The sequence below is a fragment of the Leptosomus discolor genome, chromosome 6, assembly GCF_034619465.1.
Source record: "Leptosomus discolor isolate bLepDis1 chromosome 6, bLepDis1.hap2, whole genome shotgun sequence".
Lineage (NCBI taxonomy): Eukaryota > Metazoa > Chordata > Aves > Leptosomiformes > Leptosomidae > Leptosomus > Leptosomus discolor.
Genome location: NC_141396.1, coordinates 5,122,975 through 5,405,372, shown reverse-complemented (window position 1 = coordinate 5,405,372; position 282,398 = coordinate 5,122,975). Strand labels below are relative to the sequence as shown.

Here is a 282,398-nt window from a genome sequence, read left to right as displayed (position 1 = left end):
CACCTCCAGGCACTAACCAAGCGGTTAAAGAAGCTCTGTGCATTTGTGGTTTTGCGGTCACAGTTTGATAAGATTTTATAGGAACGATTAGGTTTGAATTCCGACACCCAGGGTGCTGCTTCCACCTGCCCAGGTTGTTGAAGATTATCCCGCTTTTTGTAGGAGAAAAGACTTTGTATTCTGTATTAATGTAGTTGCTGGCATCCTCAGTGCCTTAGTTGCAGCTTATCTACCAGTTAACAGCATTTCATCTTGCCTCATGGTTTGTAAAGTTCACTAGGTCCTTCGTTATCGGGTGCCCGATAAAGACACAAATAATGACAGATGCGTAGTCTGTTCAAAAGTTTAATCGGCTTGTAATTAAAAAATTGGCTGCGCTCACTTTCCAGCTATTAGTTCTTGTTTATACCTTGCCCTAGCAGCTTTGGAAGTGAAGCCTTTTCCCTCGGAAGGCACCTGCGTGCCATCAAACTGCCTTACAAACCACCCCGTCCGCGCTAGCAGAGATCTCTGTCCTCCGCTTCTGGCGGTTCAGCTGCCAGATACATCGGATCAATCCTGCCGTGATGGAAAAATACTTTAATTTTTTTTTTTTTTTTTTTTTTTTTTTTCCCGCTTTCAGTTGATTAACCTTCTGCTACTTGCCAGCCCCCACCTCGCCCCGAGGCTCCGCCAACCAGCCCTCCCGCTGCCGGCGGGTCCCAGCGCCGCCCTCAGCCCCGGCATCCCGCCGGTCCCCGTAGGCGGGAAGAGCTTTTCATTTGCATACATTTGCATGCATTTGCATGTACCGCTTTGCTCCTTCGACCGGGGGCCGGGCTGGCGGCCCTGCCCTCCGCCCCTGCGCCTCCACCCATCTTCTCAGCAGACGGACGTGCCATCGACGCTCGCTTTAGATTCCCTTTCCCGTAATTCCTTCGGAGCCTTCAACCCCCCCATACACCACCCACCCCCCCCCCACCCCCCCCCCGCGCTGGCAGGAGCGTGTTTATCAGCCTTCCCGCCCTTCTTAAGCCCTCGATCGGGGTTTTTGGTGCTTTGGTCCTTTCAACGCCAAACTGACCGGCTCCGCGCCGTGACGGGACGTTTCGGTTCGCCTCAAAAACAGCCAAGGCGGCGGCAGCGGCCCCGGGGGAGGCGAGGAGAGGGGTGTTACAGCCCGGGGAAGGGGGTGTTACGGCCCGGAGCGGGGGGGGCCATTCCCGCCGCCCCGCCCCGCCGCCCTCCCCGGCCGCGCCGCCCCCCCGCCGCCGCTTAAAGCCGCCCGCCCGGCCGCCCTCCCTCAGCGCCCCACGCCTCCCCTCGCCTTTCCCGCCGCGATGCCGCTGTGGGGCTGGAGCCGCCGCCTGCTGCTGCTGCTGCTGCCGGCGGCGCTGCTGCTGCTGTCGCTGCCCCCCGCCGCCACCGCCGCGCCGTCGCCCGCCTGCCCGGAGCGCTGCGAGCGGTCTCGGTGCCCGCCGCTGCCCGCCTCCTGCTCCGGCGGGGCCGTGCTGGACGCCTGCGGCTGCTGCCGCGTCTGCGGGGCGGAGGAGGGCGAGGTCTGCGGAGAGCCCGGCGGCGGCGGCGGCGGCGGCCCGCCCTGCGGTGAGGGGCTCCAGTGCGTCGTGCCGCCCGGTGGCGGGGTTCCCGCCTCGGCCACCGTCCGCAAGCGGGCGGCCGCCGGGCGCTGCGTGTGCTCCAGCAGCGAGCCCGTCTGCGGCAGCGACGCCGTCACCTACGCCAGCCCCTGCCAGCTGCGGGCCGCCAGCCGCCGCGCCGAGCGCCTCCGCCAGCCGCCCATCATCGCCATCCAGCGCGGGGCCTGCGGGCAGGGTAAGGGCCGGCCCCGGCGGGGAGCGGGGCGGGGGTGAGGCCCGGCGGGGCGCAGCCCGGTGGGTGCTGCGGGGATGGGGGGGGGGTGGTGGGGTGAGGCGCGATCGGCCTCGACTCGCCGCCTTCGGGCTGCTGGGTGACAGGGGGTGGGCAGCCCTGAGGGAGAGGGAGAGGGTGGGCATCCCGCCCCGGCGGCGGGGCTGACACGGCGAGGAGAGGACCGCGGAGAAGGGCCGGCCTTGGCTCCAGTTCGGTATTCCAGCTCAGTGAGAAACTAGAGCAAGAATGCAGCGTTTGGCTTCGTCTGCCAAGCGTCGGGGGGGGGGGGGGGGGGGGGGAAGAGCCCTATATCCAACGTTGAAACCAAGCGTCTCCTCCCTCCCCCTTCCCTCCACCGCCAGGGAAGGGATGCTGGGCTCAAAACTGGGAGGGGGGGGACTGGTTGCAAAACTCCAGTAGCCGGCACGGATGCGGACCCGAGTCCGACTGCGCGGCTTCAACAAAGTTTGGAGGAATACTTGGGCGCGCTCCCATCCAGGCGCTTGTCACAAAGAAATGCCCTGGGAAATGCAGCCAAGAATGTCGAAGCTGTTCAAATCCGATCGCAGCAAAGGAGCGCGGCGTGTCCGTGTGGGCAGAGCAGGCAGCTGCCCGCCTTTGCCCAGTTTAGCAGTTGCGCTCTGATTATTAATAATAGATTCGCTAAAGAGGGGGATGCTTGTAACTAAACAGCGTGTTAAGTTGGCTTTAGGGGGGTTTGGGATTTCTTTTTTTATGGGAGGATGGGAGTAGCCATCGAGAAGTAACAATATGGTGCTATAGTAGTATTTTTCCTTCAGTATTATTGTTATTTAGTTGTTGTTCCAGTTGAATTGGATGTGACTGGAGTACTCGGAGCTGCAGGACGGATGCTAATTAATTGTAACCCGTATAAAGACACGGTGCTGGGTTATGAAACTGTGGCTCTGCAGATGGAGTTGCCAGGCTGAACAGCCCGGTGAAGTGTTCAGTTTCGTAGGAGTGAGGAGTGCAGGGTGGGAGACAGCGAGGCAAACCCATGCTGGGGGATAAACGGGGTGAGCTTTACAAGATGCAACCCCTAATACAGGCTGGCTTAGACCTTGTAAATTAAGGCTGGGTATGGCTCCCAAGCCATTCGGCACATTTAGTATGTGAAAACTAGCATGGATTAAGCCTTTATTTCTGAAGGGGTAGTCGCCTTTTAGTAAGTCAGTGCTGCTTCACTGAGAGTTGATTCTTTTGGTGGAGGTCGTACCATTTCTGCACTTCTTTCTTTACATCAAATAGTTTTCTAGATTTAGCCATCATCGCTCCAGCAGAAGAGTACTCTGATGTATAGCAACTGTATGGTCAGCTTGGGCACAATACCGATCCTGCATTACAGATCAAATGTGCAACTTTCGTATCAATACAATCGATTTTTTTGTACCATTGGTTTTTCCCTTGGTTTCAAAGCTGCCTTGTGCTCTGTGGAACGTTGCTGGCATTCGCTGACTTTGGACACAATTAAAGCTTTCACGCTACGGTTTCCTGATCTCCAGTATAATATAATGCCTTGCGATTTTTTTTTTTTTATTATTATTATTCTCAATTCATGAAACCAATATCGTTTTCTTGGTCTTTTCTGCTGAACATTTGCAGAATTCAGGCTGTGTTTGAGCTGGAGAGTAGCACATCCCTCTGGCAGGTTGTACAGAAAATGCATAGGCTGCGTATTGACCTTGTATAGAAAAACTCCGCTGCAATAGATGCAGCACGTGTAGGTCCACACAATCGTTTTGCCCTGTTGCACCTCTGGTTGGAGCGGTGCTTGTTTTCTGTGTCGCCAGAGACAAAAGGAAGGTGCTAGAGAAGCTGACCAGTAGCACATGTTTATCCCTAGACCAAAGCAAACACTGCTGCAAACAAAGCTTTTTTCATCGGTAAAGAACCCAAAATAAAAAGAAATGGAGAGTAGGCTGTAACGCGCTGTTCCCTGGAGGCAGATTCAGCCACCGTTTTGAAAAGCCGTTGCCTAATATGTGACTCCTTAGACTTGTTTTTAGTTTTGAGTTCATTTCCAGGAGTGCTTTTGCTACCTAGAGATGGCGTTATCTTTGGTAAAATGTTTTTATGCTTTCGTAGTAACACATCTGCATAAATGATTGGGTGAATATGGTGCAATGACCCAGGGAAACGAGGGAATGGGGATGTAGAGAAAGTGTTTGGAAAGCACTTTTTGTTGTTGGTTTTAGGTTTCACATCACTTCAGTAGCTGGTCAAGTACGGTATTGAGTATATTGCATAAAATAAAATGAAAATTTGCCTTTTTCAATTTTTATCTACTACCGTCCACTCACGGTGCTGCTTTTGTCCTTCAGTGTTTTTCTGTTTGAGAGGAGGGAGAGGCAGAGAAGGGTTGCTCTGGGTCCCTGTGTGCAAGGGAGAGGTTTTCCTCTGCAAAATGGGAATTGTGAGTCTTTAAAAAAACCTCAAGAAAAGTTTCACAAGCCTCAGCGCTTGCTCTAGCCTCGTCCCTGAATGCTGCTGAGAGGACCAGGGTGCTGAGCCTCCCTCCCGCCCCGTGGCGACGTGCCAGACACTCAGAAAGGGCGCAACGGGCTCTAGAGAAACCCCAGGAGCAGCGAGGGGAGCAGGGAGAGCCCGGCTGTGGCTTTTAGCCATCGGTTAAGCTGATATGATGAGTGCCCAGGACGGGAGCGGGGCTGAAGCGTGCCCTGCCCGGGCTCGTTGAAGTCCGTCGAGGCAGGCGCTGAGCAGGGTGACGCACTGTGCGGTGGCTGATCGACCCCTTTCATTAGTGCTGTGTCCCTGTCTGCGGCTCTTCCCGGCTCTCTCCTCCCGTGGCGTGGCCACGGGCAGCGTAACTGGCAGCACCCATCCCGCCCTGGGCGGATCTTCCCTCTGGCAGGTGAGGTAGCCCTGATTTTCCTATCAAAACCGCTGGCAGACGAGCGCTCGCAGCACCAGCAAGCAATTCCTGCACCGGTCTGGGCAGGGCTGCCGAGCTGCAGCTTTCACAGAGAAACCTTCACTTTCCAAAAAGACGTGAGAGATGTTGGTAGAGGGTGTTCAGGCCTCCGTGCAGGTGCCGCGGTTGGTACCGATGAAGACACGAAGGCGCAGGAAGAAGGTGGAGGTCCTGTGAGCAGAAACCGTGGCTCTGTAAAGACCATCCCACAGCCAGGAGTGAGGTCAGCGCAACGGCACCTCGGTATTCTGTGTGAGGAGGTTCAGCCTGCTGGGAGGATGTTTTCTTTTTCTTCTGCAAATATGGTTTTGGTGCTCTTCAGTCCCTCCTGCTGACCAAGGGAAGAAGGCTCGGGATGTTCAACACGCGGCTTAAACCAGTCTTCCTTCCCCTCATCGCTTCTCCCAGCAAATGCTGGCAGGCATTGTAGGACAGCGTGCCCTTCTCTCCGTGTTGTGCTCTTCACACTGTAGAATACAAACTAACCTGGATTTGTCCTTTTACCTCTAACCAGAGTAAGAAGACGACAGTTTTCCTCTTGGTTGCTCTCAGTTCCTAACTTTCCTCTGCCCCTTTTTGAACCGGATTTTTATGTTTTCGTATTTCTATTAGGCTTACTGTGTCTAATGTGGTATCCCAGTAACCTCAGCAGTCCTCAGCACGCTGGCATCTGTCACAAGTGGTTCACACTTCTCTGTCACAGGCGTGCTCGTGCCATGATATCTTATCTGGAGTTTGGTGTGAGCTCTTCTGGTTTAGATTAAGCAGGTCATTACTGCTTGCTTTGGGGGGAAGCGGAGGTGAGTTTAGGGGTAACTCTCAGTTCCAGAAAGGTGTGTATCGCTAACAGATACAGGCTTTGCTCTTTCTCTTCATCACATTATCACTCCATAGTTCTGGAGACAGGAGGAAGAAAAAAATCCTTCACTCAAACTCCATTTCTTGCAAAGTGGCTGACTCTGTATTTTGAAATGCACCAGGAGAAATTGCATCCAAGTGGCTCTGTGTAATGATCTGGCAGAAGAAAAGGACCGCTGCGGTCGATAAACCATTTGTCATTAATTGAGTCCTTTAAAAGCAGCGTAAGGATGAGATCCATGCAGCAGAGGATGGGAAAGAGCAGTAGATGGACCTGCCTGAGTTCCTTTGCCCATAGCACGGATAGGGCTAACGGGCTGGCAGCGCTAAGCCTGGCAGGAATGAATAGTCAGGGCAGGAAGAGAAACTCAGCTGAGAAATCTGGGAAGGTCGGGAACCAAGCCAGGTATTTATCAAGAGGAAAGTTGATATTGTTGTTATGAACTGGGCTTTCGGCTGTTTCCTGAAAGATAAAAACAGGCACACGGTGGTTAGTGCACTGGAGAAGTGCTGGGAGACCTTGGCAGGTTACTTGGCACGTGTTGAGTCTATTAAAAATGACCTGGGAGGACTGGGTGTTGAGGAACTGGGTGCACGCATGAGCGCTGCAGTGCCGTCAAATTTTTTTTTAAGCTGCCTTCATCTCCCTCAGTTGCTGTGTTTGGGTGGTCTGAAAGTCATTATCTTCTGACTTTCCTCAGCCTCTTTTTGCAGCAGCAGAAGGGGAGGAAGGGAGGGAAGAGGCAGCTGAAGGCAATGGAAATAAATAGCAACATATTTCCAGAAGAGAACAAATTCCCAACTGTGGGATTAAAAAATTTTTCCAAAGCCAAGTATTCAGCTCTGAGAGGAGGGAACTGTAAGAAGTGGTTTGTCTGAAGAAGCTCACCTTTTCCTCTCCCTGCATCTAGCTTTCCTTCCCGGGGAGCCGGCAGTAATTCTGTAGTCTCTAGACATCAAACAGTCAGGTCAGTAAATACAGATTTGGAACAAGGAAAGATTCAATCCTTTCATCTTCTGGCCTTTGAAATTTAAAGGTACCTGTGGGCTGGACAGGAATACTTAAAGCCATGAGTAAGCAGCAGGAGTCTTATTAAGTGGAGTTTGGATGTGATGGAGGCAGCGTATCCTGAGCAGTTGAAGGAAAGACTCTGCCGTCCAAGAAATAGGAGAAGCTGGAAAATATTTTTCAAATGTGAATTTACGTGTGCTTGGAGTGAAAGAAAGCAACGTTAGAAATAGAAACTGGGGTACTGTGGAACTTAACTTTTTGTCATAAATAAAGTCATTCCTCACTCCCATAAACTGCTGGGGCCTCTAGGATCCCTGGCTGGACTTGGCAGTAAGTCTCACAGCGTTTGTAACTGGGCCCAAGTGAATATCTAGTATTATTTTGGAGGCTGTGTTCAGGATGTAGAAAAAAAGAAAGATGTTATTTTGCCTTCTGGATACAGGTCATTGTGATTCCCAAGTTGGTTTGCCTGCCTCAAAGAGCGGCATATCACTAAAAAATAAGTCTCAACTCCCCTGTATCGAAGGGCTATAAAAAAAGCATTGATCTTATTTTAACTGATGGTGTTGACCTCATCTCTGCAGGTAACAGGACTTACAATATCTTAAACTTGTGAGACAGGACACGTGTGACTAGTTATTTTATTTTAAAGTTCAGTGAATTGAGAAGATCTTGGCTACCATATTTTAGTGAGCGGAGCAGAATTAGGCAGCCAGACAGAGTAGCTCTTGAATTTCTGGGTTAATATCAGATACCCTGGTGCACTGATAAGACGAAGCACAAGGCTGGAAGCCAGCTGGGTTGTGCAACTCGTTGCGAGTGCTCTGCCAGGAGCTTGTTTCTGGAGACAGAAATGTCTGCCTGTGTATGCACACGCACTGCAAAAAAAATACACGCGCGTGTGTGTAACGTGCAAGTAGATCCCCGAGCCTCTGCCCTTATCGCACACTAACTCTGCAGGCTGGCACCGGGACGGTGGCTGCTCCCGCCGGTGGCAGCGGTGGCGAGTTAATGGCACCAGTGCTGGGGCTATGCTGAGCGTCGTGGCATAGCTGTGCTATAGGCACCCCGTTAAAATTTTCTGGGTTACTGGTTAACCAAACCTTGTTCTTGCGTCCATCGTTTTTCCCCATCAGATTCCATGAGGGTTTCTCAGTCTTTGCATTTCCCTGCTCTTGTAAAGCTGCCTTTTTGGTGAGGTGGGAGAGATGGATATGCAGTGGATAGTTCCTATATCCAATTTTACAGGCTCGTTAGCAGAAGTATTGATGAGATGGGGCTCATCAAATTAAAAAACTCATTTGTGTTTCTGATAGCAATTGGATTTGCACGTATTTTTTCCTGACAAACAGCTGACAGATAAAATTAGGCATATTAAATCTAGTAACTATGCATAGAAGTTACCCAATGGTCTAAAATTTGAAACAGTTTATGTATCAGAGTATTAGGAGAAGTTCACCACAGTTTTCCAGAGGCCGGTGCTGTTACGCCATTTTACAGATACCGAATCTAGGGCAGGGGAAGATAAAGAGCTTTGCTCAAGGTCAGCCAGTACGCCAGTAGCAGAGCTGAGAGCAAACGGACGTTTTATGAGTCCCTGCTCATTTTTCTGCCCCTTGCCAGCATTGCTGCTCCATTTTCCATTACTTTTATTTTCCATTACTCTATTTCTTTAACTTGCAGACTGCAGTTTTGGCTGTGTTCTGCCAACAGCATCGATGATCTGTCAATCTGCATCTGCAGAAAGTAATTTTGGAGAAGGAAAGAGGGTGGACCAAGCACTAATAAGGGAGAGAAACCCAAACAACTCTCTCCCCTCCCACTGTCCCACCCCTGAAATAAACACAACCCCTCAGGAATCTCATACTTCAACATTTGTAGTGGTAAAGGGATGATTCATTCCTTTTTCCAGGACAACATACGCACTGTTTGGCCTGTCTGCCCATTCTGTACATATCAGAGACCTGTAGACTTATCTGTAAAGGTAAAGCTTGGCTAACCCTTGTTTTCTTTTGTATTCAGACAATGAAAGTGGGTGAGCAGAGACCACTTATAAATAAAACAGGAAAAATATTCAGAGGATGCATAAAATAAAGCAGAATAGATGTGTGGATAAAAAAGCCACTATGTATATAGTTAATGTTGATAGGGGGGAGCAGTAAATGTAATAATTAGAACTCTAAATAATTGTAAAAATATGCATATTTGAGAGAGTGAAATAGAAACCTGCTCTTCTTTTAACCTCTCAGGAGAAACTATACGTGCAGTGGAGCAGGGTGCTGTGTGACAGTGGCTGTCTGGCGAGTGGCAGTGCCACCTCCTTTCTGTAGTTCTCAAGGGAGGATGGCAGAAATACCGTCTGCGTGACTCCAGGTTCATTTCCCAAACACTCGTTGATTTCTGATATCCACGTTAAAATAAATCTGGGCGGTCTCAGAGTGATTCTTAAGACACGTGTAGCAAACACTGCCAGAGGCTGAGGGACTTGTTCAGTGCGTAGATATTGTGGCTTTTGCAATATAGTTGTGCTGGGTTTCTGTACTGTACAACTACGAAGCCCCAGAGTAGGAGAGGTGTGTGGTTTATTAGTGTTTTGAGGTTTCTTCCAAAGATTTGATGTTTCTGTGTATCATCTCTGTGTCGCTGCAAGGAGAGTCCTGCCACAGCCAAGTGCTGAAGTCCAGCTGCAGAGAAGCAGCATCTTAGGAGGCTTTTTTTAGGCTTGCATCTTAAGAGGCTTTTTTTAGATTTCTCGTTAGAGAAAAAAAAATGTTGAAAAAGCATGAAAACAAGAACTTGTTTTTATTCCCTGGTATCTTCATACCAGGGTTCCTGGAAGTTGAAACTAAGTCTCTCTTAAGCAGGGATTTCTTCTAAAGATGCAGTGCAAAAGTTTCTCGCATACTTAAAATGAGGCCTTAATGGTTTTATAATGTTAAGAGGAATTTTCAAGATTAGACAGCTGTTGGTTACACGTAGGGTATAGGAATTACCACGTCGTTGTTACTTAATAGGCGTTTTGAGGTTGTTTTGCTGGTTCTCTGCCCATGATGAGTGGAGCTGGGAGGCAGAGCAGGGTGATGACCCGGGTTGGAAGGGACTTAAAGCGAGCAGGAGTGGAAAAAGGAGAGGAGAAATTATTCCTGACTCATCCGTTATATTTTCAGCCTTCTTCAGAGAAGAGAATACGTCTGCTTTAACCTGTGGACTGAAATATTCTTTTCATCTGTCTGCAGGAAATCGGGCAGACTCTTTTCCATAACTACCTGACTTACGTTTCATAGTGTTTCCAGTTCGGGCAGGGCTGCCGTTAATGATATTTCCAAGCTCAGCGCTCTTTGTCCTTCTCCTGAATTGCTCTTCACCTTTTTTTTTCTTGCATCTGAGCATCCACCTGCACCCTGCCCTCCCTCCTCATCCCCTGGACGGACGGGTGCGAGCGAGCGCCAGCAGCGCTGCTGGCGTGGCCACCCGGAGCCGTGCGTCTTGGTCAGCGGGCTGCTGACTTGCCATCGATTTGTCATCTCCTCCAACGAGCCCGGGCTCGGCGTTGTATTAATATGGCAATGCTGCTGCGGGAACAGCGTGTTCCTCCTCGCAGGGCTGCGTTCCTTCGGCCCAGGGCTCCAGCCTGGCTGTTTATGCAGAAGTTGGGTTTCCTCCCACCTCACCGCTGGTGTTTACAGAAGGAATTGCAGTTTCCTGTTGTGTTAGATGGAGCTGTCGCTCGGCTCTGGACTCCTGCCCTCCCTGCTTACGCCGGATTGCTTTTGAGCCTCATCAGCTTGAAAGTCTATTGCTTTTGCTCGCTAATACTGTAATTGTGAGGTTGGTTTTGTTGGGTTTTTTTGCAGGGGCAGCCGGTGCACTTGGTTTATAGAAGAATTTCTGGCATTTCTGAGCGTTTTTATATAGATCTTTTTCTCCCTGTGAAGTTCTGCAAGGGTTGCTAAAGCTCGAGACTGTTCTCCTGAGATAAAATAGGGGTTATGCCCATTTCAAAGATAAATCTAAGGCACTGAGGATTCAAGTTACTGTTCACAAGTGGCTTAGAGATGAGTTAACACAGTTTAACCGAGATGCACGCATCGTGGGTGTTCCTCCTTCTGCGCAACGCTCCAACCATTTGTCTAGCAGTTCGGTGGTTGAGTTGCAACAGAAGGTACTCTGCATCGGGTTCATTTACTACTTATTCTGCCTTGTAGGCAAGTGGTAGAATAGCTCCTGTTGGGCTAAAATTTTTAGGTTTGTAGCTGAAGTTATGTAGGAACTTCCTACAAGAAAGCTGCAGGCACATTGCCCAAGGACATTGCCCATTGACTGTTGTTTTCAGTGGCGCGAAAATCTTGAAATACATTGGGTCTGGATGCCAAAGAGGTCTGCTTTATACTAGGAAAGAACCTGGATGAAAGAGGCTGGACCAGAGTTCTCCGAGCTTTACAATTTAATTATCTTCAAACAATTTCAGTTTCTTTTCTTGTTTTGTAAGTGCAGAAGAGCTCTACGTGTGTCATTCTCTTCATGTAGCCCGGTCATTCGTGCGTTACCAATATCTGCTTTTACTTACTCATGCATTTGTGTTTTCAATAACTTACCCTCTTAAACTCTGATCAAGGTAAGGATTAATTTGGGGCCAGCAGCTGGGAACAGGGTGCAAGCAGAGACCGAGCTATCCAGTGCATCGCAGCGGCCTCTGCACCACCAGCAGGAACATCCTGCTGCTTGTGGGGTTTTGTCTACTTTTTCACACACAGAAAAAGCAATAAAGTCGGCTTTTATTCTTGAGAATATCAGTTGAAACATGCAATTTTTTCACCTTCATTTTTGCACTCAAACATGCTGTTATATGAGTGACCGCACACTGGTCTGAAAACTTGTCTGTTGTCATTAATTTGAGAGCTGTTTTGTTCTACCAGCTTTGTATATAGATTCCCTATTTTGTTTCGCTTGGCAGCTTTTTTTGCTTGGTTTAAAATCAGTCATCAAGATTAATGGTTTCAGGCTTTTGGATTAGCAGGGTGCTTCTCTGGTGCATGTGACGGAGTCCTTGTTAAAGGTTGCCGAGAATGAATTGATCATCTAAATATTATGATGATGAAAATGGAATTTATTTTCCCTTTGCAAGTTTGCATTCCTGCCAAAAAGCAATTTTACTTTAAGTCCTCGCTTTAATCTGCAGTGGTTCTTGCTGCAGGAAATATTTTAAGTGAATGCCAGATTTGCGCTGTTTACTCTTTGGTGGAATAAAATGCTTGAAATCTCTCCGTTATTTAGTGCTATGAAAATATTTTTGGTTTTAGGGGTGTCGCAGTAATACAGATTTTCTTCTCTGAAATCTGTGGAGTGTCTTTAGTTTCTCCTTGGATTACACAGGGAAGAAATAAGTGATGTAATAGTAGATTTATTAGCAAGGTGCTGTGCTTTAGACCTCTCAAGATTCCCTCCATTGATCTAAAAGTTATTCTTAAGTCGTCTACGATACATAGAGTGTTGTTTCTTATTTTATCAGTGTTTTCATTGCGTAATATCCTTTTTCGTCATGTTACACAATTTATCCTTGAATAGGAAGCGGAATATTTAGGCTTGCAGTTTTAGGTAATTTAAAAAAAAAAAAAAAGGCATGGCAGCAGATTCCCATACGTCACTTTTTCCTCGTGTCTCTCCAGCGGAGCTTGCTGATTCCGCCATTCTCGGTGTCAGCGAAGCTGGAGTGCTTGTTTCCATAGGAGCATCAGAGGTTTTAAGGTTTTCCTATATGACATGAATGGGAGTTTGTACAAACACCAGCGGTTGGAGTTTTATTTGGGAGGGTGGAAGTTCTCCAAGTAAAACTGTACAGTCTTGTGGTTTGTGTTAGTAGTCACCGGTTCTGCCAGGGCAGAGGTTTCGTGAGTGCTCGAGCTCTTCTGGTTTCGCTCTGCAGAGGAACCCAAACCCAAGCTGTTCTGTCAGACCCTCGAGTGCGTGTGCAGCTGGGATCGTGTATCTGAATGTGACCTGAAGCAAGCAGCGAGTACAGGAGGAAGTAATCATTTATTTTCAGCAGGCTGAGCAGCTTCGTACATTTAGTTAGCCCATGAACTTCAGCGGGTTGTGGTGGCCCTGCTCATGATCAGCCATGGATCCCTGGATCCAAGCCCCTTTTTCTTCCACTGGCACCAGCCTGGTGTTAACAGACCATGGGACCCCACCAGTGGAGATGGTGACACTGGGTCTGATGAAGGGGGCGGGGGTCAAACAGCCCTCCTGGCCGAGTGTGCCGCTGCTCAGGTGCAAGCATGAAGCAAACCCAAAGGGTATTTTAATTGGGTTCCCCTGGAAGGACAGGGGAATTGCGTTTTTCCAGTATGAAGCATCTTTAATGATGAGCCTGGAGGTGGTACTCCATCCTCCCTGCAATTTGCATATGAGCATCCTCTTTAACAGTTAGAAAATGACAGATAGTGATAATTGCAGCTGTCTGGGATGATGGATGTTTCATGGGAAGTCGTTTTGGTTTCTTTTTTAATCTTAATGGGAAGGAAAGTTTCTTGCTGTTTTTAAAGAAATCGAAGTCTCAATTCCAAAGGGAATCTGAGCTTTTTGACTGAGGACGTGAGGATACCTGGTATGGTCAAACCAAGTGAGGGTGGAAGGGAGAGTCTTCCTGGGGTGTGCCTTTTTTTCCCCTTCCCTGTATGTAAGATAAGTTGTCCCACTGAATGAGACAGTTACATTGGTTTTAACGTCAGGCAGTGGAAAGGAGACATGGGAGTGCTGGGGATGCCTTAGCGCAGGCTAACTGCACTGGGCGCCATCGGGGGGCAGCGAGCTGGTCCTGGTGGATGGCAGCGGAACCCACTTGTTTGAAAAGGAGAAACCACATGAAAATTGGATGGGAAAAAGATCCATTTCTGACTGAGATGTGCCTAAAGCTTTGGGTGAAGATCTGTTCTCATGAGAGGTGGACCTATGCTGAGAGAAGACCTTCCAGAACAGCAGATACTGAAGAGGAGAGGTGATTTTTATGAGATTTCTATCTCCAAAGCACCTTTTCAGTTTAGCTCAAAGTATTACCAGAAGCAGCGTGTGTGAGTTGTAAGCATTAAAGCATCAATGCCACCTTGAGTAATGACCTAATCAGAACCTAGATCTTAATACACTTTTTGGCTCATCTTTAGGGAACCAAATTTTTTCAGTTGTTTACAGCCAGGAGTGCTTTTTTCTATGGCTTGGTAGTCTGTCTTGCCTCCTAGCAGTTTATTTGCTGATATTAGCCCTATTCGTGTCAGTTGGCAGAGATTTTTTCCTTTTCATTCGAGGGCTGACAGCCAGCACACCTTTGAAGTCCTTGAAGAACTAGTCATCTTGGGAATTTTTCATGCCGTAACCTATTTATGTTTTTTTAAGTCAGTTTTTGATCATCAACTGAATTCACAACATTCATCTTTATAATCTCATTAATAGAGGTTTCTTAACGGTGCTCATGGGCACTTAGGACACTGTGCAATAGTTAAATAAAACATTACAAAACACGATAGTCACAGCATATCACTAGAAAGAGGAACAGTCTGCAAAGACTTGAACATCAAAGCCTGAAGGTATTTAGGAACTAGAGTTTTATTCAAGCCCACCCCTTAAAAACAAAACAAACACAACCCCCCCAAAAAATAAAAAAAAAAACCAACTCCAACCCCAAACACAAAACCAAAGAAATAATTAAAAGATTCTACTAAGAACAAAAGGCTGGAAGGGTGTGGTTTAAAGAAAACAGAAGGCCAGAAAATTGGGAAACTTTATTCTCATTAATTCAACACTGGTTATATCAGAAGCAGTTTTTAACTGAGAAAACTACATTTTTGGGACCAGTTTAAGCATGGAATTAAACAGCTGGCCACCTGCTTTTGGGGTACGTGTTAGGGTGAACATTGTGGTTAGATAGGAGAATACACAGGCAGTGGGGATTCAATAGTCCAAACCATATCGTCAATCAAAACTTGGAGCTGTTGCTTTTTTTGTTGTTGTTGTGGCTTGATAGTCAAGTCACTAAACCTCTGCAGAGTCTCCAGCTCTTTAAACCTGGAAACTTGGAGGATGTTGCATGATACTCATCTGACTCTTAAAACTGTTATTTTCTACTAAGACCCTGAGCTATCAGTACAGCTGGAAAACCCGTGTTTTAGAGAGAAGAGGAAAGTATCTCCTGAGAAGCTCTGAATTTCACCACTGTCTTCTACAGTGGCTGGTGACAGCTGGAAACTACCATATGGTGGTTGAGGAATGAGCATCTGCTCGTATTAGGTTTGTATTATTGGCATTTTGATGGCAGTTTAGGCTTCCACGTAGTAGCCTGTGCCTACTGGTGATTCAAATCTAAGACGTAATTTTTCATGGTGGTGGTTGCTTATAGGAAAGATAAGTGCACCTCTCGGCTCCCACGTGCATTGCTCAGCAATCCCAAAGAGCAGTTAGCTAGGGTGAGCATGAAGTGTGTAGCTAATGGGTAAATAGTATGCATGCACACATGTCTAGTTTGGTCTCAGTTTTTTTCCCCTGTTACACTTTTTCTCAGTGATAGAAGAAATTGTCGACATCTTGGTACTTTTACTATAGCCTTCAGATTCAATGTTGTCACATGATGGTAAAGATCAGTTGATAGGAATTTATTTTCTTAGCATTCATCAATGAATTCATCTGAATGGTACTTTGACTTTTGTTTATTTGCTTTGAAAAGGTATGTTTTCCATTTAAATGGGCAGTTGTTCAAGAGCTGTTGCGAAACTGTGTTACACAATGCAAGAATTCCTAATACATAAGCAATAGGCAGGCGTGGCAAGCTGTTGTAAGCTTTTTAGGTCAGTATGCCATGAATCAGTATTTATTATCTAACTTTTTCAGAGTATGAAATTTGACCTTTTAACTGCGCAGCTTTGTTTGGGACTGCACAAGACGGCGGAATATACGCAAAATATCATCGCTTCTGACATCTTGGTGCTTGTAGCCTCCAACCCAGAGTGAAAGCAGCTCTCTCAGATGAAGTATTAGTAGTCTCACCATGTACAGCTTAGGCATCCTTTCTCTTCTTGAATAGCTAAATGCAAAAAAGATTGAAGGCATAAAAAAAAGCTGAGTGTTCCCTGTGCGGTTCCCTCATCCGTGGGAGCGCCTTTTCAAGGGCAGGATGTGACCTTGGAATGTCTACAGCATTGTAACTGAGACAAAATGATTTTATAAGCAGTGATCAAAAAGCTTATTGATGGATACAGTGGTGCCCTGTGGCGTTTTATCCCCACGTCGCGTTAATCCAATCCGATAATCTGTCCAAGCTCCTGTTTAATGCGAGTGAATCACAGGATGGTTTGGGTTGGAAGGGACCTTAAAGACCATCCAGTTCCAACCCCCCTGCTATGGGCAGGGACACCTCCCACCAGACCAGCTTGCTCCAAGCCCCATCCAGCCTGGCCTTGAACACTTCTGCGGTTCTCATTCTCCTACCAGTTCTCCAAAGCGCTCCTGTTGTAGTTGCCAGCTTTATAGCGATGACAGGGTTCATTTGATACCAAGTATTTCTGATGAAGAGAACATAAATCCTTTGGTAAATTGATGTTTGTCAGTCCAAGGACAACAGCTTATGTGTGAATCAGAGAAGGCACAGAATACTTTTGCGGGAAACAGTAGGTGAGGACGCAAGTCTCCTGATCAACGTTCCTGCTTCATAAAGCAGATTAACGTCTCCGAACTGTGATCTGAAACTGTGTAGTGGATTATGTGGTTACCGCTGTGGCTGCTGTTCATGACTGATTGCATTTAAAAGCCCTCGAGATTCTTCACAGGGTATAAATGGGGAAAAAACATGCTCTTGAGTGATCAGATAGTGTGTGGCTTGAGCATCCACCCCTCTCATGAGGGCAGTGTGTCCTAGTAGGCATTGGTAAGTCATCTGAAACCCCTGAATCAAACCAGTATCTGGTTAGTATTAAAAGCAGCAGTGTTTTGTCCCCAGATCATTCCTCTGAATCTCCTGCAGTGGGTTTTTGCCTCCAGTATGTACAATTTGCATAGTTTTGCAGTCTCGTGTTTTAGGTAATGAAGGTCATTCAGGTGTTGGTATTGGGATGATTTTATAGGATAGTCCTGTGTCTCCTTCTACAATTCTGCAAATAAACCGTCCTGTTACACCATCACAGGCACTTACAGCATCCACAAGCTGCTTAGTGCTTTAATCTCTGAGGGGATTTAGAAGCCAAATGACAAGGATGGATGGGAGCAGCACAGCACATTAATACACATCTGAAAGTCAGTTGCAGATTTGGCTTGTGCCTTTATAATGTGAGATGGATGCATCAGATAAAACGGGAAGACTAGTGAAAACAGAGGGTGTTTCTTGCCTTGGGAAATACAGAATAACTCTTTGGGGTGTTCCAAATGCTTAGTTGCTCCCAGTTTTAAAAAAAAAAAAAAGTTTTGCCTTCAGGCTGCTTGAGAAGGGGAAGCGGTGTCAGAACTGTGAGTTTTTTCCAGAAATTTTTAGACACCTGACGGTGCAGACAGGTTTTCTGATGGCCACAATAGGAGTTTGGTATCCAGTTGCTTTTGAAAATCCCCCTGACCTCTGTTGAATACTCAGTGACCACGAGCTTTTGTGTTACAGCACTGCCCAGGAATGCAGAGCTTTGCGGTCCCATTGTTTTCGTGTGCGTATCTATTTTATAGCCTTGAGGGTGGTTCAGTGACTCCAGAGTACGTGGGATCAACGCCTCTATGGAGCTGATGGACCACAGGCGGGTGCGGTGGAAAGGGTGACTCTGGGGGCGCGGAGCGTACGCAACGTGCGTCCCCCTGGAGGTGCCAGGCGGAGGCTGGTGGTTCGAGCCGTGTGGGGACGCTGGTGGGTGAGGCGGTGCAAACCTCATACCCCAGCTGAACTTTCCCAGCAGCTGCTGTAGGCTTACACTGGGGTTAGGACCTTGTTGTCCTCGGCATTTTACAAATGCAGCAGCATGAGACTTCAAAAGCCACTAAGCAGGCGTATTTTGGCAGAGGAACAGAGCCCGTCTGTTTAATCTGCGAAGACCATACAAGCGAAATAGACCATCCAGAAAAGAGGTGAAAGCAGGAACGGAGGCATCTGGGTCCAAAATCCCTTTCACAAAGGAAGAGCGGGGCAGTGAAGACAGGGACTAAGCCCCGCGCCCCTCCAGTGCCTCGTCCCCGGGAGCTGCAAGCGCTGGGGCGTGCGGGACCGGGGGCTGCGGCTGCCCCACGGCCCCGCTACGCGCGCTTGAAACGAGAAGGTTTCATGGATCTGTTTGTCCTAACGATAAAGCAAAGAGGCAGAAGGGATATCTGGGGGCAAGGGTTATGCTGCAGCTGACTTTTAAGGAGGGGAAGGACATCCACTGGGAGCTTTTTTTAATTCAGGTGTTTTGCAATGACCCTTCTCCTGTCGCTTGAAAAACTCATGACATGTTTTCTGCTTCCATTTTCAGGCCAAGAACATCCTAATAGCCTGCGGCACAAATACAACTTTATCGCAGATGTGGTAGAGAAGATAGCTCCTGCTGTGGTTCACATCGAATTATTTCGCAAGTAAACAAGATGCCCAGTTTTGATTTTTTTTGTATTCTTGAAAACAGCTGCCAGTGTGCCAGAAATGTCGATTGATGCTGCGTGATAGCGAAGAGTTTTTTGAGATGATAAAGTCATGCTTAAGAATTAAAGATAATTTAAGTGTTCTGGCAAAAAAGAAAAAAGAAGTTAAACTAACGCATGTGCGTTATCTCGTTAACGCTAGTAGGTAACAGCAAATATCCTAAAGCATTAAAACCCACCAAACTCTTTTTGAGTGTGTTTTATTTGGTGTCATTTGTGATCTTTCAACATTTTGCAGCGATAAATGTTTCTTTCCCATGTCTTTTAGGCTTCCTTATTCAAAGAGGGAGATTCCTGTTGCCAGTGGTTCAGGGTTCATTGTCTCGGAAGACGGACTGATAGTGACAAACGCCCATGTCGTCACCAACAAAAACCGGGTGAAGGTGGAGCTGAAGAACGGTGAAACATATGAAGCTAAAATTAAAGATGTTGATGAAAAAGCTGACATTGCACTAATTAAAATAGATTCTCAGGTGAGTCGTTAAAAGCAAGGCACATTTTATTCCTCTTAATTTAGTGTCCTCCTTCTCAAAAGCTATTGCTGATTTTCATGTTTGGAGGAAAGGCCAGTAGTTTAGTGGTCTGGTTATACAGGATATTTGAGCTAGGTGGATACACATTTTTAAAAGCCAAGTTTGTGGTTGGTAGTGGTTAATTTTATCACCTCTCGGTGTAGCGCAAGCAGATGCATAGCACTCTTGTCTGCACCCTCAAAATGTAAAACAACAACGTAGTTTTCTGGCTGGCCTACACACACATTGGCTAATATAACACTCCCTCTGAAAAGAAATGGGGGTTGTTCCCTTGTGGTTGGTGGAGGGATGTATTAGGCTTTCTTGTGTGCCTATACTGAAGTGTCACAGGTTGCTTTTAGAGGATGTGTTTGTCCCTCTGAAGGGCTGTACCACACTGATGTAGGTCCTAAAATGGAAAATATCTTAGGAAGCATCGTGAACACACAAATTAAAGCCAGCTTGGAAAGATGCTCTTACACTGCAAGTGGTTTTCTGAACAAACGGGAGTGCAGCTTCCCATGCATAGTCTTCCTCCCTGTCAAACATACACCCTGTCAGCATTATTCTGCCTCCTGCAACAGCAGAAAAGCTGTCATGCAGTTCTGCAGATGTCAACAGCACAGCACAAGTGGAATATTGTGTCGAAATACTGTGTAATGAAGATGCAATTAGATGCATGTGATTGCTTGGGGTGCTGCTCATATTGGTTTCCCCTTTTGTGGACTGTTAGTTAATGACCTCCAAATTCAACGGGCAGGAATGTTTCATTTGAAACACATGACTCAAAAATGTGTAGATCTGGCAGTGTTGTTTTAGTTCAAACCTATTCTCCAGCGAGGTCAAAAGTGTTTGTGCCAGAGTTCATGACTAAATCAGACGTCTAATGCAGAACTCTTGGATGACCCAAGATATGAAGTGCTCCTGCTGCACCCTTGCCACCTTTGTCATTTAAAAGCTCTTTCTTTTTTCTTATTTAAAAGCTTCTTAACAGCAACATGGAAGAAAACCTTAACAATACCAATAATGTTTTTTGACATGTTGCTTTTTTCCTCTGTTTCCCTGAGGTAGCCTATTTAGATATTTTCCAATCTCTTATTTTCCCATTTTTATATTAAAATAAGCAAAAGCAGATCTGCAGTTACAAAGCAAAGGAAAAGATCCTCAGGATGAGAACTGGCAGCATTAGGCTGAGTGGGCTATGGTAGGAGTGAAGGGCAGCTGGAAGAGTGATTTAAAATTGGAAGCACAACGTGGTGGGGAAAATAGACCAGAAAATGGTGGTGAGAAGGAGAGGACTTCAAGCAATGGGAAGGTGAACTTCAGAGAAGGGAGAAGCTGGTGAGTCAGAGAGGACACATCGAACTGATACGACAGATGGTTTTGAGGATTTCGGAAGAGAGCAGACATAGATTTTTATGTTATTTGATACCCTAAAGAAATGGCTCCAAAATTTCCCTGGTAAGCTGCTTGCGGGAAGGGAGAACCTGGAAGACTGGAAGCAGCTTGGAAAAAAGAAAATGCAGCCAGATGAGTTGTCTGTAGTGGAAACCGCTGCTAGGCAGGCCTGGAATTGGCAATTCTAGTTATGACTTGCAAGATGGCAGGTCCTCTTCTTTTTTAAAAAATATTGCTGTGTAATTAAACGATAGCCATCTTCTTCCATCACTGTAATTTTTGAACATAGCTGTTTTGCAAACAGCACGTCAGCATTGCAGCTTAATTCGTTTGTATGTATTTGCAAATTCTTTAAGGCAGGAAACTTTTTCTTTCTTAGAACGATCTAGAGCCAAATCAGGTACAATTTTATTTTTGGAAGTGGAGGCGGGAGGTCTTGACCCATTAATATTCAGTTGTCGGAGAGAAAAAGGGTTGGTTTTAACGAAACTTTGGGAAGTGTCTCGGTGCCTGGAAGGCTGAGCTCTTGCAGAACGATGCGAGCAGGGCCCTGCTGTCTTCGTCGTGTAATGTCAGCTTAGCACATCCATCTGGGTAGCAGGAGATCAATTTCCATGTCTCTGCTCTAAATCAGGTAGAATATGGATATAAACTTGGTTCTGACATACCCCTGGTATGGGTCCTGCAGTACCTTGTACAAGCCAGTACCTTGTGTGTTGCTCCTCCCTGGCCCCTGCCTCTTGCATCTCAGGATAATTTTGAGGAGACTTGGGGAAAACTTCTTGTATCGCTTGGGTTTTTTTTTTCTGGAATTGGAGACCAATTTTCCAGCTAGCTCTAGTGACCTGGCACTGGGAAATCCCCATCCAAGGTGAGGCCTGAGGCACCGCTGCTTGCAGGACAGATGATGCTTTGCACTTGGAAACACAAAATTTTAAGTGTCTGCAAAAAAGTTAAAATGGAAACATGGTCGTCTGAGAAGTTGATTTTCAGACTGAACTTTCATGGGACATTTTTGTATATCCATTGAGTGTTTGAGCTTTCCTTTTTGTACCGAAATGCCTTGCAATCATCCAGCTTCATAAAAGGCTTTTTAAAATCACAGAGGTAGTAATTTGTTGAAGCTGAAATGTATTTGATGACTAAAGAAGTCAACATGATGGTACAAAGAACCCTTTAAAAATCTGGATATAGCATGAAAACCATCCCTAAGAGTTTTTCTGAAGTAAGAGGTGGAGTTCTTCCTTTTGAATAAATTATTTGAAGGTGACATCAAAGATGCAGAAATACTTTTTTTTTTTTTTTTCCTTCTGTTTTTCTGTGTCAGGATCTGAAGGGTGAAGAATGCCTCTGCGGTTAGGAGCAGAGATGGGCTTGAAGTATGAGTTTAGGCTGTCAGCTGGTATTCCTAAAACTGTTCAGATTTTGCAGCAGCCTGCATGCTGTTTTTCTTTAAGCTGTGGACATCTGGCCAAAGGCATTACTAGAACTAATTTGGCTTTGCTGAGTGCAATAGGAAATGAAAGAGGGGGGTAAAATCCGGGCACCAGTAGGGATAAACCATTTCCCTGATTAAATTCTTCTCCATGGAGAAACATATTGCAGTCAATGAGGAACAGGAATCTTGGGGTTGTTCTTCTAATCCTAAAATGTGCTTATTTTTAGCATCTGTAAAAGAGAGCAACTGTATTTCTTGTGACCGTCGTGACGCACAGCAGTTCGCTGAAGTGTTGAAAGTAGGAAGTGAGATTGGGGTCAAGTGTGGTAAACATGAATGCACTATAACCGTCCTTCCAAATGCAAACAGCTTTGAGGAGAGAACAATACTAGAAAAAAAAAAAACCAAACAGTGCAGTGGCAGACAATTTGGATGTGAACATGCAAAATTTATAAAACTTCCCTGGAAAAAATTGGACTTTGGCAGCATAGACAGAGGCTGGTGGAATAATCCTTCCTGTGTGGCACGTGTGATACTGCAGTGAGCGTGGAGCCCATCAAAAATAGTGCAGAGCTAGCAGATGCTTTTTTTGCTGGCAGACCTTGATTATGAAATTCATCTCAAGAGAAATAACTACCTTGTTAAATGAGAATGTGTGATAAGCTGCTGAAAACTAAACACCAGAATGAGGAAAGAAAATTTTAGGGTGGTTTAACGGACAGCATCAGGGTTAATGGAGGGCAGAATTATAAAAACGCCCTGTGCCCTCACCCAAATCGAAGCTGGAAGCCAAAAGTAGTGGGAGGTGGAGGTGGCTTTTGCCTGGAGACCCCTTTCACCTGGAAATTGGACTCTGCCCAAAAGAAACGATCTCTGCGGTGGGTGCCTGTGGTTTGGCAGTGAGTGCAGAAGGGGGGAGCGTGGTGAATGGCTTTATTTTGAGGTGTGTCTTCGTCCTACATGTTTAAAAACCAGCCATGAGACGCTTGTCACTGACTCTGAAATAGCACCTTTGTCATGGAAAACACGCCAGGGTCTGAAGATTTTTGTTCCTCAGTGTGACCAGTTGCTGGCTTCTGTATCCCAGGCAGGATTTGGCATCTACACGGTACAGCAGTGGTGGGTTTGTGACCGATCTCTAATTTGTGGTGGTATTGCAGCCCTTTTTCTTAAGTTTTTTCCTGCATCTTACTAATAACCACTTAGTTTGACACTTTTAAATCAACAAGACCTTCTGCCCTCGTTCCTTCGGTGGTTTCGTGAGTCAATGCAGCGTCTGTATCTTTGCGGTCAGAGGGGATTTGCTGTTTTTTCCCCTGTGTGTACAAACGGGAGGAAGCAGGAAAGCAAACTTTCCTGTTTGTGTATCAATATTTTAATAGCCTGCATTTTGAAAAACCCAAACTACTGGAATACCAGATGTGTCTTTTCTAAAACGCGATTTTTACTTTGAAATCCGTCTCTGGATATTACACTGCTTCCTCTCGAGAGCCTGAGGAAGCCCACATATTGCTTCCAGAAGTCTTTGGGACCCATAGAAATGAAATAGCTTGTAAAAAGCTTGGATGTTAACTCCTCTTTACTCATCAGTTTAGGCAGCAGTGGTTTCCTGCCACCTTCAGCTCCTAGTAGCCCTCGCTGCGGGGACGATGCGCTGGTCCAGCTCCCCACACAGCAAAATCCTCACACACCTCTGGGATGGGCCTGCCAGCACCAGGGTATTTTAGTTTAAGGGAGAACAGCAATATCTTACCAAGTAATTGAAGTCCTGGTGATGTAGCAAAACAAAGCTTCATGCTTTTTTCTTTTTTTCTGCAAGCTTCCCATGCTCCATATTTAGATAAGGAGACTCAGTTTTGTTGTTTTAACTATCGATGAAATACTTTCAGAGGCTTGTAATGCATTCAGCTAGGGATTTTCATTTTCTTTGGCATTTTGTCAAGCAGTTTCTAGATTGTAGATGATACTCTGCATTTTTATATGCTCATGGACTGTGTTTTTATTTTGCCATAACGTATTCTGAAAGTTAGTTTCATTAATGAGAAAAGAAATGCAATTCCCAGGGAAGTTACATGTTTTGCCAGAGTTACTTGCAGCTGAGTTAGTGTCCCATACAAGCATCTGTTTCTTTTCCACCTAAAAATAAAAAGCATGAAGGACAAACCGAACTCTGAACATTTGTCTCCTCTTGATCAGTTTATTGAACTGCAAACTGCTTCCTGCAAATCCGTGATCTTTCCCCAAACGAAGGGGATTACAGAGCAGAGAATGGATTTCCTTGCTTTCTGTGCCAACATAGAGACAGATTCGCTTATTTCATGGAAGAAAAAGTTCCAGCCGAAACACCTACTGGTTATGGCCGTCCGTCTCTTGGTTCTTATTTCTCTACAGCACTGGCCCAGTGCCCAGTGGTGGTGATGTGCTGCCTCTTCTTTTAGTTGCAGAGCTGATTTGTGAAGGCTGCACGTATTTTACCTGACTCGAGCTACGTTGCTAATGCACATCGGGTGAACATCTTGCTCCTGGCGGATGATGCTGGTCTTCTATACTTGTCCTAATCTCTCGTGCCACGATAGCTGCGTCTTATTGTTGGATGAAGCCTTTTCTTGTGGTGGTGTGCAGCTCTCCGTTTCGTGGGAGTTATGTTTATCCAGAGTTTGAGTCAAATCCATATATAAAAATGCCTGAAGCCCTTTGGGATGAGAAAGGCTTAAAATATTAACACTAATTAATGGCTCCTTCTCTGGCTGGGCATAAACAGTGAGTCATGTGCCACTTACGGTTTTGCATGTTTAGTCCTATTTCTGTGTACTTGCAGAATGCCTGCTTGCAGATTTGTTTTATTGAGTAAACACAGATCCCAGCAGAGCCCCGAGGCTTCATCAAATGAAAAACGGAGGGAGGAGGGAGCGAAAAGATGTTATGTGTTGCCCAAGGTCATGCGGTGAGTCACTGGGAAAGCTGGGCTTAGGTGCTGGGTGTTTCTGGCTGCCTGTTCATTGTGCTGCGAGGCATGCTCGTTTGCCTGGGATTTTAATTAATTAAATAGTTAATTAAACTGTTGCGGCAGATCTATAGTAACCGAAGAGAACCATGAGTTGTTGTCACAGTAGTGACGTCATCCTGATGACCATCAGACGTTATGTAAAAATGGAAAAGTGCCCATTTATTAGTTACGAAAGGCCCCAGACCCGAGCGCTTTAAAGTTGGTGTCCAAGGACTGCCTTAACAGCCTAGGCCAGAGCTTGCCAGTGGAAGGGCGTGCGGGCACAGGCGGGGTGTTGTGATGCCGTTCTGGTTACGATGCTGCTGTAAGCGTTTCATGTATGTATTTCCAGCGCTGCTCCTGCAGGCTGCAGAAGGACATACTTTCCTGGACATAGTTCCCACTTGATCGCTTGATGCCCAGGGATTTTGGTTGGGTTTAGACTGATTTCACTTCAAAACCACCTCTACAATTTGAATAAAATACTTGGGGGTTGTTGGTAATGGAGAGTTTAGTTCTGAATGTGGCAATGTTATTTTTATACATTTTTAGAGAGGAAACCCCCAAATTTAAAGCCGCTACGATGCATGTATTCATCATAACCAATTCTTCACGGCATTTACTTGTAGAGGCGCTAATGAGAGTCTTTACATGCCGTGCTGTTAGCGCGCTCTGCACCACGCTGCGAAATCACAGGGAGGAGGGAACGCGTTCTCCAAAGCCACGTTTCATAATATGTGCAGAACAAAGCGATTTTTGCAATGGATTTGTGTTCCTAGCAAAGGAAAGGTTAGCCAGACTCTTTCCAGAAGGCATGTTGGATCCCACGGATGACCCCCAGCCAATCCATCCAGCGTTAGACTCTGAATCGAAGCCCGGCTAGTATAGGCACAGGCTTGAAAACTCAGCGCAATCAAAAGTAATTGTATTAGTCAGAGATTGTTCATGTATTTTCTTTCTGCTGCCAGATGCGATTTTGGCTTTGTGACTGTTTTTATAACTGGGGAACATTGTATAAATCTTTTAACTTTGTACATGACCAGTCTTTTTCTTTCTATTACTGAAAAGAAAAAAAAAAAGATTCTGTTTTCTTTTGCTTGTCTATGTTTCATTTGCTGATAAATGTCCTCTTTCTCTATCAAGTACACATTTTCAGTGCACTGGGGTACAAACAAAAGCCACTTTTTGTGTTGTCTTTTTTTTTTAAAAAAAAAAACCTAAGGAAAAGCAGTGCCAAGAAGAGATGCACTCCTTGACCAACGACATCTTGCAAACACGTGCTACGTCAGCTGAATAGCATCTGGCGGGAGGAGGAAGAGCCAGGGTGCTCCCTCTGTCCCAACAATACCCATATGGGGCTGTTTGTGTTGCGTAGACTGCGTGCTTCCCAGCACAGCTAATCGTAGCTGCCTCTTTTCTGCTGGACTGGAGAGGTCCCTTGGAGTCAGGGCTGTGGTCCGAGATGATGAGCTGCTCAGCAGCGTTGCCTTGGCGTGTTGCTGCTCGTCTGGCGCCCTGCAAACGCGACCCAGAAACTATCACCCTTGAATCCTTCCCAGAATTAAGCCGCGACCGTGGTGGGGTTTATCTATGGCTGTTGGCACTGATAGGGACCATGGATAATGATTATTTAATAGTAGGGCATTGCTGGTTGTGAAAACCTCCCTCTGAAAGATAATTAGAAAGGGAGATGTTTTTCTGCCCACTGTGTTGCCTATTCTGTTGCTCTTCCAACTGATTCTGTTTGACAAGCAGTTGGTTAATTGTTTTCTTGCTGTCTGGAGACTGAAGGGGAAGTTTCCATTGAGCATCTTGCCCTGTCTGGGATTTGGCAGTAAGTTTTATTGAAACAATCTGTTCATCTGAGTAAAATTTTGCTGGTGAAATTGTAACAAAGTTGGATAAAGGATACACAGGACCAGGCTTGTTCGACATTAAAACCATAACTTCTGTATTTGCAGCAGCATATAGTGATGACTGATGCCTTTATTTTTTATTTTCTACTTCACAGACATTGTGTATGTGCTAGGGCATTTGAAATAAAACTGTAGGTGAAAAATGCAAAGTGACAAGCATTTGGGTTAGTTTATATTAGTGGATTTTTGTCCCTAAGGGCGACTTACCGATACAGGCTTCAAACTGCAGAGGACAAAGGACCCCTGAAGAGCTAGCTCTTGATTTCCAATTTAAACACGTAATATTTTCCCTTTTCTTGGACAAAATTTAATAATGATTCAGCTCTTATTAACTTCTGAAGCAAAATTATCACCAACTTGGGCATATGTGCAAATAATCTGGGCTTGCTAAATGTTACCTCGTTTCTTTGCTACGTGAGCTCGTGGTATGTAGCTTTCGGACCCCATCAGGTATAGGTGTGTAAATCCGTGGGCTTTGGAACAGATATGGGGTGAAAAAGGCACCTTTACAAGTTTTCCAGAAGGAATGAATTACAAGAAGGGATAATAAGCGGATTTGTACCTCTGTTTGAGGTACGCAGCTCAAGGAGACGTTGAAGGTACCCTGAGTTTTAATAAAGTGACTGTGTTACCCACTCCTTGGAAACTGGTTTAGGTAAAGCTCTAGGTGGGGCTTCCGCTGCATCTAGAATCATGGGCCTGTTCTGAAAGTTTGTACTAAAGCGTTTTTTCCTTTTGGGTCTGGGTTTGTGGAGCAAAGGAAAGAATTTTGAAGTGGGGCAAGCTTGGAGGAGAGCTCTGTTACAAGTTAGGTTTGCCAGGCAAAAGATATGTCCCTTGAGACTTCTTCTGTTTTGATTTAGGGTTCAATAACCTCCTAATCCTCCAAATCCTTAAGTCGAAACCTGAATTTATGCATGTTGAGGTTCACTGATGCTAGTGGTAATAGTCTAGTGACGTGACTAAATACCTGGAGAGGCTCAGGAGCATTTGGACAACAGGTTAAACATAAAAGGATTAAAAAACTTGTAACATCACTGAAAGGATAAAGGCTGATTTTTAAAAATACGAAGCAAAGAAGAAATGGAGCTCAATGTGTATTTTGCAGGCAGGTGGTAAATAAAGGCCGGGTATTTATTTGCAATACTATCTGTTTCAGAATGCCCTTCTGAATTACTTGGTGAATAGGAGGCCTTAAGATCTTCCCAGCTGTTTTCTGCTTGCGGGGGGGGGTGGGGGGTGGGGGGTGTGTTATTGGTCCATCCTGAATCATCTGTTATCCAGCCAGTTCAGTTCCTGTGCAGATACGACATGCCTTGGAGAAACCGTACTCGGTTCCCTTGATCCATTGCATTGGCAAGGGTGTGTGGATGCAACCTGCCCTCCCCCCCTTTTTGTTTTTAATTGCTGTAAATTGCAGTGATCTCTATTGATGCTGGATTTTGAGAATGTTTTGTGTCTTAGAGGCAATGTCTTCAATAACGTGATAGTTAATGTATTTAGAGATAAGATCTTGAAAGGAAAATGCAGTGGTATTCCCTACTGTCGTAACAGAAAAATGCCATGACATCTTTAAATCCTAACCTCTTCAGCAGACATCAGTGTGTGTAGGAGGCAATATAATTGTTCAGAAGAGACACTCCATTGAAAAAAAAGTGAGATGAAACATTAGCTGGTGTCTTACGAGAATATAAAATGCTTTTAACTATACATATGAATGTTTGATACGCTTCGGCTGTTGCTTTCATGGCTCTTTAGTGTTCACTCTGAAACAATATGGTATTTTTACTTCAGCAGCTGTTGGCTAATTATTTCAAGAAGTTGTTGGAAACAACTCATTCCTAATATCATCAGATGTTTGCTTTGTACAGCAGAGCATAACTATTCCTTTGGTCTTATAATTGTTTTTGATTTAATGACTACCTGTTGTGGAAAAAGCACTCCTACAGTCTAAAGAGCCCACTCTAGAGCAGAAGTTCATTGAGATGTTTCTGTACAGACCCACCTGAAATATTCAAAGAAAACAGAGTGAGCAAAACGCCCAAGGGATAAAAGCCTCTTTTTTCCCTCTGCTCTGTTAATGCATTCATGTTCCTGTAGAATTTGCTCTACTGGTGTAGTACTGTCTTAACAACGCTTTCTTTTTTTTTTTTTTTAAATTTTTTTTTTTTAATTTGTAGGGTAAATTGCCAGTTCTTCTGCTTGGTCAGTCTGCAGACTTGAGGCCAGGAGAATTTGTGGTTGCGATTGGAAGCCCGTTTTCCCTTCAGAACACAGTGACTACGGGGATCGTTAGTACCACTCAGCGTGGGGGGAAGGAGCTGGGGCTCCGCAACTCCGATATGGACTATATTCAGACCGACGCCATCATCAACGTACGTCCCGCTCTGAGCCTCGTCCCCTTCAGCTCTTAAATTTCTTGAATAGTTGCTCTGAAATTTTCACCAGTGGTACAGTTGTTAAGAGCAGGGAGCGTCGCTGGCTTTTCTTTTGTCCGTGGCAATAGGGACATCTGCGCTGCAGCAGCACTGGGTTGTTGTTTGAGAGTCCCCCAAGGAACCACACCAAGTACAATATCTGCCTCCGCTTCAATATTCTTGCACAGTACAAGGGAGGAGGCCATATTCTCTGGCAAATAAGTATCTTTTTGAAATCCATCATGTTTTCTAAAAAAGAAGCCAAGCTTAGTTTAAGGGTTCAAGTTCATTCCTGCGTTAAGGCAAAACAATAGTTTTTGTGCTTCTGCTGCTGGCCTTGTAAGAAATCTTCACTAACAGCTCCCAGAGCTGTCCTAAAATCTGAGATGCTAGTGTGGCACTATTAAAACAAAAGAAAAACCTTGGCTTTCTTCACTTACTCTGGCAAGAGAAGAAGCACTAAGCACTTGCAAAGCTCAGCTGAAAGGGGTGACGTTAAGCAGTTAATGGGTTTGGATGTTAAGACTCTTCTATTGCACATATTTAATAGACAATGAAAAAATGACTACGGAAATATTTCAAAAATTTCTTTTATGTTTTGCTTGCCGCTAGTTAAGGGGTAGATGTTAAAACATCTTCTTGCCGTATGTTTATTTTCAGTATGGAAACTCCGGAGGACCCCTAGTAAATCTGGTAAGAGTTTCTTTAAGTTTGCTTAGTGTTGAGCTTACTACTTGTTACTTTTTCGTTTAAAAACACAAGAAACCCCACCCAAACCAACAAACAAAACCCCACACCAGAAATGTGATTCAGAGCTTTCGATACCTGGCTGACTACACGAAATTCGCGTGGTTCTTACTAGTCGCTTGTCTGTGTTTGTGTTGGCAAATCACAAGATACGCTTGGATTTCAGTATTTAAGGTGTTTATGGTTTGCATAGCTTCGAGCAAGTGTAATGCCCGTTTGTTTTTTTTTTTTTCCCTCGTGCCTTGCAAAAACTAAAAAGGCACATTTCGCAGTTGAGGCGTGTGCCCTCACTGTGTTCCGTGCAGCTGGCAGAGTTTTGTTTTGCATACTGAAACATGGCTTAATGGTTCCGACCCCTGTCTGCCCCTTTGTTTTGAATCCCACTGAGGGGATGTTTATCGGGATGTTAGGGTTTGTTTGCTGCTATTGTGGAACGTAGGCAGGGCCGACCTTGCAGCAGCCGTGGATCAGCCCAAGGGAGAGCAACTGAAGCAGGTTGCAAAACCCACCTGCTGTGTGCAGGCTCTCGCGTGGGGTCAAGTGGAGGGAGGGCAGTGGTCCTCAGGGAGGGATGGCACAAGTTGGAAGCTAGTCGGAGTTTCTGCCTTGGAGATTTGGCAATTTTTTTTTTTTCCACCTGACTCTCAGTACAATTTCAGCACCAGTAACCTCCGTTTAAAAAAAAAATCATTGGATGGTTTTTATCTGGGATAGATCAGGGAAGGAAGCTGCTGAGATTTCAGAAACGTTTCAGTCATCATTTGACAGCAGAGGTGTTTTATCTGAAACTCTTTTGGAGTCATATGACTGGGAAAGGCTTTTGCTTTTGGTGAAATGTCGGTTTTCTTTACATTATTATGCAATATTGACTCAGGACTGGTTGGCGCCGTGCTTCGTGAGGAGCCTGCTGGAATAAACAGACCAAAATTGGCTGTTGAATATGCTGCTCGTCTGCAAGCAGGAGGGATGCCCGGTTCTGATCTCTCTTCTGCTAGTGGCAAGATGAATATCCACATCAGTTCTCTGAAACTGTAGAATAGCTTTTATCAGTCGACTCAAAGAAACCGTTTAGAAAAGTGAAAACCAGCTACAGAGTGTGTTGTGTGAATTTTGCCTTTGTGATTGCGTGGAAGAAGTCATCCATTTCTCTGAGACGTTTCACATTTGCTAATAACAGTTTCTTATTTCTCCAGGATGGTGAAGTCATTGGAATCAACACGTTAAAAGTTACAGCAGGGATCTCGTTTGCTATCCCGTCAGATAAAATAAAGAAGTTCCTAACTGAATCCCATGACAGACAAGCTAAAGGTACTGTGCTTCACCGCTTTGAAAGAGAAAAACATGAAAATAGTAATAAACTAGAAAGTCAACAGCCTTTGAGGCTCTGTTGGTAAGAGCACTTGATCAAGGCCTGTTTTCCTTTTTGTAGGAAAAGCTATAACCAAAAAGAAATACATTGGCATACGAATGATGTCCCTAACTCCTAGGTGAGTAAAAGTGGTGGTTCCTCACCTTTCCAACGTGGGGTCACTGCGTGCGTTTGGATCCAGCTTGTGATCTGCAGAAACAGCCAGGAGGTTTGAACCAGCAGCCTGTGCCTCCGTCGGCAGCCGGTATTTGCTGCCTTTTTCTCCGCGTCTGCTGCAGGTTGAACTCTCCCGTAGACTCCTGTATGAGCTCGTTTTTAAACAGCTCCCTGGCTTTTTCTTCTCCTGAATGCTTCAGAAGAGAACAGCTAGCGATTGTTAATTCGTCCTGGGGCTCTATCGCTGTTGTTGCCATCTGTCCCGTGCTGTCACGTGGGTCAAGGAGAAAACAGGACAGTATGTTTTCAAGAATTAAAGCAGCTGTGTGCATATTTCCGTCTCTATAGAGTTATTTTCATTAAACAATTCACTTAATGTAAAATGAAGCGTTTGCATGGACTTGTTTATTCATACTCAGATCAGAAAAGACCCGTGAGCAGGTGATACTACGTCCTGTAGAAATAACCAGAAGTTTTCCCGTGTGCAGGATCAGAGGTTAACAAAGCATTGAAACCTGAAGGGTTTTTTTTTTTTTAAGTGTCTAAGATCTGCTAGTTCTAAAGTAACGACCATGTTTTGAAATGTTTTAACACAGATCCTCTGTATCTGCTGAAATTACTGTCTTTACCAGAAATAGGCATTGAAAAGCAGTATGCATGCAAAAACTAATAATTTTAAAGGTTAAAACGACTTGTGTCACGTCAACATATGTAAAATGCCTCAGCTAGTGAATGTTAAGTGACTTAACTGAGTAAAAATGTGTGATTTTTTTTTTTTTTTTTTTTTCCCCCCCCCATCTTGTCAAAATATTTTTGTTGCTGTTTCTTTATTTTTCCAGCAAAGCTAGAGAGCTGAAGGATCGCCATAAAGACTTTCCTGATGTTGTCTCTGGGGCCTATGTTATTGAAGTAATTCCAGAAACACCAGCTGAAGCGTAAGTTGAAGTACTTTTTTCTCAAAACCACTGCCACTGACTTAAGGGGGTAATGATAGCCAGTTAAGCAGAGAACATTTTCTATCTTGATTATGCTAAATTAACGAAATTACGACCATCTGATAGCTATTAGGTTGTCTGCTGGAAATTGGTTTGTGGTTTCAGTCCGGTCCCCGATGGGCCATACTGCGGACGTATCAGGGTATTGCAGCGAAGCCCTGTCAGCCTTCCCGGCCAAAAGGGCAAGGATTCAGTGGGCGTGAAAACTCAATTTCCATTTTTCTCAGCGATTGCTTCCAAGACATCTGTTGTACTGGTGCCAGTGCTGAATAAAGCCGTTTGCTTGTGCGTGCTCCCCGTGGCCCTGCTGGTCGTTCCTGGAGGAGCGCGAGGGAGGCGGTTTGTGTCCACCTTGTGAAGATACCTCAGCCCAAGCACCACCTCAGTGTTGGGCAAACCCACCAGCTCTCCTGGCGTGCCTCCGTTGGGGGTGAAATCTTCTCTTGGCAGGAGGCACTACTTCATGTGAGAACTTTGTCAGGAGTCACGTTACTGGGAAGAGCTTTTGGGTTTGGCCAAATGGTCTTTTTCTTCGTGTTATTCAATATTTGCTTAGAAGCTCGCCTGCTGGTCGGTAGCACGCTTCGCGAGGTGCCTGGTTGAAGTACGGCACCTGGTCTGTGGTCACTGGCACGGGCTCTTGCTGGAGACCTTTTCCCTTCAGAGTTTGGTTAATACAAAACAACTCCGTAATACAGGGTAGGAAATGGGGAACTTTATTCATTTTCGAAAACTAGAGATCATTTAAGAGAAGAGCAAATCTTTCTGGCAACGGGGGTGTATGTAGCACCAAAGGCACGTAGGCAGAAAGCGGCTTGCATCAGGCACGTGTTATTTCCTAGGAGGACTGCGAGGATGGCTGGATGATGTCTTTTTGTTGCAGTTCGGATGCCAGGGGTGCTGTCTAGCGTGCTCCCTAAATTACTGCTGCGTTTTGTAGCTAATCCTCGTTGGCAGCGCTGTTCATGCGGAATGCTGCCGTGCGTCTGTAGTGCGGAATTAAACGGCAGGTACCGTAGGGATAGCGTGGCTGCTCCAGCGCGGGACTGAGCTTACTGCCCCGACGTGCAGGTGCAATGCAAAGGTGCAGAAGAGTCACTACAGGAGTCTGGGTAATAGTGCAAGGGCGTTAGTGAGGTGGAAGAAATGTGGGGCCGTGCAGCCTCGTAACTTGAAGGCAAACTCAAATCCGGATGCTTCACCCGAAGGCTGGCCGCGCGATTAGAACGCAGCCCGTGTTTTCCCTGTCTCCCCCGCTCCCAGTCCCTTTGCCAATGGGTTTCCCCGTTCTGCTGCTCTCCTCTCCCGTGGGTGGTGTGCAGACCTGCTGGGTAGGGGCTCAGAGCAGCCCTGCAGCGACCTGTCCTGGGTATGAGTCGAGTGGAGGAGGCTGCCTGAGAGACCGAGATAATCTGGGATGGTTTCTCCCGTAAAAATGTTTCCAGCCGTGCCTTCGGTAGGCAACCAGATTTATTGCAGACGTTGGCCAAGGCACCCAGCTTGCAGGAGACACTCATGGAAGGCATTTTCTGCGGGCAGAAGGGGCCGATGACTGCTCTGTGGTTTTGTGAGGAAGGATGATGCTGACGGGCTGAATCATGTCTGATCTGGTTACTTGGTTAATATTTCCATGACTTGGAGCCAGATCATTGTGCAAGACCAGGCAAGATGTGGTGGTGGATGGTATCCCTCACCACCCCGTTTCTCCATCCCGGCAGCAGTCTCAGCCAGCTCAGGGAGAGACCCGTGGCCCCAGGCAGGGGAACCTTGCGGTGCCAGCTCCTATTCTGCCCCGTCTTGCTTTGAGTCCGGAGGGTTCTGGTTTCGGCTTGCGTATGGTGCTGGGGTCAGGAGGAGGGATTCTGGGGGCTGTGGGCAGGCAGGTGAGAGAAAGGACACGCGTGGATTTTTGGCGACTGGGCGGCTAGACCGCTGTGTGTGTTACTCTGCTCAGGTTTGCAACATGAAGGTACGGTGGAGTGGCTGCCAGTGAGCTGTGTGGGGCGAGCAGCGTGGATGTGGGACCGAAATTCCTCAAGCGTTAGCACACAGTGCCACTCAAATCGCTTTACTGCCTATACCTGAACAAAAGCTTGGAAAATTTCCCCTTTAAAATGAGCGCCTTGTGGCAATTGCTTGAAAAGGAAAAACATGCCCCTGTCTTTTTTGACCGAATCAACATCCAGGATCCGTATTGCGGAATTACTGCGCTATTTGCAATAGCGAAGTCCTTTGAAATATGGGATTCATCAGACTTGTGCCTCCATCTGATTTCTGAGGTTTCTGCATTGGATTGTAATCCTCACCGCTTCATAAATTCTGATTGCTTTCTGCATGCCCGCTGTGTCTCTGTGCAGCTGCCGTTGGGTGCGAAATAGGAGAAATCCAGCAATCTTCTTCTTTTTTTTTCCTTTTTTTTTTTTTAACAGTGTTGTAAAGACAATAAAATGGCAATTATAATAATACATTGCTGCTTTGTATTTTCAGGGGTGGCCTGAAGGACAACGATGTGATTATAAGCATCAATGGACAGTCGATAAGTTCAGCCAGTGATGTCAGTGACATCATTAAAAAGGACAGTACGTTGAACATGGTTGTACGCAGGGGCAACGAAGATGTCATGTTAACAGTAGTTCCTGAAGAAATCGATCCCTAACCAGAAACATGAGCTGGATTTCATGTTTTCTTTTAACAGCATTGGACTGCTTATATTCAATCTGTGCTGGTACAGGAAACGTTAGACTTCTGACCAACATTCTGCTTGTTCAGTGGAGTAGTATTGGCCAACAGAGTAACTTCTAATAGGTTTAAGGTGCAAAATCAGTGTAATTTCACATAGTCCAGACGATAATTTTTTTTTTCCTTCTGTATTATGTATGCAATGTATTCTTTACTGGCTGTTACGTTCCCCGCTTAACAGATCGACGTTTGCTTCCCTGTGTTGAATAGATTTACCATTATTTCTGCTAAGATTTAAACAAAACCCACGCACACAATGTGTGTTGTGGTATTCAGGTATTTATAGGTTAGCTGTGTTTTAACTGGAAATACCATTGTAAAGGAGTAGTTGGTTTAAAAGAAAACAGAACTGGGAAAAAAAAAGTTTGGTTTATAAACACAAAGAAATCCCAACCACAATAACCTTTCCAGGATCCCGCGCAGGATTTTAATACTATGATATTTTCCTAGTGTTATTAAAAGAATTCAACAGTACTTCTTGTGAGTGATTCATTTTACTTCCCCATGTGGAGTGTTTCTCTTTGAACAGCACATCTACCTGAAGGGATGTCCTGATGGTCTCCTTTTTCTCATCATAAACCGAAACACTTGTTTCTCAGCGTGTGCTTCTATTTGTGCTCTTGTGCGTCTGCACGGCGGGCTGGAATTTTGTCATGTTGGTTCCAGATGTTAATGCATTTTCCTCATTGTTTTAATTACAGCTTCACCAATGCCTCAAATCCATTTGCCCACTCTGGATATTGTCATGCTGTGGGTCGCACACCCTGTACCCTTCTGGTTCGGATATTAGGATGTCTGTGACTGTTGCAGATCTGGCCTTCAGCTCTTTGAAACAGGCTGTTTTATTCACAGCCTCGAGTGCTGGCGTGTGTGTGATAGGACCTGGTTTTGACTAGGGTATTGGGCATTCCTCTAACATAGAAACTAATCTTTACACGTGTATTTATGGATGCCTTGAAGCTTGGGTAGTGAATGGGATTGTCTTGCTGTGAAGGAGAACTAAATTTAATTACAGTGTAATTATTGGGTAACAATAGGCCAAGCAGCCTTTCCTTTCCTCTGTATCTCTGAGAATAAATCCAAGGCCTATAGACAAGTTTTGGGGACTGTCCTTCCTAAACATGTTCTTTTGGAAGCTGCTTCTTAGTAAAACTCTTCAACCGCCTAGCTGGCAAGTTATGGTTTTTAAAGAAAGGGCTGTATGTAATCCACGCAGTTACGGCAAGAAATCCTCTACACCCTGGTCCCTGGCGGTGCTCCTTCTCCCACCAGCTGTATTTCAGTTCTATCGCAGCCAGCTTAGCCCAATTTGAGCCAGCTTAGCCCAATTTGGGGAGCTTCTGTATCCCCGAGCGCCAATGCCTGCCCTTCCTCACCTGGATCGCCGTGAATTTGCACAGTCACGCTGTGTGCGGACACTTGACGTGACCAAACACCTCATTGCTGCTTTACTTGTTCCGCTGCTGCGGTCAGTCACACGTGTCTGAAAATCTGCTGAGATACTACGGTGCCAAGCGCTGGAGGTCTGTGATACTTTCTGCCGTGAATGATGCAAAGTAGAACGATCTGGCAGGGTTGCTTTGTAGCGTATTTGCACTGCAAGTTCATCTTAACGGCTGTTGATTGATGTTTCGGCTCCCGTTTGAAGTGGAGTTGTGTTTTGCAGGCCATCCGTGCCCTGTGTAGTGCATGGCGCGGTGGCGTACAGCTCTCAGCAAAAATGGATTAAAAAATGACCTACTTTCCCTGCTGCTGCACCTCACCCAACTAGCAAAAATTAAGCTAAAGCCCCAAAGCCAGGAAATTGTGTTTAAAGCAGAAGTTATTTTCCATCTGCCTTTGTATTTCAAAACAAGTGGTTGCATAATTTACAGAGCGGGTTGATTCTCTTTGTTCCTGTTGTTTGTTGTTGTGGTCTTTTAATATGTAAAACCATTCTTTTCTTTTTTTTTTTTTTTTTTTTTGCCTGGTTTCCAGCTAGCTGCTTTGGGCGAGCTGCTGCTGTCCTTGCAGTGACAGCTAGGGCAGCACATCGTTACTCCTGGGCTTTGCACAGACACTACGGTGAGGCATCAGCGCCTCGGGACACTGGCTCGGGTTTTGCCTGTGCATTAGGAAAGAGGCAAATGAACTTGACTTCTGTAAATGGTTTTCCTGAGCCACTGGGATTAGTGAAATATTTGACCAGCTTTCTAGCCCGTAGCTCCATCTAGTGGGATGTGAGATGGTCTCTTATTGCAGCCAGTTGTTTTCCATCATGTATTTGAAAGGGGTTTTCTGATTTCTCTTTTTTTTTTATTATTTTTAATTAATTTCTTTGCATCAGGTAGCCATAATCACATGCATATCCTCTTAAACGTTTAGAATTGACTCTTCTAGTATCCAACCATGTTTGCACCTACCCAGATGGTTTCTTACAAACAAAATTGTCTCTAAATGTTTTTTAAGTATTTAAGATTACTGTTAAGCAGAGACACAGAAGCAAATTTTGACTTGAATACAATTAATTGTCGTGTATTTGATGTATTATTGGGTTATAGATTTGGAATGGTTTTTATTCTTAATTGCTTCCACACAGTTCTTTCCAAAGTGCAACTGAAAATACTTTGTACAGAATAGCTTTGGCACAGCTCTTACAAATATCAGTTTCCTGGAAATTTTAGCAAGTGTTGGACACGAAATCAGGATAATTAGACATCCTGGCTTGATTTTCAGTATTTTGGAATGTCTGAAACAGAAACTGGAGTTGCTGCGTGTGTGATGCCGAGTAGATGGCTACGTGTGGCTACACTCAGAGGTAGTTTTGAAGAGCTAGTTCACTTATTCCATGAGGGAGATGTCTCAAGCCGTAGAAGAAATGATCATGACTAACAATTGTCTGGTTTCTGTGGCTTCTATGCCAAGCAGTAAGGTCCTGTGGTTTCAATACCACAGGACGTTTTTTTCTCTCTCTTCCCCGTCCCCATAACTATTTTGTAATATTTATGTTAAGGAAGCTGAGGAGGTTTTAAAACTAAATCTTCCTAAATTACGGTGAGAGATACATCTAGTAGGGCATTAGATTATCTACATGTCCTTTTTGTATATCGGAAAAATACTGTAAAGGTGATTAAAACTGCAGTCCAGGAGGAGTAGTGGTGATCAAGAAGTCGGTAGTCGCCGACCCAGAGCAGCGATGATGAGTGCTTATTTGCTTGCGATGGTAGGTCACCGCAGGAGTCCTTTTCATCCTTAGAGTGAGAATAAAATGTTCATTTGAGATTCTGGGGATCTCCTTAGATGTGAGATTATTCCTGTTGTTCCTAAATTCCCATTTTCTTTCCCACTATTTCTTCTTCCACCCAGAAGATGTGGGCATGACTTGGTGTCCTTTACTCAGTTCCCCCCTCCCTTTGCTCTAACTCCCCCCCCTTTAGTACTGCTGAGAGCCATCAGTGAAAGGAAACCAAAACTGCACCTCGGGCTGGCGTTAAGTCAGACTTTGAAGTTAAATGTCAGCGAGCTGTCACGAGGCTTCCTTCACACGGAGAGGCAGAAACATCCCTGAGGGACAGGAAGGAGCCAGGCAGGGAAGTGATGGCTGAAGGTCTGCCTCACCTTGCTGTACCCTTGACTTTAAGACGCAAACCTCAGCTGGGCAACCTCCCATCCAGACCCCAAAATTTGACCAGCATCTCATAACGTTATCTGAGGGCGAGGGAAGTGGTGGCATCGCTCATAATGTGAAAGGCCGGTGTCATCCTTGACTGTATAGGAACGCGTAGCAGGAGGCTTTGCTGATTTTACATCCTTAGTGCACGTACGCTGTACCTCCTGCAGTGTGTGTCCAGCTGGGCTGTACAGATGTCTCACACACACGCCGTCTATTTTGTTCCCCTCAACCACCAAACTCTATTCTCTTGTGCAAGATGCTGGGAATTCAAGGCTGGACCTGCTGGGCCCCAGGATTTCAGCCAGTTTAGCCTCTTTGTCCTGTTACTGTGTGAATATGCAGTAACTCGATTTGTTAAGTCTTATTTGTCACACAAAATTACTGCTAAAACCAGTGCAAATAGTTTGACTAATTGGACAGGGAAAGTGAGGAAAGAAGGTACCAGAGCAGCTCATCAATTTAATCTATCTGCATTTTCTGGAAAGTTATCCAATTTTCATGGTTTTGTTTAGTAGTCATGGTACTGCAGTATCTGTCCCCATAAACTCCCTGAGGAAGTGGGTAATAATTAGGAATTGGTCAGAAAGAAAATGAGTCAGAGCTAAAGCATGGGAGTCAAATTGACTGCATTTGGTAAAGAATTAACTTCAGTATCTTGGAAATGCTGCATAACATGCTGGAGAGGAAAATTAAATATTTTTGCTGTTCCTTCCTTTTCTGCTCAGTGTTTATGCAGAGAGCCCAGCGATTTCCCGCAAGTTTGCAATGTGAATGTCTGAGGGAGATGGGCTGTGCTGCAGCAGCGTGCTGCTGCTGGAACGTGCTCCCTCGGGTTGCCCTGGCTGTTGCTCTAAGCAGTTGCAATTAACTGAGGTCCGGAACCTGCTCGAAAACTGCTGCTTTGGTGAATTACCAGCTTACCGCACGTACGGGTACAGGGCTGTCGATGCAGCCAGGAGGGGAAGTCTGTGGGACCCCAACCCATGAGAGTAGAGCCCCCATGCAACGGCAAGCGCTTGGTTTCTCCGTACCTGTGGTTGCTGGGCTCATTGCGCAGGCATGGCTCCAACAGTCTAACCTTTCCATGCAGCAGCTTCCCATGAATGACTCCAATAAAAAGAAAGTTTTTCAAAGGTTATGGAAACTGATGTCAGGTAATTTTCAGTTTTTTAAAGGACAGAAAGGATTTTCTATTCAAAGACTCGTGCAAAAATCACGAAACCGCCTTCCCTGAATAATTAAAGCGCTTGGTCCATCTTAGATATAAAACCAGACCAGCCTCCCTTCTCTTCCTCCATTCCATTCCTTTCATCATTTTAACTCGCATTCACAGGGGTTTTTTCTTAGGTTTATGTTTTTAACTGCTCGTGAACCAAACAGGCTTATCAGAGCGTTGAATCTGATCCCGCACTTTGCGTTTTTATGTGCTCCCTTGCTTTCATGTGAAGCCCCGGAGCATGCAGAGTTAAGAACCATTAGTTAGGACTAATTCACCCCGTCATCTTCTGAACTCCAAGGTAACCTTGCAGACCTATAGCTTTTCCAGCCTCTGACTGTCTTGCAGCACTCGCATGAGAAGTGAAGTTCTGCATCGTCCTGCTTGCCCCTGTTGGGTTCTTGGGGCAGATGGCACGCACGGGACTGCCACGTTTCTTCCATCCCTGTTCATGGGCTGCGGCTCCTTTCAGTGGCAGCATAACCTTCCTTTCCTCCCTAGAATGGAGCTAATGGTGCAGGTAAGTCCACGAGGAGGCGAATTGAAGCTAAAAACTCAACCCCATCCTCTGTGGAAGCTGCAGGCGCTGTGTCTGGACGTTGCATTCTGATTACCAAGCGCTTGCTGCTGGTGCTATGTACGGTGGTGCTGAGCGGGGGTGACCTCTCGCAGGAGGAGGGTGATGCAGGGGGAGAAGCAGATGTCCATGGAAGCCCTGAACTGAGTGTCCAGAAGGAAGAGCTGCAACTTGTTCTCATAACAGAGTCGATTCCAACCTTCTGAGGAGCAGGGCAGGTCTGGCAAGGAAAGAGTAGATTTTGGCTGCAACTCGGGTGAGTTCACGTGTCTGGCAAGGAAGGAGAGCTGACAGTCTGGATTGGAAAACTGGGACATTTCGGGCTGCTGTGACCAGTTTAAAATCCTGTACAGCTTTGCTCTTACAAACAAACCTGTAAGTTGACCAGAAGCAGGCAAATAGAACAGAAAAGAAGCTCTAGCTGTCACTCTCCGGTGCAAATAAACCTGTAATAAAACACGCCTGTAATTAACTGGCGAATAAGGGTACCTGTCCTCGCATCTGAATCAGAAAGCATGGCCAGAGACAGCATCTTGCTTGAAAAGAAGGGTACCACTGAGACTGCGGGAGGCGGAGCGCCCCAGTGCAGTTTGAATCGCTGGGTGCGGTTGTGGCAGCGCAATCGCAGCGTTGTTCTTCTCGCTGACGAGACGGGGCTCGTGAAAGTTAGCAGCGGGGTTAGTCGTCATCTGTGGATGAGAAGAGTGTGTCTCGTTTGAATCGGAGGCTGGAAAATTTCTTTTGAAATCTCCCTTTTGAGGAGAAGTTGTGCTGCACTTCACCAGCACGGTTAGTGGGAGATGAATGTTGATGTAAAAGAAAAGGCTTTACAACCAAGTAAATGTTGCCATTACAAATACAGACTGTAAAGGATAATACTATACTGAAGCTATGAAATGCATCTTGTTTATTTCTCACAATCTATTAGTTTTGCTTTTGTGCATCGTCAGCTAAGTGTTTAACAAGAAAGCACTTCCCAAGAGAAGGCAGGAGCGCTGTGCAGAAGGAAGAGCTCTATTTGGATCGGTTCCCGAGCACTGAGGGCCATTGAACGCTTTGCCACCACGGGCAAGGGCTTCCTCTGCTCAAATTGTTTTATTGCCTGAAGAACAGAGTAATTTTTTTTTTAATATATAATTTTATTAAATGCTAGTTTGCCAAAGCTCTCTGCTCGGCGCTGTTTCTGTCCTGGAGGAACAGAGTAAGACCAAATCAAATCCCATGCCACGGATGTCCATGGTGTCACTGGAATGGTTACTAGAAATCCTAGATGCCACAGCTCCCCTCTTGCTGCAGCTCAGGATAGGAAGTGGGAGCAGCTTTAACTACCTTGCCATTCCGTCCCCATTGGAGCCTCATGTCACCAGCTCAGTCCTCGGTGTACGGTAGAACAACCTCAGGACTGTTGCCTGAGAAGTTCACTAGGGCTGTTCCTCCAACCACACGTCCTGTCTCCACGGCGTACATGGCTGGGGAGGCGATGCATTGCCTGTGCGCAGTCCAGTCATTTCCGCTTGATCATTCCTGTCTGAGATTTCCATAAATTTCCTGACTCCCAGGTGATTTCTTTTCCTGACTTGGACTAGCCTTTCAGGCTGTTACTGAACACCTTTACTACTTACCCCGTCTGCTGTCAGCATGGACATCGCATGTTGTCTGCTTCCTCTTTTCAGCAACTCACTGTGTATTTGGAGACTCCTATCACGTCCACCCTTTTTTCCCTCTGAAGACAGAAGGCAATTGTCCTCAGCAATTATTTTAATCTCTTTTTATCTCAAGTCACAATTTCTATACCTGTCCTCATTACTGGGCTCTTTTCAGTTGGTTCAAATCCTTCTTGAAGTGCCCAGCCTGGCCAAAGGGCATAGGGATAAAGTAAAACCACACACAGTGATCCAAGTGCACCTTGTAGTGACTCAGGAGAGACAATTCTCTGCGGCTAGTGGTGGAGTGATTTTATATAGGATAATATTTATTCTTTAACTCTGGCTTCGGTCTGTGAGGGTTTGAAATTCCAGCCCAGTTTTGGCTCCTGGTTCCCCTCTCCAGGAGCTGCTGTGCTGGCTCACAGCGCCCGTGTACCCCCTGTACCTGTGGCACCGTGTCCACTGATTGTTAGCACCATCCAACTAGGCTTGTCTCATTTATGGTAAATATTTAGTGGTATTGTTTTCATGCAATGTGGATGTATAGCAGTCAGCTGATGAATGCAAAATAGAATTTACATTTTTAAAAAATAAATTATTAATCCATTTTCAGGAAGAGATATTGCACACTATTTTTTGTGTGATTTCGTGAGAACAGGCAGGCCTTTGTGTCTCAGTGTTCACATCATCTCAGCAGTAAAATGTTATCGATGAATCTTACATCTACTGCTCAGTTCTACACGGCTTCCATATTAAATGACATGCAGTATACTAAGATAGATATGTATATAAACATACTATCCATGTTATTGCAAATAACGTGTTTTCTGGTGGGATAGTTTTCTTTCTTGGTGGTCTCTCTGCTCTTAAGTACTTCTGCAGGCTGGTTGAACTGGTCTCTTGTAGCTCTGACTCACCTCAGCCCTTTCCCTCACAAGTCAGGGCACCCCACGCAATCTCCCGTATTAGAAAATCTTTGTACGTAACGGGCTTTCCCCTGCAGCTGCAGCTTCACCGCGCGGTTGTGGGCCAACAGATAAACTCAAGATTGGACAAGGCAACGTGTACTTTCTCGTCTTTGTCACAGAAGTGCTAGGCTTGCTTGGACAGAAATCAAGCAGTAGAAGCTTTGTTGCTAAAAGCGAAAGTGTTATTTATCTATTTATTTATCTGCCTGGGTCTAGGTGTCATGATATCCAGACGTCACTGTAGGGAAATCTTTGTGTAACTTCCATACAACCACCAGATAAGTAGAACATCCTGTTAACCACTGGTTTCATATAACTGTAAATGCTGTTATTTAGAATCAACCATTAGTTAGTACTTTCAAATATGGTAATTGCTTGCACAACCCCCTTTGGTCAAAATTACATCCACACGTTATACTATGTTAACTGCTGCTACTACTGAAACTTGAAATTTTCACTCATTACAGGAAAGCAATTCAAGCCACCTACCGACCATGAGGTAAGCTTCTGGATATCAGGGTGCCTACATTAAAAACTGGTTTATGGCAATTTGTTTTTTTGAAGTCTGTTTTCTTTGCTTGCATTTCTCCCAGGCAACAAGAACTCAGAAGGGTTAACACACTCTTTCTAAGGTGAACTGACGTCCAAGTCAAGTGCGTATAGGTTCTTCTGCGGACGTGGGTGTTGCTCAGAAAGGCAACAAGGTGTACAGCCTGGGGTGGGCTTTGCAAGGGTTGGACAGCCTTGTATTTACAAAAATGTGTTGTATTACAACTTCTTTTTTTTTTTTTCTTTTTATGTTTCTGAGCTTTTCTGTGGTAGATCTTGAATGGGAACTTGGCGAAGGTGCCCTGTTGTTGCAGGTGTCATCGCAAGTGAAGTAGATCAGCGTGACACTGGGCAGATGGCTGGTGCAACGAGTGGGGTGGCACCACCCTCGAGTTCCCCTGGGACTCAAAGTCCTATTTGAAGGGTCGGGCAGGGCTGGGTGTTGGTAAGAAACATGGTTTTCTAGGGGATTTTGCCTCTGAGTTTTGCCTGGCACCTCATTGTTGTGATAGGCTGCCTGTATGGTTTTTTTAATAAAATGGCATTTGCAATTCTCATAGCTGCTGCCCTGCAGGGAATCAGGTTGGGATCTGCTTTAGGGGATTTTCTGTTTCTGAATCAGACCTTTGCCAAACCTCAGCCACAGCAGGGAAATTCAGTCTGCTTCCAGGACAGTCTGCTTCAGCAAAAAATGTAATCCATTTCTTTAAAACAATGACCACAGAAAATTGTTTCCAGACACTGTGCAGTGACTCTGAAGGACGAGGAGTAGGAAGCGGCGCAGAAACCCAAGGCAGAGAAAAGTGCCTTAATCTGATCCCCAGCCTCCTGTAGAAGGGCAGTGCAGGGGTAAGGAGAGCTGGGGCTGCCTCCACTGAGAGCACCAGCACCAGGCTGGAGCTGTGGCCGGTGGCTTGTCCCTCAGAGCAGGGACCTGCATGCGGGTGTTGCTGGTCACTCATGGCTTTGGTAAGCGCTTGGGCCTCTCTGAGTGGGAGGGCTACAGGGTAGAGCCTTAAATGTCTGAATTGCTGGCATTTGGTGTTGGAAGGCAGCTTTGCCTCTGACTATTGCTCCGAGTGCTCACTAGGCTGGAGGGCACTCGGCAAGCACTACGCAGTGTTTTGGAAAACACGTTACAATAACAGAGAACGACACGGCTGCAGAATTCAGTCGTGTGTTTGTGCTGGTCCAGCTGTTGTTCCCCCCGTGAAGCGTATTTTTGTGGTTTCCTTCCTTTTTGTAAATGTCTTTATGGGCATAGTCTCCTTTTTGATAGAAATGCCCTTGGCTCTGACTTTTCGTCTGGCTGTGGGCTTATTTATTTTGTCAGGATGGCAGAAGTAGTTGATGCAATTACCAGTCATATAGGGAAAAGGAAGCATAACTGCTAAGGTTAGAACTAGCAATGACCAGCCCAGCCCAGCTGAATTCGTGAAACTGTTGCCCTAACTTCAACACTAGGTGAGCTGGATTGTTTAGGAAGTTGGCCAAGCTGTATAGGCAAAAGTATGTGTTAATAATATATGGCACTGTTAGTTTCTCTCTCACAGCATGAATGATGTAGGAACATTGTCAATATTTGTGTAAAAGCAGTGTTGAACTTTATCTAATGACAAAACAAAATGTTTCATCTTTTTGGGGGGTGAAGCTGTTCCTGACAGGTTGTGAACTTTAGCACCAGCTTTGGGTTCAGAGTTCTTGGTTGCAAGGAAATGTAAATTTTTAAGCTTTGGTATCTTTCAAACACTTCTGGTTAAGTTTATGGTAACATTTTTACTTTTCAGTGAGATTTTATGGGCTTGTGGTTTAATGGATCATTCTACTAATTATTTTCCTTTCTATGTTCAGCAAACGATAAGATTGTTTCACACCCACCCTCCTTCTGCAAACCACTGCTCACCTTTTTCAGCTTCTGCTGTTTTGTCAGGTATTAGATCCAGGTTGTTCAACAAGCTTAAGGCAAGATTCAAGGGATGTCTTGCATAGGATGGAAGCTAAACTGCCCTTGCCCATCAGTTGTCACCAGCTTTGGAGGTGCTTAAATTTGATTATTGGGACTCAGACATGCAGTACCTGCCTAAAAGGTCTGAAATGGTGGGTGATCTCAGCGAGTGCCTTGTGCTCTATGACTGGATGAGGCTACTTGCAGATAGGAAAGTAGGAGCCATTTTCTTCTGAGCATGGGTGGTTCCCACCTTGAAATGGTCTAACAGTTTGTCTATTCAGCAAGAAAATGCCCAAGGTGAGAAGGGATCAAATCTGTCTGTCTCAGAAAAGCAATCCAAACACTTGACTACCAGTTGGCCAGGGTAGGAGAGGTCTCCATGGTGCCACCTGCATGGTGCCTGACACAAAGGATTGCCGGGTGAGGAGCGCCTGTTTAGCAGTCGCTAAAGGCTGCTTAAAAGCATGCAAGCCTCTGTCCTAGCCCTTGCTCTAGATCTCGTTATTGTCTCTGTTCCAATAACCATTTGTGTAAACCTTAGGTATTGAGACTTCATAATGACAAGGATATTTTCCAGTATTATATGTTTCATTTCTTTTTCCTTTGCTATTGAGCCTTTATCTTTACCAGCTGCAGGTCCGAGTGTGTTGATTTAAGGAGTGAAGAGTTTATGTTCATACAAGGAGTAACGTGTGCTGTGACACATTATATAATACATTGGAGTGTTTGTTATCAGAAAGCAAACAGCGATCAAACACTCCCAGCTCTGCAAGATGTCCCCTCATTGCAGGGTAAAAGTGTTTGATTTCCCTTATCTCATACAGAGACGGTAAACAGATCTTGTGGCATTCAAGTGTGGTAATGAGCATGTGCACCTCATCTGGGTGTGAAGAAGAGGTTGGTGCTCGTTAGCTGGCGTGGGTTGGAGTCAGGGGAGGTCTGGGAGAGGGAGAGGAGCTGGAAGCAGATGAGGGGCAACCAACAGGAACACAAAATGGAGACTAGGCACAAGTTTCATGGCTTTAATCACCATCTGCCTCACACCTTTCCCAGATAATCCCAAGTGTCCCCCTCTTCCTCAGCAGCTCAACATCTCTTCCAGGCATGGGCAAGCAGTTCAGTAATAGCAGAGCTGGTGAATAACGAATTTTTCAATTGCAATCTTGCACTGCCTCAAAGGAACAGTGTTGTTTTGCTCTCGGGTTCTTTAAGCTTTAAAAAATAGATTGGGTCAATTTGCAACAACTTTATTTGAAACATTTCATTATGACAGGTACAGAACAGAAATTTTTTATACTTTGGATTTTGCTTAAATGAAAACGTTTGCTGAATTTGACCTGAGTCTGTGATAAGACTTTTTTCTCCCCGTTTTCCAAAAGTATTCGCTCCAGCCAGGCGTACAGTTACTGTTCGGGAATGTGTCATAGATCCTGAGTATCATAAGTTCAATACAATTATTTCCTTATGCAGCTCTTGACTCTCACAAAGAGCTGTCCTCACCTGCTTACCTGCATACTCTCACCTCTAACACACAGGTCTTGGCCAAACACACTCTGCTCTTCTGCACTGTGCCCTCCTACGAGCTACTAATCTGGATCTAAACACCATTCCCTTTGGGGAAGAAGGAGCCAGCAATGGGGCCGGGAGGAAAGGTCTGGGAAAGGAACAGCAAGCCAAGAGGAAGAAGGTGAGTAAGATGGGTGAACAAAGGAGACCCTCGTGTATCCGTGTGGTGGGGACTGCAGTGTCTATGTGGTTGTCCACAGCTGTGACTTCTCTGTTGGTGGTACACTGCTATCCAGTAAGATCTTTAACCAGTTCTGTTCTCGCTGTGCGTGGGCTCTCAGACATCCATGGTGAGCACAGCCAGAGCTGTGTAACACGAAAACAAGGGGGTGAACTGAAGAGCAAGCTTGCAGAAGTGGTGCTGAGGGAAGCTGTGGAGTGTGAGCTAAAGGGCTGTGTGGCCGAACAAAGCAGCTGGAGAGGACAGGGACCGAGGAGTGCAAGCAAGTCTTCTCCAAGGAAAGTCAATTTGACACTGTTTTCTCTTTAATCATAAATCTGGATTTTGTTACACAAAGAAACAATTCCAGCCTTGCAATTTGCTTTGGTAACACTTGTGTAAACAGAGCTTTGGACAGAGGTGCAAGGAAAGTGAAGAAATGGGGAGAGAGGACAGGGACCAGGGAAGGGTGTGTGCCATGGAAGCTACCTCAGCTTGGGCTGAATGATTGGTACGTGCTTTCTGCCCCTTGCTCTGTCCCGTGGGAGGGAAGCACTACTTGATGCTGCAATAGAAATTGTAGTATCAGTTGAATTTAGAGGAGTTAGTGGGAACTGATCAATAATAATAATTAATAAAAATTGTGAACAACTTGCATCCTTTCTCCTACTCAAAAGACAAATGTTTCATCCCGTAGTTGACTTTTAAAGCAAGTACGGATCCAAACTGAAGCTAATGTTTGTATATACCTTCATGGAGTCCCAGTTCTGGTGAAATGAGCCAAGAGTCAACAACCAACCCCCCCACCCCATCAGCCATCCTACCTGGTGGGAAGAAAGTTTGTTTTGTGCAAAAAACGGGTCAATACCAGACCATTATTTTGCTACCAGCTCTTTGGATTTTTTTTCTGCGGTGTCAGGGACCACGTAGTGACCACTGCAAATGAAACAAATGCAATCCTGTACAGTAAATGGAAGGGGTGGTTTCATCACGTGCCAACTAGCGTCTTGACCTCTGAGTGGTGTCTCTGCTGCTTTGGTGTGTTCCAGCCGGCTCTGCAACAGCCCCACCTCAGGGTACAGCTGGTGGCACCTCTGTGAAAATGCATTTTTAAAAAGAGCAAAATGCCATGCAGGGAATGAGGAATCGGAGGGGGAAAAGTGTGAGGAACCACCCAGTGAACACCAAGGTTAAAGAAGATGGAGGTGGGAGGAGGTGCTCCAGGTGCCAGAGCTGAGATTGCCCCGCAGGCTGTGGCGGGTCCTATGCTGGAGCAAGGGGACACTTCCTGAAGGAGCTAGGGCCATGGAGAGCTCACGTTGGAGCAGGTTTATCCTGAAGGACCACAGTCCACAGGAAGGACCCACGCTGGAGCAGGGGAAAAGAGTGAGGAGGACAGAGCAGCAGTGACAAACTACTATGGACTGCCTGCAGTGTCCCATTTCTCTTATCCCCCCTGTGCTGCTCGGGAAGAGGACAGGTACAGGAGTCAGGAATGCAGGAGTGAAGTTGAGCCCGGGGAGATGGGGAGTGGGGTAGGTGTTTTAATTTGTCTGTGTTTCTCGCAAGCCAAATCTATTTTAATTGGCAATAAGTTTTTGGTTTTTTTTTCTCCAAGTTGAGTCTGTTTTCCCTGCGACAACAAGCGATTTCCCTGTCCTTATCTCGACACACGAGCTCTTTCACCTTTTTTTCTCCTGCCCTGGTGAGGAGGAGGAATGAGAGAGGGTCTGGGTGGGCATCTTGCAGCCAGCCAAGGTCAATCCACTACACTTGTTTTCTTTTTATCCACGGACAGAAGAAGTGAGATGCTGGGCTCCATGCAGTGAATGCCAGTCCTCGCATGGGTTGGCCATGCAGTGGTGCTTGCCATTGCAACCTCTTGGGGCCTGTGTGGACCAGCAACACTGAGCTTGCCTCAGAATTAATCTTTGGAGCTGTTTCACATGTTCTCCTTTACCATTCAAATATTAACAGCCTTTGTCGAGTTTTCAATGTTTTAATCTGGTTGTGCTTTTCTTTCATCTTTCCGGGTATGCAACAACAGCTGTCCCAACCTGTTTACCCAGCCACCACCCTTCCTTCAATCCCTCTGAACAACCACTTCTTCCATCTGGGTTGCAAAACCGTGATAAGAGAAGATTTACAAAGGCAATGACTGTTTGCATATCTAACAAAGGAATCCTTTCTTTTTTTCCCTTCCCACTACGGAGTTTGTGCTTCCTTTCTCCTTTTGATCTTCTTTCAACTCTCTTCTGCTGTATCAGGTTGAGTTTGGGTGCTGGCTGTTCCGAGCCAGAACAGTTGCATTGCATGGTTCACGAGGCAAAAGAAACATATTTCCGAGTTCCTGAGAAGTAGTATGTTTACCAATAGGTGATTAATCCAAAACCATCTAAAACCAGCAGCAGGTACAACCAGAATGTCAATTTTTTACCTACTAGAAGTTTTGGCATAGTTTGTCTAAAAAAAAAAAATGCAGAATTCTGCATTATGAGAATGACTAAGACCCTGAGCCACTTGGTCAAACATGGAAGGTAACCCTGCTCTGAATTGGAGGTTGGACCAGAGGGTCTCCAGAGGCCCCTTCCAGGCTAAATATTTCTGTGATCCTGTGGTTTTATATACTGTTCAAACATTGCCAAATTTAGCAGTGTTGTGCAAATGCAGGTTCTTTGATGGGCACTTGGCTCCACTGAAACTCAATCATGACCTGAGATTGTTTCTCTCTGTAAAAATCCATTATAGGGTTCCATTGGATCCCATTATTTACCTGTTATCTTAAATATGTTGTAAATCCTAGTGGGAGGACTGTGTCAAGGGATCTGTAAAGATCTTAAGAGCTTCAGAAATAGAGAATTTAGGGTGAATTTTGACTTATTTTCAGCATCCTAGTTCCAAACGCTTCTACCTCCAGAAAGTTAACTAACGTGTAACTCATATTTGAGAAATACGTGACGTTATGTGTGATATTTGACTCAAACCCAGAAACTGTACCCTCACAACAGCTTTAAAGGACTGGAGACATGATGGTTGCCTCTGAGTGGTGTCCTCCCAGTAGCTGGTGGGTGTGTCTCCTCAAGGGAGTCCAGGCCAGTTCAGAAGGGTCTCCTTAAGCCCCTTGGTTGTATCCCACCATGCTCTGACTCTTCCACATCTGCAGTCACAAGAAGGAAGGCTCTGCTACACAGACTTTAAAAGCAGCTTTGGCTCAGATGCAACTCAAACCCAAGAAAGGGACATGCCACATTAGTGACAGCAACTGAACTTCACAGCTGAAAGAGGGTTGGGATGGAAAACCAGCAGCTATTGCAACCACTTTTGATCTCTGCCTTTCCTGAGGAAGATCATAGAGTCATAGATTGAAAGGGACATCAAGGATCATCTGGTCCAGCCTTTCCTGGGAAAGGCATGGTCTAGATGAGATGGCCCAGCACCCTGTCCACCTGAATCTCAAAAGTGTCCAATGTTGGGGACTCCACCACTTCCCTGGGGCAATTATTCCAACAGCTGATTGTTCTCGTTGTGAAAACTTTTCCTCTTGTGTCTAATTGGAATCTCCCCAGGAGTAACTTATACCCATTACCCCTTGTCTTTTCCATGTGACTCCTACTCCTACTTTGTAGCCACCCTTTAAATACTGGAACATGGTGACAAAGTCTCCCCTAAGCCTTCTTTGTTGTCATCTGGTAGACAATAAGTTGACCATGAGCCATCAATGTGCTCTCGTGGCCAAGGTCAGTGGTATCCTGGGGTGCCTTAAGAAGAGTGTGGCCAGCGGGTCGAGGGAGGTTGTCCTCCCATTCTACTCTGCCCTGGGGAGGCCACATCTGGAGTGCTGTGTCCAGTATGGGATCCCCGGTTCAAGAGAAACAAGGAGCTACTGGAGAGAGTCCAGCGGAGGGCTACAAAGATGATGAGTGGACTGGAGCATCTCTGTTATGAGGAAAGGCTGAGAGACCTGGGGATCTTTAGCCTGGAGAAGAGAAGACTGAGAGGGGACCTTATCAATACTTATCAATATCTAAAGGGCAGGTGTCAAGAGGATGGGGCCAGGCTCTTCTCAGTGAAGCCCAGTGACAGGACAAGGGGCAACGGGCACAAACTGGAGCACATATTCCTTCTGAATATGAGGAAAATCTTCTTTATGTTAAGGGTGACAGAGCACAGGAACAGGCTGCCCAGGGAGTTTGTGGAGTGTCCTTCCCTGGAGATACTCAAAACCTGCCTGGATGCATTCCTGTGTGACCTACTGCAGGTGACCCTGCTTTAGCAGGGGAGTTGGACTAGATGATCTCCAGAGGTCCCTTCCAACCCTGACCATTCTGTGACTCTGTGATTCTTTTCTCAAGGCTGAACAAACCCACTTCTCTCAGCCTTTCCCTACATGGCAGGCTTCCCAGTCCTTTGGTCATCTTTGTGACCCCTCTCCAGCCTGTTCACATCTTTTTCATATAGCAGGGACCAAAACTGAACACAGTATTCCAGGTGTGGTCTGACAAGCACTGAGTAGAGTGGGATAATGACTTCTTTATCTCTGCTGGTTATGCCTTTGTTGACCCAACAAAGCATCCTGTTGGCTTTGGCTAACCTTGCCACTGAACATCAGATGTCAGGTGTTTTCTTCTTGTAGAATGAGGAAGCTTTAAATGTTGGGTAACAAATCAAGCATACAGTCATGGAAGTTAGGGAAGTAAGAGCAGTCAGGGAATGTGTTTGGTATTGACTTACTGAAGGGACAGATTGGGCCGCTGAGCTACACCCTTTAGCGTCTCTACCTATAAATTCTGGTGCTCCCCTGCATCAGAATCCCCAAGGAGATGGCTGCCACCATGATCTTGGCTTGGATGGTAATGATAAGTCTTCAAATTCAGGTGGATGCAGGTAAAGAGTCTCACTTCTGATCACCTTCATTGCTGTATTTCACAACAGATTAGTGTTGAGATCTAAGGATAAAAGAGGGTTTACCAGCATGGCTTAGCTCTTTAGAAAACCATGAGCAGGTCACACCTATGAGCTGAGCAAATCAATCGTTCTACCCATCAACTCAAAAGCTTTTACTGAGAATGTTTAATGAATTTAAGTTGTTGTTCTCACCATTTTTTGTAATTGGGCTAGTAAATAAAATTCAAAATAATATACTGTAAAGCAAATGATACAATCTTCTGAATATTTGTATTGGGTAATATTAAAGAGCAATATGTATTTTCTGGATGAAATGCACGTTTTTTTTAAATGAGTGTGAGGTGCTCTTTGAACTATGTGTTTTGTATTTGATTAAGTATATTGTTACAACTAATACATTGGTGTTTAACAGCAGTCCCCTAGATAAAAAAATTATGGCACATGTCCCTGTTCCTATTTGTAATTATTAGAATATAATAGGAATTACTGTAATCTTATATTATTCTCATTTCCCATAGCCTTATTCCTGTTAGGAATGTAATTTGATTTGGTTGCAGAGGCAGTGATCTGCCCAGCCATTTTCATCTCTTTAGGGAATGATACAAATGTCAGTAGGTCTGATGGGAGGGAGGGTGCTTCCAACAGAGTAAAAAGGTCTTCCTGTGTTCAAAAACCACTTTCCCCTTTTTCAGGTGAGGCTTCCCTGGCTGAGCAGAGGTGCCAGCATGGTGGTGTGAGAAACAAGGCATTTCTTTCTAAGCAGCTGCTGGCGCATTCTTTGTGTGGGAGAGGGAAAAGGGAAAAAGATCAAAAGTGTTTCCCATAGCTGCTGTCTTTCCATCCCCTTCCTCTTTCAGATGGAAAGTTCTGAAATGAATTGACTTGGACTAATGAACCTGCTTTCCCTTTCTGTGCCCGCCCCCCCCATGGACACAGTGGAAAGAAATAACCATTCAGGGCTGTTTCTGGGCTCAGGTTTTTAATGCTCTTATTATTTACCCCCTCCATAAATATTTGAGGTGCAATTAGTGATATCGAAAACTAAGCTGGAATGTTGATATTGAGCTGGAAGATACTGAGTTACTGTTTAATGCTTTCACTACCATCTAATTAATTGAGCTTTAAAGCCTCGCATGCATGAGGAGCAGTGTGGTGGGAGGTGTTGGAAAGTTCCCTGCTCACTGGATAAATGACACATCTCCCTGTTAGGATCTTCTTCTACATCCAGAAATCACTGTAAATCCATAAACTGTGCATTTAAGGGCCAATGTTACAGGTCTTGTCATACATATTAGTCAGTGAAGGCACATTCCCACCTCTCAGGCTGTCCCTGGAGCAGGATTTCTATCTCCAACAGTAGCTGGATCTAATCCACTCCCTTGTAAATCAGCAGCCATCCCTTTGTCAGTGTCACCAGGGGATCCCATGTATGCAAACTTTCCATCCATATTACTTAATTCATGCAATGTTCTTTCAATTTTTTTTTTTTATTTTTGGTTTCTTGTGATGACAATATTTGCAGTTTGGACACCAGTAACTTCTACAGCAACAACAACGCTTTCAACAACAGGTAACTTAAAAGTTATATAAAAATGTACATTATTTATAGAGTTAGCATTGCTAAACATTCTCTTTAAGCTGTTGCTTGCATTTGAAAACTAGTCCAGTCGTAGGCAATGTAGCCAACCTACTGATATAATCAGGGGTTCAGTGTCCTTCAGACTGGGCTCCCAGCTGCTGAAATGTACCTATATAGAAACTATATGGTAGTGTATGCATGCACTTAAAATGTAGCATAGAATTGAATACATGTTCACACCTCTCCAAGAAAGGATGCAAGTCATTGCTGCAATGAAAAGCTTCAATAAATTAGGGCTTGGTCCAAAACCTTTGGATAATACTGCCATCTAAAAAAAAGGAGGCTGTATAAATGCAGCAGTTTCTGAGTATCTGAAAGCCCAGAGGAAAGTTATCCATGGTTTGAACAGACAAATTTTAGCTGAATACAGGTTTGTAGACTGTTTTCCAGTGACTTATACAGAGACAGAGCAGGTCCTCACGAAATGCCCTTATTCATTTTGATCATGGATTTGGTGCTGTCACCTGACCCTGGGGCTTAGTTTTTCCATGCTCTACCGTGATCGCTCTCATCTTACCAGACCCATCAGCTCATCTTTTTCAAAACTGCAATTCTTACAAAGTAACAGTGACGCTGTGATTAAGGCAGTATGGAAACCAGTTTTCTTTCAGTAACTTCAATTATTAATTATACTTTGAAACCAGTTTTTAAACAGCCAAATGTACTTATTTTAAATCCTTTCAAACATTTTTCTGAGAGGCCGTTTGGAGACCCATCAGCACTGATGCAGAAGGGTAATGGTGCTCTATGTGCTGTCCTTCTCCCGGGGTCTGAATAACCCCATAAAGCCCTGTATCAGAAAACCCAGCTCTCTAGGTTAGATGAAAGGAAACACCAGGAAGATCACCTTTCTCAGCCTGCCAGAGCCCTGTCCCATGGGACACCTTCGATCTGTTGGTGCCACCTGGAGGGCTTTCCATCAAGTGTCCTGTACAGGAGCCTTAGCAGGGCAGACTTCTCTGACCCAGAGTTCATGCCACCAGCTGGGCTTGGCAGCGACGTATGGATGAAATCTCAAAGGGAATGAGAGTAGCTTAAATATGGTGGAAATGTGAACAAAACCTGTCACAGGTAGCTTTTGGAGGCCCCCTTTTTGTCTGTAGCTGTGCAAAATGAGGGAAGATAATAGGATCTGCAGCTTCTATGAGTCTCTGATTCTCTTCCTCACTGTCTTTGCTCTGACCAGCTCCCCAGACAGTTTTCTGTCATCTTCATTTCTGTTAAGATTTTTGGGGTAACTGGGCTACATTAAAAGATGTGTGGCCAGCAGGTTGAGGGAGGTGATTCTGCCCCTCTACTCTGCCTTCATGAGACCCCACCTCGAATACTGCATCCAGCTCTGGAGCCCCCAACACAAGAAAGACGTGGAGCTGCTGGAGTGAGTCCAGAGGAGGGCTACCAAGATGGTCAGAGGGTTGGAACACCTTTCCTACGAGGACAGGCTGAGAGAGTTGGGCTTGTTCAGCCTGGAAAAGAGAAGGCTCTAGGGAGACCTTATAGCAGCCTTCCAGTACCTGAAAGGGACCTACAAGAAGGCTGGGGAGGGACTTTTTACAAGGGCCTGCAGTGACAGGATGAGGGGTAATGGTTGGAAGTCAGGAAAAGGCAAGTTTAGACTAGATAAAAGGAAGAAGTTCTTCAGCCTAAGGTTGGTGAGACGCTGGCACAGGTTGCCTAAGGAAGCTGGGGATGCTCCATCCCTGGCAGTGTTCAGGACGAGGTTGGATGGAGCCTTGAGCAACCTGGCCTAGTGGGAGGTGTCCCTGCCATGGCAGGGGGGTTGGAACTAGGTGATCTTTGAGGTCCCTTCCAACTCAAACCATTCTGTGATTCTATGGTTCTATGAGTTGTTGTTCTTGGTATGGAAAAAGGGAGAAGGACACAGTTATTCACATGCTGTTCTCATGCAAGAAGTAGAGCTACCAACTTCTGATAAGACCAGGTGAATCCAGCAGATACCTTGTTAAAAGCAAACAGAGAGACTCTTCTCACTTTGAGGGCACCTGGTGCGCTGTGGGCCAGCTGCAGGTTTTGGTGGGTTCACAAAGAGTTTTGGTAATTAATGGAGGAAAAAAATGCTGAGATCTACTAAAATAGAAAGAAACTTCTTAGATCTAGTTTGTCAGCCACAAAATGCTAGAGGCTGGAACGGTGTTTGGGGAGTTTCAATTTGTATTTCCCTTGTTGACCTCCTCATTTGGTACAACGTATATTCTTCTCTTCTCTAGAAGAAACAACAAGTACAGCTCCACCAACAACAACCAAGACCACTACTTGTGAGTAGAATTTATCAGATTTTTACTTTATATGATAATGATAGCTTTATATTTTTGTCGTCATATTTAGTCTTGGGGGGAAATTAGTATAGGTCACGTGTTTGCTTTATGTAGGGACCAGGGGTATGTGAGAGAACAAAATTATTTGGGAGACAGGATTTTGTTTAGATTGTTTCTCTTCTCTGCTAGGCTCATCTTTCTTTTCAGCCTCAGCCTTTCAAAGGCTTTGGCTTTCTTCCCTGCCCCCCCCCCCCCCCCCCAAGGTTGAAGTCTGTTCTTGTGAGATCTTGGGCATGGCAATCTCTTTCGCTGTGTTTCAGGGCTGTCTTCTTAAAATGGGATTTCACTGTGGGTATTTATTTTCTTCTTGCAGCCATAGCTACAACACACACAACAACAGAGCCCATGACCTCTAAGTTGTAATTCTTCCCCCACCCCGTTACATGACAGTCATGATGTTGGCATGAAACATGGCTTTCTAAGTTTACCAACCCTTGCTGTTGGGGTGTCCCTTGTATGATCCTGGTGAGAAATATTTGTATGATGTCATTCAGAGCATAAACCATGAGCTGTGTAACGGTTAATCGTATGAGTTAACAGAGAAGGTTTCACGGAATAAAAAACATTGCTGGCTGTGATGAGTAAGTGAGTGCATAAAGTGTAACGAAACCTGTGACACTGATATGACATGTAAGGATGGGAATGCCCAGATGGAAAGGCTCCTGTGTTTACTTTACACTGGGCCCAGGCTGTGTGCAAGAACGTAGTTATTTGGCAGCAGGATTTTGGGGATGGCTCTGCTCCCCAGCTGCCTGCATCCTTGCTAGGAAGAAAGCAAACTTTTGTGACTTGTGCCCTTCACTGGGGACTTGACTTGACTCACTGGGGAAAGGGTAAAGCATGCTGATGGTTCCCAAAGTGTTTGTCCTAATTTGCTTGCTCTCCGTGTGTTTTTTTCCTGCTTGTTCTCCTCCACAGTTGAAGTCATATTTGATGGTGAGTTTGTCTGCCAGAGCATCGGGTTCTCCGGGATGTAAGTGCCCACTGCTGCCCCAGCCTCTCCTTTCCCCAGTGTGGAAGCCCAAGAAGAGGCTGCCAGCCCTGAGCTGTGCTGTGGGTGGATGCTGCTGGGTGTCAAGGGGCAGCCGTGGCTGGGGAGGATGTGGGAGCCTGCTCTGTCCTGTCAAACGTCATTGCCTGAAAGCAGAGCACTGCTGGCCTGACCAAATGTTTTGTGTCTCTCAAAGAGCTGTTGCTGCAGCTGACCGGTGCGCCGAACAGATGTGCAGGCAACGTGGAAATCTTCTATTTTGGAGGCTGGGTTAAAGTGTGTGGGTACCTGTGGGACATGCAAGATGCCGAGGTTGTGTGCAGGCAGCTTGGCTGCGGCTCGCCTCTTGCTGTGATGCACTATTTCCCTTCGAGCACCTTGGACTATCACCTGATGACGGCAGTGGATTGTGCAGGCTCTGAAAAGTATTTGTGGGACTGCCCCTACGAGTACATAAACTCTGACTGTTATCATGGGGATGCTTCTGTCATATGCTCAGGTGGGTTTTTGCGTTTTGGTGGTGCTTTGCTGAAGAAAACCCATCTGGAGTCTGTGTGAGGGCTGGGCGAAGCCTGGCCAACCCTTGCTCTGTGTTCTGCAGGGCAACAGCAGGTCACGGGTCCGTGTCCCTGATGCAGGGGCCCATGTTTCAGAAGGAGCATTGTAGCTGCTCTTGCAGACTGTGTCTGGAAGATCCGGGGTTTGGGCAACTGCTAGCACACAGAGCAGGGTGCGAGGAGGGGGGTTAGTTTTGAGCCAGGCCATCCTCTCCACGGGTCCCTCCGTAGCTCTCCATGAGCTTATAGCACATGTTCCAAGGGGAGCCAAGGCATCTGAGTGCCTCACAGCCTCTGTTTTTCTCCTTTTCCAGACTCGGGACTGACAGTGCCTCCACCAACAGGTAACCAGAGATTTCTGTTTACATCCTGCTTCTCCTTGGGGTGCTTTGCCTCTGGCATGCTCTGTCTCTGTCAGAGCACAAAACGCAAACATGGGCTGCACTTACAGACCCTGGGTAACATCCCTGACATCAGGGAGATGTGGGATTACTTGGAATCCTTTGGGACTGAGCAATCTGTTCTTCTGTGGAAGAGATTTGGCACTGGTCTTCAGGGTGCTGGAGTGGTGTGCCCCTGAGCAAGTCCTGGCGTGGTTGGTACTGGAGCCATCTTGATCAGTCCTGCCACGTTACAGGGCTGACTGCGTGTTTTGGGTTTCATCGTCCTGGGATTCCCTTTGGAGAGCGGTGACTCCCAGCAGGATGTTCCTCTTAGGCAAAACACTGCTCGCTTCCCAGCCTGGCAGCCTACAGCATGTACTGGTGTCCGGGGTTGTTCTTCCCCAGGAGCAGGACTTGGCGCTTCTCCGTCTTGAACTGCATGAGGTTCCTGTTGGCCCAGTTCTCCAGCCTGTCAAGGTCCCTCTGGATGGCAGCAGGACCCACTGGTGGATCAGCCACTCCTCCCAGTTTGATGTCATCAGCAAACATGCTGAGGGTCCACTCTGTCCCATCATCCCAATCATTAAGAAAGACATTGCAGGCCCTGCTGATGGGAGCTATTTCACGTGCAGCACGTGAACTGCACTCTGGGATGGAGGGGGAAGGCTTTGAGATGCAGCCACACAGGGACCTGCCAGTCATCCACTGCAGGTCTTGGGTTTCAGTGTCCCAGGAGCCCTTTTGGGGAGAGTGGACTCCCAGCGGGTTGTTTCGCTCAGGAAAAATGCTGCGTGTTCACCTTCTGCTCTCTCCTTGCGTCACCAGGGAGCTCCAGCTTGACGCCCCCTGTGTCATCGACCTCAGGTAGGTTCAGAGGTGTTAAGGGGTCTGGCTAGCTCCTGCATCACTAGTTAAAGATCACAGAATCACAGGATAGCTGAGGTTGGAAGGGAGCTCTGGAGGACATCTGATCCTATCCCCTGGCTAAAGCTGGGTCACCTAGAACTGGCTGCCCAAGACCATGTCCAGATGGCTCTTGGCTATCTCCAAGGATGGAGAGTCCACCACCTCTGTTGGGAACTTGTGCCATCGGTCAGTCACCCTCACAGTGTTTCCTGATGTTCAGAGGGAACCTCCTGCGTTTCAGTTTGTGCCCATGGCCACTTGTCCCATCACTGGGCACAACTGGAAAAAGCCTGACTTTTGGAGAGGGTTGACTCCCAGCAGATTGCTTGTCTTAGCAAAATGCTCCTCACTCACCTGCCGACTTCTCCCTGCAGCACCAGGTAGCTCCAGCACAACTCCCCCCATGTCACTGAGGACATTTAGGTCAGAGAGGTTAAGGGCTATGGTTATCTCCTGCCCCAGGTGTCCCACTGGATGGCCAGGCTCTGCCGATGAGCGTTACAGCCCATGCTTAGCTCAACCTGGGCTCTGGGCTGGGGGGACACAGGGATGAGGCTTTGGGGTGCAGCCTCATGCCCAGGAGGGAGGGTCTCTGTGGGGCAGTGGCAGAGCCTACCTGTGGGGGTGCCGTGCCCTTCTCTGATGGCTTCTGGCAATGGGATTTCAAGAGCTTTCTGCCCATCTCTGGGCTCTGCTCCTTTCTGCAGGTGCTGGTGCCTGTGGTGGCTTGCTTCATGGTTTGTCCGGCTCGGTCCAGAGCCCAGGCTACCCCAACTCCTACCCCAACAACGCCTTCTGCATGTGGCACATATGGCTGTTGGAGCTGGATCGCAGAGTCGAGCTCCAGTTTTTGGATGTCGAGTGAGTCCAGTGAGGTGGCAGCTGTGGTGTGAGCAGGGGGCCCAGTGCTGGCTGTGGGCTCGGGAGCAGCTCTGTCCCCATCACAGAGTCTTGGCTGTCTCTGCCTGACCACCTGGGCTAGGTCGGGAACGGGGTCCTGCCGGTACTTGTGCTTGGAGGTGGCACAGCCTACGGTGCAGACAGACTCTTCTCTCTCTACACAGGCTGGAAGGCAGCAGCTGCCACTACGATGCCATCAAGGTGTACGATGGCGAGTCCGCTCAGGCCCCGCTCCTCGGGACTGTTTGCAGGAATGACCATCGCGTCTTCAGGTCATCTGGGCACCAGCTGAGCATCCTGTTTCACAGTGATGGCAGCATCACCAAAAGAGGTTTCCAGGCCTACTACTACTCATTTCCCGCCTTCGGCAGCACCACAGGTAAGACCAGACCCATCCTTTACTCTTTGCTAGGGCAGAAACACAAACTCTTCCTTCAGGGCCTTCTGATGGCTCCTGTCACCTATGGACATCCAGACTCTCTGCCCCCACTGAAGGCATTTCAGCCTGGAGGCATCTTTTTGGACAGGACTGCCACCAGACTGCTGCCAGAATGCTGTTTCTTTGCCTGATGGGCAGGGGACAGGGTTTTCTCCACCTCCGCCCGTGCTGCCGCTGAAACATCATTAATTTTTCTGGCCTTTACTGCAGGCAGAGGAGTTGCTTGTTCGTGGCAAGCTCATTGCTGCGGCTGCAGAGGTCATGGTTACTACTTGTTTTCCTAAAACAAAGAGAGCTGTTGCATTCACACGCAGTGCAGTAAACTCCTTTTTGCAGCTGAGGAGGTGTTGAGGAGTGAGTGTGGCTGCTGCTCTCTTCATGCAGTGCCAGGTCGCTCCAGCCTGACTATCCCTGTGTTGCTGACCTCAGGTAGGGCCTGGAGGGCTTGAGGGGTCTGGTTATCTCCTTCCCCTGCTCAGGATCAGAGAATCATAGGATGGTTGAGGTTGGTCTTGCCAGGTTACAGTGCTGAATGGGGGTCTCAGGTTTACGTATCCCTTACCTTTGGGGAGAGGTGACTCCCACTGGGCTCTTCATCTTAGGTAAAATGCTGCTCTCTCACTTGCTCTTCTCTCCCTGCAGTGCCAGGTAGCTCAAGCTTGACTCCCACAGTGACCACAGGTAGGTCTGGAGGGGTTGAGGGGATCTGTCTCTCTCTTGCCCTTGCTCAGGGTCACAGAATTACAGGAGATTGTAAGGGACGTCTGGAGGTCATCTAGTCCAACAGCCACTGCTAAACCATTGCTGGCTCATGTTGAACTTGGTGTCCACCAGGACTCCCAGGACCTTTTCAGGCAAGCTTCTTCCCAGCCTGGCAGCCAACAGCATGTACTGGGGTCTGGGGTTGTTCTTCCCCAGGAGCAGGACTTGGCGCTTCTCCGTCTTGAACTGCATGAGGTTCCTGTTGGCCCAGTTCTCCAGCCTGTCAAGGTCCCTCTGGATGGCAGCAGGAGCCGCTGGTGGATCAGCCACTTCTCTCAGTTTGATGTCATCAGCAAACATGCTGAGGGTCCACTCTGTCCCATCATCCCAATCATTAACAAAGACATTGCAGGCCCTGCTGATGGGAGCTATTTCACGTGCAGCACGTGAACTGCACTCTGGGATGGAGGGGGAAGGCTTTGAGATGCAGCCACACAGGGACCTGCCAGTCATCCACTGCAGGTCTTGGGTTTCAGTGTCCCAGGAGCCCTTTTGGGGAGAGTGGACTCCCAGCGGGTTGTTTCGCTCAGGAAAAATGCTGCGTGTTCACCTTCTGCTCTCTCCTTGCATCACCAGGGAGCTCCAGCTTGACGCCCCCTGTGTCATTGACCTCAGGTAGGTTCGGAGGTGTTAAGGGGTCTGGCTAGCTCCTGCATCACTAGTTAAGGATCACAGAATCACAGGATAGCTGAGGTTGGAAGGGAGCTCTGGAGGACATCTGATCCTATCCCCTGGCTAAAGCTGGGTCACCTAGAACTGGCTGCCCAAGACCACGTCCAGATGGCTCTTGGCTATCTCCAAGGATGGAGAGAGTCCACCACCTCTGTGGGGAACTTGTACCATTGGTCAGTCACCCTCACAGTAAAACAGTGTTTCCTGATCTTCAGGCAGAACATACATGGAGCATCTGAGATGGGGTCCACAGACAGAAAGTCTTGTGTGTTTGTGTTGAGGCTGTGTGTGTACAAGTGCAGGCAGAGGAATTGCTTGGTCCTGGTTGTGGTCAATGAGACGAATGTTACTGCTCATAATTTTGGGGCATACTCCTCTTCATTTAATACCAAAAGAACAATGCCCCAAATAATTCCAAAATAGCAGTGCAGGTGATTTCACACCCAGTGTAGTCACTTATTTCTTTGCAGTTGAGCAGCAAATTCACAAGTGCTTAGGAAGCATTTGACCACTTCTTAAGTATTGTTATTCCACTAATTCCTATTTTAGCTGTTTGCTCAAGCACATCATTTGAGGATAGTGTGTATTTTGAAAGTTCAGTTGTTTGCATAATAAATGTTAAGTCCGTGAGAGAAAGGGGTTTTTAATGTTTGCTAGAAGTTGGAAATTAAAAGTGAAAATCTCTTGGACCTCAGTAGGTCTCTTGTTCATTCTTTAGGTCAAAAGAAGTAAATGTGTATTTTTTTTCTATTTTGGAATATAATTCAAAGGTGGTGTACATTTACACATTTCTCTTTTTTTGGAGTAGTTTGAGCTTGTACTGAAATGTATCCTAGAAATCCATGACTTTATTTTACTTCTAAATTTGCTTAGATCTTGATTCCCCTGTTATTTGATTAGGCTGCAACTGACCTATGTAAACATTTCATACAATTTTTTGGCCGTGACATAAGGTCTTCATGGTTTTGAATTGAATATTCGTCAGCGTTCTTATTCGGAAACAAAATAATTTTGATATTTTTTTTTCTTCCCTTTGGTCACCTGCAATTGTAATAGCAGCATGTCAGGCTCAGCTGTGACATTTTCAAGGAACAGCTGACCTCCTGAGGTCCAACCTCAATAATTGTGCAGTTCTGTGACAAATACTCATATCCCGCTAATGCAGACACCAAACATAAAGTATAAAAGCTATTTAGTGTTCTCATCATCTCCTAATCTGCAATCAGAAGGTATATGAACCTAACAGAAAGACCATTGAAGCTGGTAGAAGTCACCGCCTCTAAATTTTATACTTAAATTCTACATAGACATATTCCAAAAACAATCTTAAATGGTGTAGATGTATATTTTTCTTCTCATATTTTTCTCTACAGAAGATTATTCTTGTGGCGGCTTGCTTTCCTCTCCCTCTGGTACATTAGAGAGTCCGTTTTACCCCAGAAATTATCCAAATAATGCCAACTGTGTCTGGGAAATAGAAGTAAAGAGCAACTTCCGTGTCAGACTCACATTTAGAGATGTTCAGTAAGTAGAAATTTATTACTTGGGAGGATGAATGTATGGGATTGACATCTTGGACTTTCTAAGCAGATAGCTGCCTGATTTCAAGGATCTTTCTCAAAGCTTTTAGTGCATTTGGGATGAAAAATGTATTAATTTTTGTTTATTTAGTCAATAATGTGGCTGGCATCTAATGAGACAGAAATTGGAGGCTGTAATTTCTGTTCCAAAGATCTGGTAGTTGTATCAGTAAACAGTACTCTTTTGCTATAAGCAGCTAATCTGAGTTTAAAAAAAAAAAAAAAGGGCAAAAATAAATAATAAACTAAACTCGAAACATTTAACTAAATAATGATGTTTGCTCCCAGGATGGAAGGTGGCAGATGCCTGTCTGACTACGTGGAAGTCTATGATGGGCCACTCCGTACCTCTCCTCTCCTTGGGAAATTTTGTTCTGGTTCTTTTCGCACGTACACCTCTTCCGCAAACCTGCTGACTGTCCGATTTTACAGTAACTCTCGGCACACCTACAGAGGGTTTCGGGCTGGCTACTACTCCACTCCAGCAGATCAGAGCACTAGTAAGTTCTTGTTTAAAGCAGAAACCTGCTTCTCGATTATCGTCCAATTCACTGATTGTTAATAATGTTGTACCACTTCAATGAATCACCATTTCATGTTATTTTAAATTAGATCTGCAGTGTTTCATAGAGATGCAAGTATATGTTTTGGGCTCTGACCTCCTCCTGCAATATCAGCTGCTTCTGCAAAAGATACTGTTCAGTCAAGTACAACTTTTTCCAGGCACTTCAACGAGTTTGTAACATATTTTCTTTGCCGTCTGCTAGCCCTGTTGTGTTTGCCGGACTACATGCATGCAGTTGTGAGCAGATACTACCTTCAGTCACAAGGCTATTCTGCTTGGAATCTCTCCTTGAACGACCCCTATTGCAAACCCAACGTTACAGCAGAGTATGTTATATTCGACATACCATACACTCGCTGCGGCACAGTGAGAGAGGTATGACCTTAAATGTTCCCACAATATGTGCAAGTATTGTGCGTGGGTAAAAATTCAAACTGAAGAGTTCATTTTGAGCACCGGCACGAATTGAAAGCTGTACCAGGGTCTGCAGGGACTGGAAGTGTCCTGGTGATTGTGGGCTGCCTCTTCCTTTCCAGGGCATTCACTTATTGATCTCCTAAGGAATAAAGGGTACAAGGAAGCAAATACTTGGCATTTTCAAGGTCCCAAGCTCAGTGTGGTGGTTAAAAATGTCTCAAAGCTTTACTAAATATGAGCAATCGTGTTTTAAGCCAGATTTCAGCTTAAGTACTGTGCTGGACCCAAACCTCCAGGCATTTAATGCTCAAGGCATTGTACAGGTTGTATTTAATTCAGTTGTCTCTGCATTTAGTATGAGTAGATATCTAGGCCCACATTGTAGGCACTGAATATTACACGTAGATTAAAGATTCTTACCTTGAGAGCAGAAAGTACTGGGTTCAGACTTCTCCACAGCAGACTTTCTAGAAAATACTGCATTTACTGTGCACATTGCTGTAAGGATACAGCAAAGTTTAGACTGCAGAACAGGAAACTTCACTATATGAATTCATTTTTCATCTTGTTTTATATGCCATACAGGGAAACAACAATACAATAATCTATTCCAACCTTATTAGAGGATCCTCTTCTGGTACTGCAATCACAAGAAATAAAAATCTTCACTTGCATGTCAAGTGCAAAATGCTCCAGAACACATGGACACAAACAACGTATCTTGCGGACGACAATTTTGAAGTCAATGAAACTCAGTATGCCAGATATGATGTGAACCTTACATTTTATCACTCTGCATACTTCTCACGGCCAGTGTATGAGTCACCATACTATGTTGATATCAACCAGGATTTGTTCCTTGAAGCTTATCTGCACAGCTCTGATCCAAACCTGGTGTTATTTGCAGACACATGTGTTGCATCGCCCACTCCCAACAATTTTACAAGTGTCATCTATGATATAATCAGGAATGGGTAAGCTCTTATACAATACAACTACAAATAGAACAGCCTTTGAACTCGTATATCTCTTTTTTTTTTTTTTTTAATAGAATAGTGTGAATATACATTAATGTCACCTTCTAACTAACAAACATGGACGTTTGGGGTTTACTGGGGGATAGGGAATGGATTGACCCAAAATACAACACACACACAGCCCCCCCCAGCTTCAAATGACAAATAGAATAAATGGCTATGGCAAGTTCACCATGGATGGTTATTGTCAAAGAGGTAATGGGTAAGGAGAATTCACCTTCAGAACAACATGCAAACACTAGGCACCTAGACACACGGCAGGCTGCAGGGAGGTAACATGGCTCAGTGCTGCCAAAGAAGGGCATCTTGCTTTTCCTAATCACTGGTTTCTGAACAATTTTCATCATGTTTAAAAGAGCCCTTTTTCACGTTGTGTCTTATATTGCATGTAAATGACTAATTGCAGTGTGTATTCATGAGAGGTTTTTTTGTTTATTTTTAGGTGTGCTCGAGATTCTACCTATGCTACATATTATTCACCCTACAGACATGTGGTCAGGTTTAAATTCAATGCCTTCCAGTTTATTCATAACAATCCATTGGTTTACCTGCAGTGTGAACTGGTGGTGTGCAGGGCCTATGACTATTCGTCCAGATGCTACCAAGGCTGTATTGCTACGTCCAAGAAAGAGGCAAGCTCTGGCCAGGAAAGTGTGACTGTTGTTGCTGGCCCAGTACAGCTTCAGGAAGCTGGTGCTGAGAATAGCAACACACGTGATTTTAAATAAAGCTGTCTCCTTTGACAGACAGTATCTTGAAATGCCAGTTTAATTCTGAAAGAAATTCTGCTGTCTTACCAGCAGCTCTACAATAAATATTAGAAATGTGCTTACTGATTCATGCCTGTTAATCCCATGTCACATCCGCTGTCTTCAGCTGCATATAGCAAAAGTGCTACTTTAGCTGTTCTGTGGGGGGTCTGATGAGACAGGGCACAGGCAGCTCTGCAGAACTCACCCGTTCCCAAACCTTATGATGTAAACCTTACATTTTATCACTCTGCATACTTCTCACGGCCAGTGTATGAATCACCATCAACTGCGACTTGCAGCTGTCCTGTTCGAAAAGCGAGTCTGAAAGCTTCCCTGACAAATTTGTGATCTGTAAGGTCTTTGGTTGTTGTTGGTTTTCTTAATGGTAATCCTGAAATGTTTGAGTTGCAGTTTGAGTTCTATAAACAAGCTCTACTAATATAAACCTGAACCTGGACGTATCAGACTGCAAGAAATTGATTAATCTTTAAATCTGATCTAGAGTGACATTTTTTATATTTTGGAGGTAACAGGATGAGGGATCCAATGTAACTGGGTCCTCCCACCTTTCCCAGAGCTAGACTTTTTTGTCATCCAGGAGAACATGAATTCAGCTTCTGCTCCAACCAATGTTTCTCATGCACCATTTATTACTGCTGTCGGGCCCCTAGCAGCTGCTGTTTTCACTCTTGTTGGGTTTATTTTGAAACATAAAGTGAAGAAACTAATTCCATACCAGACCATGTAAGCCTTGGTAAACACCTGAAGCTGATCACATTGGTTGAGTAATTTGATGGACTGAGTCATTTCCTTGCATTGAATAATTTCATTAACAATTCAGAATTAAAATCCAGCATGAAAGGCTTTCTGTGGTGATGACTCACTTCGTGAGAAGACGTGGGCTTGACATAACAACTCAGCATCACAGGAAGCCAGAAGACTAGCATATATTTACAACCCAGTAAGGACCCTCAAATTAGTGGCCATCTGCAATATTAGGCTCTCAGATCTTACCACAGTACCTGAATCATCAGCTTCCTCCTCTCAAGCTGGATATCTTGACTCTGCTAGTGAAAAACACAGCCTGGGTTGTGGGGAATGCAGATGGCCAGCTCCTGCTCCGCACCAAACATGAGTTTGTCTCCCTCTTCCTCAGATGTAAATTAAGATCAAGAGTCCTTCCTTCCCATGGGGCAGTTGTGAGTGCATCACATGTTGTGTGCTGTGTGGTAGCCAGTAACAGAGACTATCTTCATACCTTTGACAGATACTGCAATACATCTCAGTGTGATGCAATGTATGTGTTTCAATTTACCCCTCAGGCAAGGCTAGCACTGTTGAAACTGCCCTGTAATCTTTTCTGATTCCACTGCAGTCAGTGCTAGAAGGTAAAATACTTGAATGCAAGTATTACTGTTGTACTCTGCTAAGCCTTATTTTAAATCCTGTTTTCTATCACCTCCAATTTTCTGAGACGGAGATCACATTTTGCATAAAAATTGCATGGAATAATTAAAAGTTTTGAATGAGAAGGTCTTATGTAGCTAAAAATACCTAGACAATCACACACGACTAAAGAAAAAAAAATATTCTCCCAATTGCATGTGGAACCTCATACATAATGACTGAATATTTTGTGATTAGTTTTTTAGGGAGGTCCTTCTTGTTGAGAAAATGAGCTATTTGAGTTATTTCCAATGATGGTTGGTTTCCAATACAAATTATGTAACTACAAAGTCAGGAAGACAATGATTCTAGTGTGATATTACTCTCTCGGTTTGTGGAAGTGTCTCTGCATTTGAATTCAAAGTTTTGCTGTCTTGAAGAGTATCATCTGTACTAAAGAATTTTTCCAAGCAGTATGTTGTTCATATATGGGGTGCTCCTGCAAGAACACAGGAACGTCACATAGCTCGGTTCTGGAAAAATCCAGGAAGGTCTTATTTGTGGTCCAGATCTGCTGTGAGATCAGCCCTGCGTAACAACTTGTGTCTATGACTTAACTGCCTGAGCCAGGCAACTCCACAAAATTCATACAAATCCTTATTATACTATTATCATGATGGTATAATTATTGCCACAGCCTAGCCTCACACTTCAACCAAAAGAAATTCTGGAAAACGACTTAAAAGTCCCATGTCCAGGTTATTGGGGTTTGGGGTTTTTTTTGCCAATAAATAAGGTGAAATGCAGCCGGTATAACTTTTTTTAGGCCATACCATAGCTCTGCTTCATATAGACAAAGGTGTCAATTTATCTGCTTGCATTTCTGCAGGGAAAAAAGACAACCAGCAGGAACAACCAGTGAATATTGCTGGGGCTAAGAGCGCCTTCCTGGAGTGCTGTGTGGCACAAACATATTGGTGGTTGCAGGGTGGCAAAAGGGCTGTTACTCCAACAGTGCCTGGCTGAAACCCTCCTGCTCCAGGCTGCAACAACCCTGACTGCTCCTCAGGGCATCTGCAGCTCTGCTCAGTCAGTGCCATAGGGGTTGCAGAGGCTGCCTAGCAAAATTTGCCCCTTCAGGTAGCCATTGCACACAACAGCTGGTCATCACTGGGCTCTGAGAAGAACAAACCTCTGTGTAAACTGGCACAGCACCCGTCTTGACTAACTGCGTCTTCCAGAAGCCAAATCCCATCACAACCATCAGCCAACTGCAAGTCATCTCCTCCTCTTTTCCCAAATAACAATAAATACTGTGGATGTTACCTGCTGGACTGAGATACTGGGAGATCCTCATCTGCTGAGCCATCACTAGGCAGCTTCTAGAAAGATATTTGAAGAAGTTGGTGCCTTGAAGAAGTGCTGTGCTTCCTTGTCCCATGCCTGTGGCTGTCTGCATGAGCTGGTCTGCACTCCTGCTGCACCTCTGCTGACCATGGCGCAAGATGGGGCACATCAGGGGCAGAACACAACGGTGCTGGCAATGGAGTACACCTCATTTGAGCCCTTATTGCAGAAAAGCTTTGCTTTGATGTCTCTGGAAAGTGTGTTTTCATCCTTAGTGCTGTATTGTGTATGATCAAGACTGGCCATGGACTGTGGCCAAGGCAGGAGGAAACAGAATTCAATGACTGCTCTGAGGTCAGCTCCACCTGTCACACCTTTCGTACTGTTATTACAACATTTATGACCTTTGGAAGAAGGTGCAGGTAACTCAGGAGGACTACAAGGACGTCATGATGCTATTCAGGAAGAAAATTAGAAGGGCCAAAGCCCAACTAGAACTTAAAGCGGCTACTGCTGTAATAAAAAATGTTTCTATAAATACATTTGCAACAAAAGGAGGGCTAAGGAGAACCTCCACTCTTTATTGGATGTGGGAGGAAACATAGTGACAAAGGATGAGGAAAAGGCTGAGGTACTTAATGCCTTCTTTATCTCAATCTGTAATAGTAAGATCAGTTGTTCTCCAGGTACTCAGCCCCCTGAGCAGGAAGACAGGGATGGGGAGTGGAATGAAGCCCCCATAGTCCAAGGAGAAATGTTTAGCAACCTGCTACACCACTCAGACACACAAAAACCTGTTGTAGGATCCACCCCAGGGTACTGAGGGAGCTGGCAGAAGTGCTCACCAAGCCACTTTCAATCATTTACCAGCAGTCCTGGCTAACTGGGGAGGTCTCAGTTGACTGGAAGTTAGCAAATGTGATGCCCATCTGCAAGAAAAGCCAGAAGGAGAATCTGAGGAGCTACAGGCCTGTCAGTCTGACCTTGGTGCCAGTGAAGGTTATGGAGCAGATCATCTTGAGTGTCATCACATGGCATGTACAGGACAACCAGGTGATCAGGGCCAGTCTGTGTAGGTTTATGAAAGGCAGGTCCTGCTTGACTAACCTGATCTCCTTCTGTGACAAGGTGACCTGCTTAGTGGATGAAGCAAAGGCTGTGGATGTTATCTACCTAGATGGTGAAAGGCCTAGAGGATAAGTCTTATGAAGAGTGGCTGAGGGAACTGGGGCTATTTAGTCTTAAGGACGTTGAGGGGAGACATTATTGCTCTTTACCACTGACCTGAGAGGACATTGTAGAAAGGTAGGTGCTGATCTCTTCTCACAGGTAATTAATGATAGGACAAGATGGAAAGGACCCAAACTGCATCAGAGTAGGTTTAGGCTAGACATTAGGAAAAATTTTTTCACTGACAGTTGTCAGACATTGGAATAGGCTGCCCAGGGAGGTGGTGGAATCACCATCCCTTAATATGTTCAAAAGTTGTTTAGATGTGGTGCTTGCAGATATGGTTTAGAGGTGTACTTGGTAGAGCAGGGTTGATGGTTGGACTCACAACCCTCTGAGCTCTGTCCTTCAGCCAGTTCTCAATCCACCTCACTGGCCAGTCATCTAGCCCACACTTCCTAAGCTTACCTATGAGGATTTGATGGGAGACAGTTGCCGAAGTTGAGGTAGACAACATGCGCCGCTCTCCCCTTATCCACTCAGCCAGTCATGCCATCATAGAAGGCTATCAGATTGGTCAAGCATGATTTCCTCTTGGTGAATTCATGCAGACTACTCCTGATAGCCTTCTTTTCCTCCACATGCTTACAGTGGCTGGAAAGCTGCCTGGCAGAAAAGGACATGGGAGTGCTGGTCAACAGCCGACTGAACATGAGCCGGCAGTGTGCCCAGGTGGGCAAGAAGGCCAACAGCCTCCTGGCCTGTGTCAGCTATGGTGTGGCCAGCAGGAGCAGGGAGGTGACCGTGCCTCTGTACTGGGCACTGGTGAGGCCACACCTCGAACACTGGGTGCAGTTTTGGGCCCCTCACGGCAAGAAGGACACTGAGGTGCTGGAGCGTGTCCAGAGAAGGGCAACGAAGCTGGTGAAGGGTCTGGAGAACAGGTCTGTGAGGAGCAGCTGAGGGAACTGGGGGTGTTCAGCCTGGAGAAGAGGAGGCTGAGGGGAGACCTTATCGCTCCCTGCAACTGCCTGAAAGGAGGGTGTAGTGAGGTGGGGTCGGTCTGTTCTCCTAATAACAAGTGATAGGACAAGAGGAAATGGCCTCAAATTGCACCAGGGGAGGTTTAGATTGGACATTAGGAAAAATTTCTTTACTTAAAGGGTTGTCAAGCATTGGAACAGGCTGCCCAGGGAAGTGATGGAGTCACCATCCCTGGAGGTATTTAAAAGACGTGTAGATGGGGTGTTTCAGGACATGGTTTAGTGGTGAACTTGACAGTGTTACGTTGACAGTTGGACTCAATGATCTTAAAGGTCTTTTCCAACCTAAATATTCTATGACTTAAAAGCTTAGGGTACTGGAAAAAGCCAAATCAGGCTACTGTTACAGCCTCTTGTTTTGGAATATGTTCGAAACTTCCCAAGGAAAAAAACCTAGATCAGACTTCAATACCTTTTGACTTACCACATTATCACTGTGATAATGTAATTGCATACAGCCAGAGGAAATTTTTCTGTAGAATGTTTCTGAAAAAGAAGAGGGCTAGAAGATAACATAGATTGAGGACCGAACTGGATGAACGTTTAATGATTCACAATCACTTCAAAGTATCTGGAGTAGCTAAAGGGCTATAATAATTTTCTGTTATCATGGAAGTACAACCTACATAATTGCAGCAAAACCCCAGATTTCCCCCTCTCCATAATTTCCCCCTCTATTAAATACTGGTGAATGAATAGAAAAGATAAGAGCATCCCTACAGCAATGTTTACACTGTCGTATTTGCGCTAAGGTCCAAGAGTCTCCCCACCTTTCCTTGGTTATGTATGGTGAGTCTTCTCCACCTATATGTTAAATTTCAAATTTTAGGTCAAATGGTGTAGTCACTGAAGTGCTGTTAGTAAACACAAATAATGACTGTTAATAATGAACACTTATTCTTACATTTTCTTGTTTTAATCATTCTTTCCTTAAGTGCTCTGCTAATTCTCATTTGAAAAGGCTTGTGGTAGTATTTATTTCTCTTTCAAGGCTTCTTGTCAGTTCAGTAAAAGCTGATGTTATTACTATTCTTAGCTCAGGTTCTTGGTTCAAAGCTACATCAATCTTCCTACACTGTAGGGTGGCAGCTACAAAGGGCACAATGGAACAAGTCAATGGCTATTGTTCTTTTCTTTTTTAAGAGATGACTCACGCATCCTTATGACAACACAGAGTAGATTCATTGTGTTATTGTATTCACGTGAACCAAAGAATGCCAAAGCCAAAGGCAGTTGCAGCACAGTGAAATCCTCAGGAATAAAATACATGTCATACAGGAGATGAGATGTATGAGATTCTTATAACAGGTAACTTGCAATCACAGTGCAGAATCTTCTTAGGGTATTTTAAACATTTCTATAGATCCCCACTGTTCTTGGGCTGTATTTGTTGAGCTTACAATCAATGTAATAAAACTGAATGTCAATGAAAGTCATAAGGAGGTATTTGATGTCACCTCACTTCAAGGTGTCTCCATCACCTTTCCCCCTTTTTTTCTTTCTGTGGTTGTTTTTTAGACGAATAGGTCAACACAAAGGAACTCTTGTCTAACTAAGATATGCTTGCAAGGTCTGAAGTGACTGGGTTAGGCAGCTAAGCCTTGCCTAGCCTTTTCAGCAGGCTGTGAGCACCTGGGCAGTGGGTTAATGTGGCCAGTGTCTGCCCATGCACCATGCTACGGCCGACTTCTAGGCTTTCTCGTTTATATTAATTCTTGGTTATTTATACAACGGCAAACACAGCCTGGAGTCCACTGAACAGACCCTATCACTTGCTCAGGCTACCTGAGAACATTGCTGTGTTTTCTTTTCATGCTAAAGAACAAAACCTGCTGCTTGGCAGCGGTATGGTCATGCCCTTGTCATACCAGGTTTGTAGAAAGGCATAGCACGGTCTGGTTTAACCTTTGCGAGTTTTCCAGTGTGGAGGTTGAAGTACATTGCCCTCAATATGCACCCTCGTGAAATCTATGAACTAAGTGCATCAGCTGAGCAGTAAGCATTTCAGCAAATATCTGTGGAATGGGTTTTGAGAAGTGTATTGGAGGCCTGATCTTACAGAGGTTAAGGCAAACATTTCACTACCTCAAGAATTTGCAAAGATTTTGGGATACTATTCGTAGCAGGAGAGTTATGCGGATAGCTTAAACTTTTGCAAAGTTTTGTTGCTAATTCACATATTTAATTTCAACGACCTATCTTGGCTCCTGGTTAAATGTCAATACATAGTGGAATATCTAATACATCTATATGTAAAACTGACTTCATCTAGTGTGCCAAAATCACTGACTACTTTTCCCTGTGTACAAATTGTTCTATAATGCCCGGTAATAGGGGGTAAGGGAGGAACAGGTGAGGTATATTTATATTTGTCATTGCTCACCCATTAGTAAACACCGCGTTCCTGTTTCCTCAGATTATCACATGTAGGGCATCCCTCACATTATAAAAAACACACTGGCAGAAGCGATCTGCCTGGTTAGGTGGGGAAAAAAAGTAAAAGGAAATGACACATACTGCACTTTGCGTTCTATCTTGCTACATTTGTGATTCGGAGAAGATAAAACATACAGCTCAGAAAACTACCCTGACTGGGTATTAGACTGGAGATATGAAAAAATTATTTTTTTAATTGAGAATTTTTTCTTTCACATAGATTTTAACTATTAAAACTACACATTCCTAAGTCAAGCTGCTCAATCCTTTCAGATCTTCCATTAGTGCAAGGAAGAAATGCAATTAAAAGTATTAAGAAGTGTTAAGAAATATGATAGATGCAAACAAGCATCTGGTTTACTTTAAATGACAAATCAAGGCACACAACCTCTGTATGAAAGGTACAAATCTAAAAGCAGTAATCCTGACTTTTCCGTTATGGCCCTTTGTTTCTTCTGTTTTTTAACCTCTGAAAGAAGATACTATACCTGAAAGAGACACAGCACCGAGCAGCACAATGTAGACATCTTCTGTCCAGGCTACCAGTTTGGGAATCTTTGGGAAGACCTTGCACGAGCTGGACTGAGTGGGGAAACCATCAAAACCAGCATTGGCTAGCACTGTACGCTTATGTCTTTGGGAATTGAGACCTTTAGTTTGTTTGGCTTCTTTAGGATTAAAAGCATTAACTTTGATATGTTTTTCCTCTCCCTTAGAATCACGGATGTTTCTCTGCACATGCATATACTTGAAACACAAATATGATGAGACACGGGACTGGAATCCAGTACCAGAGTTTTGTCACAAAAAGGAATTCTACTCTATTGTCTTTTGAATTTCCTTAAGTATCATACATACCAAAGGTTTAGTGACTTTTTTCTTTATTCAATCACATTCCAAGTAAATAAAATGTATTTAATTTTAAAGTAGCTTAATTCAGTTTTTTCTTTGCTTTTCTATGTTTAACCAGAAGATAAATGGCTTTAAGATAATTTTTTGGATGATGACAAGTTCTGGCCAGTATACAGGGTGAACAAAAGGTCCTTCATAAAGTTATCGTATTATGGCCAGAGAATTAAATTCTAATTTTATTAAATTTTAATTAAATTAAATTTTAAATAAATTTTCAAAGTTCACAGGGTCATTAAAAGACTTGAGAAATATGCTATTATTGTCAAGTTGTGAGAACTAAGGGAAAAATATGGAGGCTAGCTAAAACCAGGCATGGAAACACGTTCTTGAAAGGAGCTGGAATAGTTAAAAGCATTTAGACAAAATGTTATACACAGGTTACTGTTAGCTTTCTGTAGGATCACTTTGCTGCTTATCAGTTTGTATGAGCTGTAAAGTAGCATAAAAGTTGAGCAACACATTATAAATGGATTGGTGCTGAGAAGCTATCACCATGAAACTGATAAATGACTTTTTTTCCGGGTCTTGAAATAATCTTTCACACAGAAAGAAATGCATATTACTTCCCTGTATACTCTTTTTGGGTTATATGTAAATCACATAGCATACACCTGCAGCACAACGCCTCTGATGGACTCTCTTTGTTTTAAGCATATGTGGCTTTTCATCTAGGTATTTTTGCACGTAAAGCAATGACTTTCCTTGAGCAATTCCCTTTGGCAACCTGCAGCATTGTTTCTTTCCTCTGATCCTTCTCCTGGTTTGAAGGCAAGGTCAGGGCATGAAGGTGAACAGATAGTAACAATGAAGAGAGTTGGAAGTCTTGGAGCCAAGTTGTCTTCTTGGTTGACACCTTCTCTTTCAGTACCTAACTGCCTCAGGCTCCTCCACATGTGGTATGTTTTATCTCAGCAAAGCTTAGAAAGGAAACTGGTGTTACTTGAAGACTAAAAATCAGTCAACTAAAAATGCTTCAGAGAACTAAGGATGGTTTGAATAGAGGACTATGAAAAGAAGCTGGGAGGGTAAAGCCAGGCTTGAGGATCAGATATAAAGCAGTAGGAAAGAATGCAGCTGCAGGGTAGTGTAAGACAGGAGCAGATATGGCCCATAAGAAGCATTCACCGAGGCTGTACTCACGGTCTTTTCCAGAAACCCTTCAAATGCAGGCTGCTCTGACTGTTGAGGACCCTCAGCCATTACGTGACCAAAAGGCACACATGTCATGACAGAAGTGCAGGTCTGGTCATATGATGGGAAAGTGGCTTGCAGATTGGCTTGCATCCCTGAAGAGTACTTATACATCCCACATCCCAGGCGTATCACTGGAAGGCAGCCATGCAACATGTTCCCAAGTCATCTCTGGCAGGCCCTGGCTGTCCAGGGTCTGCAAATGTAGGAAGTTCCTTGAAACTGGCAGATAGTGCAGTGAAGCTCACAGAACATGAGTGTCCAAAAATGTATGAATTACGTACCAGTAATTAAATACAAGCACTGTGAAATTCTGCTCAGCTGTTGGCTAGGTGTTGCCAGTCATCTCTTCCATGCTTTATCCTGCTTTTGCCAGAGGTCTTGCAAACTTGCCAGACACCACCAGACCCAATGTGAGAGGTGCAAGATGAGCAGTGCAGAGAAATTGGAGATGAGCAGACTAGAGATCTACAGAAGAATTTAAATCAAATAGGGGAGTGGGCAATGAGAAAGCAAATGCAATAAAACTGTAAAGGAGGTGAAAACAGCATGAAATGGGTGACTATTAAAACAAGGAGGTAATTGCTAGGGACAGTAAAAGAGGGAAGATTGGACTGTTGTTTTAAGCATGACCAAATCAAATGGTTTGGTCTGCCACTGGAGTTGGCAAGGCATTGCTTGAAGTCTTTATAGACAGGTACTTAGGAATTTAGCAAAATATATGTTCATCTTTTGGTACATATACTATTTAGTAAGAAGTGTAAACAGCTCTACAAAAGGATTAAGTGTATATGTTCAACTCTACATACCAGGTAGGGACAGTCAGCCACCCAGCTGAACAGCAGCTGCCACATAGGCATATGCAGAATAACATAGGTGCCTGAAATGTCCAGCCTCAAGAAAACCATCAAAATAGACTGTATACAGTCTCTATATTTCTGCCAAATTAAGTCGGAACAAGAGAAGAAAAATCACTCTACATTATTCAATATGGCTGTACCCAGACTTCAAATGCAAATGTGCTGACAAGCAAAGGCGGCAGTGAGGTTACACACAAGCTAAAACTTGGCTATTGACTTTCCTGCTACAGGCAGAAAGAACTGGTTCAAAATGGAGCAGAGTATTCAAGAAATGGGATGTTGCTGCAAAGTCTCGATTTGAAATTTCTTGAGTTTTCCCGGGTTGTTTTGTGGGTATGAGACCCTACCCAACAAGAACATTATCCAGATGTTAGACTCGGGTATGGATGGCATACAGATTTGTTTCACATGTATACAGCTCTTCATAACGTTTCTGATATTTATTTTTGCCACTTTCTTAGACATACTGCCGAACTCCTGTTGTAGGGACAAAGCAAAGCAGACCAAGAGTAAAAGTCTGAGAAATACTGGGTGCTCTTCTGATGAGGTATTACCCATCTGTGTACAACATGAAGTAGATGGAAACATATCTAAGAACTTAAGTCCTGCAAAGCATTCCTGAGCAGATACAAAGGATCAATGTGAAGAATATTCAAGCTCCCTCTTGCAAGAAGCGCACAGCAGAACATTTGTCCATGGATCTAGAACACAGTGTTATATTAAGTAAAATCTTTTGCTTTTTTCTTTTTCAAACTGAAAGAAAATGGTTGAGCAAGGGAGACGGCAGAGCTTTCTATAGCCTTTAATGGCTCTAAGTGCCGCTATAAATGACAACTATGTTTGAAAAATTCAATCTTTGGTAGTTTGGACATGTATTTTTTATTGAAATTGCATGAAGAAAAGGTAACATTTGTTTCTTTAATCCAAGTATAACAATGTAATTTAGTGAACACTTGTTCCAATGAACAGCTGACCTCTAATAGAATATATCAGGAGTTAACTGAGGCTATTTTTCTCAGACAAACTTCTTTAGGTTTTGTGTGCCTGACAGCTTTTGTAGTATGGTAAAACAAACTCAATCCCATGTATTCTATCTCAGAGACATGTGGTCAAGAGCCAAGGCAATAGTTTCCATTTCCTACTGATGTGAGAACAGAGATGGATTGCTGATATGCTACTGGGAATGCAGCCTCATACATTACGTTTAGAGTTTTTTATGGTAATTCATTCTGCAGCAAACTTCCTGCTGCTCTGATGTCTGTATGTGCAATAGAAAGGAGAGGTAATCTAAGGTGTACAGAGGACACTGGCATTTTGACAGCTGCAAATCAAAGGTGCCTGTTATCAAATCTGGACATAGGTCCTCAGGTAATTTAAAGAACTTTTACTGGAAACAGCAGAAATGCACCAGGAAGCTGGAATTGTTGAGGCCTGGCAAGAACTCTGACAGCCAAGTTTGTGCTGAAGAACCATGCTAGCAGATTTAATTGCTGAGGATAAATTTAACCATAGCACATTTAGTCCTCCTCTGTTCTTGAATCTTGACATCATCCGTAAATTTTCTATTCATGTTGTCATCGACCAGCTAAGGCTGGATGATCTGGAGATCTCTAGTCCTTCCCCTTGCTCAAAGGAGGGTCAGAGAAAGCAGGATGCTCAGGACTGTGTCCAGTCGGGTTTGAGGACCTTGAAGAACGGACGAATTCATAATCTCACTGGGAAACCTATTCCAGTTCTTGATCACCCTCGCAGTGAAATTCTTTTTTCTTACGTCTAAATGGAATTTACTGGACTTCAATTCACACCTATTGCTTCTCATCCTGCCACTAGGCACCACTGAGGAGAGTCTGGCTCTGTCTTTACTCCATCCCATCTTATATTTGTACACATTGATGAGACCCCTCTGAGCCTTCCCTTCTCTGGGTCTCTCCTCATATGCTCCAGTCCCTTAATCATCCTAGTGGTCCTTTGTTAGACTTGCTCCAGGATGTCCATGTGTCTCTTGTACTGGGGAGCTCAGAACCGGAACCTGCACCCCACGTGTGCCTCAGCAGTGCTGAGTGGAGGTGGAGGATGACCTCCCTTGAGCTGATGGCGATGCTCGTCTGAACACCAGGATGCCACTGGCCACCTTCGTTGCAAGGGCACATTGCTCGCTCACGGTCAATTCATTCACCAGGATCCCAAGGTCCTTTTCTGCAAAACTGCTTTCCAGCTGCTTGGGCTCCTCAGGCTGTACAAAGGTCTTATTTTTCAACAATTTAGAGGCAGGTCAGTGATCCCATAGCCCCTTCCCAATGACAGTGTGTGATCACTCCACTGAGCGCATGGTATTGTTTCTGCTTTTGTCAGGAAGTCAGGAACAGTAGAGCTGTGAATAGTGATGTTCAGGCTTACATTTCTTAATTAACATATGAATACAATCAGTTGTATTTACCATTGTCCTTCAGTTTGCTCTTCTCAGCGACTGCTTTGACAGCTTCTGATTCTGTTTCTGGACTCTGGCCTTTTGTCTTTCCTTCCTCTATTCTAGCACTGTGAACCTTTGCAGAAAGAGGACTCTTTATTCCCTTTGTCTCTAGACTCAAGCTGTGCTTTTCTGCAGGAGGAAGGTTGGAATATACCAGCAGAAACCACGAGTTATGTCAACTATTGCAGCTTGGTTGCCATTTGTGTCATAGCCAAAATGAACAGATAGGTACAGCCTGGATGAAGTGTAATGAATAGAATCTTAGACCAACAACTGGCCTCTTTCTAGCTGGCCTGTATTCGTCGTCCTTGGATGAGGAGAAACAGCAGAATTGCAATATAGAAACTTCAGCAAATGGATTAACAGGACAGGATTATGGGTTACTCCATTAACACTTCACATAGACCAACCAAGGTAACCAGCTCAACAGGACTTGTGATTTTACTTCAAGCCATACTTCTTTCACTTTTCATAAACTTTGTGGTTCGAAGGATTGAAGGAAGTCTTGTTGGCAAATTCAGCTAAGGATTATAGCAGTAGGTTGACGGAAGATACTGGTAAAGCAGAGCAAGCTCAACAGGGCCCCGCAGATGAAGTCCACTTAGGATATGTTACAAATAGCTGGCGTTAATTTACTTTTGATACCTGACATAATGCCATTTATGATGTGCTATTTGTGTACAAGCAGCAGGGAAACAAGCCTGTAATTCCAAGTGGAAACCGTCAGAAACTCAAACATTTATGAGACCAGGGCTCTCTGCTGAAGGATTTATCAGAAATCCTGCTGCGAATTTCCTGCCTCACCTTGCAATGTGTAACAGTCTGCTTAATTAGATCGCTATCTACAAGCAATAAATAAATAAAATTGGGATGGTGGGAGCAAAAAACTACATAGATTCACAAGTGTGGTTCCAAAGGTAATGCTGAGCCTGCATGTACAGTTAAGATAGTTTATAATAAGGGCAATAGTACAAATTATCCAGGAAATGGAAACTTTACCAGGCATACATAATCTTTCTGTAAATATCAGGTAGTCATAAAATTATTGCATAAGCAATCAGACATATCATTGGCCAGACTGCCCTTGGGACATTCACTCTTTAACAGGTGCAGAGTATAAATTCTGATGCTCTACTTCATCGGCATATCTTGACAAGATGGGTACTAACAAGAACTTGCTGTGGTTTTTCCTCTTAAATACAGCACTCCTGGATGCCACGTCAGGTAAACCACTTAAAATCATTAGAGGACATTCTACCAAAAAAGTTAGGAAAAAGGGGATGTCTTACTCCTCTACACTGGTTCCGTACATGTAACTCCCATGCTAGTATAATCAACTTTGTGCAAACATTAGAAGTAAGACAGGATTACATTAGATAGCATCATGTTGTCTTATTAAAAACATGAAACAATATTGTGATTAACTATTTTTCATGTTGAAGTAAATTTAGTGCAATGAAATTAATATTGCTATAATTGTTTTTCAGTAGTATCTTGTAGCATAGTTTAAACCAATAAAAGAAAAATACTGCCATGAAACTACTTCTGAAAGTCCTGTTCCTGTAAAATTGTGGTTTACAGTTTGGAATTAAGAGGGAATATAGTTTCTGTGGCTTTAAAGCATATTTGTTTCAAAAGACTACAAATTCAATCTTGGAGATAAACATAGAAACACCCAATAATTATTTAACTTTATAAGATTTAATGGAAGAACAACAGTAAGACACAGTTGCCATCATATACGGTACCATGAAGTCGCAGAGGCGTGCATTTTGCACACAATGGCACTGTTGAGACTTTCGTGCACGCAGAACAAAAACCTGGAGACTGTAACAATCGAGTTTTCTTTATTTTGATGCAAAGATCATAAATATGTTTTTCATAATGCGTATGGAAATAATACATTCTGCAAGTTTGCTTTACACTTCTTTTACATGACCAAAGCTGGGAGTCTCACTCTGCCCTTGTACTAGTCAGCACGTGGAACAAAGACGTTTCCTCAGAAACAAGATTCCTCACCACCATTTTGGTTTCAATTTGCAAAACGGTTGCCTCAAGTGAAATTTGTGGATCTGGGAGAGGGCATCTTTGTAGTTTTATTAAGAGAAAAAGTTCCTCACTTGCTTATTTCTCTTCTTCCCTCAACAGTGACATACACCAAGACCCAAGGTGCCACCAGGACAAGGACTTCAGGTGTGACTGCATTTTCCGTGTTTTCCGTCTATGAGTGACTTTGGGGCTGTACTAGTTAATATCCCATCTCGGGAGTCTGAAGCTGCCTGGTGGCAGGTGGGACAGGTAGGAGCATGGTGCTCTGAAGCAGACACCCAGGGACAGGGCATTGGTCACCCAGCAATGCCCTTGGAGCTCTCGGGCATGTGGCAGGTAAACATGGGCAAAGCAAAGCTCCAAGGTGGATTTGCACCACGTCAAAAAAGATGCACGTCTCTAGGGAAAAAACTACCTCATCTGAACTTGTCTCTCACTTGAATTGTCAAACATAGTCACTAAAGAAAAGCATGCATTTGCAACAGAATCATGGAAGAATAGACTCATAGAAGCATAGCATGGTTTGGGTTGGAAGGGACCTTCCAAGGTCATCTAGTCCAACACTCCTGCAATGAGCAAAGACATACTCCACTAGAAGACGGCTCAGAGCACTCTCCAGTCTGACCTTGAATGCTTCCAGGGATAGGATATCTACAAACACTGTGGGCAACCAAAAAATTAGCACTTGTTTACCTAAAGAGAATGTGTTTGGAGACCTGTTCAAAGATCATGTAATTCTTTGTTACCCCATGGAAGACCACCCTGCTACACCCTGAAGATCTACATTGCCCACGTGACAGGCTGGCACCAACAACCCCAGCGGCTGGGAGAAAAACTGGCCGAGCTCCTTTGCCCGCAAGCTCCTCACGTGCTTTTCTCTTCCTCCCCTAACAGATGCCACAGCCAACATGAGAGGCAGCTTACCCCCACTCGTTCCTACAGGTAGGTCTGAATTTCTGATGGCTTTTCTAGCAAATCGTTTGGGCGGTACCACTGAGTGGCTCAAAGGGCCAGTTGAGGTCTTCTCGATGGGAGAGCAGAGCCAGGGAAACGCGCAGCCTCGTTAAGCCGAGCGTGGCCGTCCTGATGGCCTGCAACCCGTCGAGCGTGGGCAATGCCCCGGCGAGAGAAGGTACCTGCGTGCTCGAGGGTTTTGCCATGCTTCCCCCCTCTCCTCCTTTCCAAGGTGCCTCCCTGAGCCTGGTGAACGGCAGGAACCGCTGCGAGGGGCGCGTAGAGATTTACTACTCCGGGGGCCGGGGCACCGTCTGCGATGACAACTGGGACCTGAACGATGCCACCGTCGTGTGCAGGCAGCTGGGATGCGGCTTTGCTGTTTCGGCACCACAAAATGCCTACTTTGGACAAGGCACCGGCAATATCTACCTGGACGATGTGCACTGCTCAGGGAATGAGTTCTCCCTCTTCAGCTGCAGCCACAATGGCTGGGGCATCCACAACTGCGGCCACCAAGAAGATGCTGCTGTTGTGTGTTCAGGTACCGTTGCTTGTCCTTCCTAAATACCGGGAGGCTTTCCAAAGGTGGCCCTTCTTGGCCGCAATTTGGCGCGTCTTGGCGACGTCTCCAAGGGTTGGGGTTTGCGTTGCTCCCACCGTGGAAGACCACCCTGCTGAATCCCCCAGCTCTCCATCACCCACGTGACAGGCTGGCACCAACAGCCCCAGCGGCTGGGAGAAAAACTGGCCGAGCTCCTTTGCCCGCAAGCTCCTCACCTGCTTCTTTCTCTTCCTGCCCTAACAGATGCCACGGCCAACACCACAGGCAGCTTGCCCCCGTTCGTTCCTCCAGGTAGGTCTGAATTTCTCCTGGCTTTTCTGGCCACTCCTTTGGGCGGTACCACTGAGTGGCTCACAGGGACGGGGTGACACTTTTGACACTGTCCCCACCACGTCCTCATAGGTAAGCTTAGGAAGTGTGGGTTAGATGAGTGGCCAGTGAGGTGGGTTGAGAACTGGCTGAAGGAGAGAGCTCAGAGGGGTGTGATCAGCGGTGCTGAGTCCAGCTGGAGGCCTGTAAGTAGCGGTGATCCCCAGGGGTCAGTGTTAGGGCCCGTGCGATTCAATGTCTTCATCAGCCACCTGGGTGAAGGGACGGAGGGTATCCTCAGCAAATTTGCTGACGATACAAAGCTGGGAGGAGTGGCAGATCCAGCGGAAGGCTGTGCTGCCGTTCAGCGGGATCTGGACAGGCTGGAGAGCTGGGTGGAGAGGAACCAGCTGAAGTTTAAGAGGGGCAAGGGGAGGGTCCTGCCCCTGGGGAGGAAGAACCCCGTACCCCAGTACAGGCTGTGGGTCGACCTGCTTGAGAGTAGCTCTGCAGAGGTTGACCTGGGAGTTTTGGTGGATAACGGGATGATCACGAGCCAGCAATGTGCCCTTGTGGCCAAGAAGGACAACGGCCTCCTGGGTTGCGTTAAGAAGAGCATGGCCAGCAAGTCAAGGGTGCTAATCCTCCCAATATGCTCCACCCTGGTAAGGTAACAGCTGGAGTACTGTGTCCAGTTCTGGGCCCCCCAATTCAAGAGGGACAGGGAGCTACTGCAGAGACTCCGGCAGAGGGCTGGTAAGACGATTAAGGGACTGGAGCATCTCCCATACGAAGAAAAGCCGAGAGCCCTGGGGCTCTTTAGGCTGGAGAAGACAAGACTGAGAGGGGACCTTCTCAACGCTTATCAGTGTCTAAAGGGCGGGTGTCAAGAGGACGGGGCCAGGCTCCTCTCCGTGGTGGCCAGCGACAGGAGGAGGGGCAAGGGGCACAAGCTGGAGCACAGGAAGTTCCTCTTGAACGTGAGGAGGAGGAACTTCTTCACTCAGAGGGTGGCAGAGCACTGGAACAGGCTGCCCAGGGGGGTTGTGGAGTCTCCTTCCCTGGAGATACTCAAAACCCGTCTGGATGCCTTCCTGGGTGACCTGCTCTAGGCTAACCTGCTTTAGCAGGGGAGTCGGACTAGATGGTCTCCAGAGGTCCCTTCCGACTCCTACCATTCAGTGATTCTGTGACACTGTGGGTTTGGTCTTCCCCTTGGGAGAGCAGAGCCAGGGAAACGCGCAGCCTCGTTAAGCCGAGCGTGGCCGTCCTGATGGCCTGCAACCCGTCGAGCGTGGGCAATGCCCCGGCGAGAGAAGGTACCTGCGTGCTCGAGGGTTTTGCCATGCTTCCCCCCTCTCCTCCTTTCCAAGGTGCCTCCCTGAGCCTGGTGAACGGCAGGAACCGCTGCGAGGGGCGCGTAGAGATTTACTACTCCGGGGGCCGGGGCACCGTCTGCGATGACAACTGGGACCTGAACGATGCCACCGTCGTGTGCAGGCAGCTGGGATGCGGCTTTGCTGTTTCGGCACCACAAAACGCCTACTTTGGACAAGGCACCGGCAATATCTACCTGGACGATGTGCACTGCTCAGGGAATGAGTTCTCCCTCTTCAGCTGCAGCCACAATGGCTGGGGCATCCACAACTGCGGCCACCAAGAAGATGCTGCTGTTGTGTGTTCAGGTACCGTTGCTTGTCCTTCCTAAATACCGGGAGGCTTTCCAAAGGTGGCCCTTCTTGGCCGCAATTTGGCGCGTCTTGGCGACGTCTCCAAGGGTTGGGGTTTGCGTTGCTCCCACCGTGGAAGACCACCCTGCTGAATCCCCCAGCTCTCCATCACCCACGTGACAGGCTGGCACCAACAGCCCCAGCGGCTGGGAGAAAAACTGGCCGAGCTCCTTTGCCCGCAAGCTCCTCACCTGCTTCTTTCTCTTCCTGCCCTAACAGATGCCACGGCCAACACCACAGGCAGCTTGCCCCCGTTCGTTCCTCCAGGTAGGTCTGAATTTCTCCTGGCTTTTCTGGCCACTCCTTTGGGCGGTACCACTGAGTGGCTCACAGGGACGGGGTGACACTTTTGACACTGTCCCCACCACGTCCTCATAGGTAAGCTTAGGAAGTGTGGGTTAGATGAGTGGCCAGTGAGGTGGGTTGAGAACTGGCTGAAGGACAGAGCTCAGAGGGGTGTGATCAGCGGTGCTGAGTCCAGCTGGAGGCCTGTAAGTAGCGGTGATCCCCAGGGGTCAGTGTTAGGGCCCGTGCGATTCAATGTCTTCATCAGCCACCTGGGTGAAGGGACGGAGGGTATCCTCAGCAAATTTGCTGACGATACAAAGCTGGGAGGAGTGGCAGATCCAGCGGAAGGCTGTGCTGCCGTTCAGCGGGATCTGGACAGGCTGGAGAGCTGGGTGGAGAGGAACCAGCTGAAGTTTAAGAGGGGCAAGGGGAGGGTCCTGCCCCTGGGGAGGAAGAACCCCGTACCCCAGTACAGGCTGTGGGTCGACCTGCTTGAGAGTAGCTCTGCAGAGGTTGACCTGGGAGTTTTGGTGGATAACGGGATGATCACGAGCCAGCAATGTGCCCTTGTGGCCAAGAAGGACAACGGCCTCCTGGGTTGCGTTAAGAAGAGCATGGCCAGCAAGTCAAGGGTGCTAATCCTCCCAATATGCTCCACCCTGGTAAGGTAACAGCTGGAGTACTGTGTCCAGTTCTGGGCCCCCCAATTCAAGAGGGACAGGGAGCTACTGCAGAGACTCCGGCAGAGGGCTGGTAAGACGATTAAGGGACTGGAGCATCTCCCATACGAAGAAAAGCCGAGAGCCCTGGGGCTCTTTAGGCTGGAGAAGACAAGACTGAGAGGGGACCTTCTCAACGCTTATCAGTGTCTAAAGGGCGGGTGTCAAGAGGACGGGGCCAGGCTCCTCTCCGTGGTGGCCAGCGACAGGAGGAGGGGCAAGGGGCACAAGCTGGAGCACAGGAAGTTCCTCTTGAACGTGAGGAGGAGGAACTTCTTCACTCAGAGGGTGGCAGAGCACTGGAACAGGCTGCCCAGGGGGGTTGTGGAGTCTCCTTCCCTGGAGATACTCAAAACCCGTCTGGATGCCTTCCTGGGTGACCTGCTCTAGGCTAACCTGCTTTAGCAGGGGAGTCGGACTAGATGATCTCCAGAGGTCCCTTCCGACTCCTACCATTCAGTGATTCTGTGACACTGTGGGTTTGGTCTTCCCCTTGGGAGAGCAGAGCCAGGGAAACGCGCAGCCTCGTTAAGCCGAGCGTGGCCGTCCTGATGGCCTGCAACCCGTCGAGCGTGGGCAATGCCCCGGCGAGAGAAGGTACCTGCGTGCTCGAGGGTTTTGCCATGCTTCCCCCCTCTCCTCCTTTCCAAGGTGCCTCCCTGAGCCTGGTGAACGGCAGGAACCGCTGCGAGGGGCGCGTAGAGATTTACTACTCCGGGGGCCGGGGCACCGTCTGCGATGACAACTGGGACCTGAACGATGCCACCGTCGTGTGCAGGCAGCTGGGATGCGGCTTTGCTGTTTCGGCACCACAAAACGCCTACTTTGGACAAGGCACCGGCAATATCTACCTGGACGATGTGCACTGCTCAGGGAATGAGTTCTCCCTCTTCAGCTGCAGCCACAATGGCTGGGGCATCCACAACTGCGGCCACCAAGAAGATGCTGCTGTTGTGTGTTCAGGTACCGTTGCTTGTCCTTCCTAAATACCGGGAGGCTTTCCAAAGGTGGCCCTTCTTGGCCGCAATTTGGCGCGTCCTGGAGACGTCTCCAAGGGTTGGGGTTTGCGTTGCTCCCACCGTGGAAGACCACCCTGCTGAATCCCCCAGCTCTCCATCGCCCACGTGACAGGCTGGCACCAACAGCCCCAGCGGCTGGGAGAAAAACTGGCCGAGCTCCTTTGCCCGCAAGCTCCTCACCTGCTTCTTTCTCTTCCTGCCCTAACAGATGCCACGGCCAACACCACAGGCAGCTTGCCCCCGTTCGTTCCTCCAGGTAGGTCTGAATTTCTCCTGGCTTTTCTGGCCACTCCTTTGGGCGGTACCACTGAGTGGCTCACAGGGACGGGGTGACACTTTTGACACTGTCCCCACCACGTCCTCATAGGTAAGCTTAGGAAGTGTGGGTTAGATGAGTGGCCAGTGAGGTGGGTTGAGAACTGGCTGAAGGACAGAGCTCAGAGGGGTGTGATCAGCGGTGCTGAGTCCAGCTGGAGGCCTGTAAGTAGCGGTGATCCCCAGGGGTCAGTGTTAGGGCCCGTGCGATTCAATGTCTTCATCAGCCACCTGGGTGAAGGGACGGAGGGTATCCTCAGCAAATTTGCTGACGATACAAAGCTGGGAGGAGTGGCAGATCCAGCGGAAGGCTGTGCTGCCGTTCAGCGGGATCTGGACAGGCTGGAGAGCTGGGTGGAGAGGAACCAGCTGAAGTTTAAGAGGGGCAAGGGGAGGGTCCTGCCCCTGGGGAGGAAGAACCCCGTACCCCAGTACAGGCTGTGGGTCGACCTGCTTGAGAGTAGCTCTGCAGAGGTTGACCTGGGAGTTTTGGTGGATAACGGGATGATCACGAGCCAGCAATGTGCCCTTGTGGCCAAGAAGGACAACGGCCTCCTGGGTTGCGTTAAGAAGAGCATGGCCAGCAAGTCAAGGGTGCTAATCCTCCCAATATGCTCCACCCTGGTAAGGTAACAGCTGGAGTACTGTGTCCAGTTCTGGGCCCCCCAATTCAAGAGGGACAGGGAGCTACTGCAGAGACTCCGGCAGAGGGCTGGTAAGACGATTAAGGGACTGGAGCATCTCCCATACGAAGAAAAGCCGAGAGCCCTGGGGCTCTTTAGGCTGGAGAAGACAAGACTGAGAGGGGACCTTCTCAACGCTTATCAGTGTCTAAAGGGCGGGTGTCAAGAGGACGGGGCCAGGCTCCTCTCCGTGGTGGCCAGCGACAGGAGGAGGGGCAAGGGGCACAAGCTGGAGCACAGGAAGTTCCTCTTGAACGTGAGGAGGAGGAACTTCTTCACTCAGAGGGTGGCAGAGCACTGGAACAGGCTGCCCAGGGGGGTTGTGGAGTCTCCTTCCCTGGAGATACTCAAAACCCGTCTGGATGCCTTCCTGGGTGACCTGCTCTAGGCTAACCTGCTTTAGCAGGGGAGTCGGACTAGATGGTCTCCAGAGGTCCCTTCCGACTCCTACCATTCAGTGATTCTGTGACACTGTGGGTTTGGTCTTCCCCTTGGGAGAGCAGAGCCAGGGAAACGCGCAGCCTCGTTAAGCCGAGCGTGGCCGTCCTGATGGCCTGCAACCCGTCGAGCGTGGGCAATGCCCCGGCGAGAGAAGGTACCTGCGTGCTCGAGGGTTTTGCCATGCTTCCCCCCTCTCCTCCTTTCCAAGGTGCCTCCCTGAGCCTGGTGAACGGCAGGAACCGCTGCGAGGGGCGCGTAGAGATTTACTACTCCGGGGGCCGGGGCACCGTCTGCGATGACAACTGGGACCTGAACGATGCCACCGTCGTGTGCAGGCAGCTGGGATGCGGCTTTGCTGTTTCGGCACCACAAAACGCCTACTTTGGACAAGGCACCGGCAATATCTACCTGGACGATGTGCACTGCTCAGGGAATGAGTTCTCCCTCTTCAGCTGCAGCCACAATGGCTGGGGCATCCACAACTGCGGCCACCAAGAAGATGCTGCTGTTGTGTGTTCAGGTACCGTTGCTTGTCCTTCCTAAATACCGGGAGGCTTTCCAAAGGTGGCCCTCCTTGGCCGCAATTTGGCGCGTCCTGGAGACGTCTCCAAGGGTTGGGGTTTGCGTTGCTCCCACCGTGGAAGACCACCCTGCTGACCCCCCCAGCTCTCCATCGCCCACGTGACAGGCTGGCACCAACAGCCCCAGCGGCTGGGAGAAAAACTGGCCGAGCTCCTTTGCCCGCAAGCTCCTCACCTGCTTCTTTCTCTTCCTGCCCTAACAGATGCCACGGCCAACACCACAGGCAGCTTGCCCCCGTTCGTTCCTCCAGGTAGGTCTGAATTTCTCCTGGCTTTTCTGGCCACTCCTTTGGGCGGTACCACTGAGTGGCTCACAGGGACGGGGTGACACTTTTGACACTGTCCCCACCACGTCCTCATAGGTAAGCTTAGGAAGTGTGGGTTAGATGAGTGGCCAGTGAGGTGGGTTGAGAACTGGCTGAAGGACAGAGCTCAGAGGGGTGTGATCAGCGGTGCTGAGTCCAGCTGGAGGCCTGTAAGTAGCGGTGATCCCCAGGGGTCAGTGTTAGGGCCCGTGCGATTCAATGTCTTCATCAGCCACCTGGGTGAAGGGACGGAGGGTATCCTCAGCAAATTTGCTGACGATACAAAGCTGGGAGGAGTGGCAGATCCAGCGGAAGGCTGTGCTGCCGTTCAGCGGGATCTGGACAGGCTGGAGAGCTGGGTGGAGAGGAACCAGCTGAAGTTTAACAGGGGCAAGGGGAGGGTCCTGCCCCTGGGGAGGAAGAACCCCGTACCCCAGTACAGGCTGTGGGTCGACCTGCTTGAGAGTAGCTCTGCAGAGGTTGACCTGGGAGTTTTGGTGGATAACGGGATGATCACGAGCCAGCAATGTGCCCTTGTGGCCAAGAAGGACAACGGCCTCCTGGGTTGCGTTAAGAAGAGCATGGCCAGCAAGTCAAGGGTGCTCATCCTCCCAATATGCTCCACCCTGGTAAGGTAACAGCTGGAGTACTGTGTCCAGTTCTGGGCCCCCCAATTCAAGAGGGACAGGGAGCTACTGCAGAGACTCCGGCAGAGGGCTGGTAAGACGATTAAGGGACTGGAGCATCTCCCATACGAAGAAAAGCCGAGAGCCCTGGGGCTCTTTAGGCTGGAGAAGACAAGACTGAGAGGGGACCTTCTCAATGCTTATCAGTGTCTAAAGGGCGGGTGTCAAGAGGACGGGGCCAGGCTCCTCTCCGTGGTGGCCAGCGACAGGACGAGGGGCAAGGGGCACAAGCTGGAGCACAGGAAGTTCCTCTTGAACGTGAGGAGGAGGAACTTCTTCACTCAGAGGGTGGCAGAGCACTGGAACAGGCTGCCCAGGGGGGTTGTGGAGTCTCCTTCCCTGGAGATACTCAAAACCCGTCTGGATGCCTTCCTGGGTGACCTGCTCTAGGCTAACCTGCTTTAGCAGGGGAGTCGGACTAGATGGTCTCCAGAGGTCCCTTCCGACTCCTACCATTCAGTGATTCTGTGACACTGTGGGTTTGGTCTTCCCCTTGGGAGAGCAGAGCCAGGGAAACGCGCAGCCTCGTTAAGCCGAGCGTGGCCGTCCTGATGGCCTGCAACCCGTCGAGCGTGGGCAATGCCCCGGCGAGAGAAGGTACCTGCGTGCTCGAGGGTTTTGCCATGCTTCCCCCCTCTCCTCCTTTCCAAGGTGCTTCCCTGAGCCTGGTGAACGGCAGGAACCGCTGCGAGGGGCGCGTAGAGATTTACTACTCCGGGGGCCGGGGCACCGTCTGCGATGACAACTGGGACCTGAGCGATGCCACCGTCGTGTGCAGGCAGCTGGGATGCGGCTTTGCTGTTTCGGCACCACAAAACGCCTACTTTGGACAAGGCACCGGCAATATCTACCTGGACGATGTGCACTGCTCAGGGAATGAGTTCTCCCTCTTCAGCTGCAGCCACAATGGCTGGGGCATCCACAACTGCGGCCACCAAGAAGATGCTGCTGTTGTGTGTTCAGGTACCGTTGCTTGTCCTTCCTAAATACCGGGAGGCTTTCCAAAGGTGGCCCTTCTTGGCCGCAATTTGGCGCGTCCTGGAGACGTCTCCAAGGGTTGGGGTTTGCGTTGCTCCCACCGTGGAAGACCACCCTGCTGACCCCCCCAGCTCTCCATCGCCCACGTGACAGGCTGGCACCAACAGCCCCAGCGGCTGGGAGAAAAACTGGCCGAGCTCCTTTGCCCGCAAGCTCCTCACCTGCTTCTTTCTCTTCCTGCCCTAACAGATGCCACGGCCAACACCACAGGCAGCTTGCCCCCGTTCGTTCCTCCAGGTAGGTCTGAATTTCTCCTGGCTTTTCTGGCCACTCCTTTGGGCGGTACCACTGAGTGGCTCACAGGGACGGGGTGACACTTTTGACACTGTCCCCACCACGTCCTCATAGGTAAGCTTAGGAAGTGTGGGTTAGATGAGTGGCCAGTGAGGTGGGTTGAGAACTGGCTGAAGGACAGAGCTCAGAGGGGTGTGATCAGCGGTGCTGAGTCCAGCTGGAGGCCTGTAAGTAGCGGTGATCCCCAGGGGTCAGTGTTAGGGCCCGTGCGATTCAATGACTTCATCAGCCACCTGGGTGAAGGGACGGAGGGTATCCTCAGCAAATTTGCTGACGATACAAAGCTGGGAGGAGTGGCAGATCCAGCGGAAGGCTGTGCTGCCGTTCAGCGGGATCTGGACAGGCTGGAGAGCTGGGTGGAGAGGAACCAGCTGAAGTTTAAGAGGGGCAAGGGGAGGGTCCTGCCCCTGGGGAGGAAGAACCCCGTACCCCAGTACAGGCTGTGGGTCGACCTGCTTGAGAGTAGCTCTGCAGAGGTTGACCTGGGAGTTTTGGTGGATAACGGGATGATCACGAGCCAGCAATGTGCCCTTGTGGCCAAGAAGGACAACGGCCTCCTGGGTTGCGTTAAGAAGAGCATGGCCAGCAAGTCAAGGGTGCTCATCCTCCCAATATGCTCCACCCTGGTAAGGTAACAGCTGGAGTACTGTGTCCAGTTCTGGGCCCCCCAATTCAAGAGGGACAGGGAGCTACTGCAGAGACTCCGGCAGAGGGCTGGTAAGACGATTAAGGGACTGGAGCATCTCCCATACGAAGAAAAGCCGAGAGACCTGGGGCTCTTTAGGCTGGAGAAGACAAGACTGAGAGGGGACCTTCTCAACGCTTATCAGTGTCTAAAGGGCGGGTGTCAAGAGGACGGGGCCAGGCTCCTCTCCGTGGTGGCCAGCGACAGGACGAGGGGCAAGGGGCACAAGCTGGAGCACAGGAAGTTCCTCTTGAACGTGAGGAGGAGGAACTTCTTCACTCAGAGGGTGGCAGAGCACTGGAACAGGCTGCCCAGGGGGGTTGTGGAGTCTCCTTCCCTGGAGATACTCAAAACCCGTCTGGATGCCTTCCTGGGTGACCTGCTCTAGGCTAACCTGCTTTAGCAGGGGAGTCGGACTAGATGGTCTCCAGAGGTCCCTTCCGACTCCTACCATTCAGTGATTCTGTGACACTGTGGGTTTGGTCTTCCCCTTGGGAGAGCAGAGCCAGGGAAACGCGCAGCCTCGTTAAGCCGAGCGTGGCCGTCCTGATGGCCTGCAACCCGTCGAGCGTGGGCAATGCCCCGGCGAGAGAAGGTACCTGCGTGCTCGAGGGTTTTGCCATGCTTCCCCCCTCTCCTCCTTTCCAAGGTGCCTCCCTGAGCCTGGTGAACGGCAGGAACCGCTGCGAGGGGCGCGTAGAGATTTACTACTCCGGGGGCCGGGGCACCGTCTGCGATGACAACTGGGACCTGAGCGATGCCACCGTCGTGTGCAGGCAGCTGGGATGCGGCTTTGCTGTTTCGGCACCACAAAACGCCTACTTTGGACAAGGCACCGGCAATATCTACCTGGACGATGTGCACTGCTCAGGGAATGAGTTCTCCCTCTTCAGCTGCAGCCACAATGGCTGGGGCATCCACAACTGCGGCCACCAAGAAGATGCTGCTGTTGTGTGTTCAGGTACCGTTGCTTGTCCTTCCTAAATACCGGGAGGCTTTCCAAAGGTGGCCCTTCTTGGCCGCAATTTGGCGCGTCCTGGAGACGTCTCCAAGGGTTGGGGTTTGCGTTGCTCCCACCGTGGAAGACCACCCTGCTGACCCCCCCAGCTCTCCATCGCCCACGTGACAGGCTGGCACCAACAGCCCCAGCGGCTGGGAGAAAAACTGGCCGAGCTCCTTTGCCCGCAAGCTCCTCACCTGCTTCTTTCTCTTCCTGCCCTAACAGATGCCACGGCCAACACCACAGGCAGCTTGCCCCCGTTCGTTCCTCCAGGTAGGTCTGAATTTCTCCTGGCTTTTCTGGCCACTCCTTTGGGCGGTACCACTGAGTGGCTCACAGGGACGGGGTGACACTTTTGACACTGTCCCCACCACGTCCTCATAGGTAAGCTTAGGAAGTGTGGGTTAGATGAGTGGCCAGTGAGGTGGGTTGAGAACTGGCTGAAGGACAGAGCTCAGAGGGGTGTGATCAGCGGTGCTGAGTCCAGCTGGAGGCCTGTAAGTAGCGGTGATCCCCAGGGGTCAGTGTTAGGGCCCGTGCGATTCAATGTCTTCATCAGCCACCTGGGTGAAGGGACGGAGGGTATCCTCAGCAAATTTGCTGACGATACAAAGCTGGGAGGAGTGGCAGATCCAGCGGAAGGCTGTGCTGCCGTTCAGCGGGATCTGGACAGGCTGGAGAGCTGGGTGGAGAGGAACCAGCTGAAGTTTAACAGGGGCAAGGGGAGGGTCCTGCCCCTGGGGAGGAAGAACCCCGTACCCCAGTACAGGCTGTGGGTCGACCTGCTTGAGAGTAGCTCTGCAGAGGTTGACCTGGGAGTTTTGGTGGATAACGGGATGATCACGAGCCAGCAATGTGCCCTTGTGGCCAAGAAGGACAACGGCCTCCTGGGTTGCGTTAAGAAGAGCATGGCCAGCAAGTCAAGGGTGCTCATCCTCCCAATATGCTCCACCCTGGTAAGGTAACAGCTGGAGTACTGTGTCCAGTTCTGGGCCCCCCAATTCAAGAGGGACAGGGAGCTACTGCAGAGACTCCGGCAGAGGGCTGGTAAGACGATTAAGGGACTGGAGCATCTCCCATACGAAGAAAAGCCGAGAGACCTGGGGCTCTTTAGGCTGGAGAAGACAAGACTGAGAGGGGACCTTCTCAACGCTTATCAGTGTCTAAAGGGCGGGTGTCAAGAGGACGGGGCCAGGCTCCTCTCCGTGGTGGCCAGCGACAGGACGAGGGGCAAGGGGCACAAGCTGGAGCACAGGAAGTTCCTCTTGAACGTGAGGAGGAGGAACTTCTTCACTCAGAGGGTGGCAGAGCACTGGAACAGGCTGCCCAGGGGGGTTGTGGAGTCTCCTTCCCTGGAGATACTCAAAACCCGTCTGGATGCCTTCCTGGGTGACCTGCTCTAGGCTAACCTGCTTTAGCAGGGGAGTCGGACTAGATGGTCTCCAGAGGTCCCTTCCGACTCCTACCATTCAGTGATTCTGTGACACTGTGGGTTTGGTCTTCCCCTTGGGAGAGCAGAGCCAGGGAAACGCGCAGCCTCGTTAAGCCGAGCGTGGCCGTCCTGATGGCCTGCAACCCGTCGAGCGTGGGCAATGCCCCGGCGAGAGAAGGTACCTGCGTGCTCGAGGGTTTTGCCATGCTTCCCCCCTCTCCTCCTTTCCAAGGTGCCTCCCTGAGCCTGGTGAACGGCAGGAACCGCTGCGAGGGGCGCGTAGAGATTTACTACTCCGGGGGCCGGGGCACCGTCTGCGATGACAACTGGGACCTGAGCGATGCCACCGTCGTGTGCAGGCAGCTGGGATGCGGCTTTGCTGTTTCGGCACCACAAAACGCCTACTTTGGACAAGGCACCGGCAATATCTACCTGGACGATGTGCACTGCTCAGGGAATGAGTTCTCCCTCTTCAACTGCAGCCACAATGGCTGGGGCATCCACAACTGCGGCCACCAAGAAGATGCTGCTGTTGTGTGTTCAGGTACCGTTGCTTGTCCTTCCTAAATACCGGGAGGCTTTCCAAAGGTGGCCCTTCTTGGCCGCAATTTGGCGCGTCCTGGAGACGTCTCCAAGGGTTGGGGTTTGCGTTGCTCCCACCGTGGAAGACCACCCTGCTGACCCCCCCAGCTCTCCATCGCCCACGTGACAGGCTGGCACCAACAGCCCCAGCGGCTGGGAGAAAAACTGGCCGAGCTCCTTTGCCCGCAAGCTCCTCACCTGCTTCTTTCTCTTCCTGCCCTAACAGATGCCACGGCCAACACCACAGGCAGCTTGCCCCCGTTCGTTCCTCCAGGTAGGTCTGAATTTCTCCTGGCTTTTCTGGCCACTCCTTTGGGCGGTACCACTGAGTGGCTCACAGGGACGGGGTGACACTTTTGACACTGTCCCCACCACGTCCTCATAGGTAAGCTTAGGAAGTGTGGGTTAGATGAGTGGCCAGTGAGGTGGGTTGAGAACTGGCTGAAGGACAGAGCTCAGAGGGGTGTGATCAGCGGTGCTGAGTCCAGCTGGAGGCCTGTAAGTAGCGGTGATCCCCAGGGGTCAGTGTTAGGGCCCGTGCGATTCAATGTCTTCATCAGCCACCTGGGTGAAGGGACGGAGGGTATCCTCAGCAAATTTGCTGACGATACAAAGCTGGGAGGAGTGGCAGATCCAGCGGAAGGCTGTGCTGCCGTTCAGCGGGATCTGGACAGGCTGGAGAGCTGGGTGGAGAGGAACCAGCTGAAGTTTAACAGGGGCAAGGGGAGGGTCCTGCCCCTGGGGAGGAAGAACCCCGTACCCCAGTACAGGCTGTGGGTCGACCTGCTTGAGAGTAGCTCTGCAGAGGTTGACCTGGGAGTTTTGGTGGATAACGGGATGATCACGAGCCAGCAATGTGCCCTTGTGGCCAAGAAGGACAACGGCCTCCTGGGTTGCGTTAAGAAGAGCATGGCCAGCAAGTCAAGGGTGCTCATCCTCCCAATATGCTCCACCCTGGTAAGGTAACAGCTGGAGTACTGTGTCCAGTTCTGGGCCCCCCAATTCAAGAGGGACAGGGAGCTACTGCAGAGACTCCGGCAGAGGGCTGGTAAGACGATTAAGGGACTGGAGCATCTCCCATACGAAGAAAAGCCGAGAGACCTGGGGCTCTTTAGGCTGGAGAAGACAAGACTGAGAGGGGACCTTCTCAACACTTATCAGTGTCTAAAGGGCGGGTGTCAAGAGGACGGGGCCAGGCTCCTCTCCGTGGTGGCCAGCGACAGGAGGAGGGGCAAGGGGCACAAGCTGGAGCACAGGAAGTTCCTCTTGAACGTGAGGAGGAGGAACTTCTTCACTCAGAGGGTGGCAGAGCACTGGAACAGGCTGCCCAGGGGGGTTGTGGAGTCTCCTTCCCTGGAGATACTCAAAACCCGTCTGGATGCCTTCCTGGGTGACCTGCTCTAGGCTAACCTGCTTTAGCAGGGGAGTCGGACTAGATGGTCTCCAGAGGTCCCTTCCGACTCCTACCATTCAGTGATTCTGTGACACTGTGGGTTTGGTCTTCCCCTTGGGAGAGCAGAGCCAGGGAAACGCGCAGCCTCGTTAAGCCGAGCGTGGCCGTCCTGATGGCCTGCAACCCGTCGAGCGTGGGCAATGCCCCGGCGAGAGAAGGTACCTGCGTGCTCGAGGGTTTTGCCATGCTTCCCCCCTCTCCTCCTTTCCAAGGTGCCTCCCTGAGCCTGGTGAACGGCAGGAACCGCTGCGAGGGGCGCGTAGAGATTTACTACTCCGGGGGCCGGGGCACTGTCTGCGATGACAACTGGGACCTGAACGATGCCACCGTCGTGTGCAGGCAGCTGGGATGCGGCTTTGCTGTTTCGGCACCACAAAACGCCTACTTTGGACAAGGCACCGGCAATATCTACCTGGACGATGTGCACTGCTCAGGGAATGAGTTCTCCCTCTTCAACTGCAGCCACAATGGCTGGGGCATCCACAACTGCGGCCACCAAGAAGATGCTGCTGTTGTGTGTTCAGGTACCGTTGCTTGTCCTTCCTAAATACCGGGAGGCTTTCCAAAGGTGGCCCTTCTTGGCCGCAATTTGGCGCGTCCTGGAGACGTCTCCAAGGGTTGGGGTTTGCGTTGCTCCCACCGTGGAAGACCACCCTGCTGACCCCCCCAGCTCTCCATCGCCCACGTGACAGGCTGGCACCAACAGCCCCAGCGGCTGGGAGAAAAACTGGCCGAGCTCCTTTGCCCGCAAGCTCCTCACCTGCTTCTTTCTCTTCCTGCCCTAACAGATGCCACGGCCAACACCACAGGCAGCTTGCCCCCGTTCGTTCCTCCAGGTAGGTCTGAATTTCTCCTGGCTTTTCTGGCCACTCCTTTGGGCGGTACCACTGAGTGGCTCACAGGGACGGGGTGACACTTTTGACACTGTCCCCACCACGTCCTCATAGGTAAGCTTAGGAAGTGTGGGTTAGATGAGTTGCCAGTGAGGTGGGTTGAGAACTGGCTGAAGGACAGAGCTCAGAGGGGTGTGATCAGCGGTGCTGAGTCCAGCTGGAGGCCTGTAAGTAGCGGTGATCCCCAGGGGTCAGTGTTAGGGCCCGTGCGATTCAATGTCTTCATCAGCCACCTGGGTGAAGGGACGGAGGGTATCCTCAGCAAATTTGCTGACGATACAAAGCTGGGAGGAGTGGCAGATCCAGCGGAAGGCTGTGCTGCCGTTCAGCGGGATCTGGACAGGCTGGAGAGCTGGGTGGAGAGGAACCAGCTGAAGTTTAACAGGGGCAAGGGGAGGGTCCTGCCCCTGGGGAGGAAGAACCCCGTACCCCAGTACAGGCTGTGGGTCGACCTGCTTGAGAGTAGCTCTGCAGAGGTTGACCTGGGAGTTTTGGTGGATAACGGGATGACCACGAGCCAGCAATGTGCCCTTGTGGCCAAGAAGGACAACGGCCTCCTGGGTTGCGTTAAGAAGAGCATGGCCAGGAAGTCAAGGGTGCTCATCCTCCCAATATGCTCCACCCTGGTAAGGTAACAGCTGGAGTACTGTGTCCAGTTCTGGGCCCCCCAATTCAAGAGGGACAGGGAGCTACTGCAGAGACTCCGGCAGAGGGCTGGTAAGACGATTAAGGGACTGGAGCATCTCCCATACGAAGAAAAGCCGAGAGACCTGGGGCTCTTTAGGCTGGAGAAGACAAGACTGAGAGGGGACCTTCTCAACGCTTATCAGTGTCTAAAGGGCGGGTGTCAAGAGGACGGGGCCAGGCTCCTCTCCGTGGTGGCCAGCGACAGGACGAGGGGCAAGGGGCACAAGCTGGAGCACAGGAAGTTCCTCTTGAACGTGAGGAGGAGGAACTTCTTCACTCAGAGGGTGGCAGAGCACTGGAACAGGCTGCCCAGGGGGGTTGTGGAGTCTCCTTCCCTGGAGATACTCAAAACCCGTCTGGATGCCTTCCTGGGTGACCTGCTCTAGGCTAACCTGCTTTAGCAGGGGAGTCGGACTAGATGGTCTCCAGAGGTCCCTTCCGACTCCTACCATTCAGTGATTCTGTGACACTGTGGGTTTGGTCTTCCCCTTGGGAGAGCAGAGCCAGGGAAACGCGCAGCCTCGTTAAGCCGAGCGTGGCCGTCCTGATGGCCTGCAACCCGTCGAGCGTGGGCAATGCCCCGGCGAGAGAAGGTACCTGCGTGCTCGAGGGTTTTGCCATGCTTCCCCCCTCTCCTCCTTTCCAAGGTGCCTCCCTGAGCCTGGTGAACGGCAGGAACCGCTGCGAGGGGCGCGTAGAGATTTACTACTCCGGGGGCCGGGGCACCGTCTGCGATGACAACTGGGACCTGAGCGATGCCACCGTCGTGTGCAGGCAGCTGGGATGCGGCTTTGCTGTTTCGGCACCACAAAACGCCTACTTTGGACAAGGCACCGGCAATATCTACCTGGACGATGTGCACTGCTCAGGGAATGAGTTCTCCCTCTTCAACTGCAGCCACAATGGCTGGGGCATCCACAACTGCGGCCACCAAGAAGATGCTGCTGTTGTGTGTTCAGGTACCGTTGCTTGTCCTTCCTAAATACCGGGAGGCTTTCCAAAGGTGGCCCTTCTTGGCCGCAATTTGGCGCGTCCTGGAGACGTCTCCAAGGGTTGGGGTTTGCGTTGCTCCCACCGTGGAAGACCACCCTGCTGACCCCCCCAGCTCTCCATCGCCCACGTGACAGGCTGGCACCAACAGCCCCAGCGGCTGGGAGAAAAACTGGCCGAGCTCCTTTGCCCGCAAGCTCCTCACCTGCTTCTTTCTCTTCCTGCCCTAACAGATGCCACGGCCAACACCACAGGCAGCTTGCCCCCGTTCGTTCCTCCAGGTAGGTCTGAATTTCTCCTGGCTTTTCTGGCCACTCCTTTGGGCGGTACCACTGAGTGGCTCACAGGGACGGGGTGACACTTTTGACACTGTCCCCACCACGTCCTCATAGGTAAGCTTAGGAAGTGTGGGTTAGATGAGTGGCCAGTGAGGTGGGTTGAGAACTGGCTGAAGGACAGAGCTCAGAGGGGTGTGATCAGCGGTGCTGAGTCCAGCTGGAGGCCTGTAAGTAGCGGTGATCCCCAGGGGTCAGTGTTAGGGCCCGTGCGATTCAATGTCTTCATCAGCCACCTGGGTGAAGGGACGGAGGGTATCCTCAGCAAATTTGCTGACGATACAAAGCTGGGAGGAGTGGCAGATCCAGCGGAAGGCTGTGCTGCCGTTCAGCGGGATCTGGACAGGCTGGAGAGCTGGGTGGAGAGGAACCAGCTGAAGTTTAACAGGGGCAAGGGGAGGGTCCTGCCCCTGGGGAGGAAGAACCCCGTACCCCAGTACAGGCTGTGGGTCGACCTGCTTGAGAGTAGCTCTGCAAAGGTTGACCTGGGAGTTTTGGTGGATAACGGGATGACCACGAGCCAGCAATGTGCCCTTGTGGCCAAGAAGGACAACGGCCTCCTGGGTTGCGTTAAGAAGAGCATGGCCAGCAAGTCAAGGGTGCTCATCCTCCCAATATGCTCCACCCTGGTAAGGTAACAGCTGGAGTACTGTGTCCAGTTCTGGGCCCCCCAATTCAAGAGGGACAGGGAGCTACAGCAGAGACTCTGGCAGAGGGCTGGTAAGACGATTAAGGGACTGGAGCATCTCCCATACGAAGAAAAGCCGAGAGCCCTGGGGCTCTTTAGGCTGGAGAAGACAAGACTGAGAGGGGACCTTCTCAACGCTTATCAGTGTCTAAAGGGCGGGTGTCAAGAGGACGGGGCCAGGCTCCTCTCCGTGGTGGCCAGCGACAGGACGAGGGGCAAGGGGCACAAGCTGGAGCACAGGAAGTTCCTCTTGAACGTGAGGAGGAGGAACTTCTTCACTCTGAGGGTGGCAGAGCACTGGAACAGGCTGCCCAGGGGGGTTGTGGAGTCTCCTTCCCTGGAGATACTCAAAACCCGTCTGGATGCCTTCCTGGGTGACCTGCTCTAGGCTAACCTGCTTTAGCAGGGGAGTCGGACTAGATGGTCTCCAGAGGTCCCTTCCGACTCCTACCATTCAGTGATTCTGTGACACTGTGGGTTTGGTCTTCCCCTTGGGAGAGCAGAGCCAGGGAAACGCGCAGCCTCGTTAAGCCGAGCGTGGCCGTCCTGATGGCCTGCAACCCGTCGAGCGTGGGCAATGCCCCGGCGAGAGAAGGTACCTGCGTGCTCGAGGGTTTTGCCATGCTTCCCCCCTCTCCTCCTTTCCAAGGTGCCTCCCTGAGCCTGGTGAACGGCAGGAACCGCTGCGAGGGGCGCGTAGAGATTTACTACTCCGGGGGCCGGGGCACCGTCTGCGATGACAACTGGGACCTGAACGATGCCACCGTCGTGTGCAGGCAGCTGGGATGCGGCTTTGCTGTTTCGGCACCACAAAACGCCTACTTTGGACAAGGCACCGGCAATATCTACCTGGACGATGTGCACTGCTCAGGGAATGAGTTCTCCCTCTTCAACTGCAGCCACAATGGCTGGGGCATCCACAACTGCGGCCACCAAGAAGATGCTGCTGTTGTGTGTTCAGGTACCGTTGCTTGTCCTTCCTAAATACCGGGAGGCTTTCCAAAGGTGGCCCTTCTTGGCCGCAATTTGGCGCGTCTTGGAGACGTCTCCAAGGGTTGGGGTTTGCGTTGCTCCCACCGTGGAAGACCACCCTGCTGACCCCTCCAGCTCTCCATCGCCCACGTGACAGGCTGGCACCAACAGCCCCAGCGGCTGGGAGAAAAACTGGCCGAGCTCCTTTGCCCGCAAGCTCCTCACCTGCTTCTTTCTCTTCCTGCCCTAACAGATGCCACGGCCAACACCACAGGCAGCTTGCCCCCGTTCGTTCCTCCAGGTAGGTCTGAATTTCTCCTGGCTTTTCTGGCCACTCCTTTGGGCGGTACCACTGAGTGGCTCACAGGGACGGGGTGACACTTTTGACACTGTCCCCACCACGTCCTCATAGGTAAGCTTAGGAAGTGTGGGTTAGATGAGTGGCCAGTGAGGTGGGTTGAGAACTGGCTGAAGGACAGAGCTCAGAGGGGTGTGATCAGCGGTGCTGAGTCCAGCTGGAGGCCTCTAAGTAGCGGTGATCCCCAGGGGTCAGTGTTAGGGCCCGTGCGATTCAATGTCTTCATCAGCCACCTGGGTGAAGGGACGGAGGGTATCCTCAGCAAATTTGCTGACGATACAAAGCTGGGAGGAGTGGCAGATCCAGCGGAAGGCTGTGCTGCCGTTCAGCGGGATCTGGACAGGCTGGAGAGCTGGGTGGAGAGGAACCAGCTGAAGTTTAACAGGGGCAAGGGGAGGGTCCTGCCCCTGGGGAGGAAGAACCCCGTACCCCAGTACAGGCTGTGGGTCGACCTGCTTGAGAGTAGCTCTGCAGAGGTTGACCTGGGAGTTTTGGTGCATAACGGGATGATCACGAGCCAGCAATGTGCCCTTGTGGCCAAGAAGGACAACGGCCTCCTGGGTTGCGTTAAGAAGAGCATGGCCAGCAAGTCAAGGGTGCTAATCCTCCCAATATGCTCCACCCTGGTAAGGTAACAGCTGGAGTACTGTGTCCAGTTCTGGGCCCCCCAATTCAAGAGGGACAGGGAGCTACTGCAGAGACTCCGGCAGAGGGCTGGTAAGACGATTAAGGGACTGGAGCATCTCCCATACGAAGAAAAGCCGAGAGCCCTGGGGCTCTTTAGGCTGGAGAAGACAAGACTGAGAGGGGACCTTCTCAACGCTTATCAGTGTCTAAAGGGCGGGTGTCAAGAGGACGGGGCCAGGCTCCTCTCCGTGGTGGCCAGCGACAGGAGGAGGGGCAAGGGGCACAAGCTGGAGCACAGGAAGTTCCTCTTGAACGTGAGGAGGAGGAACTTCTTCACTCAGAGGGTGGCAGAGCACTGGAACAGGCTGCCCAGGGGGGTTGTGGAGTCTCCTTCCCTGGAGATACTCAAAACCCGTCTGGATGCCTTCCTGGGTGACCTGCTCTAGGCTAACCTGCTTTAGCAGGGGAGTCGGACTAGATGATCTCCAGAGGTCCCTTCCGACTCCTACCATTCAGTGATTCTGTGACACTGTGGGTTTGGTCTTCCCCTTGGGAGAGCAGAGCCAGGGAAACGCGCAGCCTCGTTAAGCCGAGCGTGGCCGTCCTGATGGCCTGCAACCCGTCGAGCGTGGGCAATGCCCCGGCGAGAGAAGGTACCTGCGTGCTCGAGGGTTTTGCCATGCTTCCCCCCTCTCCTCCTTTCCAAGGTGCCTCCCTGAGCCTGGTGAACGGCAGGAACCACTGCGAGGGGCGCGTAGAGATTTACTACTCCGGGGGCCGGGGCACCGTCTGCGATGACAACTGGGACCTGAGCGATGCCACCGTCGTGTGCAGGCAGCTGGGATGCGGCTTTGCTGTTTCGGCACCACAAAACGCCTACTTTGGACAAGGCACCGGCAATATCTACCTGGACGATGTGCACTGCTCAGGGAATGAGTTCTCCCTCTTCAGCTGCAGCCACAATGGCTGGGGCATCCACAACTGCGGCCACCAAGAAGATGCTGCTGTTGTGTGTTCAGGTACCGTTGCTTGTCCTTCCTAAATACCGGGAGGCTTTCCAAAGGTGGCCCTTCTTGGCCGCAATTTGGCGCGTCCTGGAGACGTCTCCAAGGGTTGGGGTTTGCGTTGCTCCCACCGTGGAAGACCACCCTGCTGAATCCTCCAGCTCTCCATCGCCCACGTGACAGGCTGGCACCAACAGCCCCAGCGGCTGGGAGAAAAACTGGCCGAGCTCCTTTGCCCGCAAGCTCCTCACCTGCTTCTTTCTCTTCCTGCCCTAACAGATGCCACGGCCAACACCACAGGCAGCTTGCCCCCGTTCGTTCCTCCAGGTAGGTCTGAATTTCTCCTGGCTTTTCTGGCCACTCCTTTGGGCGGTACCACTGAGTGGCTCACAGGGACGGGGTGACACTTTTGACACTGTCCCCACCACGTCCTCATAGGTAAGCTTAGGAAGTGTGGGTTAGATGAGTGGCCAGTGAGGTGGGTTGAGAACTGGCTGAAGGACAGAGCTCAGAGGGGTGTGATCAGCGGTGCTGAGTCCAGCTGGAGGCCTGTAAGTAGCGGTGATCCCCAGGGGTCAGTGTTAGGGCCCGTGCGATTCAATGTCTTCATCAGCCACCTGGGTGAAGGGATGGAGGGTATCCTCAGCAAATTTGCTGACGATACAAAGCTGGGAGGAGTGGCAGATCCAGCGGAAGGCTGTGCTGCCGTTCAGCGGGATCTGGACAGGCTGGAGAGCTGGGTGGAGAGGAACCAGCTGAAGTTTAACAGGGGCAAGGGGAGGGTCCTGCCCCTGGGGAGGAAGAACCCCGTACCCCAGTACAGGCTGTGGGTCGACCTGCTTGAGAGTAGCTCTGCAGAGGTTGACCTGGGAGTTTTGGTGGATAACGGGATGATCACGAGCCAGCAATGTGCCCTTGTGGCCAAGAAGGACAACGGCCTCCTGGGTTGCGTTAAGAAGAGCATGGCCAGCAAGTCAAGGGTGCTAATCCTCCCAATATGCTCCACCCTGGTAAGGTAACAGCTGGAGTACTGTGTCCAGTTCTGGGCCCCCCAATTCAAGAGGGACAGGGAGCTACTGCAGAGACTCCGGCAGAGGGCTGGTAAGACGATTAAGGGACTGGAGCATCTCCCATACGAAGAAAAGCCGAGAGCCCTGGGGCTCTTTAGGCTGGAGAAGACAAGGCTGAGAGGGGACCTTCTCAACGCTTATCAGTGTCTAAAGGGCGGGTGTCAAGAGGACGGGGCCAGGCTCCTCTCCGTGGTGGCCAGCGACAGGAGGAGGGGCAAGGGGCACAAGCTGGAGCACAGGAAGTTCCTCTTGAACGTGAGGAGGAGGAACTTCTTCACTCAGAGGGTGGCAGAGCACTGGAACAGGCTGCCCAGGGGGGTTGTGGAGTCTCCTTCCCTGGAGATACTCAAAACCCGTCTGGATGCCTTCCTGGGTGACCTGCTCTAGGCTAACCTGCTTTAGCAGGGGAGTCGGACTAGATGATCTCCAGAGGTCCCTTCCGACTCCTACCATTCAGTGATTCTGTGACACTGTGGGTTTGGTCTTCCCCTTGGGAGAGCAGAGCCAGGGAAACGCGCAGCCTCGTTAAGCCGAGCGTGGCCGTCCTGGTGGCCTGCAACCCGTCGAGCGTGGGCAATGCCCCGGCGAGAGAAGGTACCTGCGTGCTCGAGGGTTTTGCCATTCTTCTCCCCTCTCCTCCTTTCCAAGGTGCCTCCCTGAGCCTGGTGAACGGCAGGAACCGCTGCGAGGGGCGCGTAGAGATTTACTACTCCGGGGGCCGGGGCACCGTCTGCGATGACAACTGGGACCTGAACGATGCCACCGTCGTGTGCAGGCAGCTGGGATGCGGCTTTGCTGTTTCGGCACCACAAAACGCCTACTTTGGACAAGGCACCGGCAATATCTACCTGGACGATGTGCACTGCTCAGGGAATGAGTTCTCCCTCTTCAGCTGCAGCCACAATGGCTGGGGCATCCACAACTGCGGCCACCAAGAAGATGCTGCTGTTGTGTGTTCAGGTACCGTTGCTTGTCCTTCCTAAATACCGGGAGGCTTTCCAAAGGTGGCCCTTCTTGGCCGCAATTTGGCGCGTCCTGGAGACGTCTCCAAGGGTTGGGGTTTGCGTTGCTCCCACCGTGGAAGACCACCCTGCTGACCCCCCCAGCTCTCCATCGCCCACGTGACAGGCTGGCACCAACAGCCCCAGCGGCTGGGAGAAAAACTGGCCGAGCTCCTTTGCCCGCAAGCTCCTCACCTGCTTCTTTCTCTTCCTGTCCTAACAGATGCCACGGCCAACACCACAGGCAGCTCTCCCCCGCTCGTTCCTCCAGGTAGGTCTGAATTTCTCCTGGCTTTTCTGGCCACTCCTTTGGGCGGTACCACTGAGTGGCTCACAGGGACGGGGTGACACTTTTGACACTGTCCCCACCACGTCCTCATAGGTAAGCTTAGGAAGTGTGGGTTAGATGAGTGGCCAGTGAGGTGGGTTGAGAACTGGCTGAAGGACAGAGCTCAGAGGGGTGTGATCAGCGGTGCTGAGTCCAGCTGGAGGCCTGTAAGTAGCGGTGATCCCCAGGGGTCAGTGTTAGGGCCCGTGCGATTCAATGTCTTCATCAGCCACCTGGGTGAAGGGACGGAGGGTATCCTCAGCAAATTTGCTGACGATACAAAGCTGGGAGGAGTGGCAGATCCAGCGGAAGGCTGTGCTGCCGTTCAGCGGGATCTGGACAGGCTGGAGAGCTGGGTGGAGAGGAACCAGCTGAAGTTTAACAGGGGCAAGGGGAGGGTCCTGCCCCTGGGGAGGAAGAACCCCGTACCCCAGTACAGGCTGTGGGCCGACCTGCTTGAGAGTAGCTCTGCAGAGGTTGACCTGGGAGTTTTGGTGCATAACGGGATGATCACGAGCCAGCAATGTGCCCTTGTGGCCAAGAAGGACAACGGCCTCCTGGGTTGCGTTAAGAAGAGCATGGCCAGCAAGTCAAGGGTGCTAATCCTCCCAATATGCTCCACCCTGGTAAGGTAACAGCTGGAGTACTGTGTCCAGTTCTGGGCCCCCCAATTCAAGAGGGACAGGGAGCTACTGCAGAGACTCCGGCAGAGGGCTGGTAAGACGATTAAGGGACTGGAGCATCTCCCATACGAAGAAAAGCCGAGAGACCTGGGGCTCTTTAGGCTGGAGAAGACAAGACTGAGAGGGGACCTTCTCAACGCTTATCAGTGTCTAAAGGGCGGGTGTCAAGAGGACGGGGCCAGGCTCCTCTCCGTGGTGGCCAGCGACAGGAGGAGGGGCAAGGGGCACAAGCTGGAGCACAGGAAGTTCCTCTTGAACGTGAGGAGGAGGAACTTCTTTACTCTGAGGGTGGCAGAGCACTGGAACAGGCTGCCCAGGGGGGTTGTGGAGTCTCCTTCCCTGGAGATACTCAAAACCCGTCTGGATGCCTTCCTGGGTGACCTGCTCTAGGCTAACCTGCTTTAGCAGGGGAGTCGGACTAGATGATCTCCAGAGGTCCCTTCCGACTCCTACCATTCAGTGATTCTGTGACACTGTGGGTTTGGTCTTCCCCTTGGGAGAGCAGAGCCAGGGAAACGCGCAGCCTCGTTAAGCCGAGCGTGGCCGTCCTGGTGGCCTGCAACCCGTCGAGCGTGGGCAATGCCCCGGCGAGAGAAGGTACCTGCGTGCTCGAGGGTTTTGCCATGCTTCCCCCCTCTCCTCCTTTCCAAGGTGCCTCCCTGAGCCTGGTGAACGGCAGGAACCGCTGCGAGGGGCGCGTAGAGATTTACTACTCCGGGGGCCGGGGCACCGTCTGCGAAGACAACTGGGACCTGAACGATGCCACCGTCGTGTGCAGGCAGCTGGGATGCGGCTTTGCTGTTTCGGCACCACAAAACGCCTACTTTGGACAAGGCACCGGCAATATCTACCTGGACGATGTGCACTGCTCAGGGAATGAGTTCTCCCTCTTCAGCTGCAGCCACAATGGCTGGGGCATCCACAACTGCGGCCACCAAGAAGATGCTGCTGTTGTGTGTTCAGGTACCGTTGCTTGTCCTTCCTAAATACCGGGAGGCTTTCCAAAGGTGGCCCTTCTTGGCCGCAATTTGGCGCGTCTTGGCGACGTCTCCAAGGGTTGGGGTTTGCGTTGCTCCCACCGTGGAAGACCACCCTACTGACCCCCCCAGCTCTCCATCGCCCACGTGACAGGCTGGCACCAACAGCCCCAGCGGCTGGGAGAAAAACTGGCCGAGCTCCTTTGCCCGCAAGCTCCTCACCTGCTTCTTTCTCTTCCTGCCCTAACAGATGCCACGGCCAACACCACAGGCAGCTTGCCCCCGTTCGTTCCTCCAGGTAGGTCTGAATTTCTCCTGGCTTTTCTGGCCACTCCTTTGGGCGGTACCACTGAGTGGCTCACAGGGACGGGGTGACACTTTTGACACTGTCCCCACCACGTCCTCATAGGTAAGCTTAGGAAGTGTGGGTTAGATGAGTGGCCAGTGAGGTGGGTTGAGAACTGGCTGAAGGACAGAGCTCAGAGGGGTGTGATCAGCGGTGCTGAGTCCAGCTGGAGGCCTGTAAGTAGCGGTGATCCCCAGGGGTCAGTGTTAGGGCCCGTGCGATTCAATGTCTTCATCAGCCACCTGGGTGAAGGGACGGAGGGTATCCTCAGCAAATTTGCTGACGATACAAAGCTGGGAGGAGTGGCAGATCCAGCGGAAGGCTGTGCTGCCGTTCAGCGGGATCTGGACAGGCTGGAGAGCTGGGTGGAGAGGAACCAGCTGAAGTTTAACAGGGGCAAGGGGAGGGTCCTGCCCCTGGGGAGGAAGAACCCCGTACCCCAGTACAGGCTGTGGGTCGACCTGCTTGAGAGTAGCTCTGCAGAGGTTGACCTGGGAGTTTTGGTGGATAACGGGATGATCACGAGCCAGCAATGTGCCCTTGTGGCCAAGAAGGACAACGGCCTCCTGGGTTGCGTTAAGAAGAGCATGGCCAGCAAGTCAAGGGTGCTAATCCTCCCAATATGCTCCACCCTGGTAAGGTAACAGCTGGAGTACTGTGTCCAGTTCTGGGCCCCCCAATTCAAGAGGGACAGGGAGCTACTGCAGAGACTCCGGCAGAGGGCTGGTAAGACGATTAAGGGACTGGAGCATCTCCCATACGAAGAAAAGCCGAGAGCCCTGGGGCTCTTTAGGCTGGAGAAGACAAGACTGAGAGGGGACCTTCTCAACGCTTATCAGTGTCTAAAGGGCGGGTGTCAAGAGGACGGGGCCAGGCTCCTCTCCGTGGTGGCCAGCGACAGGAGGAGGGGCAAGGGGCACAAGCTGCAGCACAGGAAGTTCCTCTTGAACGTGAGGAGGAGGAACTTCTTCACTCTGAGGGTGGCAGAGCACTGGAACAGGCTGCCCAGGGGGGTTGTGGAGTCTCCTTCCCTGGAGATACTCAAAACCCGTCTGGATGCCTTCCTGGGTGACCTGCTCTAGGCTAACCTGCTTTAGCAGGGGAGTCGGACTAGATGATCTCCAGAGGTCCCTTCCGACTCCTACCATTCAGTGATTCTGTGACGCTGTGGGTTTGGTCTTCCCCTTGGGAGAGCAGAGCCAGGGAAATGCGCAGCCTCGTTAAGCCGAGCGTGGCCGTCCTGACGGCCTGCAACCCGTCGAGCGTGGGCAATGCCCCGGCGAGAGAAGGTACCTGCGTGCTCGAGGGTTTTGCCATGCTTCCCCCCTCTCCTCCTTTCCAAGGTGCCTCCCTGAGCCTGGTGAACGGCAGGAACCGCTGCGAGGGGCGCGTAGAGATTTACTACTCCGGGGGCCGGGGCACCGTCTGCGATGACAACTGGGACCTGAGCGATGCCACCGTCGTGTGCAGGCAGCTGGGATGCGGCTTTGCTGTTTCGGCACCACAAAACGCCTACTTTGGACAAGGCACCGGCAATATCTACCTGGACGATGTGCACTGCTCAGGGAATGAGTTCTCCCTCTTCAACTGCAGCCACAATGGCTGGGGCATCCACAACTGCGGCCACCAAGAAGATGCTGCTGTTGTGTGTTCAGGTACCGTTGCTTGTCCTTCCTAAATACCGGGAGGCTTTCCAAAGGTGGCCCTTCTTGGCCGCAATTTGGCGCTTCTTGGCGACGTCTCCAAGGGTTGGGGTTTGCGTTGCTCCCACCGTGGAAGACCACCCTGCTGACCCCCCCAGCTCTCCATCGCCCACGTGACAGGCTGGCACCAACAGCCCCAGCGGCTGGGAGAAAAACTGGCCGAGCTCCTTTGCCCGCAAGCTCCTCACCTGCTTCTTTCTCTTCCTGCCCTAACAGATGCCACGGCCAACACCACAGGCAGCTTGCCCCCGTTCGTTCCTCCAGGTAGGTCTGAATTTCTCCTGGCTTTTCTGGCCACTCCTTTGGGCGGTACCACTGAGTGGCTCACAGGGACGGGGTGACACTTTTGACACTGTCCCCACCACGTCCTCATAGGTAAGCTTAGGAAGTGTGGGTTAGATGAGTGGCCAGTGAGGTGGGTTGAGAACTGGCTGAAGGACAGAGCTCAGAGGGGTGTGATCAGCGGTGCTGAGTCCAGCTGGAGGCCTGTAAGTAGCGGTGATCCCCAGGGGTCAGTGTTAGGGCCCGTGCGATTCAATGTCTTCATCAGCCACCTGGGTGAAGGGACGGAGGGTATCCTCAGCAAATTTGCTGACGATACAAAGCTGGGAGGAGTGGCAGATCCAGCGGAAGGCTGTGCTGCCGTTCAGCGGGATCTGGACAGGCTGGAGAGCTGGGTGGAGAGGAACCAGCTGAAGTTTAAGAGGGGCAAGGGGAGGGTCCTGCCCCTGGGGAGGAAGAACCCCGTACCCCAGTACAGGCTGTGGGTCGACCTGCTTGAGAGTAGCTCTGCAGAGGTTGACCTGGGAGTTTTGGTGCATAACGGGATGATCACGAGCCAGCAATGTGCCCTTGTGGCCAAGAAGGACAACGGCCTCCTGGGTTGCGTTAAGAAGAGCATGGCCAGCAAGTCAAGGGTGCTAATCCTCCCAATATGCTCCACCCTGGTAAGGTAACAGCTGGAGTACTGTGTCCAGTTCTGGGCCCCCCAATTCAAGAGGGACAGGGAGCTACTGCAGAGACTCCGGCAGAGGGCTGGTAAGACGATTAAGGGACTGGAGCATCTCCCATACGAAGAAAAGCCGAGAGCCCTGGGGCTCTTTAGGCTGGAGAAGACAAGACTGAGAGGGGACCTTCTCAACGCTTATCAGTGTCTAAAGGGCGGGTGTCAAGAGGACGGGGCCAGGCTCCTCTCCGTGGTGGCCAGCGACAGGAGGAGGGGCAAGGGGCACAAGCTGGAGCACAGGAAGTTCCTCTTGAACGTGAGGAGGAGGAACTTCTTCACTCAGAGGGTGGCAGAGCACTGGAACAGGCTGCCCAGGGGGGTTGTGGAGTCTCCTTCCCTGGAGATACTCAAAACCCGTCTGGATGCCTTCCTGGGTGACCTGCTCTAGGCTAACCTGCTTTAGCAGGGGAGTCGGACTAGATGATCTCCAGAGGTCCCTTCCGACTCCTACCATTCAGTGATTCTGTGACACTGTGGGTTTGGTCTTCCCCTTGGGAGAGCAGAGCCAGGGAAACGCGCAGCCTCGTTAAGCCGAGCGTGGCCGTCCTGATGGCCTGCAACCCGTCGAGCGTGGGCAATGCCCCGGCGAGAGAAGGTACCTGCGTGCTCGAGGGTTTTGCCATGCTTCCCCCCTCTCCTCCTTTCCAAGGTGCCTCCCTGAGCCTGGTGAACGGCAGGAACCGCTGCGAGGGGCGCGTAGAGATTTACTACTCCGGGGGCCGGGGCACCGTCTGCGATGACAACTGGGACCTGAACGATGCCACCGTCGTGTGCAGGCAGCTGGGATGCGGCTTTGCTGTTTCGGCACCACAAAACGCCTACTTTGGACAAGGCACCGGCAATATCTACCTGGACGATGTGCACTGCTCAGGGAATGAGTTCTCCCTCTTCAACTGCAGCCACAATGGCTGGGGCATCCACAACTGCGGCCACCAAGAAGATGCTGCTGTTGTGTGTTCAGGTACCGTTGCTTGTCCTTCCTAAATACCGGGAGGCTTTCCAAAGGTGGCCCTTCTTGGCCGCAATTTGGCGCGTCTTGGCGACGTCTCCAAGGGTTGGGGTTTGCGTTGCTCCCACCGTGGAAGACCACCCTGCTGACCCCCCCAGCTCTCCATCGCCCACGTGACAGGCTGGCACCAACAGCCCCAGCGGCTGGGAGAAAAACTGGCCGAGCTCCTTTGCCCGCAAGCTCCTCACCTGCTTCTTTCTCTTCCTGCCCTAACAGATGCCACGGCCAACACCACAGGCAGCTTGCCCCCGTTCGTTCCTCCAGGTAGGTCTGAATTTCTCCTGGCTTTTCTGGCCACTCCTTTGGGCGGTACCACTGAGTGGCTCACAGGGACGGGGTGACACTTTTGACACTGTCCCCACCACGTCCTCATAGGTAAGCTTAGGAAGTGTGGGTTAGATGAGTGGCCAGTGAGGTGGGTTGAGAACTGGCTGAAGGACAGAGCTCAGAGGGGTGTGATCAGCGGTGCTGAGTCCAGCTGGAGGCCTGTAAGTAGCGGTGATCCCCAGGGGTCAGTGTTAGGGCCCATGCGATTCAATGTCTTCATCAGCCACCTGGGTGAAGGGACGGAGGGTATCCTCAGCAAATTTGCTGACGATACAAAGCTGGGAGGAGTGGCAGATCCAGCGGAAGGCTGTGCTGCCGTTCAGCGGGATCTGGACAGGCTGGAGAGCTGGGTGGAGAGGAACCAGCTGAAGTTTAACAGGGGCAAGGGGAGGGTCCTGCCCCTGGGGAGGAAGAACCCCGTACCCCAGTACAGGCTGTGGGTCGACCTGCTTGAGAGTAGCTCTGCAGAGGTTGACCTGGGAGTTTTGGTGCATAACGGGATGAAAAACTGGCCGAGCTCCTTTGCTCGCAAGCTCCTCACTTGCTTCTTTCTCTTTCTGCCCTAACAGATTCCACAGCCAACACCACTCTTCCTACTCCGCCATCGTCTACTCCAGGTATGTCTTCTTTTTTCATCTGTGTATTTTTTTTCATCTGTGGCATGACTTCGAAGATTTTTTTTTTACTAGTTTATAGGTTGCACATTGTATTACTCTTCAGATAAAGATATTATTGGTACTAACTTGTTAAATCTTACATACAGTCCTCTAAGTCTTTTTGATTGTGTTTATAGGAGTTGACTTCAGAGTCTGTTGAATTTGTGGGAAATCTTTTCTTTTTTCTCTATTTTTAATTTTTGCCAGCACCTTTTGCTTTCTGTCATGCGCATGTATGCTTTAATCCTGCTGTCTTGGTTTGAAAGACAGGTGTCTGCGGAGGAAGGCAGGAGCCTCCCTTGAAATGGAAAATGCAACCCCCTTCCCTCCAAATTATTATAATTTTGAAATTAAGGGGCCTACAGGCAAAGATATGGGGAATAGGAATAAAAGTTCTTTACTAATATATATATATAACACAATGCAGGGAAAAAAAAACATCCCATTGGTTTACACTGACAGAGTCAGGAATACAACCTGACACCCTGTTAGGGTGGCAGTAGCAGTCCGATAAGATGATGGCTGCAGTCCTCCTGAAGCGATGGATGTAGTTCTGTTGAAGCAGCGATCTTGTAAAAGGGTCTGGTCTTCCTCCGAAGGTCCAGTGGTAGGTAGGCAGCTCTTGTCCTCTGGAACTCCAGTGGGGGGAAAAACTCCTCTGGGAATCCAGTGGAAGAAGGCTGCTACGTGTCCGAGATCTCATGGGTTTTTTAGCATGGACTGCTTGGCTCCTTCCCCCCGGGCGGAGCATCTCACAACGGGATGGGGAGTTCCTTGAGGGGCCATTAACAGGAGATAGTCCAGAAGCGAGTTACCAATGGGTCAGGCGATAAGGCATTGTTGTGCCCATTGACAGGAGATAGTCCAGAGAGGGGGAGGCAGCGAGCACCGCCCCACCTGGTCTCAACAGCTCCTGAAGATGGTCATAGAATACTTTTTTTTTTATTGGCACATTTTACACTGTAACGTAGGACACTTGCCCAATGCAAAACAACACGGGTGATTTAGAGGTCTCTGAAGCAATCATCAGACTTGTAGCCTGAATGTGAAGAGCACAACCTTCCATTTTCTCTGGAGTTTTAACCTCCTGTTGCTAAGAATTTGATTCTTAAAATGTATTTTCTTTTCATATGAAGTAAATCTGAATTACTCATATCTATATCTTATTTTCTTTCTTTTTTTTTCCAGGGATAAAATACATTTGTGGTGGTTTACTTTTTAATTCCTCTGGAACACTTCAGAGTCCTTCTTATCCTTTGAATTATCCAGATAATGCAGATTGTTTGTGGCAAATAGAAGTAGTGAATAATCTCCGCATTATGCTCACATTTGGAAGTATTCAGTAAGTAAACCACTTCCTGCTTGGGCAATAAATGGGTCTCAAGTCTCTACTACAACCACAGTTCCCAAGCACATTTCTTACGCTCCTAAGTGAATTAGAAATATTATGTGGCAATCGTGTGAATGCAGTATCTCAGTTTATTGTTTGCTCAGCACTAAAAAAACATAGTTTACTAAATGCATTTTATTATATATTCACTTTTCTTCCTCAGGTTGCAAGGTGGGTGCCAGAATGATTATATCGAGATCTACGATGGGCCACCCAAAACTTCCCCTCTGCTTGGAAGAATATGTTCTGGTTCTGATCTCACATACACATCCTCCTCAAACTTTATGACTGTCAGATTTCACAGTGACTCCAGATATTCCAATAAAGGGTTTCATGCTAAGTATCAGTCCTTTCCAGCAGACCAGACCACCAGTAAGTTTTCATTCTGTTCATAATGTTTTCTTCGCTCAGAAGTTTTTATACCCTGCTTTTATTTGCTAAATAAGTATTTTGTTAATGCTGTTGAAGAAATCCCACATAGATGACATTCCTACTTGAATTTCTTAACTGGTTATTCACCAATCACTTTCAGACAGTTAATATTTTTCCATTTAAAAAAAATCTTCAAGTTTTAAATTATTTGCCTTCAGATATTTTCTACAATGTCCAGTCTACATTCATATTTCTTCTTATCACATCATTATTCATACAGGTTTTTTCCACCTTTGTGGACAGATTTTCATAGAATCATAGAAATACTAGTTAGAAAGAACATTTGGAGGCTTCCTAGTCCAACTATTCCAAGAATGGCTATTGCCAACACCATGTCAAGTCCATTATGAATTTGTCTAGCTGAACCTCTAGAAACATTCAAAGGATTAAATCTTCAAAGCCACTTCTCTGGGTGACCTGTTCCAGGACTATCCTGGAGTCCCAGTGGGAAAGTTTATCTAACATGCACTTAACAACCTCCCCAGGCACAAACAATAGCACATTTGGCTCTGTTGTCTTTGTAACTGCCTTTCAAGAGGCTGTGTGTTGCCAGTAGGTCCCTGCCATCAGATACCTCTCTCTACCAAAGACCAAACTCTCCCATGGGATCATTGTTTTTCATGTCATGGACTCAGTGAACCATCATGGAGATGGCTCCCACCCAAACAGTGTTTCTGAAAACCAGTGTGCACTTTTAGCTCCACACCTCCCACAATAGCTTTTGGATTCTTATCCAGAAAAAAAAATCCACTTCTTAGCATTTTTGTTTGAGCAGTGATACAGGCTTAAGGTCTCAGCAAAAGCTTATTTTAAGCTACCTGTTTTTGTCAGGAGAGTAACTGAAGGTCAGCTGAAGTTTGTCAGAGACTATTGGTTGTTCGTATTTATTTCTAAGACGTAAAAATAAGTGGTTTGTCTTATTAATTCTCTCCCCTAAATGGTAGCAGCTATTGCATTTGTTGAAGTTGTAGCACGCAATAGCTGCTACCATTTAAGGAAATTGCAAACTTCAGTTTAAGTATGTGAAATCACTAATAATTCATGTTTTCTTCCCTAGCCCTTACCTGCTTGCCAACCTACATGCACGCAGTTGTAGACAGACGCTATCTCCAGTCACAGGGCTACTCAGTGTGGAACATCAGCTTGTCTGACTCTTATTGTAGACCAAGAATTACGTCAACTGAGATTATATTCAACGTTCCCTACAACGGCTGTGGTACACATAGACAGGTTGGTGAAAATACATTTTGGCGAGCTCTTCGAGTCTGGGCATGGAAATTTAATAGACATTTGGGAATTATCATGAATCACAAAGGGTATTGTAGCCCACGTGTTCAAAACACAGCAAAGAAGCATGTGCTTCTGGAGGCTAAGGTTTGTTAAACATTCCTACTTATCCTTCCCAGGGTTTAGGTAATCTCTGTATCTATTTCAAAGTGATGTTATAGAGAACAGAGTATAGGAGACAGTTAAGTGAACAATCTCATCCAGGATGCTTAGGTGTTTTGAGTATGACATGTTCTTTCTGACTAATACTAGGACCTGGCACATACAGAAGTTCAGAGTACACACTGTGAACATGACAACATGTGATCATTTTGTTACTATCTAATGTGTCAAATAGGGCGACAACGAAACGATCACCTACTCCAATGTGATTAAAGTGCCTGCTTCTGGTCACATCATCAAGAGGCGAAAGGATCTTCTCTTGCACATCAACTGCAAAATGCTCCAGAACACCTGGATGCAAGTAACGTACATTGCCAATGACATCATTGATGTCAGTGAAACCCAGTATGGAAGATACAATGTGGACTTGACATTCTACAATTCCTCATCTTTTCTGTGGCCAGTGCATGACTTTCCATACCTTGTTGACCTGAATCAGAATTTGTTCCTTCAAGCTTCTCTTCACAGCTCTGACCCAAATCTGATCGTGTTTGTGGACACATGTGTGGTATCACATGATCCTAGCAATGTTAGAACACCGACATACGAATTGATCAGAAATGGGTAAGAACTTTCTAAAGAACTGCTTTAAAAATATCTGTATGGATGGTTCTGAAAGAGCTTCATCTATGAAAGAGATGATTTAAGGACAGTGTACCTTGGTTGCAATTCTCAATACAAATATACTTCTGAGAAAGACTCTTTGTCAAAGTCTGAATAAAATACGATATGACACAGAAATGCCATTCAGAAGTTGCAGCCAAATGCTGAGATTTCACTCAAGGAGGCAGTGTAGAAAGTGAGGTCTGTATTTTTTTTCTGAAATTGGTGCATGACATGTGGGCATGTCAATGTCTCTGCATTTCCATACAGCAGAATTAAGAGGTTTGCAGCATCATAACTAGAATACAAAACAGTCTGTTCGAAAAGAAGGGAAATTCCTTAGCCTTTTTTGCTATTTAAAAATCTAAAACATTTTGCTTAATTTGATACAAGATGTGCCTTTTGATTTGAAATAGAAAAGTTGAGGGCTCTTGTAAAGAATGCAAAACCGGCAGGTAGCTAGAAGCACAAAAGTGCAGCTCTCAGTTTCCCATTTTGTTCCAGGAATTGGACACTCATGCTAGTTTATTTCTCTTCTGTGCTTGGTGGGATTTGAATTTCTCTGCCTCCTGGGAGGGTGTTCACATCAGTAACCCTAGCAGTGTAGTAACTACTGCTAAGCTGGAAGTCTGGCTTGTGACGAGCTAATGAAGAGACACAGTGCCTCCTGCCTGTTGGGAGAATGCCCTCCCTGTTAGAGTTTACGTGAATCTTAGGAAGGTTTTTTTCCTCTTGTTGGGGTTTCTTTTGTTTTATCTATAAAAAACACATATTCATTAAGCAGGACACAAGAGGACTGTCTACCTTTGTGAGCAGGACACTCATCAGGAGACGGGGCAAATAGACTCTGATAATTTTCCAGTTAATTTTTATTCATTTGACATGGAACTGTGCCAAAAGCAAATGTATTTACTGAATGTAAAATCAATAATAACCACCTATAAATATCAGGTGTGTTGGGATATCACTGCAGTATAAAACAAATTGAGAATGAGAGGATTTAAAATCCTTGGTGTATTTATCAGGGAAATGAGCACAAATGTAATTAAAGACAACTTTGAAATATTCTGGGGTAACAGTTGTGGGTCAGCTTTTCGGTTCTGTTTTCATGGTGGTTAAGTTAAACCAGAACAGCTAGGATCCAAGTTAGGTAATTGTTAAGGCTAGTCATTGCCAAGAAGTGAAACTCATTGACAGGAAAATTAATCTAGTAACTTGCTCTGTGAAATATCTGGAGATCGGTGTAAGGTATCAAGATTCCTCAAATTAGGTACTCTCCAAACATTGAAAGACTAATCAGCATGTTTATTTCTCAAAAAAAAAAAAAAAAAAAAAAAAAAAAAAAAAAAAAGATGTGTATTAGGATTGGTTTTGTCCTTCCAGGGTAGAAAGGGGCCCTTTCTCTTTCTGCAACAACCTGCAGGGGCCTTCTTGTAAACAGGTAATCCTGCTTGCAAATGCAAAACAGGTCCTCACCTGAAACACAGAAGCCAGCAGAACCACGAGTTATTTTTCAGCTATTCGTGTTTACACGTACTTTGTTGAGCTATGAAATTTCTGCACTGTATACATTATTGTGGTAGAAATCACTGTCCCTCTTACTTATTTTTATCTCTTAATTTCTCCCCTTTTTTTTCTCTTAATTTCTTTCCTTGCTAAAAGCACACTCTTTTAAATCCTTTTGAGTCTCTCATACTCTTACCTTCCGGTTTTACATTCAAACTCGAAACGTATTTCACAGAGATAGTGTAATAGTGTTTCTATTCACAATAGCTAATCTTTTAATTCTGTATCATTCCAGGTGTGTTAAGGATCCTACCTACTCTTCCTACTATTCACCATACAGCCATGTCGCTCGGTTTGCATTTAGTGCTTTTTCGTTCGTTAATCGATACACGTCAGTTTACCTGCGGTGTGAGCTGGTGGTGTGCAGGTACAACGACTACTCTTCCCGCTGCTACCAAGGCTGTGGCAGCAGGTTGAAGAGGAATGCAGGTTCTTCCCAGGCAAAAGTGAATGTTGTTATCGGACCTGTCCAGCTTCGGGAGGCTCACGCTGGGAACAGGAACACTGGTAAGTTTAAATAACTTAAATAACATCAGACTCTGTGTATCGCTGTAGGTCTGCGTGTCAGTTCAGACGTGAAATCCAGCTCTGAAATATACCTTTGCTGGTTTATTCACAACTCTGCTGTAATTCTTATGGGGAATGATTTTTTTTATTATTATTATTTATAAAATTGTTTTATAAGGTTAACAAGCTATTTCCTTTCTGTCATAGTTTAGATTCATTATTTGTTCTGCACATATCAAATAGCAATTGATTCAGTTCTGTGGGAAGAGGGATGAGATATAACTTGTCTCCATGCAGTTTTTATATTAATTTTTCAAAGCAGTCTGTGCCTGATTGGCGTGTCCCTCATTTATTAACAACCAGTCTGTAAGCCCCCGTTGAAATGTTGTTTCTCAGTGTCCTGTGGCTGCTGTTTCCACTATCAGAAAACAGCATCTTACAGTCTTAGAGTGCAATTGGTACAAGCTCTTAGTTGCTCTTTCATGTCTTGCTATAATCTTTACTTGTTTGGCATGGCCACAGACTCATTTGTGAAACAACGTGCAATAAAACAATTTGGTTTCTGATCCAGATTGCAACATTTTAATTCAAATTCTCTTTGCCTAATTACCTTTGAGATTAACTGGCTCAGGAAAACAAATATAAGCCTCTCTCTTTCTCTTTTATGCACAGACCTGGCCTCCAACATCCAGGCAAAAGGGGAGTCTCAGAACTCAGCGCCTGCTGCCAGCTACCATGTTCCTCTGACTGTGACCACAGTGGTGCTGGTAGCTGCTGTTCTTACAGTGGGAGGATTTCTTTTGAAGCGTAAACTGCAGGAACCCATCCCGTACCAGATAATGTGAGAGGAAACCCAAGACTTGCATGTGGAAGGACCATTTCACCAGCCATCTGCTTCACTTTTTCATTTTGCAATCTGTGTTGAGGGTAACCTACCTGACTATTCCACCGCCCAGATCTTGTTTGAAGAACATGCTGTATCAAGATAACACCTAGCGTTACCATGAGCTGAACTGAGAAAGGAACCTGACTTTAAAATCCTCAAGTCCAAACACACCTAAGGTCTAGAGAAAGGTTAATTCTTCCATCCCAGCATCCAAATAAGGTACTGTCTTCAATGCCAGACATTTCAGAGCATCTCAGTTGAGCTTCTGACTGAGCGTCTGTCTGAGAAGACTAATTTAGGTGACTTGAGAAAGAAAAATTGACTTGTTTTGCCATTGCTGATATGCAGATAAAACACCTGCGTAGCACCATGAGATACTCTGGAAAGCAGTCCAAGAAAAAAGTTTCTTTGTGGAAAAATACCTCAATAATGAGCCATAAGTGGAAATGCACAGGGGCTGCATGTAAGGAATTGCTCCTGTACAGCATTCCTTATTTTGGGGGGTATGGTTCTTCACAATTACATGTTTTTCTGAGAAAATAGAGGCCATTTATAAGATTTTGTATGAAGGATGACTATAATAAAATCTGTTAGACAAATGTGTGATTAAAAAAGCAGGAAAGAAAAGTTTTATTGAGCAATTTCAATATTTTTTTCTGTACTTGCAAACTTACCGCCTATGTATCTGAACTTCCATCTAACACATGATCAAGTCGGAGAATGTGCCTTCTGACACGTTTCTGCTCTTGTTCTTATGCATTTCTACACCTGTAAGAGGTGAGGGAGAAGAGAATGTACGTAAGTTGCCATACGGATGTGTGACCTGTCTCCTATCCCCATGTGAAAACAAAAAAAAATAAAGGAAGAATCTGTTTGGAAGAAGCTACTTACTACAGATGGAAAGGTCATTGGTCATTGGCATTTGATCGAGAGATTACCTTCTTTAGACTTTCCTGTTTTCTAGCCAGCTATGAAAGAGGAAAGTTCATTGGGAACAGTATAATGTACTATGTGTGAGGTGAGCCAGAGACAAAATAGTGACGTGTAAGGCAGGTCAGCTGTACTGTAGGGTGACATGCTAACCTGACGAGGAGGATGTGGGCAGCTCTGACAGAAATCAACATTACATCCTGTACCATGTCTTCCTTCAAGCTACCTTTTCCTAGTGACTCCAGGTGAGCCTCTCATCACCTCTCCATGCTGTGAAGAAGGTACCATACAAGCAGGGACTGGCATTGACCACAGAAAATGGAAGTGAATTTTCTTGTCCACACATGAGGAACAAAGGTTGAGAAGGGTCCTCCCCTCCTCTCTGTCTACAGCCACCTTTGAAGGGCAGAGAAATCCAGGAGGTTGACTTGCCTCTCATCTAGTTCTCTTGTGTGGACCAGAGATTGTCCAGGCTTAGAGGAATCCAGCCACCTGCTCAGCACAGTAAAGACTTTCCTGAAACGGGGCTTTCCTACCTCTCTAGAAGAGGATCTTTCCCCCTCTGCTCTTCCCAGACCTGCTGTTTTCTCTCCTGCCCCTGCTCCTCCTGCGGCCTTGCTGCTGTGGTGTTGCTACCCCACCATTTTTCAGGGCATAATTTGATGGCGCTTTTTGAACTTCTCCTGGTCTCTGAATATTATTGTGATCAGAGAAGCAGAAAGATCCTAGACCTAGGATGTTGGTGCCTCCAATTTGCAATGTGTTTGTGCCGTTCAGTGCTGAGTCTTCCCATACTATGCCTGTGCCAGGGGTCACAGATGGAGATATAGCAAGGTTGTATCAGAATGCAATGTAGAAGTACCAAGTTCGAGTGGTTTCCATACTAAATGTTTCTGCAGAAAACAATGCCAAACTGTAGAACTAATTGGTGTCTCAGACTTATCTTCCTTATTTCCTGCTGCCTTCCTTGATCCACAAGTACTATAGAAATTCAGAATTCAAGAAAACTGGATTTGATAATGAAAGGGTCATGCTCTATATAGTACAAGTACCTGGTGAATGATCTCTGCCAAGAACCTTCCTTCTCACCTCCTTTTCCACCCCCTACATTCAGAAATCTTTTACTGGTAAATCCAGTGGATTTGGCTCTAAGTGGTAGATAGTTCTGATCCACTTGCATCCTCATCTTTGAACAAATGCAAGTCAACTTGCAATGACATGCTCCACATGACACAGTCAATGGAGCCCAAGAAGCCATCAAGGAATCCAACAAGTTAAACTAATCTGCCCCATTGTATCATAGCACATGGGTTCAGACTATCATTCCTTCGTGCAGAAGTCTGTGGATACCCTTATTCCAGTGTAGGTACTTTCTTATAGTCATGGGTGAAAGCTGATTAATCTTGTTTGTCCTTTCAATGGTTTTCATTTGGACCTCACAAAAGCAAGTACGTCTGCAGAAGTGTCCTAACAATAGTCAGTAGAAGAGAAAGTGTTTTTAAAACTCAGTGGATTTTCTTTCACAAAGTGATATGCTGAGAAACGCTTGAAGCTGCCAGAAGAAGTCCTAGAGAACAAAAATCTGTTACTGCAAGAGACTTACCTAGCCAATGGGAAGGAGGAAAACGTGTCCTCTATAGTATTTACATTAATTAATTAATTCAAATTAATCAGAACACAACATTTATCTATTCCTACTGTCTGATAATCAAGATCTCTAGAAATATCTAGGTCTTTGAAGTTTGTAGTAAAGAATTAATTAGTGAAGAATGTAGTGCAGAATTAATTAATCAGTGTTGTTCATTTACCCGGACAGTTTGACGTGTTCTTTTTTCACTTGAACCACCTGGGAATCACTTTCGTGTTCCACTTCCTCCTCACCCTTTTCAGTTATTACAAGAGTTTGGAGAAGAATTGCTGTCCATCACTTACTTTTGCTTCATTGATTGTGGTGTTTGATTGGTCAGTCAAATATACTGCTGTCAAAATCAGAATGAATAGTGAATACCAAGTGTTGTGTACACTTCCTCATTCGTGTGTGAATGTGGTTGTTTGTATAAAGAAGAAACATATTTACCTTTCTCAATGTTCACTCTCAAGGCTTCCAACATTATCTTTGGCCTCTTGTGTTTTACACTCCCTTCTTCCATTCCAATAACTCTGACCTTTGTGGAAAGACCTTCTAAGTCATTCCCTTGGTTTTCCCTTGGGCTCCCAGACTTTAGTCTTCATCCTTGATGACCACCCCTGGAGGCAATGAATTTGTATATGGCAACAATCGTGCCACAAATTTTGACTCCTGATAATGCCATCCAAGGCATGATGGCTGTAGAAGTAGGAATCGGATGAAGAACAATATTCTGGCTCTTCAGTGTTAAGATGGTGATCAACTTTTTCTCATTAAACAGCTGAAACGCAGAAACAGACCACTCTGGCAAGAGTGACGAATGAGAATTAAGCATTATTTCATGTTGTGGAAAAGCTTTGCATCAATTGTTTGGAAATAACACAGCTGTAATTGTCACTATGCAAAAGTAAACAAGGAATATATTAAGAAAGGTTCTTGGGGGTGCTGGTAGATGAAAAACTGAGTATGGGCCAGCAATGTGCACTCACAGCCCACAAAGCCAATCGCATCCTGGGCTGCATCCAGAGCAGCGTGGCCAGCAGGTGGAGGGAGGGGATTCTGCCCCTCTGTTCCGCTCTGGTGAGACCCCCCCTGCAGTGCTGCCTCCAGCTCTGGGGTCCCAGCACAAGAAAGACACGGACCTACTCGAATGGGTCCAGAGGAGGGACACGAAGATGCTCAGGGGCTGGAGCAGCTCCCCTGTGAGGACAGGCTGAGAGAGTTGGGGATGTTCAGCCTGGAGAAGAGAAGGCTCCAGGGAGACCTTCTAGCGGCCTTCACTGCTGAAAGGGGCTGCAGGAAAGGTGGGGAGGGACTCTTGGTCAGGGAGGGCAGGGATAGGACAAGGGGTAATAAGACAGGAGATTTGGATTAGATATTGGGGAGACATTGTCTACTGTGAGGGTGGTGAGGCACTGGCACAGGTTGCCCAGGGAAGCTGTGGCTGCCCCCTCCCTGGCAGTGCTCAAGGCCAGGCTGGATGGGGCTGGGAGCAACCTGGTCTGGTGGGAGGTGTCCCTGTCCATGGCAGGGGCGTAGAACTGGATGGTCTTTAAGGTCCCTCCCATTCCAAACTATTCTGCGATTCTATGATGTTTAATAGAAATCTGAACTTTTTTCCCCCATTTGACAGTTCAAAATATCAAAGGAAATTTTAGAATAAAGTTAACTCGCAACCCATGGAATTTCATTCACTATGCATAAAATTCACTCATTTTTCTGCACAGTTGTCACACAAAGTTATCAGCTGACCCTGATTACCTTAACATCGTCTTGCAAGCTAACAGTCTCTCAGTGAATAGAGCTTTGACTTGAACTTAAAAGTGCCAAAAAGGAATGTGTTTATATTGGGGCTGGAGGTGTTTACTTCAACTGCAAGGTTCTTCAGAGACTCCCCAGTCATACTTAAAGGGGGTCACCAGATCTTATTTTATTTAAAGGATGCTGAAGCTTTAAGACACTCAGAGCTCCCCAGGGAGACTTGCCACTCTAGTTGGTGCCTAGTTATGAAGCTTTTTTATTACTTTGCTGGAGAAAGCCCATTTAAGTTTCAAGATTCCACTACCTTCCCCAGACCTGTCAAGGAATCTCCCCATAAAAGAATACTGGGATTCATCAGCCAGAATTGCAAGGTACCTTTGGACAGGATCTCATTTCCTTTGTACAATTAGATGATTGTGAAACCTATGGTAGCATAAATATTTCCATCCAGGCAGTGGAAAATATTACTCTTCAGATATTATCTTTCTGCAAACCCCAGGAAGTTACAAAATGTTAAATAACAAATCAAACATATTTTTGTTTCAGATCAGAGGACTGTGTTGTTTTATTGTTCTCCTGTAGAAAGAGAAACCTATAGAGCCACTCCCCTTCAGAAATAGAGACTATATATTCTGATGGTCCTTCCTGTCAACACCACTTGATGAGATGGGTACCACTATGATTTTGACATGGCTCCTCTTGTTAGGTCCAGCACTTCTGGAGGCCAACTCAGGTAAAGTACTTAGACTTGTTCCAGGACGCATAAAAAAACTATAAAGACAGCTTGGGGTCCTCTCTGTTGATTTCACAAATAGAAATCACATTCATGTTGGTGTTGGTTTGAGTTAAAGATTAAAGGGGAAATTGGATGAAAGAGATAGCACAGTTTTGTTCTACTAAAATTAGGAAGAAATCATCACAGTGAATGACAAGAATTATTTAAACAATTTAGTGGAGTTCGTTTTGCTGCCACAGGATTGTACTTGTCTTAGTGCCTTGTATTATTGTGAGAATTGTGTCTGTGAGTATGTTGTGAATGAGTCATTCTTCCAGCTCCAGAAATCTGCTCTAAGAATTATGGAAGAATTTATTTATTTTTTTAAAATGTGTACTTATTCCAGAGTATAAGCACACACAGATATGCTGTATATTTAATATCGCTTATATTATTTGATTCTTCTTGATCTTATGTACAATTTAATGAGATATAACAAGCACTGAGTTTTCATAATCCAGCTCTGCTGATAAATGAGGGACATGTAAAAATAATGAAAGACATGAAACGCTTTTTGTTCAACATTTTTTTGGTCTTTGACTTTTTCCTTACATGATCAGTTTCTATCACCTAAGTGACTTCGGTGACTTTGAGCCGAATAGTTTTATGTATATCCTAGAATAATTGCAGATGATTTTTCTAACTGGTTATTTAAGCATCATTATGATAATTTATGTTACCATCGTCCACCTCATTCATTTTTCTTCATCTGTCCTCTGCTTGCCTGGTGATAAGCCGTATCACTCTGGCTGCTTCAGTTCTCTCTGCTCTTGCATCATTCCCCAGCCCTTGCCTCTGTCTCCTGAGTCAGAGTAAGTGCTGTATTTGTATAATCACAGGCTTTTGTCCTTTTGACATCTTTACAGTGTGAGGAAGGACGCAACCTATCTAATTACATGCCCAGCTGATGGTTATGCTCTCACAGTGATGATAGACCCTGAATGAAAGCAAATAAAACTGGTTTAGATCATCTTTAAACTCCTAATCCCACTCTGACTTTTTGCCGGGTTTGCTGTTTCACTTCTCAAAAATCCTATGAGTGTGGTTCAAAAGTGTGCAAAGAAATAAATCAGATATAAATCAAGGGGCACTTCTGTAGCTTCTCCCTTTGAACTGTCAGTTACACTCATACAAATAGGGACAAGATAAATTTGGGCACTGTCTTGACTCTTCTAGTCCAACAACAAAGAATTAGATGAAGTGAAGAAATTTTGAAGCTGTTAACTTCTCAGATTTGTTTTGCTTTGGATGACTTATACAGTGTTTAATAACAAGCTAAATGTGTATCTAGCAGAAATGCAAAGTGTAACAAGTGTAAATACTGCAAAACTTGAGTTACAACATCTATTTGCTCACTTACACTTAGTGGTAAAGTCTTTAACAACTTTAATAATCTTCTGCACTGAAAGTAGATCTCCAAAATCAGAATTTTCATAATGTTCACTGCAGAATGTCTAAACAAGCTGACTCAAACTGGACTTTACCTGAATGAATGCAGTAATCAGATGTATACATGATAGGTTATTAGGCATAGCTTTATTTCAAACTCTAATGACATTTTATGGGCATATAAAAATAAAGCCACTGGATTCCTATTGGAATTTTTATAATCCCATTGAGACCATTGTCCATTCTATTGAACACTTAGAGGAATTATTCCACTGAAGTTACTCTTAAAAACTATAGGATTTGGTTGTGATGTGTGGACTCTAAGTCCTTAAAATTCTCCTAAAAATTTTGGAGGAAAAAGAGAAATTCTAGTTTAATTGCATGAATCAGGGGGAAAAATAAAGAACGGCTGTCGATTCTGTAGTTTTTCTGCAGGATACAATTGGCCTAATTCTGACACCATTTTAAGTAAAGTAGTGCACCACTCGTTGTCCTTCAGTAGTGCATATCTCCTGAATCGCAGCTTATCTGCCTGGTAATTTTTGTATGGCAGCACTGTAGCAGCCCCATGAGGAAAATTTCAAGAAAAAGCCACAGTCTTGGCTGTTCGAGCTGCATCTTGCTGTGTCCCCGAAGCCTTGGTGATCTGCTTGAGCCACGGCTCTGCTTTCCCTCCGACACCCAGGTCAGCAGAGGCTTTGTACACCACGTAGAAGTGCTACACTTACATGCCTCTGGGAAGACACAGGATGAGGGCTGGAAAGCTGTGCTATGTATATCCTAAATAACAGCAGGATTCAATGCAAATTGTGATGTCTCCTTGTTTTTTAGCATAAAACATTTTGACAACAATGAATAAAAGAAATACATAGACATGAAATGTGTTCTTAAAACATGCCATTTTCTTCCCATTAACAAAGTGAAAAAAAATTAGTGCTATTTTCTTAATAGAGTTTTACTTAGATTTCATTCAGATACTGGAATTCATTTTCTCACCTTTGCTTTCCTATTAACTTTTCTTATTTTTAAAGAATTCCCTTTCTTGCTGAAATAATTTGTGCTTAGCCTGCTGTCTAGATTTGCTGTAGAAATCTTGCATAAAACATATGCAGCTGATTTTGAGATCTGGAAGAGAGGAAGAAAAAAGGTGAGTATCACCTCTGTCCTCACAGGCATTTAATACTGGGCTAGGAAAGCACCTACTAGACTAACAGGGTAAGAGGACAAAATAGATGGCTTCTTAAGGTCAACTCCAGTTTATTTTTCTGACTGTGTTGGCACTCCATTCCCTCTCTCCCAAAGAGACCCATCTCCGGCTGGTGAATGGAAGGCACAGATGTGAAGGTCGCGTTGAGCTCTATTACAGAGGTTGGCTCGGGACAGTTTGTGATGATTTCTGGGACCTTAACGATGCCCAGGTAGTGTGCAGGGAGCTGGGATGCGGCCAGGCCATTGCAGCTCCAGGCAGTGCTTACTTTGGGCAAGGCTCAGGCGACATCCTGCTGGACGACGTGAAGTGCGGTGGAAATGAGGTCTCCTTGTTGCGCTGTAATCACTCTGGATGGAGAATACATGACTGTGCCCACTATGAAGATGCTGGTGTTGTCTGTTCAGGTGCTGTCACATTTTTCTTTTCTAAATACTCTCGCTATGAATTGCACTCAATATACACGTGGTGGCATGGGAGTATGCAGACAGTCTGCTCCTGAGATAACATTTCATTCATTCAAGACATGTAGTAGAAAGTTATACCTAATATACCAGATAAATGCCTAATCTTTCTTTCTACTTTATTACAAAGAATTTTGTATCTGTGGAAGGGTACACTCCCTCTGAAATGCCTGTTCTCAGAAAGCAGAGTTTGCTCTTCCAACAACCCTGTCTTTTCACTTCACTGACCCTGCAGAGCCAGCATGGACTCATGTTTATCTCATTAGGGTAGTATACAGAATGTGCTTGCCCACTTCACGCAAAGCAGTTAAAAATCCCAAGGATAAGACATGCATTGCAATATGCAGAACTTTTATTCCATCTAATGACCCAGCAATGACAAAGAGAATGAGGAAACAAGTAGAAATTACAGGCAAAGGTATGTCTGTTAGGCAATGTTCATCACAGAGGAACGGGGTTAGGTGAAACTCATCTTCTTACGGCAAACCTTAATGCATTCATTATAGGCAATAATAATTTCACAGTCACAGCCTAAACTGCCATAGCTGATGACTCACTTTGCATTGTTTCTGTATTTTTCAAGTTTTCCTTCAAGTTTAGGTCCACGAATATTCTTTTCCTCTACAAATATCTATCGATTTTGAGTACTGTCACCTTGATGTTTTCTGATTTTATTTTCCCCGTACTTTTGAAGAAAAGGTAGGTTCTGTGTTATTTTCTCATGTGTTAACAAAAGATCATAATGAACTGAGGCATGGCTGAGGACAAAAGGTTGTTCAGGTGTTTTATATATATTGCAGCTTTCCACATTTCCTCAAAGAGGAAGAGCCTAGAGAGCCAAATTCATGCTAGAAGAAAATGTTAGCTACATCAGTGCTTAGCACTTAGAAGGAAGCTTGCTATGATACTTGTATTACCATATGCATGCTGTTCTCAGTGTCTTTTTATGTGCCATATACTTCTTACTTGCACTTGTAGCTCCAGAGCCTACAACAGAACAGCTGTATTCAACATGTGATTCATGCCAGCCTGATCCACTCCTGGCCTTGCATCAAACTCCACCCCAAGACCACCGCCCAGGCTGCTCCTGGGGATGACCTAAGCCTCTGCAGAGGGGCATTCGCCATGGTGATAGGCCAAAGCCCTGCTGCCAGAAACCCTACAGCTCCTGGCTCTAGGGCAGGAACCCTGTAGAGGAGAGCCTTCGGCGACACCTGGGCTGTGGTGTAAGGTGGCTGGAAGCAGATGCCACATCAGTATCTTTCCCTGCTGTCACCATCTGGAAATAACACTTTCAAAAAAATTTTTCAATTACCTGTTACACACGTCCATGCTCTGCAGTGACCATAGTCAAGATGGAGTATGCCATCAGAGTAATTTCACTTGATTTAAATTCATCCTTGAGGAATTGAGCTTGTAGCTAGCACACAGATGTACCCATTGCACAAGCATGGTTCTTATGAGTGGTATTTTCCGTATTCACAGGGAAGACCACTGCAGCGCAGAGGACCTACATACAGCAAACAGACTCAATGCAGGAGACAGCCTCCACAGGGGAGACAAACTCCACAGAGGACACGACCTCCACAGAAGCAATAACCACTCCAGCACACATGACAGTCACAGCACCAATGACCCCCACAGTGGAGATGACCTCCTTAGTGGAGATGACCACAAAATTTCGAACGAACTCCCTACTGGAGAAAAACACCAAAGCAGTAATGAACACGCTAACAGAGACATCCTCCCCACCAGAGACATCGTCACCACCAGAGACGACCAACGCGTTGCCAACAAGCCCCCCGGAGACAACCAGCGCCTTGAAAATGGCTGCCTCAACAGAGGGGAGCTTACCAGGTAACCCTGTCCGCTGTCTCTCACTGATCTCATTAGTACCCGTGACCTGCCTTCCCAGACCTGATTGCACCGCAGACACTCTCCTATCCCTGGGCCCCTCCACTTAGGCCAGTCCTGGCACCCATGACCAGGGAGGATACTAGCAGAGGACGGAGAAGAATGCTAAACCAGGGGGAGGGGCGGTGACACTTGAGGCCAGGACCCCTGTAGCCATTCCTGCTGAAGGAAACCGTTCAGGTAGAGATTTTCCCTCACTGCAAACAGGGGGATTGCAACAGGGCAGCATTCTGAATTCGCCGCTCCACTTCCTGCACAGGCAGAATCGTAGCTATTTGCTAGACATACTCGGGGCTTTGCGATGTGGCTGGAAAAGAGCAAGCTGCTGCGTCCAGTGTTTTGGGAGGCAAGGTAGACCTCCATGGGCACGTGGTTCCTGCCCAGGCAGCAGGTGCCTCTGTGAAATAGAGAAGGCTCAATGGTCATTTCAACTGAATGAAAGACCTCTGCGCCATGTGCAGTGCCACAGGAGAGGGGCTCCTTCCAGACGGGCTGCCTCGGGGTGCCTGACATGCGCTGACGCTGTTCAGAGCCTTTACATTGACAGCACCTTCTCACTTGCATCCGCAGCTCCAGAGCCCACCACCAACCGGACACAGTCAACAGGTAAGTCGTGCCCACCACACCCATCCCTGGCCTTGCAGCAAGCACGCAGGCTCCCTGCTGGGGGGGCCCATTGGGAAACCACCGGGCACCGCCCTGGACGCACCCTAACGCAGTGCCCCCCGCCTCACTGCAGGCACCCACCTGCGGCTCTCCGGCGGGAGGAACGGCTGCGAGGGCCGCGTGGAGATGTACGACGGCAGCAGCTGGGGGACGGTCTGCGACGACCTGTGGGACCTGCAGGATGCCCAGGTGGTGTGCCGGCAGCTGGGCTGCGGCCAGCCCACGGCCGCCCCGGGCACAGCGCGCTTCGGCCCCGGCTCCGGCCGCATCTTCCTGGATGACGTGCAGTGCCGCGGGGACGAGCCCTCCCTCCAGATGTGCAGGCACAGAGGCTGGGGCGTGCACAACTGCGCGCACTTCGAGGACGCCAGCGTCATCTGTGCAGGTGTGTGGGCAGCAGAAGACAACAGCTCTTCCACAGATGCCTCCGGGCTGGTTGTGCTGCCCTGCCTAGGGAGCAGATGGGCATAGCTCCCTCGGTAGAGATGGGGTAGAAGGAGGAGGTTGGGGACTTTTGGTACCTGATGCTGGAAGCACGTGCCAAGCAAAAGCCCCGCTTTTCATCACACAGGTCACAGCAGGTTCTCCACACTCGCAGGTGTAGGTGCTCAGTACAGTGGCAAAAGGAGCAGGAATGTGGGGTGGCATCATGGGCAGGTTGGGGCAGCACTGGGACAAGTTCAGGCTGGTGTCTGGAAGACAAACACAGGACAGAGCCCCTCGCTCTCTCCCCTCCTTAGCGCTCCAGAATTGATTTCCATATCAACATCCATTCCCATTCCCGTTTCCTTGGCCATTTCCCTGGCCGTGGCCACGGGCATCCATGCCACAAGCCTGCTGCATCTGCCGCACTTTCATTCACTCCGTCTTCTTCCTTGCAGCTGCCCATAACAGCACTCTTGATCAACGGCCGGACACCACAGGTAAGTCGTGCCCACCCAATTTACTGCCAGCCTTGCAGCAAGCCCCTGCCCAGCACGAGAGGAGAAGAGAGGGAACGTGCTAGACGAAGCCTGTCTGGCGCAGGGCTGCTGCTCCCTTGGGCTCACGGGGTTTGGGGGCTGCTGCTGAGGAGCCCCTGGGATGCTGCGGAAGGGCAACTGCAGTGCTGGCGCTGGGAGCCCTGCTCTGCCAGCCACCCCGCAGCTCACGGCGGTGGGCCAGCAAGTGCCAAGTGGATGGCAGTAATGCCTTCCCTCGGTCCCGAATCCTGCTGGGGCAGCCCACCAATCAGGTTGTTGACCTGATGCCAGGACAACCACCAAAGCACTAATGAGCACGCTAACAGAGACATCCTCCCCACCAGAGACATCGTCCCCACCAGAGACGACCAACGCGTTGCCAACAAGCCCCCCGGAGACAACCAGCGCCGTGAAAATGGCTGCCTCAACAGAGGGGAGCTTACCAGGTAACCCTGTCCGCTGTCTCTCACTGCTCTCATTAGTACCCGTGACCTGCCTTCCCCGACCTGATTGCACCGCAGACACTCTCCTATCCCTGGGCCCCTCCACTTAGGCCAGTCCTGGCACCCATGACCAGGGAGGATACTAGCAGAGGACGGAGAAGAATGCTAAACCAGGGGGAGGGGCGGTGACACTTGAGGCCAGGACCCCTGTAGCCATTCCTGCTGAAGGAAACCGTTCAGGTAGAGATTTTCCCTCACTGCAAACAGGGGGATTGCAACAGGGCAGCATTCTGAATTCGCCGCTCCACTTCCTGCACAGGCAGAATCGTAGCTATTTGCTAGACATACTCGGGGCTTTGCGATGTGGCTGGAAAAGAGCAAGCTGCTGCGTCCAGTGTTTTGGGAGGCAAGGTAGACCTCCATGGGCACGTGGTTCCTGCCCAGGCAGCAGGTGCCTCTGTGAAATAGAGAAGGCTCAATGGTCATTTCAACTGAATGAAAGACCTCTGCGCCATGTGCAGTGCCACAGGAGAGGGGCTCCTTCCAGACGGGCTGCCTCGGGGTGCCTGACATGCGCTGACGCTGTTCAGAGCCTTTACATTGACAGCACCTTCTCACTTGCATCCGCAGCTCCAGAGCCCACCACCAACCGGACACAGTCAACAGGTAAGTCGTGCCCACCACACCCATCCCTGGCCTTGCAGCAAGCACGCAGGCTCCCTGCTGGGGGGGCCCATTGGGAAACCACCGGGCACCGCCCTGGACGCACCCTAACGCAGTGCCCCCCGCCTCACTGCAGGCACCCACCTGCGGCTCTCCGGCGGGAGGAACGGCTGCGAGGGCCGCGTGGAGATGTACGACGGCAGCAGCTGGGGGACGGTCTGCGACGACCTGTGGGACCTGCAGGATGCCCAGGTGGTGTGCCAGCAGCTGGGCTGCGGCCAGCCCACGGCCGCCCCGGGCAGAGCGCGCTTCGGCCCCGGCTCCGGCCGCATCTTCCTGGATGACGTGCAGTGCCGCGGGGACGAGCCCTCCCTCCAGATGTGCAGGCACAGAGGCTGGGGCGTGCACAACTGCGCGCACTTCGAGGACGCCAGCGTCATCTGTGCAGGTGTGTGGGCAGCAGAAGACAACAGCTCTTCCACAGATGCCTCCGGGCTGGTTGTGCTGCCCTGCCTAGGGAGCAGATGGGCATAGCTCCCTCGGTAGAGATGGGGTAGAAGAAGGAGGTTGGGGACTTTTGGTACCTGATGCTGGAAGCACGTGCCAAGCAAAAGCCCCGCTTTTCATCACACAGGTCACAGCAGGTTCTCCACACTCACAGGTGTAGGTGCTCAGTACAGTGGCAAAAGGAGCAGGAATGTGGGGTGGCATCATGGGCAGGTTGGGGCAGCACTGGGACAAGTTCAGGCTGGTGTCTGGAAGACAAACACAGGACAGAGCCCCTCGCTCTCTCCCCTCCTTAGCGCTCCAGAATTGATTTCCATATCAACATCCATTCCCATTCCCGTTTCCTTGGCCATTTCCCTGGCCGTGGCCACGGGCATCCATGCCACAAGCCTGCTGCATCTGCCGCACTTTCATTCACTCCGTCTTCTTCCTTGCAGCTGCCCATAACAGCACTCTTGATCAACGGCCGGACACCACAGGTAAGTCGTGCCCACCCAATTTACTGCCAGCCTTGCAGCAAGCCCCTGCCCAGCACGAGAGGAGAAGAGAGGGAACGTGCTAGACGAAGCCTGTCTGGCGCAGGGCTGCTGCTCCCTTGGGCTCACGGGGTTTGGGGGCTGCTGCTGAGGAGCCCCTGGGATGCTGCGGAAGGGCAACTGCAGTGCTGGCGCTGGGAGCCCTGCTCTGCCAGCCACCCCGCAGCTCACGGCGGTGGGCCAGCAAGAGCCAAGTGGATGGCAGTAATGCCTTCCCTGGGTGCCAAATCCTGCTGGGGCAGCCCACCAATCAGGTTGTTGACCTGATGCCAGGACAACCACCAAAGCACTAATGAGCACGCTAACAGAGACATCCTCCCCACCAGAGACATCGTCCCCACCAGAGACGACCCACGCGTTGCCAACAAGCCCCCCGGAGACAACCAGCGCCGTGAAAATGGCTGCCTCAACAGAGGGGAGCTTACCAGGTAACCCTGTCCGCTGTCTCTCACTGCTCTCATTAGTACCCGTGACCTGCCTTCCCCGACCTGATTGCACCGCAGACACTCTCCTATCCCTGGGCCCCTCCACTTAGGCCAGTCCTGGCACCCATGACCAGGGAGGATACTAGCAGAGGACGGAGAAGAATGCTAAACCAGGGGGAGGGGCGGTGACACTTGAGGCCAGGACCCCTGTAGCCATTCCTGCTGAAGGAAACCGTTCAGGTAGAGATTTTCCCTCACTGCAAACAGGGGGATTGCAACAGGGCAGCATTCTGAATTCGCCGCTCCACTTCCTGCACAGGCAGAATCGTAGCTATTTGCTAGACATACTCGGGGCTTTGCGATGTGGCTGGAAAAGAGCAAGCTGCTGCGTCCAGTGTTTTGGGAGGCAAGGTAGACCTCCATGGGCACGTGGTTCCTGCCCAGGCAGCAGGTGCCTCTGTGAAACAGAGAAAGCTCAATGGTCATTTCAACTGAATGAAAGACCTCTGCGCCATGTGCAGTGCCACAGGAGAGGGGCTCCTTCCAGACGGGCTGCCTCGGGGCGCCTGACATGCGCTGACGCTGTTCAGAGCCTTTACATTGACAGCACCTTCTCACTTGCATCCGCAGCTCCAGAGCCCACCACCAACCGGACACAGTCAACAGGTAAGTCGTGCCCACCACACCCATCCCTGGCCTTGCAGCAAGCACGCAGGCTCCCTGCTGGGGGGGCCCATCGGGAAACCACCGGGCACCGCCCTGGACGCACCCTAACGCAGTGCCCCCCGCCTCACTGCAGGCACCCACCTGCGGCTCTCCAGCGGGAGGAACGGCTGCGAGGGCCGCGTGGAGATGTACGACGGCAGCAGCTGGGGGACGGTCTGCGACGACCTGTGGGACCTGCAGGATGCCCAGGTGGTGTGCCGGCAGCTGGGCTGCGGACGGCCCACGGCCGCCCCGGGCAGAGCGCGCTTCGGCCCCGGCTCCGGCCGCATCTTCCTGGATGACGTGCAGTGCCGCGGGGACGAGCCCTCCCTCCAGATGTGCAGGCACAGAGGCTGGGGCGTGCACAACTGCGCGCACTACGAGGACGCCAGCGTCATCTGTGCAGGTGTGTGGGCAGCAGACGACACCCGCTCTTCCACAGATGCCTCTGGGCTGGTTGTGCTGCCCTGCCTAGGGAGCAGATGGCCTTAGCTCCCTCGGTACAGATGGGGTAGAAGGAGGATGGGGACTTTTGGTACCTGATGCTGGAAGCACGTGCCAAGCAAAAGCCCAGTTTTTCATCACAAAGGGCACAGCAGGTTATCCACGCTCGCAGGGGTACGTGCTCAGGTCAGTGGCAAAAAGAGCAGGAATGTGGGGTGGCATCATGGGCAGGTTGGGGCAGCACTGGCACAAGTTCAGGCTGGTGTCTGGAAGACGAGTGGCAGGGCAGAGCCCCTCGCTCGCTTCCCTCCTTAGGGCTCCAGCCTTGCTTTTCCATGTCTACGTCCATTCCCGTTTCCTTGGCCATTTTCCTGGCCGTGGCCATGGGCATCCATGTCACAAGCCTGCTGCATCCGCTGCACTTTGATTCACTCCGTCTTCTTCCTTGCAGCTACCCATAAGAGCTCTCCTGATCCATGGCCAGACACCACAGGTAAGTTGTGCCCACCCAGTTTATTCCCAGCCTTGCAGCAAGCCCCTGCCCAGCACAAGAGGAAAAGAGGGGGAACGAGCTGGACCAAGCTGGTCCAGCGCAGGGCTGCTGCTCCCTTCGGCCCATGGGGTTTTGGGGCTGCTATTGGGGAGCCCCTGAGATGCTGTGGAAGGGCGGCTGCAGTGGTGGCGGTGGGAGCCCTGCTCTGCCAGCCACCCCGCAGCTCCCGGCCGTGGGCCAGCAGTTGCCAAGTGGATGGCAGTAATGCCTTCCCTCGGTCCCAAATCCTGCTGGGGCAGCCCACCAATCAGGTTGTTGACCTGATGCCAGGACACGGCCATGGCTTTGCAGCCGTCAAGCCAAGCTGGCCAGCACCCTTGCAGGAACCCTGTTAGGTCCCAGGGACTCAAACATCGCCAGGGTGCACCACTGGTCCCCCTCATGCCATGGCCTACAGTCAAAGTGAGCTAAGGGGTTTTCTGCAAATGCCACAGTGTCCCCAGCAGCCACCCAGCTCCCCCAGCACCTCCCATGGCCCGCCCCCACAGCAGATCCATGGGCAGGGAAAAGCTGCCTTCTGCACACCCACCACCTTTGCTCAGTCACAGCCCTCCCCTGGTCCCTTTGGCTCTGCACCACCCCAGCTCGTCCTCACTGTAGCCAAATCTCCAAAACAACCACCTGCGAGTAATGCACCGGCGGGACCCTCATCCCATGCCGCGTGCTGTCTCCCAGCACTAGTACCACAGCTATTGCTCAGATCTACTCAAGGATTTGGGGTGTGGCTGGAAAAGAGCAAGCTGCTGCATCCAGTGTTTTGGAAGGCAAGGTAGACCTCCGTGGGCACGTGGTTCCTGCCCAGGCAGCAGGTGCCTCTGTGAAACAGAGAAAGCTCAATGGTCATTTCAACTGACGAAAGACCTCTGCGCCATGTGCAGTGCCACAGGAGAGGGGCTCCTTCCAGACGGGCTGCCTCGGGGCGCGTGACATGCGCTGACGCTGTTCAGAGCCTTTACATTGACAGCACCTTCTCACTTGCATCCGCAGCTCCAGAGCCCACCACCAACCGGACACAGTCAACAGGTAAGTCGTGCCCACCACACCCATCCCTGGCCTTGCAGCAAGCACGCAGGCTCCCTGCTGGGGGGGCCCATCGGGAAACCACCGGGCACCGCCCTGGACGCACCCTAACGCAGTGCCCCCCGCCTCACTGCAGGCACCCACCTGCGGCTCTCCGGCGGGAGGAACGGCTGCGAGGGCCGCGTGGAGATGTACGACGGCAGCAGCTGGGGGACGGTCTGCGACGACCTGTGGGACCTGACGGATGCCCAGGTGGTGTGCCGGCAGCTGGGCTGCGGCCAGCCCACGGCCGCCCCGGGCACAGCGCGCTTCGGCCCCGGCTCCGGCCGCATCTTCCTGGACGACGTGCGGTGCCGCGGGGACGAGCCCTCCCTCCAGATGTGCAGGCACAGAGGCTGGGGCGTGCACAACTGCGCGCACTACGAGGACGCCAGCGTCATCTGTGCAGGTGTGTGGGCAGCAGAAGACAACAGCTCTTCCACAGATGCCTCCGGGCTGGTTGTGCTGCCCTGCCTAGGGAGCAGATGGCCTTAGCTCCCTCGGTACAGATGGGGTAGAAGGAGGATGGGGGCTTTTGGTACCTGATGCTGGAAGCACGTGCCAAGCAAAAGCCCCGTTTTTCATCACAAAGGGCACAGCAGGTTATCCACACTCGCAGGGGTACGTGCTCAGGTCAGTGGCAAAAAGAGCAGGAATGTGGGGTGGCATCATGGGCAGGTTGGGGCAGCACTGGAACAAGTTCAGGCTGGTGTCTGGAAGACGAGTGGCAGGGCTGAGCCCCTCGCTCGCTTCCCTCCTTAGGGCTCCAGCCTTGCCTTTCCATGTCTATGTCCATTTCCGTTTCCTTGGCCACTTTCCTGGCCGTGGCCATGGGCATCCATGCCACAAGCTTGCTGCATCCGCTGCACTTTGATTCACTCCGTCTTCTTCCTTGCAGCTACCCATAAGAGCTCTCCTGATCAATGGCCGGACACCACAGGTAAGTTGTGCCCACCCAGTTTATGCCCATCCTAGCGGAGAGCCCCTGCCCACCACAGGAGGAGAAGAGAGGGAACGTGCTAGACGAAGCCTGTCTGACGCAGGGCTGCTGCTCCCTTGGGCTTACGGGGTTTGGGGGCTGCTGCCTGGGAGCCCTTGAGACGCTGCGGAAGGGCAACTGCAGTGCTGGCGCTGGGAGCTCTGCTCTGCCAGCCACCCCGCAGCTCACGGCCGTGGGCCAGCAAGTGCCAAGTGGATGGCAGTAATGCCTTCCCTCGGTCCCAAATCCTGCTGGGGCAGCCCACCAATCAGGTTGTTGACCTGATGCCAGGACAACCACCAAAGCACTAATGAGCATGCTAACAGAGACATCCTCCCCACCAGAGACATCCTCCCCACCAGAGACGACCAACGCGTTGCCAACAAGCCCCCCGGAGACAAGCAGCGCCTTGAAAATGGCTGCCTCAACAGAAGGGAGCTTACCAGGTAACCCTGTCCGCTGTCTCTCACTGCTCTCATTAGTACCCGTGACCTGCCTTCCCAGACCTGATTGCACCGCAGACACTCTCCTATCCCTGGGCCCCTCCACTTAGGCCAGTCCTGGCACCCATGACCAGGGAGGATACTAGCAGAGGACGGAGAAGAATGCTAAACCAGGGGGAGGGGCGGTGACACTTGAGGCCAGGACCCCTGTAGCCATTCCTGCTGAAGGAAACCGTTCAGGTAGAGATTTTCCCTCACTGCAAACAGGGGGATTGCAACAGGGCAGCATTCTGAATTCGCCGCTCCACTTCCTCCACAGGCAGAACCGTAGCTATTTGCTAGACATACTCGGGGCTTTGCGATGTGGCTGGAAAAGAGCAAGCTGCTGCGTCCAGTGTTTTGGGAGGCAAGGTAGACCTCCATGGGCACGTGGTTCCTGCCCAGGCAGCAGGTGCCTCTGTGAAATAGAGAAGGCTCAATGGTCATTTCAACTGAATGAAAGACCTCTGCGCCATGTGCAGTGCCACAGGAGAGGGGCTCCTTCCAGACGGGCTGCCTCGGGGTGCCTGACATGCGCTGACGCTGTTCAGAGCCTTTACATTGACAGCACCTTCTCACTTGCATCCGCAGCTCCAGAGCCCACCACCAACCGGACACAGTCAACAGGTAAGTCGTGCCCACCACACCCATCCCTGGCCTTGCAGCAAGCACGCAGGCTCCCTGCTGGGGGGGCCCATCGGGAAACCACCGGGCACCGCCCTGGACGCACCCTAACGCAGTGCCCCCCGCCTCACTGCAGGCACCCACCTGCGGCTCTCCGGCGGGAGGAACGGCTGCGAGGGCCGCGTGGAGATGTACGACGGCAGCAGCTGGGGGACGGTCTGCGACGACCTGTGGGACCTGCAGGATGCCCAGGTGGTGTGCCGGCAGCTGGGCTGCGGCCAGCCCACGGCCGCCCCGGGCACAGCGCGCTTCGGCCCCGGCTCCGGCCGCATCTTCCTGGACGACGTGCGGTGCCGCGGGGACGAGCCCTCCCTCCAGATGTGCAGGCACAGAGGCTGGGGCGTGCACAACTGCGCGCACTACGAGGACGCCAGCGTCATCTGTGCAGGTGTGTGGGCAGCAGAAGACAACAGCTCTTCCACAGATGCCTCCGGGCTGGTTGTGCTGCCCTGCCTAGGGAGCAGATGGGCATAGCTCCCTCGGTAGAGATGGGGTAGAAGAAGGAGGTTGGGGACTTTTGGTACCTGATGCTGGAAGCACGTGCCAAGCAAAAGCCCCGCTTTTCATCACACAGGTCACAGCAGGTTCTCCACACTCGCAGGTGTAGGTGCTCAGTACAGTGGCAAAAGGAGCAGGAATGTGGGGTGGCATCATGGGCAGGTTGGGGCAGCACTGGGACAAGTTCAGGCTGGTGTCTGGAAGACAAACACAGGACAGAGCCCCTCGCTCTCTCCCCTCCTTAGCGCTCCAGAATTGATTTCCATATCAACATCCATTCCCATTCCCGTTTCCTTGGCCATTTCCCTGGCCGTGGCCACGGGCATCCATGCCACAAGCCCGCTGCATCTGCCGCACTTTCATTCACTCCGTCTTCTTCCTTGCAGCTGCCCATAACAGCACTCTTGATCAACGGCCGGACACCACAGGTAAGTCGTGCCCACCCAATTTACTGCCAGCCTTGCAGCAAGCCCCTGCCCAGCACAAGAGGAGAAGAGAGGGACGTGCTAGACGAAGCCTGTCTGGCGCAGGGCTGCTGCTCCCTTGGGCTCACGGGGTTTGGGGGCTGCTGCTGGGGAGCCCCTGACACGCTGTGGAAGGGCAACTGCAGTGCTGGCGCTGGGAGCTCTGCTCTGCCAGCCACCCCGCAGCTCCCGGCCGTGGGCCAGCAAGTGCCAAGTGGATGGCAGTAATGCCTTCCCTCGGTCCCAAATCCTGCTGGGGCAGCCCACCAATCAGGTTGTTGACCTGATGCCAGGACAACCACCAAAGCACTAATGAGCACGCTAACAGAGACATCCTCCCCACCAGAGACATCGTCCCCACCAGAGACGACCCACGCGTTGCCAACAAGCCCCCCGGAGACAACCAGCGCCTTGAAAATGGCTGCCTCAACAGAGGGGAGCTTACCAGGTAACCCTGTCCGCTGTCTCTCACTGCTCTCATTAGTACCCGTGACATGCCTTCCCAGACCTGATTGCACCGCAGACACTCTCCTATCCCTGGGCCCCTCCACTTAGGCCAGTCCTGGCACCCATGACCAGGGAGGATACTAGCAGAGGACGGAGAAGAATGCTAAACCAGGGGGAGGGGCGGTGACACTTGAGGCCAGGACCCCTGTAGCCATTCCTGCTGAAGGAAACCGTTCAGGTAGAGATTTTCCCTCACTGCAAACAGGGGGATTGCAACAGGGCAGCATTCTGAATTCGCCGCTCCACTTCCTGCACAGGCAGAATCGTAGCTATTTGCTAGACATACTCGGGGCTTTGCGATGTGGCTGGAAAAGAGCAAGCTGCTGCGTCCAGTGTTTTGGGAGGCAAGGTAGACCTCCATGGGCACGTGGTTCCTGCCCAGGCAGCAGGTGCCTCTGTGAAACAGAGAAAGCTCAATGGTCATTTCAACTGAATGAAAGACCTCTGCGCCATGTGCAGTGCCACAGGAGAGGGGCTCCTTCCAGACGGGCTGCCTCGGGGCGCCTGACATGCGCTGACGCTGTTCAGAGCCTTTACATTGACAGCACCTTCTCACTTGCATCCGCAGCTCCAGAGCCCACCACCAACCGGACACAGTCAACAGGTAAGTCGTGCCCACCACACCCATCCCTGGCCTTGCAGCAAGCACGCAGGCTCCCTGCTGGGGGGGCCCATCGGGAAACCACCGGGCACCGCCCTGGACGCACCCTAACGCAGTGCCCCCCGCCTCACTGCAGGCACCCACCTGCGGCTCTCCGGCGGGAGGAACGGCTGCGAGGGCCGCGTGGAGATGTACGACGGCAGCAGCTGGGGGACGGTCTGCGACGACCTGTGGGACCTGACGGATGCCCAGGTGGTGTGCCGGCAGCTGGGCTGCGGCCAGCCCACGGCCGCCCCGGGCACAGCGCGCTTCGGCCCCGGCTCCGGCCGCATCTTCCTGGATGACGTGCGGTGCCGCGGGGACGAGCCCTCCCTCCAGATGTGCAGGCACAGAGGCTGGGGCGTGCACAACTGCGCGCACTACGAGGACGCCAGCGTCATCTGTGCAGGTGTGTGGGCAGCAGAAGACAACAGCTCTTCCACAGATGCCTCCGGGCTGGTTGTGCTGCCCTGCCTAGGGAGCAGATGGGCATAGCTCCCTCGGTAGAGATGGGGTAGAAGAAGGAGGTTGGGGACTTTTGGTACCTGATGCTGGAAGCACGTGCCAAGCAAAAGCCCCGCTTTTCATCACACAGGTCACAGCAGGTTCTCCACACTCGCAGGTGTAGGTGCTCAGTACAGTGGCAAAAGGAGCAGGAATGTGGGGTGGCATCATGGGCAGGTTGGGGCAGCACTGGGACAAGTTCAGGCTGGTGTCTGGAAGACAAACACAGGACAGAGCCCCTCGCTCTCTCCTCTCCTTAGCGCTCCAGAATTGATTTCCATATCAACATCCATTCCCATTCCCGTTTCCTTGGCCATTTCCCTGGCCGTGGCCACGGGCATCCATGCCACAAGCCCGCTGCATCTGCCGCACTTTCATTCACTCCGTCTTCTTCCTTGCAGCTGCCCATAACAGCACTCTTGATCAACGGCCGGACACCACAGGTAAGTCGTGCCCACCCAATTTACTGCCAGCCTTGCAGCAAGCCCCTGCCCAGCACAAGAGGAGAAGAGAGGGACGTGCTAGACGAAGCCTGTCTGGCGCAGGGCTGCTGCTCCCTTGGGCTCACGGGGTTTGGGGGCTGCTGCTGGGGAGCCCCTGACACGCTGTGGAAGGGCAACTGCAGTGCTGGCGCTGGGAGCTCTGCTCTGCCAGCCACCCCGCAGCTCCCGGCCGTGGGCCAGCAAGTGCCAAGTGGATGGCAGTAATGCCTTCCCTCGGTCCCAAATCCTGCTGGGGCAGCCCACCAATCAGGTTGTTGACCTGATGCCAGGACAACCACCAAAGCACTAATGAGCACGCTAACAGAGACATCCTCCCCACCAGAGACATCGTCCCCACCAGAGACGACCCACGCGTTGCCAACAAGCCCCCCGGAGACAACCAGCGCCTTGAAAATGGCTGCCTCAACAGAGGGGAGCTTACCAGGTAACCCTGTCCGCTGTCTCTCACTGCTCTCATTAGTACCCGTGACATGCCTTCCCAGACCTGATTGCACCGCAGACACTCTCCTATCCCTGGGCCCCTCCACTTAGGCCAGTCCTGGCACCCATGACCAGGGAGGATACTAGCAGAGGACGGAGAAGAATGCTAAACCAGGGGGAGGGGCGGTGACACTTGAGGCCAGGACCCCTGTAGCCATTCCTGCTGAAGGAAACCGTTCAGGTAGAGATTTTCCCTCACTGCAAACAGGGGGATTGCAACAGGGCAGCATTCTGAATTCGCCGCTCCACTTCCTGCACAGGCAGAATCGTAGCTATTTGCTAGACATACTCGGGGCTTTGCGATGTGGCTGGAAAAGAGCAAGCTGCTGCGTCCAGTGTTTTGGGAGGCAAGGTAGACCTCCATGGGCACGTGGTTCCTGCCCAGGCAGCAGGTGCCTCTGTGAAACAGAGAAAGCTCAATGGTCATTTCAACTGAATGAAAGACCTCTGCGCCATGTGCAGTGCCACAGGAGAGGGGCTCCTTCCAGACGGGCTGCCTCGGGGCGCCTGACATGCGCTGACGCTGTTCAGAGCCTTTACATTGACAGCACCTTCTCACTTGCATCCGCAGCTCCAGAGCCCACCACCAACCGGACACAGTCAACAGGTAAGTCGTGCCCACCACACCCATCCCTGGCCTTGCAGCAAGCACGCAGGCTCCCTGCTGGGGGGGCCCATCGGGAAACCACCGGGCACCGCCCTGGACGCACCCTAACGCAGTGCCCCCCGCCTCACTGCAGGCACCCACCTGCGGCTCTCCGGCGGGAGGAACGGCTGCGAGGGCCGCGTGGAGATGTACGACGGCAGCAGCTGGGGGACGGTCTGCGACGACCTGTGGGACCTGCAGGATGCCCAGGTGGTGTGCCGGCAGCTGGGCTGCGGCCAGCCCACGGCCGCCCCGGGCACAGCGCGCTTCGGCCCCGGCTCCGGCCGCATCTTCCTGGATGACGTGCGGTGCCGCGGGGACGAGCCCTCCCTCCAGATGTGCAGGCACAGAGGCTGGGGCGTGCACAACTGCGCGCACTACGAGGACGCCAGCGTCATCTGTGCAGGTGTGTGGGCAGCAGAAGACAACAGCTCTTCCACAGATGCCTCCGGGCTGGTTGTGCTGCCCTGCCTAGGGAGCAGATGGGCATAGCTCCCTCGGTAGAGATGGGGTAGAAGAAGGAGGTTGGGGACTTTTGGTACCTGATGCTGGAAGCACGTGCCAAGCAAAAGCCCCGCTTTTCATCACACAGGTCACAGCAGGTTCTCCACACTCGCAGGTGTAGGTGCTCAGTACAGTGGCAAAAGGAGCAGGAATGTGGGGTGGCATCATGGGCAGGTTGGGGCAGCACTGGGACAAGTTCAGGCTGGTGTCTGGAAGACAAACACAGGACAGAGCCCCTCGCTCTCTCCCCTCCTTAGCGCTCCAGAATTGATTTCCATATCAACATCCATTCCCATTCCCGTTTCCTTGGCCATTTCCCTGGCCGTGGCCACGGGCATCCATGCCACAAGCCCGCTGCATCTGCCGCACTTTCATTCACTCCGTCTTCTTCCTTGCAGCTGCCCATAACAGCACTCTTGATCAACGGCCGGACACCACAGGTAAGTCGTGCCCACCCAATTTACTGCCAGCCTTGCAGCAAGCCCCTGCCCAGCACGAGAGGAGAAGAGAGGGAATGTGCAAGACGAAGCCTGTCTGGCGCAGGGCTGCTGCTCCCTTGGGCTCACGGGGTTTGGGGGCTGCTGCTGGGGAGCCCCTGACACGCTGTGGAAGGGCAACTGCAGTGCTGGCGCTGGGAGCCCTGCTCTGCCAGCCACCCCGCAGCTCACGGCGGTGGGCCAGCAAGTGCCAAGTGGATGGCAGTAATGCCTTCCCTCGGTCCCGAATCCTGCTGGGGCAGCCCACCAATCAGGTTGTTGACCTGATGCCAGGACAACCACCAAAGCACTAATGAGCACGCTAACAGAGACATCCTCCCCACCAGAGACATCCTCCCCACCAGAGACATCCTCCCCACCAGAGACGACCAACGCGTTGCCAACAAGCCCCCCGGAGACAACCAGCGCCTTGAAAATGGCTCCCTCAACAGAGGGGAGCTTACCAGGTAACCCTGTCCGCTGTCTCTCACTGCTCTCATTAGTACCCCTGACCTGCCTTCCCAGACCTGATTGCACCGCAGACACTCTCCTATCCCTGGGCCCCTCCACTTAGGCCAGTCCTGGCACCCATGACCAGGGAGGATACTAGCAGAGGACGGAGAAGAATGCTAAACCAGGGGGAGGGGCGGTGACACTTGAGGCCAGGACCCCTGTAGCCATTCCTGCTGAAGGAAACCGTTCAGGTAGAGATTTTCCCTCACTGCAAACAGGGGGATTGCAACAGGGCAGCATTCTGAATTCGCCGCTCCACTTCCTGCACAGGCAGAATCGTAGCTATTTGCTAGACATACTCGGGGCTTTGCGATGTGGCTGGAAAAGAGCAAGCTGCTGCGTCCAGTGTTTTGGGAGGCAAGGTAGACCTCCATGGGCACGTGGTTCCTGCCCAGGCAGCAGGTGCCTCTGTGAAACAGAGAAAGCTCAATGGTCATTTCAACTGAATGAAAGACCTCTGCGCCATGTGCAGTGCCACAGGAGAGGGGCTCCTTCCAGACGGGCTGCCTCGGGGCGCCTGACATGCGCTGACGCTGTTCAGAGCCTTTACATTGACAGCACCTTCTCACTTGCATCCGCAGCTCCAGAGCCCACCACCAACCGGACACAGTCAACAGGTAAGTCGTGCCCACCACACCCATCCCTGGCCTTGCAGCAAGCACGCAGGCTCCCTGCTGGGGGGGCCCATCAGGAAACCACCGGGCACCGCCCTGGACGCACCCTAACGCAGTGCCCCCCGCCTCACTGCAGGCACCCACCTGCGGCTCTCCGGCGGGAGGAACGGCTGCGAGGGCCGCGTGGAGATGTACGACGGCAGCAGCTGGGGGACGGTCTGCGACGACCTGTGGGACCTGACGGATGCCCAGGTGGTGTGCCGGCAGCTGGGCTGCGGCCAGCCCACGGCCGCCCCGGGCAGAGCGCGCTTCGGCCCCGGCTCCGGCCGCATCTTCCTGGATGACGTGCGGTGCCGCGGGGACGAGCCCTCCCTCCAGATGTGCAGGCACAGAGGCTGGGGCGTGCACAACTGCGCGCACTACGAGGACGCCAGCGTCATCTGTGCAGGTGTGTGGGCAGCAGACGACACCCGCTCTTCCACAGATGCCTCCGGGCTGGTTGTGTTATCCTGCCTAGGGAGCAGATGGGCGTAGCTCCCTCGATAGAGATGGGGTAGAAGAAGGAGGTTGGGGACTTTTGGTACCTGATGCTGGAAGCACGTGCCAAGCAAAAGCCCCGCTTTTCATCACACAGGTCACAGCAGGTTATCCACACTCACAGGTGTAGGTGCTCAGTACAGTGGCAAAAGGAGCAGGAATGTGGGGTGGCATCATGGGCAGGTTGGGGCAGCACTGGGACAAGTTCAGGCTGGTGTCTGGAAGACAAACACAGGACAGAGCCCCTCGCTCTCTCCCCTCCTTAGCGCTCCAGAATTGATTTCCATATCAACATCCATTCCCATTCCCGTTTCCTTGGCCATTTCACTGGCCGTGGCCACGGGCATCCATGCCACAACCTGCTGCAGCTGCCGCACTTTCATTCACTCCGTCTTCTTCCTTGCAGCTGCCCATAACAGCACTCTTGATCAACGGCCGGACACCACAGGTAAGTCGTGCCCACCCAATTTACTGCCAGCCTTGCAGCAAGCCCCTGCCCACCACAGGAGGAGAAGAGAGGGAAGGTGCTAGACAAAGCCTGTCTGGCGCAGGGCTGCTGCTCCCTTGGGCTCACGGGGTTTGGGGGCTGCTGCTGAGGAGCCCCTGGGATGCTGCGGAAGGGCAACTGCAGTGCTGGCGCTGGGAGCCCTGCTCTGCCAGCCACCCCGCAGCTCACGGCGGTGGGCCAGCAAGTGCCAAGTGGATGGCAGTAATGCCTTCCCTCGGTCCCAAATCCTGCTGGGGCAGCCCACCAATCAGGTTGTTGACCTGATGCCAGGACAACCACCAGAGCACTAATGAGCACGCTAACAGAGACATCCTCCCCACCAGAGACGACCCACGCGTTGCCAACAAGCCCCCCGGAGACAAGCAGCGCCTTGAAAATGGCTGCCTCAACAGAGGGGAGCTTACCAGGTAACCCTGTCCGCTGTCTCTCACTGCTCTCATTAGTACCCGTGACCTGCCTTCCCAGACCTGATTGCACCGCAGACACTCTCCTATCCCTGGGCCCCTCCACTTAGGCCAGTCCTGGCACCCATGACCAGGGAGGATACTAGCAGAGGACGGAGAAGAATGCTAAACCAGGGGGAGGGGCGGTGACACTTGAGGCCAGGACCCCTGTAGCCATTCCTGCTGAAGGAAACCGTTCAGGTAGAGATTTTCCCTCACTGCAAACAGGGGGATTGCAACAGGGCAGCATTCTGAATTCGCCGCTCCACTTCCTCCACAGGCAGAACCGTAGCTATTTGCTAGACATACTCGGGGCTTTGCGATGAGGCTGGAAAAGAGCAAACTGCTACGTCCAGTGTTTTGGGAGGCAAGGTAGACCTCCATGGGCACGTGGTTCCTGCCCAGGCAGCAGGTGCCTCTGTGAAACAGAGAAGTCTCAATGGTCATTTCAACTGATGAAAGACCTCTGCGCCGTGTCCAGTGCCACAGGAGAGGGGCTCCTTCCAGACGGGCTGCCTCGGGGCGCGTGACATGCGCTGACGCTGTTCAGAGCCTTTACATTGACAGCACCTTCTCACTTGCATCCGCAGCTCCAGAGCCCACCACCAACCGGACACAGTCAACAGGTAAGTCGTGCCCACCACACCCATCCCTGGCCTTGCAGCAAGCACGCAGGCTCCCTGCTGGGGGGGCCCATCGGGAAACCACCGGGCACCGCCCTGGACGCACCCTAACGCAGTGCCCCCCGCCTCACTGCAGGCACCCACCTGCGGCTCTCCGGCGGGAGGAACGGCTGCGAGGGCCGCGTGGAGATGTACGACGGCAGCAGCTGGGGGACGGTCTGCGACGACCTGTGGGACCTGCAGGATGCCCAGGTGGTGTGCCGGCAGCTGGGCTGCGGCCAGCCCACGGCCGCCCCGGGCAGAGCGCGCTTCGGCCCCGGCTCCGGCCGCATCTTCCTGGACGACGTGCGGTGCCGCGGGGACGAGCCCTCCCTCCAGATGTGCAGGCACAGAGGCTGGGGCGTGCACAACTGCGCGCACTATGAGGACGCCAGCGTCATCTGTGCAGGTGTGTGGGCAGCAGACGACACCCGCTCTTCCACAGATGCCTCCGGGCTGGTTGTGCTGCCCTGCCTAGGGAGCAGATGGCCTTAGCTCCCTCGGTACAGATGGGGTAGAAGGAGGATGGGGACTTTTGGTACCTGATGCTGGAAGCCCATGCCATGCAAAAGTCCTGTTTTACATCACAAAAGGCACAGCAGGTTATCCACGCTCGCAGGGGTGGGTGCTCAGGTCAGTGGCAAAAAGAGCAGGAATGTGGGGTGGCATCATGGGCAGGTTGGGGCAGCACTGGAACAAGTTCAGGCTGGTGTCTGGAAGACGAGTGGCAGGGCAGAGCCCCTCGCTCGCTTCCCTCCTTAGGGCTCCAGCCTTGCTTTTCCATGTCTACGTCCATTCCCGTTTCCTTGGCCATTTTCCTGGCCGTGGCCATGGGCATCCATGTCACAAGCCTGCTGCATCCGCTGCACTTTGATTCACTCCGTCTTCTTCCTTGCAGCTGCCCATAAGAGCACTCCTGATCAATGGCCGAACACCACAGGTAAGTTGTGCCCACCCAGTTTATTCCCAGCCTTGCAGCAAGCCCCTGCCCAGCACAAGAGGAAAAGAGGGGGAACGTGCTGGACCAAGCCGGTCCAGTGCAGGGCTGCTGCTCCCTTCGGCCCATGGGGTTTGGGGGCTGCTGCTGGGGAGCCCCTGAGATGCTGTGGAAGGGCGGCTGCAGTGGTGGCGGTGGGAGCCCTGCTCTGCCAGCCACCCCGCAGCTCCCGGCCGTGGGCCAGCAGTTGCCAAGTGGATGGCAGTAATGCCTTCCATCGGTCCCAAATCCTGCTGGGGCAGCCCACCAATCAGGTTCTTGACCTGATGCCAGGACACAGCCATGGCTTTGCAGCCGTCAAGCCAAGCTGGCCAGCACCCTTGCAGGAACCCTGTTAGGTCCCAGGGACTCAAACATCGCCAGGGTGCACCACTGGTCCCCCTCATGCCATGGCCTACAGTCAAAGTGAGCTAAGGGGTTTTCTGCAAATGCCACAGTGTCCCCAGCAGCCACCCAGCTCCCCCAGCACCTCCCATGGCCCGCCCCCACAGCAGATCCATGGGCAGGGAAAAGCTGCCTTCTGCACACCCACCACTTTTGCTCAGTCACAGCCCTCCCCTGGTCCCTTTGGCTCTGCACCACCCCAGCTCGTCCTCACTGTAGCCAAATCTCCAAAACAACCACCTGCGAGTAATGCACCGGCGGGACCCTCATCCCATGCCATGTGCTGTCTCCCAGCACTAGTACCACAGCTATTGCTCAGATCTACTCAAGGATTTGGGGTGTGGCTGGAAAAGAGCAAGCTGCTGCATCCAGTGTTTTGGAAGGCAAGGTAGACCTCCGTGGGCACGTGGTTCCTGCCCAGGCAGCAGGTGCCTCTGTGAAACAGAGAAAGCTCAATGGTCATTTCAACTGAATGAAAGACCTCTGCGCCATGTGCAGTGCCACAGGAGAGGGGCTCCTTCCAGACGGGCTGCCTCGGGGCGCCTGACATGCGCTGACGCTGTTCAGAGCCTTTACATTGACAGCACCTTCTCACTTGCATCCGCAGCTCCAGAGCCCACCACCAACCGGACACAGTCAACAGGTAAGTCGTGCCCACCACACCCATCCCTGGCCTTGCAGCAAGCACGCAGGCTCCCTGCTGGGGGGGCCCATCGGGAAACCACCGGGCACCGCCCTGGACGCACCCTAACGCAGTGCCCCCCGCCTCACTGCAGGCACCCACCTGCGGCTCTCCGGCGGGAGGAACGGCTGCGAGGGCCGCGTGGAGATGTACGACGGCAGCAGCTGGGGGACGGTGTGCGACGACCTGTGGGACCTGACGGATGCCCAGGTGGTGTGCCGGCAGCTGGGCTGCGGCCAGCCCACGGCCGCCCCGGGCAGAGCGCGCTTCGGCCCCGGCTCCGGCCGCATCTTCCTGGACGACGTGCGGTGCCGCGGGGACGAGCCCTCCCTCCAGATGTGCAGGCACAGAGGCTGGGGCGTGCACAACTGCGCGCACTTCGAGGACGCCAGCGTCATCTGTGCAGGTGTGTGGGCAGCAGACGACACCCGCTCTTCCACAGATGCCTCCGGGCTGGTTGTGCTGCCCTGCCTAGGGAGCAGATGGCCTTAGCTCCCTCGGTACAGATGGGGTAGAAGGAGGATGGGGGCTTTTGGTACCTGATGCTGGAAGCACGTGCCATGCAAAAGCCCCGTTTTTCATCACTGAGGGCACAGCAGGTTGTCCACGCTCGCAGGGGTACGTGCTCAGGTCAGTGGCAAAAAGAGCAGGAATGTGGGGTGGCATCATGGGCAGGATGGGCCAGCACTGGAACAGGTTCAGGCTGGTGTCTGGAAGACGAGTGGCAGGGCAGAGCCCCTCGCTCGCTTCCCTCCTTAGGGCTCCAGCCTTGCTTTTCCATGTCTACGTCCATTCCCGTTTCCTTGGCCATTTTCCTGGCCGTGGCCATGGGCATCCATGTCACAAGCCTGCTGCATCCGCTGCACTTTGATTCACTCCGTCTTCTTCCTTGCAGCTACCCATAAGAGCTCTCCTGATCAATGGCCGGACACCACAGGTAAGTCGTGCCCACCCAGTTTATTCCCAGCCTTGCAGCAACCCCCTGCCCAGCACAAGACGAAAAGAGGGGGAACGTGCTGGACCAAGCCAGTCCGGTGCAGGGCTGCTGCTCCCTTCGGCCCATGGGGTTTGGGGGCTGCTACTGGGGAGCCCCTGAGAAGCTGTGGAAGGGCAGCTGCAGTGCTGGCGCTGGGAGCCCTGCTCTGCCAGCCACCCCGCAGCTCCCGGCCGTGGGCCACCAAGTGCCAAGTGGATGGCAGTAATGCCTTCCCTCGGTCCCGAATCCTGCTGGGGCAGCCCACCAATCAGGTTGTTGACCTGATGCCAGGACACGGCCATGGCTTTGCAGCCGTCAAGCCAAGCTGGCCAGCACCCTTGCAGGAACCCTGTTAGGTCCCAGGGACTCAAACATCGCCAGGGTGCACCACTGGTCCCCCTCATGCCATGGCCTACAGTCAAAGTGAGCTAAGGGGTTTTCTGCAAATGCCACAGTGTCCCCAGCAGCGCCCTCGATCCCTCAGCACCTCCCATGGCCCGCCCCCACAGCAGATCCATGGGCAGGGAAAAGCTGCCTTCTGCACACCCACCACCTTTGCTCAGTCACTGCCCTCCCCTGGTCCCTTTGGCTCTGCACCACCTCAGCTCGTCCTCACTGTAGCCAAATCTCCAAAACAACCACCTGCGAGTATCTCACCGGCGGGACCCTCATCCCATGCCGCGTGCTGTCTCCCAGCACTAGTACCACAGCTATTGCTCAGATCTACTCAAGGATTTGGGGTGTGGCTGGAAAAGAGCAAGCTGCTGCATCCAGTGTTTTGGAAGGCAAGGTAGACCTCCGTGGGCACGTGGTTCCTGCCCAGGCAGCAGGTGCCTCTGTGAAACAGAGAAAGCTCAATGGTCATTTCAACTGAATGAAAGACCTCTGCGCCATGTGCAGTGCCACAGGAGAGGGGCTCCTTCCAGACGGGCTGCCTCGGGGCGCCTGACATGCGCTGACGCTGTTCAGAGCCTTTACATTGACAGCACCTTCTCACTTGCATCCGCAGCTCCAGAGCCCACCACCAACCGGACACAGTCAACAGGTAAGTCGTGCCCACCACACCCATCCCTGGCCTTGCAGCAAGCACGCAGGCTCCCTGCTGGGGGGGCCCATCGGGAAACCACCGGGCACCGCCCTGGACGCACCCTAACGCAGTGCCCCCCGCCTCACTGCAGGCACCCACCTGCGGCTCTCCGGCGGGAGGAACGGCTGCGAGGGCCGCGTGGAGATGTACGACGGCAGCAGCTGGGGGACGGTCTGCGACGACCTGTGGGACCTGACGGATGCCCAGGTGGTGTGCCGGCAGCTGGGCTGCGGCCAGCCCACGGCCGCCCCGGGCAGAGCGCGCTTCGGCCCCGGCTCCGGCCGCATCTTCCTGGACGACGTGCGGTGCCGCGGGGACGAGCCCTCCCTCCAGATGTGCAGGCACAGAGGCTGGGGCGTGCACAACTGCGCGCACTTCGAGGACGCCAGCGTCATCTGTGCAGGTGTGTGGGCAGCAGACGACACCCGCTCTTCCACAGATGCCTCCGGGCTGGTTGTGCTGCCCTGCCTAGGGAGCAGATGGCCTTAGCTCCCTCGGTACAGATGGGGTAGAAGGAGGATGGGGGCTTTTGGTACCTGATGCTGGAAGCACGTGCCATGCAAAAGCCCCGTTTTTCATCACTGAGGGCACAGCAGGTTGTCCACGCTCGCAGGGGTACGTGCTCAGGTCAGTGGCAAAAAGAGCAGGAATGTGGGGTGGCATCATGGGCAGGATGGGCCAGCACTGGAACAGGTTCAGGCTGGTGTCTGGAAGACGAGTGGCAGGGCAGAGCCCCTCGCTCGCTTCCCTCCTTAGGGCTCCAGCCTTGCTTTTCCATGTCTACGTCCATTCCCGTTTCCTTGGCCATTTTCCTGGCCGTGGCCATGGGCATCCATGTCACAAGCCTGCTGCATCCGCTGCACTTTGATTCACTCCGTCTTCTTCCTTGCAGCTACCCATAAGAGCTCTCCTGATCAATGGCCGGACACCACAGGTAAGTCGTGCCCACCCAGTTTATTCCCAGCCTTGCAGCAACCCCCTGCCCAGCACAAGACGAAAAGAGGGGGAACGTGCTGGACCAAGCCAGTCCGGTGCAGGGCTGCTGCTCCCTTCGGCCCATGGGGTTTGGGGGCTGCTACTGGGGAGCCCCTGAGAAGCTGTGGAAGGGCAGCTGCAGTGCTGGCGCTGGGAGCCCTGCTCTGCCAGCCACCCCGCAGCTCCCGGCCGTGGGCCACCAAGTGCCAAGTGGATGGCAGTAATGCCTTCCCTCGGTCCCGAATCCTGCTGGGGCAGCCCACCAATCAGGTTGTTGACCTGATGCCAGGACACGGCCATGGCTTTGCAGCCGTCAAGCCAAGCTGGCCAGCACCCTTGCAGGAACCCTGTTAGGTCCCAGGGACTCAAACATCGCCAGGGTGCACCACTGGTCCCCCTCATGCCATGGCCTACAGTCAAAGTGAGCTAAGGGGTTTTCTGCAAATGCCACAGTGTCCCCAGCAGCGCCCTCGATCCCTCAGCACCTCCCATGGCCCGCCCCCACAGCAGATCCATGGGCAGGGAAAAGCTGCCTTCTGCACACCCACCACCTTTGCTCAGTCACTGCCCTCCCCTGGTCCCTTTGGCTCTGCACCACCTCAGCTCGTCCTCACTGTAGCCAAATCTCCAAAACAACCACCTGCGAGTATCTCACCGGCGGGACCCTCATCCCATGCCGCGTGCTGTCTCCCAGCACTAGTACCACAGCTATTGCTCAGATCTACTCAAGGATTTGGGGTGTGGCTGGAAAAGAGCAAGCTGCTGCATCCAGTGTTTTGGAAGGCAAGGTAGACCTCCGTGGGCACGTGGTTCCTGCCCAGGCAGCAGGTGCCTCTGTGAAACAGAGAAAGCTCAATGGTCATTTCAACTGAATGAAAGACCTCTGCGCCATGTGCAGTGCCACAGGAGAGGGGCTCCTTCCAGACGGGCTGCCTCGGGGCGCCTGACATGCGCTGACGCTGTTCAGAGCCTTTACATTGACAGCACCTTCTCACTTGCATCCGCAGCTCCAGAGCCCACCACCAACCGGACACAGTCAACAGGTAAGTCGTGCCCACCACACCCATCCCTGGCCTTGCAGCAAGCACGCAGGCTCCCTGCTGGGGGGGCCCATCGGGAAACCACCGGGCACCGCCCTGGACGCACCCTAACGCAGTGCCCCCCGCCTCACTGCAGGCACCCACCTGCGGCTCTCCGGCGGGAGGAACGGCTGCGAGGGCCGCGTGGAGATGTACGACGGCAGCAGCTGGGGGACGGTCTGCGACGACCTGTGGGACCTGACGGATGCCCAGGTGGTGTGCCGGCAGCTGGGCTGCGGCCAGCCCACGGCCGCCCCGGGCAGAGCGCGCTTCGGCCCCGGCTCCGGCCGCATCTACCTGGACGACGTGCGGTGCCGCGGGGACGAGCCCTCCCTCCAGATGTGCAGGCACAGAGGCTGGGGCGTGCACAACTGCGCGCACTTCGAGGACGCCAGCGTCATCTGTGCAGGTGTGTGGGCAGCAGACGACACCCGCTCTTCCACAGATGCCTCCGGGCTGGTTGTGCTGCCCTGCCTAGGGAGCAGATGGCCTTAGCTCCCTCGGTACAGATGGGGTAGAAGGAGGATGGGGACTTTTGGTACCTGATGCTGGAAGCCCATGCCATGCAAAAGTCCTGTTTTGCATCACAAAGGACACAGCAGGTTATCCACGCTCGCAGGGGTGGGTGCTCAGGTCAGCGGCAACAAGAGCAGGAATGTGGGGTGGCATCATGGGCGGCATGGGGCAGCACTGGAACAAGTTCAGGCTGGTGTCTGGAAGACGAGTGGCAGGGCAGAGCCCCTCACTCACTTCCCTCCTTAGGGCTCCAGCTCTGCTTTTCCATGTCTATGCCTTGCCTTTCCATGTCTATGTCCATTTCAATTTCCTTGGCCACTTTCCTGGCCGTGGCCATGGGCATCCATGCCACAAGCTTGCTGCATCCGCTGCACTTTCATTCACTCCGTCTTCTTCCTTGCAGCTACCCATAAGAGCACTCCTGATCAATGGCCGGACACCACAGGTACGTCGTTGCCACCCAGTTTATTCCCAGGCTTGCAGCAAGCCCCTGCCCAGCACAAGAGGAGAAGAGGGGGAACGTGCTGGACCAAGCCTGTCCGGCACAGGGCTGCTGCTCCCTTCGGCCCATGGGGTTTTGGGGCTGCTATTGGGGAGCCCCTGAGATGCTGTGGAAGGGCGGCTGCAGTGGTGGCGGTGGGAGCCCTGCTCTGCCAGCCACCCCGCAGCTCCCGGCCGTGGGCCAGCAGTTGCCAAGTGGATGGCAGTAATGCCTTCCCTCGGTCCCGAATCCTGCTGGGGCAGCCCACCAATCAGGTTCTTGACCTGATGCCAGGACACGGCCATGGCTTTGCAGCCGTCAAGCCAAGCTGGCCAGCACCCTTGCAGGAACCCTGTTAGGTCCCAGGGACTCAAACATCGCCAGGGTGCACCACTGGTCCCCCTCATGCCATGGCCTACAGTCAAAGTGAGCTAAGGGGTTTTCTGCAAATGCCACAGTGTCCCCAGCAGCCACCCAGCTCCCCCAGCACCTCCCATGGCCCGCCCCCACAGCAGATCCATGGGCAGGGAAAAGCTGCCTTCTGCACACCCACCACTTTTGCTCAGTCACTGCCCTCCCCTGGTCCCTTTGGCTCTGCACCACCTCAGCTCGTCCTCACTGTAGCGAAATCTCCAAAACAGTCGCCTGTGAGTATCTCACCGGCGGGACCCTCATCCCATGCCGCGTGCTGTCTCCCAGCACTAGTACCACAGCTATTGCTCAGATCTACTCAAGGATTTGGGGTGTGGCTGGAAAAGAGCAAGCTGCTGCATCCAGTGTTTTGGAAGGCAAGGTAGACCTCCGTGGGCACGTGGTTCCTGCCCAGGCAGCAGGTGCCTCTGTGAAACAGAGAAAGCTCAATGGTCATTTCAACTGAATGAAAGACCTCTGCGCCATGTGCAGTGCCACAGGAGAGGGGCTCCTTCCAGACGGGCTGCCTCGGGGCGCCTGACATGCGCTGACGCTGTTCAGAGCCTTTACATTGACAGCACCTTCTCACTTGCATCCGCAGCTCCAGAGCCCACCACCAACCGGACACAGTCAACAGGTAAGTCGTGCCCACCACACCCATCCCTGGCCTTGCAGCAAGCACGCAGGCTCCCTGCTGGGGGGGCCCATCGGGAAACCACCGGGCACCGCCCTGGACGCACCCTAACGCAGTGCCCCCCGCCTCACTGCAGGCACCCACCTGCGGCTCTCCGGCGGGAGGAACGGCTGCGAGGGCCGCGTGGAGATGTACGACGGCAGCAGCTGGGGGACGGTCTGCGACGACCTGTGGGACCTGACGGATGCCCAGGTGGTGTGCCGGCAGCTGGGCTGCGGCCAGCCCACGGCTGCCCCGGGCAGAGCGCGCTTCGGCCCCGGCTCCGGCCGCATCTTCCTGGACGACGTGCGGTGCCGCGGGGACGAGCCCTCCCTCCAGATGTGCAGGCACAGAGGCTGGGGCGTGCACAACTGCGCGCACTACGAGGACGCCAGTGTCATCTGTGCAGGTGTGTGGGCAGCAGAGGACTCCAGCCCTCCCAGGATCTCATGGCTCTGCATGCCCAGCCCCACACTATCCCCATCCCCTCCTAGCCACAGTCCCCATTGTCATACCCTACACCCCAGTTCTGGGCCATTTCTGTTCCCCAGCACCTTTCTCCTGAGTAATGTCTCACTTTTGGCTCTTTTTCCTCCAAACCTGCAGCTGCTCTGGCTACCCCGACACCTTCATCAGGTAATACTCTTCTGTCACTCTTCTCATCCTATTTGTTTGCGGACTGTCTCCCTGTTTGCTTTTTTTAATTTAATTTTTGTTTCTTTGGCAGTATCACTTTAAACTTGCATGATAATTCTTAGACAGGTTGTGATATCTCCTTCTATTTCAGTGATGCTTATTTTGTCAATTATCCTGTTTGGCTGGGGGCAAGCCATTTCCTCACTGCTCTCTTCAGCTAGGTCAAGGCTTGGGAAGCGTTGTCTAAATCTGAAGCTTTTAACCACATACATCAGAATTGGCAGGGTGGTGTTCAAATATTTCAATGTGCGGTTTTGGGCCCTTTTTCTTACTAGAGCTGTTATGGTCTTCAGCCTGCTATTTTTGCCTTAGAAAACAGATTTTAGATTAGAGCTTGACCATTCACAGTAGAAAACAGTATGAAATTGAAGGTGCCTGAGAGCCCATGAAGCCCGATCAGGTGAAGGTGCAGTGCTTGGGTATAGCTGATGCTGTCAAGCTTGTAATAGCCCAAGAATCCCAAAATCCTGAGGTAGGTGGGAGTATGCTTTGCTGGGGGGTATCCCTGTTCAGGAATGTAAAATGAAGGGCTATTGCCTTTACACGGATTCAAGTTCAGCATTTGTGCTTACCTTCCTATAGGAAAAGACTTAGGAATATCTGTGTGGTTAATGTGAGAATTATATGTCATTCATGCTGGTAGGAACACGAAAACTTTTTGCAGCTGCACCTATAGGGGAAATGAGATATATTTCAGTCTTGGCCCAGCAGCCTGGAGTGCTTATTTCAGTCTGAGACCGTAAAATTACAGAGTTTCCTAAAAGACTTGCAACTTATTTACCCTCCAAAGTCCTTATGGGAATAAAAAGAAGGAGCAGAGTAACTGAGGGGATGTTGTCTGTTCAGGAAGGTGCTTCCATTTTGACTATCATGACACCTCCCAGAATCAGACCTGGACTGCAGAAAGGAGAGACCAGAGCAGAAAGCATCAAGGTGTTACCAGTCCAGCCTGAAGAGGGTGGTCTGACACCATGGATGTGACAGAGAATACTGAATCCAACATGAAAGTAAACCTAAAGCAAAAACAAATATTTGTGTTATAAAGACATTTGGGTCATAGAGAATATCACCTGCAGCCAGTGGGAGACCTGCTTTTCAGCAGCTGTGGATGAAACACATACAGCTCAAGTATGATTTTGTAGAGGTTACTGTAAGAAAATATCTTCCATTTCTTTCTGCAGCACCTTATTTTTGTGGTGGCTCAATCTCGAACGCCTCTGGGATGCTGCAGAGTCCCTTCTACCCTGGAAGTTATCCAAACAATGCTGACTGTGTGTGGGAAATAAAAGTAGAGAACAATTTCCGTGTTATGCTCACATTTAGAGATATTGCGTAAGTAAAGCATTGATTCCCTGAGTAAGTATCGAAGTCAAAACTTGCTTGAGAAGTTTGAAAACCTATTTGAAACAGGCGACCTTACAAATTTTAAAGGCACTTTCAGTAACATCCAGCAGTTGGAAGACCAGAACCAAATCTGGATTAGTGTAGCATGTTCTGCTCACAATTTTCTGCTGCAGCTACTTACAAAACAAATAATACCTCTGCTGTGAAAAGTTTAAGTGCTGAAAGATTTTGTCACGTGCTAGGGGTCAAATCACAGTTTCTGAAATGCATTGACAAGGTTCTGACGTTTGTTCACCAGGATGCAAAGGGGCAGATGCCAGTATGACTACATTGAAGTCTATGACGGGCCTCCACACTCTTCCCCGCTTCTTGGGAGACTTTGTTCTGGTTCCTTTCCCACGTACACATCCTCTTCAAACATGATGACCGTTTGCTTTCACAGCGATTCTAGACACACCTTCAGAGGGTTTCAGGCTCACTACTCCTCCATTCCAGCAGATAATAACACTAGTAAGTTCCCAGTCTGTGTTTCTCAATGGACAAGCCTGTCTACTGCTCTTGTTTGCAAAATGAGTATTTGTGTATATTTAAAGGTGTTAGGGAAACGAAATGATGCGTTTGAAATACGATGGGTTGGTGCGTGAACTGCCTACCTTCTAAATCATGAAAAAACCAACATTTGGTTCAATTACAACCTTTAATCATTAACAAATTCCTGAAATCACTAATGTTTCGTATCTTCTCCTACCAGCCCTTCTGTGCTTGCCAGACTACATGCACGCAGTGGTTAGCAGAGACTATCTCCAGTCTCAAGGCTACTCAGCGCCGATGGTCACCCTGAACGACGGTCGCTGTAAACCAACAGTCACGTCACACGAGGTTATATTCAACGTTCCCTACAACGGCTGCGGGACGATACGAGAGGTATGCTCAATGTCGTGCACACTGAATTGCAGGACCCGCTTTGAAAAGAGTTGTGAAAGTGCCATTGTGGTCCACAGCACTAAGAATTGAACCAGCGGGACCCAGGGTTTTTAGTGCTTTGTGTTTTCATGCCTTAGGGGATCCCCACGCTTAACAGAAATGAGCTTCGAGGGAGGAAAGCATGGGAGGAAGTTATATGAACTTTCTGTGATTTAAAGCAGATGTAGTCTTGTAAGTGCCACGCAGGTTTGGGATGACAGGATTGGTGTTTTATACAGAGGTTCCCTGAGTTGGCTCTGCCTTGGATTTAACAAAGAGTTTTTCTCCACTGATTTCTGTTTAACATACTGCAGCAAGTTTATTTTCAATTTGTGGGCAGAAAAGACCAATGCCAAGCTTCTTCGTTTAAAGAGTTTAAGATGAATCTGCATCTTTAAATTGCATACTACTTTATCAAAACTTAGAGCATGGAACAAAATGCAATTCCTCATTTTAAATTACATGTTAAACAGGAGAACAACGATACAATCAACTATTCCAACATGATCAAAATTACATCTTCTGGGTATATAATCAGGAGGAAGAAGAATATTCACTTACATATCAGCTGCAAAATGCTACAGAACACATGGATGCAAATAATGTATGTTGCTGAGGATACTGTAGATGTGAATGAAAATCAGTTTGGAAGATATGACGTAAACATCACTTTTTATGATTCCTCATCATTCTTGCGGCAAGTACGAGACTCTCCCTACTACATTGACTTGAACCAAAATTTGTACCTTCAAGCTTGTCTTCACAGCTCTGACCCAAATCTGATCGTCTTTGTGGACACGTGTGTGGCATCACCTGATCCTCATGATTTTAACACTCTGGCCTATGATATAATCAAGAATGGGTAAGAGCTTTCTCAAGTTGTTAGAAGCACAGCTGTAATATCATTTCTGCATTTATTTAAAAGAACAGAGCCAATCTGAATTGGATGAGATCCCATTACAAACAGTCTGTTAAAAGGGATTTTTGATTTTTATTTTTACAGTACAAGCCTGGAAATAAGAAATGTTGTTTAGACCTCACTAACATTTCATTTCATTTGCTCCATCCTTGTCCTATATGCAAAATTCAAAGTAGTGGGAGTAAGGTAGATGAGATGAGATACCGAAAACTGGCAGCAGGAGTCTATCGTCCTAGTTTGTTTTGGTAAAACCAGGTCAAACATTAGCAAGAGCCTGTTCTCCCCTCTTCACCATCTATAATCCCCTTCTCTTGAAAAAAAAAAAAAAAAAAAAAGAAAAAGAGTTGCCAATGGTCTAGCTGCTTCAAGAACTTTAATGAGTCTATATTTTAAAAGTCTGTACTATGCTATGGAAGTTGCATTTTTATCCCATTGTGTTCTTAGCACCTGGCTGTGATATAATTTTGGTTTAATTTGTTGTATTTCTGCAAGAATGTACATGTGTGTATCCATGAAGGCGTATATCCATGAAGACTAATTCTCTTTTTCATTTCTTTCTAGGTGTGCTAAAGATTCTTCCTATGCCACATACTACTCTCCCTACAGCCACTTTGCTCGGTTCACATTTAATGCCTTTGAGTTCATTAGCCGCCATTCGTTAGTCTACCTGCAGTGTGAGCTGGTGGTGTGCAGGCTCGGTGACCAGTCCTCCCGCTGCTACCGGGGCTGCATTAGCAGGTCCAAGAGAGATACAAGTTCTCATGAAGAAAAAATGAAAGTGGTTGTTGGACCACTTCAGCTTCAAGAAGGGGATGCTCAGAGTAGGAATACTGGTAAAGTCAAATAAATTTCTCTCATATTTACTCTAAGACTACTTCAGGCTTCACGAAAAGCCATAGCTCTGTGTTTCTGACCTCCGTTACTGAATTCTGTGTTTGCTGACTTCGCCGTAAAAAGGAAGGGATTGTTTGGCTGACCCAAAAGTCTACAAATCTCTTCTTCTTTCAGCACCTTGCAACACCCCTGTTTTCACCTGCATGTATAAAAACTATAAGTGCTTTGGCTCTCCTAAAGGAGACCTAGTGTGTAACCCATTTTAGTGCTATAACTCCATTGAACTAATTAGCTCCAGTCTGCTTGTGTAACGTGATGGCCAGCTGGGAGCAAACTCCCGGCCTTCTCGAGAAGCATTTAATTCCCTCAGTTGTCGTCTGCTTGTGAAGTTTGCTTAGTTGAGTTGTCATCCCTGCTAAATATAAAGCCTGTTCAAACAGTTTAAAGCAATGAACCTCTAAAAAGTTAGCTTATTTCTGACTCTGGTCTGGGAACTAGCCCTTTTAATGCAGCAGCTCTTGGTGCCCTGATCTTTAATATACTGAGAACAAACCCCTTCTGCTTTGACCTGCAGGGCTGGAGTCTTCTGTGCCTCCTTCCCAGGAAGTTCCCGCTGCTGCTGCTAATCCCCTCGCGCAGGTTGTTGCTGCTGTCGCCACCCTGGCAGTTGTCGGTTTTGTTCTTGCTGGTTTTCTTGCGAGAGTTGCACTGAAGAAACCCCTTTCGCATGGGATAATGGGAGACCAAAGGTCAGCATCATCCACTAAATGACTGCAGGGCAGATGTCACATGTTATGAGCCACCAAAATGCTTCATTGATGGCGGTGACATCCATGTCATTTGTAAGAAGCTGTGTTATCTTTATCTACGATGAATCCTAGCTTGTTACAATGCTTTAGAACAACTTTGCAATCCTAAAGCCTCTTAAATGATTAAGAAATAATTTCAAACTTCATGTAATGAGTTGTTTGGTACAATCGTTTTATCCTTTTTCTCCTCTTTAATTCTGTTCTCACATCATTCTAAGACCATTTATCTAATGCCTTGAAATTTTGTGAGCTAGAGAGAAAATATGAATGAGGTATCAATAAATATTTCAAGGTTTATTAAAAGGGATGAAGATTTAATTTGGGGAGAAGTAATAGGGGAAAGGAAATGTAAAAATTGATCTTATCATGGCATCTGAAATTGTGGCTATACACTAATTATTTTGAGCATAGATTTTAATGCTAAATGTCTCATTGAAACAATAATGGATCTGTGCTTACTTATAAAATGTGAAGATTTCCAAGCTGAAGTAATCTGTTATGTGAGCAACATAATTTAAAATCAAAGGAAGGAGCGTTTACAAGCAATAATTCTATTTTGCCTTTTGAATTAATGTCTCTGTGATTAAAATACAACAAATATTTGATTGTGTTGGAGTGTGGTCTGTTGAATTAAAAATTCATCAAGTGATGGGCCGAACCCCTGCTTCTAAGATACTGCGTATCTCAATGTAGGCTTCAAAAGGAATGCACATACAAATTTATGGAAAATATCTGGCCCTAGGAAGCCAGGTTGCTGACTCTTGATTCAGAAACACCTTTTCTTTTGTTTTCCATTACTTTCTCCTGCGTGTCACACACAAAAGCAAAATGACCCACATTGTCCAGGGGACTTCTAAGGACTGTCTGTCTGCATTTCCCCCACCTCTGTGTTCCCTCCAAGGCAGATGGCTGATGGAGTCCCCGAGCACCCTCTCCCATCCCAGCAGGCCCTGCATCTGATGCTGTTCCCACAGCATCACCAAAGGTGAGGACTGCAGGAAAGGTGACAGGAGCTTGCCCTGCATGCCAGTCAGGAGTAACTGTCCTCTACAGCCAGTGAGTTTCTCCATGTTACTGAAGAGAAAGCTTTCCTTCCAGTATTCAACTTCCTGCCCATCAGTTTTATTGTGAAACACTTCTACATACTGTTGTGAAGAGGTGTGAGGTACCTCTGTTTTGTATGAGTGTTGGGCACACCTCTGTGTGCGTGGCTACAGCAAGGCATTTTAACGGAGTTAAACTGTAAAGGGTGGGTGAGAAATAAAATAAAATCTAGAAGCAAAGGTAAAACAAATGTCCAAACCTCACAGGGAAGGCCTTGAAAGACTTCTTGGTTCCTCATTGATGCTAGATGTATTTGCGAAGCTGAGAAGCAACAGAGCACAGAAATCATCATGCCCTGAGAGGTCTAGGAAAAGATCCCCAACCATTTTAGTGTAACTACCGTTGCTCATTTCCCTCCTGCCATTTCTGTCATCTCCTCATGACACACACATCTGCTGCTCCTGAAATCCCTGCTATGGCCCTCTCACTCCACATTGTGGCACTTGTCTCCACGAACACTGCGACCTTTTTCCCACAGAGCTGCTAGGTCCCTGCTGCTGCCTCCATCCTCCACACCAGCCACCCCTGTGCCACCTCCTCCTTGGCCACGGGCACTGCTGCTCTCCCAGAGCATCAAAAGCACATCTGCTGGAGCTTCCCTCTCCACCCTCATCACCACCACCTCAGCCCAACATCTTCCTAACAGAAATTTCCCTAACTCGCCTAGAGAGTCTCTTCTCATGCTCAAACAGACTCACTATTGAAATTAGCATCACCATTGAAAAGGCTTTTCACAATGTCCGTCCTCAGTTTTCACTGTTGCTGGTCAGGACTATTAGTTCTTGCCCTGTCCCTCCTGGCCATGGGGAGTAATTTTCTCCCATTTCTCTTCGGCTGCATTTTACCTAGTGGAAGATTGACGGGTTTTCCATTAAGTTTTCCCTACTTTAGATTAAAGAAACCCAAATTCAAAAGATACCGAGCTGGTAAAGATGTTTTGTTTGCAATATTTAAAGGTGCATCACACAATCTGATCTAAAGGTTTGTCAAATCTATTGGAAGCCTTCCCATTGACATACAACCTGACCCTGGCAAAACCATAATCTCATCCGAGAGACCGAATCTCAGCCTGGAGGCATTTCAGCTCTCACTGAAATGTCGTCTAAATGTAGAAAGACATTTCACGTCTCCTTTCTAGAAGGAAGGGTTTTGTTCAATCTTTAATACTTTTGGCTGCTGATCACAATAAAATTATTTAATTTCTCTTTTTTTCCTCATGGTTGTACACTTTGTGGTTGTGAGGAGTTTGGCTTCTCAGGACTTACCCAGAGTGTGTTGTGCACACTCGTAAATCGGGTTGAAATAATGCAACAGCCAAATCCCACATGAACATTTACAATTGGTGCCTGAAAACATGAAAAGCAAGATCTGGGATTTTTGCCTTTCATGTCCTAGTTGAAAATACAGAGAACTAAAGCCAAAACTCAATCTAAAATTGGCTTTTTGCTTTGTTTTTTTGTTTATTCATTTTGTGTGGGATCAGTGTTGTGCCAACCACACGGTGAAGCCTGGTGCCTGCAAACACAAGGATGTCAAGAACCAGGAGCGGGTGCAGGCCACTGCCCTTGCTCTTTTTGAATGAGCATTCTGGAGGCTGCAGTTGGGCTTGTTCTTGTCACCTCCTCCTCAGAGAAGACACACCAACCATCACTTGGCAGGTTTTTGCTTTGAATAACTGGCTGACTTTGGTGTCAGATTATTTAATTTCTTCCTAGTGTGTCTGTCACTCCTCAACCATGTAGTAGGTACTTGTTCACTCAGCAGTATGTACACAACAAACAACCTCAGCACCAACTAAACGTGGTGTTTGCAACACCATGCTAAAATCCTTTGCCAGTGTCAACCTATGTGGTGTGAGCTGTGTTCAGAGAGGATAATGATGGAGTTACACCATGTATACCCAGACTGTGTAGCTACAAGTATTCGTAACTCTGACAAAACTGCATATCCCTGAACAACTCCCATGAAGTAGCGCTTGAGAAGGTTCTTTTCATGGAAAGAGAATGGTTTCATAGCAATTTGGTTTCAAATACATATGTCTTTTTTGGTAAAAAATATTGCATGGACTCTATGGGTTCCTGCAAGTGTGCTGTTTCCAGTGTTGTCATGCAACCTGTTTGGCCAGCAGTGGGGTCAAAGCAAAGCTCAGAATCAAAGTTCTTGTTTGCTTGTTTGTATGCTGAATTTCTTGTGCTTTGGTGTCCTGTTTATCCTTCTATTCTAATTTTGAAGTATGAAGCAGATAATTCAACTCTGTAGTCCTCCTTCCCAAGAACATACTATACAAATATTTACAATTGGGTATAAATAAACGTTGTTTTGTTTCTGGATCCCATAGCTAGCCAGTAGATTAATTTTCCAGTTGTTGATAACAAATTGTCATGTTTTGTGGATTGAGACTAAAAAAAGCTCATTTGCGTTTGCAGGGTATGGGTAAGAAACACAATTTCTCTTGTGTTCATTCCTTTCTCCCCATGCCTTGCCATAGAAGCCCAAAGATATTCATTGATAGCAAGCTGAATTAAGCAGCCAGTCATACCCTCCTCTACACAATTCTGACTTCGGTGTCCTTTAATGCCTGAGACTGAATGTTGGCATCAAATTACAATTAAATAACTAAATTAATATACTCTGGAGATCACTTTCACTTGACTGATAAGTTGGGGGTTTTTTAATAACTCCATCAGACTCACCAACCAAAGGCACACTTTTTTGACACGATTGCACTAGAATCTGCTTTAAAAGGGAGCTCAGGCAGACAGCCACTGCAGCAGGGCTGCTGGATTGCCCACCACACTTAATAAACTCAGGAGAAACAGCAAAGGCACTTCTGGAGGCTGACCCACCACTGCCCTTCGTTTGTGACAAGTTCAAGATAAAAAGAACGGCAGTCGTCTGCTGTCCAGCATCCCTAAACCCAAGTGCAATTTTTTGCACAAGCTCCTGTTAAATGCCTTGTGTCACAAGGAGAAGAGCTTTTCCTTATTGATTTGGTTTTTTCTTCATTTTTGGAGGGGTTTAAATTTAATTTTTATCTGTTTTGTCAGTTTATATCTAGCCGGGAAAAAACTAAGGCGATATTAAAATTCTCACAACAGCTTGTGCATTTTAGGAGATTTTCTATCTCAGGCTCAAGAACTATGACACAAAAAGCATATTTTAATGAAATCATGCCTAGCTGAGGAAACTTGTCAGTGACCCAGCTGGGTCACTGGAAGTGGGATTTGTTTTCATTTTGTGGAATAACACTTGGATCACCTCTTTTGCCCTGCATCACCTGGCACCCATCCAAGCAGATTTTTCCTTCTTCTTTCTGAAATGAGTTAGTCACAGGCTGTAATGCAGAAGTTAATTGGACTGCTGCTGTTCTAAAGAACCTGCCAAGTTTGAATGGCTGTCTTCTTTTTTTGTATTTTTTCTTCAGTTTTCAGAAACCATAGTTTCAGAGAGATGGCGTCTCTTTTTCCTCCACTTTCTGTGTGAAGACTGTGAAGGCTGTACTTCATCCTGCAACATAGTCGTGCCAACCTGGTGAGTCTAAGGAAGTTTCCTGTGGGTGTGCAAGTGACTAAATAGAATAGCTAAAAGGTGGGGTTTGAGCAGTTGAAGTCAGATGAGTGTTGCCTGGTAGCCTCAGAGGCTGCAAAGAAACCCATCTCCTGGGATGGGGATGAAGTTGCTTATGGTTTTAGTAGAGGTCTCATACGACTTCTTTCTTTCTTTCTTCTTTTCCCTCCCTCTCATACCTGCTCCTTAAAAACCAGGCAGATAAATTCCTGATACACGTCAAGATCTTGTTACTCCGTGCCTTATTTCCCTCGTCACTTCTGCTTACTGCCTTTTAATTTAGGCACTGAGTAAAATTAGGCACTCTATAAAGACTGGCTTTTCTTCTGTGCCTGACCAGTCACTAGCACAAAAGGACCCCAACTTGAGGGCTCCTTATTTTATGAAGCTACCTGATTACAAAGGTTTGTACACAGGTTTGGCTAGTGATGTTGAGGTATTTCTGAAGTGTTTGGCATTAGTTACCACCATCTTCCACTGCTAAGCCTGGATTCAAGCAGATGTTTTTGCTTGATATATGGTGAAAATTGAGTTACACTGATGCGAGGGCTCTGCTCTCCCATGCAAAGAGGTGGCAGGAAGCCTGACTTAATATTAATGCGGCAAAGCTAGGCCTTCTTTCCAAAATGCTGGATCCTGCCATTCTCAGTCACAGGCTCAGAAAGCCAATTGTGAAGCCCCAGCTGCAGGAGAGTGGCCAAAACCTGTTGCTTCAGTTTGTTTTTGAGCTCCTGGGCAGCTTGGGCAGCATGCATTTGAGAGCATGTAGAGTAAACACTTGATCTAAGCCTTGCCAGTGAGAAACAAGCCTTCTTTGTTTCATAAAAGTTCACTGCATTTCTCTAAGGAATGCATTGTTGAGGAAGACAAGTGGACTACTCTCTGTCAACACTGCAAGGATTAATCCAGGCATCACATGAGATGCTTCCCGAAGGCTGTGAAGAATGACAGCTAAGATGGCACTTACAGATCAAGCTGAAAATTAACTGTTTGAAATACAGACTAGAATTTGTACAGGCTTGAGGGGTTTCTGGCATGGCATTTTGAAAAAAAGCATTTTGTTTCCTAGCAGATAAGGCAGTTCATCGCTCCGGTAATGCTTACCTCTGGTGCCCAGGGCCTGGCTGTGTGAGCTATGGGTACGTGGGGCTAAGACCTCAGCCAGCTTGCGGTTCCCCTGCCCCGAGAGGTGCCACAGATGGGGTTTTCCTGGCTGAGACTCGCTCTGTCCGGGCTCCTGGACAGCAGAAGCCATCCAGAGCAGGAGGTGCTGCCAATCCCTGCAGCCCTTTCAGCCCACAGACCCGCCACCATGGACCTGGGCTGGAGGTCTGGTCTGTGAGGGGATGAGGAACACAACCACCCCCAGCTCTACTTCAGGACAGTGGAGAAACGGAGAGGTGAAGAAAGTCTGTCACCATTTTTCACTTGGGATCACTAATTTTCTCCCTGGCTGCATGCACGTGGTTGCTCTTGGACCAGCGGCTGCCATTGGATATGCCAAGGGGAGGGTTTAACCACTGGTCCCGTAGAAGAGAAAGGCTTCAAATAATAATTAAGGTAACCAAAAGAAGAAACAAACTCTTGCAAAAAAAAAATTAGACAATGTTTTCAAAAGTTAGAAGTATCTCCATTATATGAAATCACTAACTTAAAAAAAAACCAAGGCTGGTCAAACTGGTAAGGCTACTCAAACTGGTAGATATCGTGGGTGTTTAGCAGGCTTGAGGACTGAAGATGCCACCCAATACTTTAATTATTTCTTTTAATGTAATGCAGAAAACACATATATTGTATTGTATTTTAATGCATTGTAGGAAAAAAATAAATAATTATAAGGAACTATTTTGCTTTAGTGCACTGGTGGGGCTTAGTCAAAAATATAATGACACACTGAAAGGGGACCCCAGCAAGGTAAAAGCATGGTGAGCTGCTTAACAGAATAAAGTTGATAAATTAGTGCTTGACAGAATAAAGTCAAGAACTTCCCCAAATTAGATCCATCTAAACATTAAAACAGGATAAATTAGGCTTGACTTTGTATATACAGAGTTACAGGAAAGTTCACACCTAATGTTTACTCAGAGCAGTACTGCTGTGCATCCTGTGCTGCAGAGAGTGAATTATTCAGGAATATCACTGTCTTGTAGGTACGTGCTTAAGGAGCATGGCCTTGCCCTAGGGACCCTGAAAAGCAGGAGCATCTAAGCATGTTGAAAATACATGTTCATACATAACTAGTGAAATGAGAATGGCACAGAAGTCTCTCTTCTAACCTGCTTTGTACGACCTTAATTCCTCCTTAACAAAAAATACCTTTGAGAGTATCAGCTAAGACTATGAAGTGCAGCAGTACAGGTGGAGAGCCAGCTGGATAGACAACACCGCTGCAGGAAAGGATCTGGGGTTCCTGGTGGACAACAAGTTGACCATGAGCCAACAACAATGTACCCTTTGAGCATTGCCAGAGGGTCAAAAGAGGTGATCCTTCCCCTCTACTCAGCACTGGTGAGACAGATCTGTAGCACCCCATCCTACAAGAGTGTGGCTTCCCTGTACAGGAGAGGCAAGAGCATCCTGGAGCAAGTCCAGCAAAGCGTCATGAAGATGTTCAGGGGCCTGGAGTACAAGATGTACAAGGAGACGCTGATGGACTTGGGCTTGGTCGGTCTTAAGACTGAGAAGGGCAGATTTTACGGCCATCTACAGCTGCCTACTGGGAGGGCACAGAGGAGATGGAGCCAGTTTTCCCAGAGATGCACAGCAATAGGGCAACAGCAACAGGCACAAGTCAGAACTCAGGAAATTCCACCTAGATGTAAAGGAAAATTTTGGTTTTTTTTACCATGAGGTGGTCAAACACTGGAACAGGGACACAGAAAAGCTGGGGGATCTCCATCCTTGGAGGTATTCAATGCTGTCATAGACATGACCCAGAGCAATGTGCTCTGGACCTTCTTCAAGCAGGAGCTGGACCAGAGACCTCTGGACGTCCTTTCCAACCTGCACAAGTCTCTGATCCTGTCTTTCCATGAAGTGCCCAGGTTCGGAGAAGTTCTATTTTCTTTCAAAGAAATGTCAGTGAGGTTGGTGAATGGATGGAACCAGCGTGAAGGGCTGGTTGAAATACTTTACAGGAACCTGGGGGACCATTTGTGGTGATTTCTGGGATATAAGTGATACAGAAGTAGTTTGTAACCAGCAGGTTTGTGGACATGACGTATCATCTTCAGGAGATGTCACCTCTACTTATGTGGCTTTCATAAATGGATCTTATTTCATGAAGGAATCAGACTTCAACAGAGTCAGCATTTGGTTAGACTGTGTGCTCCAATCTCCTCTTCTTATTGTGCTGATTTTACTATCACAATCTACTTAAGAGAAATGTAAAGGCAGCATTAGTCACACCTCACTGCTTGGCACCCCCAACGCACTAGAAGGTCACTTCCATTTAAGCTTAAAGGGTGCTGGAGACCTGGCACTGGTGGTACTTTGTGTGACCCCTGCCCATGGGGATTTGCTGCAGAAAACCTCTTTATTAAGACTATACCCCTGTCCATGTGAATGCGACAAGCAGGAAAAGCTGCAAGAATGCAGCACACACCAAGATAAGCAACCTGTGTTGACACAAAGCCTTAGCAGGGTCACAGGATGAAATGACCTGTCCTTCTGCGTGCAGAGCCAAGACCACCAATACCCGACCTACATTGGCATAGCCTTCATCTCTGACAAGTGTTTTCCCTCGCAGGATTCACAGAGGTGGACTGGGGCTTCCAGAGGCTGGATGGAGACATCCTTATCCCAAAGCAATTCTACTCTGGGGCCAGGAATCCAGACCCAGCACTCAGTACTTAGTTTTGTCCACAGAAGGTAGCTTCACACATAAATTTTCCACTTTGCTTTATCAACAAATTCACCATAAATGCAGGGAACCTGTTTGAAGGTTATGTTACCGGGGATGTGATTTACTCCACCTGGGCTGTGCCTTTTTCTCTACACATTCTTCAGTGTGCAAAAACACCTGTCACTTCAGAACTTACCAGGGTTGAGTTTAGAGGAATGGCTGGCAGAGAGAAAACATGAAAAAAGAACGCATTGAAAGAACATACATTTTAAATATGGTTGATGATACATCTGAACAGCTAAGCAACAAATATTAAGGCACCACACAGCTTCATATAGAAGACAAGGGTAAAAGCAGCAGTGAATACACAACATCATGGGCCTTAACAGGAGCTAGCAACCATCCCATACCCAGGGTCTCCAAAACTCAACAGAATACTGCATTTCCAAATGCAAATCATACCACAAAGCTGTACAACAGCTATTCGTCATCCTTTGTGGCACACACATTGCACCCAGCGCCCTGCTAACCTCAGGCACGCAGAGGTGTGTGTGTACACAGGAGAAGGGCTGCTGTTATCAGGTAATCCTGTTGCTCCTGAGGTGGCAGTGACTGGGGCTGGGAAAAGCAGAAGAAAGCCAGTCTTTGGTTCCTCTGCTTGCTCACTTTTGCTGGTGCATCTTTTCCACCTTGATGCTCTTTGGCAACATATTATTTCATTCCCATGTTTGTTTCCAGGTCTGTTGCAAAGTAGCAAAAATAAGGAACCTTCATTTACACGTACATCTTGAAGGCCTCAAAAGTTTCTTTGGAGTTGATCTTTCCTCTCTGCTTTTAGAAACAAAAGGTAAAACTGATGAAACAAAGTATTCTTCCTAAATCAATGTTTTGGATTGTCCTTGATACTTAACTAAATCATTTTTGATCACTCTTCAAAAGACACAATTTTTTAAACAGCTAAGCAGGTCCTTACCAAAGGTGTTTCATGACCTGAGAGAAATATTTCCCTTGCCTCCCCAGGTCAGCCCTGAAGCAGCAGTTGAGTTCATTTGTGTGGGGATCCAGATTTTGGCACACTGGTCTCTCAGCCCCACTAGCTGACAGCTGTCGTGGTTGTTTCCGTATGGCCCTGCAAACACCTCCACTATGGCAGGGCACTAGATACGGCCATTACCAGACTGTTGGAAACGCAACAGGTTCAGCAAAAACTAGAATTTGTTGCATAGGAAATCTTCTCAAAAGTGCAGTAAGTGTATTTAAAGAAATAACAAATCCATTACTATAGCAATGAAAAAAGTGCACCATTCTGTGAGTTCACACATATTAGTCATTTCTTTTTTCAGGGAAGAAGAAATACAAATAAATATTTGTACGATAAATACATGTATAGGAGAAAGGCAGTCAGCCCTAGTTTATTCCTTCAGAGATACTTCCATGAAATTCTTCACAACTACCAGATATGAGAGCTCTCAGCTGCCATGGTTTATAACCTCTTTAAGCAGTAATGAGTGAAGAGCTGCAAGGGAAGATGAAATAGGTGGATGCCTGAGGTGGGCCAGAGTTTCTCCCGACCTCCACTTGCGCAGAGACTTATCCTCTGACCTTGGCAGGAGACAGGTGAGGAATGGAAACAACTGTCCTGCTGTTTGTAGCTGCCTCTTTTGCACATGTTTATTTTCACCTCTGCTTACTTTTAGAGGTATTTGCTAAAGTGGAGGCCTCTTTATGGACCCTACAAAAGCATTGCGCGGTCAGACCATTTCATCCAGAAACGTGCTCGCTCCCTAAGGACAGTGCCTCGCTGCCCTCCAGTGGCGGGAGCCTCCAGAACAGCTTTGCTTTCCCCGTTGCTTTTAGCCCCTTATGTTAGATCCAGATCCTTACAGAAATTATAACAGTAATTTTCCATGAAAATTAGATGTTTAAATGCCTTTGGTGAGCTTACTTTTGGTTGCAAATGCTGGAAAGGTGGTCAGAGCTGCAGAGCGACTTCATGGAGAACTGGTCCCTCAGCAGGAGGTGTCCTACGGAGAATATGTCACATATACAAACATATGTATCTCTGTGTACGCACACACATACCCTACGTTTTATGTATGCTATTTCCCCAATATTCAGACCTGAGATTTCACAAAACAGAACACACACTGAAATTCATAGTTAGAAAAAGCTGGAAAAAGCTGTTTCCAGGGAGGGGTAGTTTTCCCTGTGCAGAAGAACTTCACTCCGTGAAGAAAGATTAACACCCAACCTCCAAAATAAAACTGTTTCACTACAGACAAAAGCTGTTTGTCTTCTACTAGTGAATTTTGATAGATTTCTTTAAGAAGATGTTCTGGGAAACAGCTTTGCTATTCCAAGACCACAAAGGTCAACCCTACTGTCATCGCTGCTGGTTCCTGCCATGCAGGATTAGTCTGCTTCCTTAGCTTTGGACTGAAGACTTACCACCTTTCTAAGGGCACCTGCAATGTCCGTGACGGGAGCTGCAATGTTTAACGTGGAGGCTGGCCATCTTTTGCCACCTGTCACTACAGATTAGCTGTACGAATCTTCTGCCCCTCCTGGCATTCACACCCACCACCATTACTGCTTAGATACGGTGTAAAATAGCCTAAGGTGAGATCCAGCATCACAAGGCAAGAGCTGGGTAGTGGAGTCCTCATCCCTTCGCATGTTCACTGCGACTAATGTCTTCTTTGGGACCTGTTTTATCAAAGAGACTGAGGAATACTCAAAAAGCAAATCTTGACACTTCTCCATATGCAAGATATTTGCATTCGGCCATATTCCCATATTTTCTTGTCCCTATATCAAGGCTCCAAATAGAGGTGCAGTAAAACGCTGCTGATTAAGAGCTTAATTATAAATAGATTAGATATAGATACCTACAACTACATAACGTAAGTTATGTCCATTAACACTCATGCTCCTGCTGCATGGGACTTCTGGGACGAGTAGTTTTAGTGCTGCACATGCTGTTGGGGTGATTCACCAGACTGACACATTAGCTATTTCTACAGGACTCTACACTTCCTAGAGAGAATATTATTGAAAGCCCAGCAGCAGCCAAAGAAATACTTTCATTATAAGACGGATATGAAGCGCACTGAAGTGGCACATGCACATCAGACCTCCGTGCCTTCTACATGACATTGTTCAGATGCAAATCTTTAAATCCAGAACACTTTGATTTGGGTCCAATCACAAGATACAACAAATTTGTTTGTCATTGTTTTGAGAATAAAATTGTAATGAGATTTCAGTTGCAGTTTTGGAATGTGTCTAAAATTTATTTTTCATTCAAAAGTGAAAAATGTTTGTATAAAATAGCTTCCTTGCTGTCAGGAAAGAAAATTGGTGCATACTGTACTGTTCAGACCCAGCTTAGAGCCACATGGATAGAAATACGTTGATAAGGATATACCATAAACCCACTTCAGGAAATGGCACTCAACTCAGCTAATACACACACACATGGAACTAGGAGTTTAGATACGTGACATGATTGGTTTTGCTTAAAAAGATACTGTGAAGGTAAGAACATGGATCTCTAGATGGATATCGCACATTGTACTGTGCTAAGAAAATAAGAAAAGCATTCGCAGAAAGCATTGCTGCTCATTTTTAAATCGGCTAAGAATATTTAGCTTTGCTTTTTTTCTCTCACTAGCTGAGATCCATCTTCTCTCTTATAGTACAAAGTGAGATAGAGCTGGCAGCATCCTTAGGGATATCAGAGACCACAGTGGAGTTGACACCACCACCTCACGCCAAGGAGAAGACTGTGGCTGGAGGGATCCTGCTGGATCCATGGCTTTGTTAGAGGCAAATCTTTTCTGGCTGTATACAATGGCCTGTCTAGGTGGGATTCCCTCTTTTTCATGCAAGTCATCTAATCTGAAAAGATACCTTGAGAACAGGTGGCAAAGGTTAATCTCCAGCATGACCTGTTGTATATTTCCTCTTTGTGATGACTTTTTTTCACGCTTTCTCCTAACCCTTTGTTCATTTGTGTTCATACTGGCACTACAACATCTTCTGCCTCTCATCCTGTGCTCACATACCTCTTGCCAGTAGAATAAAAACCTCTTTCTAGTTTCTGCCTTTCACCTGAAAAATGTGTTGTGCCTCAATTCTTTTGTGTAATATCCCGCAGATCCAAAAGCATGTCTCCTAGGTCCTAACGGACAAAGGCTCCACTTCCTTAGGCTCTGTGCAGCCTACGTTTACGAGGGGTGTAACACATGTGACTGTCAGATACCTTGTGTGCTTGTCCTTCGAAGACGAGGGGGAAATCTCAGTCTAGTTTGATCAGAAACATACCAGCTGTGAAACTGGTAGATGAAGAGCAGGGCATAAATTGTCAGTGGAGTCTTCATCCTGCCCAGCATTTATGGTTATTGTAAAGTGAGGAAGGTGACAAATTCCCTTTCCTCACAGCTCATAAGGATCATTTGGATTTTCCCTGCTGTGTGCCATCAGTGCTCACCATTTTCTTAGGGATTGCAGCAAATCAGTGTAGATCACTGCATATGGCCCCAGGACTTCAGTCTATACTGGTCTTCCCCAGAACAGGGCATGGCAGCTGGCCATGCACCTCTGTTTTTACAGGAATCTTTACAAGATTCCTTGACTTGCACAGTTTTCGCTTTATTTAGCACCTTCTGGCCCCGTCTTGCTCCATTTCCCTGGTTGCTGTAGTTTATCCCTACTTATTTATCCCCCAAAATAGTTTTTCTTACCCAACCATGCCTTGGTCAGTATCTCTCACAGCTGTCGTATTGCTCTGCAGGCTGCAAGTGAGAGGGAGATAACTGCAGATCTGAAACATGTCAGAAGGATCTAGTCCCAAGTCAAAGAGGAGTCAGAGAATTATGAAAAAGCACAGAAACTGCTTCTTACAGGAGTTAATCTGTAGCAGACAGAAAGAATTTAGTTGAGACTTTCCTGATATTTTGAGGATGCTAATCTTCTTTTGGCACAATTCTCACACCAACTTAATCTGGTTTATTATGGTTGTAAGTTGGAAACCTACTTAACTGGTACCATGAGAATCCTCATCAAACAGCCTAATCTCCCAAAGTAAATCACTGCTTCCTGGAACAACCACACCATCAACACATGGACACAAAGGCGCCTGGGCAGTGTTTGGGAAGATCTCGGTAGCCAGTCCGGAACAGTGCTGTGATCTGGATCTACTTATCCGGATGTCTGGATGTACCCTGTGAAATGAAAATACTCAGTAAATCACTTCCTTGGCATTGATCTGGAAGTTCAGGAAGAAAGATCAAATTGCAAAGCACACACCTCTGGTGTAGACTAGAACTCATTTAGTATAAATTCTGAAGCTGCATTGGGTTAGAACAGACAACCACGATGAAAATGGACCTTCACGTGAGTCTCACTTGGTTGCTGCTGTTAAGTGCTACTCTCCTATCTGAACCAGGTACTGTGTCTAAAATATTTTCATGCTTGCAGGGAAATAGACAGAATTAGTTATTAATACAGACTGGCTTGCTGGGAAGTGGTGGCAAAGAGTGTCCTAATATATTGCTAACAATCTTTGTACCATAAAATTGTTAGTTTAATTTATCTTCTAATTCAAACACACAGATCAAATCCACAGGTTACATTCCAAAACTGGAGGTGCTGAAGAATATTTTCTTTGTGTCTCTTCCGTGAGGAAATAGTGTGGGGAAGTTGCTCTCTAAACCTTCTTCTTCTAATATTCTAGTTTTGAATTGAAGTTCTTCTACACTGTACATTTAAAAACGTAGAGAAAGAGAGAAAAAGAAACACAGAGCAGCCTGCCAGATCCAGGTGGAAACACACTTTACTGCAGCGCCATGTTCCTTCAAACTTCAGACAACGATAACCCCAAACCTTCTTTATAATCTCGCTAGTTCAAATGAGATACTTTGATCTCCAATGTCAGCATGGACACCACGAATAAGATCTTGTCAATTGCCTAGAAAAAGAGGTAATTTCATGGAGTGTAGATTAAGGGATTTGTTATATTGAATTATTTATAAGGCAAGAGCAAATGCAATCCAGAGGGAAGTTCAACATCAAAGAGGACTAAGCTGCATCTCAAGAAGCTGGTCAAACCCCAGCACTCAGCAAGCCTATAATCTTTGTCCTTATTCCGTAGGTTTCCTTTTGTCTTTTTTTGACCTGATGTAGACTGGGTTAACTTTGACTGGAAAAATCACTTATGATCCTGTCTTGCAAACCCAAGACTTTAGTATCGCTAAAGTAAAAGTCTGTGAAAGTGAGTGTCGGAAGAGAAATGCCAGTTTGGGGAAAAAAAAAATCCCCAAATGAAATTTCTCTTGATTTTAGTGATTGAATCAGACACATCTCTTCAGAGCACATTAATTCTGAAAGAGTGAGGATATTATTTTTAAAATCTGGCATTTGAAAACATTGCTTTGACCCCTGGCAGCCTAAATCCTTTTTATTTTCAGTGAACATAAGTAGATTTTCAAAGGTATTTCTGTGACTAAGACTACACATTATCAAACCCATACAATCAGACCACAGGTTTGTATCCTGTTTTGGAAGGCCATTTCATCCCCTGGTATCTGAACCACGATGCCATGGTCTCATTTAATCAAACATACATTTTTGAATACTGTAAGCAGTAGATAATATAGTCTTCACTGCAGAGTTAGACGAAGTTGAGCTTCCCATGCAGACCCGAGCAGGCATTTGCAAAGACTTAAGCTACCATGCTGGGCTGTCAGCCAAAACAACTGTCATGGTCTGCACAGACAAATGGTCCACAGCCTCCCCTGCTATTGAGGTGATCACAGTAACAATTTTTGCCACCCTGGTGAAATTTGGCAGAGCTCAACTCCCAGAAGCCCATGCCTTCACTGGAGGTGAAGGATGTACACGAGGATTTCTGGGGTCAGATCCCTTTCCTCTTTGTGCCGCCATGAAATAAATAAGGTCCTCTACAATAACCTTCCACTGAACCATGAGGAAATGAGCACGTCCTTCCACACCCAGTGAGGAACTCCAGGATTGCTTTGAAAACACACTATGTACCAACACTTACTGTTATCTATCTCTGTATCAACACATACCAGGTACCATCTCACGGTGAAACATAAAATATACCTAGAATTGTGATAAATTACATCAGTGCTAATCTGTTTTCTTATCTGCCACAGCAAGTGGCACGTGGTGGAACTCACCAGGAGGCTCAGCAACTGGAGGTCAAAACTCACCATGGAAGAAATTTTTAGAATGGATAAAAGACAAATTTAAACCCAAAGGTAAGAGGATGAGACATGCTCCTGAGTGTGAACATACGGGCACACTTGTAGAGTTACGTGAGCCAGCTCTAGGTGAGCTGGTTATCTCACCAGCACAGCCAACGATAACCTACCATGATAGATCAGGTCCTAAACGCAACAGAGCCATGTGAACAGGGCTGAACTAACCACACTGACCGGGGCTCTGCTGTTCAGCTCCCTGCCCTGTACTGCTCTGTGCACTGCAGCTGTTTCCCAGTAAGCCCTGGGTACTGGCGACACAGAAACACTGGGCAGCCCATCCCTGCACAGGTGGGGATCACAGAATCACAGAACGGTCAGGGGTTGGAAGGGACGTCTGGAGATCATCTAGTCCAACTCCCCTGCTGAAGCAGGCTCACCCAGAGCAGGTCACACAGGAACACATCCACGCAGGTTCTGAATGTCTCCATGGAAGGAGACTCCACAACCTCCCTGGGCAGCCTGTGCCAGTGCTCTGCCACCCTCAAAGTAAAGAAGTTCCTCCTCACGTTCAAGAGGAACTTCCTGTGCTCCAGTTTGTGCCCCTTGCCCCTCGTCCTGTCGCTGGCCACCACTGAGAAGATCCTGGCCCCATCCTCTTGACACCGCCCTTTAGACATTGATAAGTGTTAATAAGGTCCCCTCTCAGCCTTCTCTTCTCCAGGCTAAAGAGCCCCAGGTCTCTCAGTCTTTCCTTGTAGGAGAGATGCTCCAGTCCCCTCAACATTTTCTTGGTTCTTAAGTTAGTGCAAAGGTAGAATGGAAATAAGATGTGTTTATACCCTGCTGAGAGGTTCACCGGTTGCATCAGTCACCAACTTCACTTATAATTACTACTTGGAAGATGTTCTTCTGAGCCACATCACCGAAAGTTAAAGTCCAGGGAACTGACTTTCTTTTCCATGAAGCCTGAAGTATTATGATTTCACAGATCCTTGAATTGTCTTTTCTTTTACATGGTGGTGATTCTGTTTAGTAACATATTTCCCCAACTTTCTCTTGGCCTCAGTTCCACCTTCTGTGTCCACTGTTGTCACAGAGGAAATTGCCACATCAGCTCCCGAAATCCCAACCACAGTTTATAAAGGTAAGAACAGCCATTTTGCAAGTGCTATTTAAAACAAATGTTCTGCTCATTTGGCTTTTTCAGCTGAATTAAGATGTGACCATGTAAATCTGTAAAACATTCATAGCAGTCAACTACAAATTAACCATCACTGTGAAGAAACAACCCCCTTACAACATCTTCACTTGAAAAATACCAGGCTGTCAGGACATATCAGGAATATACGCATTTAACGATTACTACCCCTGAGCTTGTAACTATAAATACTACACTCACAATTTTGCAAAGCAAAAGTGTCCAGATCATTGCGATTTTGTGTGTCCAAGATTCATAAAAACTCCAGAAACATTAAGGAGCACAGCCAGGAGTTTGCGCTCATCCCCCTCAGTTGGAGATGTGCCTCTCCAGTTATTTGGCAGAGAGATAACACAGTTTTTTAACAAGCCTGAGACCTAAAGCAAGTCACAAGCTCCTCAAATCACACTTGTGCTTTTAATTGCTACTTGCAACCATTTAATTTCTCATTCTTACAGCCTCCTCTGGTAGCACAGGTTTCTCCCTTGCTTCCACGGCCATCTCAGAGGAAAGCAAGACATCAGAGATCCTGACTACACTGCAGACAGGTAAAGGGCATTTTCACAACATGCAGCACGTTAGAAAAACATGGTTATAAGTTTTGGTTGGGAGGGGACATCAGTGGAGGTGCCAAGAAATGTTGTGAAATCACCAACTCTCAGTGCAGCTGATGCTTGTCTATGAACTTCATCTGCTTGGTACCCCCCTGCTGGCTTTCTGGCAGCATGGGCAGGCTGTCACTAACACCGCCACCACTGCTTTGGTCGGGAGCTGCAAATGCTATCTGCAAAGCCTGCTTCAAGGGAAGCTGAACGGTGCAGGATTTGAACCCCAGAATCTGAAGGAAATCGATATTTTTATTTCTTTAAGAAGCGTGACTCAGGAAAAAGCCACCCAGTCTGTGTTTCTCACCACTTATTACATCACCCATCCACATTCTAAACAATTTATAAGCATCCAGGCTTGGTCTTTCTTACCAAGCCAGTCCAGGACAAATGGCAGGTCCTGTTCTCCCTCGAGAGGATTTCCTAGCTCGGATTCAGCCTCCCCCAACCTGTGGCCCAGGATGTTGCAGGCTCAGCCCCACGAGCTGGGGATGAGAGAGCTGGCTCTCCCTCCAGCTCCCCTCCCCTCTTTGGCACAGTTCCCACCTGCTAACGGTGTTCTCCATAGGGCAAGGAGATCCAGAAGAGAATTGCAGAAAAAGCCAATGCTGTATTTCAGTGTCAGTCCTGATGGCCTCTCCCTCCTTTCTCCAGTGACTGATGTACTCCTGGGAGAAAGACTTTCGGTCAGATAAGCAGCCAGGAATAGCTGCAGTAAACATTTCCCTCTATAGAAACAGAACGCCCGTTGTTATTTCACTTTTTGAACTTCTTAATAAAGTTGACAAAACTTGCCCTGTTCCAGTCTTGGGGAACTATATACCAGTAAATGTTATTGCCAAGTTAAAACACTCATTTATAGTTTTGCTTCTCACACTGCTTTTGCTTTTCTTAATCTTGGTGAAAGAAGTCTGAAACTTTTTTGATACTTGTAATGCAAAGTATTAAAATGAAGACCCATTTCTGAGCCATGTCAGTGGATATGGAAGAGAGCTAATACACAAATTCCCTTTTCCAGAAAGCCTGAAGGCAATTAAATTCATCAAGAGCTGATTTCAGTCATTCAGCCTTACCTGAATGCTCTTTCCCTCTTGTTTCTATGTTTCTTCCTTCTCCTCACAGCCTCTGAAAACACTGCAGAATCATCCCTTTCATCCACCCCACTTACGGGAGACGGTGGTACCTCAGCTCCAGAAATCACCACCATAGCTGCTGAAGGTAAGAGCAGGAACTATGCCATAAAATATAATAATAATAGTAGTGTTTAAGTTGTCTAAAATAGATTACATTGTTAGGAGTATAACTGCATGAAGTTTAAGATCAGTCAACTGCTAACTAATTGTCACAGAGAAGAAATAATCCAGCTTCTAAACCCTTCATTTCTAAAATATTGGGCTGTCAAAGTTTGGGAGATATGTAATTATGAACAAGTTGGAGCTTTAAGCTGCTTGTGTTACTTGTATAATTTAGATATCAGCAAAAGTGCCCAAATATCAGTGCTTTTGTCTGGGAAGCGGGGAGCATCAATGATTATTAAATCAGACTGGGACATCTTCACTTTGAAGATTCAATGGTCCTTGATAATTCTTTCCCAGTCCTAAAGATGGAGATGCCATCAGCTGACACAGTACAGAAGCTGCTTCTCTGTATTTTTCCACTCGTCCCTGTTGGACACTCTCACTAGGGAATTCATGATGGCAGGGTGTAAAGCACACCACGCTGTCGCTGCTTTGTGGAGCAGCCTAGGCAGAATATCAGCAGAAAGTTCACTTGCTGCCTAAGCCCCAGATCTGCTGCCCAGATCCATATTGTCAGTATTAACAAAATATCACCTTACCTGAGTGATTATTTACTTGAAGTTTTGACTCAAATGACGAGATTTTAGAGGCTACAATCCAGTTCACTCTTCCTTCAAGGACATAATCAAAATCCTATCTGCAATCACCAGCTCCAGTTTCTAGCACTGACGTTTTTCTCCAATAACATTTTTCCTCAACTCTTCCACAGTCCCTTCAACATCCCTGCATTCCTCCTTCACATCCACTTCAGTAAATGAAGAGACTGAGGCAGTATCTACACCAGGAATCCTAAGCACAATTTACAAAGGTAAAGTTATAGCTGCAAAATCAATTTTGAGTCTAAGTGAGCTAAGGGAAAGCCATACCATATGGAAAATGTATGCAATGAAGTTTCAATAAAGAGGGCTAAGAATACATTGCTTCGTTCTCCAGTAGCTAAGAGTCTTAAAAATCCAAATTTTAAATATTTATGATGGTATTATGTGGTGACACTCAGGTAGAAGTACAAGGGATAAGTTAATGTTTGTTCTCTGAAACAGAGCTTCCTGTATTTTCACACTTTTCTAGCAAAATGACAAATCCAGATCGTTTTAACCGAAAATTTAACTCTGGTTCATATTCATGTTTGGTCATTATTGTCCATTGTTCCTATTGTTTTTTTCCTCAAAACTTCAGCAGTTTGTTCTTTCACAGAAACAGGCGACTCGATCATATCTGCCCTAGTCACAGACAGCACCGAGCCATCAACAACTCCAGCAGCGCTCTCTGCACTGAGCAAAGGTGAGGAACGGTCAGATGCCACCTGCCTGCCTTGCGTTCCTTAGGAGCAAAAATGTCTCTGTCCTCACCCCACAAGGCACCATTTGAGGCTCAGAAAGTCCCTGACTTGCAAACGGGCAGCTAGGAGACAATCCTCTACATACCTCATATGCTTGTCTCGTTCATATACTCCTCCTCAGCAACCCGTAGAGGTCCCCATTGGGGAGGGGAAATTAATTTATACAGAGCTTGGGTCCAGGCCTTCTTCAGCGCCGCTCGTGCTGCAGCGTGTGTGCACATGTCCCACCTTTTCCCCATTCTCTTCGTTGGGGCAACTCTTATTCTGGCATCTGTTTTGTAGTACAGTTTGCAACTTTTTAGTGAATGAGCTGTTTTAATGACTCTATGAAATAATTTCTTAGGTATGAAAAAAATCTTAAACCCACAATTTCACCAGACAGGGCCTTTTTGCATCAGCCATCAGCTGAGCTGGGCCCTTCCTACCCACCACATCTGTCCTACCTCCTCTTCTAATGAAGAAGAAATCGACAGCACTAGTAGGCTTTAAACTCCTCACATACCTCCACCAGGGGAGATGACTACGTGTACTTTGCCTCTGATCTTGATATTTTTCAGGACACACAAAAAAATTGGAAACTATATTTGAAGTTCTTTTGTTGACTGACATTTTCTGTAGTGCTTACAGTTGCTCTTTTAGCTCTCTGCGGACTCCGGGGAGCAGAGGAACTGGTGGCCATCCCCTTTAGAGCCCTCTTCAGAATAGTGAAAGATGCTTCCCACATCAACTAAATTCAGCTCTTCAAAGCTTCCCTCAGAGCTCATGATTTCCAAGCCTATTATATTCTTGATTCATTCATCCGAGCTCTGCCTATTATCTCTATCTTTCTTAAACGTGCAATCGCCAACTGAGCAGCTGAGGTCTCTTAAGCATCAAGGAGAATAAGCAGCTCCCATGTGTCACTCTGAGAGCGAGACTGAGACTGGACTGGCTCACTGCAGCGTTAGTTTTCCATGGTCCTTCTGTGCCAGCTGAAAGGATGATTTTGCCTTTGTGCATTGGTTTTTCTCTTTCCAACGAGCAGCCCATTCCACCTGTCTTTGTCGAATTCCAGCTTGCTGATTTCTGACATTTATTCAGTTTATGAAGATCATTTTGAGTTCTCATCATGTCCTCCAGAGAGCGCACACATCTTGCCTTTCCTTCTGCTGCGCTACCTGTACTGTCCCAGTTTCAGTGGCAAGGGCTGAGGATCTCAGTACCGTACGGCAGCTGTGGCTGGCTGTTCAACACCCGTACCATCTGTTAGTCCAAGATGCCACGTAACATGATAAACAATTACCAAGGTAACGGATAATTCCTCTCTTTGCAACCTTTTTCTAACACTGTTTGTCTTCTACAGCCTTATCTACGCTGTCAGAGATGTGACTGCCACTGGTAGCAGCACTGGAAAATGTAATACAGATTTGCTTACTGCTCCACCCACTAACCTTATTTTGAATTGTATTTTCGTGTTCAAGGATCTATCAACCCTAATTTCTACAAAAGTTGTCTTAGAAATAAGCAGACAAATCTTCAGCACAGGGAAGAAATTTCAGTCACTGTTTATCTACCTTTTTCCTGCCAGTCATTTCACTTTCAAAAGGATAGAAATGAAAACTTTTGGACTTTGAAGAATATTTCACAGAGCTTTGATCAGATTTTGATGCTTGCCTTACTTATTCAGCCTGGGCTCTATTCCAGCTGAATGGAAGAAGTTTGCACTTCTTTGCATACACCAGTGAAACTGAGAAGTGAACGTGATCCCTCAAGATTTACTTTGATTTGCTTGGCTTTCAGAAGTTGAATGTGAATTTCTTAAATGAGTGTTACGTTGACTATTCTGCAGGTTAAGGAACTTAATACATGGTGTATATATGGTTTCCTAATAATACCCTCGTTACTATGCAACTATGTGCTTGTAACTATTAGTGCTTTGCCTACGTCTACTCAACCAAGTATTTGAGCAAATAATTTCATCTTATTCATGCATACTGCGTGTAACAGGGATGCTCTTCAATGGTTAAAGGGAAAAAAAGGCTCCTCTATAGCTCCAACTAGTGACCTTACTACTTTACTGTTACTTAATCAGTCCTTTGTTTTCTGAAAACTTACCCCCAAAATTTCAGACTGATGTTCGTATTTCAGACTAATGAAATACTTTGTTTACTTAGAAACTTTAGTAGGAAAGATACCTCCCTCCCAATAAAGCCATTGTTAATATCAGCTGAATCACAACAAATTTCTGCCTGTAATTTAAGTCAAGATACGGATCTGGATACAGAATACATTTCATCTGCCACTTTCTCACTATTCCTACCAGGATTTAGATAGCTAATGTAGTCCAGTTCTTAATCATTTTATTTAACAATTTTCACCATCACTGGTGAATATTCACCCCCTTGATCAGCGGGTTAATTACCTTTTGTCTCCATTATCTTTTTTTTCTACCTGAAATAGTATTTGGCAGTCTTGTAGAAATTTAGACCTAGATCTTGGGAAGCGAGCCAAGCACATTGCTGCTGTCGTTTCTTTACAGCCAGCTTTCGCAGCAGGAAGCGATAAGCCTGACACGCGGATGGAAGGAGCTTTCATCGAGGTCAGCAAAAAGGAATTAAGGAGTAAGAGTCCTAGGAAACATGGCCCTCATTCTGAATGGATGTGCATTAGTTGGTTTCAAATGGCTGCCAGGTGACAGCAAAATGTCCCAAAATGAAAACCTTGTAATTACTGACCCACCAAGGAGTAAGACAGGTGTGTATACTTGGTACAGTTTATGATGGCCACAAACTAGGAGGAACTCAATTATGTTGTTGGTGGTGTCTCTGATTCCTTTCTCTGAAAGAAAAATACACTCCAGCCAGGCCCATAAAACTAATTTGGAATCTCAGATCTCTAAAATCCTTTCCCTCTGAAAGTGAGATAAATGTGTGGAGCATTCTGTAAGTACCCAGCTCTCAGAAATGAGCCTGCTCTGTAGAAATATAGCTCTGCTGCTATTCTGGGGAAATGATGCTGTGCCAACCATCTGTTATGCCAGAGGCTTAGCAAGGATGGGAAAAGAAGCTGAACCAGGCGTTAAAGGCAGAAAGAAACCAAACCCAAACCATATCCCTTAGCTTGCAAGGTAACCAAGGAAAAGGTTGGCTCTGGGTATTTGTGCTTGTCCTTTAGACAGGACCACAGCATAGATGACAATTATGAACTATGATTAGTAAATCAAATTTCCTTTTCTTGTATTTAGTAGGAGATTATTTTTAGTAACTTCCTTTAGGATTTTTCTAAATCAATTCCCAGTTTTCCAGCAATTCTGTATTCTGACTGGAAACACGTGTGCCGTTGGAGAGCCCGAGTCACTGCAACCTCTGTGCGGCCGGTGCCATCAGGCAAGTGGTGGCCCACGGATGAAGCCCATCCGCGTGGCAGGCACTCTAAGAGCCTGAAATGACTGAGGTGAAATGTAATTGGCTGAAAGGGGTTTTAGATGAGGCCTGGCACACGGAATGCTGATTTGCAGCTTTCCCTGGGGAAAAATCAAAGCAAATTTTTATCAGAGTTTGTTTTTTTAGTAAAGACCTCAAGGGGAGATAAACACGTGACCCGAGCAGACACAGGTCTCTTTGGTAAGTATGTCCCATGCCTAAAACAATTAAAGATTACACCTGCAAGGAACTGCAACCACTAACACCTGACATCTATAAAATGGTTTGCAGCCTTCTCCCTTTTGGTGATGATGCTTCCGGAGATGGATGGGCTGCTCTAGATCACCGCTGCTTTCTTTTTTTTTCATATAGTAACTGAAGAACATTATTAAATATCCTCTGTAGTAAAACTAGAAATTCACTTTTCTGTTTCCTTTCCTAGAGTCAGTTATTCCCCTGGGTACCACGGAGCCCATTCCAGCTGGTGAGTTGTCCCTAAATGGGTCTTCCAAAGCTTTCACAGCTGATATATTTTAGTAAGCAAAAGTGTCAGACTTGCAGTTTTAGAAACATATTTTCTTCTCTTTATGAATTTGCACTCGTTTTCAAAGATCTGCAACATATTTATGTAAAGTTTATTGAGGAAAATGAAGAAAATTCCTGCCAGCTGAAGATGCAGAAGGAAATTGTTTTGATGGAGGTTCTGGCGCTAAATGAATGTGGTGTGTCTGATCCTAGACACCAGTCTAGGTTGGCAGGCCACTGCATCTTTGTGGACTCAGCTGTTTCTGTGCAAGAGAAAGTGAAATCCCGTAGGGAAGTGATACTCACGCTGTGCTGTCATATTGTATTATAATGATATAATGAATAACAACAGCCGTGAGACTTACATATTCCTGAAGAAGTGAATAAGTCTTCTACTACCCCCCTGAAGGGGCTCATGTTTTCATTTTAATTTTATTTTTGTTATTTCTTCTCCTCTCCCCTTTTTCTGGTACCGTACACTGTTCTTAGTTGACGGTTACTGACAAATAAAGTGAATATTTGAGAAACAATTGCAACAAATCTTTGATGTGCTGTACATAAGCTGCAAGCCCCGGGAGAAGCATTTAAGGAGAAACCATGTTCAAACTATCAGCCTGTGTTCCTAATTCTCTCAGTCCTGCTCAGTCCACCACGGTCTGCATTCTGCAAGCCATTGCAGCTCCGATGGACCAAGAGGCTGTACAACAGCACGAGCCATACTTGCTTAAACATTTTAATTATTTACAGAACAAAACATTTGTTTCCCAACTAACCTTCCCAAGCTGCAGGTAATTTATTTAAGCTAAAACAGAGTTCTGTACAGCCCATGTTCCAGGCTCTGGTAGATCTTGTAGTGGGGGAGCTCCTTCACTGCAAACAGCAATTTATACTGGATTTCAGCCTGGGTGAGGAGGCAGGACACAAACCACCACTTCTCTGCCCCACTGTTGACAGATGTACCCATTGCATGGGGTGGCAGTGAAAAGGGCATGGCAGAAACACCGATGGCTTGGCAGAAACACGTGCAGTCTTCTCCAAGGCTTCAGAAAGTATCACCTCAGTCACAGTTTTGGGGAGAGCCCCGAAAGTGCTGCTGCTTGTCTGGCTTTATAACTGAAAGCATTGATCTAGATTTCCTTCTCTAATGGTTTTTGGTTTCTCTCCTGACAGTCACTCTGGAGCTTACTACGCCTGAAGCCACAGGTACGGCACACTTCAATGTTCATTTATTTATCTCCAGTTTAGTCAAATACAGCTTATCCCGCAGCAGCGTGCTGATTCCCCTGGACTTCAGCAGCGCTGAGCCGAAATTCGTGCTCTCTCAGAGGTGAGAGAGCCCTTACCTCATCATTAGCCCCAAAGAAGGCTTTTCCTGAGGGCTCTCAGGGTGCTCAGATGAACACAAACTCCTGGTGCGACCTGTGGACAGACGTGTCCTGCCACACTGAGCTCTTTTGTCTCTGTGGAGACACGCACAGCCATACACAGGGTTTCCATCCACCCTCAAGGGGGGTGGAAACACCACAAACTGGTTTACACAAACGCCAAATTATGGGGTAATGTAGTTGGATTGGGGATCTCATTATATGAGGCCTAATTACACCCAAATTATAACGTTGCTTTGCTTTGTCAATCTATGCTTTGCTCGCGCGGTATTGGAAAAATTACTAAAGTGTGGCTTTTATTTTCTCTTTGACAGTCCCAACCGAGTCCACGGCGGCTGACACACCAGGTTATTTATTTCTGGTCACTTACTGAACCGTGGTGAGCAGAAGCACTGTCAGACCACGAAGGACAGCAGGATCCCCGGCTCACACAGCGCTCCCAGACTGAGTTGAGGAATTAACTGTCAGGCGCTCACATTTTCAGTCTCAATTCAGGATTTGGCGGACTACCTGCCTTCCTGGCAAGGCAACGCTGGCTGCCAGAGCCGTGCCCTGTCCAGCTGCGTTGTTTGTTTCCCTGCCCAAGCTCAAGGTCTCGCTGCAGGGTTTTCCAGAGGCGATGCACACCATCACGCCGGCTCTGGCACCGTGGCGTGTAGGTTCACAGCCGTACACAGCCAAACTCTGGCTACGTTCAGCCGTGCAGCCAAGTGCTTCCCAGTTACTCACTTGGCTTTGTGTGACATTGCAAGCAGCCGAGGCTGCTGCCATGGGTCTCAGGGCAAAAATATACATTTAAAATGCAGACAGTATTTAATTTAATCTTTTCTTTCTCACAGGAACGGTCTCTCCTACGCTTGAACCAGGAGACGTAACCACTGGTAAGTAACACAGCGTTACTCTGGCTGACATGCTTAGTTGTCTGCCCAAGTTCTGATCATGTATGGACTGTCTCCCTGTCTCCACTATGTGTATAATCCCATGGATTTAGCCATTGGCTTCAGGGATAATCCCAATCCCTCTACCCCGGCTTTCATAAGACAATAAAGGAGGGAAAGGGGCTTGGTATCAGTACAGGAGAAACACCTGCCCTGATGAAAGCACTAGGGAAGGGGAAACTGCTGGGGCAGACACACTACACCAATACAAACCCAGATTTGCTCTCGATCACCCCACTCCAAGCCAGCCAGCCCTCCTGCACTTCCCAAATCTGCATCCCCACCGCTGCAGAAACCGGGCTGTTCTTCCCGCGGGAACACCAGGTTCAACGCCCGCCGGGGCGGCAGCACGGACCTCGGCACTGCTATGGGCACTGCCTACTAGAAACGAAACCTTTCCTCATCATCTCCTGGCACCCAAATTGTTCTTTAGCAAAGGCCCCACAGGTTTCCAGGGCCTTTCACGCAGCAGGTCAGAAGCCTGTTGGAGGCCACGGCAGAGGCAGCCTGCACGGGGACGTGTTTTCCTCCCACCAAGGCTGCTCTCGCTCCAGGCAGGCTTTGCCACCTCCTGCCCGAGGTAGCAGCAGCAGCATCTGGCAGGTGCTGTGGCTGGTGGCCACGCACATGAGACCTGCAGGTCTCCTGGGGCTGGGGCACCTCGCGCCTACCCAGTGCTGGGACAACAGCTAACCTGCCCTTTTGTTTCCTCTCACGTCTTGGATCAGTCCCTGCAGAAAACAGGACACCTGAAGCAGCAGGTACGTACGACTTTAGCTTTAGCAGAATTGGTCTAATGCTCGATCCTGCGAGTAGACCACTGACTGCTTCCCCATTAACAGTCCTTGCTTTGCTCACATGATAATGGAACAGTTACTGAAGCGTGGGTTTTACTTTCTCTTTGACAGTCCTGACCCAGTCCACAATGGCTGAAAAAACAGGTATTTATTTCTGGTCATTTCTTGAACCACAGTGAGCATTTTACTATTTTTACAAGAATTAAATCTTATTCCCATTAATGCTAGTAATAAGTCATCTTTAGTATTCAAGCCCCTACAGTTTTCTTAATACAAGCCCTTTGTCCATGACAACTTATTCCTCAAATCCACTAACTTTTCCTAGTCTTAATGCATTCAGCTGATTACAATGTATATTGATAGATTACATAAAAGAGCACGTTTTCCTCATTCAGTCTCACTTATTTTCTTTTTCTTTTTCTTTTTTTTTTTTTTTCTTAAAAGCCCACCAGAAAACAGACCCAGCACCTGTAAGGCCAGGTAAGGTATTCTCATTCTTTCTTCTTTTTAATGACTTCTCTTCCTAAGGGCAGTATCTGCTGGGTAAGAGATGTGGGCTGGGAAAGCCTGGCAGTTTAATGGCAGAGTGCAGAAGAAAGGGGGAAGCAGGAGAGGCCGGGAGCAGGGGATGCCACAGCTTACCCGAGGACTGCATGCTGCTGACACAGGGGCCGGCAGCCGAACCCTCCTTGGTGGTAAGACTCAAGGGGATGAGCTGGCCTATGTCTGCCCCATTTCTGGAAAAAACACGCTTAAAACTTCTACCCGTAGCCTGCCGGGCTGCTGGCGAGTCAGTGCCCGTGTGCCCTGCAGGACTCGCAGGCAAAGAAACAGCGCGTTCCTGCGGCGAGCTCACCCTCTTTCCCCACGGACTGCGCTACCTTGGGTAACCGTGGGGTTAGGTGTAGGAGGGAGTAACGAGCTTCTAATCAAAGAAAGAGAAATTCATTTCCTCTCCACTCAGCTGCTATTTCCAGGCACGGCAGCAAGGCCCACCTTTGCATGGGCAAAGCATGCTAGTAGTTAGTACATGCTGCGTTTTACTCTGTGCTTACATATGGTTTATTAACATTCCGTTTCTTCTTCTCCAGCCAACCTTACTTATCTGCCCATATACATGCGGCTGATGCTACTACGGTACTTAACTGGCCTGTGCCAACCAAGGAGGCCTGGGATGGAAAGTATAAAACTGCAAGGGTAAATATTTATTCATGTGCGTGAGGTGTCCCAGCCAAACTGGGGCACCCCAAACGTGGTTTTACACTGGGTTCTTACACCCGTCAAACTTTCACGTATAACATGATACAACTAATCACTCACACCCACACTGCCGATTACTAATGACAGTAAAACTGCGCAAAACCACCCTATGCCTGCAGCATTCTTGCTGCCTGTCTCTTGACCCAGATGTCCCTGGAGCCAGTCTTGCTGGGGTTACTGATCTGTGACACCAGATGACGCTGGAAGGGTTTCAAAGACGTGTCAGAGGGGCTGGGACGCTCACGTCATCTTGGCTGTCCAGGGGAATCCTTCATGGACAGCTCTAAGCTTCCATGAAGCGAAGTCCTTCTTTCTAGGGTCCGGATGACCTTTAGTTTGTTTTAATTAAGGATAAATGATACAGGAGTCTCCAGTAAAATCCCACTCTCAATGCATAACAGTTTATAATGTGAACTAATATATATTAACAAAGTTAATACACTTTCATCCTCTAAAGACCGACTGATATAAGAGTTAGGGAGGGAATTTTCATAACAGTGACCACCAGAAGACCCTATGCCAATGCCAGAAGTTACCATGCAGGGAACAGGCACCTGAGCAAGCCCCAAGGCAGGCCTGGGATCGACTCCTGTGCCATGTTCCACACACCATACGAAAGCTGTGGCACAAGAAGGTTGGTAGGGATGCATGCATTTGAAATTACCACATGTCAAAACATTATCAAAATTATTTATGAAAAAAGAATTTTAAATATTTTAAAGGGCTGTTAGAGGATGAAACCCATGCCACCCCATGGGTTTGTGAATGCCAAGATCCAGGAAGACACTCACAGCATAGATGAACATTATATTAACGCCACAAAAAAATTATGTTTCTAAAAGTTCATTATTCTAAATGATACGGCATTATCAGCCTTCCCCATTTCACACACTTCCCCCACTTCACACACTTCCCCCACTTCCCTTTCATAACCCTCCCTCGTCAGGTCACTCTGTGCGGGGCTAAATGTGCCCAAAACAAAGAGACTCTGCAAGTGGGTTTTGTACAGCTGCGACCTCTAAAGCGATGGTGTATTCACTGCGACACTCAACGGAGAGCAGGATTTAACAAGCTGGGCGTTAGCGTGCTCACCACACCGAGGAGACTCCCAACGAGCCTTTGCTGGACAGACAACACCCAGGCGGGGAAGGGTCGGTCTTCCTCCATGGCTCCGTGAAACAGACCCTCTACCGTGCTCAGCTGTCTTCTCCATGGTTTTTTTCCCTTTAAGACTTTCTGCCTCTCCATGCTGGTGTTTTCCCTCTTGAGTTCTTGGGCTACTGAACCCAAACCAGCGGTAATTGATTCGCCAGTAGTTTCGCCTCTTTTCTCTCGCATGGCTCTGCAGACTTTCTCACAACTCAGCAATGTCCTCAGCTGGGACCTGCAGTCGGGCCACCTCGGGTGGCCTGGGATCCTCCCAGCACGGACAGCTGAGCTGTTATCCCTTAGCTCGTCTGGCTTGCTAGAGACATTCAGGAAAAGGTTTCAGCCATGCTTTGCAGCTCTAAACTCGGAGACCATCATGCCATGACCTATTCCAACACGGTGGAAGGATCCACTTCTGGCCCCTTCTACAGCAGAAATACACATTTTCTTGTCAAACCTTGACTGCAAAACACACAGAACACTGGTGCCCAAACGATACCCAGAGTCTCCACAGCAGGAAACTCCATCTAGATGATTTATTGTCAAGCTTGCCTTTTATGATTCACCATCGTTTTCAAATTCAGTGAGGGCTTCATCATTCAGCCAGACCAGGATGTGTTTGTTCGTGCTACCCTCTACGGCACAGAGCCAAACTTGATGCTCTTCACAGACACGTGTGCGGTCTCTCCAAATCCTCATGACTCTACGACTGTGGCACCCGATTTAGTCAGAAGAGAATAAGGGCAGCATCTCAACAACCATTTCAGAACAATTCCTCGCCTGAGACTGACTTCATATGGACAACAACAAATACATACACCAAAGATACACAGTCCTGAAGCACGTTTCAGTTACCCGCTTGCAAGGACCAGCGGGATTTTAAATGAGCTAGCTATTAGGGCAAAAACACGCAGTTTCACCTCTTGGCTTTTTATGCTTAATTCACCATAATACTCTGCTAGGGAAGAAGAATTGGTATAAATTCTCAGAAGGTATTTCACTAATTATATAAAAAATTTACAAAAGGATGAAGCATCTGATTAAAGGGGTTCTGGTTGATTTGGGATATGAAACTGTTTCTTCATAGCTCTTCAGAAATTCTAAGGTTAAAGCAAAAAATAACCTCGAAGACGTAACAGACCTACACAGTAACTCTTTCTCACATACATAAAATTCCATCAGGTGCTTTACATTTATACATTTACATACGTGTGTGGTATTTATATATGTTGTGTTACACGTTATACCAACATACATCTTTAAATTCCGTATAGTTGCATCTGTGTTCAGGAGTTCTGTGCTGCGAAGTGTGATTAATAGGACAGAAATTTCTGAAGGAAAGTTTCTTGTAACCAATGAAACAAACGGGCTTAGTGACCGTGTCACCATTTTTGTGTGACAATTACATGTGGGTTTTTTCCTTTTTTCTTTTCTCAGGTGCGTAAGGGACCCCACCTGCTGGCACTACTATTCGCCAGGCACGAGGATCGTCCCGTTCAAGTTCAGAGGTGCCATATACCCAAGAGTTTGCCTAGAGTGCAAAATATTAGCGTGCAACAGTTACAATTACTATTCTCAACGCTACCAGGGCTATATGATGAGAGGCAAAAGAAGCACAAGTGACGACATCATCATTATTATTACCTTCCCCAAACAACAACAGCTCCAATAATGCTTCTTCTAACCATAACATTACGTTGATCACTTATATGATCAGCGTGTTGCACATCTGCTCCTAATTTCTATAAAATACATTATAACTAGAGGATATAAATCTAAAGGTACTTTAATCTTAACCATACTTGTGTTCCTTCATTTCAGATCTTTTGGATCTATATTCCAGAGTTGTAAAACCCTAAACTTCAGTAAATACTCCCAGTGACAAAGAGTATTTGGATCAGCTGGCTGATTTTTCTTACCAAGGCTTTGTTTCCCTCTCACAGTTCTTCCAGTTCTCCCCATTTTTTTTAATAAATAGCTCAAATACTGAGCATTTCAGGAAGATTAACCTGCCTTACAGATGCACACATCACAGTGCTGCTTTCTGAGCTCACAAAGAGACATAAATCAAAGGATAAGTATCCCTTGTAACTGGTAATGTCTGAGCAATTACCTTAAATAGGAACTCAAAAATATTTGGAAAAAATATTGTACCTGTACTGAGATATAATCTCTGCAATACCTATAAACTATTATAATCTTTCCGTATGTCAGGTTTTATCACTGGAGATTAGAACTATAAAACAATTGCACATCTAAATTTACTTTATTATAAGCATTTGCTTCATCCTTTTTCTTTCAGAATTTGTTCAATTTATATCACTTTGAGCCAAGAAAGTGTTTCTGCATTTTAATGTTAAATCATCCTACTAATAGAAATTTATAACAGAAATATACATTTCTATTAATTCCTATATAAATAGAAATATAGAATAGAAATTAATAATTTTCAGTTAATAATAGAGAAAAATACAATTGCAGAATTGTACAGGAGTACACCAGTCATCTCAGGCAAAGAGGTGGATTAAATTTTGATAATCTGGAGAACTTGGCCTGACTGTGAAAAGCATCTCTAAGGCCAATATTCAGTTTCCATATGGCGAGTACGGGCAGATTACTCAAATCCATAATGAGATGCCCGGTACTGAATAAGGATGCCTAGTGTCTAGAGGCTCTGACGCGTGAAAACCACTTTTTTCAGCAACTTTTCCTATTATGCTTCATCCCTTCAACAGAACGGACTAGTCATTCTGAAACTCAGCTTCTACATTAGTAACTCAGCCAGCTCTCAAATGCCAAAATCAGGCAGACGTCCCACAAAGGCTCCAGATGTAACATCCTACCTGGTGGTGGTTAAGCCTTGGCATTGGCTGAGCAGGCTCACTGCCAAAGTCCTCATCCTGCAGGACCCTAACACTCGTCCTGAGCCAGGGTGTTTCCTAATCGTACTTGGTTCATCCAAAGCTCCATCACACTCGTAACCCTGCCGCTCTGCTCCTCACAGGTAAGGATTTAAAGTGCTTGAAATCACATTTTCCCTGCTGTCGCACTCCCGGCTGCAGGCAGTGAGAGAAAGTGCCTGTAAATACCAGTGTCACAACATCTGAATCCTCGTTCCTTTGTACTGAAATGCACACTGATTTGTTCTGAGGATCTGCTCATTCTCTTCTCATTTTAAAGGACTTTCATGAAGACTGGCTGGACATTTTCCTCTGAGGTAGGAGAGGAAACTCAAAGCAGGCCATTAATATTTCAGCATCACCTGGCATCCGAACACTTCACACTATCTCAGCATGGGCTTACCACGCAAGATCTGAAAACAGTTTGAACACTCAGCTTTGCATGAGCAGCAGCTGCAGCAGCAGCGCAGCTGCTTAGACTCATCTGCGAAGACGGAGATGCCTCAAGCCTGAGCATGGGCTCAGCCCTTCAGAATAACTGAGCCACTGCTTAGGGGACCCGTCCCTCAGTATCAACTTACAGCAAGAAAATTCCCTAACCATTCACATACAAGTAACTCCAAACTACCAACCTGTAACTATCAGAGTAACTACTGGGGTATCATAGCCATAGGCGTTTTTTTCTTGGTTCGGATGGACACAGCATTAATTGGCAGGGCTCCACACACCACTTCACATATTAAATGCATACAGAAGGGATGTTAGTATTTGCAAATTCCTTGCAAGTATGTGTGTGGGTTTAAGAAATGAAAGGCTATACAGAGTAAATGCAAATTTAGCATTTCCAGAAGCTAAAGGGAATTCAAATGCTATGCAACATCTTTATACACGTATTCAATGCCTCCATGTTTAACGGCAGTATAAGTACGTTCTTGTGATAGAGTTGCATTCAAAATGTTTAAAGTGAGTTTAAAAATCAGAGAATTGGTTTTAAAAAGGCATAGGTCTGAGATTAAAAATGTTTAAAGTGAGTTAAACATCAGAGAATTGGTTTTAAAAAGGCACAGGTCTGAGACTAAAACCAGGATCATTACAGAGGCATCACATTTCAGTTTGTTTATATAAGAAAAAAAAAGGGGTTGCACAAAAAAAAAAAAAAAAATTGGTTTTATGAAAAAGAAGTACCTGGATGTGTTTCAAGAAGGTCTGTGTTGCAATCTGACCTTTCTAGTAAACTTGAAAGAACATCTGTTTGCACAGCTGTGGGATTCCTGCTCTCTGTATTGGAAAGAATCACACAGGCAGGCTCCTGAGTAAGCCCTGGCTGTTCACACACCGGGCAGGCACGGCAGCGAACCAAGGTCAGGGTAACAGCACATCTGTGGCACCAGCACTATCACAACTTCTAGAAGCTTTCGAGATTGGTTATCCGCTGCTGCAGCAGGAAATACTCAGGATTTGGTCCTTACGGAAAAACAAAGTGGTGTAAATGTGTTGGAACTGGTATTTATGAGACTCGCGCTAGAAGGAATTGAGGCTCTTGTTTCCTTACCTCGAGAAGGAAAGGCTGATGCCTTCTGGGTTTTTGTAGCTGCGACTGTGGCACTAAAAGTTTTACCTGCAAAGGGGTTGCAGCGCAATCTTCTTCTTTTAAATCTATGACCAACATGAACCTGGCCTTGTCCATCCACGAATGCTTCAGCAATAGGAAATTATTACTCCCAACAACCCTTTTATGACAGTCCCGCTGTAAAACCTGAGGCACCCCCAGCAAGGACAGGGAACGATTTGCCCAGTGCAACCTAGAGGGATAGGTGTAGGTGTCAAAATGAAGGTGGGAAAAAGTCAAGCTCGTGCTGCCCAGTGCTAAGAGCAAACGGCTGAACGTGCCTCCCAAGGGAGTCTGGCAATCCCTTCCAGAACATACCTGCTCATGTCAACATGCCAAGATGCTCAACAAAATCAACTGAAAAATGTGCTTTTGTGCTTTTTTGTCCTCCCAAAAGCTGAAAAAAAAAAAAAAAAAAAAGCAGTAAAACTTACTCCAGGCAGTAAATATTAAAAAAAACCCCACCAGGCACACCTGTTACTTTCTCATTTATATCTGCTAAAAAGAAACAGTAACTGAGAGATTAAGCCCTCCCTCCATGATCCATGTAATACGGGACGATTACGAAATAGCAGCAGATATAAAAGTTGGAGAAGCCTACCCTCCCTGGCTGCCACCAAAATGCAGGTGCTCAGGCAGCTCCTCCTCCTGCCTCTCTTAGCGGCTCTAGCTCTCGCTGAAGACAACTCAAGAGAATCCACAGGTATGGATATCTAGTCTTTTCTTCACCTGTGAAACTTTATTAGTTTTTCCACAATAGGTATTTTACAGGCAACCGAAGGAAGAAATGTTAAACACATCTCTAAAAGTGCATCGTATTTTAACGTGCTGCTGCACAACAGTAACACCCGAACGTGCCAGCAAGTGTTAAAAATGTTAAATAGCAAAAATAAAATTTGCTCTATATGATTCCCTATGGCGAATTTTTAACTTAAGAACTCAATTTTGAAGAGATTTTACTGCGGAATTGAAAATTGCATTTAGAAAGTAATACCATATTGGAGTAACAGGAATAAAGTGATTTCATTGGGAAACGGTTGCTTTTACTTGCTCATTTTTCCTTTGTTCAATCAGAACCTACAGATAGTCATTTGTTGCTTGATTTGGGATCACCACCCTGCTCAGACCAGCAATTTACCCGATTAAGGGTGGGTAGCTACTGGGGGGTAATGAAGTATTGCTGCAGAGCTGCTCTAGGGGTGCCTGGCTACAGAACGGTCCAGAGGGATGCAGAGGGAGGGTAAGGCAAAGCTGACCTTGTAATGTTCTTGCAATTGGAAGGTTTCATATGTGATCAGGAAGGTCTCTCCAAAACCTTTCTTTTCCTTCTGGAGTTCATCAGAAAGCCTGGCCTTTTTATCTGGGACTGTATACCCTGTACATGAAATTCTTCCTGCTATTTTAGACCACTATTTTTAGATTAATATTGAAGTAGAAAGGAGATCTTATGCACAAACTGGATTATAAATTTTCTCTAAAGTTTCCTATACAATGGCCATTACTGCAACTAATTCCTAACTTATTTAGTGATGTCAACCATGGCTGGATTGTGGTTTCTTTCACAAGAGAACTGGGTTGAAGTCCAGCTAGCCCCACATCCTGAACCCAGAGAGGATGCTCAGGCAAGAATACAGATACAAGCCTGCGCAACACTTCCCCAGAGTACTCTCCCAGTCATCAAATGTGATTCAGGACTTCTGCAATGGAGGAAATTCTATCCTCATGTTTAATAGCTACTAAAGGCTTTTTTCTTCACGGATTTAACCTGTTTTATGTTTTACTTTTGCCATCCACATCACCTGCAGCAAAGAGCCACGTGCAAAGAGCAGTTTCCTCTTATTTATTTCAAAACCACAACTTGCTGCTTTCATTCCAGGCCCGAGTTACTGTACTGGAAGAAAATATCTCACATTAACCCTCTCCATGAATTTACAGATATCTAGCACCTCCTTTCCTGCTATTTGATTCTTTGGGTTTCATAAACTGCAGTAATATAAATGGAAAAAAAAAAAAAAAAAAGTACAACATTTTGTATGTCTGTTCCATGATGGACTGTCACAGAGTTTTTGCGTACTGGAGGATGAAATATTATTGCAAGAGAAAACTCAAGAGAGATTCTTGCAAGCTGTTTTTTTGTTGTTGCTGTTCTTCAATAGGTGTACCTCGCTGTGGGGCTTCACTTCACGAGCTCAACAAAGCACTAAGGATTGAACTAAATGCAAACGCAAGCTGCGTCTGGCAAATTCAGAGGAATGTGAATCAAACAATTAGGCTCATTTTCTCCTACTTTAAGTAAGTATTTCCTCCAGTTGCTTTTGTACTGTTTCATTCCATTAGAATAAGCACAGAAAAATATTGCCTTCAAATATTTCACTGTGTTTGCTTTAGTAAAATCCTTGTTGAATCTGTGTTGTAGACTCCAAAGAGCCTGTATATCTGTCAATGAGCTTAGGTAGTTCTCATTGTGGGTTTGATTTTTTATTATTATTAGATTTGCTCCTTCTTCAAGCTGTGAAACAGAAAGTATTAAAGTATATGATGGTCCCTCAACTAATTCGCCTCTTCTTGGACAAGTATGTAACGACACTGATGCGGTCCCAGTACTTCAGTCATCTTCAGACAGTTTAACTTTTCTCATCACAACAAACTCTGTGGCTTTCACACGGAACTTCTTTGTCTCCTATTACTTTTTTTCACCAGAAACAAGTAAGTCATTAAATACCATTTGAATTGCACCATTAAAAGAAACTTTCCCATTAAGGGCAAGTTTAGAACTGCACTTAAAGACTATTAACAGACTCATTCAGGTCTCCAGGCCTTAGAGAATTGTTGGGGGGGGGGGAATCAGTGTAAGGAAAGAGGCAGCAAAACAACAGTGCACTTGCAGAGAGCCCAAAAAGTTACATTTTACTCAGAAAAATAATTGCAAAGAAGCACCATGGGACTCTACTTTTACTTACAGGCTTCTACTAAATTTACTCAGTTTGTAAATATTATAGTGTTTACCTAGAGAGTATGACCCTCCGGTCAGAACTCCTGCCGAGTGCAGGTCACAGAAGTCAGTAAGGGTTTTCGTTCAACAAGCTCCTTACTTTTTTTCCTTAAAAGGTAAGAACAGCCTGGACAAAAACAGTCTTAGCTTGCAACCAGCTCCTTTGCTTCTGCTGATCTGAGTGGCATGGTGGCATTAAGCTCTTAAAAGCTTCAGTTTTAGAGCGTAATTACCACATCCTAGTCTATGCTGCTCAAGTGTTTAACTTTGCTGCTAATAAATTGTGCCCTATTTCTAGTCTACATTTGTCCTTCTGAGGTTACAAACCGACTTGATTTTATTTTGCCTTTGTCAAGTAAACTCTCTCTCAAACATGAAGATTTTGCACTTCCATATAGATCATGACGAAGGTCTCACAGATTTCTCTAATATAAAGTCTCCCAGGGTTTCTTTTGGTTGGTGTACCATCTTCATTACCAGTTTTTCAAGATAGCACTTAATTTACCCAAAACGTCAATCTAACTAAATTGCTCACGGTATCAAAGCTAACTCATCTACAGCCATCTCAGATGCCATTACACTGTGCCCCGCGGATATATCATAGGGACAACAGGCTTCATTTTGTAACATCCACCTGATCCGAAATCCTCTATTGAAGTTCTGTCTCCAATACTTTTAATCATTTCCATAGGAATGGAATCCTAAAGAAACAATCCTCCTAGTTATGTAACTTCAGCTCTTCAATTTATTTTTTATGGCTCATTATACATACACTGTTACGTTACTAATGTCTCTACTCCTCTTTTCAGAAACTGAAAACTGTGGGGGACAATTAACTGGTCCCAATGGGACACTTATCAGCCCCAACTACCCAGCAGCTTACCCTGAATTTACATACTGTGTCTGGCACATACAAACAGCAAGAAACTCGAAGATAAACTTACAGTTCCAGGATCTCTTGTGAGTAAATGCCCTAATGCTCTATTACTCTTTTTTTTTCATTCTGTCTAAAGGCATTACTTCAAACGCAGGAAGCAGAACAGCTTTCACACTTTTAGAACGTCTATACACTTCTACAACAAACGTGCTTTGCCGACTCTTCTGCTGAAGCAATTGGCAAGGTGTTCCACATCGCTATACGTTACCCTATAGATACTGCAGTGCCAGCCAGTGAAACGCAGAAAACATTTCAGGCGACTAGCCATGAGGTGTAGGGCCACTTTAAGCCAGCCTAAACGATCTGAATTTAAATCCACCAGTATAAATAAATAAGGAACACATTTAAAAGCATCACGTGCACTATAACTGCAATTTAGAACTGAGGGTCAAAAGAATAAAGCAAGTAGTGCCCAAAGTGCATCTTCCTCGGTATCGCTGCCCATCTGGGCAAAGAAGATAGCACTGGCTGAAGTACTTCCAAGTATAAATGCTAATGGATGGATTGGCATAAGGAAACCACACTGGCATGGACTTTCTTGGCCCACATTGCTCTTTATCAGGGTTGGTCTCCCATTTGCAGTGGGCTGGTAGCCCCTTCTTTGGCTTTCCCTGCACCAGCTGACACTGCGCGCAGAGCAAAGTCTCAAGACCGAGGGAATTCGCAGGGCAGCATCTTCAAGCACGTTTATTCAGACTGCAGAACGCTGCGTAAGAACTCAGCATGAAACGTACGGGATTCTATAGGAAATCGTTACCTTGACCTCGGTGAGAAGAGGGTGGTGCATGTTCTCAGCAGCCCCGGCCGGGGGCCACCCGCCGATTCAGGAACAGGGGTGTTCCGCACCTATCCCACCCGCCACAGCACAGCTGGTGCTCTTCATCAAGGGCGGCAAGCACCGAGATAAGCTGTCATGCAGATTGACAGAAAGGGCAAGAGCCTTCCTCTGGTGACATACACAAGAGGTTTGGGAGACCCACATAAGTCAACTCCACACTTTAAAAGCTCTTTTATATATATATATTTTTTTTAATATATATATATATAAATACATATAAATATATATAAATATGGATCTGGAGATGTGGTTATTTCTAGTGAGTAGCAATTGATCACACACAGTATCAGAGCTATAAAAACACAGCTGAGTCAGCTTCTATTGAGAGCTTTAGCAAAATGTTTGCTATTTCAACAGGAGCAGAATCATGCTCTTATTAGGCATTTCTTGCCATTGAGAGTTTTCCATGTTTTCTTTGGGTTTAATAATGTCTATTTATGTGTTCTTTTATTCTCCATTCTTTTATTTCAGTCGACTGGAATTCACCAGAGACTTTACCTGCACTGGATCCTCTATCCAGTATGAGCAATCCACACTCAGATTTCCCTGTAATTTTTTTTTTCCTCTGCCTACAGCCTAGAACTAGACCAAAACTGCCAATTTGACTTCATAGCAGTCTATGACGGCCTCACCACTAACACTGGCTTAATAGGAAAAGTGTGTGGTCGTTCTCAGCCCAAATTTGAATCCTCTTCAAACGTCATGACGGTTGTGTTGTCTACAGACTATGCCAACTCCTACAGAGGATTTTCTGCTCAGTACATCAGTGCTCCGCTGCCGGGTCCCGTGGAGCCCGACAGTAAGTACGCTTGCTGCACAATTGGGATGCTGTTCCTTACTCTCACATACGATTCTTCCCTGATAAATATCAAAAAGAACTAATGATTTAAGCCTTTTTACTGGTAGTCATCAGCCCTCTCTACATACAAAATCCCACATTAGTCTCACCTATAGATCATACAGTCTCACCTATAATCCATTGGCAACAGAAAGCCTGTTCTTTCGCTTTTTGGTCCCTTTTCTGGCCGGCACCATTAAAAATCTGGTTTTTCTTCTGTCGGACAAAGCAGGCATTGTTACCATCCTAGAGATATAAACAAACTTTTTTGACTTGTTAGTTTAAGTGTTTTTGTTCCCTGAGACACTCAGGAAAACGGTCTGCACTGGTTAGCAAACAGGGTTTGGGTGTAATTTCCTTGCCCCCAGAGCTGGTCCTTATCGGTTCCATAGGGTTGCATGTCCATCTTCTCATTAACTGAGGTGGAAAAGGAACCTCTGAAGCCTTGATGTCTGCCATAAATTGATTTCCTCACCCACCACTCCACACTAGTACCTCAATGCCTTTTCCCTTTCACAAAGGCTGCAATTCATTCTGTTACAGGGCTTAAAATTAAACTTTCAGCATGAGTTTTACCTGGGTTTGCTTATCTTAACGTTTTTTTGAGTGTGAAATTTTGTCCTGACTTCTGCACGGCCTCAAATGCACACGAGCCATTTCAGACTCGGACAAACAAAGAACCATGCAACAGGTTCAAGGATCCAGATGACGTGAGAAGTGAGAGCAGTTTCTGCTAACGTGTTTTGTTCTGTGTTTTCTTAAATTTCTCTTTCCACGGCAGCACTCCTTACGTGCTCTTCAGACAGCATGAAAATTGTTCTGAGCAAGCACTACCTGGCCTCCCTTGGCTATAATGAAACTCAGCTACAGCTGAATGATCCAGCTTGCAGCCCAGTTACAGCAGATTCGGTGATCTTCTCCTTCCCACTAGCCAGCTGTGGAACGATTAAAAAGGTAAAGTGGGGAAAAGGTTTTGTGAATGACAGGAGCTTGTAAAAGCAGTTTACAAACAGCATGTGAATAAGCTGATTTACCTTCACTTGGCTCATCCAACTGCACGTTTCCAGTCTTGATGTGGAAAGGACATTTTTCCTCGTTAAGAACCTCAAGATCAATGAGCCTTTCAAGGGAAGTCCAGGAGAGGCCACACATTCATTCCCTTTCCAACCCAGGTTATCGGAAGTAGCACAACGTTAGGGACGTAACTTAAACGCTCTCTGCGAGGGATACAGGCTGGCACTTATCCTGGAGTCACAAGGAAAGCGGAAAAACCCCAAGATGTTAAGATTCCTGAGAGCTTGTTCACAGTGTTGTTCTGATAAGGGTGACTGAAGCGTCGCGGTACTTTCCCCACTCCACGCAGCATTCCTTAATCTTTTTGCTGCATGAGTTGGCTCAGTGTTTCGAAAAAAAAAAAAAAAAAACAACAGGAGGAGGGTTGATAATTTCACATTTCACAGGTATCCTGAGCGTGCGATAAGCTTTGTAACTTCAGCACAATTGCACCGCTCATACGGTAACAGCTGAGCCCTCTGTACGATTCCTTTTACAGGACGAAGGTCAGAGCATCACTTACACCAACATCATCTCTCTCTCTGCAACCGGGAACATCATCACCCGTCAAAAGAGCGTACAGATCATTGCGAAATGCAAAATGGAAAACAATTCAACCTTGGAAGTCATCTACGTAACCAAAAATAACGTCATCCAGAACACAACCGCCGTGGGACGATACAACGTCAGCATGTCATTCTACGATTCAGAGTCCTTCTCCAAGCCTGTACGTCAGTCCCCGTATTACGTAGACTTGAACCAAACTCTTTTTGCTCAAGTCAGCCTTCATTCCACTGACCCAAACCTCCTGGTGTTTGTCGACAGCTGCACAGCATCTCCACAGGCTGACTTTGGATCGCTAACGTACGACTTAATCAGAAGCGGGTAAGGCTCTGAATTATTTTACGACTGTCTCCTAACACGTGACAAAAATATAATTTAAGTGTCAACTGTAGTTCTTTTATTTTTGGGTCTCAGACTGTGGTTGGAAGCTAAATTTCAGTGAAATTTCAAGGCAGTTGTGGTGGGTTGACCCTCACCAAAACGCCAGGTGCCCACCAAAGCCGCTCTATCACTCCCCCTCCTTAACTGGCAGGAGAGAGGAGAGGGAAAAAAAAACCCAACAGGCTTGTGGGGTTGAGATAAGGACAAGGAGATCACTCAGCATCTACCGTCACGGGCAAAACAGACTCAACTGAAAGGAAATGTGATTTATTACCAATTAACTCAGAGAGGAGTAATGAGAAATAAAACCAAATCTTAAAACACCTTCCCCCCACCCCTCCCTCCTTTCCCGGGCGTAACTTTGATCCCAATTTTCCTCCCTCCTCCCCCCAGCGGCACAGGGGGAAAACAGGGAATGGGGGTTGGGGTCAGTTCATCACTCTGTTGTTTTCTGCTGCTCCTTCCTCCTCAGGGGGAGGATTCCTCACACGTTTCCCCTGCTCCAATGTGGGGTCCCCCTCACGGGAGAAAGTCCTCCATGACTTCTCCAACGTGAGTCTTCCCATGGGTTCAGTCCTTCATGATCTGCTCCAGTGTGGGTCTCCTCCATGGGGTGCAGTCCTTCAGGAACCGACTGCTCCAGCGTGAGCCCCCCTCACGGGGTCTCTGGCAGCAAACCTGCTCCAGCAGGGGCTGCTCTCTCTCCACGGGCCACAGGTCCTGCCAGGAGCCTGCTCCGGTGCAGGCTTCCCACGGGGTCACAGCTTCCTTCAGGTATCCACCTACTCCGGCATGGGGGCCCTCCACAGGGTGTAGGCAGTCATCTGCTCCACCACCCATGGGCTGCAGGGGGACAGCCTGCCTCACCGTGGTCTTCACCACAGGCCGCAGGGGAATCGCTGCTCCGGCGCCTGGAGCACCTCCTCCCCCTCCTTCTGCACTGCCCTGGGTGTCTGCAGGATGTTTCTCTCCCATATTCTCACTCCTCTCACTCGCAGCAATTACTGCTGCGCAACAACTTTTTCACTCTCTTAAATACATTATCCCAGAGGTGAAAAACGCTGCCGCTGATGGGCTCGGCCTTGGCCAGCGGCGGGTCCGTCTTCAAGCCGGCTGGCATTGGCTGCATCTGACATAGGGAAAACTTCTAGCAGCTTCATACAGAAGCCACCCCTGTAACCCCCCGCTACCAAAACCTTGCCATGCAGACCCATTACAGCAGTACAGAAACAGAGTCAGGAAAAACAAGCACCACATTGCACTGAGGAGAGGAAACAAAGCCCACGTGTAAAAATAACACCCTAGTGAAATGGTTACGGTTACCAGCAGTTAGCAGGAGTGATTACAGTACGTGGACTACTTTAATGCTCTGTAAACTCTGTTGCAGCTGCAACAAAGACGACACCGTGGTAACCTACCCACCGCTGGAGCACTACGGAAGATTCAAATTTAACGCCTTCAGGTTCCTGCGGAGCTCTCCGTCAGTTTACCTCCAGTGTGACATTTTGATTTGCAACAGCGAAGTCACAAACTCTCGCTGTACCGAAGGCTGTGTCCCCAGGCAGAAGAGAGACATTTCTTCATACACGTGGAAAACCAACACCGCAATAGGACCCATCCGCCTGAAGAGAGATCTCAGGTCTGCTGGTCACTCAGGTAAGAGGAATCCAGAAATTCAGAACCTGATTAAGCTCTGCCACCTTCGTTCCACCAATAAGTGAATTACACTCGTTCAAAACTAACGTGGCACCAGAGCAACGGGTTCAATGAAGTTTGTGTTTTGTGAGGTGACAGAAGCTTTTCAAACTGACAAGACTGGCGGCCTTCTGGACTAAGGCGCGCTCTTTGAAGTAGAAAAAGCAGCACTCGCTCCTCGTCACAGCAGGAGCGTGTGCAGGACCTGACTACGTATTCGGAAAAAGTTACAAATGGCAAGAGAGGATTTCAGATTTTCAAACACGACATTTTTTGATGAGGCACAGATAGGGACCAGGGCTCCTTCCTCAAAGCCACCGATTAGTTAAAGAGCACGTTCCGAATCGCAGTCGGGCTTTGTAACAGTCTTTGTATCTTCTAACAGTCCATTTCACTCCGTTTTATTAGTGGTACTACAGAACAGCTATGCCAGGTGACAAACACAGATGACTTATTCCACACTAGGTTAAATCCTCACGCTGGGTGTACTGCCCATTAGAACAAAAACCTGACGAGGACAGCCACTGGAGCCGAAATCAAAAGCACCAGGCTTTTAAATTAGGGCTGCAGAGCTGTTTACAAGACAACTTCGGTTTTAGTGCCCCAACCTGCCACACACTTTAGCACAATTCGCAGCCTGCCCTACAGCGCTCTAGGTGAGTATTGAGAGCTAACGTAGAACAGACTGCAAAATAGGGAAAAATCTATTTTAGAGGGCTTGTACTGCAACTCCCTCCACACCCGTTGGCCTAACTTTTACTGAGCGCAAAGCTTCACCTGAGAAAAGCACACTGTGCCACACGCTTTCAGGTGTCAGATCTAGGAAGTGCCTACCATTAATCATGCTCTTAACAGTAATAAGTATTTTCATCCCCTTTTAAATAGTTATTAACCTCTTTCAACTCTAGCAGCATTTTAAACATGTTCCCATTTATTTCAATAGTGAAAGATTTTGCATTCATATGCTGGAAACTGGACACGTGTAATGTGAAAAGGCCTCAAGTGCAAATAAATCACACTCAAAAGTAGTATAAAACATAGATTAATTCTCACAGTATCTTGCAAAGCAATGTGTTTTACCAAGGACCAGCTAGTAAGCCATCAGATGGGACAGGGTTTCTTTTTTGCCTGGCTTTGCCTCAGTAACGTGTCTCCCATCTATCTGGTTCTAAAGACGACAGCACTGCTTGGCAGCAACACCAAAGCATTTGTTAACACTGCGATGCTCTTCTGCACGACTGTTTTATTACAAATTTTTACAACACTTCAGCACTACAGATTCAGAATTCGCAACCGGTGTGGGTCAACTCCTCAGAACCAAAATATATGAAAAAGTGCTTATTTTTCCTTGAAATGACACGGTATTCAAATCTCTAAACATCCCACCTTATTTCTTCTCTACACAGAATCCCACACCAAAGCAGATGCTGCAGAAACCCTGAACCTGCAACAATACAGCTTCTACACGCTTTCATTTGTGGTTTTAATTTCCAATATTGTCATTGTGGTAGCTGTGATACTAAAATATCACAAACACCAAGCACGATACGGCTACCAAAAAATCCAGACCTCCTATTAACTACTTCAGGATATTTTGAATTTGTGTCAACTTCTATTCTGATTTGTCAGCCAAAGAGGAGTGAGGGAAAAACCCCAAAGCAACCAATAACCAAGAAACAAACAGCCTTGGAATACAACAACGCTTGGAAACATATTTTGACTTTTTTTGTAATTAAAAAAACCTCTCAACTTAGTAATGTATCTGAAATCATGGAGTTGAAAAAGAATATAGAGTCTGCTTCATGGGGTTTCTCAGAGAGTATCTAAAAACTAACTTTACAGGTGTGAAGTGACTTGTAAAGTACAAGATAATTTAGGTCCTTTCTTAAAAAATAAGTCTTTTTATCGTTTCAAATAACTTGCAAACTGCATCTGGCATGAGCTAAGCCTGAGGGACAACTGTGAGATGTCTGTTCCAAGCAAATTATCCTCTCTGAAAAAATCTCTACAAATCAAGGGACCAAGACACCTGTTTTCCTGAAGAAGAAAACATTAGATAGACTAAATAAAGATACTGGATTGTACCTGCCTATGCTGCGTGTTCAGTCAACACTGGCTTCCCCATCAACAGCTTTTGCTCAATGCATTTTAAGACATCCTGAACACACCCAACGCCTGCGCACCCAATTGAGGAGTTCACCGTTCAGCCCCTCCACAGTCCAAGTTAAATGGCACACCCTGGAATTCAAAGAGCAATAAACAGAACAAAGTACAAAGCTCAATCCTCCACAAAAGAGGCACTTTTAAGTCCCATTTCCACCTCCCCAAATGACAACAGAGCTGATCCCAGCAGGTTAAAGTAAGTATGATGCAACGAGGCTACTTCTCTGGCCTACGGTTGGTGAAATGCAGCAGATCCCACCTGCCCCAACATGTTCCATCTGGCAACAAAGTCCCCTTGAGAGGAACAGCGACTGAAGTAATTTCTTAGGATAATGAAACATGGACAAGTATAAGTCGGCTTGTTTCAGCTGCTCCTACATGGCTCAACTAATTTAGAAGGGAAAAAGTGTAATGACACTCTTGTTTTAGATCTCACTTAAGAAGCCTAGATTCCTACCTCAGGTGCCTGTACAGCCAGCAAGGCTTTCAAAGAACCCAGGCTACAGGTCAAGTTAGCCTGTCTCTCCAAACCTGACTCCTTAAAGAGTCTAAGCCAGGCAATGCCAGTACAACCCTTCCTCTTATAGACGGAGTAATAAACATCTTCAACAGGAGTGCCACTAAAATAAACCAGATGTACAGAGAAACCACACTCTGTTCTACTGGTAACACACAGCAAAAAGCAAGACAACAAAAAAGTGAACACATTACGTGTATGTAAAAAGGTAAGCTGTAACTCTACTTTATTTAGGGTACTTTTCCATTGTTCAAACTGGAACTGTCTCTCATATGGCTTTCAGCAATGTTCTTTAAATAAATAAGCCACAAAGGGCATAGAAAATTATTGTATTTAGGAAAACACACGCATTCTGAAGATCTTTCATAAAACCAACAACTGCGTACAACAGTGGATAGAATTACAGTAACAAAATGCAAGTCAGCAACACTGAGGTTCTTTACAGTTATAACTCCATAAATACTAAGCCTTGTAAGGTGTAACTGCCCTTAAGTACTCCTGTTGAGGTCCTCTATCTGTACACATTTACCTCTCTCCATTAGAGAACCCTTCATTAGAATCATAGTGCGCTTGTGAAATTTTGTTTGGCTTTGAGTTCTGAACCAAGTCCATTAAGAGAACCATTTTGTTATCTATGTGTGTCTGAAGAGCCTGGATCTGGCGATCAATATAGTCCATTAGTTTTTTCTCCATCAGATCCATATTTTTTGAGATGATCTTTTCCAAATAGGAGCAAATAGGCTGTTGTTCTAGTCTGTAAAAAGAGCAAATGTAAGAGTAAGTATAACCTGTTTCTTAATGGCAAGAGGCATCATAGAGATCTGGGTACTCTGACTTCTTTTAAATGTAAAATCTCATTTATGAGACAAACTTTGGAAGGCTTTTAGTCCAAGTAAAACACCTTGCTTCTCTGACATGTTTTAAATCTCAGAGATTTTTTTTTTTATATAAACATGCCAGGGTATATAGTCACCTTTGTTCAACCTGACTTTTTGCAAAGGCTCAATCACGCATTAGATAAGACAGCTCAGTTAGGTGTAATAAACAACGGCACACAGAGTTCAAATCCTGTCAGTATGGCAGACTTTGCTCTTCTCAGCTCAAGAGTTATACAAACTGTGCAATTCTTGATTTTTGCACCTGCATTCTTTAAAAACACTGCACTTTCCCAGGAGCTGGAGGTATTCAGGCCCTATTAGAACCCTGATTCCCAGGCAACACTCCTACATCTCACCGTTCCCACTGTTGTTCCTTAGGTATCAAACTGGGTGCGCTACTACTCCCACTATGAAGTCTGCACTGTAAATGCCAACAAACGGGGGACAGGGAAGATAAGTGGGGTGAGAAACACTAAGTATAGCAGCAAGATCGTTGCACATAGTGTGAAAGAAGGAAGAGGTAAGAATTTAGGAGGTAGAAGCAGTCAAAATGAAAGTGTAATAACAAACTAAAAATACATGAAACTGCAGAAAGACCACGCTTTTTTTTGAAATCATAAAAGGTGAAATGAAGGCAAGAGACACAAACAGTTTAGTAACCAACAAATGATGTTGTGATTTCCTCTGAAAAAAATATATTCAAGAGGCTCATCTGAAAAATTAATTGTAACCACGTTCATTGCCACACAGTCTTCAAAACCACGTATTTTAAGATTCGCTATTGCTGTTAATGAGAATAAATGCTTACATTATGTATTTTATTTTTAAACCTGTCAATAAACACAAACTACAGCTTTAATAGGTGTACCAAACTTAACTTACCCGGCACACTGAACGCCTTCCTCTCTAGTCACCACATTTTTACCAAAACGCCTATCGCCATCTTTTAGCCGAAGATGGTTCACCTGACTACATAGGTTTTGAAGAAAAGGAAGCAGCACCTGTGGATGAGCCACATTTGGGGGTTCGCTCGCTTGTTCCTGCACATGCAAAGATCCCATGAGTTTTAAACAATTTCTGAGGTCAACTGTATTTTGCTGAGCAGTAAGTCTTTCAGAATCAAGAGTGTTCCCTCTTTCAGGTACCAGGGTGTTCAGATCACGACTTATTTTTAAGCCTTCATGTATTGTTTCACTTGTTGAATGACTTTCAACAGGCAGCAGTTCACTGGCTGACTGATCTAGTGATGGCCGAGTAGCTGCACTGTGCAATCCATCTATTGCATGGTCACCCCCAAGCTCTGAATTTTTCCCAAAGATCCAATTAAGTTTGTCTCCAAGAGGTAAACTGTTCTGATGGGAAGAAAAACAATATAATTATTAAAATATGCTGGAAATTATACAATAATAACAGACACTTTATAACTTGACATTCTACTAGTGCGACGTAAAGATTTTAAAAGTGGTTCTGAATTATACTCTCAGGGAAAAGCACAGGGAACAATTTTCCCTGTGCATAATTGTATGTTAATTATCTTGGCAGTCTCTAAGCAACAAAACAGTTTTACCAACTTCATTTTTACCAGGCTATGTCCCCAAAAAAACATTATTAACATCACATTCAGGATTCCACTGAAACAGCCTGCTTTGCAGGATCAGGATCTAAACCAAATAAATGCTCCCTAAGAGCACGTACCCATGAGCTGAAGGTGCTTTTAACAACCACAAAGGAGACAAACCAGCCCATCCACCCACACCCCAAACATTACAGGGAACATGCCCACCATCCTGGACAAGTAGTGACAATGGAAATGAACAAAAGGAGAGCAGGGGGGCAGTGAAGTTTAAAATGATGATGATACAGAGTTAACTCCGGACTTGGTGTATGCCCAGCGATTCCCTGAATTCATTGCACTCACTTAAGAGTGGCAAAAGCTGAACCAGGATTACAATGGCAGAAAGTGTGGGTTAAAAAAAAACAAATAGAATCACAGATCTTTTCCACCACATCAGTTTAGAACCGTTACAGAAGGCAAGGTCACAGATCAGTACTATTTACGGCTACAGAAAAGCCCAGTGACTTACTTTCTGCTGATATCGGACCATATCCATGAGTTGCTGAGCACCTGGAGACAACTTAGATCCCATAGACTCCATTATAGTTTGCACTCTGTCTAGATCTATGCTTGAGCCTAGTGAAGGAAAATCAGTTGCTAGTTTTGCAGACACTGTTTTCACTTGTACAATTATTTTACTGATGAGTACTCTTTGTTTCTCACCAATGGAGAGCAGCTATTGCAAGAAGGAAAAAAAATATTTTGGTTAGGAAAAAAAATAGTTTCATGTTTTCTTCAGATATTTGGGACAATGCATTATTCTTTGAGTCTTGGGAAAAACAATGCTGGACTCTTTTCAGGGAAATTAAGCTGATTTCTCCTTGCTATCGCTCTTTGGCAAATTCTGACTGGAAAACAGGTGCCTCCATGACCCAAAGATAAATCAGGCCTTGGTCTTCTAAGCACTTAAGAGCAGTGGCCATAGAGATTTTCATAAGGTTATTTAACCACATTGGAGTTAACAGCTCTAATTAACAACAATGGTTGATTATGTGCAGTTTATCTGGGTTTTGAAGTTTCTCTTCCTCTGAGACTATATTATCTTTCATATAAAGTCTTCATAAAAATGAAACTGTAATACAAGTTTAAAAGAACTCTGCTACCAAGACAAAGCACTAACAGATTTTTACGTGATCATATGAAGTGGTGAAGTGTATAAAAACAATAATTTGACTAAGAGCAGTGCAATTTAGTCAATCAAGTGATTAAAGAGACAAACAAAACAATTCTGTTCAACTCCCTACCTTAATTCTACAGGAGGCTGCAGGGCATTCAAACTTAAGGTACTTTTTGTACAAAGTAACATTTTCAGTTTCGCTAGAAAAATAAAATAAACGAGCTGTGACATCACTATACAACGTATTTTTTCTCTTTAGTAGAAATACTCTAAATATTTAGATAAACAAGACTGACTGGAGCATATCTCTAATATGGTACAGCAGTTTTAATGCTTATATGCAACTTGTATTGAATCTTATTGGATATGTACATGAAACAGGATTTGTACGTGTATGTACATTATCTACTACAGAAGCTTCTGAGTTCAGTTATTCACACATCTTCCCCGTGGCTCTGAGCTGGCTGGTTTTATTCAGCTAATTAAGCAGCACATGTGCCATGTAATGACTTAAGAACAAAAGCCAAGACATTGCTTTAATTCCCCTGGCGAAGCATGGAAGTAGTACTGAAAGGAAAACCAAATCCTTCTTTTTTTATTTTCTCTCTTGTTTTAAAAGTGAGAGATGACTATGTATCAAAGAGGCAAGAGACCTTTTGGTAAAGATCGGCTAAAAGAGATCTGCTGAAGAGATACACAAACCTATTATTCAGAAAGACTAAATGACACAGAAAAGCTGCACCTGTCCTAACTCCTGCAGTCTTACACAACAGAATTTCAGAGTAGCACTTTATAACTTACTGAATTAAACGTTCCACCAATGACAAAAGAACAAAAAGGGAACGAGCATAACTGCAGCCTTGTATCAAATGGGCAACATTTGCGCAAGCCACCGGTAACTGCGAGGAGCACACCAGGGTTATCCCAGGCGACCGCAGTGCCTATTCCCGTTCACCAGTTTTGCACAGACCTTCAAGAAAGCCCAAACTGGGGTGCCTTCGTGGTGCAGACATCAGGTCTTTACTAGTAGGAGCACCTTATACACAGACAGAGAACGACGTTGCCAGTAAGAGAAGGGCCAGACGGTGTTAGGGACCCAGGAGCAAACCGCGCCCCCCGACACCCCCCGGTGCCCGCGGTCGCCACTCACCCCGGGGCCCGGGCGGTGCCCAGGCTCTCGCCCCGGCCGGTCCCGCAATACTCCTCGCCCACGTACACCTCCATGTTTCGGGCCTCGCTCAGAACCCCGACGGAGACCATCTCCTCGGCACCGGCAGGCCGGCACTCCAGCTGCAGCACGCAGGGCGCCTCGCTCTCACCGCCCGTCCGCCTCTCCACCACGACGGCCTCGGTACTGCTGGGGGAAGCGCCACGGCCGCGTTGCCCCGCCAGGCCCGCTCCCCGCCCCGCCGCCCGCCCACCCGCCCGTCCAGGCCCAGCCCGGCGCCCCCTTACGCCGCCCGCTTGGCCGCAGCCCCCTGAGGGGAACCGGCGGAGCTGCGCAGCCCCCCGGGGCGGCGGAGGGTCGTCTCCTCCTCCTCCGCCGCCGCCCTCACCTAGCCTCGCCGCCGCCCGCGCCCCGCTGCAGGCAGAGCGCCCGGGCCAGGCCGCCCGGCGGCGCGCAGGACCAGGAGCACCTCGCCGCCACACAGCACGGTTCCCGCGGGTCGGCCGCCTCCTCCGCCGCGCAGCCGCTCGCCATCGTAACGCCGCGGAACGGAACCGAGCGGGGCGGCACCTCTTGAGGCGGCGGCGGCGGCAGCGGCGGCGGCTGCCCTGGCCGTCGCCGCGGCGGCCGCCGGGCCGAAAGCGCCTGCGCAGGGCGGTGAGGCGGGGGCTATGCGCATGCGCGGTTGGGGCGGCGCTGGGCGGTGTGGCGGGAAGCCCGGTGGCCCGGGCCTGAGGCGGGAGCGTGTCCCTGCGGGCCGGGGCCGCCCGCCGGTGTCCCCCCCCACCCCACCCCCTGCCCGGAGCCTGCCCCGCCTCGGCCCTCAGGGAGATCCCCTCGCCCACCCCGGGGAGCAAAGGCTGGCACGGAGGGGGGCGGTCTGATCGCTGTGCGACACGCGTTTGAAATGAACACCCGCAGTCTGGGCGAATGCCGATATTAGCCCTTTTTCTGGTAAAATAAAGTTCTCTAGGAGAGGTGGGAAAGCCTGAAAGGCATGTTAGTACTACGGGACTTGATAAAACAGCAGAATTTGGAGCAAAGAATTCTCTCTTCCGAGTTACACGCTAATGGTGCACCATACAGGAGAGAGACACTAAATAAAAGATGGGGTTCATCTAATTTTCAGTAGGATGCCAGCTCCTGGAGTCGGGGAAAGCTGCCCCTGGTGCTGCGGGACAGACGTCAACCCAGGGAAGGTGGATATCGAGTTCTTGCCCTCAGAGCTCGGCCAAGGGGCGTTAATGAGGTCCGTGAGAAGGGGAAGATGGACCTGAACTGGCTTTGCACAGGCTAATACTGCAGGTGCAGTCAGCATCTCTGCCCCTGTTCACTTAAGCCATCGTTCTGTGTGATTTACTAGCAATGGAAAAGTGGATTTGCTCTGTTTTAATTAAAGATTTAATTAAAATTAATTAATGCAAATGTTTTAGCGTGAAAACTGAGATGTCTCCGTCTCCTTTTTGAGATTCTACATGTGCTTGACACTTCCGAATTGCCTTGCAAATTCGTCTGGTTTTAGAAGCGTTTATTTTCTGCTTTTGGTGACAATGTGGTTGCGTGACACTTCGGAATATTATTCTGATCGTGGAAGAATGACGAGCTGCACAAAATTGCAGACTTTTGGTGAGGAGAATGATCTGTAACATGGAAGGGAATGGCTAATATCCCTGGTTTGGGGATTTCCTTGTGTTTGGGGGATTTCCGCGTGTTCATATGTATTGTATTTCTGATATTTTTCAAGATTAAAAAATGGAAAACAACACGCTGAAATTTCGAAGAGTAGATTGTTTTATACTAGAGGTTTTTACTGAGCTGGCGGTAGCCAGTATAAACATCCTAAACGTTGCTGGTAGCAATGTTTTATGTTTCTAACCTCATATGATCTCACTGTGGTATCAAAGTCCTTAGAATTAACCAGTTTGATCCTGGCATGGGCTGGTGCTCTTTCTCCAATCAGCATTTAAGAATGTGCTGCTTTTTATTTGCATTAAGCTGTCTAACCAGTTCTTTTGCAAGCTTAATGGATTAAACTCTACTTCCCATTTCCTTAGCAGAAATGAAGTATGTGAGTGCTTTTTCTGTTGTTTACCTTCAGAGCAGATGGTTCTCGTTCTTCCAGCTCTCCTGCATAGAGCAGCTACGAGCCAGGGACACAGTGTCAGCTCAGACACTGTAGTACTTTCTCCAGGAAATCTAGTCATGTTAAAACACAGCCTATTTTGGTTCACTTTTGGATTAACTTTAACTGGAAAACCTTTTTGGATAAAAGGTAAGCTTTCAGTTTTTGTTACTTATTCAGAAAGTCTCTCCAAGACTTCTTGTACTCTCCGGTCCTGACGATAGTGATGCACCCCTTTCAAATCGAGTCATGGCTCTCCCCAGGTATTAGGTTATTAGCTGACCTGCTAATTGAGAAAATCTTGTTCAAGGAAAAGGTGTCTGGAAGAGATTACAGGTTGAAGGTTTTTATAGTTGAGCTCTTTGTGGGTTTGTTGGCTTTTTTTTTTTCTCCAGCATAGTAGGTATGTAAATACATCACCTTCCATACGGGGGACTGGTTGTGACAACTGCAATTACGAATTTCTTTCACAGAAACGTGGGAGGCTGAGGGTGACTTTGTACTACTACAGATGAGGAGAAATCTCTTTGTTTCCTTATGAAAGAACAATTTAAGAAAGAAGAAACCGCTTTCATTGTTAAAACCCACATTATTGTTGATTCTGTAACCTCTTTAAAAGCAACGGTTGTGCCTCTTTTGATCAAAGTCAAGACTCAAACCAGGTTGATGAGCAGACGAGAAAAAGGAAGGTGAATTCAAGTTCACACAATTATTTAAAAAGTCACTGGAGATTGGTTCTGTCTTTATAAAACTGTTTACCTGAAACCAGACGCTCAGCAGACTCCTTATCTTTAGCTTCCTGCATTAGCATGATGTTCTGGAGATAATTGTGATGTAAAAGGCTACAGACCTTTTGCAGAGGTTTGACTGTCCCTGGAACGAACCAAATGCAGCGTTAGGCAATGGCAGGAGGCAGCGTGGTGAGCCAAGGTGGTACGTGCAGCAGGTGGCAGAATTATGTCCGGAAGACAACTGTAAGTATTCCTCAGTCAGGGCAAGGGGGAAAGGAATACAAGTAAAAGGATTTAAATGGAAGGAGAGGGCTGAAGGGGGAGTTGATTTAAGCAAGGAAAGGCCAGAAGGAAGTAGAGACATGAGCAGGAGGGAGCAGATGAGGAAATGCAGGACCTATCAGTAGCTAGAAGGCAAGACCACAGCAAATGGCTCTGTAACCAGTAAAAAAACATTCCCCAGAGTATTTTGCGACTGAATTTATTCTTCTGGAGAGACAATATTCTCCAATTCTCTGTCTAGCGGGTTCTGAAACATCTTGGCAAGGTTGGATCCACCATTTAAAATCCTTGCGCTATAGGTCCAGCAGCCACTCCTGGAGAGCCCTGCTGTAGATGTACAGAGCAGCACGGTCTTCCTGGCACCGACGCGGTGATTTCACAAAGCTCGAAGGACCTGGATTCTATTTGAGATGTTGGCATCTCTTGCACAGCTGATTTTAGCTGGGACAGATGGGTGGGCAGAGAAGGTGGCTGCATAAATTTTCTGTGGTACACCAGGTTGAAAGTGTAGGTCGTGGAAGAAAAATTGTTTCAAAAATTATAGACAAAATTACAAAGTTGGTAATCCAGAATACATGAGAATTAAGATTATGTTTAAATCGTTTCATGGTTTTTCTTTGTGTGCTCCAGAAGACCCCAGCTTTAATCTGAAGTTACTTTTTTAAATCAGTTTGACTATTCCTAGACTATTTCTTCATCACTACGAAAGTATGCACTGAAAACAGGAAGGGATTTTTTTAGATTATTTTCCTTGTTCTTTGGATACTTTATCATGTTACTGTCACATTGGTTGAGCGATTTTTATTTTTAAACACTAATTAATTTGGTTTGATATTGTCTGTATGAAGGAATGAGAAAAAATTGAGCTATTAGCCTAGTTTATAATGTAACTAAAACCAAGAGTTACAGCCAAGATTGCCATCCAGTTTTGGACACGCTGTTTAAGAAAACTTTTGCTCGAATTTGCGGGTTTTAGCAGTTTACAGCAGTTGTGTTTGGGGTGGTATAGTCATTAACCTTGAATACAGTCAAAACAGCATTTCTGTGGAGAATGAGGCCACATATATTTAGTTTAAACACTCAGAAATGAAGAGTAACTTGGCCATGAATGAAAATGTTGATTTCTGCAACCTTTCCAGCGTAATCCAAGACCTCAGGCAGAGACAGAATAGACCAAACTGAGCATGGGCAGTCGGGTCCCGTTGAATTTCCCCTGGTGAAATTACTCTGTCTCCATTTATGGCCGGATCAGAATGGTTTTTCAGCAGCCACCACTGTGCAGATGCCAACATAACCTCTTACTTATCCTTTATGATTCTTTAGACGTTTCAAACTTTATTTTTAGATGTGTCTTCTGAACAGACATCCAGACTTTCTACATTAGAGATAATTATTCCTCGAAGTTTGACAGCCAGAGAGAAACATCACCCATTTTTTCATGAGGTTTGTTTTCCTGTCTGATTTTTTCTTCTGATGTTGCTGGCTTTCACAATACTGTCCTATATTACACACACGCGCACACCATGTATGACATATATAGGTTATTTTTGTGAAGAAATGTGCCCTACACTATCTTTTCAGATTCTTAGTGTTTTCAACTAGTTCTGAGTAAATTTGTTCCCACAGAGGTCTGCGATTGCCCTCTGAATTAGCGCCTTTCAAACTTCTAGTCCTGTGAACAGCTTTGTAAGACAGAAGTGAGAAGGAACATGATGAATATTTCCATTTCCTCCGAGCCAGAGCAGATAATGAACTCGACCTGATGTCCATGCTGTCTGTGTTCTTCTGCTCATTGTACCTGGTCTTTGGATGACCAGAGGATTTCACCCATGTAGCACCTAAAGGGCTGATGCTCGTTTTGTAGAGTCACACAGGGTAAATGAATGAAAGAGAAAGATCTGAGCCTTAATTCTTCAGTGCTGAGGTAACTTACCTTTGAGCTAGATACCGAGTTCAGTTACTGAAGTAACTCTTAGTGACACAGGATTAGTCACCTTTGTGCAAGCCGATTAAGGAAGGAAGAATCTGCGAGTCCTCCGTCCGGCTGCCGATGACTTGCACGAGGAGCGTCGCGAAACGCGATGTGGTAGTTGGGCAAAGGGCGCGTACATGGGCTGTGCCCTTCTGTCTTCTGCATGAAAATGTATAGGTTAATGGAGATGAAACTTTCCACGGGGAAGAACGTAGAGTGTGCTGCTGAGGCTGCGAAATACAGAAGGCACGAGGGTTAAGAATCTGTGTTTTGGTAGATACTTAAAACATACATAGTAGTTGGACCTCTCTTCTCAAACACACCCTGGAACTGACACAGCCAAGTAGAAAATCGCCTAATTAAGTGATATCTTTTGTTCTGTTTTTAGGAGGACTCGGATGACGAGCTTTCTTACTCAGTTAAAACCAGAAATGGAACTTATCTCCTAAAACTGAAGAAAAATAAGTATGTGGTAGAGTGTGCTGAGGAATCATACCATCTTGGGAGTTTGCTGCATATAGACAAGTATTTTTCTACTGAAAAAAATCAGAAGAAACCATTTAAATGGCAGATTGTCATTACAAAATGACTCCAATAAATAGTGTGTCTCGTGGTACTAGCTTGCAAATAGAAGGGAATAATATTATTTCTAGTTGTGAAGAAATTTATTTTGATTAATTTTTATTGGAAGCACAAGATAGTGCATTTCAGAAAATTTTTAGGAAAATTAGAATTCAGTTCAACATCAGCTTTTTATTAGCAGGGGTTGGCCATGTTGTATTTGAAGATATTGGACTGTTACTGTTGTTCCTCATTCCTGAGTCTGTAATAGTCCAGGCCATGATGCAACATAGTCTGCTCAGTTCCTACCCTATGGGTATTTTACTTAAAATATTTTGAAATAACTTATTTTCCAAATAATGCAGCTCATTTTAAGGTATTTTGTTTCACATCCGTGGATTTTAATAATAATTTAGCATGAGTGTGCTGCTAACAGATTATAGTACTTTCTAGCATTCTTGACTTGTTTCTTGCTTTCTAGACTGTTACAAAAGCAGTAGTTTATTTTTGTTTCCAGAAAGCTTGTGAGTGAAGACTTCATACTATATACATATGGGGAAAATGGGAAACTGGAAGCCACACAATCAAAAAATGAGGTATTGTAATAATAATTTATGTCAGAGTTTCCTCAGACCAGGGAAGCCAAGCATTAAGAACTGAAGGCTGTATTAACAATTTGATAGAACTGAGGATGGCAACAAGGATGTGTGTGCATCTAAATGTATTTTCAAAGCAAAAGCGAATGCACAACCATTAATTCCGAGCGTCTTCATCTCTCTATAACATGACAGTGAAAACTGGTTACATTTTTGGCAACAGAACGGGACATGCTAGTGATGCACCTAGAGTATCTACAGAAGAAAAATATATTTGCTGGGAAAGAGGCTTTTGTGAGTTTTCGCATCTATAGCATTGCTGTTTAACAGTTACCCCTGGTACAAAACCTAAGGTTCTGTGTCTTAGGAGGGAGTGGGCTGTTTTGGTGATACAGCATCGCTGTTTTCCGAGGTGCAAAAGGAGATGCCAGCAGATGATGCCAAGACTGATTAAGTCACCTTTGCATAGTGTGCAATGAAAGGTACAAAGGCAGCATCAAAGCTCTGTAGGTTTTAGGTCCTGTGTCAAACAAGCGTTAGACTTTTGAATTTAGTTTCAACTTTCAGCTGCGTGTGAGCTCAGTGAGACTTAATTGGGTGCATAAGCAATGTAGATGAAAAGATTTCATTAAAAGCTAGTGATGGGTTAGACCAAAAAGCTGTTTTCTAGAACCAAGGGACTAAATGCTATTGTAGGTATTCATGTCAAGTAATATTTTACTCCAAGAAGGTTGGGATTATTTTTAGAATAGGGAACTCTGTAGATTGGTAACAGCCGGCCTTAATGTCATGCAAATAAAAAGGTTAGTTAGAAAATAAGTTTGCATTTGAAGGCCACAACCTTATTTTGCCATTAATTCTGTGGTTTTGTTGCATTTCAGACACATTGTTATTATCACGGCACTGTGGAAGGAATTGCTGACTCAATGCTTGCTCTTAGCACATGCGACGGCCTTAGGTATTACCTCCTGCTTTTTAGGGCAGGATGATTCATTGTGCAGTACCACAGTAAAAAAACAGTTGCTATTCATCGTACAGCTGGAGGGAAAACATCATCCTCCTTTCCTGTGTGACCTGCTGTAGGTGGTCCTGCTCTGGCAGGGGGGTTGGACTAGATGATCCTTCGAGGTCCCTTCCAACCCCTGACGTTCTGTGATTCTATCTTGCAAATTTTTTTTTTTTTCTAAAATATTTTGCCTTTTGAAGCTGAAACTCTTCACGGGTTTTATAGTTTCCCTCAGCTATCACTTTTTTCCTCTTTTCCAAAATTCCTTCACAGAAAAAAGATAACATGAGAGAGAACACAATCTAAATATAGACAGAACAAGGGCATGAACTGAGGCCTCTATTACTTGATATGTCTTGACCAGAGATACCTTTGTAGAAGAAATGCTACCTGATGAAGCTTTTGCTGAACTTGAACCACTCCTGTGAACAATTCTGTCTTATGAATGGGCAAGTTTCAAAAGACAAACTGTTTCCATTAAAAGGTTTTGACCAAATTTGAGGCAATTTTTTTGTGTGTTTCAAATACAATAAAATTACATTTATTTGAGAAACATAAATGAGCCAGATTAATGGACAGAAGGTGGTGGTGTTCTCCCCAGAATATGAGTTAGCAAAATGAGATGGCACGTACAGCAAACCGTGCAGATACTGAGAATGCTCTTGGAGTGTGTCCAGGCTCCCCTGTGTGCTCTTCAGCTGGACTTTGGATATACTTGTCAGTTGTAGTAGCCTTGTTCAGTTTGATATCTTTTTGACAAGCAGGAAGAGGCAAATGGGATAAAGGTCACCCACACGTTTTTCATGTATAGTACCACAGACAGATGCCACTCACAATAAATAATGACATTTCCTGGCGTTCCTGTAAACGAAGAAAAAAGTGGTCAACATGCTGGCATTTCAGGTAACGCTGGATTCTCACTAAGCAGAACAGGTATTTCACTTCGGCTGTTCTGCAAACTCACAGACTCAAATCCTTTGGTTACCTTGTACTCACATTTTTGAGGATCTTCTTTCACAAGATATTAACTACAGAATTCTTGTTCTAAATATGGTTTTGAGGTTCTGGAGAACAAGATTCTGGTACAGCAAATGGGCATGTACCCGGTGTTTCTGAGCCATGGACAAATGCAAAATATTTACACTTAGCTGCACTCAGCAGTGCATAAACACCCCGGTGATTGCTTTTAGCCTCTCTTTCTGTCTTAGAAGGTATCTTTTTCTAAAAAGCTAGATTAGCTGCATGGGGCCAGGAGCGAGACTACAGGTAAGGATTAAAAGAGACCCTTTGCATCAGCTCTGTACCCAGAATCCAGACTCATTTAGTAACAATTTGGCTTTCCACTAACTGATTCAAGGACCCCACACTTGTGTACGACCAAGTCTTTTAAATAAGTGCTGTTCTGTCTTTTGAGATTCTGTTGGGCATTTGAACTTACCCCCTATATTAAGATAATTTAAGATAGTCATTTATTTCAACACAGTGGTATGAACAGTTCTAGTTTTTAAGTATCCAGCTGTCATTCACTCACCTAGTCAATCACAACGGAAAAATTGTGGAATCATTTTTCATTCTTTTATGATTACTAGAGGAATTCTCTACGTTGGTGGCAAGTGGTATGGAATGGAACCGCTCAACACATCCAGCACATTTGAACATGTGTTTTACCAGCTGGAAGACACGCAGGATATCCTCTTCCACTGTGGCGTGCTGAATGGCAGCCTTCATCATGAGAAAATGAAGCTATCTGTGAAATACGTGGTTTTATCAAACAGTACCTCTAGCAGGGAGAAGCTTTTGCGGGTAAATACTTTTCTGTTTCTCTCTTGAGTCCAAGCCTCCTCCTCAGTCTGTTCCACAGCCAAGGGTCTCCAGAGCTCTTGCTTTGGCACGGTATCATTGTAGGTGGGTTTGGCCTGGTGGGCCATTTCCTTGTTGCCTTCATTTTCACGGACCCCAAATTGGTGGGAGTACTGCTAAGGAAATCCTGAAACACAAGCACAGCACAATGGGAATTTAACGTAGCTTGAAGGAAGCCTTCATCAGAAGAGCAGAGCTCTGCCCAAGACAGTTGTGGGTTTGACATGAAAGGCACGAAGCCACCATTCACCTCATGCATCCCAGTGTCTGAGCAAAGCGAATTACTGACATGCAGGTATTTATGTGGCAAATTGATAGGCCACATTAAAAAATGCATAATTGCTTTATAAATCCGTGAGAAAGGCAAGTAAAAAAACCTGAACTCATTAGTCATTATGTTAACTTACTGTGCTTTCTAATTTGCAGAAGCAGCGAGCTGTCCTGCCACAGAAAAGCTATGTGGAATTATTTGTGGTTGTGGATAACAACAGGGTAATGATTTCATACAATGCTGCATGTGTTTTATTAAACCGTTATTTTTTTTCTCTGATATTCTCATGTGATATTTTACAGTTTTTGATGAAGAAATCTGATTCTGCTGCGGTGCAAAAGGAAACAGTTGAGCTGATTAATTACGTTGATGGGGTAGGTCCGACAAGTTGCTGCGATTTAGTAGTTTCTACTTTATCATAGTTTTCAAAAGAACAGCTAATGCAGTAAATCTGAACAAATATGTTCTGAAACTGTATAAGGAAGTTATACAGCCATTTTTAACACATTTAAGGCACCTCATGAATCTATGCACAAGTCGTACAGAGGTGGAGACAGAGGGAGAGATGCAAGATGTTTTTAAACCACTCCTCTGTGCTCCCAGACTTCGGCTGCTCCAGGAACATGAGGTCTCCAGTAGGTTTTACGTTTCCAGGAAGAGTATTTCTCATGTATGTAGTTATTTTTTAATAAGCGAACTGTCAGCACAGTGAACAATTCCATCAGCTTTCTGATCATCTGTTCCAAATTTCCCCTCAAGACACTTAGCTAAGGAAATGAATGAAGGTGGCCTTTGCAACTTCTCCAACTGAAAGATATGTTTAGGTGCCTTCATGAAGTAGGTTGCCTTCCATCATGTATTCTATGATATATTCTTTCCTCACATCAAGCTGTTAATTATTCAAAGAAATTAAAGTCTTTCTCTTCAGCTTAATGTTTACAGTAGTAGTGATGTAATCTTTCATAATTCAGTTGAAACAGGCTGATGGACAGTAATTAATGTATTTTTTTCAGATGTATAGAGCATTAAACATCCAGATTGTTTTGGTTGGATTAGAGATCTGGACAGATACAAACCACATATCTGTAATGAATGGTTCAGCTGGAGATGTACTGAGTAGATTTGTTTCTTGGAGGCAGAAAAATCTTCTTAAACGATCACCAAATGATGCCAGCCATCTCATCATGTAAGTGTTCATTCAGTGGAAAAACTAGCCATGCTGCCAGTGTTGTTAATGTGCGTGGTTTGGGGTTTGTATATGAATGAAAATATAACTAGAGTAAAATTCACTTGAATTCCAAACTGGGAAAATGTCAAGAAAGTCTAAAGAGTTCTTGATAGATAATCAACTCTAGGTGGCGCTGCTTGAGCAGGAGGGTTGGACCAGATGACCTCCAGAGGTCCCTTCCAGCCTCAACCATTCTGTCATTCTGTGAACTCAGAAGCACTGACACAGCAGATTTAGGTGATCGGTCATTATTTCCAAGCTCTGTTATTCAGACGTTCATTATTTATCACAGTGAAACCCTGATATGATGATAAATTTGTTCTTGACTTCAAGAAGACCAGCTCTTGACATGCAGTATGTTTCAGACTCCTCAGTGTCTTTTAGTAAAAACCATGAACTTTCAGCCCCTCTTTCAGCAACACCTTCAAACTGCTTTTGTTGCAGAGGGAGAAGCTCTTACGGTGGATCCATTGGAATGGCTTTTGTGGGTACCGTCTGCTCACAAGTCCTGGGAGCCTCAATCAGCACTGTGAGTCGTTAATGTTGTGCTTATTGGACAAAACTAGCCCAGGAGCTGCTAAACTATCATAGATACAGTGCTAGTGGGACAAAGAGGTACCTGAACCTGAAGGTTTTCCTCTCTGCATGCACTCAGCCCAGAGCTGGAGCTACTGCTATTGCCAGATACTGCTTCCACAGAGGTACCTTCCAGAACATCCTAAATAAATAATGTGCAATTTGTTGAGCTATTTGCTGCAGTCACTCAGGCCTTGGAGTGGTACAGTTTCTTTCATGGGGTTTCTGGTGTAAAGATTTGTGCACATTTTTTTACTTATATTAAAAAAAAAAAAAAGAGAGACAAATTTCCAATTTCTCTGTTCATCACATTCCAGTCCATTTAGCTGATTTAATCTTGAAATAATTTTAGTCCCGAAAAAAATTGCTTTACCACCTTTTTGCAATTCAGGTAGCTCAAGGTTGTATAAGAAAAGCCCATTCTTGTACCACCAAGGTTCATAACCACAGTGTTTTGGGGATGGGAATGTGGCTACAAAATAATGTGTATTTTTTGACTCTTTACACGGCGAGACAGTGAACGCAATGCACCCTATTCTAAAGTGTCTGGAATTCTCCACAATGATGCTGTAAATGGGCAAGAATTTTAAATTTGGCAAAATTAGCCAGAAACTGTTTTTTTCTCCTTCACGCTTGGGGCAGCACCAGTATCTCCAGAGGTCCCTGTCCTTACAGGATAGATGCCACGGCATCATGGACAATCTTAGAGGCAGATTCTGTTCTTTAACAGGCTTTGTCTTTCTGTCTTTGAAGACTCCATTGAAATCAGCGTCACAACTGATTAACTTTGTCATTATTCAGAATAGGAACCTCATGGAAGAAATAGAAAGAGTGGCAGAATCTGGCCCCAAAAAAAACCAAACAGTGACAAATTGTCTGTTCTTGGTGCTTTTGCTTTGCAACACAATTCAGTATTGTGTCTTCAGAGCCTCCGAGAAACTTGTGGCTTGAGTAAATCAGTAGGTAGAAACTTAGTAACGCCTTCAGCTTTGTATTTTTTTTAACACTGATTCTTTTTGTTAGTTGAATCATGACAATGTGTTGCATCATGCCACAGTAGTTGCACATGAAATCGGGCATAATCTTGGAATGAAACACGACGATAAAAGGTGTCCTGCATCCTATATTATGCACAGCACAGATAAGTAAGATTTCCAGTTATTTTATTTTAATAATTGTTATTCACCTGCAGTGACTATGCCTTATAAGCTGTGAAACTCCCATGAATCTTGAAGAACTTTTGTGAATGGGGAGTTGTGTGAAAAGTTTAACCACAGAGGTGAATTCACTGACTTAGGTCCTGACATCATTTTAATTTATTTGAAATGTTACCTGTTTTCCAACCCAGTCATTCTCTATTTGTAGCATTCCTAAAACCTTATTTGGATTTTCTTAATTGTTTTTTTTTTAATGATAATACGTTGCCTTTTGGTTTTTTTACCCTGTTGAGAATGCTTTACATATATTCACTGGGTATGTGCAAACACGCATCCTTCACACAGTTTCTTTTAACAGTTAACTTAAACAAAAACTATCAGCCTAGATTTCCTTCTGTTCATTTGTTCTTTGGCTTCCCCTTAAGAGAAAAAGACCATATTATTTCATCTGTCCACATTTGTATTAATAAATCAGGGTAACTGAACAGTGGATGAAACTACTCTTAAGAAGATGCATTCCTGAGTTCTTAGGGACTCCAAGTTAAGTTGCCTGTCTTTCTGGAAATTGTTTTTTAATCAGGCATTTTTAGACTCAGTACAGACAAGGAATTTTTACGGCCTGTTTTATACAGGACACCAGAATGGATAATCTGATGATCTCTTTTTCTTCTGAGAGTACTTGCATTTGTGTTAGATACAGTATTTTTAACTTCTAGTACTGTACTCTAATGGAAAATTAAGCAAAAATGACATATCCTAATGCTATGAAACACAGTATTTATTATAGATTGACAATATTCTAAGGGCTTGAGTTGTGTTTTTTTCCTATAAGCAAAAGATTTATAATAAAAAAAATAACATTATGCTTTTCAGTGGATCCAGGAATTTCAGCACCTGCAGTGCTGATGATTTTGAGAACTTTATTCTAAGTGGAGGTGGAAACTGCCTTCGAAACCCTCCCAAAACAAGTAATGTTTACAAGGAACCTGTCTGCGGTAATAATGTGGTCGATAAGAATGAAGAATGTGACTGTGGCAAACCACAGGTAATGAACGAAATCCAACTGGATACTTGTTGTATATTGTATTATATTGCATTGCATTATATTACATTGGCCTTTTGGTATACCTGATTTGCATTAATGTCTGAGGAGTTTTCCTTCTAAATTTACATTTTTGCAAGCGATATGAAGATAAATTTTAGAAAAAGTCTAAAATCATACTTTGATTTTGATATGAACTCAGTTAAGGGCTACTGGACTTCACAGAACTTTGAGCCAATGCCTAGGAAAGAAGAGCATTTCAGGGCAGAGTGTGTGGAAACACCCTTGGGTTTTGTGCTGGTTTTATCAACATGGATATTTCTCTTACATAAAAGGGACTACTCATCTATAGAGCACTGATACTTTTCCTAACTGTAACCCTTAAATGTCGCCCACCACAAAATTACTTGTGTTGGTCATATTTGCATTGTCAAAAGGTCCCTCAAATAATGGGATATATTGACTCATTCTTTGGAAAATAAAGGTGTCTCAAAAAAGACACCAATAAATCTAAAGGCTGTCAGCAAACCCAGGTGCCATCGTATAGGCCTTCTTCTAAGTCATGAAAAGATACCAGCATTTGAGGCCAGGCTCTTTTCAGTGGTGCCCAGTGACAGGACAAGGGGCAATGGGCACAAACTGGAGCACAGGAAGTTCCGCCTGAACATGAGGTAAAACTTCTTTACCCTGAGGGTGACAGAGCACTGGAACAGGCTGCCCAGGGGGGTTGTGGAGTCTCCTTCCGTGGAGACATTCAAAACCCACCTGGACGTGTTCCTGTGTGACCTGCTCTAGGCTAACCTGCTTTAGCAGGGGAGTCAGACTAGATGATCTCCAGATCAACCCTTCCAATCCTGACCATTCTGTGATTTCTCTACATCAAACTGCTAGTGCAGTGGGGAGGGGTGATAAGAAGTGTTATTTAAAACCCAAAGTGTTCTTCTTTTAGTGTCCATTTGAAGTGTAAACCTATCGTATACCCCTGTATGTGATACGTACACCCACAACACAACAAACCAGATGTCTTTTTAGTGACTTCTGGGAAAAAAAAACGAGAGCCAAACTGCATGCTGGTTCCTGGTAGAGCAGAAGGCTGTTAACCTCAGAACTCACATTTAAAGTTCGGTTTGTCTGTGCAGTTGGTTTGATGAGGTACTTTCCCAGCTGTACAGCGAGGTACAAACATTGTGTCCCCTTGTCACGGCTGTTCTGCAGGAATGTACTAACCCTTGCTGCGATGCTGCAACCTGCAGGCTCACGCCTGGATCTCAATGCGCTCAAGGACTGTGCTGCAACAATTGCAAGGTAGGCCATGTTGTGTTAAGCTAAATTGATGCTATTTACTCGTCTTTTTTAATGTTTGAAAAAATCTATCATAGTACTTGTTGTGAAAACGGGGAAGTCAGTCCAGTCTTGTGCGGCCGGCACCGAATATGCGACAGACGCAAATCGGGAGACAAACAGTAATCGTTTATTTACAGCAACATTTATGAGTTCTCTTGTATTGCCGGGGATAAATTAAAAGCTACAGGTATAACACAAGGTTTATCACTAATATAGCAACAACAACACACACTATATGCACACGTACACACCAACAACAATAACAACTTGCCCGCTGTAGGCCCAGCCACTTGGCAAACAGACAAGCCGGTATAACAGGGATACAGTGGGACAAGAGACAGTAAAGTCACGACAAACAAGAATCAAGGATACACCCGGGGAAGCACAGAAATGCACCTGAGAAGAAAATGTGAAATACACCCGGGGAGGAAAAGTATATCTCTCAGCGTTAGCTGAGGTAAATAATATTACTCAGACGGCGTCCCGAGTGGGGGGGATGGAGAAGGAGCGAATTCGTCAATCCGTCTGGTCATCGGTGTGGTTCCGAGTTGATCCTGTCCCGATTTTTGGGCCAAATTTGGGGTGATGTGTATACTCGAATTTTTACATTACATCACCAGGGTATACGTGCGGGTGGGGATGACTACAGACAATCTTAATCGCTTATGTTAATGCCACAAAGTCTGTTAATTTACACCTGCATGGGGGGAGGTAGTGGCTCCTTTTGTTTAGGACAAAGACAATGGGGCCCTGGGACCACCTCGTCTCACACTCCTCCAGGCAATCCACATAACACCGGATCTCTCTAGTGATGGTTGCCCCCTGCCCAGCGCTTGCCACTTTGCCCAATGCTGAATTTCATGCCTCCGGGCATGCAGCTACATGGTGTACGTGACTCAGACTTCGGGGGATTAACTTTGCGCTCTCTCTACAGTACTCTCGACATCTTTTCACATTAACAAACTACATTCACCAGTAGAGAGCATGTAAGCAGAGAATTTGTGCCTAACTCTCGGCCAGCAGCTTAGAAATGGAATGTCACCTCTAAGCCATCCCTCGTAGGAGGCAGGAGCAATCAGGGGACTCAGTATATCTCCATTAAGCAACACCAAGCTTCTCTGAAGTCTATGAGTTGGCTGCTTTTTCGTTTGTACTTGTGCATGCATTTATATTTACCCAAGTCCTCTGCAGGCTCAGGTCATGAATTTATAGCTACACCATATGAAACGAAGGGAAGTTTGGGGTATTTGTTAGATATTGATCTGAAAAACTATTTGTCTTCCTTAAGAATCACAAAATATTCCCAGCTGTCGTTGTTTCACGTTAGACCTTCCGCTGTTGCAAAACAAAAGCAGGATGGCATTCCTCTCTGGTTCTAGTTTAAAGTGGCAGGAACAGAGTGCAGATCAAAAATGGATTTCTGTGATCTACCTGAATACTGCAATGGAAGCAACGCCTACTGTCCAGACGACGTTTATATCATGAACGGTTACCCATGCGACAACACGAAGGCATATTGCTACTATGGAGTATGCCAGAGTTTTGATTCACAGTGTGAATCTATATATGGAAAAGGTATGTTTATAACTGAAGGTAAAAAGTCTTGTAGTCTCCTAATAGACACTTCTGGTTCGTCCTTTTCTTTCTCTTATTTTTAAGACAGTGTAGTGGCTTACTAAGATTCACTGTTTTTTGTACAGGGGCACGAAAAGCACCTGATATATGCTTTGAAAAAGCAAATATTAAAGGAGATAGGTTTGGAAACTGTGGCATGAGAGGTGGAGCATACAAGAAATGCCCTGTTCAGTAAGTCACCAGCAAATCAAAGCTAACCCTAACATCTTCAACGTAAAAAAATACATTCTGTTACAAACTCTTAGAGCATGAGATTTAAAATAATATTTCTTAGAAGTGCAAGCTAAAAAGTTCAACTGGATGTTGTGTTTGCACTGATACTGGGGTTTTTTTTCTGTTCACCTTGTCTCTGCGTGTCATTTGTTCAACACAGGCATAGTCTGTGCGGGAAGCTCCAGTGCACATCGGTTAGTCTTCAGAATCTTCCTGCTTGGAGCGTTGTCAATAACGCATCTGGGGTTTTGTGCTGGTCTTCTGACTTTGACTTAGGATCCGATGTCCCTGATCCTGCTCAGGTTCATGATGGAACAGCCTGTGGAGAAAAGAAGGTGAGGTGAATCACAGCAGCATCATAGAATATATTCCACCAACTGGAAAGTTCTTAACCTTCCAAAGCATTACTTGGCTTTCTTATTTGTATGCCATAATATAATTTAAAAAACTGCTTTTTGAGATACACACATACAAACAATTAATTACCTCTTCAAAAACTGGGATGCTACAAATCAGTGAACCACATTATCAGTTATTCAAATTACTCCATCACAATTTGCCCTCAGACTTAAGAAAATCTGAGACAAATACAGCTATAAAATTGCACGGTACTGAATGTTCTGTCAGCCCTTTTTCTTGACACTTAGGTAAAAGCTGTAGACTGGTAAATATGCACATTTATATAGTACAAGGACGGGATTTTCTGAAGTTCTGTGTTTGAAAGACACTAATGACTTTTTCCAGGCCTGTGTCGATTTTCAGTGTGTTGATGCAAGTTACCTGGGCTACAGCTGCGATGTAAAGCAGAAGTGTAACGATAATGGGGTGAGTAGATGGTGTTTTCATGCCTGCTTTCTAGGCGACAGAGATAAGAGCAAAATCCCAGCTTAAAAGCAGCCAGATGGCTTTGGTTTTTTCTGATCTGTATTAAAAGTTAAGTCCATGTTTTTTACCTGTTGTAATTCACGTTGCCAGTATGCTGTAAACCTCTTAGCACTGACACTGAAAAGACATTTCTTCTGAATTTCCCTAGGGAATTTGCTAATATTACTGAGCTGTTGAATTGTAAAAGGGAAATATTCCTCTAAGGAGGACAGTCTAGTGATTCCTGATTTAGATATTTTTAAATGAAAAATCAAAATCAGTGCAAAGGTTGTAAAACTGAAGTTCTTTGGACTGTCATCTATTGCAGGTAAACAACAAAACAAAGATTAACTTACACAGAGGGTGAACTGCTGGCACCAGTATCACTTAGTGTTTTGGGAAGTTATGGAGGGGGAGAGCTTATTCCCAGTTAATACTTCACGTATTTCTACGCAATACTTCTTGGTTCCACGGGCAGTTCTTAACGTGTAACTCCAAATACATACTGGAGGTTGAAAGCGGCTGCTTCCAGAAGGGTGGTGTTCGTTTGACTAATCCCTGTTGTATCGACTGTAGGTGTGTAACAACAACGGGAACTGCCACTGCAACTCTGGGTGGGCACCTCCATTCTGCAGCCAGCCAGGCCACGGCGGCAGCATTGACAGTGGTCCAGCTCACATCGGTAAGAGAGCGACGCTGGCCTCCATTCTGTCCCCAGGGTCTGATGAAATCTACTGATAACAGGGGTTTTCTCAGTCTCCTTTCAACTGTTTTTTTCTACGGCATAGGACACTTAATCATGGACTGACCTGAAGAACAAACATTATTATCTGATGTGTAGGATTGCAGACACCAAGGAAGTTGGTCCAAGGGAGAATTTGACCTCTACTTGTCTGAGATAAAAAGCAATACGTTAAATTACTGAAATTAAAAGCATAGATAAATTACTGTCACATTTTAAAATAGTTACATATTTAGACATTTCCTTAGGTATTTAAAACAGAGTTCTGATAAAATGGATGTCAATATAGAGGAAGACAATAGCTTGAGACTGAAAACAGCAGCCTTTATATACGGAAAGGGGCTCAGAGAAATGAGAGGGCTCAAGGAGGTGCATGCAGCAGCTGCCTCGTGTAAGAGCCATGATGCTCTGCAAACGGAAAACGGAGTAGATTTTGCTGGCCTTCCCACTGAGACACCATGCAAATGTTTTGTATTTATTAAAGGCTTGGGGAGGCAAAGACAATGTGCAGATCACCTGTGGGTATGCAAACACAAAATGAATTTGTCTGCTTGAGAATTCTTGAAAAAACATATGGAAAAGGAAAAAGATTGCGCAGCATACAACACGGGGTGGGTAAGGCAGAAAAGAACTGGTGATAACATAAGGCCAAATCGTATTTTTCTGATCATAGCATTTTATAAATTTCAATGAATTTACTTGTTTTAGTCTATCATAATTTGAAGATTGTACTCTTTAGAACAGAAAGGTGTGTTTAGCAGAAAAAGTGCTTTAATATGAGGTTAAATGAGATTACTATCTTACATGATTTCAATTCTTTTCCCCTAGATACATCACTTCGGGATGGTCTGCTTATTTTTTTCCTCCTTGTGTTGCCAGTAGTAATTTTTACCGTATTAGCAGTAATTAAGCGTGATGCAATAAAAAGAAAGTTTTGCAGGAAAAGTAGAAGACAACACAGGTATTTCACTCAGTACAAATGTTTATTTCACCACTTGAGAGCATGCTCCAGATTAATTTAGGAAGATGCTTTATCTCTACAAAGAATTCCATACCTCCTACAAGAAAAAGACCCCCCTGCCAACAGCCGTAGTGGGTGGTTTAATGGCCAGTACCCTGCTATTAGGTAGTTTAATCCAGACACTCCAGTTGGCAGTTCTCAAGCGTTGTTTCCCAAAATACACTGCACTTCCCTAATTGTTACTGATAATTGTATTGCATGGACACAGGGGCATAGTGCATTGAAATTATTTGCCCACCCCAGAGAGGGGTGGAGGCAGAAACAGAATCCAGATCTCTGAGCTGTAGCCTGGCCCCCTGAAAAACACCTCATCCCTGCAGGCAGTTACACCAAACGGGGTTTGCCTGACGATGTGGTTTTTATTTCAGGGGTAACAATGCGCAGCAACCAAAGCAAAACAACAGACCAAGCCATAACACGAGAAATAATCAGGTAAGATAGATGCACACTTGCATTATTTCATGTTGAGTAATCCAAATTACACAGTGCCTTTTCTCTAATACAGTTACTGATGGCTTTGAGGGGTTTTGGTACATTGAAACCATTTGAATTTCCAAGTATTTAAAATATTTTATAATGTGTTAGATTGGATTTCTGTTTGGGTAAGTATGAGCTTTAGTGCCTGCCCCGTCAGCACACACTGTGGGTAGCATGGGATGGAGCAGGCTGCTACTTAGCAGAGCAGCCAAATAATGAACTCTGAATTCTTTGGCCAAATACCGGAGAGGCTGCTAAGCCAGGCTGTGGAGCTAGTTCTGATAAAACAAAATAAAAATTATTAAAAAAACCATGTTGAAACAGAATATGAAGAATGTCACAGGAAATGAAAATTAGTTCTAAAACACCGTACTCAACAATTAGCTACACTTTAAAACCTGTGTTTTCTGTTAACCTGATTTTCTGCAACATCTTTTGCAGCCTGCCACATCAAGTCCTGATTTTTTTACAGTATCACATTTTCCTGGTCCGAGGTTTGTATTATTTAAAACTTTCTTTAGTTCATGTTTGCTATGTTTACATTGCTGTATCACTGTAACTGAAGTTCCTGATGTCTCATGCCCTGCTCAGTAGGATTTTTCATCCAGCATCATATGAGATGTAAAGGAGAAATGCCGTTTTACTGCTTGTATAGAAAACAGGATAATGACACATGCAAATGATACTGGGGAGAGGGAGAGGGAGGAGCAGAGAGTTAAATATGTATATATAAATGCTAGCAACTGTTTAAAAATGGTAAAGGACCCATTTAGAAACACCAGCTGTCTCAAGTAATTAAATACTTCACAAAATGTGTTTTCCACACTGCAGGCAGCCAGTACAAACCCACTTCCCTGCAGTTCCTCAACCACCTGCAGTCCCACCCAGACCAGCTGTCTGAAAAGTTTCTTGGGAACCCTCAAGCAATTCTGACAAGTAACTGGTCTGGAAAAAATGAAGGACTGCAATCTTCCAGTCCTCTCCTTGGGCAGCCAAAACGCCTTCTGAAAGCACATACCTCTGGGAAACACCTGATGCCAAGAGGCACTGAACACGGATTTTGTAACACCCTGTTATTTTGCTAATTGCTGCTGGCTATACTTGTGCCTTTTCTACCTCACCTCTTGTTCTTTCTAAGTCAGAAAACTGAAGTTCAACTCTTTTCGATTAAATCTGTAACAGCAGCAGAGAACGGGACTCTTCCGAAGAGCAGCCTGACTTGCAGGCTGAAGAGAAGTGACTCCAGTTATTTCCAGCGATCATTATTCACCTCTGGTCATACATGGCTGTGAAAATGAGAACGTAGACTGACCTCTGGGGAAGTCTGCAGCCTGCCTGCCTCCTGCACCCTGCCCTCAGCAGTGTGCTGCCGGGGCGGCTGCTGGACACAGCTGTACCCGTGTGCCAGGCTTGAGGCCTGGCTTTGGTGTAACCCTCTCAAAACTGGGACCCAGATCCCCCCATCTCATCACCTACGAGCTGTGTTGCTTTCCAGTGCAGGTAGTTTGTAAAATTAACCTCACAGAGGGTGACCAGCAATGGAAAGAAACCCTGTAGATAGACCTGAGTCTAACAGAAACAAGCCATCCCTGTTACAGAAAACGTGGTGTGTCAGGAAATACATTATACAACTCTGCAGTGTTTTAATGTTTACTGGCTATGACAGCCTGAGATTTTTGCTAGAAACTGATTCCACCACAAAAGCAACAGATAACTTTCATCGTGCTAAATGGGACAATTAGAAAATGGTACCAATTTAAAAGAAAATGAAGTTAGTTTGTCAAAATGGCAACTACTGGAAAAGCAGCTGCTACGCAGAGAAAAGCAAGCAAGAAGCAAGCTGTGGGGATGATGAATCTGTGTATTAGAGTGAATCACACACTGAGCGTGTTCACATGCAAACTGTGGGAATAGGAACTAGTAAAGAGCGAATAAATTATGGAACGGCCTCTCCAAGAAAATGTTTCTAATCACTTAGATGGCCATGTCAGAGAAGAGCCGGACGAAAGAACTCAAAATATGTTGCAGGCAAAAATCTGCATTGGCAAGGAGTGTCTTCCAAAGAAGTGTTGTCTTTCTTAATTCCTTAGAATCTTGAGTTTTTATTATCAATTAAATATTCCTATGATTTAGACTGTATTAACAATTATTACAATAATTTAATTTAACATTAATCATCAGTGTCAGCATACTTAGTAGTATCTGCAAGAAGGGCCGGAAGGAGGACCTGGGGAACTACAGGCCTGTCAGCCTGACCTCGGTACTGGGGAAGGTTATGGAGCGGCTCATCTTGAGGGCGCTCACACGGCGGGTGCAGGACAACCAGGGGGTCAGGCCCAGCCAGTGGGTTCATGAAGGGCAGGTCCTGCTCAACCAACCTGATCTCTTTCTATGACCGGGTGACCCACCCAGTCAATGAGGGGAAGGCTGTGGATGTCATCTGCCTGGACTTCAGCAAAGCCTGTGACACCGTCTCCCACAGCGTTCCCCTAGGAAAGCTGCCAGCTCACGGCCTGGGCAGCTGCACCCCGAGCTGGGTTAGAAACTGGCCGGGTGGCCGAGCACAGAGTGGTGAGGAATGGGGTTAAACCCAGCTGGTGGCCGGTCACCAGTGGTGTCCCCCAGGGCTCAGTGTTGGGACTGGCCTTGTTTGACATCTTTATCGATGATCTGGATAAGGGGATCGAGCGCTCCCTCAGTAAGTCTGCAGATGACACTAAATTGGGTGGGAGTGTCGATCTGCTCGAGGGCAGGAAGGCTCTGCCGAGGGACCTGGACTGGCTGGATCGATGGGCTGAGGCCAGTCTATGAGGTTCAACAAGGCCAAGGGCCAGGTCCTGCACTTGGGTCACAACAACCCACGCAGCGCTACAGGCCTGAGGATGAGGGGCTGGAAAGCTGCCCGGCAGAAAAGGACCTGGGGGTGCTGGTTGACAGCCGGCTGGACATGAGCCGGCAGTGTGCCCAGGTGGCCAAGACGGCCAACAGCCTCCTGGCCTGTGTCAGCCATGGTGTGGCCAGCAGGAGCAGGGAGGTGACCGTGCCCCTGTACTGAGCACTGGTGAGGCCGCCCCTCGAACGCTGGGTGCAGTTTTGGGCCCCTCATGGCAAGAAGGACACTGAGGTGCTGGAGCGTGTCCAGAGAAGGGCAGCGAAGCTGGTGAAGGGTCTGGAGAACAGGTCTGTGAGGAGCGGCTGAGGGAACTGGGGGTGTTCAGCCTGGAGAAGAGGAGGCTGAGGGGAGACCTTATCGCTCCCTGCAGCTGCCTGAGAGGAGGTTGTAGTGAGGTGGGGTCTGTCTGTTCTCCCAAGTAACAAGAGATAGGACAAGAGGAAATGGCCTCAAGTTGCGCCAGGAGAGGTTTAGATTTGATATAAGGAAAAATTTATTTACTGAAAGAGCGGTCAGACATTGGAACAGGCTGCCCAGGGCAGTGGTGGAGTGACTGTCCCTGGAGATGTTCAAAAAACGTGTAGATTTTAGTGAACGTGGTGGTGCTGGGCTGACGGTTGGACACGACGACCTCAGAGGTCTGTTCCAACCCAACAGTTCTGTGATCTTGACTTTACGACCATCAAAACCAGCCACCCCCGGGCACACCCGGGATCACTCCACCGCCTGACGTCTCCCGGTTCACTAAAACGTACTATTGGATTCATTATCGAAATAAAATTGACCAAAACCGGCGGTTTCACGCCCACGCCCAGGCCGCCCCTCAGCTCCCGGCGGCGACGTGACGTCAGCTCCGCGCCCTTCCCGCCGCGCCGGCCCCGCGCATGCGCACAGCAGCGGCCGGCTGCTGGCGCGCCCGGGGGAGCGCCGGCCGGGCTTCTGGTGGCGGTGGCGGCGGCGGCGGCGGCGGAGGAGCAGGCGGGCGGCGGCGGCGGGCGCGCCCGGGTGGGGCTGTGCCTGCTGTGCGGGCTCCCGGCGGCCGGCAAGTCCACCCTGGCCCTCGCCCTGCGCCGCCGCCTGCCGCAGCGCCCGGGCTGGGCCTGCGCCCTCATCGACTACGACGAGCTCATCCCGCCGGAGGCCTTCGCTCGTTGCGAGCCTGCGGCGGGACCGGCGGCACCGTCCCCATTGGTCAGTGAGGCTGCTGGTCACGCCTTCCCGTTGCGCGCTCTCTGCTCTCATTGGCCAGCCGCAGCGTCGCCTCCCCGCCCCGGTGCCGGTGCCGCCGCGGCGGGGCCTGGGGAGGGCCGGGCGGCGGGCGGTGGGGGCGCGCGGGCCTTCACCTCTCCGCTTCCTCCCTCCGCAGCTGCCCCGCTGGAAGCAGAGCCGGCGGGAGCTCCTGCAGTGCCTGGAGCGCGTCCTGCGGGCGCTGCTCGGCAGGGGCCCGCTGGCAGACCCGGCCGCCGAGCCCCCGCCACCGGCCTGGGAGCGCCTCCTGGCCTGCTGCCGGCGGCAGGGGCTGCTCGCCCCCGCGGAGAGACCTGCCGGCTCTGGCAGCGACCGAGCCCCTGCAGCCGCGTCCAGGCCGCTCTACCTCATCCTGGATGACAACTTTTATTACCAGAGCATGAGATACGAGGTGTACCAGCTGGCTCGCAAGTGTAATTCCTCTCTGTTCCTACGTGCAACAACGTTTTCAGCTTTGTCAGAAGCGCAGTGCCCTATAAGTGCCCTCATGGAACATTTGTTATTCTTCGTTGCTGGGTTCCTGCAGTGTAGAGTCGTAGAATCATAGTATAGCAAGCATCAACTTAACTTTGTTACTGTATTATTACAAATTGCCATTCTTATGGGCATAATCATCTATTTAATAAATTACCTATCTTATTAAAGCCTTTCTTAGGTATGTTGATCTCAGAAATTACTACTTGAGCAGCCCTGAAGGTAAAATTGTTTGCATTCTTTTTAGGCTTGTATCCCTTTCAGGCTTAGAACTAGTGTAGAAGTTCCTCATTCATGCAAAGCCTTTCTCATGCATGTTGCTGTCAGAAATTTTTACTTCAACAGTTGATAGGTAAAATTGTCTGTTTATGTTCTTTTAGATTCCTTGAGCTTCTGCCAGTTATTCTTAGACTGTCCGCTTGAATGCTGCTTGCAGAGAAATCGGCTAAGAAGTCATCCCTTGCCTGACCAGACAATATATTTAATGGCAAGAAAAATAGAAATGCCAGATCTCAAGAAAAATGCTTGGGAACAGAACAGCCTCATTCTGAAAAGTTCTGATTGCACTTCAGAGGATAAGTATGCTCCTGGATTGGTGTCAGGGTTTTTCACTAAGTACTGTTTTCATAAACGGGTGGGTAGAAGCTTTTTGCTGTATCTAAACAGTATGTCAAAAATACTCTGTATGGTGATTTTGGGAAGGTAAGCAGTTACACACCCAATACGTGCCAGCTGTTGGGAACTCGCAGCCATCATTCTTTGCAGAGTGAACCTCAAAACTAACTGCGTTTCTAAACTGTTGTTGAAAACTTATGTAAGTCGTGTGAAACATCAAGACTGGAAATTATTTGGTGTAGTTTTAGTTGGTTTTCATCTAACTTGCTGTATAAAGATTGTTTCATTGATTACCTCATAAATTTAACTGAAAACTTGCCCTTTTTTTCTGTGGTGAGGTATCATTACAAAATGAAAGAAAAACCTTCAGTGAAACCGTTTGACTAACGTGGTTTACTCTTTTGTTTTCTTAGTGAGCAGATAATTAGTTTGCTGGCCACTGCTTTGGAGAATCCAGTGAAGCAGAACGAGGAAAACACTGAGCAAAAGGTAGCGCTGCTTGTCTTCACAGTCAGGGCTCTTTCAGGTGTTGGTGAATGGGTCAGTTATTCCCCAGTTGTATCCAGGGCACCGTGATGACCGAAACTGAGAAACAGTTACTGCATTTCTTGGTTACAAAAGCACGCATGGAAGAGTTAATCCTGTTTGAAATGGGTATTTCTGTCACCTTATTAAGTTAAACCACTGAACTACCTTTCAGAATACTGTTACATGTTTTAGAGTAGTAAAAAGATTTTGGAGGTGTCACATCACACTGAGGAGAGTAACTTCACTTCTTAACATCGCACATAGAACCATAGAATCGCAGGATGGTTTGGGTTGGAAGGGACCTTAAAGACCATCCAGTGCCACCCCCCTGCCATGGGCAGGGACACCTCCCACCAGACCAGGTTGCTCCCAGCCCCATCCAGCCTGGCCTTGAGCACTGCCAGGGAGGGGGCAGCCACAGCTTCCCTGGGCAACCTGTGCCAGTGTCTCACCACCCTCACAGTGGAGAATTTCTTCCCAATATCTAACCTAAATCTCTCCTCTTTCAGTTTGAAACTGTTACCTCTTGTCCTGTCACTGCCCTCCCTGACCAAGAGTCCCTCCCCACCTCTCCTGCAGCCCCTTTCAGCACTGGAAGGCCGCTAGAAGGTCTCCCTGGAGCCTTCTCTTCTCCAGGCTGAACAACCCCAACTCTCTCAGCCTGTCCTCACAGGGGAGCTGCTCCAGCCCCTGAGCATCTTCATGTCCCTCCTCTGGACGCGCTTGAGCAGGTCCATGTCCTTCTTGTGCTGGGGGCCCCAGAGCTGGATGCAGCACTGCAGGGGGGGTCTCACCAGAGCGGAGCAGAGGGGCAGAATCCCCTCCCTCGACCTGCTGGCCACGCTGCTCTGGATGCAGCCCAGGATGCCATTGGCTTTGTGGGCTGTGAGTGCACGTTGCTGGGTCATGGTGAGCTTCTCATCCACCAACACCCCCAGGGCCTTCTCCCCGGGGCTGCTCTCCATCCACTCATCGCCCAGGCTCTGTCTGTGCTTGGGATTGCCCCAACCCAGGGGCAGGACCTTGCACTTGGCCTTGCTGAACTTCACGAGGTTTGCAGTGGCCACCTCTGCAGCCTGACACGGTCCTCTACCTGCCCCTGGCAGCCACCCGGGCGTACAGACCTGCCTCTGAATTCAGAGGAGCAGGCGTGCGCTGCACCAGTCACTGCGTTGCTGCTAACGTGTCACTTGTTTTCAAGGAGCGCTTCAAAAGTTGATGAGAGTCTAAATCAAATGTCACATGTTTGCACATGTTCTTCCGTTCTCTTGGTCCCCCCCCGGGCAGGAGGCAGATCGAGCAATCTGTGCGGCCAGTGCTGTCCATCGGGCTGATCAGGCGTGCAGGCGCGTCATCTCCCAGACGATGAAGGACGCAAAAGGTACATGTGGCATATTCTAGGTGCCAACTGGCAACTTCGGGCTAGAGCTGTGACATTCCCTCAGGGTAAATGGTTAAGGAATCCCAACCCTGCAGGCGTGGCTGAGGCAATCGCCTTCAAGTCTGGTCAAAGTTAGTGGTAGAATGAGTCAAAGTCTGTGAATTTTGTCTTCCAGCATCAAGTTAGAAGTTCAGCTTTAATTTTCTTTTAGATAAAAACATACTCCCAGGTGAGATGAAGAGCCTGGCAGAAGAACTCAACAAACTCAAAGCAGAATTTCTGGAAGACTTGCGGCAAGGAAATGATTTGAAAAACCAAATTTGCATACCAAATCAATATTCTGATGCTGCTACAAGTGTAATTTCTTCATTCCAACATGAGGCAAACAATGTAGTTAATAAATATATTTTAAAATAATAACAAAGAGAATATTGGTGTCTTTTAAGAGTCCAGAGTGTTTAAAATGCAGTACTCTTTCAGCAGGACAGCTGAAAACACCCGAGAGATACAGCTTCCTTCACCCTCCTCTCTGGAGGGTCGGGTGTTCTGTAACTCCTCTCCCCCTATTTTGGAAGAGAAATACAGTCTAGCATACTGTGTTTGACTTTGAAGATCAAGCCATCAACCAACGAGCCTTAGATTTTATTTAAATCTCACAAATCATAGACAAATTTAGCCTTGGAGGAACATCTCGGATGGAAAGCATTAGTCCTGTTTCCACCTTCCAGCAGGACTAACTTCAAGCTGGGTCAGCTTTCTCAGAGCCTCCTCCAGCTGAGGTTTTGAAGAGCACTGTGGATGGGGACCTGCTCTGCTCTGTCAAACGGTGGCTGAGCTTTGCCAGAGAAGCCTGGGAAGGCATAAAAACAAGAAGTGAGATGGGTGGCTCTTGGCATATCTGCTTCTATCCCTGACAGACCCTGCAAAGAACCGAAACTTGAGAGCTGCTCGTACGCACCCATGTAGGATTAACTCCAGTGTCCAAAGTAACTTAAAACTTGGTGCCACCCTCAAAGTTGCTAATAACGACATTCACAGAAGTTCTCACCCTGACAACCACCTCATCATGATAAAACCTCTGATTTCAGACGTAGAAGCACTCTTGATAAGAAGGAAATAGGAGTATGAGGAAACACAGAATTTGGAAGATGACCAAATGTGCAAGATTAACAGTGGAAAGAGTAAAATTGTGGCCTAGTTCAGCACTAAAATGAAGCTTTTTCCAGTTAAGCAGACTGAAACATAAATCCTTGCTTACCCAAAAAGTAAGCTTTTCTTCCTTACCCTACCTAGACCACAGCTAGTCACGAGCAGTTCACCCGTTGAAGCACAGGCAAGTAAGAATTAACATAAGGCTTAATTAGAAAGTGTTATTTTATTCGTATCTTACAAAAGCGAAGCTTCACAACATGAACTACACTAGATATAGTCGAGTTATTTCAGAATTAACCTTCTCATCTGAAAACATTCACTACACAATAGAATTTATTTTACAACTCTTAACAGCTTTCATTTTTGCATACAAAATATGCTCTTTACACCGAAATACATATTATTACAAAGCAGGTACTTAGAAGCACATACACAAAGATTGCTCGATGAAAAATGCTTCAGCAGGAGATAAGATTTCCTGCAGCAGAACATCCATTTGCTGTAGATTTTCAAAGAAGCTTAAAATTAAGAGAAAACTTGCCAGTGAAGACTTCTAAATTACATTCCCTTCGTCAAAAAGAAACAAAAAACAAATAAGCAAACTCTCCAAACATTCTGGAACAAAACAGATAGCAACAGCTCATTGTGCCAGGAAACACCGTTGGAACATGTCTTCCAGCACTAAGTTTTATGTTAAAACGCCAATCAACATTTTGTGTCAGAATCCGCTTAATCTAAACATGCACCTGTGAAAAACAACTATTTTTCCCTATTAGCTTCATCAGTTGGTTTAAGTATTAACAGAGATAATCTACGAAGACCTTCAGTCTAATATTTGCATGTTTGTTGGAGTATTCAGTCTCAATAAGTCTGTATCAAGAGTATAAATAGTGCATATTAAAAATGTCAACAAACCTATAAAGCAATCTATTACAATAAAACCAAAACGCCCACAAAGTTAATGTTTTGCAACTACAGAACTTAACAGAGTCAAGCTACGGAAAAGCTTCACCTCATTCTCAAACTTGCCCGTTAATACAAGCTAAAATGCTGATCACCACCTTGTAATATAAGGATTTGGGTTTTTTTTTTAAAAAACAAACAACAAAACAAGATCATGTGCTGCGCTGCACATGGAGAACACTATGTGAAAAGTCCCACTAACAGAGGACTTGATCCCACAATTCTGGACAAGTATCCCTCCCGGACTCTGAGTAAGGCCTGCTTGTGCAACGGGATCATCAGGATCACACTCTAAAAGCAATTTTCCAGTATGAATTCTAGTCTTTAAATTATAGTAAAGTTACGTATAAAATTATGAAAAACTAATATGAAAATAGACCTTCCAAACCTACTCAGCAGACGGAAGGACGCGGAGTCAGGGTACTGTTTGGCACAACGGAACACACAGCATTATGTTGAAAAATTAAGACTCCACGTCCAGAGGGCGACCCTCTGTGAAAGACTAGTCAGTCAGCTGGGAGCCACCCCACAGAGCTGGCCGCAGAATCCAGGGATGGACACCAAAGCCTGCTGCTGCCCAAGAACCACCCCTCCCGCAAACAGGAGCTTCCTCACGGAAAGAAGGGAAAATATTATCATTGTTCAACAGTTCCGACACGTTCAAGCTGATTTTCTTTTCCTTAAGTACTTTGAAGCAGGAACAGTGGTATTAAGTCAGCAGTGGTAAAGTACTTCTAAACAACAATTTGCAAGGTTTGGGGTTAAGATTTTTTTTTTCCCCCATATTGAGTCCTATTATTAAGAACATGCTTTCCCCCACAACAGAGGGCCCCCTCCTAAATGAGGGCCCTTATCCAGTAAGATCATGCAGGCTTCCTCTTGCTACCAGCTACCTCTACTAGTGACCTAACTGCTCTCCTATCTAAAGTTTCATTCAGGGGCATCATGGTTCAAAAGTCATTCTTCTAAATTGCCAAATCAGGAGCTGACACACAAAAAGAAAAGCCTATAATGTTTACAGGCACCGCCAACAACAGTCCCAAGGGATCAGAAACCACATAAATGTGATGGAGGGATGGAATCTCAAACACCCGTGCGCACGGGAGTTAATCTCCCTGCTGGTACCGAGAGGGACAAAGGCTGGAGCTGCACACCAAGGAGAACGTGGCTGTTGTGGTCAGCATCATTCAGCGCTGGCAGGCGCTCCTTGAAGCGCCACCATCTCAGAAGTTGCCTTGGAGCTGCTAGAGCCTAGGAACAGATTTGCATCATCTATCAAAAGGCAAGGAAAGTGGCCTCTATAAATCACTAATGGTCCTCAACAGTAACGTCTGTTGTTCTAATATGGTATTTGAGCCAAATTTAGATTTTAGAATGTGTCAATATGCGATCGAGAGCGCACTATCATTCCTACGTTAGTCTTGGACTAGAAGAGTCATGGTACAAAACCTGTAGAGGAGCAGTAACTTCCAACTGGATTCCAGTTCAGTCAACTTTGAGTCCCTAAAATAAAGGGCTCTGTATGTTCATGCACACAGAACTGCAGGTCTGCTTACAAAATAAATGGAAAAATGGAAAATTACATTTTGTTTCACAAATCCACTGAAACGGATTCTGAACCTGAAACCAAAACCATTTTTAGGAGTGATAGTGTATTATCATTCATCTTCACCATACTGGAACTACTTCAATGGTGTATTTTTGACTTCATTACTACAAGACTGGGTGCAGCCAAGAATCCAGTTGCTCCAACTCATTAGTTAAGCACAGAAAATTCAACAGTAGGTAAGTTCGGTAGAGAGAAACGTATTTGTTTCCCAAATTTCTAATTCATTAAAAGTCAAAATTACTTCTAGAGCTAAAATTCTCAGAAGAGTGTTTTTTCCTGCATTGACCTTACACTGAAGTCATTGTAAGTTTTTCCTGTGGCTTCAGGAAGCTTTACCTCTCGTAACAATCTAAATCTGAATAAGCCCAACATTTGCTATCCAGATTCCAACTTCTGACTTGCACAACATTAATAAAATCTCCCTACTTTTAACAAAACGTATTTGCTGCCATATTCTTCTGCTGATAGTAAAAGGGGAATATATAAGGAAAGCTTTAATTTGTCTCACGTAAGACAAACTAAGGTAAAAGTGCATGTCTAAATATGGGAAACGTAACCATTCTTCACTTTTTTTTGGAACACTACAAATTCCTGCGTAGCACATTAAGAACTTTTATTAATTTTGCTAGGATGGTTTATTTAGGTTTATGTTAAAGTGCCTGTCCATTAGCCTAGGTGCATCTAAAAGAAGATGTACAGTATAAAAAGAAAACAAACATGTGCAATGGACTTCACGTACATCTTTAGTCACCATTTGCCACCTACAATCATTAATCACAATGACTTCAAACGCAGGCAGCTGGTATCCCTCTGCCTACTACAGGAACAGTTCAGAAACCCAGAATCCCTTCCCCTCACTTCTAGCACACCAGAAGAACAACGCATCTGGGGAGGTGACAAGACAATCCGACTTCCAAGTTAGCTGGAGTTTACGAGACACTAGATTATACAACTCTCAAACATCCAGGCAACCTAGTAGTTGTAGCTTGGCCCAAGATAAAACTGAAGACGTGATTTTTAATTTGTAAACCTCTGTTTATTTCTATTAGAACTTCTATTACCAAGACAGAAGTCTAACTGTGCAAATTTTAAGTATCTGTACAAATTAGTTTAAGGCAGTTAAAAATCTCACGGAATATATATTAGTTCTACAAGCTCTTTATTACGACTGCTTAAAAAGTAGCTCCTTTAAAATGACATGTAAAAACTTGGTCAGTGTAGTTTAAAATAAGGTGTCACATGTAATTTTTCTTTCGTGTAATTAGTGAGTGACAAGCTTTTAACTTTTTTCCTACCCGAGTTTCGTTCACAATAACCTGTTACCTTCTAGTTTTGTGAAGAGTTTTAAAAATAGCTGTTAAATTAGTGTTTGAGCCCTAGCATGACGAGTTTAGGCTACTCTAAGCAAAACCTATTAACCTTTGTCAGATTACAGCGAGTTTTACATCAAATTTAGTTTTTACGTTAAAGTTGCTTCCGCTTGTTTTTCCAGTTTGAAGCAGCAAAGTTTTTAAGGATAAGTATGTCTCCAAAGTAGCCACATCTGTCATTGCATTAACTTTCCGTGTTTTGTGGTTAATATATTTTGTCTTGCCTAGTAAATAGCCTGATAATTGCATCCTATGTTTCATGACACATGCTCTGCATCTACATTTGTAGACTGTTTACTGGGATGAAGTGCAAGCAACTTAAATTTAGCAACCAAAGCACGTAAATGCATTCCAATTCTTATAGCACTCTGTCAGCTTTTTTGAAAGGCTACATATAAAATAATAACCACGTCTTATACAAAATGTCTCTGGCAAGTTTTATGACAACATAGAACTAAATTTGCCTCCTTCGTCAAACTGATTAATGCGAAGACCCCTCATGGGAATGTGCAAGCTTTCCTTCAGCAAGTATGAAAAATAGACTGTAATATGTTAAAAAACTAAACGAAAGCATGTTCTCAGTCAATGCTGATTATGTTGGCCTCTTGCAAAATGGCAAGCAAAGTCATACTTATTTTTACACTTACACCCACATATGTTGCACTGAAAAGGATTTTCAAACCCATGACATCCCATGTGAATAGTATAAAGGATATTGTCCGCAAAGTACATGTCACAGTGTTGGCAGTGATGCAGAAGCTGAGGGTCCTGAACCGGAAGGGTTGGAGCTGGAGTACTTGGTTGACTGTTGCTTATGCTGGGAGTACTGGTGTGGGCGCTGCGATCACTGCTGGGACCTGCCACGGGACTATAGTTCCTCTGATTGTGTGTGGGCCGAGGATCTGGGCTGGTTGGAGATGAACCTTGAGGAATATTCGCTGACACAGCGGAAACTACTGCAGGTGCAGCAGGCTGCTGTATCATGAAAGGCTTTTCCTCTTGACAGGAAACCACGTCAGGAGAGGCTGGATTTTGGTTTTCAGGTGGCAAGCTAGATAACTGTCCGGCTAACGTAGAGAGCTGGTTTAAAGGATTATCTACCATAAGGTCTTGTGGATCTCTCGGCAATCCACTGCTCTGGGTTGTTTTTGTCATGCTCTCGTACGTTTCAGTCTGGATATTTGGGATTTCGTGAGTGAAGTCATTAAGGTAGTCTGGTTTCTGAACCACCATAGAAGGCGGACTCAAATTAATTAATGCTCTTCTGCTGTACCCCAAATTGCTGGTCTTCTTCTGCAAAACCCCCCACATTTTCTTGCTGCTTAGGGAAGACCTTGTACCCTTAATAGGCACCATTTTATGCTTGCGTCTGCGGTGGTGAGATAAGTTGCTTCTGTCGCTGCAGCGAAAGGAACACAATTCACATTTGTACGGTTTTTCACCGGTATGCGATCGCATGTGAGCTTCCAGATGGCGTTCGTAGGCTGATGCAAAGGGACACAAATGGCACCTGTGCGGCTTCTCACCTGGAAAATGAAAACAGATTATACTGCAGCATCTCATAGAGCGCTTGAAAAAGGCTTTTCATGGAACAGAAAGTAGCTAACTGGGAGCTGCTAATTAGTCCAGCTTCAGTCACTGCTAGTCTTGAGTTTAGCTCCGTATTCAGTGGAAGAGTGGAGTAAGTTTAGACCTCTCTGCCCCACCCAAGTGATAACACGTGTAAGAAGAAAACACAACCAGAATTAGCATAACAGATAACCTGACTAGGAATCGCAGCAATGATGCCAAGGACTGAATGCAATGGCGTCCGTGTGGTGCTTTTAACCAGACCCAAGCCCTACCTCACCTATAAAGCACATGAGCAGTTGGCTACAGGAATGTCTGTATCACCAAAATATGATCATCCTTAGCAGTAACTGTGTTTAAGCACTGAGGGAGGGTATCCTTTCAATATCTTCCAAACATTCCCACTTTTAAACACCCTGGAACTATTATCTAAATAACCCATGCACACATGCATCCACTCAAGAACTGAATTTTGAAAGAGGATCCTATGGCTAAAGAGCTATTAAAGAAAACAAAATCCCTGGACAGCTGTGTGCTCTCTCTCAGAGATGACAGTCAGGTATTCTCCTTTCTGACAGGTAGAATTTTGCTCTTCTATTAAGTGATATTTAGAAATACTCATATTAACACTTTTACAACGGTTGGAAAACTTTCAAACACAATTCCAGGCCAACACATTTGTAACATAATACTTTGGGACTTTCAATTTTCCTTTCATCAACTGATCTTCTAAGAGTTTTTAGATCCAGGACTGAAGTGTTAGAAATGCCTAAAGGATTTGATGCATGTTCAGGTGCTGAAACAAAACACTGTCTTATCTTCCTACCTAGAATGCCAGCTCAATTTCTAAATCGCTGTTGTGCAACTGATTCTCTTGGCACACAGCACAACAAACTCAGTGTGAGGGGGCTTCTTCTCTTCAACCTTTATGTTTTTTTGAAGCATTTTCAGGCCAATACTTCTGTTTTGTGGCTTTCAAACCCCATCCAGAACAGCTGTAAAAGCCACAGATCGAATGCAGCAAGGGCCACTATCACACTGCAAGCACTGTACAGGCCCTGTAAAAGGCACGTGACTGATGGAGAAAACCCTTCCCACGTTGAGCTCCCACAGTTTGGAATCACAACCTGGGATACTGAATAGAAGATCATGCTTTTTGCCTACATCACTGCCTCTTCAGGAGGCAAGAAAGCAATTTTTGTGCTACCTCCAAGTACCTTATTCGCACCACCTAAAACCATGATTGCTCTGTAAGCATGTGTCTGTATTCAGATACATATATGAGTAAAGAATTGCAGATTTGGTACAAGCAGCGATGTAAAAAGCCTGACAAAATCCCTGCCTTCACAAAGAACTTGTCAATCTGGTCTTAATTCGTTCTACAACTGGTTACACAGAGATAAAGATTTGCATCCCATGTTGCACACCCTTAATACAGCACAGCTGGTGAACTACTAATTATACTGCCATCAGACTCAGCATGAAGTTAATTCTACAGCACGTCGCACTTCATAATGGTTGGGTGATCATGCCCGGGTCCGGATTACTTTGGCAGATACCTTGCTGCGCTTGCGCATCATCCAGGACACGTTATCTGTTCACTTGCGTTGCTCTGAGGCCACTAGTCAGCTGTCACTTCCCTATTTTCACGCCGATTCAGTCGCTCTGAGCCTTCATAGCTGTGGTGGGTTGACCCTGGCTGGACACCAGGTGCCCACCAGAGCTGCTCTATCACTCCTCTCCTCAGATGGGCAGGGGAGAGGAAATACAATGACAGGCTCATGGACCGAAATAAGAACAGGGAGAGATCACTCAGCAGTTAACCAAGGGGTCACAGCCTCCTTCAGGCATCCACCTGCTCTGACGTGGTTCCTCCATGGGCTGCAGGTGGAGATCTGCTCCACTGTGGACCACCACGGGCTGCACGCGGACAGCCTGCCTCACCATGGTCTTCACCACACGCTGCAGGGGAATCTCTGCTCTGGTGCCTGGAGCATCTCCTCCCCCTCCCTCCTCCCTGACCTTGGTGCCTGCAGAGCTGGCGCTCTCGCATATTCTCACTCTTCTCTCTACCTGCAGTTCCACAGTTTTGTTTCCCCCCTTCTTAAATCCGTTATCCCAGAGGCGCCACCACCATCACTGATGGGCTCGGCCTTGGCCAGCGGCGGGTCCGTCCTGGAGCCGGCTGGGCTTGGCTCCATCGGACACGAGGGAAGGTTCTAGCAGCTTCTCACAGAAGCCACCCCTGCAGCCCCCCCCCCCCGCTACCAAAACCTTGCCATGCAAACCCTTTACAATAGCCCACGCAATCCATCTCTTGGCCCTTTGCCACGCTTCCCCACCATGCTTCTGAGCAAAGCTACACTCAGGTCTTGGATCTCCCTGCCTGTGAGCAAAAAAAAAAAACAACAAACCACCCCCCCCCAAGAAAACCAAACCATACCAAAAACCCCTCTCTCTTCCTTGTTCTGGAGTCCCCTATCTCTGTACAAAGAAACAAAACGGGGCTTTCTGAAGAGCCGTTAAGGTAATGGCAAAATGGTGTCGCCATCAGGACACCATGCAGCACTCTAATAAATTAAAGATAAAAAAAACGTATTGTAAAAAGGCAAAGAGGAAACTATACAGAGAAACAACAAGGCCTCTAGCAGCCTGAGGTTCTCAACGAGCCACAGTATTTTATCCACTATTGCAACTACATAAAATTTCCACTGGGAATATCTGAGAACAGCAACAGCTACACACAGAGGTAGCTCACGGTAGCACAGGAGAAGAATTTACAAGATCTCCAGAGTCTGAACCTCTGAACTCTCTGGTTTCTAGTTCACTGCCATTTTCTATCCCATTACACCTTGTCGAAATAAGCCAACACTGCAGTGCCAGTGCAAGGAGCTCCGACTTCCCAAAATACATCCTGGGAGATACTGCGTAGGAGCGACAGCTCACAGCAAAGCGAGAATCTGACTAACAATAACCGTTCCTAGAGAGCGCTACAGCTACATCCCAGTTTGCGCTGCAAGGTTTTGGTAGCAAGGGGGTTACGGCGGCAGCTTCTGTGAGAAGCTGCTAGAAGTTTCCCCTGTATCTGGTAGGAACAACGCCAGCCAACTCCTAGTTGGTGAAGAACTGCAGCCTGTGGGAAGGGCCCACACTGGAGAAGTCCATGGAGGACTGTCTCCCCTGAGAGGGACCCCACGCTGGAGCAGGGGAAGAGTGTGAGGAGTCCTGCCCCTGAGGAGGAAGGAGCAGCAGGAACAACAGTGTGATGGACTGACCACAACCTCCATTCCATGTCCCCCTGCGCTGCTCGGGGAGGAGGAGATGGAGAAATTGGGAGTGAAGCTGAGCCTGGGAAGAAGGGAGGCATGGGGGGGATAGTGTTTTAAGATTTGGTTTTATTTCTCATTACCCTTCTCTGATTTGATTGGCAATAAATTAAGGTAATTTCCCCAAGTTGAGTCTGTTCCGCCCATGACAGTAATTGCTGACTGATCTCTCCCTGTCCTATCTCAACCCACGAGCCTGTCGTTGTATTTTCTCTCCCCTGTCCAGCTGAGGAGGGGAGTGATAGAGTGGCTGGGGTGGGCGCCTCATGTCCAGCCAGGGTCAACCCACCACAACGTGCTTCCTTCAAAGTGAGTCCCAGAATGTCACCTACCCAAGATCACTGAAATGATATACTTAAAGTTTTGGGACAGTCCATACCAGACTGGAAACCTGCAAAAGCTTCCACTCTTTGCAGAATACTTTTTTTTCTTATTACTCTAGTTCACAGCCGTAAAGCCTTCTGTATCAATGTAACATACTGGGCAGGCACCAAAGTCAGACTTCACAAGGACCCTTCATTTGTTTTCTCTCATTTGCCAAAAAGTCAGAGCTGACTTCATGAACAGTTCAGGATATTCTAACCTTCACTCAGTTTTTGCTTTTCAGCTTGATAAACCCAAGAGCGGCAAGCGCTCTTAAACAAACCACAGGAAGTTTTTTTTTTAATTACTGTTATTAGTCACTTATTTGATGATGTGCCCTCACATTTGGATGTTCTACCAGCAAGAAAACTTTATTCTTATTGTTATGTTTTGTACTTCCACAGCTAGAATCCAGTCATACAAAACAGGAATATTTTCACACCTAAACAACAGAGGAAGAAACCTCTATAAATCTCCATGTAGCAGCATGTACATTTTTTCCACTTTTCTGTGTAGCAAGGAAAAGCCTCATAGTTAACGTTTAGGCCCTTCACTTTACACTGATGCTTTCATGCTGAACTTTACTCCCATATATAGTTACTTCACATTCAGCAGTTCGCAAAATCAGAATTTGCATAATTTAAATAGGTACGTGGCACACCTTTAAAAAACAGTCTATTAAAAAAACCCAAAACCAGTTCTAATTGTTAAGTAACCCTAAGAACTATCCCACTGCTGGAAGATGCTAACTCTTCACATGCAAATCATAACACTGAGTTAACACCACAACGCCTCACAGCAAAGTTCTGCGGAGTATTTCATACCTGTATGAATCCTGATATGTTCTATGAGCCGTGCTGTTCCTTTGCTGGCATAGTTGCAGTATCGACACTTTAACTTTCCATCAAATGTCCTTTCAAACCCATCCACTAACATTCCTGAGTTTTCATCCAGTGAAACTTCAACAGAAGGATGATCCAGACCATTCTGATCCCCTTCTGTCCCAGCTGTGAATAAGGCAACAGAGATGTCAATCAAGAATCAGTGCGATTCTGTCCATCACGCTGTGAGAATATGCCAAGTACTTTTTGGTTCTCTAGGCCCTTGGTCTTTAAATACGCAGAACTATGAAAACACACCCTGAAAACACACCCTGATTAAAACCGAGGCAGGTACACATCTTTGGCGATGCGAAAAGGACCATCAGAAACGCTTCCATACAACTGTAGTAGTTAGCATAATGACCTGGAATGTAAACAGTGCAGTCATCCTCACGAAAATAAAATCCAACAGCACTGAAGTTAGCTCACCTCCCTGAAGAGGCTCTGCTTCCTTGTCTCCACTAACCGATCCAGAAATCATATTTACATGGTGAGTCTGCTGGGTAAGATATTCCTGAAAATCTTTTACAAAGTCCAAAGGTTCTGGCTTCTTTTCACCCATATTCACTCCTTATGTTTACAACCTCTTGTGCCTAGAAGGACAAATATTTTCAAAACACAAGTGTCACCGAGTTGGAAGGCATTCGTAAAAATGAGTTTGTTTTGAGGTGGGTTTGTGGTTGGGGTTTTTTTGGTTTGGTTTTTTTTTTTCGGAGTTGTTGGTTTGTTTGGTTTGTTTTGTTTTTGTTTTTTTTTTTTTTTAAGTGATTACTTTTATCGTACAGCACGACTCAATGCACAAATTGACAACCATAAGAACATTATTTTTATAATTTTTGACTCATTAAAGATCACCAAACACGTATTACTGGGAAAACCATTTTCAGCAACGGTTAACATAAGGACAACAACAGATTGCATGAAGTGACATAATAATCAAAATAAATTTTTTTTTTTTTTTAAAAGGATGGTACCTGAATTTTAGTTCCCTGCTAAGTAGCAGACATGCTCCAAAACATACCCCCAACAGGTCAGATAGAAAGCACAGAGTACAGCTTCTCCACTTTCCCTGGAAGGAAAAGAAGGAAACATAGGCCCATTATTCTTCCCAATGCCCACGAGCTGCAAGAAAGAAACTTGAAAAAAGAAATATGTTTTGAAAGACAGGGCCTAACACTCTACTGCTGTAAGTTTTATCAAAAAACTACACTTCCAGCAAAAACTTTCCAAAGCCTGCATCCCCTCCTTTGCGTAGCTCACCGAAAGACACTTCTGTCTCACCGGTCACTGGAATCCGTTTCTCTGGTGAACTCGTGGCTCCAAAGACTGCCAGAAATGGGCGAGTCAGTTACGGCACCCGTCATGTCGGGAAACCAGCTGAATTGTTGCCGATTAGCAAAAATGGAAAGAAGCCTCACAGAAAGCAGCTTTTCATAGTTCTCCCCAAATTTTAGTTGCCTATACTGCATAAAAGTCTTAATCCATTTCATTATTTTGCATTGAAATAATACAAATATTCACCAGAAGGCATCAGTCATGCTTTTCTCTGGGACTGTAAGTGACGAACCTCTGGCGTCCCAATTTGCAATGAATTTGTGAAGAGAGAACTGAAGATTGGAAAGAGGGCAATGAGTCAGTCACATTATTATCCCTGCAGATCATAACCAGAAATAATTTATAATGCTACATTTTCAATAAGACTATCTTTTTGTTTTCCAGTAGCTACTAACCAAAGCACTAGGTGACCTACAGAAACTCAAGTTCAAGACTGCGTTTAAACACATTTTCCTGCATTTTCAAAGTTATTTACAAGTGTTAGTTCATTTTTGGCATCCAGACGAGCATGTTCTCTCACATCACACCTAAGTGTGCTCAACCACGATCATCACTATCACCATTCGGCTAGTTTTGAACACGTCTTTACGTATCTACTGTGCCTACCCTCTTTCAGGTGTCACCAGCCTCGTGTAGGCTTAAGTTAATTTGTGTTCCCTTTGTTGGTGTCTCCTGCAACAAAACAAAGACATCGGGATATGAACTAAAGACAGAGGAGAGAAAAACAGGACAATGTCATGTAGAGTCCTGCCCAGGCCAACTTCCACCAAATTATGAGAAGAAATAACAATTTAAGATTAAACCATCCTAAACGTTGAATGGTTCAATATGAAACAACGTTAAAGGCCGATATTTTCACAGAAGCAGCTGCATATCCCTTTGTGTAAGGCACAAAAACTTATGTGATCAATTACTTTCACAATGATAAAGAAAATTACACAAAACTTAAAAAAAATCTAATTGGGGAAAAGACATTATTTTGGTGATCAACTATATAAGACTTCCTTTCTCTACTTCAACGATTTAATTTGAAAACACTCATTTTTTTTTATGTCAGTGTAGGTAAGTTGCCACAATTTAAGCATCACCTCAAACATCTACATTTGTGTGCAGAAAAGAACCTTTTGGGTTTTTCTGCAGTACTTTTCATAGATATATGAAATCTATCTATGCCAGCAGTTCTCCTTTTTGGGGAAGAATGATACAGATCAGATGCTTGCTATGTCACTACCGCACACCAGTAAGTGCAATTCTCATTACTGGAAACCCGAGCAGACCAGCTCGTGTTTCACGCACTCCAACGCGCTGATCACAGCAGATGTTCCTCCAGCTCTGCTTGCACAGAACATTTTCTGCATCTCCTCCAGCTTTATACACCGAAGGGCTGAACGTTGGTTATTCGCTTTCTACACGGGCGCAACTGCTGGATGTAACACCAGTGATAGTGCTGGTGTGCACCGAGGTGATGGGCTGCAAAGCGCCACGGGATGTGCCAGGATTGAAGGCACTTTAAGCACTTTGCTTAAAGAATTCTGCTAAAGAAAATAACTCAGACACAGTAAAACCAGTAGTTTCACACACAGAGTACGAACTCGCAGTACAGTAATTATTGGAGAGCAAAACAATATGACTACGAGCACGTGTATGTATCCCGTTTTCTTATAAAGAATTAAGGAAAGAAAAAAAAAAAAAAAAAAGGGGGATCTCTCCATCCCAGTCTCATCTTTCCCAGGGCAAATGACTTACAATTAAAACGCATCGAAGGCGGCAGGACCCAAACCCAACCCAAGCCCCTCCTGCTCCTCCTCAAGGAGTTTTCCGCGTGGGACGGGGGAGAGGAACCGCAGCGCCGGCGGTTACCGGGCGGGCCGAGCCCCGCGACTTATCACCGGCCACGGAAAGCCGCCGGTTCCTCCGCCGCCCCTTTCCACGAACACCCCGGCGGCTCCTCCACCGACTCCCGCCGCCTTCACGCGTGGGCGGGAAACGACACGGTCACGGCAAACCTCCCCGTGAGCCTGAGTCCGCCCCACCCGCGCCTTCAAAAACGAACGGAGAAGCCGAGGGGGCCGCACCGGCTGACCCGGCCACCACCCGCTCCCGGCGGGGCAGCGCGGCTCTCCTCCGCCGCTGCCCACCCGCTCCCCGCGGCGAGCCGAGAGCAGCCTCCCCCGCCGAGGCGCTCCCCCCCGGCCCCCCGCCCCTCCCGTCAAGCGGAGGCCCCAGCGGGACCCGCCGCGGTCCGCCGTATCACGGCTGGTGCCGCTGCACCGCGAGGGTGGGGGGGGTGCGAGGGGCGGCGGGAACACAGCGCTACTCACCACCGCCACCGCCCCGCTCCGCGGCCGCCGCCCGCCTGCTCCGCCGCCGCCGCCATATTTGTTGTGCCTCCCGCGGCCCGGCCCGGCCCACCGCAGCCTCGCGAGACCGCGCCGGGAGGAGGGGGGCGTGGCCCACCGGGGGCCGCGCTGCGCGCGCACCGGCGGGCGGGAAAGGCGGGCGGTGGCTCTGGCGTAGCGCGGGGCGGGGTACGGGCCGGGCCGGGCTGGGCCAGGCCGCGGCGGGCGGGCGGGCGGCATCATGGCGGCGGCGGCGGGTGGTTGGCTGAGGAGCTGCGCGAAGGTGAAAGCGGGGCGGGCCGCCTCTGCTACCGGCGTCCCCCGGTGTCTTTCGAGCCTTGCGGGTGCTGCGGCCGCGCTCGTTGCCAGGGCGACGCCGGGGGCTCCGTGCGCGGGGGCGGGGAGGGGGGCGTCATCCCGCCTCGCCTCTCGCCTCCTCTCACCGGTTGAGGCTACCGAGGGGCCGCGACGCTGCCGGGGAGGCCCCCGTCGGTCCCTTAGGCGGCTCTCCGGTCCCGCCGGAGGGAAGGGGGAGCCGCGATCCGCCCGCGTTCGCCACGGGCTTGCGGCCTGTGGGGGGGGGGGGGGGGGCGGGCCGAGGGCGGCTCCGGGGGCGCGGCCGCCACCGCCGCCGCCGCCGCGGGGTTCCCCGGGGAGCCGCTGGCTGGGGCCGGCGGGGTGCGGGGTCTGCTCGGCCGGTGCCGGTGCAGGTCTGCGGGGGGTGAGGGCGGGTCTGGAAAGCCCTCTCCTGTCTGTGGGGGGGGTGTTTATGGAGGGGTGGTACTGGGTGACTTGGTGCTTAAAACCAGTTCTCGCAAGTCTCGTGGGACGGTTTGTAGCTGGAGCGGCCCGGGGCTGGGGTGGCTGTGGGGAGGCAGCGCAGTGCCAGCAGCAGAGGTGCTTTGGTGTCTCCAAAGAGGCTTGGGGCACTCGGGGGGGGGGGGGGGGGGGGTCAAAAAGCAAAGGGAACAAGCAGAAAACATGGTTTTGTGACACATACGTGGTTTTAGTGGGCAGGGTGAGAAGACGTGGTGGCCTGGGACCTTCTCGTGGCAGCTTGTGGGTGCGTTGGGACGATTGGAATAAAGAAAACCAACGCCATGAATGAGGGCAAGGGAGCTTCATGTGCTGGAGCTTCTCTGGTGAGAAGTAGGAGCTGTCTGGAGGCCAGCTAGGACAGATACAGGAGTGGAAGTTGACAAGGAAAGCAAAGTGAGCTTAGGAAAATATATTGCTTTGGCCTTTTTTTGATGTATATCTTAATGCTGCTGCCAGGTCCACCAGCATTACAATCTCATATTAGATTGTAAAACAAACAGAAGGAAAACAAAAAACCTGATCTTTAAAGGGCCAAGGTGGAGGTGAGAATTGAGATAAACAGAAAAATCAATGTTATCAGCAACCCAGAAACCAATTTTCAAATACATGTGTTTAGTAGGCCAAGCAGTCTGACTCTTGTAGCAGTGTAAATCATTACCTTACCTACAGAAAAAGAGGGGAAAAAAACCCCAGGGAAGCAGTATCAAAGCATTTGAGTAACATACATGCACTTTAAATAAGTATCCAAAAGTTAGTAATACCATATGTCTGCACAATTCCTGAGAATAAACATGTAAACAGTGATGTAGTGACTTGATTTTTTTTTTTTTTTTTTAAATCTAAATGTTGAAGTAAAACATCATTTCTACACTGTGCCATTACTCCGGCACACCTAGGGATTGCTGCTCTCTATGTGGGTGTTGCCAGTGTAGGTCCCATCCCTTGGGGCCGCCCTGGTTTTAAGACTTTTCAAGGTAACCTTGTTAGGAATATTCCTTTCGTCCCGTAGCGCCATCTCAGTCGGGTATCAAGCGTTTGTCAAACCGTGTCTCATACACATGCTAAGGGCTGCCTTTGTTTCTCCTTTCTCTGCCACTCTTAAGTGGGCTGGTTGCAGTGGAAGACCCTCCAAGTGAGAGCTCTGGGGAGGGAGGGTCGGTGGGTGAAGGGAGAGTTCCTGTGAGTCCTCACTTTCTCAGAGCCTTTGGCCTTGTTGCCCAGAGCTGGCCGGCTGTAACGGCTGTAACCTGTAACAACACCGAGCCGTTTACTGCGCTTCGAAGCTTCAACTTGCTAGCCAGGCTTTCGGCGGGTCGCCCCTGCCGATACAGCCCCGTGCACTTGTGCTTGACCTCGCTGAACTGCTTTTAATCCAGTTTGTCCAGCTTCCCGTTTTCGTAAAAGCACAGGAGAAAAACGTGGGTGTTTTCTCTGCTCTACAATATCTGCGCTTCCCACTTTGCGTGGAGCAGAGTCCACTGCTTGTTTAGTGATGCGTTCACCCACGTGGTCAGTAATTCCACATCCAAGTGTCAGGTGCCATCAAACGAAAGTAGAGGTAATCCCAGAGTGCTGCCAGTTGTTTCAACAGTGCTGGCGTATTGCCTACTGAGCCTACCTACTTGCAGCTTTCCAAAAAGTTCTGTATTCTTAAAAAAGGCACTGTGCATTTTTCCTGGGTTATGCCACCATGAAAGAAAAAAGCTCTTTTCTTTGCACTTGGGAACAGAGTAGGGGAAGAAGCAGGAGGTGTGATTTGTAATCCTGTAACTGCTCAGGAAGCATACTGTGTTAAATATATATGTGTGTGTGTGTGTGTGTGTGTAAGGTTTTTCCTCCTCAGACCTTGCTAAGCGTATGGACTTACACAGGTGGATGTTTAATAGTCTGGCACATCGGGGTGCTGAGTGACCCTGCCATAGCTGGGTGTTCTGCAAATAATCCATTCCTGACTGACAGCATCCAGAACGTGGGTGCCTTGGATTTTATCTCTATTGAAGCAACTCCTTTGTTTTTCTGTGACTCCAGTAACTTAGTCTTTGTTTGAAAGTGTTGCAGCTATTGCTGATCATCCAAACTTCGTATTCATGGATCAGCCCACTAGTCAGTGTTTGTTTTATGTGACCAGGGGTGCTGAATGTGAACGAACCTTGAATGTTCACAGCAATATTTGTTTTCTGTATTACCGCTCCTTACTGTTGTTTTTGTCATGCATGACTGGATGTGCTAAAGTCAGAGTTTCCTTACCGTAATAGATCTACACATCTTGTCTCTAAGACAAAAAAGAGTCCCTAGTTCTATTTTACATCAGTTCTTCAGCCAGGGAGATGACAAGCGTTGAAAGCCAACATAAAAGGGAGTCAGTTATTAGAAGGATCAAAGGAATTTTTACTTCTTGACCCCCAAAGTTTCTGCCATTTCTTGGGGAATGCTGCTGTCGCAGTGTGCGTTGCAAAACGCGTTGTGTGAGCTGAATAGCCGTCTGGTTGCGGCACGGTCAGTCGGTCTGCTCGCTGCGGGGTTAAGAGTGTGTGCTGGCAAAAATGTATGTTGGCAGGCAGGTGCTCATAAATATGGTATTTTTATGGCACGGCTGTGTCTCTGTCAGCAGTTGCCTTCACAAGACGTTAATATGTCCACACTTTAGACTGACGTGGCAAAAGTGACGGACAACTGTAGCAAAGATCTGATCTGTGGACATTAGCCATGGCGTCAGGTGGGTTTGGGGAGCTGTGAGAGCAAAGCCGTTTTTCTGTCTTGCCTCTTTTGAGATCAGTCAGTTGAACTGAGCTTCATGGTGAATATTGCTTTTCAGGAATATATTTTTGCAGCAGTTTGGCTACTGTTTGTCTGTTACTTTTTGAGCCACATCATGTTTATTATGGTAAATTTTTTAAAAATCTGAAGAAATTATTCTGTGGTTAGAAAGTACATCAGCTTTCAAACCAAACGTGTTCCTTCCTAACACTTGCCCTTACCTACTTGAGTAAGTCTTTGAACACTAAGTATAGTTCTCCAAAACTAATGACCTGTCACGTTAGCTGTGGCCACCCACCTGACAATCACTGTGTGGAGCTCCCAAAAGCCACTGTCTGTTCTGTTCATTTTTGAGACTTTTGCCACGTATCATAGAGTCATAGAATCACAGGATGGTTTGGGTTGGAAGGGATCCTAAAGACCACCCAGTTCCAACCCTCTGCCATGGGCAGGGACACCTCCCACTAGACCAGGTTGCCCACAGTCCCATCCAACCTGGTCTTGAACGCTGCCAAGGATGGAGCATGTGCTGAACACCGTTCCCCTATAGTAAAACACTCTGTGATACCTCCACTCTCTTGGTTGGGTAACCAGTGCTACTTGATAACATTCGAAGTTGTATGCCATGGATGAATTGGGAAAGGATAAGCATAAATTACTCAGTTTTAGTTCCTTCCTGTACTTTTTTAATACATCTACCAAATAAGACACAGTAATTATTCATTACCTAGTACTATCAGCATGGTAACTGTTGGATTTAAACGAACTCCATAGAACTGAACTACACAGAAACACTCAAATGCCAAGGCTTTGTCTATAAATGTGCTCACTGAAAATCGTGAGGTGATGGATAAGAACTCAGTTTGAATACAAAAACCCACAGTGCTGTTAAAGTTATGCCCTTTCAGAGCAAAATACCAATAATCCAGATGAAGTACTATCAGATTGCTTTAGGAGCGAGGGTTGCTGGCCCCTAGAAAATCAGGGAGAAAGCCAAGTCTGTTGTTAAAATTGGCTGGTCTTCTGTCTTATTTTTCTTTGTCTTTTTTTCTATGTCTTATTTTATATTTCCTCTTATATTTGTGAATGAAGAGATTAATTCTGTCAAAATATACGCTTACAACTGCTGCAGCAGACTTACAAAATCATCTATAAAGACAAATACTATTAGCAGGGTTTATTTGCTGTAAACACTAAAATGGACTAAAACTAATGCTTGTGAATACTTTGTAAAATAACATTGTGTTAGCAAACTTCCAGAAAGAAAATTGTTTGGGGTTAAAAGAAGAATAATTAAAGGACATTTACTTTTAGGACACTGCGGCGGGAGCGGGTTATATCTTCTCAAAACTCTTCAGACTAGACATTGAATGTAAATTACATTTCCTATTTCGTTACTGAGTAAAAACACTGGGTAAAATTGTGTATTGCTCTCTGTCTACAAGTACGAATTCTCTTAACTGTTGCGTGTTCTGTATTCCTTGTCAACAGCTGAAAAGAAATTTGCCAGCATACTTGGCTCCTTGGAGGTCTTCTCCATGTGCCTTTAGGTCCTCCAAATCGGAACTGATGCCAAACCTAGCCAGTGAAGGAGTCGTCTGTGCTCCGCTTCAAACGTTCACTGAAGAGGAGACAATGCTGAAAAATATGGGTACCTGTCATCTGTGTGGTTCAAATTCAGAAATGCCCAACTAGAAGGGAAACTTTAGCTTTAAAATTTCTTTTTGTTATTTAGTTCCAGTTAAATGTTGAGATTATTGTGGGGGATTGCGCTCAATCTTAAAACTGCTTCAGTTCACAGAAGAAAAACGTAACGTGCTTTTTCCATGTTGCCACAGCACAGCTCCACGTACCACAGTGCAGTTTACTCTGCATAAATAAACATAAACTGTTTAAAACTGTTGCTGGTGCAGAGGTGAAGTTGCCTGGCAGTGACTCGTGCCCTTTCTGAGGTGTTTAGCTCAGCTGCACCAGCTGGTGTGCAGAGACTTCAGGTACACCCAGAACGGTGACAGATGTGATGCAGGTGCCTGCCACGCAGCCCGGCGTGGGTGAAGGAGACAGCGTTTCAGAAGGGATCCTCAGAGCAAAGGTGAAAGAGTGAGGACCTGCCCATCTGGGAGAGAGCTTCTGATGAAACAGAAACAGTCTTACAGGATAGCTGCAAGTTTAATTTATAAGGAAATACGATACAGCTCACCGAATAAGGGATGTAGTCGAAATATTTTCTACAAGTTTTTTGCTCAACCAGTGTTACATAGGTGTTTGCTTTCAAAGTTTCTGAATTTATAGGGAGTGTTTGTTTCAGTTCAGAGAGTTGTAGCTGAGTTCAAAAAGCAATTATAATTGAGCCTGGTGGCACATCGCCTTGTGTCACTTGGGCAACTTTTTGTCCTTTTATTAAGCCAGGGAATACCTGCATAACCTGTCACATTACTGTTAGATTGGTCTTCAAGGAGAGTGTTAGAATACTTACACGCTTGCTTTTTTCTCTTCATTACAGTGACAAAATTTGCTCAGGAACGAGTTGCCCCTTTCGTGCAAAAAATGGATGAGAATTCAGAAATGGAAGACTCTGTAATACAAGGATTGTTTGAACAAGGGGTCTGCACACTTTTACTTAATCTTTTATTCAGAAAGTGATGTCATTTTGTGAATCTCTAGCTGTGCACTTTTCAGTTTTCAGATTAAAAGATGAGGGATATAATTCAAATGAACTAATGAATCATTATAAATTTTGGATTTATCAACAGCAAGATGACTTCATCTTCTTTTCTACTGCATTATCACTTTCCATCTTTTATTGTAATATTCTTTCCACCTCTCCCTCTCCCATACTGCATTCTTCATCTTATCTTGAGTTCCTTGTCTTCCCCCTGCACTTTTTTTTTTTTTTAAATCACAGGATGGTTTGGGTTGGAAGGGACCTTAAAGACCATCCAGTTCCAACCCCCTGCCATGGGCAGGGACACCTCCCACCAGACCAGGTTGCTCCAAGCCCCATCCAGCCTGGCCTTGAGCGCTGCCAGGGAGGGGGCAGCCACAGCTTCTCTGGGCAACCTGTGCCAGTGCCTCACCACCCGCACAGTGAAGAGTTTCTTCCCAATACCTAATCCAAATCTCCCCTCTTTCAGTTTGAATTGGATAAGCATGATTGGGTAGAATGCTAGAACCAGCATGACTGATCAGTGTTGCTGGCAAAGGGTATCAGGAGTCCTTGATGTCCTTACTGGCCAACCACCAGGACTTGTGTGGCAGATACCTCTTGATCATTCCTGCCTTCAAGTTTAGCTTTTCCTGCTCTCAAACCTAAAGCTTGTCTGTGTTTAGAATGACATTTTATACAATGACAACTCTAGATATTAGACTTCTGTTGAAATTGCAGTTGTTCTGGGAAATGTAGTCGAATTAGGGTGATGATTGGCCTGTATACTGCATGTTAGTTGTCTCTTGCATTAATTGACTATCAACTCCTGTGAAGGACTGTTAGTTTGTTAAGGGTATTGAAGGAAAACAGGTCTTTGGGGAAGGATCTGGAAATATATTCATTCTAATCTCTTAAGTATCAGCTTGGACTAACAAGTGGTTGACAGGAACCAACAGATTGGTCTGTTTGCATCTTTTACATTGCAGCTGATGGGTATTGAGCTTGGGGAAGAATATGGAGGAACTGGAGCTTCATTTTTTTCAACCATATTGGTGGTAGAAGAATTGGCCAAAGTTGATCCAGCTGTAGCTCTTCTATGTGAACTCCAAAATACACTAATAATTAAGTTGTTTACCACATACGGAACAGAAGAACAAAAGAGAACTTACTTGCCCAGAGTCGCTAAAGATACAGTGAGTCAAATTCTCACTTTACTAAACTATAACAGAATTTTTAATAGTTAAGTAATGTTAGTGGGGTGGGTTTTTTCAGTAACAAAATGGGTGGCTGCAGCACTGGAAAAATACGTGTGAACTTGGAAACACTGGTTAGAGCTGAGATCTGTGGTGACATAGATACATCCTGTCATACCAGTAGCTGAGAGGTAAAAGTGGAAAGGCACTCAGTAGTTTCATTAAAATTTAATTCACTGTGGAAAAGAATTTAAAGCAGTTGACTTGGAGAGACATGTAATTACACAGTGTTTCTGTTCTTAATCTCCATATCTGAAACTTACTTTGAGGCAATAGGTTAAAATGTTTGAATTTAAGAGACTTGTGCTTGTTTATATTCGTTGCAGAATTTGTTGTATGTTGTGCCTGTATGTGGAGTAAAAATTAAGATTCATTTTTCCCTTCAATTGACAGATAGGCAGTTTCTGTCTTTCGGAGGCTGGATCTGGCAGTGACGCGTTTTCTTTGAAGACTCGGGCTGAAAAGAAAGGAGACTACTATGTTATCAATGGCTCGAAGATGTGGATTAGCTTAGCAGAACATGCAGGAGTTTTCTTTGTGATGGCAAATACAGACCCATCCTTAGTAAGTTGCTAAAGAACAGTTGCATTTCTGTGACAGCTGATGATATATGAAGCTGTAGATTTTATATGAATAACCTGATGTTAAAGGTTAATATTCTTTGAACCTTTTCTGAGCTGACAGCAAACCTTTAAAAATATTTCCCAACAAAAATTGAGACCTTGCTGAGCAATTTAATAAATTCCTCCCACCACGGTAAATAAAAATGTCAGAATCATAATTGCTCAGGAGAAGAGCACAGCATGCATCGGTATTATTTTGGGTAACAAAAGAACAGGTATAGCCTAAGTCTTTCCAACCCTTCTGGCTTGACTGACAAGTTGCTATTGTTAAAAGGCAAAATGGAGCTTAAGCTACATGCACTGGCAAACTAACAGCATAGTATGTTCAGGTGAAAAATACATTGCTGAATATGCACTTTTCAAGTTTTGTCATCAGTTTAGGTACAGCTAGTAGATTCAGCAAAGTCAACTGAAGGCTTTAAGATGTACTGTACCAATACGGTAGAGTGATGATCAAATACAAAACTAAATTGGTTAAAACTTTTACTTTTAAACTTCTTCCAGTATCTCTTTCTTAAAAGTTTAACTGAAATATATTTATTTTTAAAATTAAATTTCGGGTTTTGGCTAAATAAGAAGAGGGGTTTTTCTTTCATTATATTGAACAGTTGGACATTGTGTCGCTTTCTGAATTTTTACCCATTTCTTCACAAGCTGGTGGGTGATTTGAGTAGTCCATACAATGAAAATATATTTGATGAGCCAGTTTCTACTTTAACTGCTGTGCATTGCTGTATAATCTGGAGTGGTTTCTGTATTCCTGTAACGTTTTAAAAATGTATAATTTGTTGTCTGCTTAAAGTTAGAAATTTGCTTTTGAATATTCAAGAAGGAGATTAAAAGTCAATGCTGCTCAAAGATTAAATAACAGTTGACAGACCAGTGTAGAGCTGTGTGCTGAGATGTACACTCTGCACTAGCAGCTCCCATTTGGTGAGGTGGGCTGACACTGCGGTGAGATTGAAACAGCAGCCTCCTTCAATGAGAGGCATCTCTTCCAGAAGAACCGCAGGACTTCTCCTGCCTCTCAGTGTCACCATCGTAGTGAGGGGAGGTGCTGTGGACATTGGGGACAGGAAGAGATGGAAACGTGGCCAGGAACACCTTGCACTTCTGTCTCGTGGACCTTGTAGTACGTTGTGTAAGAGACGCTGCTGCGGTTCTGGCTGGGGGCAATGCTGAGGGAGCAAGAAGGAGTGGTGGAAAGGAGAGAGAGCTGGGAATACGAATTACCTGTTGGGAAAAAGAGAAGGTGACAGCTATCAGGAATCATCGTTCTGTTCTTCAAGAATCTAGTTTAAGACTTCAAAGGTGCGAAGATTGTAAAGCCTCTATGTAGAAGAGGCCAGAATTTATCTTGGCTCTACAACCTACGTGTTGTCACGTGCATTATTTAGCGTTGGTCCAGGCCAGGATCTAAATACCCGATCGACTTTTGGAGCTTTTTGTTAACAACCATCACAATGATTTCAGAGTACATTCCCGCTGCCTCTCCGAAGTGAAAAGACCGAGATATCCATGTTCTGCAAACGGGAATCGCAAGGAGAACGTGTGCACCAGTTGTGGGTGTTAGATCAGTCCGTTGTTTGGCTGTGACCTGTGTTCCAACAGCGAGCAGTAACTTCGCTGCACAGCGGTAACTTGCTTTCCCAGTGATTCCCAGTATAGACAGGCATTGCAGTCCTGTCCGTTTCATTTACATAATACCAGTCCCATGTCTTACCAAGAGAACTTTTAAGGTTGTTCTGATTGTATTTTCCACGCGGAATATTTTAATAGAAAGGTATACCCTGGCCTTTGTTAAACCATAATTAGGAGATGTAGAGGGAACAGGTGGTGCTGCCAGTGTTATATTTCATAATATAGTATTAAGCAGTTCTGAAACTTCAGTACTATATTTAGACCAGCATTTGGTGATATTAGTATAAAGAACAGTTCTTGATTAATTTTTAATTCATCCTAGGGATACAGGGGAATTACGTGCTTCATAGTAGATCGCAACACAGAGGGACTACGTGTAGAGAAGAAGGAGGATAAGCTTGGAATCAGAGCATCTTCTACCTGCCCAGTAACACTTGAAAACGTTAAGGTGTTGTAAGTTGTTTAGCTATTGAAGTGTAATTTGTGTATAATTGGAGCTTGACCACATCTAAGGAAAGAACGTTAACTAAATTCCCAATTTTTTTTTTTTCCTTGGACATACCGATTGTTTGGCATATTTTAACTTTTTCCTCCCTGTTCTTTCACAAAAGCATTGAGGGGGGTTGGGTTTCTTAAATTTTGATCCAGTTTTTCTCAATCATCAGTTTATAATCACGTGTATCACGGAATGTTCTAATCAGATATTCTGGGAATCAGGTGCTTGGTTTTTGCCTTCACTTATGGGGAACGTTAAATCAGACACATACACTGATTCACCTGTGAACCCTACTAGCAATTGCAAAGCAGAATAGAACAGGAATAATCAAGTGGTTTTATTCTTTAGGTTCCTGAGACCAATATCCTGGGACAAGTTGGGCAAGGCTATAAGTACGCAATTGGCATGCTGAATACCGGCAGAATAGGTATTGCCGCCCAGGTGGGTAATTTTGTTTAGTACTGAGTACAACCAGTCTATAACTTTGAATTTGGATTGACACTTACGAAATATATAAAGTTAATAAGAATAAACTATTTAGAAAATTCTTTATTAAAAACTAAATTGCCACTAGGTGTCACTATTCCTGTGTCTAAGTTACAGTAAAATACTGAAACAACTGTAAATGGTAAAATTCTCCTTCGGTAACTTAAGCAATAGATTTAGAAAACATAAAAGGCAATTAGTTTGTCTTTGGTGGTTAACATATTGCTGCTGAAATATATCGACATTTTTGTCTTCCTTCATGCAAATTTATTTTACAAAGAAACGTAGCTTTGGAAGATACAACACACTGAAGTGTATAATATTAGTGCTTCTGACTGTGATTGTGTGGGATTGCCAAATGTGACCTTAAGCTAACTGACGTTTTCCCAACAACTTATTTTTAAAACTCAGCTTATTTTTAGAATAAGAAATATGATTTTTCTTAATAGCAAAAGCGTCCTAGTTCATTGTGTTTGAAAATGACACCTTATGGCGTCTTAGGGGAAAGTATTTGCTGACCTCGGAGTTACTTCAAAATGTTGTATTTTGTTGTAAACTCAGTTCATGTCTCAGATTGCTGCTGATTTCAGTGGAAATTAGGTTCAGCCCTGTAATAAAATGACTTATGACAAGCTTTTATATTTTTAATTACTTTTGAAAGTAATCTTTTATTTTTTTCCTACTTTGTTGTGGATGTAGTTGTATGGGGTGTAATACAGCTGTACTACCAACTCCCTTAGCTTTTGCCTTAGTTTGCAGACAGACCAGAAGTAATCATGCTTATGAAATTTAGACTTTCCACATGGCAGTATACTATGCTGCTAAATGGGTTGGCTTTTCCATCATTTCTAAAGATTAGCTGTGATTACACTTCGTCTGATAACGGCATGTAAAAACTAGGCCTGTGGGCCCCGTTGTTCCCAGAGATATAAATAATATAGAGGCTCTGGCAGTAAAACACATGGTCTGGATTTTACTCCTAATTACTCCAAGTTACACTATAACCTAATTAAAAGTTAAGGTCAGGTAGTTGTTATATCTTAGTTACTACATTCTTGGCACCTTCAAATGAAGAGAAATGTACCTGAATGGACAAGAACAGCAGTTCCAAAGCCCTGTAGTATTGAATTTAGTTTTGCAGTAGTAATAGTTTTAAAAGATAATGAATGTCTTATAAAACGTAATAGTGGCTGTCAAAACAGTTTCAGATAGTTTTAGTGCAAGGTAGCTGCCCTGCATTGTTACAGGTGCTGAAGTTGATATACTTGGTTCATCTGTATGAGTTTAGATGAGGAGGCAACAAACCTGGTAATACAGCTGATGAGCAACAGTCTGCGTTATGTTCTTCTGTTATCTTCCCACATACTCATTTTCCTCTGTGTTGTGGGGATTTTTCTAGAATCTTAAATGATTAAGGAGTAGATGCCTGAACCCAGTTAGAGGCATGTTTTTATCTTCTTGGGGCCCTTGGCTTTCAGCTTAATATGTGGATCTATCAAAAAAAAACCCCATACGTTCTTCTACATCATTAAAAGTAGCGTGACTGAGCTGCTTGATGGGACAGCTGACTGCCACGTTGTAGTATCCCGTCTTGACTTAGAAAAGTTTTACGAGATTCCAGTTTTACCATACGTCACGGAGGCACCCGCAAAACAGAGAGGGCAGTCCCTCAAAACATGCTGAGGAACCAAAGCAAACCACAAGCCCAGGTGCCAGGTGGAGGCACCCGCCAAGCAAAGAGAGCAGCCACTGAAAATGAAGGTTTGTTCCAACCAAAAATTAGCCAGCACTCCGATGGAGCAAAGTAAATCACAAGTTTGGATGTCAGGTGGGAATATAATGCCACCCAACTTGACTTAAGAATTCCTACATGACGTGAATAGGCCTTTTAGAAAGGTGATCCCAAATGTGCAGCCGCTCACTCACGAAAGGGGGGAAAACCTCCCACTCAAGGGTACCCAGAAAATGGAATCACTCACCCAAAAGGGGTGAGGGCTCACTGAAGGGGAGAGTCCCCGACCACAGACCCGCCGCTCTGAGGAGAACCGGCTCCCGTCGGCTCTCGGTGGGGCTCCATTTCTGCCCCAGTCGAGTGTGACCTGTGGTCAGTTCTGATTAGCTGGAGGCAAGTGCACACACCGGCCAGGTGAGCGCCTGAAGCAAAGCAACCAGGTTTTAACAGCCCCAAAACCCCGGTCTTTGTCGGGTCTTTGGCAGGGCGGGTGCATCTGCCACGCCGTATTCTGTTACCTTGCTTTTTGATAGTTCTTCGTGCCGTTTATTCCCCCCCTCCTTTTTTTTTTTACTTGTTTGATGCTTCCCCTACTCTAATTTCCTATCTTTGTTTTTCCTAGGAAAGAAACTAGGTAGAAGGAATGCGTTCAGATGGATGTAGTTACATAACAAAACCAACTCATTTACTAATAGCTATATATTCCAGTATATATGAAAGGCAGGGTCCTTTCTTTACTATCTTGTTTGGAATGGAATACACTTCTCAAAAAAGGCAAAACTAGGTTACTTTCCAGATTTCGTGATGTTTCTTTAGGCTAATAAATCCGACACTAGGGTAGAAGCAAGCGACTTCTCTATAAATGCTCATGTGTAGTTCTCCCATGTGTTACCCTCCAAGACAACGATTGTGTTTTGCTGTCTTTGCTGCTGAGTGAAGAGAGTGTGTGAAAAAGACGGTGGGTTTTCTAGAATTGTTCTGTTAAGTTGGGCTTTTTCTAGAAAATGCTGGACAAATGTTATCTCTCCTTCCACTGTACTAATTTTCTACCTTCTGAAATAAATTGCTAATTCTGAGTCTAGTGTTTTCTATAAAATGAGAAATTGTTTTTATTATGAAAATAGTTTTGAATAATCATTCAAATGATTTTTCCTTTAATAGTGTAATGTAGATCTATAGATCTTTAGTTTACAGACATTTTCCTGCGTAATTAAGAATTTTGCCAGAAACACTTAATATATGTGCAACCACATTTGACCCATAACTTCCGTTCAAAAACCAGTGATAGTGTTTTTCACAAATATTTTGCCTTTAGTAAGAAAGTTTCTTTCAGGAATGGAGTAGTATGGAGTAGGCTTGTTCCTCAAAGTTTGGGGGTTTTTTTTGTCCTAACTCATCTCAATGTGTCTTATTTGTTGCAGATGTTAGGACTGGCACAGGGATGTTTTGACCATACGATTCCCTATACAAAGGAGAGAGTCCAGTTTGGGAAAAGCGTATTTGATTTCCAGGTGAATTAATGAATTAATTCATTATTAGTGAATACATGGGGAGTTTGATCCAAGAGAGTAGTAGTTACCCCAGCAGATGAAGTCCATAAAATAAGCAATCGGATTTGCATAGTTCGTGCTTCGCCTTGTTGCATGTCTCTGCTTCTCAATACTTGAAAAGAATTTTTCAAGAGAATTTCAGAGGAGCATTCATCTGCCTTGTAAAATATGTACATTCGGTGCTCTGTGCCTTTGCAGGTACCGTATAAATCGTTTAACACTTCAAAACGTTGTTGATGTAACTCCTTTTCCTTGACAGTATGTTTGCTGCCTTTCAAAATAATACACATGGAACTCCTTTCTCTTCTGATTTTAATATCACAGTATGTTGAATGTGTTCCAGTTTTTATACCCCTTCATGAAGTGTAGGGGAAGGCCTTTTTCTGGAGACACTAGAAATTATAAAAAGATGAGGGAAACGGATTGAATTATTAGATTTCCTGTGTTATACAACGACATTCAGTTTTCATGATAATCTCTGTATCTTAAAACAAAAAAGACTTTGTTGCAAAAATGATGTATAGTTTAATAAGGAAGATATATAATTGAAATTACTATAGTAATTTTCTTGGTAAAGGAAACCTACATCTCAGATGAAGGGAAGGAACATTAGTACTACTCATAATTTATACAAATTCTAGGAAGCACCCACAGATACCTAGGAAATTATTGGAACTGCGTCTTTTGAATGGGAAATGGACTTTATAATTGCCGAATCATTTTGTTATTTTGACCTGCATATATATTTTTGCAAATTTTAGGGAGCAGTGTTAATGTTCTAATAAGATGAAAGATTTCATTGTGGTTTAGGAGCAAATTAGACAACTAAATGTTCATCTTCAGTCATCATAACGTTTGGGTCTCCTTAAATAAACCTATTCGTCCGTAATACCTGTCATTCAGAGGTGAGCTCCTTCACCTTTTTCATTCCCTTTGAATCCGTTCATCAGTCCCATTCTCTAGACTTTTTATGCTGCTCTGAACTCTTGTCTCATGGTTATGGAACATGGGAAGAAGTGGTTGTCACCTTGCTAGTTCTCCCCCTTCTTTAAGAGGTACTTTTTTCAAGTTTTTCTCAGTTCAGGTCACAGCTTTGACCTGCCTGTATCTCTGTGGTGCTGAGGAAAACGTTAAGATTTGGCTGAAATGTTCCTTGATATTCATGGGTGCAGATAGGTTCATGTTGGTCCAGCCAGTCCGGCAAGAAATTCCCCCATACTCGTGAATCCAAGAAGAGGGAAGGAGAAAATAGGAGTGCAGTTCCTAAAAAGACTTTGGTGGCCCAGAGGTTTTCCCAACTTCAGTGTGGGTAGATGCAGAAGCATGCGGAATTACTAGTCCATCTGGCTTTTGTATTTTTATTTTAGAGTGTAGGCGTGTTCCTTGGTGGAAAGAATGGTTCTTGCTAGACATTCCAGTTGAGTACTAGGTACTGCTTCTGTCTGACTTGCGCCGTGCTTCTTGCAGGGGATGCAACACCAGATAGCTCAGGTGGCCACGCAGCTGGAGGCGGCGAGGTTGCTGACCTACAACGCGGCTCGCCTTGCGGAGACAGGCCGGCCGTTCATCAAGGAGGCCAGCATGGCCAAGTACTACGCTGCGGAGGTAACCTGCGGCTTCTTTGATCAGGGGGTTTATTTCACTGCTGTTTAGCAGTTTGTTCTGTTACTGAGCGTACAGCTTTCGATTCATGCTTTGCTGTGAAATCTGTGGATGTTCTTTCACCTTGTTTCTCATTCTCAGTCCATGTGTGGAATGTGAAGTAGGCCACCAAAGCATGAACTGCTCTCGCTCCTACCTAAAATTTTGAAAAAGAAGCCACAGCATTAAAAGAGAAAGTGAATTCGTATTTTCACTCATCTAGAGAGATTTCATTTTCTCAGAATTCTCTTCTTGTGGCTGCAGAAACGACATGGTGAGACTTCATTTGTGACCAGTTTGACTCTGCTGGTCATAACTGCGAGTCTTAATATGATTCAAAACTGGGTTGCTTCTGCCTCTTTGTAACTGCTGGCTTGCATACCACTGCAAGTCTTTTTCACAGTGCAGCATATGAACTATTGCAGCAATGGTGAGTGAATTGTTTACGTCCTCTGGTTCAGAAAAATGTCACTTTTATTCTAAAATAGCTTGCATAAATAAGATAAACAGAAAAATATCAGTCCTTCCTCTTCCCCCTTGTTCTAGTAACTGCTTTCATTGCTGTTCTGTTTTTACTTTAAATAGCTACAAAGAATAAAATTTACTACTACCTGCGTGAAGTGGAATCCTGAAATCGTAACTCTGAAACTCTTCTCGTAGGTTGCCACGCTGACAACTAGTAAATGTATCGAGTGGATGGGTGGCGTTGGGTTCACAAAAAATTACCCAATAGAAAAGTACTATCGTGACTGCAAGATAGGTGAGTGATAGTGTCTTGACAAGTATTTCTTACAGTATTAGTAGTCTTAAAGTTTGGGGATGAATGACTGGCAATTTTTTAAGAGATTTTTTCCGTGAGACTGTAATTAACACTGATTCAAAGGCTCAGATATAAGCAGGTAAAACTTAAGGTATAAATAGGTGTGTATGTAAGGCTGGTTAAAATGTTTAATTAGATACCAATAAAAGACACACACATTGTGTCCCATTCTATTAAAAAAATTCCAGTGGAAAAAATTGAAAATAATTTCTTTGGCTTTGAGATCCAAATCTATGTGGAATTTTATTACCATGACTTCCTCATTTACCAGTCTAAACCTCGGACCTAACGTTTTGACATTTCTGTTATTACTGATAGCATTTGTAAATATGACATTTTTGTTGGTTATTTAGGAATGGCTTTTCAGGAAATCTTATCATTATGTTGTACCAGCAGAAGAGTATTTTAATTCTTGCAGATAATAAAATATGAACATTTCTGTAAATCATAATTCTGTTTCTAGAACTTGCTCAGTGAAGCTTCCCTTCATAATTGTCAGTGTTCTAATGGGACTGCTGGAATGATATCTTGGTCTCTCTTCTTGGTCTCTCTTCATGTACTCACTGTGGGTTTATAGTCTTTTATTTATTTTCTTTTGATTTCAGGTACAATATATGAAGGAACTTCAAATATCCAGTTGAGCACCATCGCAAAAATCTTAGCACAGGAGTACTGAAAGCATAAGGACTTCTTGACTACTGACAGAAATGAGTTCCCTGAACACTCATGGGGAATTACACATTTATTCAGAATTACAAAAATCATTAATGCCATCATAAATAAGAATACATCATCGCAGATTAAATCAGAAGGAAAACCATGAATTCCCCATTTCAGGAGAGTGAGTGTGTAATTCATGTGAAATCATGAATTCCACGTTCAAATCCTACTCCTAGGTTAAACGAATCTCTCTCTGCCCGAGACGTTTCAAAGCTAATACATTGGCTGACATCATGTTGTTGCCTTCCATTATACAAACAGTGTGTCTCCACTTTGAGATTTCAAAGGAAAAACAAAAGAAGCCGAATCCTTGGCTCTCCTGGCCTGAAAGGTTCCGTGAAGCCACCTGGGAGAAAGGACTCTACAAGTGCATGGCATGAAGCTGCTGTTTGTTCGTGATGCCCGTTATTAGCATGGGGTACAGGAGGGGTACGTGGGAAGAGATGGAAGTGGTGGTTTCCTCTCTCCCAGGGGGAGCGATGTCTGTGGCGCTGCCGTAATTGGAGTAATTTTTATAGCAGCCCTTAGTGTGTTCTTAAGTATATCTTGGTAATTAAGCCCTTCCAGCCCAATTTGTAGTACTGAAAGGTGGATAATATCTACCTCCCTTTCCAGCCTTCTCGGCTGTTAAGGGTTTTAATCTAAGAGGCTATTTATAGTTCTCCTTTCATAAAAGGTTGAGTTGAAATCTTTGTGAAATGGGGTTAAAAAAGCTCTAGTAGTTCTGCAAAAAGACAGAGATATAAGCTAGGTAATAGGAGTGCTGTGATACTACCTCACAGTGGCCTTTCCGTGTTCAATGCGGTTTACGAACTTCAATCCGCAGAGCCTTCCTGGGAGTTAGGGAGGGAGTGTTAATTTGCAGCCCAGAAAACTCCCTCGTGGAAGTTTGTGGTTCTCTAGTGAAGTTTTTCTCCTTTTGAGAGAGAAGGAGAGGGGGGTGTTCAGAAGGATTTGCTTTTTTATCCGCCTCTGTTTAGTTTAAAATGTGCTTTGGCCAGGATAGAGTTCATTTTCTTCACAGCCAAATCTACCTGGAGTAAATGTCTTAGAAGATCCTCTAGGTCTGAACTGAAGTGTGATGGGAACCTTACCTTGCCAGACACCATCTTTGCATACATTTGAATGGGCTGATTTGCAGAGAACGGGGGACATCCGGACGCCGTGCCGTAGGTTAATACCCCTAATGCCCACCAACGCACTGCCTCTTGTCACCCTCACTGAGAGTTATCTCAGGTGCCAGGTGTTCTGGAGTCCCACATAACATCCAAGTTCTTCCTCTTGCTCTTTACTAGACATTCTGTTTACAGCAGAAACCTCTTCAGCTGGAGAACTAATTAACTACGAATCAAGAGACGGGAAGCTTAATATGTGAAAAATCATGATAATTGCTGTAATTGGCAATTTGTTTCAAGTGTTTTTGGGAGGGAAGGGTTGGTTTTCTGGTTTTGGCTGACTTAGAGGAATCTCCTTTTTTTAAAGCTTGCTAGTCACTGAAGGTTCACTTCGAGTGGAGCTTAGAACATTACAGGCTGAGACTCCCAAAGGATTTTCTAGCAAAACTAGGGTAAGTGACACTCGCCAAGTATGACTTCGTAAAAGAAGCAGACTGCAGTGCCTTATACAAAGAAACAAGCAAGGAGGAAAAGCACTACTGAAAAGTTTTCTGACTTTCTGTCAGCTTCAAAGGGAAGTAACTACTTTAGTGACTTAGTCCCCCTACATACACACTTTGCCTGTCGATAGGCGAAGAGTTAACGTGGTAATTATCCTTATGCCAATAAAAAAAGCCCTGCCATATCGGTTTGATCAACGGCTTTGAGATTTTCAAAAACACAAGAGTAGGAAGATAGACTAGATGATTTCTGAAGTTTTCTTCTAGCATTATTATCATCATTATTATTATTATCATCATTATTACTGCATTTCAGGTTGTTTGCAGGCTTGCTTTCAGCTGAATTGAAATGGCTGGAGAGATTGTTAGACTAGAGCTAAGACTACAGACACCGCAACAGTTCACTACGGTTATTCAGCTCAACGTAGTGTACCTGCGAGTCTAAAGTGAACCATGCTACAAAATGCTTGAGTTAATGTTGATTAACGTGATGAGTTGTGCTAATGTGAGGCAGTCCCTAGGTGCTGGAGTTTAGCCTGCTTTGCTAACGTAAGTGTCAGCAGAGATCAAATTTTGATTAATTCCTTTTAATAGGTCTCCTCGTTCGAGATACTGTCTTAGCTTTGCTTCTGCAGTTTTGTGTGAGGCTAGGAAATGAGTGGCAATACTTGACTGACTTACAGTGCTAAAAGCAAACCCTTTATGGAGGAAAGTGCAGTGCTCTTTGAAGGACTGTTGAGGGCTGGATAGCCAGGATTATGTAAAAGGACTGTCTCTTTGTCTAGAACAGTGTCAGGTATCCATTTGAAAAAATAACCAGGAAAAACAAAATGATGTGATTTCCTACAGGCTGAACTCGTTTGCCTTAGTCCAGGAAACAACCGAATGGCCTTGTCAGCTACTCAACAAGTCTTCTCAGAAAAGCACAGTCAAGCCTTTAACTAGTGTTACAGCTGTACATATTTCACATGTCTCAGTTCTATATGCTGTATTCTCTACTCAGTAACTTTTGAAAGAAATGTACGTGTCGTATTTGATTTTTATCTACAAAACTCTGTGGAGGAATATGCGCACAAATGGATTATAACCACCGAGTTTCTTTTGCCATTGTTTTAAAAGAGCACATGTCACTGTGGAGAGCGTTGGGTCTTCTGGTCGCTGATTCGGGGAAGAGTTAACTTGTTCCATCCTGACTCCATTGCTGCACTAAATGCAGGTGTTAATTTAGTAAGAAGATGTGCTGTGCCCTTGTCCAGGAGCTGTTCGGAGCTGCCTGTGCTCCCCGCCCCCTCTTCGGTTTGGGACAGGCATTTATGGGTTGTCTGTTGCCCTGGACCAGCATCTTCAGTATCAAACACATCTGGGCTTCCCTGGTTAGGAGAAAAGACCTGTATTGAGAATGTATTAAAAAGTGCCTGAATTTGATATTGGAACTGATAACAATGCTAATCTTACGTGTCGAGTGATTGTCCTCTAATAATTTCTTGTTTAAAATTTTTCCCAGATCCTGCAGTTTTTGTACTGGGAGAGAATGACTATATCATCTGTCAGGTTTCTTTAGTTTTATTCTGGTTTGTGATAAAGCTCTGAGGCAGATTTCACAGGAAGATTTAATCACCACTTGCTTAAATGCTTAAATACAACATTTTATATGATATTTTCTATGCTGTTGTTCTTCCTTGCATGTTTTGTTTTCCCCGTATAAAGATTGTGTTAGAAAAGGCTTATGTGAAATATAAAGTAATTGTTCATTTGGAGCCTTTTGCTATGCAAAGAATTTTCTAATTAAGATGTTACTGCGTTTCCATTTGGAAATCTTTTGGTAAGAGACACATTTCAAGTTCTTCCTATCAAGCGAAGCTGGATTTGAAACACAGTCTGCTTCGAAAGCAGCTGTCTGACTTTCCCGAGCTTGCTTACTGGGTACACGAAAGCTGAAGAAATGTTTTTCCTCAACCCCAGAATGTATTCAGTGTACCAATGTGACAGATCTCCTAAAAGAATTACATGGAAGTGGTTAACAGCTACCACAAATACTTCATAAATATTTACCTGTGGAGTTACCACGGTGCAAACTGTTGGCAGAGGCACAAATCAGGCGAGAGCTGATGGGCAGGTGAGTATGTATTGTACGATTCTCAAAGAATTTTCACACAATTTATGTTGCCTTGCAGTATGGTCATTGCAGAGCGTTTTGCAAGGAGTTATCTTCTCTCAAGTGTAACTCCTTGGTCCAGGTCCAGGTGAGGGGATGTGGCTAGAAGTCTCACTCTCCTGGATTTGACTGGCTAGAGTTACGCCCCGTGGTTGATTGTACACACAGGTGAGAGGAGGAGAGAGTTCTTCACGAGCCCGCACCAGAGACAGTCGAACATCAATGCATAGAGAATCCAGAGGTCCAGGCTAACACACGGGATTTACAATCATCATTTCAGTTAAGATGCCAGTTGCAAAATCAGCTGCTACCATTAACAAAGTCCAGCTTAGCGGCATTGAGGGAATCTCTCATCTGGTACTAGAGACATTATTAAGCTGCTTTGACATCTTGGCGTTTGTTACCCTCTAAAAATACTCTGTTCGTGTGCAGTAACTGTCTCATACGTTAGGTAACTACAACTAGCCAGTGTGTTTCCTAATAGCTTGTTTCATAGATCAGAGCATTCAAGTGTTGGTTCGTGTTGGGATATTAATGTTTGGAAGAACATGCAATGTACAATGTAACGTTGTTTCTGATAATTTTTTAAAAAATAGGTACAGTCTCAACAGGCAGTAATAGCATTTTTATATATTCCTCTGACTTTCAAGGTCTTTTGGATTTCTGAAACTATTCTTCCTCTGTGTGTCTTAGTAGCTGTAGAGCTACTAATACTGCAGGACTATACACATAAAAACATCTCAAGAGGACTTCAGTAAAGATTCAGTAAATGACTGACAGAAAGCTGCGTCTCAATAGCCAAGTAACCAGCACTTTCAGAACTGGATTTATTTAATATACACAATGAGGACTTCTGAAAACGCAGAAAAGTATGTTCTTCAACCATTTTGCAAGGATCTCTGAAGAAAGGAAAGCTATTGCAAGCTGTAACCACTCTCTTACCTAAAGAAATTAGAATAGCAACAGGAAAACCTAAAATACAGCAATAAATCCCCAATTTCCATGTTGATAGTTTGTGTATTTGGGGGTCACCTAAGCAGGAAATTAGCATCTATGGACTGAAATTAAATTCTGCTCTCAAAGCAGCCAGACCTGGAGGTCTTGCAGTCTGTTTGAAGGGTTGCACAAACCATTGTCACAATTCGTGACAGTTTCAAAAACATCTATTGTAAACCGCCAGGTAATGCAGGGCTGGAGTGCTTTGGGTATGTTCAGCAGAGGAGAGGAGTCGACTTGCAGACATCAGCAGGACTTAAAACGAGCTTTGGTTCGTCCCTGATGATGGCTGGAGGGTCACGGTGGGAAAGTGCTCGGTGGGAAGAGCTGAAAGGGAGCGTTAACTGCTTGTTTAGAGCCAAATGCAAGTTGGCAGATCAAGAACTGTCCTAATGTTTTCCAGCTATGAGACAACCTTCTTCCCTAGTGTGGAGAGAACGAAGGGAAGAGCGGAGCTGCACCGTGATGGGTTCATGTTGAGTTTGTATCCCCTGCCTCTCTGGGCCCTGTCAGCTTGATGGATTTGGTTTCGAAAACTTTCTGTCCCGGAGCCTGCAGAAGGACTCTGGTTGGGTCTCCACTTCATGGGGCACAAGAAGCTCCGATACACGCATCCAGAGCTGATGTTCTCCTGGTTGAGGGGTTGGTTCCTGCCTTCTCTTATGAACCTTCACCCAAGACTTAAACAATGACCCCACCCGTCAGAAGAACAGAATAATTTTCTGATCATCCATTTCATCACATTAAGTTTGCTGCAAGTGTCTTGGGTCTTTTTGGCCTGAATTGTTTTCTAGGGCACGTGGCAAGATTTGTCTGTTCACTAATATGCATCCTAAAGATGCAAATTAAATGCAAATTCTTCCATATAACCAGAGCAGTCATGCAGTTTTAATTTGATGCTGTGTGGCTGAGTTTTTCTGCCTTTTTTTAGATGGTACCCAAAGACATGATAATTACATTTTAGAAAGACGCTAGCTTCTCTGGGTATTTTGTTGTTTTTCTGTAGGGAAACAAAAAGTAGAGGATGTGAAAGGTGAAGAGTCCCACAAGCTGCAAACGTTATTTATGCTAAAGAGTGTTAGCTGGGAGACCTTTGTCTATGGAGTCACCATATCATGCACCCAACACCCGCTAAAGGACCAGCTGAAGTGAAAAAGCTGACTTGGAAATGATACTCGGTTGTAGTCACAACGTTTTACTTTTTATTTTTTGCATTTTACCTCATAGACAACAGCCGTGTGTCAGCTCTGCTAAACTGACCTAAAAAGAGTGGAGGAATAAATCAGAAATTAAAGTTAAGTTTCTGGAAATGTAGTTAAATGCTGAAAAGCTCCATAGATCTTGTTTTGTTAATGGAGCTGTTGAAGATACAGTTCGTACGGAGCAAGTGTGGTTTAGTGCAAAAGCTGATGCTGTTCGGTCTAAGAAAGAAAACGTTAAATGTTCTGTTCCTGAGATGGAGGATGTTTACACACCAAACGCAGCATTTGCTCCAGTTGTTCCCATCAGGACTGAGGCAAAGCACTGTTTTCAGCTTTGGTACTTTTTGAACTTTGAAAATGTTTTTTTTTCAAAGTTCCCTATCATGTACTAGAAGATGGTTATATGATATGAAGGCTGTATTTATGTTCATAGTCTTGTTTTCCCCATGTTCAGAGAAAGATTCCTTAAGTTCCACTGTATGAGTTTCACCAAACACGAGCTGTTACACTCCCTTCTTCAATTCCAAGTTACTTGGGTCTCCTCAATGTCTGTCCAGTCAAGCTTTAGAAAGAAAACAATTTTCTCAGTTTAATTGCATCAATGTCTACATCTGATTGATACAGCAGGTTATTTTGCTCGTTGCTTGAATAATCATAGCTAGATTCAGCAAGCTGGTTGTCATAAAATAGACTTGACTGCCATGCAGGATTCACAGTTCCCAAGGTCCAAAGTAAGGTACAGCAATAGGTCTTCCATTTTATGCCAGCAGTATTTGAGCTCTACTGTAGTTTGACTTCAGTGATTCAATTTGCAGAGATAAACAATTCTCTGGAGGTAATATAGCTTGTCGTTATTTAATAATTATTTAAAATGTGCCTTGTTACCCTTGTGTAAGAATCTGGGCCATGAGAGAGTTGTAGTTGTCCTGTAATTCTCAGGGGGTGACACAACACCAGCTTAGAGCACCCGATGATCTGGTGTCTCAGACTATTGTAATTTAATAGCCAGCCTTCTCTCTACTGCTGCTTCTATTTAGAAGTGTCCAAAAATCTTTTTTTATTTTTTTTTTTTAAACTGTAAAAGCCTTCTGGCACTGAATTACATCTATTTCTTGACTGAAACATATCTGCTCTATGCTAACCTCATTATCCAGGAATGATTTCTAGAAGAGGAAGTGAAGAATAATTAAATCATTCCTAACTGAAGGAAATGCTTCGCAGAACTATGCAAATTCCAATTTGGCCAAGATGCTGTGATTTCATATGCTATTTCTGGGAAGGGCAGCGGGAGAAACAGTTATTTTTGGAGTTACGGATAGCCACGTTCTGGCTTCAGTTTCCTCTCTTGCCTCGAGATGTGAGTGCTGGGTCAGCCCTGGTCAGGAGGTGCGTGTCCTGCTGTCCGTGCATGGAAATTAAACCTGGCTGCAGGCGTCCTCTGCTTTGGCTGACGCTTGCCGAGATCCCCCAAGTGGGGGATTTTCCCCGCGTGCAAAATTAGGGCTCAGCCCTCACCCGAAGGAGCGACTTGGGTGCAGTGGTGTGCGGCCCTGGCTGCGCGCACAAAGGTACGAGGGGACGGACCCACGTCTCCCCGCTTCTCGGCCTGCGATACAGTGCCTGGAAAAAAAAAGCAGGGTTACATCCTGGAGTTAAAAAATGAGATTCCCGTGTGTGCGCTCAGCAGGAGTGCCTGGGGGAGCCCGAGGGCTGGGCACAGCCCTCCCAGGGCTCCGGGGCTCACAGCTTTAGATGTTCACATTTTTCCATCTTCAAATCTCACTCTTACAAGGCTTAAGGTAAAGAGAGGGGGAAAAAACCCAACCCACAACTACCTATTTTTACGTGGGAATGTTTGCAAATAAATTAGTGATGGGTAATTGAATTATTAACTGGGAAAAACATCATTAGAGTGCTGGAAGAACGGCTTTTCAGTGTTCTGCAACTTTTGTCTTTCAAGGAATCAAATTGCTAAAATGAGTTACGCACTCAAGAAATCCACTTAGAATTAACAGCATATGTCCCGCTTTTCCAGCTTTTCCTTTAGAAGCTACATATTCTAGTAATGAAGTGTAAATAGCCAACTTCAGTGATTTGCAGAAGGTACCAGCCTTGCGTCTTTTCTAAACTGGTTGATTTATGTGCTGTTTGCTGTTTTTGAGAACACAAAACAATTAATTCATGTGTGAAAAGAACAGTGAATTAATCCTAGAGAGCCCTGGAGCCTTTAAAGACCTGAATCATATGTTGAGCTCGTTTAAAACTTGCATAAGAAATTAATGTAGAATAAAGCCCTTTAATTTGAAAAGTGCATCTATAGTAGGTGTCCCTAGGATATCTTCTGGATCATTATTCAGAAAGGTTAAGGAGGACTTTAGGTTTTTTCTTTCTTTCTTTTTTTTTTATATTCACTATGTATTTTCCAGTTTGCAGCTCAACATGGTGCATTTCAACTTATAAAGAGACAGAGATTTGAAAAAGAAACGGGGAGCTTTTTATTCACCTTCCACTTAATTTCCTTGCTGCCTTGCCAGTCCCAGCTTAATGAATGTAATTGCTACCTTTGATGAAAATACTATTATCAAGATCACACATTACATTGGAAAACAGTTTTTCTTTAAACACAGCTACTGCAGTCTCTAATTATGCATGTAACAAGTGGCTCCCGAACAAAAGAGCATGTTGTCTACAATTGCTAGGAATTGGAGCAAGGCAAATTTGAACAAAGAACAGATTAGATTTGCTCCGTGCTCCACAAAGCCCATTCCCCTGATTAATTTCCTGCAAAAACTAAAACAATTCTCTCTTAAAAGAAACTAACCCTCATCCCCAGAATGATCCATATGCCATTTGTGTCAATCTATATGATGATAATGGCTACAGATTTAAATTATTAACTATTAGATGTAGTAAAATAGGGAAGCTCTTTTATAAACTTACCTTTTCATATGTAAATAAGCAGTACAAGGACTTAAGGAACAAAAAACTGACTTTTCTGTGGAAAGCAGGAGCAAGAAAGCACCCAGTAACTGAAAGTCTGAATTGTGCATGTATAATCCAATTACTTTGTCAGTTTACTCTGCGCTCCGTATTCTACAGCAGGAGTATCAGGTCTCCTAACGCTGTCTTGGGCTTTCCCAGAACGACGTATTTGAGGGCTGCTTCCCTTGTGTGCACCTTGAGGAGAGTTCTTCTGAAAAGGATATCACTTAGTTCTTAAATGGTTTTGGCAACGGGATTTAATGAGTTAAAATCAGAATTGGATACAACATGTTGCTGTTGTTCCATGGAAAAGCAGGTAGACACTGGAAAAATTTTGAATTAGTATTTGGCCGCTGATAAAATCCTGCGATATGGATTGAATTGGGGTTTGTGTTACTAATACAGGGAATTAGTCACAGCAATTTAAAACATAGTGTTATTTTTCGTTCTTATTTGTGTTGGTCTAGGATCTCCAGCTGTGACCCATTGTACAAGACACAAATAAACCCCAGTTATCTGCGTAAAATTAAAGGGGAAAAAAATGAACTTCTGACTCAAAGTGTTTCCAAGCTGGGTCGGGATTGGATGTGGACTCATGTAAACCAGCGTCTGGATTATTTTGAAGTAAAATTGGTGAGCAGAAGCAGTGTACTGGTGAAAAAGCATCCCTGGCCCTGCGTCCTCTCGCTGGCTGTAGTGCAAACGCTGTGTTCCTGCGCGGAAAGTCAGATTAGTCCCTAAGAACTGGTCCCGCAGCTGCAGGGATTGGGGCTGTCTGCTCGGCTCGGCTCTGCCAGGCTGAATGCAAAGCCCCTTTGCGCGTGATGCACACTGCAGGCCTCGGCTCGGTGAGGCTGGCCTTCAGGTTTGAATGGTGTCCTCTCCCCCACCGTAAGCTCTGCCTGGCTTGGCCACAGACACCGGCCTGTGTGAAGTCTTCCAGTGGCCAAAGCCTTCAGTGCCGTCAATGCACAGCGACGTCTACTCATGGACTCACTGGTGCTGAAACAGGCAAAACTAAACGTATTCTCTGTCATCAGCCTACCAAAGAGATGAGCTGTTGAGTCCTCCAAATAGTCCTGAAATACAGTGAACTCCATCTTAACAGGGTTGGTTTTCAATCTTGACATTCAGATTTCCAAGCAAGACGCTGCTGAGAAAACTCCAGGCTTCAGAGATACCGCCTGCACTCCCAGTCCCTTTCCATAAAGCAACGTCTCTTCATCCACGATGCATTTTCATGACCGCATAGCTATGTGTCAGCTCCACCCCTGCACTGCTCTGTGAGGTCTGGTTTAGGTCTCACAGACCGAGTGACTCCGGGCTGTAGTGTTATGCTTGGAAAGGCGACGCTCCCCATGCCGGGAATGACAATATTATGCAGCGTAACACAGGACCACAAGCTGCAGCAGAAGAGAAATGATTCTAAAATTAATGATGTGCAATGGCCAATAATGAGTTCCTCACTGCGAAGCTATTTCACAAGAGGGAATGGCAAGGGGGGGAAAGGAAACGAGGTAACACTTCTATTTTTCAAATGAATTTCAATTGCGAGGATTTTCCCGAGTATCCACAGCCTTTCCTCTTCCTTGGGACTCGTGCTGCAAGGTCCTGCGGTCTCTTCTTCTCACGCAAATCGCTAGGGGATGAAGGCCGTGTGGGAACTTCCAGGAACAAGTTGCGAGTGCTTTCAGTAAGGGCAGACTTGGCCGGTGCTGGGGAATTCAGCGCCGTTGGAGCTGCGTTGCTGCACACTTGTGTGGGCAGGTACCTCCTGCAGCCTGTGTGGTTTCTCCTCCTTCTCTTTTGGGCTACGGCAGAACTCAGGAGAACAGCTTACACGTCTGTATGCTCAGGAAATAAAAATTTTACTTTTTTAGACCGTCACCTAACGATCAAAAAGTGGTGTCAGCTGGCCAAGGCGAAAGGATTAAAATAATCTTAAATGATTTTTTAGAAAACTTACAAGAATCCCAGTCCTCCGGCCTGTCCTTTCAAAAGCAAGTTACGTCGCGTGGGGTGTGTGTCCCACTGGACGCTGCAGGGCTGGGGCTGCTGAGCTCTGGTCTCTCAATCAACATTCTCTCCAAGAAGGAAAGACAGCAACAGACGCGTTCGGTGCCAGCAGTGGAAGAAGCGAGGTGGCAGAGGACTGTGTATTAGCAGCCTACTTTTTCCTGCACAATAGCTTCCAGGGTCTTTGTATTCTCATCATGTCAATGCAGAGATCGGGGGACAATCCTGCCCCTGCTGTACCTGTCATTTATCCCTTCTCCGTCACTAAAGGTGCTTTGTTTGCAGACTATCACGGTTCTTCCCAACTTGCGTTACTTGCCGTTAATACAAAATCTTGAAAATGTTCCCTGCAGATAAGAGAAAAAAAATCATCATAATTTTCTATGTGGATAGAATTAATCAAGATGTAATTATGACACCAAATGAAATTACTTAGAACATCATAAAATCCTTGTTCATCTCAGTGTCAGTATCTGTAAGAAACCGAATAAAATCAAATGAAAGTCCTTTCTGTGGAAATTAAAATCCTTTCTGTTTCCAGACACTTCTTCTCGAGTGTTTCAGATACCATGGGTCTTCTGATGATGAGGCCACTGCAGAGCCTGCGCTGGTGGAAAAGAAACCTGAGAGCAGCCCCATATTTTTAAGGCTTCTAGCTGCAAATATCAGTGGCAAAAAGGAACGGGATTATAATCACTACCTGGGGAAGCTGGAGAACAAAACCAATACATTTAGAAAATCCAGAATCTGTGGTTTAGTTCCTTGTCATCCCCAAAACAAGTTGCAAGTAACCTCATGAGTTTGGGGAAACACGTTTGCGTGCTTTTCTGAAGAAGTGTTAGGCTGAGTTTTTCCCCTTTTAGAAACTAATGCGTTGTTCCCTGCAGCGGGTGTTAGGTTCTCGTTTTCCGGTAGCATTTAATTCAGCACACTGTAAAAAGGCTGGCTGGAGAGAAGACGTGGCACTTGGACAACGTGAACATTTATCCCTTCATCACACCATCCCCGCTTAGGTCTCGCATCGGCCAATTTCAGAAGTTTAGCACAACTGGTGGCGTAACCCCCAGGTCCGTAAGCGTTCCTCCAGGTGTGATGTGGCACCTAATAACGCGGGTTTTTAGCCCAGATGGTGTCTGGAATAAGCATTAATTCACAGACACCCTCACAGCCCCTAATGGGGTACTTGTGCGGGGATGCAGGAGAGAGTTCTCGCGGGGTATGAGGCACGTCCTGAGTGCTATGGAGGAGCTCGAGCCTTGTACCTGTCGGCGTCGGTTATTTTGTACAGGCAGGAGCTTGGCAACTCAAGTCCCAGAGCCTGCACGTGGTGCTACAGTGAAGGGAAAGCAACCAGCCCCATTCCTTGGGCAACCTCTTGTTGCGGTACCAAGCCCCCCGTCGGTCGAAGCGTAGCGCTGCTCCCTCCCTTTGCACGGGCACACGGGGGAGCAGGACGTCTGTGGTGATCACAGAGTGGGATCTCACTATTACACAGCCAGGGGCGAGGCAGGGTGGGAGGCTCAGGATGTCCTTTTGAGGGAGAGGGGTTTGCAAACAGCA

At 47.0% G+C, this 282,398-nt stretch overlaps 10 protein-coding genes across 10 annotated transcripts; 8 read left to right on the top strand and 2 right to left on the bottom strand.

Annotated features, from left to right (window-relative positions):
• The first annotated feature begins 1,319 nt into the window (after positions 1-1,319).
• On the top strand, positions 1,320-34,895 carry HTRA1 (HtrA serine peptidase 1). The gene is made up of 9 exons (XM_086466618.1): positions 1,320-1,812; positions 18,143-18,242; positions 18,574-18,778; positions 28,736-28,930; positions 29,633-29,665; positions 30,913-31,027; positions 31,149-31,206; positions 32,084-32,179; positions 34,727-34,895. The coding sequence occupies exons 1-9, from the start codon at positions 1,320-1,322 to the stop codon at positions 34,893-34,895; spliced, it is 1,464 nt and encodes a 487-aa protein (XP_086322744.1).
• A 22,533-nt stretch (positions 34,896-57,428) lies between these two features.
• LOC104351795 (scavenger receptor cysteine-rich domain-containing protein DMBT1) lies at positions 57,429-66,077 on the top strand. Its single transcript, XM_086466831.1, has 10 exons — positions 57,429-57,630; positions 58,003-58,032; positions 58,897-58,935; positions 59,685-59,838; positions 60,042-60,256; positions 63,124-63,274; positions 63,619-63,830; positions 64,098-64,270; positions 64,898-65,286; positions 65,792-66,077. The coding sequence occupies exons 1-10, from the start codon at positions 57,429-57,431 to the stop codon at positions 66,075-66,077; spliced, it is 1,851 nt and encodes a 616-aa protein (XP_086322957.1).
• A 15,974-nt stretch (positions 66,078-82,051) lies between these two features.
• LOC104342116 (scavenger receptor cysteine-rich domain-containing protein DMBT1) lies at positions 82,052-118,496 on the top strand. Its single transcript, XM_086466830.1, has 37 exons — positions 82,052-82,475; positions 84,167-84,478; positions 84,647-84,790; positions 85,420-85,478; positions 85,525-85,788; positions 86,031-86,501; positions 88,160-88,520; positions 90,212-90,535; positions 92,227-92,538; positions 92,707-92,850; positions 93,760-93,848; positions 94,091-94,565; positions 96,257-96,580; positions 98,272-98,583; positions 98,752-98,895; positions 99,709-99,893; positions 100,136-100,598; positions 100,767-100,910; positions 101,457-101,593; positions 101,645-101,908; positions 102,151-102,625; positions 104,317-104,640; positions 106,332-106,655; positions 108,347-108,663; positions 108,805-108,970; positions 109,517-109,653; positions 109,705-109,968; positions 110,211-110,673; positions 110,842-110,985; positions 111,618-111,665; positions 111,842-111,855; positions 112,946-113,046; positions 113,258-113,466; positions 114,584-114,756; positions 115,151-115,539; positions 117,380-117,651; positions 118,324-118,496. Exons 1-37 carry the CDS (start codon positions 82,052-82,054, stop codon positions 118,494-118,496), a joined length of 9,345 nt encoding a protein of 3,114 aa, XP_086322956.1.
• A 7,824-nt stretch (positions 118,497-126,320) lies between these two features.
• DMBT1 (deleted in malignant brain tumors 1) lies at positions 126,321-172,378 on the top strand. The gene is made up of 52 exons (XM_086466828.1): positions 126,321-126,643; positions 129,348-129,655; positions 130,152-130,193; positions 131,306-131,341; positions 131,475-131,786; positions 132,283-132,324; positions 133,437-133,472; positions 133,606-133,917; positions 134,407-134,448; positions 135,496-135,531; positions 135,665-136,026; positions 136,466-136,507; positions 137,580-137,655; positions 137,789-138,100; positions 138,597-138,638; positions 139,750-139,785; positions 139,919-140,230; positions 140,727-140,768; positions 141,880-141,915; positions 142,049-142,360; positions 142,857-142,898; positions 144,029-144,064; positions 144,198-144,509; positions 145,005-145,046; positions 146,140-146,175; positions 146,309-146,620; positions 147,110-147,151; positions 148,200-148,235; positions 148,369-148,680; positions 149,170-149,211; positions 149,856-150,040; positions 150,220-150,295; positions 150,429-150,740; positions 151,230-151,271; positions 151,916-152,100; positions 152,280-152,355; positions 152,489-152,800; positions 153,311-153,352; positions 153,997-154,181; positions 154,361-154,436; positions 154,570-154,921; positions 156,339-156,500; positions 156,811-157,022; positions 157,264-157,436; positions 157,949-158,337; positions 158,956-159,227; positions 159,803-159,977; positions 160,939-161,022; positions 167,177-167,372; positions 167,616-167,752; positions 172,079-172,089; positions 172,251-172,378. The coding sequence occupies exons 2-52, from the start codon at positions 129,397-129,399 to the stop codon at positions 172,376-172,378; spliced, it is 7,683 nt and encodes a 2,560-aa protein (XP_086322954.1). The 5' UTR covers positions 126,321-126,643; positions 129,348-129,396.
• Positions 172,379-175,315: 2,937 nt separating this feature from the next.
• On the top strand, positions 175,316-205,062 carry CUZD1 (CUB and zona pellucida like domains 1). Its single transcript, XM_086466827.1, has 16 exons — positions 175,316-175,439; positions 175,734-175,838; positions 177,438-177,527; positions 178,707-178,802; positions 179,592-179,690; positions 180,077-180,163; positions 185,318-185,474; positions 191,114-191,184; positions 196,342-196,477; positions 196,677-196,891; positions 197,987-198,137; positions 199,528-199,751; positions 200,572-200,744; positions 201,343-201,728; positions 203,176-203,444; positions 204,890-205,062. Exons 1-16 carry the CDS (start codon positions 175,316-175,318, stop codon positions 205,060-205,062), a joined length of 2,556 nt encoding a protein of 851 aa, XP_086322953.1.
• Positions 205,063-206,364: 1,302 nt separating this feature from the next.
• On the bottom strand, positions 206,365-211,475 carry C6H10orf88 (chromosome 6 C10orf88 homolog). Its single transcript, XM_086466685.1, has 6 exons — positions 211,330-211,475; positions 210,924-211,127; positions 209,901-209,973; positions 209,126-209,332; positions 207,924-208,393; positions 206,365-206,917 (listed from the first exon to the last, which is right to left on the bottom strand). The coding sequence occupies exons 1-6, from the start codon at positions 211,473-211,475 to the stop codon at positions 206,689-206,691; spliced, it is 1,329 nt and encodes a 442-aa protein (XP_086322811.1). The 3' UTR covers positions 206,365-206,688.
• A 1,668-nt stretch (positions 211,476-213,143) lies between these two features.
• On the top strand, positions 213,144-231,542 carry LOC104354391 (disintegrin and metalloproteinase domain-containing protein 9). The gene is made up of 22 exons (XM_086466329.1): positions 213,144-213,213; positions 215,422-215,519; positions 216,437-216,513; positions 217,127-217,205; positions 218,087-218,163; positions 219,801-220,014; positions 220,498-220,563; positions 220,645-220,716; positions 221,356-221,528; positions 222,015-222,099; positions 223,170-223,291; positions 224,177-224,348; positions 225,561-225,650; positions 227,069-227,264; positions 227,390-227,495; positions 227,698-227,872; positions 228,282-228,362; positions 228,978-229,083; positions 229,972-230,104; positions 230,533-230,596; positions 231,083-231,135; positions 231,473-231,542. Exons 1-22 carry the CDS (start codon positions 213,144-213,146, stop codon positions 231,540-231,542), a joined length of 2,379 nt encoding a protein of 792 aa, XP_086322455.1.
• Positions 231,543-232,426: 884 nt separating this feature from the next.
• PSTK (phosphoseryl-tRNA kinase) lies at positions 232,427-243,041 on the top strand. Its single transcript, XM_086466826.1, has 9 exons — positions 232,427-232,510; positions 233,135-233,212; positions 234,192-234,725; positions 234,901-235,195; positions 235,637-235,835; positions 236,285-236,360; positions 237,687-237,780; positions 237,992-238,137; positions 242,997-243,041. Exons 1-9 carry the CDS (start codon positions 232,427-232,429, stop codon positions 243,039-243,041), a joined length of 1,551 nt encoding a protein of 516 aa, XP_086322952.1.
• Positions 241,574-250,102, bottom strand: IKZF5 (IKAROS family zinc finger 5). Its single transcript, XM_009959087.2, has 4 exons — positions 249,988-250,102; positions 249,443-249,606; positions 248,957-249,139; positions 241,574-244,400 (listed from the first exon to the last, which is right to left on the bottom strand). Exons 2-4 carry the CDS (start codon positions 249,573-249,575, stop codon positions 243,457-243,459), a joined length of 1,260 nt encoding a protein of 419 aa, XP_009957389.1. The 5' UTR covers positions 249,576-249,606; positions 249,988-250,102; the 3' UTR covers positions 241,574-243,456.
• Positions 250,103-252,928: 2,826 nt separating this feature from the next.
• Positions 252,929-269,976, top strand: ACADSB (acyl-CoA dehydrogenase short/branched chain). The gene is made up of 11 exons (XM_086466647.1): positions 252,929-252,970; positions 257,755-257,914; positions 258,767-258,867; positions 259,897-260,103; positions 260,557-260,727; positions 262,750-262,875; positions 263,272-263,364; positions 266,563-266,652; positions 268,159-268,296; positions 268,993-269,092; positions 269,758-269,976. Exons 1-11 carry the CDS (start codon positions 252,929-252,931, stop codon positions 269,826-269,828), a joined length of 1,299 nt encoding a protein of 432 aa, XP_086322773.1. The 3' UTR covers positions 269,829-269,976.
• Positions 269,977-282,398: the final 12,422 nt, after the last annotated feature.

What these genes read in the sequence shown, in the direction of transcription:
- HTRA1 (XM_086466618.1), top strand. Translation starts at nt 1,320, where the DNA reads ATGCCGCTGTGGGGCTGGAGCCGCCGCCTGCTGCTGCTGCTGCTGCCG. An exon ending in TAATTAAAATAGATTCTCAG is followed by an intron (nt 18,779 to 28,735) that starts GTGAGTCGTTAA and finishes TTTAATTTGTAG; the next exon opens with GGTAAATTGCCAGTTCTTCT. An exon ending in AGACCGACGCCATCATCAAC is followed by an intron (nt 28,931 to 29,632) that starts GTACGTCCCGCT and finishes GTTTATTTTCAG; the next exon opens with TATGGAAACTCCGGAGGACC.
- LOC104351795 (XM_086466831.1), top strand. Translation starts at nt 57,429, where the DNA reads ATGCAAGATGCCGAGGTTGTGTGCAGGCAGCTTGGCTGCGGCTCGCCT. An exon ending in GCTGCGGCACAGTGAGAGAG is followed by an intron (nt 64,271 to 64,897) that starts GTATGACCTTAA and finishes TATGCCATACAG; the next exon opens with GGAAACAACAATACAATAAT. An exon ending in TATGATATAATCAGGAATGG is followed by an intron (nt 65,287 to 65,791) that starts GTAAGCTCTTAT and finishes GTTTATTTTTAG; the next exon opens with GTGTGCTCGAGATTCTACCT.
- LOC104342116 (XM_086466830.1), top strand. Translation starts at nt 82,052, where the DNA reads ATGGCCTGCAACCCGTCGAGCGTGGGCAATGCCCCGGCGAGAGAAGGT. An exon ending in GCCCCCGTTCGTTCCTCCAG is followed by an intron (nt 84,791 to 85,419) that starts GTAGGTCTGAAT and finishes GGTTGCGTTAAG; the next exon opens with AAGAGCATGGCCAGCAAGTC. An exon ending in TGCTGCTGTTGTGTGTTCAG is followed by an intron (nt 110,674 to 110,841) that starts GTACCGTTGCTT and finishes CCCACGTGACAG; the next exon opens with GCTGGCACCAACAGCCCCAG.
- DMBT1 (XM_086466828.1), top strand. Translation starts at nt 129,397, where the DNA reads ATGTACGACGGCAGCAGCTGGGGGACGGTCTGCGACGACCTGTGGGAC. An exon ending in CGCCAGCGTCATCTGTGCAG is followed by an intron (nt 140,231 to 140,726) that starts GTGTGTGGGCAG and finishes TCTTCCTTGCAG; the next exon opens with CTGCCCATAACAGCACTCTT. An exon ending in CAACCGGACACAGTCAACAG is followed by an intron (nt 141,916 to 142,048) that starts GTAAGTCGTGCC and finishes GCCTCACTGCAG; the next exon opens with GCACCCACCTGCGGCTCTCC.
- CUZD1 (XM_086466827.1), top strand. Translation starts at nt 175,316, where the DNA reads ATGGTCTGCACAGACAAATGGTCCACAGCCTCCCCTGCTATTGAGGTG. An exon ending in TTACAGTTCCAGGATCTCTT is followed by an intron (nt 198,138 to 199,527) that starts GTGAGTAAATGC and finishes CTCTGCCTACAG; the next exon opens with CCTAGAACTAGACCAAAACT. An exon ending in GCTGTGGAACGATTAAAAAG is followed by an intron (nt 200,745 to 201,342) that starts GTAAAGTGGGGA and finishes TTCCTTTTACAG; the next exon opens with GACGAAGGTCAGAGCATCAC.
- C6H10orf88 (XM_086466685.1), bottom strand. Translation starts at nt 211,475, where the DNA reads ATGGCGAGCGGCTGCGCGGCGGAGGAGGCGGCCGACCCGCGGGAACCG. An exon ending in GCGGGCGGCGGCGAGGCTAG is followed by an intron (nt 211,128 to 211,329) that starts GTGAGGGCGGCG and finishes TTCCCCCAGCAG; the next exon opens with TACCGAGGCCGTCGTGGTGG. An exon ending in CAGCCTCCTGTAGAATTAAG is followed by an intron (nt 209,333 to 209,900) that starts GTAGGGAGTTGA and finishes TTCTTGCAATAG; the next exon opens with CTGCTCTCCATTGGTGAGAA.
- LOC104354391 (XM_086466329.1), top strand. Translation starts at nt 213,144, where the DNA reads ATGTTAAAACACAGCCTATTTTGGTTCACTTTTGGATTAACTTTAACT. An exon ending in GCAGGGAGAAGCTTTTGCGG is followed by an intron (nt 220,015 to 220,497) that starts GTAAATACTTTT and finishes TCTAATTTGCAG; the next exon opens with AAGCAGCGAGCTGTCCTGCC. An exon ending in TGATTAATTACGTTGATGGG is followed by an intron (nt 220,717 to 221,355) that starts GTAGGTCCGACA and finishes TATTTTTTTCAG; the next exon opens with ATGTATAGAGCATTAAACAT.
- PSTK (XM_086466826.1), top strand. Translation starts at nt 232,427, where the DNA reads ATGGCAACTACTGGAAAAGCAGCTGCTACGCAGAGAAAAGCAAGCAAG. An exon ending in GATTGCACTTCAGAGGATAA is followed by an intron (nt 235,836 to 236,284) that starts GTATGCTCCTGG and finishes TTGTTTTCTTAG; the next exon opens with TGAGCAGATAATTAGTTTGC. An exon ending in GACGATGAAGGACGCAAAAG is followed by an intron (nt 237,781 to 237,991) that starts GTACATGTGGCA and finishes ATTTTCTTTTAG; the next exon opens with ATAAAAACATACTCCCAGGT.
- IKZF5 (XM_009959087.2), bottom strand. Translation starts at nt 249,575, where the DNA reads ATGGGTGAAAAGAAGCCAGAACCTTTGGACTTTGTAAAAGATTTTCAG. An exon ending in AGCAGAGCCTCTTCAGGGAG is followed by an intron (nt 249,140 to 249,442) that starts GTGAGCTAACTT and finishes CCTTATTCACAG; the next exon opens with CTGGGACAGAAGGGGATCAG. An exon ending in ACATATCAGGATTCATACAG is followed by an intron (nt 244,401 to 248,956) that starts GTATGAAATACT and finishes TTCATTTTCCAG; the next exon opens with GTGAGAAGCCGCACAGGTGC.
- ACADSB (XM_086466647.1), top strand. Translation starts at nt 252,929, where the DNA reads ATGGCGGCGGCGGCGGGTGGTTGGCTGAGGAGCTGCGCGAAG. An exon ending in GAATAGGTATTGCCGCCCAG is followed by an intron (nt 263,365 to 266,562) that starts GTGGGTAATTTT and finishes TATTTGTTGCAG; the next exon opens with ATGTTAGGACTGGCACAGGG. An exon ending in CCAAGTACTACGCTGCGGAG is followed by an intron (nt 268,297 to 268,992) that starts GTAACCTGCGGC and finishes CTCTTCTCGTAG; the next exon opens with GTTGCCACGCTGACAACTAG.